The 287,435-nt window shown below is 43.0% G+C and overlaps 22 protein-coding genes across 36 annotated transcripts; 4 read left to right on the top strand and 18 right to left on the bottom strand.

Moving 5' to 3' along the window:
* The first annotated feature begins 53,742 nt into the window (after positions 1-53,742).
* On the top strand, positions 53,743-59,579 carry LOC109868821 (dual specificity protein phosphatase 4). The gene is made up of 4 exons (XM_020458544.2): positions 53,743-54,249; positions 55,087-55,220; positions 55,961-56,180; positions 58,177-59,579. The coding sequence occupies exons 1-4, from the start codon at positions 53,862-53,864 to the stop codon at positions 58,557-58,559; spliced, it is 1,125 nt and encodes a 374-aa protein (XP_020314133.1). The 5' UTR covers positions 53,743-53,861; the 3' UTR covers positions 58,560-59,579.
* A 7,535-nt stretch (positions 59,580-67,114) lies between these two features.
* On the bottom strand, positions 67,115-173,446 carry LOC109867893 (poly [ADP-ribose] polymerase tankyrase-1). 2 transcript variants are annotated; one of them, XM_031802424.1, is made up of 28 exons: positions 172,992-173,430; positions 170,762-170,986; positions 158,608-158,703; positions 117,164-117,200; positions 113,092-113,167; positions 90,570-90,590; positions 88,777-88,871; positions 88,491-88,557; positions 87,830-88,016; positions 87,540-87,661; positions 87,303-87,394; positions 87,110-87,188; positions 83,391-83,562; positions 83,230-83,309; positions 82,601-82,746; positions 82,094-82,259; positions 80,379-80,598; positions 76,871-76,980; positions 75,503-75,691; positions 74,900-75,242; positions 74,585-74,664; positions 72,514-72,634; positions 71,034-71,131; positions 70,705-70,779; positions 70,447-70,552; positions 70,019-70,205; positions 69,595-69,751; positions 67,115-69,450 (listed from the first exon to the last, which is right to left on the bottom strand). In XM_031802424.1, the coding sequence occupies exons 1-28, from the start codon at positions 173,419-173,421 to the stop codon at positions 69,364-69,366; spliced, it is 3,864 nt and encodes a 1,287-aa protein (XP_031658284.1). In that variant the 5' UTR covers positions 173,422-173,430; the 3' UTR covers positions 67,115-69,363. The 2 variants fall into 2 exon arrangements, with proteins under 2 accessions (XP_031658284.1, XP_020312795.2); XM_020457206.2 differs by lacking the exon at positions 90,570-90,590 and having other exon boundaries at positions 67,122-69,450; positions 172,992-173,446.
* Positions 173,447-177,770: 4,324 nt separating this feature from the next.
* Positions 177,771-178,762, top strand: LOC109868776 (heat shock protein beta-11). Its single transcript, XM_020458508.2, has one exon. The coding sequence runs from the start codon at positions 177,923-177,925 to the stop codon at positions 178,550-178,552; it is 630 nt and encodes a 209-aa protein (XP_020314097.1). The 5' UTR covers positions 177,771-177,922; the 3' UTR covers positions 178,553-178,762.
* A 2,811-nt stretch (positions 178,763-181,573) lies between these two features.
* LOC109868188 (heat shock protein 30-like) lies at positions 181,574-182,334 on the bottom strand. Its single transcript, XM_031802961.1, has one exon. It carries the CDS (start codon positions 182,300-182,302, stop codon positions 181,658-181,660), a length of 645 nt encoding a protein of 214 aa, XP_031658821.1. The 5' UTR covers positions 182,303-182,334; the 3' UTR covers positions 181,574-181,657.
* Positions 182,335-183,369: 1,035 nt separating this feature from the next.
* Positions 183,370-184,173, bottom strand: LOC116356599 (heat shock protein 30). Its single transcript, XM_031802965.1, has one exon. It carries the CDS (start codon positions 184,091-184,093, stop codon positions 183,449-183,451), a length of 645 nt encoding a protein of 214 aa, XP_031658825.1. The 5' UTR covers positions 184,094-184,173; the 3' UTR covers positions 183,370-183,448.
* A 928-nt stretch (positions 184,174-185,101) lies between these two features.
* LOC116356595 (heat shock protein 30) lies at positions 185,102-185,964 on the bottom strand. Its single transcript, XM_031802953.1, has one exon. It carries the CDS (start codon positions 185,881-185,883, stop codon positions 185,239-185,241), a length of 645 nt encoding a protein of 214 aa, XP_031658813.1. The 5' UTR covers positions 185,884-185,964; the 3' UTR covers positions 185,102-185,238.
* Positions 185,965-186,883: 919 nt separating this feature from the next.
* On the bottom strand, positions 186,884-187,743 carry LOC116356596 (heat shock protein 30-like). The gene has a single exon (XM_031802954.1). The coding sequence runs from the start codon at positions 187,661-187,663 to the stop codon at positions 187,019-187,021; it is 645 nt and encodes a 214-aa protein (XP_031658814.1). The 5' UTR covers positions 187,664-187,743; the 3' UTR covers positions 186,884-187,018.
* A 915-nt stretch (positions 187,744-188,658) lies between these two features.
* LOC116356597 (heat shock protein 30-like) lies at positions 188,659-189,523 on the bottom strand. Its single transcript, XM_031802956.1, has one exon. The coding sequence runs from the start codon at positions 189,440-189,442 to the stop codon at positions 188,798-188,800; it is 645 nt and encodes a 214-aa protein (XP_031658816.1). The 5' UTR covers positions 189,443-189,523; the 3' UTR covers positions 188,659-188,797.
* A 1,731-nt stretch (positions 189,524-191,254) lies between these two features.
* Positions 191,255-192,019, bottom strand: LOC116356603 (heat shock protein 30-like). Its single transcript, XM_031802975.1, has one exon. The coding sequence runs from the start codon at positions 191,985-191,987 to the stop codon at positions 191,343-191,345; it is 645 nt and encodes a 214-aa protein (XP_031658835.1). The 5' UTR covers positions 191,988-192,019; the 3' UTR covers positions 191,255-191,342.
* A 1,721-nt stretch (positions 192,020-193,740) lies between these two features.
* On the bottom strand, positions 193,741-194,604 carry LOC116356532 (heat shock protein 30). The gene has a single exon (XM_031802249.1). It carries the CDS (start codon positions 194,523-194,525, stop codon positions 193,881-193,883), a length of 645 nt encoding a protein of 214 aa, XP_031658109.1. The 5' UTR covers positions 194,526-194,604; the 3' UTR covers positions 193,741-193,880.
* Positions 194,605-196,286: 1,682 nt separating this feature from the next.
* Positions 196,287-197,150, bottom strand: LOC116356594 (heat shock protein 30). The gene has a single exon (XM_031802945.1). The coding sequence runs from the start codon at positions 197,069-197,071 to the stop codon at positions 196,427-196,429; it is 645 nt and encodes a 214-aa protein (XP_031658805.1). The 5' UTR covers positions 197,072-197,150; the 3' UTR covers positions 196,287-196,426.
* A 926-nt stretch (positions 197,151-198,076) lies between these two features.
* Positions 198,077-198,938, bottom strand: LOC116356593 (heat shock protein 30). The gene has a single exon (XM_031802943.1). It carries the CDS (start codon positions 198,859-198,861, stop codon positions 198,217-198,219), a length of 645 nt encoding a protein of 214 aa, XP_031658803.1. The 5' UTR covers positions 198,862-198,938; the 3' UTR covers positions 198,077-198,216.
* A 932-nt stretch (positions 198,939-199,870) lies between these two features.
* Positions 199,871-200,733, bottom strand: LOC116356601 (heat shock protein 30). Its single transcript, XM_031802967.1, has one exon. It carries the CDS (start codon positions 200,650-200,652, stop codon positions 200,008-200,010), a length of 645 nt encoding a protein of 214 aa, XP_031658827.1. The 5' UTR covers positions 200,653-200,733; the 3' UTR covers positions 199,871-200,007.
* Positions 200,734-201,656: 923 nt separating this feature from the next.
* LOC116356598 (heat shock protein 30-like) lies at positions 201,657-202,523 on the bottom strand. Its single transcript, XM_031802962.1, has one exon. The coding sequence runs from the start codon at positions 202,439-202,441 to the stop codon at positions 201,797-201,799; it is 645 nt and encodes a 214-aa protein (XP_031658822.1). The 5' UTR covers positions 202,442-202,523; the 3' UTR covers positions 201,657-201,796.
* Positions 202,524-203,436: 913 nt separating this feature from the next.
* LOC116356600 (heat shock protein 30-like) lies at positions 203,437-204,300 on the bottom strand. Its single transcript, XM_031802966.1, has one exon. The coding sequence runs from the start codon at positions 204,218-204,220 to the stop codon at positions 203,576-203,578; it is 645 nt and encodes a 214-aa protein (XP_031658826.1). The 5' UTR covers positions 204,221-204,300; the 3' UTR covers positions 203,437-203,575.
* A 924-nt stretch (positions 204,301-205,224) lies between these two features.
* On the bottom strand, positions 205,225-206,090 carry LOC109868189 (heat shock protein 30). Its single transcript, XM_031802946.1, has one exon. It carries the CDS (start codon positions 206,007-206,009, stop codon positions 205,365-205,367), a length of 645 nt encoding a protein of 214 aa, XP_031658806.1. The 5' UTR covers positions 206,010-206,090; the 3' UTR covers positions 205,225-205,364.
* Positions 206,091-207,004: 914 nt separating this feature from the next.
* Positions 207,005-207,869, bottom strand: LOC109868486 (heat shock protein 30). Its single transcript, XM_020458078.2, has one exon. It carries the CDS (start codon positions 207,786-207,788, stop codon positions 207,144-207,146), a length of 645 nt encoding a protein of 214 aa, XP_020313667.2. The 5' UTR covers positions 207,789-207,869; the 3' UTR covers positions 207,005-207,143.
* Positions 207,870-208,755: 886 nt separating this feature from the next.
* Positions 208,756-219,572, top strand: carm1l (coactivator-associated arginine methyltransferase 1, like). 3 transcript variants are annotated; one of them, XR_002251857.2, is made up of 14 exons: positions 208,756-208,982; positions 210,200-210,325; positions 210,429-210,538; positions 210,632-210,736; positions 210,850-210,960; positions 213,652-213,829; positions 213,935-214,025; positions 217,853-217,934; positions 218,041-218,126; positions 218,278-218,367; positions 218,491-218,628; positions 218,736-218,825; positions 219,068-219,178; positions 219,311-219,566. XR_002251857.2 is itself a non-coding variant. In XM_020457194.2 (13 exons), the coding sequence occupies exons 1-13, from the start codon at positions 208,811-208,813 to the stop codon at positions 219,318-219,320; spliced, it is 1,389 nt and encodes a 462-aa protein (XP_020312783.1). In that variant the 5' UTR covers positions 208,756-208,810; the 3' UTR covers positions 219,321-219,572. The 3 variants fall into 3 exon arrangements, 2 of the variants coding, with proteins under 2 accessions (XP_020312783.1, XP_020312784.1); XM_020457194.2 differs by lacking the exon at positions 219,068-219,178 and having other exon boundaries at positions 219,311-219,572; XM_020457195.2 differs by lacking the exons at positions 219,068-219,178; positions 219,311-219,566 and having other exon boundaries at positions 218,736-218,829.
* A 746-nt stretch (positions 219,573-220,318) lies between these two features.
* Positions 220,319-233,010, top strand: pum3 (pumilio RNA-binding family member 3). 3 transcript variants are annotated; one of them, XM_020457779.2, is made up of 17 exons: positions 220,319-220,433; positions 220,785-220,861; positions 220,984-221,205; positions 221,394-221,532; positions 222,812-222,887; positions 223,164-223,257; positions 223,364-223,430; positions 224,143-224,317; positions 224,500-224,603; positions 224,711-224,789; positions 224,875-224,973; positions 225,074-225,127; positions 225,233-225,456; positions 226,336-226,558; positions 226,808-226,895; positions 230,105-230,195; positions 232,504-233,007. In XM_020457779.2, exons 1-17 carry the CDS (start codon positions 220,426-220,428, stop codon positions 232,628-232,630), a joined length of 1,947 nt encoding a protein of 648 aa, XP_020313368.1. In that variant the 5' UTR covers positions 220,319-220,425; the 3' UTR covers positions 232,631-233,007. The 3 variants fall into 3 exon arrangements, with proteins under 3 accessions (XP_020313368.1, XP_031658417.1, XP_031658418.1); XM_031802558.1 differs by lacking the exon at positions 220,319-220,433 and adding an exon at positions 220,465-220,649; XM_031802557.1 differs by lacking the exon at positions 220,319-220,433 and having other exon boundaries at positions 220,440-220,861; positions 232,504-233,010.
* A 270-nt stretch (positions 233,011-233,280) lies between these two features.
* On the bottom strand, positions 233,281-237,748 carry LOC109868676 (potassium voltage-gated channel subfamily V member 2-like). Its single transcript, XM_020458402.2, has 2 exons — positions 236,308-237,748; positions 233,281-235,333 (listed from the first exon to the last, which is right to left on the bottom strand). The coding sequence occupies exons 1-2, from the start codon at positions 237,613-237,615 to the stop codon at positions 235,025-235,027; spliced, it is 1,617 nt and encodes a 538-aa protein (XP_020313991.1). The 5' UTR covers positions 237,616-237,748; the 3' UTR covers positions 233,281-235,024.
* A 4,224-nt stretch (positions 237,749-241,972) lies between these two features.
* Positions 241,973-257,306, bottom strand: LOC109868000 (very low-density lipoprotein receptor). 2 transcript variants are annotated; one of them, XM_020457356.2, is made up of 20 exons: positions 256,988-257,281; positions 253,636-253,755; positions 252,484-252,606; positions 250,815-250,937; positions 250,276-250,647; positions 249,827-249,949; positions 249,344-249,466; positions 248,789-248,908; positions 248,472-248,597; positions 247,922-248,093; positions 247,400-247,624; positions 247,169-247,287; positions 246,899-247,038; positions 246,349-246,490; positions 245,823-245,972; positions 244,581-244,643; positions 244,035-244,076; positions 243,491-243,571; positions 243,052-243,221; positions 241,973-242,811 (listed from the first exon to the last, which is right to left on the bottom strand). In XM_020457356.2, the coding sequence occupies exons 1-20, from the start codon at positions 257,052-257,054 to the stop codon at positions 242,776-242,778; spliced, it is 2,637 nt and encodes an 878-aa protein (XP_020312945.1). In that variant the 5' UTR covers positions 257,055-257,281; the 3' UTR covers positions 241,973-242,775. The 2 variants fall into 2 exon arrangements, with proteins under 2 accessions (XP_020312945.1, XP_020312946.1); XM_020457357.2 differs by lacking the exons at positions 244,035-244,076; positions 244,581-244,643 and having other exon boundaries at positions 256,988-257,306.
* A 3,095-nt stretch (positions 257,307-260,401) lies between these two features.
* On the bottom strand, positions 260,402-281,416 carry LOC109868525 (SH3 domain-binding protein 2). Of its 9 annotated transcripts, none has more exons than XM_020458148.2 (13): positions 281,248-281,416; positions 275,135-275,274; positions 274,010-274,112; positions 271,576-271,693; positions 271,414-271,481; positions 271,095-271,180; positions 270,941-271,015; positions 263,608-264,244; positions 263,359-263,479; positions 263,032-263,087; positions 262,755-262,830; positions 262,578-262,637; positions 260,402-261,241 (listed from the first exon to the last, which is right to left on the bottom strand). In XM_020458148.2, the coding sequence occupies exons 2-13, from the start codon at positions 275,268-275,270 to the stop codon at positions 261,104-261,106; spliced, it is 1,674 nt and encodes a 557-aa protein (XP_020313737.1). In that variant the 5' UTR covers positions 275,271-275,274; positions 281,248-281,416; the 3' UTR covers positions 260,402-261,103. The 9 variants fall into 9 exon arrangements, with proteins under 9 accessions (XP_020313737.1, XP_031658235.1, XP_031658236.1 ...); XM_031802375.1 differs by having other exon boundaries at positions 263,359-263,476; positions 281,248-281,396; XM_031802376.1 differs by having other exon boundaries at positions 263,617-264,244; positions 281,248-281,396.
* Between the last annotated feature and the right edge of the window lie 6,019 nt (positions 281,417-287,435).

The following is a 287,435-nucleotide window of genomic DNA, read 5'->3' as shown; positions in this document are numbered from 1 at the left end:
CTCTCCCTCTCTCTCTCCCTCTCCCTCTCCCTCTCTCTCTTGCTCTCTCTCGATGTCTCTCTCTCTCTCTAGCAGATACCTGTTGTCATGGCAACTGGCCACCCGACTGTGTCTTTACCGATGGGGATTCCCCTATCAAAGGTTCCTCTAGGATTTTTTTTACAGCAGCGGTGGCAAAGGCAGTGGGGGTGGGGTTGGAAGTGCTCTTTGCTGGGGTGGCCCGGCAAATGTTGTAAATGACTACTGTAGCTGGAAACGGCTGATTATTTATGGAATATCTACATAAGCGTACGGAGGCCTATTGTCAGCAGCCATCACTCCTATGTTCCAATGGCACATTGTGTTAGCTAATCCAAGTTAATAATTTTAAAAGGCTAACTGATCATTAGAAAAGCCTTTTGAAATTATGTTAGCACAGCTGAAAACTGTTGTCCAGATTAAAGAAGCAATAAATCTGGCCTTTAGACTAGTTGAGTATCTGGAGCATCAGCATTTGTGGATTCGATTACAGGCTCAAAATGGCCAGAAACAAATAACTTTCTTCTGAAAATCGTCAGTCTGTTCTTGTTCTGAGAAATGAAGGCTATTCTATGTGAGAAATTGGCAAGAAACTGAAGATCTCGTACAACGCTGTGTACTACTCCCTTCATAGAAAAGCGCAAACTGGCTCTAAGCAGAATAGAAAGAGGAGTGGAAGGCCCCGGTGTGCAACTGAACAAGAGGACAAGTACATTGTTAACCATTTTGAGAAACAGACGCCTCACAAGTCCTCACTGGCAGTTTCATAGTACCTGCAAAACACCAGTCTCAACGTCAACAGTGAAGAGACGACTCCGGAATGCTGGCCTTCTAGGCAGAGTTGCAAAGAAAAACCATATCTCAGACTGGCCAATAAAAAGAAAAGATGGGCAAAAGAACACAGACACTGGACAGAGGAAGATTGTAAAAAAGTGTTATGGACAGATTCATCTATGTTTGAGGTGTTCAGATAACAAAAGAAGAAAATTTGTGAGATGCAGAAAAAATGAAAAGATGCTGGAGGAATGCTTGACGCCATCTGTCAAGCATGGTGGAGGCAATGTGATGGTCTGGGGCTGCTTTGCTGGTGGTAAAGTGGGAGATTTGTACAGGGTAAAAGGGATCTTGAAGAAGGAAGGCTATCACTCCATTTTGCGACGCCATGTCATACCCTGTGGACGGAGCTTAATTGGAGCCAATTTCCTCCTACAACAGGACAATGACCCAAAGCACAGCTCCAAACTATGCAATAACTATTTAGGGAAGAAGCAGTCAGCTAGTCTATAATGGAGTGGCCAGCACAGTCACCGGATCTCAACCCTATTGAGCTGTTGTTGGTACATCTTGACCATATGGTACGTAAGAAGTGCCCATCAAGCCAATCCAACGTGTGGGGGGTGCTTCAGGAAGCATGGGGTGAAATCTCTTCAGATTATCTCAACAAATTGACAACTAGAATGCCAAAGGTCTGCAAGGCTGTAATTGCTGAAAATTGAGGAATCTTTGACGAAAGCAAAGTTTGAAGGACACAATTATTATTTCAATTACAAATCATTATGTATAACCTTGTCAATGTCTTGACGATATTTCCTGTTCATTTTGCAACTCATTTCATGTATGTTTTCATGGAAAACGAGGACATTTCTAAGTGACCCCAAACCTTTGAACAGTAGTGCACTGTAGGTCATAGGGTGCCATTTGGGACCCAGCTTCTGAAATATTCATCATGCAAAGAGAAGCTTGGCTTCTGACCAGAGTATTGACTGACTTGATCCTGTGTCTTTTCACCAAATGTTATGGGTCTTACTTTCTAGGAAAGAAAGCCAGCTCAGGGGTCATCAGTCTGTGTGATGATAAGTCCCTGTGTCTCTATGCCCTTCACCGCACTGCAGACAGAGCAGCTGTAGAGGATCCTCCCCCACCCCCCCTTCATCAGCTGAGGCAGGGGGGCAGGGGGCTGCTCCGCTCTGACTCACTTCTGAATCCTCCCCCTCCCCAGGGTTTCATGGGAGAGAGCAGCATCCCTCTCACAAACACACACTCAGACGTTAACACAAACGGAGACATTCCACACAAACACACACACACACAAGTGCACACACACAAACATACACCAATGGACATTGCATGGACGCAAAGAGACATATCGATAAACAGACATGTAAGAGATATGTAGACTACAATACTTCAATCATAAGGCTAATACAAACATAAGAATGGAGGCACAGTCATAGATTGATTTAAAATCGTTCATTTTATATGAATATGAATCATTGCGGCCTCTCCAAAAGACATGATTACATGAATAAAACATTTTGTTGAGATGTGCTTCTATTTTTTATTTTTTTATTTCACCTTTAAAGCGATAGTGTGTGATTTTTGCAATTTAGGCCCTTTTTCTACTTACCCAGAGTTAAAGGAACTAATGGATACTAACTTTATGTCTGCATGCAGTTCGATGGAAGTTGCTAACTAAGTGCAATTGCTATCTAGCGTTAGCGCAATTGCTAACAGCATGCTAGCTGTTCCTCTAAGCTTCTAGTCATTGTGCTAGTTAGCAATGGTTTGTGAAACTACCTTCAACTTCCTTTAAACTGCAGGTAGAGACATACAAATTGTATCTATGAGTTCAACTGACTCTGGGTAAGTGGGAAAAGTGCTTAGTTACCTAATCTTGCACTGTTACACTGATCAATTTGATGTTATTTTAATGGACAAAAAAATTAGCTTTTCCTTCAAAAACAAGGACATTTCTAAGTGACCCCAAACTTTTGAACGGTAGTGTATGTAGGGCTCTATCTTGGGAGCAGGGTTCCATTTTGGATGCAGACAGAGCCTCTCCTTCTCTCCTTATCACCTGCCTCTTCAAATCAATCAACTCGCTCTTTGAGGACCAACATCCTTCCTAGAGCCTCTTCATTTACATAAACCCTTTGAGACTGTAGTGCTTTCATCAACATACGGAGAACAGTATATAATCCAGACTGGGGTTCTCTCCCTCTTGTCCTGATTGCTGTCGCACTCCTCTTCAGGCCTCGTCGTGTTCAATTAATGCAGAAGGAAAAATAATGACCCACCTCTTTTTGATGGTGTCCATTGCTCTCTTCCCGTCATTGAGTTCTTCTTCTCTTTCTCTCCTCTGCTTTCTCATCTCTCTCCCCTTTCTCTTCTCTCCTCTCTTAGTTCCTGTCTTTTCTCTCTGTCCTTGTCTCCTCAGTGGACATCAGATGGAGTGAACAAGGTGCTGGGTTTCAGTCAGCTCTGAGGCTGGATCAGCCCTCTAAGCAACACTAATGACGGTCCTGTTATAAAATGTCATGCATGGACCACAACCCTGATCTCAGCAGTCAGGAAGGCAGGGTAATCTCACTTCTAGGGCCCACTGACAATAGCACACCACTCAGACTGGAGTAATCATGCTGTAAGGCAAACAATAATTTCTTAGAATGTGGAATCTCTCGAATGTGCTTTAGAAGGTCATTTCCACAAAATCCCATAACTTGCTTCTTGGGACAGAGAAGAATATATAACTCGCAGCTCTGGAAACGTTATCTGTTCTATCATACAGAGGGACTGGAGAGGAGGAGATGCTTCCCTAGTGTGAAAATAAATTGGCCTGAAGAAGGATGACAGTGAGATGTCCTGCTGCAGCTCATTCACACCTGGCTAGTAGTCACCGACAATGTGTGCTGTGCAGGAAGAGAGAAGAGCGGACCCCAAGAACACCATTGTCAGTGTAACATATCTAACATTCGATACGACGATGATAATGGCGACATATCATTTTACAAGAAAACATTCTGCATGCATCTCTCTTTCTGAACAACCAGACATTCTAAAGACTCAAACGTTCTAAGCAGTCATCATTCTGGCAGACATTCTGACTGAACAATGACGGTTGTATACGTTCAGCTATTGCTTGTGTGGGCTGTTTTCAACCTCTGTTGCTTCCCGGAGACTGTGACATGCTTGACCGCTGAGGGGTATGACATGTCATTCATCTGCAGGTGTGACTCATAGCAGAGTCCTGGACCCCTCCCTGCATCATAGTGACTGACTGCATACTCACTGGTACACACTGATAGAGATGGTGAGGCAACATTCATGTCTTATATGCCTGTATGTTAGGTTGAGTGTAAAAAAAGACGAATCAATATACTGTATATGTTTCCCTACACTCTGTGGCATCTAAAATACTGTATGTTTGTTCAACGTGGTTTACATTATCACAGTTGCACAACTCCCAGGAAGTACAACAAAAGGGGATGGAAAGCCATTTCACACATTATAATAACAGTGTTGAAGCTGACCACAGCATCCGATGATCCGGTTGGAAAACACAGCTCTGCTGGATTTTGGAAGCCAGCCACTCAGAACCTGCACTTCATCTCTGTCCACTTAGTGCATTAGTCCACACTCCTGTCTCAGAGTAAGCCAATATGCTTCCTCTCACTCGGCTTCCTTCCTGTAATACTAGTGGAGAAAGAGAGCTGAAGTATATTCAAAAACGTGTTAGTTAATATGTGTGGTGCGGAGACGAGTAGGTTCCTGCTGTCAGTCTCACTGCTACTCTACCACCCATAGACAGGTAATACAGAATGAATGTAGGTAGCTAGTTATATAAAATTATAAACTGGGTGGTTCGAGCCCTGAATGCTGATTGGCTGACAGCCATGGTATATCAGACCGTATACCACAGGTATGACAAAACATTTATTTTTACTGCTCTAATTATGTTGGTAACCAGTTGATAATAGCAATAAGGCACCTGGGGAGTTTGTGGTATATGGTCAATATACCATGGCTAAAGGCTGTATCCAGGCACTCTGCGTTGTGCATATTCTACACCCCCTCGGGCCTTATTGCTTAATTATACTCTGAAAAACAGACCATATGGACATATACTTTGATAACATAAGATGATGTCAATAATATGGATTTATGGATATCTACAAACCTCTGTTGTGTATTAAATTAAGAAACACTCACCGGACAGTTTTTTAGGTACACCCATCTCGTACCGGGTCGGACCCCCTTTGCCTCCAGAACAACCTGACTTCTTTGAGGCATTCTAGTCGGAAACATTCCAACAGGGATGTTCGTCTGTGCTGACGCGATGGCATCATGCAGTTGCTGCAGATTGGACGACGGTACATTCATGTTACGAATAGCCTGTTACCTCAGAAACAGACCATTTTTTGTTTGTCGCACCATTCTTGGTAAACCCTAGACACTGTCGTGCGTGAAAAGACCAGGAGGGTGGCGGTTTCTGAGGGACTGGATCTGGCGTGTCAGCAACCGACGATCGTACCACGCTCAAAGGTAACTTTTTTTCTAACGTTAAATCAAACAGTAACTGAATGCCTCAATGCCTGTCTGCCTGCTTTTTTTAAAACTTTGATTTAACTAGGCAAGTCAGTTAAGAACAAATTCTTATTTTCAATGACGGCCTAGGAACAGTGGGTGAACTGCCTTGTTCAGGGGCAGAACGACAGATTTTTACCTCGTCAGCTCAGGGATTCGATCGTGCAACCTATCTGTTACTAGTCCAACACTCTAACCACTAGGCTACTTGCTTTACATAGCAAGCCACGGCCACATGACTCACTGTCTGTAGAAGTGAACCATTTACGTGAACGGGATGGTGTACTTAATATGCTGGCCGGTGAGTGTCTATCACTGCTTTACATAGAAACCCATGGTAGACAGTCTCTAGATGCATAGTCCTAAAGGCAGTGATAGCAGTGTTCTGTTGGCTCCCTGATGCGGCTGACTCAATCACCATGGTCGTCACCCCACATCTCTGCACCACGGCAGAGATGTGACAGCTACAAGCCACAGCGCCCAAGGTCTCAGCTTAAGTCATGTGAGGAGAGAGAAATTAAACAGAGTGGTCAGAGAAGACTGTGATGTAATGAACTGGTTATGCTGCGCTTTGTCTTAGAAACGCAGGACAGGAGGATCTCCTCTGCAGCCGAGGCAAACGGAACTGCATTGGAGTCCAGCTCAACAATGTCTTTCCCAAGGTTCCTCCTCTCATTTACTCTCCCCTCATCGCTCTTATTCCTCTCAGTGTCAGTGAGATGCACTGTCATCGTTTCTCTTTTTGCTCCATGGATTTAGCATGATGCTACCAATGTCCCTTAAAAATAAGCAGCATTTGGTCTATGTAAATGTCCAACATTGCTGACCATTTAGATAGGAAAGGTCTGTCTCCAGTGCCTGAATGTCTTTAGCCAGTTTCTCAGCAAGTAGAGCACCACTCAGGAGATAGAGACTGGTCTGTTCGGTAGGGATTGCTCTTGGCTAAAGGGATAACGCTGTTGCGGTGGTAAGTGTTGCTGTAGGTATTCTATTTGGCTGCTTGTAAGAACAGGCCAGCTGTGCAGGGCCCTCTGTGGCGTCACTGCCAGGCAGGCAACTGTTAACTGGGACCATCTGTCTGCGTCCCAAATGTCACCCTATTCCCTATGTAGTGCAATACCTTTGACCCTAGCTGTATGGGCCCTGGTCAAAAGTAGTGGCTTATAAAGAGAATAGTGTGCCATTTGGGATGCAGAACCTTCTGTCTGTCCAGGTGAGAAACAGGACAGGTGTGCTGCTGCCATGATGACAGTGAGGTGGGCGGGGATCCTCTTCCTGTTGCCGGTGGCTATGACGACATGTGTACCAATAGTCTATATCCAGTGGTTTTGACAGGCAGGAGCCAGGAGTCTTAGCGTCTGGTCACCAGATCGCTCGCTGCTTATCAGTCAATGGAACAGAGATGTGTGACGGGCCCTGTTGACAGGGATATTGATGTCCAATGTTTGCTGTTCACAGTCAGGGTCGGCCGGTGGTGGTGACACAGGATGTCCAGTCATTACACTCTAAAAATATCACCAACACGGCAACGATTGTTTTAACAACAGCAGCTGCTTAAGCCCCCGCAGATCAGATCCTCTGTGAAGCTGTGAGGGAGCCTGGGTGCCTGCCTGTCATGCCTTGGCTGTGTCCCAAATGGCGACTATTCGCTTTATAGCGTACTACTTTTGACCATGGCCCAAAAGGTTGTGGTCAAAAGCAGCGCACTATAGGGAATAAGATGGCAATTTAGGAGGCAGCCCTTATCCTGTCAGATCAGCCTACTTCCTCTGACGTACTGAGCTGAGTGTCTGTACTGAGCTCTCTGATGCCCACTGATAGACAAGGCTCTGGGAGATTGCCATCCACTAAGCAGGGAGTATGACTCACTCTCTATTGCTTGTCATCCAAGAGAACCAGTTACTGTCAGTCATATAGACGATAGGTACAACACTACTTCATTCAGCCCATCACTCACCCTGGGAATTGCAGATTTTCAGAACTATGCGGTAATACGAGACCCCCCCCCCCAGGCCTAGAATCATGACAGGAGGAGCTTGTGTATGCTTATGGACGTCATCAACTTCCAAAAATGATCATCCTTTTCCTGTTTAGTGATTTTATGATTTAGTGCATGCGGGCGGAGAGGGGTATTGTGAGGGATGGCTCAATCCTGATCGTGATAATGGAAGAGCTGATGCTGAAGTATACTTACACTGCCTCCTGCATACAGATGTGCTGGCTGACAAAGGCTGTCTTACGGCTGCTATGAGAACTGTATTTCTCGCTTACTGTAGCTGTTTTGTTTGTAGGAATGGAATGCACTCATTGCTCAATTGTGGTGTAGGTAGGCCTATAGTGAAAATATAGATATCAAGCTCATTATATATGAGATATTGTGTCTGCCTGAGTAACTGATCATTGATGAAAGAGCGAGAGCATGAAGCATATCTTTGAGACGGGTACCATGGCAACAAACAGACATTGGTTTGAGAGGATGAGCTGTACTGAGTACTGTCTGTTTTATTAAAGTAAGCCATTTTACCGAGCTCAGGTCAAAACCTCAAAGTAATAAAAGCAATGTTGATGTTTTTTAAGAGTAAGACACCCTGCTGGTCAGACCACATCATTTCAACGTGGATTTCACCCACTCAAAAAGACATCCAAAAGTTTGTTGAATTTCCCATGTAGAAGCAAATTCCATTGGATAAACAATGTCAGACATTTTGTTTAATTATACAACAGATTGTGTTATCACTGTGCTTCATCTAATAGCAGAACCAAATGACCTGGGGCCTCATTTATCAACCATGCATAAATGTCTTACTAAATTTTAGATTCTAGGATTCTAGGATTTGCGTTCGCCACATATTATTTGCATTTCTCAAACGTGAACGAGCCCTACAACCCCGCCTGGAAAATGCCCCCCATTCACCTTATATGGTAACAAAAAAAATGAATTTGCTGTATGATTTGATGATGTTGGAACTGGACCATGGTAGTTCCTAAAAGAAAGCGCAATGGCAAATTTGATCACATTCCGTAGAGGCGTGGGCAAAATGCTGCAGTGACTTTTCCAAACTAAAAATGCATACCGCCTAGCGAGTGCCAAACACTGGCCGCGCACACTGCTAGATTGATTGTCCTTTCGAACAATTGAAAAGTAAAAGCTGCAGTGCACACATCGATGCAAAAGACAAATTGTTGTTCAATATTTAGTTTATCAATGCATGATTGTGTTTCTATTTCCTGCCTTGCTATAGGCTCTGAAATTCAATAGGCTAGGCTATGATGTCGTTCACCTAAGCTAGAGATATCCAGCATGGGTTGCGTCTCAATCCACCTCATCCGCCAATTGTGGCCTTCCGCATCTGAGGTGAAGGGTGGCCCAGCTACCGTGGTGTTTGTCAGACCACGAGACCACGAGAAAATTGCTCTTCTCACGAAAACGTCTGTAGTGTCCGAACGGTTTGACCCCCTCTAACTAATTTGACCCTTTATGGAAAGGTGAGACTCTCACGAACACCTACATTAACAACACTCTCCTGAACGTAACCCGGTACCAGTTAAAAACGTTTCTGGAAGTATATATGGAAGTGGTTTAGTGCCTACAAAAACGGGTTAAATGTGTCAAGAAAAATGTTAAATAGTTTCCTGATCTTTCTTCGATCTCTCAGATATAGGACAGACACTTCAAAATAGACTTCCTTTAAAAAAAAAATGTTTTACTTTCTGTTTTTCCATGTATGAATCTGTTGTTCAATGCATTTCTATTGGCTAATAGCATGACCAAATTCAATGTTTCATTAAAAAAATATATATAAACCTAAAAGGGTCCTAAAACTCAAAATCAGATAGCTAAACGATCCTTGGTATAACCATTTTAAAACAATTCGCTTAGTAGAACACCCCTCCCCCCAATAAAGGGGGAGGGGTGTTCCTAATCCTATCCTAATCCTATCACACAGCAATATTGTAGCCTACCCATACTGTCACATACTGCCAAGGCTACCGGTCTATTTACTTTGCTTGGCTATTGAATGAGTGATTGATGAATGGTAGCCTACTATTGAATGAATGATTGATAAATGGTAGCCTACTATTGAATGAGCGATTGGTGAATGGTAGCCTACCATTGAATGAGTGATTGATAAATGGTAGCCTACTATTGAATGAGCGATTGGTCAATGGTAGCCTACCATTGAATGAGTGATTGATAAATGGTACCCTACTATTGAATGAGCGATTGGTGAATGGTAGCCTACCATTGAATGAGTGATTGATAAATGGTAGCCTACTATTGAATGAGCGATTGGTGAATGGTAGCCTACCATTGAATGAGTGATTGATAAATGGTAGCCTACTATTGAATGAGCGATTGATAAATGGTAGCCTACTATTTGTTGTGTAGCGGGAATCATTTAAACCAGTTAAGTCAGAAAATGAAAGACATGTCCTGCAATATGATTATGATTTAGGCCTATATAATAAAAGTAAGATAAACATATTAGATGACATGCTGCTATGCGATCTCCTTACCAATGGCAAATGCATCTGTTTTATCATTAGGCCTACGTTTTAATGTTTTTCTTAGCCTACCATGATCATAATTCCTGTCCATCAAACACCCCCATTTCCCCCAAATGAACAAGAAGCCTATTTGCTTGCAATACAGTTGATCAACATTCTAGAAGTTGTGTGCAGGCAGGGGTTCTAGTTTTGCGTGGATATACGCACGCTTACCCGTCAAGTTCAAAATGGATAAATACCAACCTTTGCGGAAAAACTGGCACACACAGGGTTTAGAGTATTTTTTGTGGGCGTGCACCTTTGATATAAAAGTACATGGCGCAGGTGACTGTTGCCGTTCGAGATTCTGTGCAGATAATTACAGCAATTGTGAAGATCTCCACAGACCTGCGACAACCTATGCATGCTATCTTGAACATGCACACTTTATATGATCACATAAGAAGACATTTATAGTTACAGTAACCTCAACAGGTGGCCATGGATGTATTGCTCATTTTAAGATGAATGTTACATTAGTTTGTAAGATGGCCTTAACTTTAGGCTATTTAATGTATTACAAAAGTACTATTGAATTGTGTTTGGTTGACAACGCAAACAAATATCAACATTTAATGGAGATGTATCTTCTGCTTGGATAGTTCCATCTGACTTAGTCTGGCTTTAATTCCAGTTTGTCTACAAATTAATAATTGATGTCATCAACCAAAAATCTAAGTTAAAAGAATAGGACAAAATCAAATCAAACTTTAAATGCAGTTGAATTTAGTCCTAATCCTTTAACTTAGATTTTTGGTTGAGCTGGAGACCTTTTGGTTGAGATGTGAATCCAGCATATCAATTATTAATTTGTAAACAAACTAGAATTAAAGCCAGACTAAGTCAGTGGCACAGATGGAACTATCCAAGAAGAAGATACATCTCCTTCAAATGTTGATATTTAGTTGTGTTGACGACCAAACACAATTCAATATCACTAAATATCATTCCCTTTGAAATCAACCAAGCTTGAAACCCTAGGCCTCTGTATTGTCTATGATTAGTTGAATCCCGGGTTGAACTGAAACTATATCTGTTGATGACTTTGCAAATGATATATAGTCATAGTCATTGGTATAGTCATTGATGATACATGAGTGATAAGTTCACATTTCATTTGCTCTGTTAAACCTACCCTTTGGAATGACTTCGATAGCAACAGTGAATCTATTTAATTTTTAAGTGGTGATTGCACAACAGTCATTCTCCCCATAGCACATTGGTAATAGTCAGTGACAAATGTCATAGCTGGGCTGGGATTGGTTAAAACCTTGGTCGGGAGACTGAAGGGTAGCTGTAAATAGTTCCCTTGTCCAGTAGGAAGTGCTGTCTAGCCTACTGTTTATTTTTTCTGATAATGGATATAATGTTGAAGATCTGATGTTCAAAGGTAAAAATTCAAGGTTTGTCTATGTTGAAATTTGGTTACCATGATGACATAATCCTGTGGTTGAAATGTCACCCTCAAGAGAACACTTGAGAGTAAATTACATTGATAACCTTTTTCAAATCCAATGTATTTTCCACGTAAATTCCACATCACAATACGTTGACAAACTATGTTGAAACAACATTGATTCAACCAGTTTGTGCCCAGTGGGACATTACTCTCCTATGTTGACTTGACTGCAATTCTCCCCTGTTGTGTACAGACACGCAGTAACAGGTTTTGATGGTATATATAGGTTCCGAAGTGTCCACTGCGGTACTTGAGACAAGATTCACAACTCTTAAGTTTAGATCCTAGGTGATGGTGCATTGTAAATAAGTATATCTTACAGTATCTCGTCATGCCGGGGCTGCTAGCTAGCTGCAGTGGGCAGTGACGAGAAAATTGAACCCAGACATATCCATTCTGAGGAGCTGGGGCGGGCTCAGTCATGGGACAGATGATGTTGGCTTAGTGAAATCTAGCGTGGCCAGCCCCCCAAACCTAGGTCACCCCTGAGGGGACAGTTCATTTGTCATCTTCCTTTACACATGGCAGCCTCCACACCCACACACACATCAGCAGGGCCAAGAACACTACTAATGTAGTGCTGAGCGATTAACCGACATTTGGTTAGTTGTTTAAAAACGGAAAAATAATTGATGATGGTCGGTTCAATTATGTGAATTCCATTTCCTTAAGTTTTTATCTGTGATCTCAATGCACAGTTTCTACAGAGATAAATCAGATCAAGCCCAAAACTGTGTGATGAAGTAGGGAGTTGTAGTTTCCAACAGGCCAATATTCTACATAGTTTAGCACGGAAAAGGTAGTAATTAACTAGAATTACCCTAATCCATTGCGCACCTACTAGTCCTGTCTGTGTGCGGCAGACACGGAGAGGGAGAGAAGAGACAGAAGACGCACGATCGAGAGGGATAGAGAGCAGTTGCTTCGTGAGGTATCTCTACCTGAAAATACATGAGCTAAGTGATTGATAATTGGTATTCAGCAGTCATAAAAGTATACCTCGTTTACTACTAAAAATATAGTAGTAATATAGTAGAACTACTCAAATATAGATTTTGTCAGACAGTATAGGCAGCAGCTCTATAGAGATGAGATGATGAATTGGAATGAAATAATAAAGTCATTAAATTAAACAAATGTAATATACACAACTGAAATATTTTATAAAGTAAAAAATAATGTGATTTTTGTATTGTTAATGATAAGCAGTAATGAACATTCACTACCATCATGGGACTTATTAATTGTTTTAATCTGTGTTGTTACAGTATTCAACCCACATAATGCATGGTGCATTTAATGTTGAAAAAAAATATCCGTAATCGGAAACCGTGATTATTTTTCTTTATAATCGAACAGAAACCGAACCGACCTCTAAAAGCACTAATTGCTCAACACCATTCTATAGGACCATGAGTTGTATGAGAGGTGACAAGATGTGTGTTTCAGAGTCATGGATCTACTCTAAGTGTTGATATATATCTACGTAAACAAAATCATATACTTCCCTTTAAGCATAAAGGCATATATTAAGAGAAGAGAAATGGGGTGTGTCTTTCAAAAACAGTCAATTAGTGTATTGCATGGAACCCTTCTTTAGCTTTTTAAATCAAATGCATTGGAATAGCCTCTTGGAATCCATTCGAAACATGCTCTCTGTATTCTTGTGATTTATTACCTGGCCCATCCCAACTGCAGCAGTGTTCTCAGTGGTCATTACTGAGGCACCATCACAAGAGGGGTAGCTGGCAGTTTCTGCCTTGGCCAGGCTAGTGATTGGGATTTGTGTGACCAGAGAGGAGACTCTGGAGAGCAGTAGGATGTAGGTCGGAAGCTATGAGTCATCTTCCCCCTTCCCTCTCCCTTACCCTCTCCCCTTTACCGCCCCTGGCAACGGCACTCACTCAGAAGGAAAGAGAGGAGGGGCAAGGACGACCTGTCATTCATGTACTGTTAGCATCAAACTGGTCACTTCAGAGATCCTGCAGTTGACAAACAGAACACTACGTCACCATATGTGACCCACCGGTCTTACGTAGCAAAATATTTTTATTTTTTATTTTTACATTGGATAAAAGTAGAAACTAATGTATCGTATACTGCTGTTGAGGAACAATGTGAAAGTGATTCTGCTTTGAAAGTTGATAAACTTTTGAGAAAATGGCCCCTTGAATGTTTTGGAGAGCTCTTCTTTGTCTACACCCATTCAGCATCGTTCACACCCTCTTAAGCCTTACACGGAACCCAAACTGGCTGCGCGAGTGCGCCATTGTGCACCATTGTGCATAAATGTATTTTGTCCCCCCACACCAAACGTGATCACGACACGCAGGTTAAAATATCTAAATAAACTCTGAACCAATTATATTAATTTGGGGACAGGTCAAAAAGCACGCGACGCGAGCTGTGTGGTCAGCCTGTTACCTGTCTCTTTAAGGAATCACATGTGAGGCCATGTGCTAAACAGAGTGAGCTAAACAATTAACCATAATCCAAACCCATATTACTAGAAATACAAACTGATTGTCATAGCTAGCCACCATGCATGAATTTGCAGCTAGCTAAAGCTAACTAACTAGGTTTAATGTTAGCTAGCTAGCTATAACTAACAATGCAAATGGATTTCTGAGATATAAATAATATTACTACACAGAACATACACGCATAATGTTAGCTCGCAAGCCAGTCAGCTAACGTTAGCTAGCTAACAGTACACTTTAACTTGCAATGAAAACAACTTTCTGACGAAATTAGAAACATATAATATCTGAAAATGTAGCTAGTTTCTTAACCGTTTACATTAATGAATGCTTCTCCCTCTCTGTCATTGATGCCATGGTTGCCCTTAGTTTGAAGATGTAATCCAGAGACTGGTGTTTTATACAACAGCTTTCTGTGTTCTCTTTTCAACTCCCTCCACATTCACAAACATACTCTGCTTCAACCGGGCATTCCACTGATTTCAATGCTCGGTCAACTTCTTCCGTGACAACAACACTGTTATCGCCATTTCTTCCCCATCACTATAATCAGATGACTCTACAATGTATGATTCAATGAAAATGTTTTTACCTAAATCAGGGTTTTCCTCATCGTCTGATTCGTTTTCAGAGTCAGAGAATGTCAGCATGGCACGATCGTTCTCCAGAAAGTAGTCCCTCACAACTTTTTCCCACTGATCTTTGTCGATAGAGCCTGTTAAATTCAGGGCAGCAATATTAAGAGTGGTAGCAACACTTTTACAGTTCTCTTTCCAAAAAGAGGCCGTAGCAAGGATTATCTACACATGCTGAGCAGCTCATGTGAAGTAGTGACGTGCAACATACGTAGCTTCTTGAAACGGGTCACATATTTGGACCTCAGTAGCCAGATTGGCAAGAGTGATAGTTTATGTACCCTAATGTGTTTTGCTTAAAATAACATCTCTATTGAAGAGGGACATCTGTGCCTGTATTTCTGTTTCAGGCAGCATGTGGGTACCTGCTCCAGTACTATGACTGGGACCTGAGCCCCTCCTCACAGGCCCTCCAGTATAAATGGCTCCCTGTGTCCTGCCTCACTGTCCCCCTCACTGTGCTTCACTGGGCTGGAGCTGGAGAGCAGTGCTTCAGACCTGCCTAATGGTACACCCCTAACGACCAGAGCATGGACACTGAGAGGCAGGCAGATTAGATCAGGAGAGGCCTCTCTATGGCAGTGGTCCCTGGTCCCCAGTATGTACGGGCCTTAGTCAGTACCAGTTACTCGATCTTCAGGTACTGACCTTTAAAGACGATTTCGATGTTGATATGGTTCACTGTTCACATGTTGATACTGTATATTGTCCAGAACAGGACTGACAACAGAGGAAGTGTCATATCTCTGTTGTTGATGTAAACTGATTGTCACATTGCTTTCAATGACTGGAACACAGGTACAGTATGTACTGCAGCCTACATTAGATCATGTTGGCCTATTTTAAGATTGTTGTTGTTGTTCTTGTTTATACGTGTGTTTATTGAGGATGCTTTAGGGCTGTCTCTAACACTGCGGCATTAGCCTGTCATATGAGTGGAGTTTGGGTTTGAAACAGTTTTGCAGCAGCACCAGCTGTCAAGGAATGCCCTTAGATTTCAGCATTGCACCAAGGGCTCCCCAAATGTTCTCACTCTCACTTAGCAACCAGAAGTGCTTAGCAACGGTTCGCCCCAGCGACTCAGAGCTACCCAGCCCATGTTAGTGTCTGGCTGCTAGTTATCATGCAGCTCTCATCCTCACACAGACAGACATCTTCACATGAAATATTTTGTTTATTATAGCAGAGGGGACGAAAATAACGTATGAATGGCAATGAAGTGCAAGCTGTTTTGGGTGAATTTGAATATGTCAATGGATATCTTGTTTCAATATTTACTCAAAAATGATGGCAACGCTAGAGCACTTTTAAAGGTTAATTCTAAGTTCTGTGTAATATATTTGAATCCTTGTTTATTTAAGACTACGATAGACTGAAAAGATGATGCTGTATCTGAACATTAGGATAGTTATTTGTGCCCTTTTTTATTAGCTGATGATGTGATGATATAAATCATTACTAATTTCTCCAGATCATGCAATGTACTCTGTATTACCTCGAAACACAATTCCATCAGAGGTCATATGTCCTTGTGTTTAAAATGTGGTGTTATAAGTACAGTTTGAAAGTTACGTCAAATATGTATTATGCATTTACCATGTACAGATTTCTTTCTACCATGTAACAATGGTTCCACTCTGTTTTTCTGTCAATCACAAGTAGAGAATCCCCGATGAAGCTATTTGAATGTAGAAACACTCACTGCCTAATGATGAGCATTTGCAGAACAGTAACTCAGTTCTAGTTAGTGAAAACAAATCAATGAAATGTAAGCTATGCTGCCTATCCTGGATAATGTTCCTATAGATTCCACAGGACACTATTGTCCAGCACTGCTACACTGCACAAACCTCGTCAGCACACAGGAACGCACTTCAGACATCCTGCTTGTTCTCTCACAGACAGAGCACAGAAGGTTCTGGTAAGTAATAGCTTGTTTGTGAAAATGTAAGCAATGCAGGAGTCACTTCATTTTCTTTTCTTTTTTCATGTGGAATAGTATGGACATTCCAAACTACTGGCCTACGTGTGATTTGTATTCCTCCCTGTTTTGTGCAGAATAATTAAACCCATTCCATCTACGTTCTCACACACTGCTGTATTCATTCTGTTGCATTAACGTTGCATTTTGCGCACATAGTTCTGTCTGTAGGCTCCTACCTCCTACTCTGCCTCCTACACGCAGGAAGCACAGTAGCAGGCAGTATGCCTCCAGTAAGGGTACATAGCTCTATACATTCTGTCTGCAGAGGCCAAGGCCCATGTAATGAACTAGCGCTCAACACTGTCAACGGAAAGAAAGAACACATGTATGAGAATTCTTAGATGACTTTGAATGTGTACATAATATCACTCAGGCTACAAATACATGCGTGAAGTCCAGCTGAAACGGAAAACATACAGAGGCCCCCTACAAGATCAGTTTACCGCTCCTCGTGCTTCATATTTTCAGACTTCCTGTACACTGGAGAGAAAAACGCACACCCACACATACATTTTAGCACCTCGAGATCCGGTGGTAGCTCTTCCTGTCCCTGATCTATCACCCCATGCCCTGTCATGGTGTTGAGGCAGTTATAGACCACTTCCTGGTTTTGTTTGGTCTGTTTCTCCACCCCTGATACAGGAGGTAAACGGGGAACCAGATGTCACTACAAAGGCACAGGGCCTCTTTTAATTACCATGCCTAATTAGAGCATGGCGGCTACAAGGAGCCCTGTGCCATTCAGCCTCACAGGACTGCCTTTCACATTGTAATCAGAGGAGGAAGAGGCCACAGGATACACCCCTGCATGGTCTGGAACTGGATACTATATGGACGGACACTGTAATTGATCTGCTTTGTCGTTATTTGACTTTAGCATGTTGAGCGTTTCCTGTCTTACATAGTGCTCCTTATATGGAGCAGTTTGATGAAGATATAGGTCACTAAGACGGTTCAATAAACATTAGGACACAGCAACTGCGGTCAATGTAAATGAAGTAACATCCCAGTGCTGGGAGAAGACAACCATCCCTCCCTCCATCCTTCCGTCCATCGCTCCCTCCATCTCTTCCTTGGCCCAGCAGGAACCATGTCCAGGCACAGCCACCAGGGTCAGGTCAATTCCATTAGGACAGATTGAATTGGCTTCCTGTGCAGCTCTGGGACCGTAATAACCATCGTACCCAGCTTCCTGTGAGGCTAAGGGACCGTAATAGCAGTCACACACACAAACAGCTCCATGCTGGACCACAACCTTGAGTAAGGGAATGGAATGGCAGGAGGGTGGGGGGAGGCTGTCTGAGACAAGGATGGCTCTTCAGACTGTGAGAGCAGCATAATCAACAGGGCCATTGTGATCATTTAAGTGTGCATGCTTAGGCATTATTAATGCGTGCTCCTATCTTATAGTCATGTGACCAGCCAACAAGCAGTACAGGCTTTCTTCCTCTGGCTGAACATACGATAAATGGCTACAATAACTTAAGAAATTGAATTTTAAAGTGCTGGTCCTGTCTGTGTGCATTTGCTGAATTATTGGGAAGGGGACACATGCATTCTCTCCTCATAGCTGGGACAATCTCTACCCTTCCATAGAACTATTCATGCTAACTGTAATGAATACTGCAAATACTGCAAACTGAATTGGTCCACCCACACAGACAGCATCGTGAAGAAGGCGCAGCAGCGCCTCTTCAACCTCAGGAGGCTGAAGAAATTCGGCTTGTCACCAAAAGCACTCACAAACTTCTACAGATGCACAATCGAGAGCATCCTGTCGGGCTGTATCACTGCCTGGTACGGCAACTGCTCCGCCCACAACCGTAAGGCTCTCCAGAGGGTAGTGAGGTCTGCACAACGCATCACCGGGGGCAAACTACCTGCCCTCCAGGACACCTACACCACCCGATGTCACAGGAAGGCCATAAAGATCATCAAGGACAACAACCACCCGAGCCACTGCCTGTTCACCCCGCTATCATCCAGAAGGCGAGGTCAGTTCAGGTGCATCAAAGCTGGGACCGAGAGACTGAAAAACAGCTTCTATCTCAAGGCCATCAGACTGTTAAACAGCCACCACTAACATTGAGTGGCTGCTGCCAACACACTGACTCAACTCCAGCCACTTTAATAATGGGAATTGATGGGAATTGAGGTAAAATATATCACTAGCCACTTTAAACAATGCTACTTAATATAATGTTTACATACCCTACATTATTTATCTCATATGTATACGTATATACTGTACTCTATATCATCTACTGCATCTTTATGTAATACATGTATCACTAGCCACTTTAAACTATGCCACTTTGTTTACATACTCATCTCATACAGTGCCTTGCGAAAGTATTCGGCCCCCTTGAACTTTGCTACCTTTTGCCACATTTCAGGCTTCAAACATAAAGATATAAAACTGTATTTTTTTGTGAAGAATCAACAACAAGTGGGACACAATCATGAAGTGGAACGACATTTATTGGATATTTCAAACTTTTTTAACACATCAAAAACTGAAAAATTGGGCGTGCAAAATTATTCAGCCCCCTTAAGTTAATACTTTGTAGCGCCACCTTTTGCTGCGATTACAGCTGTAAGTCGCTTGGGGTATGTCTCTATCAGTTTTGCACATCGAGAGACTGAAATTGTTTCCCATTCCTCCTTGCAAAACAGCTCGAGCTCAGTGAGGTTGGATGGAGAGCATTTGTGAACAGCAGTTTTCAGTTCTTTCCACAGATTCTCAATTGGATTCAGGTCTGGACTTTGACTTGGCCATTCTAACACCTGGATATGTTTATTTTTGAACCATTCCATTGTAGATTTTGCTTTATGTTTTGGATCATTGTCTTGTTGGAAGACAGTCTCAGGTCTTTTGCAGACTCCATCAGGCTCCATCCGTCTTCCCATCAATTTTAACCATCTTCCCTGTCCCTGCTGAAGAAAAGCAGGCCCAAACCATGATGCTGCCACCACCATGTTTGACAGTGGGGATGGTGTGTTCAGGGTGATGAGCTGTGTTGCTTTTACGCCAAACCTTTATTTTTGCATTGTTGCCAAAAAGTTCAATTTTGGTTTCATCTGACCAGAGCACCTTCTTCCACATGTTTGGTGTGTCTCCCAGGTGGCTTGTGGCAAACTTTAAACGACACTTTTTATGGATATCTTTAAGAAATGGCTTTCTTCTTGCCACTCTTTCATAAAGGCCAGATTTGTGCAATATACGACTGATTGTTGTCCTATGGACAGAGTCTCCCACCTCAGCTGTAGATCTCTGCAGTTCATCCAGAGTGATCATGGGCCTCTTGGCTGCCTCTCTGATCAGTCTTCTCCTTGTATGAGCTGAAAGTTTAGAGGGACGGCCAGGCCTTGGTAGATTTGCAGTGGTCTGATACTCCTTCCATTTCAATATTATCACTTGCACAGTGCTCCTTGGGATGTTTAAAGCTTGGGAAATCTTTTTGTATCCAAATCCGGCTTTAAACTTCTTCACAACAGTATCTCGGACCTGCCTGGTGTGTTCCTTGTTCTTCATGATGCTCTCTGCGCTTTTAACGGACCTCTGAGACTATCACAGTGCAGGTGCATTTATACGGAGACTTGATCACACACAGGTGGATTGTATTTATCATCATTAGTCATTTAGGTCAACATTGGATCATTCAGAGATCCTCACTGAACTTCTGGAGAGAGTTTGCTGAATAATTTTGCACGCCCAATTTTTCCGTTTTTGATTTGTTAAAAAAGTTTGAAATATCCAATAAATGTCGTTCCACTTCATGATTGTGTCCCACTTGTTGTTGATTCTTCACAAAAAAATACAGTTTTATATCTTTATGTTTGAAGCCTGAAATGTGGCAAAAGGTCGCAAAGTTCAAGGGGGCCGAATACTTTCGCAAGGCACTGTATGTATATACTGTACTCGATACCGTCTACTGCATCTTGCCTATGCCGCTCTGTACCATCACTCATTCATATATCTTTATGTACATATTCTTTATCCCTTTACACTTGTGTGTATAAGGTAGTAGTTTTGGAATTGTTAGCTAGAGTACTCATTGGTTATTACTGCATTGTCGGAACTAGAAGCACAAGCATTTCGCTACACTCGCATTAACATCTGCTAACCATGTGTATGTGACAAATAAAATTTGATTTGATTTGAAGCCCATTCACCACCACAGCTGAGTCATATACTCTATTTGCAGCCACTTGGAGGCTCATGCCATGAATCGTTTTGTGCGCTACATGCCTACTAATGTTATGGCATAATCTGCAATAAATCAATTACCGTCCTGAAACCACACATTTTTCACTGTCATCTCGGCAAGTGCAGAAGATCATTTGTTTAGATTTTTCTGGCTTTATTGTCATATTCCATTAGGCAGGAAGTTAGAAGGTGATAAAGTAGACCATTAGGTTTCACAGAGACTCAGGGCCAAGTGTGACACCCACAGAGCCCAAGTACCAATAATCTATTCAATCTTTCAAGCAAACATGAACTATGTTATATTACAGAGGCAAGTAAGAAGGAGAAGGATAGATACTCTGTAGTGGATATCTTACTACTTCCATACCCAGCACCTCTCTTCTTTAGTGTCTTCCTATGCCATGTAAACTCAAGCCCAGTATACACACCCACCTATACATACGTACCTGCTCTTTATGCTCCTTCCACTGATTGCTACTCACTGACACTCAGCACTGACATCCTCTGTCTCACTCTGCACCTGCACGCTCAGCTCAAGTACACATGCACGCACACATGCATGGACACACGCAACACACACACACAGACACAAGCACACACACACACTTCCTCTCTCTCTGATGTGTGAGTGTTTGCCTGCCTGGCTGGCTGGACCTCCAGAGCTGGCAAGAAGAGGGGCCATTACTCACTGGGGTGCCATGAACGTCTCTTTAATTGTGTCATTTTTCATCCCAAGAGCCACAGCTCTCTCTTGTCTCCTCAATCAACACTAGTCGTTAATTGCAACACTATGGAACAGCACTTGAGCTATTTTTACACCAGAATCACAATGGCACTGTGGAAAGGGGAAGAGAAGTAGGTTAGAGACAAGACAAGGTGAACCAAGGTGAAAAACATTTCCTGAAGAGACAAAAAATGGATTGCATTTCATACTCAATCTACAATACCTGACAATATTTGAGAAAAAAAACATGGCCAATATAGCTATTACTAAATATGACATCTAAAATCCTGGAAAACTTTTCAGTCTCTTGGTATAGAGTAAGGAGCAGTACATCATCAGTAAAAGTCAAACGTTTGGACACACCTACTCTTTCAAGTGTTTATCTTTATTTTTATTATTTTCTACATTGTAGAATAATAGTGAAGACATCAACACTATGAAATAACACATATGGATTCATGTAATAACCAAAAAGTGTTAGACAAATGAAAATAGATTTTAGATTTTAGATTCTTCAAAGTAGCCACCATTTGCCTTGATGACAGCTTTGCACAGTCTTGGCATTCTCTCAACCAGCTTCACCTGGAATGATTTTCCAACAGTCTTGAAGGAGTTCCCACATACTGAATGCTGAGCACTTGTTGGGTTCTTTTCCTTCACTCTGCAATCCAACTCATCCCAAACCATCTCAATTGGGTTGAGGTAAGGTGATTCATCACTCCATCACTCTCCTTCTCCTTCTTGGTCAAATAGCCCTTACATAGCCTGGAGGTATGTTGGGTCATTGTCCTGTTGAAAAACAGATGATAGCCCCACTAAGCGCAAACCACCCCTTTAAAAAAACAGATGGGATGGCGTATCGCGGCAGAATGCTGTGGTAGCCATGCTGGTTAAGTGTCCCTTGAATTCTAAATAAATCACTGAAAGTGTCACCAGCAATGCCCCCCCCCCACACACCATCACACCTCCTCCTCCTGCTTCATGGTGGGAACCACACATGCAGAGATAATCCGTTCACCTAGCTAAGGCTACAACTGGGGAGTTTAGAGAGTATTTAGGATATTGTTATCCACTTCGGCACCAACAATGTTAGAATGAAACAGTTAGAGGTCACCAAGCGTGCAACAGAGCTTCAGTGTGTAAATCAGCTAGAAAGATGTGTCGGGTTCGAGTAATTGTCTCTGGCCCCCTCCCAGTTAGGGGGAGTGATTAGCTCTACAGCAATCAATGGTTGAAAACTGTTTTCTGGCCCTCCTAGAAGATAGAATTTGTAGATAATTGGCCCTCTTTCTGGGACTCACCCACAAACAGGACCAAGCCTGGCCTGCTGAGGAGTGACAGACTCCATCCTAGCTGGAGGGGTGCTCTCATCTTATCTACAGTGCCCTGCAAAATTATTCAATCCCTTTGACGTTTTTACTATTTTGTTGCATTAAAACCTGTAATTTAAATTGATTTTTCTTTGGAATTCATGTAATGGACAAACACAAAATAGTCAAAATTGGTGAAGTGAAATTTAAAAAAATACTTTAAATAAAAAATAAAAAAAGTATTACAGAAAGTGATGTGTGCATATGTATTCACCCCCTTTGCCATGAAGCCCCTAAATAAGATCTGGTGAAACCAATTACCTTCAGAAGTCACATAATTAGTTAAATAAAGTCCACCTGTATGCAATCTAAGTGTCACATGATCTGTCACATGATCTCAGTATATATAACCTGTTCTGAAAGGCCCCAGAGTCTGCAACACCACTAAGAAAGGGGCACCACTAAGCAAGCGGCACGATGAAGACCAAGGAGCTCTCCAAACAGGTCAGGGACAAAGTTGTGGAGAAGTACAGATCAGGGTTGGGCTATAAAAAAATATCAGAAACGTTGAACATCCCACAGAGCACAATTAAATCCATTATTAAAAAATGGAAAGAATATGGCACCACAACAAACCTGCCAAGAGAGGGCCGCCCATCAAAACCCACAGACCAGGCAAGGAGGGCATTAATCAGAAAGGCAACAAAGAGACCAAAGATAACCCTGAAGGATCTGCAAAGCTCCACAGCGGAGATTGGAGTATCTGTCCATAGGACCACTTTAAGCCATACACTCCACAGAGCTGGGCTTTATGGAAGAGGGGCCAGAAAAAAATAAGCCAACATGTTTGGTGTTCACCAAAAGGCATGTGGGAAACTCCCCAAACATATTGAAGAAGGCACTCTGGTTAGATCAGACTAAAATGTTGCTTTTTGGCCATCAAGGAAAATGCTATGTCTGGCACAAACCTAACACCTCTCATCACCCCGAGAACACAATCCCCACAGTGAAGTATGGTGGTGGCAGCATCAGGTACTGGGAAACTGGTCAGAATTTAAGGAATGATGGATGGTGCTAAATACAGGGAAATTCATGAGGGAAACCTGTTTCAGTCTTCTGGAGATTTGAGACTGGGACAGAGGTTCACCTTCCAGCCGGACAATGAACCCAAGCATACTGCTAAAGCAACACTCGAGTGGTTTAAGGGGAAACATTTAAATGTCTTGGAATGGCCTAGTCAAAGCCCAGACTTCAATCCAATTGAGAATCTGTGGTATGACTTAAAGATTGCTGTACACCAGTGGAACCCATCCAACTTGAAGGAGCTGGAGCAGTTTTGCCTTGAAGAATGGGCAAAACTCCCAGTGGCTAGATGTGCCAAACTTATAGAGACATACCCCCAAGAGACTTGCAGCTGTAATTGCTGCAAAAGGTGGCTCTACAAAGTATTGCCTTTGGGGGGGGAGAATAGTTATGCACGCTCAAGTTATTTGTTATATGTTTGTTTCACAATAAAAAATATTTTGCATCTTCAAAATGTTGTGTAAATCAAATGATACAAACCCATTCCAGGTTGTAAGGCAACAAAATAGGAAACATACCAAGGGGGGTGAATACTTTTGCAAGCCACTGTATGAACATAGACAGGGCTCTAGCTCCACAATGAGATAGGGTGCAGACCAGGCAGCAGGCTGTTAGCCAGCCTACCAGCTTAGTGGAGTCTGCCACTAGCACAGTCAGTGGAGTCACCTCAGCTAATGGAGGAGGTCTTTATTCCAGTGAGATTGCCCAAAGCGAACACCCCCATGTTTAGTTTTGCCCAACCATTGAGACCGTGTCTGTGCCTCGACCTAGGTTGGGCAAAACTAAACATGGGGGTGTTCGCTTTGGGCAATCTCACTGGAATAAAGACCTCCTCCATTCCTGTCATTATTGAAAGAGATTGTGATATCTCACATCTGAAAATATGTCTACTTAATGTTAGATCCCTCACTTCCAAGGCGGTTATAGTCAATTAACTAATCACTGATCATAATCTTGATGTGATTGGCCTGACTGAAACATGGTGTAAGCCTGATGAAAATTACTGTGTTAAATGAGGCCTCCTGGTTTCACTAGCGACCATATCCCCCGTGCATCCTGCAACAACAAAAAATATATATTTTTGGAGCTTCTAGTCATGAAATCTATGCGGCCTACTCACTTTTTATAGCTACTGTTTGCAGGCCTCCTGGGCCATATACAGCGTTCCTCACTGAGTTCCCTGAATTCCTATCGGAACTTGTAGTCATGGCAGATAATATTACATTTTTGTTGACTTTAATTTTCACATGGACAAGTCCACAGACCCACTCCAAAAGGCTTTCGGAGCCATCATCGACTCAGTGGGTTTTGTCCAACATGTCTCCGGACCTACTCACTGCCACAGTCATACTCTGGACATAGTTTTGTCCTGTGGAATAAATATTGTGGCTATTAATGTTTTTCCTCATAACAATGGACTATCGGACCAACATTTTATTACGTTTGCAATCGCAACAAATAATCTGCTTAGACCCCAACCAAGGATCATCAAAAGCCATTCTATAAATTCTCAGACAACCCAAAGATTCCTAGATGCCCTTCCAGACTCCCTGCACCCACCTAAGGACTTCAGAGTACAAAAATCAGTTAACCACCTAACTGAGGAACTAAATTTAACCTTGCGTAATACCCTAGATGCAGTCGCACCCCTGAAAACAAAAACTATGTCTAATAAGAAACTAGCTCCCTGGTATACAGAGTATACCCGAGCCCTGACGCAAGCTTCCAGAAAATTGGAATGGAAATGGCGCTACACCAAACTGGAAGTCTTCCGATTAGCTTGGAAAGACAGTACCAAGCAGTATCGAAGGGCCCTCACTGCTGCTCGATCATCCTATTTTTCCAACTTAATTGAGGAGAATAAGAACAATCCAAAATGTATTTTTGATATTGTCATAAAGCTAACTAAAAAGCAGCATTCCCCAAGAGAGGATGGCTTTCACGTCAGCAGTGATAAATTCATGAACTTCTCTGACGATAAGATCATGATCATTAGAAAGCAAATTACGGACTCCTCTTTAAATTTGCGTATTTCTCCAAAGCTCAGTTGTCCTGAGTCTGCACAACACTGCCAGGACATAGGATCAAGAGAGACACTCAAGTTTTTTGATGCTATATCTCTTGACACATTGATGAAAATAGTCATGGCCTCTAAACCTTCAAGCTGTATACTGGACCCTATTCCAACTAAACTACTAAAAGAGCTGCTTCCTGTGCTTGCCCCTCCTATGTTGAACATATTAAACGCCTCCCTATCCACCCGATGTGTACCAAACTCACTAAAAGTAGCAGTAATAAAGCCTCTCTTGAAAAAAGCCAAACCTTGACCCAGAAAATATAGAAAATATAAAAAACTATCGGCCTATAATCTTCCATTCCTCTAAAACTTTGTAGAAAACGCTGTTGCGCGGCAACTCACCGCCTTCCTGAAGACAAACCATGTATACAAAATGCTTCAGTCTGGTTTTAGACCCCATCATAGCACTGAGACTGCACTTGTGAAGCTGGTAAATTACCTTTTAATGGCGTCAGACCGTGGCTCTGCATCTGTCCTCGTGCTCCTAGACCTTAGTGTTGCTTTTGATACCATTGATCACCACGTTCTTTTGGAGAGATTGGAAACCGGACAAGTTCTGGCCTGGTTTAGATCTTATCTGTCAGAATGATATCAGTTCATCTCTGTGGATGGTTTGTCCTTTGTCCTCTGCTTCCGTTTTAGGACCAGTATTGTTTTCACAATATGTTTTACCTCTTGGCGATGTCATTCGGAAGCATAATGTTAACTTTCACAGCTATGCGGATGATACACAGCTGTACATTTCAATGAACCATGGTGAAGCCGCAAAATTGCCCTCCATGGAAGCCTGTGTTTCAGACATAAGGAAGTGGATGGCGGCAAATGTTTTACTTTTAAACTCAGACAAAACAGAGATGCTAGTTCTAGGTCCCAAGACAATTAATCTTGATGGTTGTACAGTTGTCTCAAATAAAACTGTGAAGGTCCTCGGTGTTACTCTGAACGCTGATCTCTCTTTTGATGAACATATCAAGACTTTTTCAAGGACAGCTTTTTTCCATCTTACTTAACATTGCAGAAATCAGAAACATTCCGTCCAAAAATGATGCAGAATGTATCCATGCTTTTGTCACTTCTAAGTTAGACTACTGTAATGCTCTACTTTCCGGCTACCCGGATAAAGAACTAAATAAACTTCAGTTAGTGCTAAACACGGCTGCTAGAATCTTGACTAGAACCCAAATATTTGACCATATTACTCCAGTGCTAGCAAGGCCTGATTTCAAGGTTTTACCGCTAACCTACAAAGCATTACATGGGCTTGCTCCTACCTATTTTTCCGATTTGGTCCTGCCGCACATACCTACACTTACGCTACGGTAACAAGACGCAGGCCTCCTAATTGTCCCTAGAATTTCTAAGCAAACAGCTGGAGGCACAGCTTTCTCCTGTAGAGCTCATATTTTATGGAATGGTCTGCCTATCCATGTGAGAGACAGACTCAGTCTCAACCTTTAAGTATTTTTTGAAGACTCATCTCTTCAGTAGGTCCTATGATTGAGTGTAGTTTGGCCCGGGGGTGTGAAGGTGAATGGAACTGCACTGGAGCGACGAACCGCCATTGCTTTCTCTGCCTGGCCGGTTCCCCTCTCTCCACTTCTCTGCCTCTAACCCTGTTACCGGGGCTGATTCACTGACTTACTGGTGCTCTTCCATGCCGTCCCTAGGAGGGGTGCGTCACTTGAAGGGTTGAGTCACTGACGTGATCTTCCTGTCCGGGTTGGCGCCCCCCTCGGGTTTGTGCCGTAGGGGAGATCTTTGTGGGCTATGCTCGTCCTTGTCTCTGGGTAGTAAGTTGGTGGTTTGAAGATATCCCTCAGGTGGTGTGGGGGCTGTGCATTGGCAAAGTGGGTGGGGTTATATCCTGCCTGGTTGGCCCTGTCCGGGGGTATCGTCGGACAGGGCCACAGTGTCACCCCGACCCCTCCTGTCTCAGCCTCCAGTATTTATGCTGCAATAGTTTATGTGTCGGGGGGCTAGGATCAGTCTGTTATATCTGGAGTATTTCTCTTGTCTTATCCGGTGTCCTGTGTGAATTTTAGTATGCTCCCTCTAACCCTCTTTCTCTCTTTCTCTCTTTTCTCTCTTCTCTTGCAGGACCTGAGCCGTAGGACCATGCCTCAGGACTACCTGGCCTGATGACTCCTTGCTGTCCCCAGTCCACCTGGTCGTGCTGCTGCTCCAGTTTCAACTGTTCTGCCTGCGGCTATGGAACCCTGACCTGTTCACCGGACATACTATCTTGTCCCGGACCTGCTGTTTTCGACTCTCTCTCTTCCCCAACTGCTGTCTCTAACTCTGAATGATCCAAATGAAAAGCCAACTGACATTTACTCCTGAGGTGCTGACCTGTTGCACCCTCTACAACCACTGTTATTATTATTACTTGACCCTGTTGGTCATATATGAACGTTTGAACATCTTAGCCATGTACTGTCATAATCTCCACCCGACACAGCCAGAAGAGGACTGGCCACACCTCAGAGCCGGGTTCCTCTCTAGGTTTCTAGAGAGGTTTTTCCTAGCCATGGTGATTCTACATCTGCATTGCTTGCTGTTTGGAGTTTTAGGCTGGGTTTCTGTATAGCACTTTGTGACATTGGCTGATGTAAAAAGGGCTTTATAAATCAATTTGATTGATTGATTGATTGATTGATTGACCTATTCTGTGACTCACAAAGACACAGCGGATGGAACAAAAATCTAAAATTTGGACTCATCAGACCAAAGGACAGATTTCCTCTGGTCTAATGCCCATTGCTCATGTTTCTTGGCTCAAGCAAGTCTCTTCTTATTATTGTTGTCCTTTAGTACTGGTTCTCCTCTGAACAGTTGATGCTGAGACGTGTCTGTTACTTGAACTCTATGAAGTATTTATTTGGGCTGCAATTTCTGAGTCTGGTAACTCTAATGAACTTATCCTCTGCAGCAGAGCTAACTCTGGGTCTTCCTTTCCTGTAGTGGTCCTCATGAGAGACAGTTTCATCATATTGTTTGATGGTTTTTCGCGACTGCACTTGAAGAAACTTTCAAAGTTCTTGAAATGTTCCGTATTGACTGCCCTTCATGTTTTAAAGTAATGATGCACTGTCGTTTCTCTTTGCTTATTTAAGCTGTTCTTGCCATAATATGGACTTGGTCTTTTACCAAATAGGTCTATCTTCTGTATACCACCCCTACCTTATCACAACACAACTGATTGGCTCAAACACATTAAGATGGAAAGAAATTCCACAAATAAACTTTTAACAAGGCACACCTGTTAATTGAAATGCATTCCAGGTGACTACCTCATGATGCTTGTTGAGAGAATGCCAAGTGTGTGCAAAGCTGAGTAGGTGTGTCCAACTTTTGACTGGTACTGTACATCTACATGACACAGGCCTCTCCTCCGGGGATTTGATCAGCTCTACAGATGTAGGATCTTAATTTGATCTATATTGTCATAGCTAAAATAATCCTGCAGCAACAGGATTTAAATGTTTAGTCATTCATGTTACTTCATTGGTGGTTAGGCTATTAGCTGCCAAAAGTAGGCTACATGAAAAGTGCAATGCTGTTAATATAACCGTGTGTTAATGTGGGCTTTCAGTGAATTTCTGGAAATCACAAAGCTCCTTTGCATTTCCTGCGGTGCAGGAAAATTCTCAGCAACGAAAGATTGATCCAATGAAGATCCTACATCTGTATCTCCAGTGGCAGGCAGCCGGCTGGGCGATCAGGATGGGCTATGTCTCTGGTGACTCACTACAAGGGAAGCTGACAGGCCACAGCCCAGCAGCATATCAAACAGAATGATTCATCCCTGTTCTATTCTTCCCTATAGACAAGACACACCTGGATGACTGACCTCTGACTATGTGATGTTACCAAAGCGATTCATCTCCTTCGTCCTATGATGAATGCAGTTTGAATTGGTTCTATCTAACAAGGACAAAATGTCCTTTGTTTCACTATTTGGAAAAGCAGCATCAGGATGTTATTACTACTCAGTTACTATGTTATTACTGTAGTCCATTATGTTCACTAATAGCTTTAGTTTCAGCAATAACCTTCTTATCCTTTAACTTCTTTGAAGGGTATGAATACTTGCTTCAGTTGGTTTAAGTCAATATTAGACATTTAAATAACCAACTGTAGTCGGATTCTGTCTGGTTCTGCGGGAAACATATGGTTTCTAAGAATCAGCAGGAATTCCATACATAGAGGAGTTGTGTGACAAACATACACATCAGACTCTCCAGCCTCTCAAGTTTGTAGACGACACAACAGTAGTGGGCTTGATTACCAACAACGACGAGACAGCCTGTCAGTGGTGTCAGGAAAACAACCTCTCACTTAACGTCAACAAAACAAAGGAGATGATCGTGGACTTCAGGAAACAGCAGTGGGAGCAGCCCCCTATCCACATTGACGGAACAGTAGTGGAGAAGGTGGAAAGTTTTAAGTTCCTTGGCCTACACATCAATGACAAACTGAAATGGTCCACCCACACAGAGTGTGGTGTAGAAGGTGCAACAGGAGGCACCTAAACTTTTACAGATGCACAATTGAGAGCATCCTGTCGGACTGTATCACCGCCTGGTACGGCAACTGCACCGCCCTCAAATGCAATGCTCTCCAGAGGGTGGTGCGGTCTGCACAACGCATCACCGGGGGCAAACTACCTGGCCTCCAGGACACCTACAGCACCCGATATCACAGGAAGGCCAAAAAGATCATCAAGGACAACAACCACCCGAGCCATTGCCGCTATCATCCAGAAGGTGAGGTCAGTAGAGGTGCATTAAAGCTGGGACCGAGAGACTGAAAAAAAGCTTCTATCTCAAGGCCATCAGACTGTTAAAGAGCCATCACTAACTCAGAGAGGCTGCTGCTATATACAGACTCAAATCATTGGCCACTTTAATAAATGGATAACTAGTCACTTTAAATAATGCCATTTTAACAATGTTTACATATCTTACATTACTCATCTCATATGTATATACTGTATCTTATACCATCTCTTACATCTTGCCTATGCCGCTCGGCCATCACTCATCCATATATTTATATGTACATACTCTCATTCCATCCCTTTAGATTTGTATGTATTAGGTAGTTGTTGAGGAATTGTTAGATTACTTGTTAGATATTACTGCACTGTCAGAACTAGAAGCACAAGCATTTCACTACATCTGCTAAGCATGTGTATGTGACCAATACAATTTGATTTGAGTTGATTTGGGGGGAAAAAGCCTAGTAGTACTTCAAATCTTCATCTGAATTGGAGCGGACTATACGGTCGTCAGCCTTATCCAATCATGAGTAGAGATGGCTGGCCTCACATGGTTGGCGTCATTCATATCATCAGAGTAAAGACTACTGTGTGTTCTACTGCTTCATTCAGACCAGAGCTTCATTCTGACCTTTGCACTGGGTCAGAGGGCCCAGGAAATAAGCATATTTATCCTGGTTGGGAAACAGGGTTTTACAAACACTCACTGATACATACCCAAACAAAAGGCCACTTGTTTCGGCGTTCTTGCTTTTATCGTTGCAGCAGACCAGACCAGGGCAGAGTTAAAAAGGGTAGGACATGTTTCTGATGTTTGTTTCACATCGAGGAGGTCAGCTGCCAAGCTAGTATTTGTCCTTATAAACCTTGATTTGTGATAAGGTTAGATGAACAACCAAAACTACTTTAGACTCTTTTAAATAGACAATGTTATTAGTTGCCTTGTTGCAAACACGACTACACCAATCACACTGTGTGGTACGAAGTCAAATTGTTCCTTAGATATCCCCATGGTTCCTTGGAACCACATGGTGTGGTACGACATTCACATTTTCCTTGGAAAGTACAGAGGGTGGTTCTTTGCAATATAATGTTTATTGCAGTATCATCCGCTGTGCTACCTGAGTAGAAGACATATTGGGGTCGTTGTTAGGCAAGTTCCTCTTCCTCCTTCCTCAACAGTATAAATAGGCAGCAGATTACCTAGACAACTGTGAGTAGCTGTCATTAAGGCCTAGATTCACGCAGAGATAGTCATACGGCCATGAACAGCCCACTCAAACAACGTCACGATTCCTTACTTGAAATTATCGCAGCCCTTGTTCTGCATATTTTCTACCAGATTACTCATTCCAACCAGATTTGTTTAAGAACATTATACTGCAAACTATTATAATCCTTCAGACAAGCTGGACAGGAATAGTTTATGAAAATGAAAGGGTTGAATTACAGTGATTCTGTGCAGAGGTCCTCATTACTCCAGCGGAAGTTTCTCCCTGTATTGTGAGAGGTATACATAAGTAAGTCATTAAGTCATAGAAGCAATTATACGGTCAATAATGAACGGAACCTCTCTTCTGAAGGCAATGTTTTACCCTGAATGCATTGTCTTCACTTGTTTTTTTGTCTATCCTACAAGCATATTACCAGGGCATTCACATTCCCACTGAGGCGTTTCCACGGCAACTCATTTCCTATCAGGAACCGACGTCCTTGATACCTCACCTCTCTCGCCTCCCTAAAATCACTCCAACCCACACCCCTGTCCTATGGGCCTACTTCTTTTGTACAGATTTCACTTTCAATCATTCTAACTGTCTCTGGATTCAGCCACGGGCGTACAGCCTAAAGGATGTGAGTAAGAGGAGAGGGCAGTGACTGGCACTGACTAATTAGGGCTTGAACAGGAACCTTGGCACCACCACCAAGGTTTGGTTACTGTTACTTTTGGTTTTCATTTAGTTTCATTTCCCAATACACACATCAGTAGAGGAGGTGCCTATCTTATCACCTTGCCCCCGTGTGAGTTATGCATCGCATCTTCACTACCTCATTATATACTGTCAGTAGCCCGCCCTCCCGCCCCACTCCAACCAGTCACAGGTTCTCAGATGGTTGTCAGATAGTTGTCAGGTTTTTACAGCGGGTTCAGCCCACTGTGGCAGTTTGACCAACAGAGTCTAACAACTTTTGCTTATTATCTATTTCACTTGCTTTGGCAATGTAAACATCTGTTTCCCATGCCAATGAAGCCGTTTGAATGTACTTTAATTGAGTGCCATTCAGAGTGCCATTCAAGGTTACAGCTAGTCCCACACTGGCTTTGTGTCGAATGTTGATTAATTCCCTTGGAATCCATTACAACATATGTTGATGTCTGTCGGCTGACTGCACAAGGATAATTTTATTATTGGCCAATAGTACACACACAGATGCTTGATTATCCATTCTAAACCCTTTAGCTGTCTTGATCTGTAAGAGAAGGAACCACACATGAATTAAAAGTCAGGGAAGGAAATTCAATCACTTGGAAGTACCACTGTCACATTAGTGAGAGGACTTTGCTTCCTCCCTCTCTGTCATCTCTCCTGTTTGTTTCGTCGCTATCACCCCTCCTGTCCCCTCTCTCACCCCTGGCCTGCTGGGGAGGGGACCAGGTGCCAGAAGTCTACACGTTGAAGTCTGCCTCCTCCCTTCTAACTTTCACTGACATGAGAGGGAGGCTTCCTGTGTCTGGCCTTTGTCATTTTTTTGTCTAGTTAACCATAAAAGAGAGGACAGCTTAGTGCATATCTTACTGAGCATAATCTGTCTTTTAACATAATTCAAAAAGATGAAGGCTGTAGTGCTTTAAAATGCCAAGATCTTGAGCACTTGAGTTTTCCCATTAGAACACAGGCAATTAGCATTACATAACACACACTGGCTTGGTGGATGTGTGTGCCATTTAACGTGTCAGTGTTCATTTGATTAAAGAAGGTTAATTTAGTTCAAAGTAAATTACATTTCACCAAAAGTCTATTGATTCAAATGTCTATTCAAAGCTTTATTATGTTCTCATGATCTGAGTGTTGAAGAAATGTATCCCAGCACTGAAAGAAAATGTCAGCATGGCAAACACTATCATATCTGGCAGTTGTTTACAAACATATTCAAAGAAAACCGGTGAAAAAACGAGGCCCATATTTTCAGTAGGAGTAGATGTGTCATCATCAGACAAGCTGCGTTGCCTTGGTTACTGTGTTCCCAGCTATTTCTTAGTTTGTCTCGAACTCAAAGAGTAAGAACTTGACAGGTGATGTGACGTCGTGACCCCTCCCAGAAGCAGTATAGCAGCCTGTCCATGGCCACAGTGAAGGCAAGGACGTTAATGTTAGTAAACAGCTGGACAGTATAGTGTATATGATTCATGACACATCTCTGGATGCTGGTTCTGTGAATGCGCAGGACACGTCCAAGCCAGAGCATCAAAGGGTGCATATTTAATTTCTATCTCAAGTCATCATATTATAATGCCACCTATAACCTCATATGTTTACAAGGCTTTTGGTCCTAAGCCCACACATATTGCTATATTTGGAAGGGCATCTTTTGACACATACAAAGATTGTATTGTAGCAGAATCAGTATTCATCAGTGAATATGATTCATTGTTGACGAAGAGATGCTGAAGCTATTTTGCAACTTCGACACTCCCCACTCACCACTCTCTTCTTTCTGAAGAGACTTCCCATAAGAGATAGGTGAGCCTGGTGCATAGATATCCAGTTGCTTAGCAACAAATCAAACTTCATAATATCCAATATCCTGCTTATTATGGAGAAAATGGTTGTAGTGTGGCTGAAAAGGGTGCTGTAACCTTATCCAGAGAGAGAGAGAGAGAGAGAGAAAGAGAGAGAGAGAGAGCGAGAGAGAGAGAGAGAGAGAGAGAGAGAGAGAGTGGAGAGGGAGAGAGAGAGAGAAAGGGGGGTAAACAAGGTCAAAGTACTGATCCACTTCCTGCTGATGTCATTTGCGATTAATGTCAGTTTTCTGCTTTCCTGTTAGTCAAGATACCTTGGCCATGAAAATAAATATCGGTATGAATAAAATATTGTTGTTAAGCACCCTTTGAGAGCTTTGAGGAAATGCAATATTACATGTACTTTTCTTCCAGGAGTAAGTAGGAAGGTTCGAAAATACTCTTGTACTTACTGTGTGTATACTTGTGAGAAGTATTCAATCTCTCACAGTATAAAGATCAACCCACAAGTCTTTCTCATCAAAACAAATCTACATAAATTACTGCTGGGTGACGTAAAATAGCTTACACGAGTATGAAAATATAAAGAGAGAAACACATGCACACATACACATACAGTACTCACACACTCACATTATCCCTGCTTCAAAGGACATCTGCATCCTTTTGTAAAATTGAATATCAAAGAGGTATCTTAAAATCTGCAATACATCAGTAGCCTACGCATGTAAATGCAATTGCAGGGTAACCATGACATTTTTGTTGTTGTTGTTGAGAGAGCCATAATACAAAACCTGTACACTGACGACTTTTTGCAAATTCAACCAACCGGGCATGTTGTTGCAACATGATTATAGTCATAACAAGTTGAAATGACCATTCTTTTTGACCAGGGGGTGGGGTATAAGATAAGAGTGAAGAGAGAGACAGACACAATGCCTTCAGAAAGTGTTCATACCCCTTGACTTTTCCCACATTTAGTTGTGTTACAGCCTGAATTTAAAATGGATTACAATGAGATTTTGGTCATTGATCTACACACAACACCCCACAATGTCAAAGTGGAATTATGTTTTTAATAAAAAATCTAAAGCTACTCAACCCTTTTGTTATGGCAAGCCTAAATAAGTTCAGGAGTAAAAATGTGCTTAACAAGTCACATAATAAGTTGCATGGACTCACTCTGTGTGCAATAATAGTGTTTAAAATGTTTTTTTAAATGACTACCCCATCGCTGTATCCCACACATACAATTATCTGTAAGCTCCCTTAGTCAATTTGAATTTCAAGCACAGATTCAACCACAAAGACCAGGTAGGTTTTCCAATGGTTCGCAAAATTGGGTAAAAAAAAAAGCATACATTGAATATCCCTTTGAGCATGGTGCAGTTATTAATTATGCTTTGGATGGTGTGTCAATTCACCCAGTGACAGCAAAGATACAGGTGCCCTTCCTAACTCGAGGTCAATGGTGATTTTTAAAACAGTTACAGAGGTTAATGGCTGTCAAATGAGATAACTGAAGATGGTTACTCCACAATACTAACATCAATGAGTAAAAAGAAGGATGCCTGTACAGAATACAAGTATTCAAAAACATGCATCCTGTATACAATAAGGCACTGAAGTAATTCTGCAAAAAAACGCCGAACGCCGCTCTCCCTAAGGGAGAGGGACTTCGGTGGAAGTCATGACACCCCCCCCCCCCCCCCTCCCCTTGACGCGCAGCTCCAGCAGCACGCTGACACCAACCTCGGGGATGACACCGAGGACGAGGCGCAGGGCGATCCGAATGGAGACGGTGGAAATCCCGCAGCAACGAAGGGTCCAATAAGTCCTCTACCGGCACCCAGCATCTCTCCTCCGGACTGTAACCCTCCCACTCCACGAGGTACTGAAGGCCCCTCACCCGATGCCTCGAGTCCAGGATGGCTCGAACAGCATACGCCGGGGCCACCTCGATGTCCAGAGGAGGTGGAGGAACCTTCCGCACCTCAGACTCCAGGAGTGGACCAGCCACCACCGGCCTGAGAAGAGACACATGGAATGAGGGATTAATACGGTAATCTGGGGGAAGCTGTAACCTGTAGCATACCTCGTTCAGTCTCCTCAGGACTTTAAATGGCCCCACAAACCGCGGGCCTAGCTTCTGGCAGGGCAGGCAGAGGGGCAAGTTTCGGGTCGAGAGCCAGAACCGGTCCGCCGGTGCAAACACCGGGGCCTCACTGTGGTGGCGGTCGGCGCTCGCCTTCTGCCGCCTCACGGCCCGTTGCAAGTGCACATGGGCGGCGTCCCAGGTCTCCTCCAAGCACTTAAACCATTCGTCCACCGCAGGAGCCTCGATCTGGCTCTGATGCCAAGGTGCCAGAACCGGCTGATACCCCAGTACGCACTGGAAGGGGAAGAGGTTAGTAGATGAGTGGAGGAGTGAGTTTTGGGCCATCTCTGCCCTGTGGATGAACGCCGCCCACTCCCCCGGCTGGTCCTGGCAATATGACTGCAGAAACCTACCCACATCCTGGTTTACTCTCTCCACCTGCCCGTTACTCTCGGGGTGAAAACCTGAGGTGAGGCTGACCGAGACCCCCAGAGGTTCCATGAACGCCCTCCAGACCCTGGACGTGAACTGGGGACCCCGATCAGAGACTATGTCCTCAGGCACCCCGTAGTGCAGGAATACGTGAGTGAACAGGGCCTCCGCAGTCTGTAGGGCCGCAGGGAGACCGGGCAAAGGGAGGAGACGGCAGGACTTAGAAAATTGATGTGGTGCTGCTCTGTGATGGAGGAAGAGCCGTCAGGAAGTCCACCGACAGGGCCATTGTGGAACGTAGGGGTTGTAACTTCCCCCTGGGCCGGTTGCCTGGGCAGGTGCCTGGGAGCCTTGCACTGGGCGCACACAGAGCAGGAGGAAACATAAACCCTTGTCCTTGGCCAAGGTGGACCACCAGTACTTCCCACTAAGGCAACACGCCGTCCAACCGATACCAGGATGACCAGTGGAGGGTAGCGTGTGGGCCCAATAGATCAAACGGTCGCGGACAGCTGACGGAACTTACAGACGCCCAGCTGGACACTGGGGCGGAGTGGGCTCTGTGCGTAACGCCCGCTCGATGTCCGTGTCCAGCTCACACACCAGCGGTGCCACCAGGCAAGAGGCCAGAAGTATGGGAGTGTGATCCATGGACCGCACCTCTGTGTCATACATCCGGGAAAGTGCGTCTGCCTTAGCGTTCTGGGAACCTGGTCTGTAGGACAGAGTGAAAACAAAACAGGTAAAGAACATGGCCCACCGGATGTACTCCAGATTGCGGTGGTCAGTCCAGATGAGAAAAGGAGGTTTAGCCCCCTCAAGCCTATGTCTCCACGCCTTCAGAGCCTTGACAACAGCCAACAGCTCCCAGTCCACCACATCAAAGTTTCGCTCCGCCGGGCTGAGCCTCTTCGAAAAGAAAGCACAGGGCGGAGCTTTGGTGGCGTGCCCGAGCGCTGAGAGAGCACAGCTCCTATCCCAGCCACGGATGCGTCCACCTCCACTATGAACGCCAAAGAGGGATCAGGATGATCCAGCACGGGAGCCGAGGTAAACAGAGCCTTCAGTTGACCAAAAGCCCTGTCCGCCTCAGCCGACCACTGCAGTCGCACCGGTCCCCCACTACCCGACCTAAACCCCGGATAAACCTCCAGTAGTAATTGGAAAACCCTAGAAACCACTGCACTTCCTTTACCGTGGTGGGAGTCGGCCAATTACGCACGGCTGAAATGCGGTCACTCTCCATCTCCACCCCTGAAGTGGAAATGCGGTACCCTAGGAAGGAGACGGACTGTTGGAAGAACAGACATTTCTCATCCTTCTCAACAGTCTACCGAGCACCCTGCACACCAGGGACACATGCTCGGCGCGTGTAGCGGAGTATATCAGAATGTCATGGATATACACCACTACACCCTGCCCGTGCAGGTCCCGGAAAATCTTGTCAACAAAGGCCTGGAAGACTGATGGAGCATTCATCAACCCGTACGGAATGGCGAGGTACTCCTAGTGCCCTGAGGTGGTACCAAATGCCGTCTTCCACTCGTCCCCCTCCTGGATACGCACCAGGTTGTAAGCGCTCCTGAGATCCAATTTTGTGAAGAATTGACTCGATCGCACTGGCGATGAGAGGCAGCGGGTAGCTGTACCTCTCAGTGATCTGATTGATCCCCGATAGTCAATACACGGGCGCAGACCTCCAGCCTTCTTCTTGACAAAAAAGTAACTTGAGAAGACAGGTGAAGTGGAGGGCCGAAAGTATCCCTGCCCCAGGGATTCAGAGACATATGGTTCCATAGCCACCGTCTACTCCAGTGACAGAAGATACATGTGACTCCTGGGAAGTGCTGCGTCTACCAGGAGATTTATCACACAATCCCCCCGTTGATGGGGTGATCATTGAGTGTCCTTCTCCTTACAGAAGGCGAGAGCCAAATCGGCATATTCTGAGGGGATGCGGCACGGTGGAGACCTGGTCTGGACTTTCCACCGTAGTCGCACCGATGGAAACCCCTACACACCTCCCTGAGCACTTTTGTGACCACCCCTTGAGAGCACTCTGTTGCCACGAAATAGTGGGGTCATGACAGGCCAACCAGGGTAGGCCCAGCACCACGGGAAACGCAGGAGAATCAATAAGGAAGAGACTGATTATCTCCTTGTGACCCTCCTGCGTAACCATGCCTGGTGAAGCGGTGGCCTCCCTAATCAGCCCTGAACCTAATGGTCGACTATCTAGGGCGTGCACAGGGAAGGGCAGATCCACAGGAACAAGGGGGATCCCTAAACTATGGGCAAATGAACAGTCAATAAAATTCCCAGCTGTGCCTGAATCTATGAGCGCCTTGTGCTGGGAATGTGGGGAAAACTCATTAAATGTAATAAACACATACATGTGAGCAACAGGGGGCTCTGGGTGAGCCTGGTGCACACTCACCTGGGGTGACACGATAGTGCCCTGCCTGCTGCCTCAACTCTCTGAGGAACCCCCCCAGCACCGACCAGCAGTGCGCCCTCTGCGGCCACAGATGGTGCAGAGAATGGCCCCTCCTCCGGTCGCCCTAAGCGCAGCACCTCCCTGCTCCATGGGCGTCGGAGCGGAGGTGCTGGGGGATGGAACTGACAGGCTCCAATCCGGACGTCCGTGGGTAGCCAGCAGGTTGTCCAGCCGGATGGACAGTTACACCAGCTGGTCCTACGTGAGGGTGGTGTCTCGGCAGGCCAACTCCCGACGGACGTCCTCGCGCAGACTGCACCGGTAGTGATCGATCAGGGCCCTGTTGTTCCATCCTGCACTGGCGGCCAGATCCAGAAGTCCAAAGCGAAATCCTGTGCGCTCCTCATCCCCTGCCTCAGGTGGAACAGATGTTCACCCGAGGGTGAACTCTGCATAATGGTCCAACGCCGCGTCTCCTTCACTCCATAAAGCCCACTCCAGGGCTTTGCCTGAGAGGCAGGAGATGAGGGTGGACACGCTCTCACGTCCCGAAGGAGCTGGGTAGACGGTCGCCAGGTAGGATTCCAGCTGGAGTAGGAACCCCTGGCATCCGGCAGCCGTCCCATCATACTCCTTCGGGAACGAGAGCCGAATCCCGCTGGGACCGGGTGAAGGAGGGGTGGACAGTGGGGCCTGCTGTAGTGGGGCTGGTGGAGGCGTTGGAAGACCTCCTCCTCTCTCCCAACGATCCATCGTCTGCAGCACGCGATCCATGGCGGGGAGGGCATCTGCTCCTGCTGACTCCATTAGTCGGTGAGTGAAATTAACTTTTTGTCCTGAATACAAAGCGTTATGTTTGGGGCAAATCCAACACAACACTGAGTACCACTCTTCATATTTTCAAGCATGGTGGTGGCTGCATCTAGTTGTGGGTATGCTTGTCATTGTCTGTAATATTGCCTGTGTATAGCTGGTGTAGAGAAGTCGGGCGCAGGACAGCAGATATGAGTAATAAACGTATTTACTCAAGATTCCACAAATACAACACAAATAATCGAGCCCACAATAACGGACCGTATTACAAAACAAACAAACAATCACTCACAAACAAACATGGGGGAACAGAGGGTTAAATAACGAACAAGTAATTGGGGAATTGAAACCAGGTGTGTAAGACAAAGACAAAACCAATAGAAAATGAAAAGTGGATCGGCGATGGCTAGAAGGCCGGTGACGTCAACTGCCGAACGCTGCCCGAACAAGGAGAGGGACCGACTTCTGGGAGCCATTGGGAGACATATTCACCATTCAGCAGGACAATAACCTAAAACACAAGGCCAAATATACACTGGAGTTGAATATTCTTGAGTGGCCTTCTTACAGTTTTGACTTAAATCGGCTTAAAAATCTTTTGCAAGACTTGAAAATGTCAATCTAGCAATGATCAACAACCAACTTGACAGAGCTTGAAGAATCTTTTAAGAATAATGGGCAAATATTGTACAATCCAGGTGTGCAAAACTCTTAGAGACCTGTCCAGAAAGACTCACAGTTGTAATTGCTGCCAAAGGTGATTCTAATATGTATTGACTCAGGGGGTTGAATACTTATCTAATCAAGATATAAAATGTGGAAACAATCAAAGGGTATAAATACCTTCTGAAGGCACTGTATAGCCAAGCCCTACTCTATTTAGGAGTGAGTCAAGAGGCATATAAAGAAACATTAGCAGAAGCAGCAGCAGCAGTGTGGTGCAGAGGAGTCCACGTGTGCTGGGCCTCTCCACAGCTCCCTGGATCCAGGGGGTTTAGCTCTCACATGTTGTTTAAACCCCTTAAATGTAAAGTCCCCATATTTGGGGACCCTATTCGATACAAAAAAAAAATCCGTCTGGTATGAGAACGGTAGCCCCTATCTGCAAAAGCAAGGGGTCTGCGGATAGCTGAGTATCTTGGCTATTGATCGGTGCATTCAAATCTTTGGTATGACTTGCTACCATATATGGGCATACAAATGTATACGGGCAGGCCGAGCCGATGACCTCATTTCAAGATGACTGCTACCTACATAACGAAATAAACACTGAATACGTTGATACACACCGAAAACTGTGACTCCACAGATCATGTGGATATCTTATTTGTCAGCCTGTGACCTACCGTTATTGATCACCAGCCCCGACAGTCAAAATGTTTTTACACAACGTTTACATCAAACAGCAAACATCTTACAAGGTAAGCTTCGATTTGGTCTGGGTTTGAGCTATAGCTACATGGGAGGTATCAAATTAATCCTTGGTTGGTAGAAACAAATCTAGCCTATCGCCAATGTTATCTGATGATGTATGACTTAATGGCAACATCGAATGTCCACCAAGTGATTATATCTTTGCACATCAAAACAATTATGTTGTCTGCTTATCCATATCCCCTGTATTGTCCCCAGACACCAGCACAATGTTTGAGAGAGGTTGGTGTTGTAGAAATGTTGTTTTTATAGTGAACAATAACTTTTAGGCACATCCAGTGTGCAAAAACACTTTGGAGAGGTTGAAAGGACACTTGAATGTACCCTGGAAACCCCCAGAACCTCATACTTTAACAAACAAACTGTTACAGGGGATATTTAATGATACAATATAATGTATGTACTGTGTGAATGCCCATTGGTTGACTACAATCCCCTAACATTAACAGTGCTGTATAGTTCAGTCTTAAGTGGATTCCAAGCATCTTTTCAAGACAGTCAAAGCCGGTGTCCAACTTGTGTCTGTCTGTCTTTTTCCACACAGCCAAAGCTCCTGTCTAGGCTGAGGCTCTCTACCCTCCATCCCTCCATCCCCAGCAAGTCCAGATTCAGGCGGTCTGCTCTGCTGTGCTATTGAGGGGATGAACATGGATTATCCCCGGCCCGGCCAGCCCATCAGGCCAGCCAAAGTGGGAGGCATGGGGAGAAGCAGTCCTAAAGAGTGTCTGTGGTAAGTGGCAAGCGAGCAGTGTGGACACTCAGGGATAAGGGAGCAGAAAAACACTCATAGTAAAACCTCTTAAATGTAATGGAAAATGTACATTTCCACCTAAATAGACATACCCAAAAGTAACTGCTATTCCTGTGTAATTACATGATTCTGACATGCAAAAATTGGTATATCTGGAAAGAAGACATCTGGGAGATTATTAGGAAATGAACAGAAGATGGATAGGAGTCACAGTTCAGAATACACAAGATCAAGCACACACAAAATAACATTTTCTTTATTTTCAGTTTATTTTGAAAGTCATCTTTCATTGACAAGCTAAAAGTGAATTATTGATGACTTTGCAATCCCTAAATGCTCTTTGTTCAGTATAAAAACACAATTTCTACCATATCAACCTCACTCAAACATTGTGGTGGTGTTATGGGGTATGAGGTTCTGCAATCTACTCTGTGAACATTTCAATTTCCCATGGTGTCAGATCACTGAAGAATGAATAGGTTTGTGTTTTTTCCAGGAACTTCATCCAGCAATATCATCGAGTAACATCTTGTCAGTGGCCTGACCTGAACCCATCTGCTCCCATCTGCTTGACAAATTTGACTATACAAAATAGGGAGTTTGAATGAGGATACAGCAGTTTCCGGAAGTGTGTGGGTGGAATTTGTGTCTGAGCACACTCACTCACTCTCTCACACACACACACACACACACACACACACACCTAAACACAGGGGGGGGGGGAAGAGAGCGATAGCGAGGCTGTGGTTCTGGGACTTATCGCATCTTTAGGGTCGTTCAGCGAAATGGGTGCCTTTTGTGTCCCTTTGGTATATTAAGTACGTTGTGCACCAATTTTGAATTTTAAAAACCTGTTATGCTCAATAAAGTGTCCTTTTAATATAGACCACATGGATAATTCAATAAATCTGATTTCTTTTTTATGAATAAAGACTTGCTAAATAGCCAAAATGCAGTATTATGACATATTTGCACTCCCTGTGACTACCAGGAAGATTTTAACCCACTTAACCCTATCAGTTTTCACCATCATTGCAAAGCGCTAGTTATTTTGTTGCTTTGACAGTCATTTCTGAAAATTATTATTTAATGTGATTAATGATTGATTTTAAGCTAAAAAAAAAAACTATAACCTGTACCTCATTTTAAGGTCAAACCTGTTACATGAACTGAACTCTCATTTTAATATGGTGAGACAAATTTAGATTTGTTTATTATTTAAAATGAATATTGGACATCTAATAGTCAAGTCATGCAAAACAGGGGTTCCCAAACTTCTTTGGCCCATGACCCCATTTTGATATCTGAAAATTCCCACGAACCCAACCATGTGAAAAAATGTATGTAATCAACAGCCAAAGTTAAGGGTAGCCTACCATGAGTTTTATGGTGCTTTCAAGACAACTGAGAACTCTGAAAAATATTAGGTCAAATCATGATGTCAGTGATCTTTAGGTCAGAAAATCGGATCTCTAGAAAGAGGCCTGAGATTTCGAGTTGGATGACCGTTCAAGATTATTATTTCCAGCTCATTTCTTTCCGAGTTCCCAGTTGTCTTGAACTCAATGGTGCAGCTGTAGAACATTTTGAGGATCTGAAGGGCCCATGCCTAATCTTTTCAGCCTCCTGAGGGGGAAGATGTGGTGTCATGCCGTATTCATGACTGTGTTGGTGTGTGTGGACTAGAGGTCTAGTCTGGACCATGATAATTCCTTTGTGATATGGTCACCAAGAAACTTGAAGCTCTCGACCCGCTCCACTACAGCACCATCAATCTGGATGGGGGCGTGCTTGTCCCTTAGTCCACGATCAGCTCCTTTTTCTTGCTGAAGTTGAGGGAGAGGTTGTTGTCTTGGCACCACACTGCCAGGTCTCTGAATTCCTCCCTATAGGCTGTCTCATTGTCGTTGGTGATCAGGCCTACCACTGTTGTCGTCAGCAAACATAATTATGGTGTTGGAGACGTGCACGGCCACAAAGTCGTGGGTGTGCAGAGAGTACAGGAGCGGACTAAGCACGCACCCCTGAGGGGCCCCAGTGTTGAGGGTCAGCATGAGGGATGTGCAGTTCCCTAGCCTCACCACCTGGGGGCAGCCCATCAGCAAGTTCAGGATCCAGTTGCAGAAAAAGGTGTTCAGACCCAGGGTCCTGATCTTAGTGATGAGCTTGGAGGGCACAATGGTGTTGAACGCTGAGCTATAGTCAATGAACCGCATTCTCACATAGGTGTTCCTCAGGGGTGCGTGCTTAGCGGACTAAGCACGCACCCCTGAGGGGCCCCAGTGTTGAGGGTCAGCATGAGGGATGTGCAGTTCCCTAGCCTCACCACCTGGGGGCAGCCCATCAGCAAGTCCAGGATCCAGTTGCAGAAAAAGGTGTTCAGACCCAGGGTCCTGATCTTAGTGATGAGCTTGGAGGGCACAATGGTGTTGAACGCTGAGCTATAGTCAATGAACCGCATTCTCACATAGGTGTTCCTTTTGTCCAGGTGTGGGGTGCAGTGTGGGGTGCAATAGAGATTGCGTCATCTGTAGATCTGTTGGGGTAATATGCGAATTGGAGTGGGTCCAGGGTTTCTGGGATGATGGTGTTGATGTAAGACATGACCAGTCTTTCAAAACATTTTGGCTACAGATGTGAGTGCAATTGGGCGTTACCTTGGCGTTATTGGGCACAGGGACTATGGTGGTCTGCTGGAAACATGTAAATATTACAAACTGGGTCAGGGAGAGGTTGAAAATGTCAGTGAAGACACTTGCCAGCTGGTCAGCGCATGCTCTGAGTATGCCCCTGGGGCCTTGTGAATGATAACCTGTTTAAAGGTCTTACTCACATCGGTTACGGAGAGCGAGATCACAGTCATCCGGAACATCTGGTGCTCTGATGCATGGTTCAGTGTTGCTTGCCTCGAAGCGAGCATAGAAAGCATTTAGCTTGTCTGGTAGGCTTGTGGCACTGGGCAGCTCGCGACTGGGCTTTATTTTGTAATCTGTGATAGTTTGCAAGCCATGCAACAACTGACAAGAGTCAGAGCCGGTGTAGTAGGATTTGATCTTAGTCCTGTATTGACGTTTTGACTGATGGTTTGATGGCTAGTCGGAGGATGTACAGGGATTTCTCATAAGCATCTGCCGCTCCTAGAAAGCGACAGCTCTAACTTTTAGCTCAGTGCGGATGTTGCCTGTAATCCATGGCTTCTGGTTGGGATATGTACATACGGTCACTGTGGGGACGACGTTGTCGATACACTTATTAATGAAGCCGGTGACTGATGTGGTAAACTCCTCAATGTTATCAGATGAATCCCGGAACATGTTCCAGTCTGTTCTAGCGAAACAGTCCTGTAGCTTAGCATCCGCTTCATCTGACCATTTCTGTATTGAGCAAGTCACTGGTACTTCCTGTTTTAAGTTTTTGCTTGTAAGCAGGAATCAGAAGGATAGAGTTATGGTCAGATTTGCCAAATTAGAGGCGAGGGAGAGTTTTGTATGTGTTTCTGTGTGTGGAGTAAAAATGAGGTCAAACGGATTTCAGTTTCCCTGCATTAAAATCACTGGCCACTAGGAGCGCCACCTCTGTATGTGCATTTTCTTGGTTGCTTATGCCCCTATGCAGCTCATTGAGTGTGGTCTTAATGCCAGCCTTGGTTTGTGGCGGTAAATAGACAGCTACGTAAAAATATAGTTTAAAAAACCCTCTTGGTAAATAGTATGGTCTCCAGCTTATCATGAGGTATTGTAACACAGGTGAGGAGAACCTTGAGACTTCCTTAACATTAGAGATCATGCACCAGCTGTTGTTAAGAGACACACACCTCCCCCTTAACCTTACCAGAAGCTGCTGTTCGGTCTTGCTGATGCTCAGAAAAAACAGCTAGATGTACAGTATATTATCCTTGTACTTGTTCAGCCACGACTCCGAGAAACATAGGACATTGCTGTTCTTCAAGTCCCATTGATAGAACAGTCTCGAATGGAGATTCTTGTTTGTTCTGTAGTGATTGTATGTTCGCCAAAAGAACAGAGTGTAGAGGAGGTTCATTTACTTGCCGACACAGTCTCGTCAGCGTGCCCGCTTGTCAGCCTTTCTTGCGCGGTCTCTTCCTCCTTCGAGTCCCGGGGATTAGGGCCTGGTCTGGTGCGCTGCCGACTCGTTGAAGTAGAAATCTTCATCCAAATCAAGGTTAGTGATTGCTGTTCTGATGTCCAGAACCTCATTTCGGTAATATGAAATGATGGAGGAAATATTATGTACAAAAAAAGTTGCACATCTCAAAAGGCACCGAGTTGGTGGAATGACCCAGTAGCAATAGTGACTACCCATTAGCCATCAGCTTCCCTGTGATCTGAGACCTATTTAGATAGATGCTGTCCACCACTCCTAAATATCAAACAATTATTTTATTAAGCAACGGAAATGTAACGTAAAGGTTTTATTGATTGAGAGACTGTAGCTTGCTTTTGTGGTCTGTCATAGATGTAAATATTAACGTTGTGAAAACATTTATATTTTCTATTTCTGGACATGATCAATTAACTCAGCCACTTACATTGGCAATGATTACAGGATGAATTTCTCATAACGGTCATTATATGTTAGGAAACCCTCACTTTGAATAAATAGCCTGAGCACAATTGATCTGTTTATTTATTTAACCAGGTAAGTTGACTGAGAAAACGTTATCATTTACAGCAATGACCTGCGGAATAGTTACAGGGGAGAGGAGGGGGATGAATGAGCCAATTATAAGCTGGGGATGATTAGGTGACCGTGATGGCATGAGCGACAGCTTGGGAATTTAGCCAGGACACCGGAGTTAACACCCCTACTCTCACGATAAGTGCCATGGGATCTTTAATGACCTCAGAAAGTCAGGACACCCGTTTAACATCCCATCCAAAAGACAGCACCCTACATAGGGAAATGTCCCCAATCACTGCCCTTGGCGCATTGGGATAATTTTTAGACCTGACGAAAGAGCGCCTTCTATCAGCGCTCCAACACCACTTCCAGCAGCATCTGGTCTCCCATCCAGGGACTCACCAGGACCAACCCTGCTTAGCTTCAGAAGCAAGCCAGCAATGGGATGCAGGGTGGTATGCTGCTGGCTATCTGTGGTGCCTGTAACTGTTGTAACAGCAAGCAGAAACATGCAGGCCATTGGGTATAACTGGAGAGGATAGAAGGGAACAAGAGAGACTGCTCCTCAGGACTAACTGACTAATTAGGAAAAGATTACTCAGCCCAACTGAGCCTGCGGTTTTCTTATTCTGTCTGCACTGCCTGGCATCTGTGGGCAGAACCCAACTGGCATGTCTCAGGCTGAGCAATATGGCTATAGGGGAAAAGCTATTCAAGACTATAGTCCCTAGACAAAATAACTCATTATTCGAAGAGTTTAGTTAAAAAACACAATGTCCACCAATTTGTATTTTTTCCATCAGAAATGATTGCTTATGGGTACTTTCATGTGTGTGTTATTGCTCTCAGATTTTTCATTCATAGATTTTAGATATGTATTAAAAATGGGTTTTGTTGCAAACCGCTATATATCCATTGTTCAGCTGGAATGGAAAGTTCATGTCCTGTATATTTGACTGTGATAGGTGGTTGTCTCACCTAGCGATCTTAAGATAAATGTTCTAACTAACTGTAAGTCGCTCTGGATAAGACCATCTGCTAAATGGCAAAAATGGCAAATGTAAATATTTTACATACAGATCTCGTATTACTATATTGATCATTTTTTTAAATGTAGTTATTTGTCACATTTGACTGTGTAAAACCTAGTAGTACTACTTATTTATCTGAGAGTGAGGCGGACATAGCTATTTGCTAAAATATGATTATTTGTCTGTCATTGAACAACCCCATGCCAAGATAACATGCTGACCAGACACGTTGCGTGCGCGAGCATAGCAAAATAAATGTAGAAATCCATGTTATTCAATTATTGCACCCACACTGCTCGCGCGCGCCAACGAGCGTCTGCGTGGCCAAGCGCTAAAATAGAGCTCCTTTCTATTTCTGACGCAGATCGCGCTGAAAGTCCTGCCTCTCCCATCTCCTCATTGGTTTATAGAAGCAGGTACCTACGTGTCATCTCCTCATTGGTTATACCCACGTGGGTGATTGAAAGACAAACTGTTTTGCCGGTAGTCGTGGTAATATTGTGAAAGTTTAGATGCCTATCACCATATAAGTTCAAAGATGAAAAATGCCTGGAAGGAGGAGAGATGACTAGAAATGATTCGGTTTACCATTTTATGTGTGGATTAATTGTCGGAGTAGATGACCTTGTGCATTTCAGGTAAAATAACAACTCAATGTTTATATCCTAGGACAAATTAGCTAGCAACAGCAAGCTAGCTAAAATGGACAAATTAGCTAGCAAGTGCAAGCTAACTAGCTAAATTGCCATTCATTTTAAATACTTTTCGACCTGTCCACAAATTAATGTATTTGGTTTAGAGTTTGTTTTGATATTGTAACCTGCGTGTCGTGATCCCGTTTGGTGTAGGGGGGGACAAAATAAATGTATGCACGAAGGCGCACGCACGCAGCCGGTTTGGGTTCCGTGTAAGGTGATGAAAAAACACACCAATCTCGTTGATAAGTTCTTCACACAATAAAAGGTAATTTACCAACATTTCTCAAATTAATATATAGCATTTTGGAAAGAAACTGTTCATTTATTCTGTATTGAGCAGAGTAGTGAACTCATGACCTCTTCAATTGTTGCGATTCGATCCACCTTTGTACACCAAATGAAATGGACCCTGCTCTGAGTCTGAGCTGGTTCCATCCAGAGTGAAAGGTCTCTGGCTTGCCTTTACGGGGTGTAGAAGCACAATGTTTGCCTTCCTATCCTGCTCTTACACTAATCTCATGGTCCCAGCCCCATAAAAGATGTCCTTTTAAACCAGCGAGTTGCGGATTCCATTTCCGCTCGTTACTGTGCATTGCACGTACCTCAACAACTCAAAGCCTGTATGACTGCATGGTACATAAAGAGAAGGAAATTGTCAAGTCACATAACATCCACAATGGAGTTGGAGCTGCAGATTCCAAAGTCCCAACCTCAATAAGCTAACAAGCACTGAGGTTAGGGTGAACTTTCCATGCCTGGACTGAAGTCTGCTGCCCAACCAATATACTATTTTACAGATCCAGCACCAGAAAACAGGTGAGAAGTCCACAGACGGGTTGAGGTTATTGACACAGTAACTAGGTCATTGATTAACTCACAGATGTTCCAAAAACACCACTGTCGTTTAACGTCATACTCTACACATGTCATATGAACTTTTTCTTCACTTAGAAATGGAAAAAGCAGCTGGCACGTACACTGTAGCTGTCTACATTACATTCACGTGGTTGGGTATCTTTCAAATCTACTTCCTCATGTATCTCATAGCCCGACGTCGTGAATTATTTTATCCAAAGCCCTGCTACATGTTTTGCCATGATGAGAGGGGCAGAGGGTCTATGATCCAAACAAAACTCAGAGGGATTTCCACAGGAGCAAATTGAATGGATCTTCTGGCCTTTTTTAAATGGTTCTTGGTCTACCCCCCCCCCCACCCACCCCCACAGATGAATGCTCCCTCAGCCCAGTCCAGTAATCCCAGGAGAAATCAAGCTGTCTGGAGTTACAATCGAATCTAAAAGCCTGGGACAAATGACACACTGTGTGACAAAAACATACATAACACATATGCAACCTGTCCACATGATGCACACATGCAACCTGCCCACCCATCTCTATGTCTGCCCCATATAAACATATAGAAACACACACTTATACCAAAACACCACAAACATTCATAAAAACACACCACTTTCAGTTGATGCTTAAATACGGGATTAAAATGGTTTATGGAGAAAAGGTTTAGCGTACAGGGTACAGAGAGATTTGTGAGTGGTTTCCATGAACCTGAGAAAGGGAGGTGGGAGAAAGAGAGAGGTACAGAAGGAGAAAGTGTGGATGAACTGAGGCAGATGATCATACTGGTGTAGTCAGGGAGGGACACACAGCTGCCCTGAGAGGAGAAAGCAGAGAGAGGAGAGCGAGGGAGTGGGATGTAATTCCCATGGCTTCAACGGGTGACTCATACCCTGCACAGCATGCAAAGTGATGGATGTTTATCATTCCAATGAGGGAGGGAGGGGGCAAGGAGTGTGTGAGAGAGGAGGAAAATTAAGCTTCACTTGGGAGTAGTCTGTGTTTGGGAGGATGTGGAGGGAGGGAACCCAGCCTGTGTTGTGTGCCTGCCTAGGCGTCCTCTCCTGGGGTGTGATGTGATGGGGACCGGCGGATGGAGGGTGGTGGAGTATAATGACGTCAAACAGAACAGAGGAGGGCCACACACACACACTAACACACACATCCAATGACAGCCACATCCAGCGCTCTCTGCACCCACTTAATATACCTTTCCCTTGTTGCCATGACAGCTGAGATTCATTGCAGCTCCCTCTCTGCATGCATACGTGGCACTGGGAGCCATGGCGATAGCAGGACAAATTCCATTCTGACACTTCTGACCACTGTGCACATGTTGTCACACTCGCCTGGGTGTTATGTCAGTGAATATCCTCCTTCTGCGCACACACACACACACACACATACACACATACACACACATCTATGCCACCTCTTTCTCTCGTCCTCTCTGCTCTGAAACATTCAAGGCCTTCTATTCATTATTCAGCTGGTACCGCAATGCAACACTGCCAGTACGCCTGACACCTCAGGATGCTCACAGGATATTCTTATTTACTATTTGTCCTGTTATGCTGTCTTATTGTAACCCAGACACTACTACGATGTCTGTACCTATCTAGCCTTGTTGTATAGTAGCAGAGTGCAGTCGGTCTGTCCATCTCCTATGTGCCCTGCAGCCCAGGATGTTGTGTTCATTTTTACATTAACACGTCCGCCCTGTGTCACCTCATCTCCACCCTCCACCTTACCAAAGCCATTCAGACAAAATCGACATGCAAATACCTGAGCGCTCTGAAAGGTTTTGTGTTAAACTATGCAAATTATACACTTTTACCTCAGAGAGAGAGCGAGAGAGAGAGAGAGAGAACAAAGATTCTACAGTAGGCTATGACGCTATATACAGGTAACTGCCAAAATAATGGAAACAATTGAGTAAATGACGGATGCAAAGTGTATTGAAAGCAGGTGCTTCCACACAGATGTGGCTCCTGAGTTAATTAGCATGCTACCATGCTACCAGGTTATGTATAAAGACCCAATTGATTCTGGAGCGGCACCTAAGACAGCGTTTTTCACCACCATCAATGAAACACCAAATGATGGAATTTATTGTGAAAGAATGGTGTTGCATCCCTCCAGTAGAGTTCCAGACACTTGTAGAATATACCAAGGCGCATTGGAGCTGTTTTTGCTCATGGTGGCCCAACGCCCTATTAAAACAATTTATGTTGGTGTTCCCTTTATTTTGTAAGTTACATGTATTGAATTTGAATTGAAAGTGTTATTGTGGCCTTTGACAGATTTGAAGACTAATTAATGATGACACTTGAGTGAGAAGGGGGCATTAGGAACTGGAACTCTCCAGAGACATTGAACCTTAATCAGACTATAGTGACAATGACACCAGAACAAAGATTCAGGAAATCACTTTGTGGACACTCAATGTGGTGCCTTCATCTATTCCTTCAGATCTGTCTGAGGAATTCAATTATGCTTCCTTCTTTTAAAGCCGTGACTTCCTCCGTGAATGTCTTGGTTACTAATGCTTGATCAAAACCACTCAGAGAGAGACAAAGTAGAGTGGACATGGAGGATAGATCTCCAGTAGATATCTGACAGAAATAGAACATAGAGAGTGAGAGAAGAAAGAAAAGAGAGTGATTTTCCAGCATGACAATAAATTGAAACAGTTCATTATTAATGATGTCGGTGAAAAAAGAATTTGGGGCTGATTATAATGGGTTTTTTTCTGATAGGGAGAGCAACCATGCTGCAATTATAGGAGAAGGAACCAAAAACAATTTGAAACACTCAATAGGGTTTCTGGCACAACACTCCATTACTGAGGCTCATCAGCCAGGAAGAGGCGAAGCGAGAGCGATAACTGGGCCCAAAATCTGTCTTCTCCAGCAGGGGATGTTTTTCTTCGCTCACCAAGTGAGGAGTTTTGTATAGAGGTCAATGAGAGAATGTTGAATTTAGTTAACAAAAAATTTCTTATCACTAGTTACCTGGTCTAGCCTCGTCATCACTAGTTACCACAGCCACAAAGTCATAATCCCTGCCTATTTACTAAATGTATCTTCTTAAATGTTGATTTTAAACCTATCCATAACCACACTGCTAACGCGATGCCTAACTCTAACCTTAAATTAAAACCAAAAAGCAAAAAATACAATGAAAATTATACTTTTTCTGTTCACTAAAGTAGTGCACTGGGTCTTTACTAATCCTGTATTAGCCACTGATATAACCGTCTGTAGAGTCCGACCACCCCCTTCACAGTGGAAGTGAGGGATAGCCTACTGATGAGGTGTGAATGTTCTAGAAGACAGCTGCCATGGACCAGAACAGTGAAACTACTGATTGTGTGAAACTGAGAAAATCTGCATACCCTGCTTTCAACACTCTGATCCTGTTGCTAAAAACAAGTTTGGGCAAATATCATTGGTCATATCCTGCAGGATCCTGTAACGGCTGTGTGAGCAAACAAGAGAGGTATCCTGGCCCTCTGGCACCCAGTTGAGAGAAAGGGATGGGGGGAGGGAAAGCATCGTCTGTACCAGAGGAGGCTGGTGAGGGGAGCTATAGGAGGACAGGCTCATTGTAGTAATGGCTGGGATTGGAATCAATGGAATGGTATCAAACATGTGGAAACTCCGTTCTGTTAATTCCATTCCAGCCATTACAATGAGCACATCCTCTTATAGCTCCTCCCACCAGCCTGTACTGGTCTGGTACCCTATTCACAAAGGTATATTACTTAGAATGTAAATCAAGAATGGCAACGGCATATAACACATTCATAACATTTGACCAATTTATCTTCATATGAAGGAATATAAAATAATAAATGATTAAATAGCCTAGGCATGGTAGCGTATATATAATTACAGAAGATTTTGACTATCGTGGGAAAAGAAGTAGACTACTGCATTTTGCATTCATTCAGAAGAGAGTCAACATAATTTTTGAGGTTTGGCAGCGGTAATTTCATCTTCTGTCGGCTTTGATTGTTGACTTTTCATGAATGAAGAGAAAGGAGAGAATGGTTAATGAATGGTGCTAGCGGGTGACGTCACCTCCAGCGTGACGCCACCACCCATTCATAAAACGGAAAGAGGTGACTGCTCGTGATAGTAATGCTCTCAGAAGAATAACAGCACAACATTGCGCAGGAGCTGCTCAGGATTAACGCACATCCAGCACTCTCTTCGTGTTCTTCAACACGAAAAACACATTTTTTTCTTCATTATGGGGGAAAATATGGTTATCATGGATGAACTTTGCGAAATGGATTGCAACGTTTTGAAAAGGTTGTTGAAGGACGACAGTGCGAAATGTCTGGTGCTGGACTGCAGATCATTCCTGGCGTTTAGCGCTGGACACATTCGGAGTGCAGTGAATATCCGCTGTAACACAATCGTGAGAAGGCGAGCAAAGGGCTCCGTGAGTTTAGACCAGATTCTATCCGGTGATGAAGAGGTCAAAGCCCGGCTGAAATCAGGACTGTACTCCGCTGTGATCCTCTACGACGAGAGGACGCCCGACATAGACACGGTTAAAGACGATAGCACAATCACTTTGGTGCTCAATGCATTATACAGAGACACGTTTGGAACTGAAATATATCTACTCAAAGGTAAAATGATCACAATGCACTTAAGGTTATCAGAATCTAAAAACATGCCCAATGCTGACTTTGTTTACAAATATAAATAACAACAATTAAATATCACATCTGTTTCATTATATCTGACAAGTGTGTTATTACCATGTTATTATCATATTGTCTCAATCAGTTTAAAATGGTAGGGTACATGTACTGCCGTTTTGTATTGCTGCACAATTCAACCCACAATGGGCATTAGGCTCTAACAATGATGTAATGCGTAGAGAGCCACATCTGGGTGCACGAGGATGTGCCGCAGTGAGTATCTTGTGATCCTCAACAATTGGTTCATCGTCAAGATTTCGCATAACATTTTTATTTGATAATAGTTATTATTGTGAATGGCTCATTATCGCAATGTCATTATCCAAAATAGATTTAAATGACGCACACGCATTGAAGCGTGAAGTGTTGGCAGAAAATCACACGAGAGAATTTCTCAATAAATTATTGGAAGTTAATTGGGAAATGCAAAAACATTTAATCTATTCGAGTATTTAATAGGTTTTCAAATGTAATTAAGGCCTTAACCGTTAGGCATAGGCCTACCCAAATTATAAATTACATTATAAGAAATTGAAATTCTAATTATGATTGTGTTCTATAATGTTTTATGTAATTATTCAGAAATATTTTATTTGGTTGTTATTGAAAAAATGTATGATCTGTAGCCCTATTAAGCTAGGTAGGCCTAATTTGTAAATGATACAGTCGTTTTTTAACGCACACGGTGCGCTATTATGTTGTGTTGAGAGTGTGGCCTGTGATTGGAATATCCCGATGTCTAACGGTAATCTCTTTTCACAGGGGGCTATGACACATTTTTCACGGAGTATCCCGAGTTCTGTTTGAAGACCAAAACGTTATCTTCGTTCTCTACGCAGTCCAGTTTGGACTCCTGTTCTTCCTGTGGAACTCCACAGACGTTGCACCATGACCAGGTAAAGAAGGGTGCCTGTTTATCTCGGTGACCGAGTTTGACTGAATATTGGGTGAAATACTAGGGGACTCGTCAATTTTGTCCATCCACTGGTTTCCGGGCTCGATAAGAGCACCAGTTATGCTTCCGTTTTTTCTCTCCCTGCTGGAATGGGTGGTAGGCCTGTGTGACGAACAGTGACCCGGCCGCCCTTCCCTATGCACATCTGTTTTACATAGCCCTTATCGATCATTTCTGCCGTTTGAAGCGGGCTCATATCAGCAATGACATAACAGTTTTACATAGCCCTTATCGATCATTTCTGCCGTTTGAAGCGGGCTCATATCAGCAATGACATAACAGTTTTACATAGCCCTTATCGATCATTTCTGCCGTTTGAAGCGGGCCCATATCAGTAATGACATAACAGGGCCCAAATCAATAAGCTGTCTGGAGATAAATAACCTGCTGGAGTTCAAATCATTGCCATTGGTGATTGGCCGAGATTGTATATGACCACATGTCAGACCCTATTACTGCTACCTTTGTATTAAAATCATTCACATAAAAAGTGCACACTGTAAATTGTATTTATCAGAACCTTTTAATTTATTGATGATTGCAAATTGTTAATAGGCCCTTTCTCCAGTCCTATTTATTGTGTTAATTTGTGATGTTTGAAAGAGACATTCTGACTGTAAAATATCCTCTATTCTCTCTTGGCTCTGTAATAATGCCCACTTTGTCTTCTCTATGTTCCAGGCTGGTCCAGTGGAGATTCTTCCCTTCCTGTACCTTGGCAGTGCCTTCCATGCCTCCAAAAAGGACATGCTGGACGGCATGGGCATCTCAGCCTTGCTCAACGTGTCCTCTAACTGTCCCAACCACTTCGAGGGGGTCTACCAGTACAAGTGCATTCCTGTGGAGGACAACCATAAAGAGGACATCAGCTCCTGGTTCATAGAAGCCATTGAGTTTATCGGTAAGTTTCAATCTCTTAGAAGAATACATGGGACCTGTCCCGAATGACACCCTGTTCCCTATAGTGCAATTCTTTTGACCCGAGACAAGGTAGTGCACTATAAAGGGAGTAAGGTGCCATTTGGGACACAGACTAATGCCGCTTAATCATCATCATGAGCAGAAGGAGAATTACATGGTCCATGATGGTCCCTGTAGGACCCAGCTGCCGCATAGCCCAGTAGAATGTTAATTTGGCCATGTGATTGAAGGTTGTCTTCTTGCAGGGACGAGATTGTTACTTTAATTGATGGCTCTTCGGGAACATGTTGTACAGACGGCTCCTTTGGTAATTAATGCTAGTGTAGTGTATGAGTAATGGTTGGCAGTCTCTTTCAAACCTGGGTGGTGTAATGCATTTGACAGAACATTTTCATTTCATGCTAGGTAATAGCCTATCTGACGGGAGAGCATTTTAGAATAAATAATTGATAATAAAGAGAGTAAATCATGTGCTCATGCAGAATCTCAGTGTGTGTGTTGCCCATGCTCAAAATTCTTTGTTGATATGGGTGACGGAGGGAGAGGAGTGCTGAGCTATAGTTATTGCGGTACTCCAATGGTTAGGGATTACCATGAGGGAGGATAGGAGGGCGTAGCTCCTAGAGGTTCCATCTTGGTAGAATATACACACACACACACACACACACACACACACACACACACACACACACACACACACACACACACACACACACACACACACACACACACACACACACACACACACACACACACACACACACACACACACACATAAAAGCCTCTGCACTGTTCTGTGGAGAACCCAGCAGGCTTGAAGGTGTGTGTATGTGTATATAAGCGTGTATGGACTTGAATGCGTCAGAGCTAGCTGCTTAGGGAGTCTGACTCATCCACTGTTCTTGGGTGCGCCGCCTCGTTAGTTGGAGTTACCTGTGTGTGTGTGTGTACGCGAGAGAACACGACGGCACTTGTATAGAAGTGGATACCACATTTCTATGTTTTAATGAGTATTTATGAAATTCTATCTATGTGGAAATATGTGTGTATTACTACTCAAAATGGCCTCCCTGTGATGAGGGCATATCCCCTGTTGCTGCTATTTCTCATGGTGAGAAATGTTTATGTATGGAAAGGGCTGCTGTAGGTGTCTGGATGCAGGATATACTGGAAACTGTATATAAAATAAAGGAAACACCAACATAGTGTCTTAATAGGGTGTTGGGTCACCACGAGCCACCAGAGCAGCTTCAATGTGCCTTGGCATAGATTCTACAAGTGTCTGGAACTCTATGGGAGGGATGCAACACCATTCTTCCACAAGAAATTACATAATTTGGTGTTTTTTTGATGGCGATGGAAAAACGCTATATCAGGCGCCACTCCAGAATCTCCCATAAGTGTTCACTTGGGTTGAGATCTGGAGACTGACACGCACATGCAAGCGTGCACACCCTAAACCCCTAACCCTAATTGTAAACCTAACCCCTAAGCCTAAAATAGCCTTTTTCCTTTGAGACCCCTCTTTCAAAGTCACACATATCTGTTCTTCTCGACATGGTAGCCAAAATAATGGGCAATTGGGCATTTTTATACCTGACCCTAAGCATGATGGGATGTTTTAATTGCTTAATTAACTCAGGAAGCACACATGTTTGGAAGCACCTGCTTTCAATATATTTTGAATACCTCATTTACTCAAGTGTTTCCTTTATTTTGACTGTTACCTGTACATTTGCATGTATTTTCTCTTGGGTGCATAGTGTTGCTGTTTGTGTTTTATAGTGCTACAGAGTAATATATTGCTTATGAGACACTGAGGTGTAAGAGGCTGGTGTGGGGGGGCGGGGGGTCTCTATCATCAAAGCTTATGGACCATGGCAACAGATAATCCTGAGCACTATGTATTACCTATCCTGTACATATCAATATCCTGGAGTCAGTTCTGAACCCCCTATCTCTTTGTCTCTCTTCAGACTCTGTGAAAGACTCTAACGGACGTGTGCTGGTGCACTGCCAGGCGGGCATCTCTCGCTCTGCCACCATCTGCCTGGCATACCTGATGAAGAAGAAGCGTGTTCGCCTGGACGAAGCCTTTGAGTTCGTCAAGCAGCGCCGCAGTATCATCTCCCCTAATTTCAGCTTCATGGGTCAGCTGCTGCAGTTTGAGTCCCAGGTGCTGGCCACGTCATGTGCGGTGGAGGCCGCCAGCCCCTCGGCAGCCAGCCTGGGCCCCAAGTCTTCCTCCACCCCCACCTCACCCTTCATATTCAGCTTCCCCGTCTCCGTGGTAGCACATGGCCAGCCCAGCAGCCTGGCCTACCTGCACAGTCCAATCACAACCTCGCCCAGCTGCTGATGCCCTGCACCACAGACAGACATCGACACTGAACTGACCCAAGGGGCTCCTGTCAGCCCCATTTCTCTCACTATCCAGGGCAGAGAGAGAGAGAGAGAGTTTCTCTTCTCCTAACTTGGTATAAGCTGAAAAGTCCATTGACAATGAAAAACTGAGGGTGCCTATGCTGCTGCCTGACTCAAAAAACTGTATAGAATATGACACACACACACACACACTCATTCATCACTATTTGGTGAACATTAAATAAGCTTTTTCTGAAAACAGGCTCAAGGAGATATGCAGTTCCTGTGGTTTAGTGCGAAGGACGTGGCGGCAGACTTCTAAGTTGCAGTCCGTCTCTTTCATTTCCTGTGGAGTTTTCCAAAGCCTCTCCAGTCCTGCTGAGAGGGGTGAATGGCCATGAGCAGAGATGCAGAGAAAAGGAAAGAGCAAAGAGGGGAGGAGAGAGAAAGAGAGAGAAAGTGCGCTCAGTCATTTAGTCGCTTCCTGACAGAGAGCAGGAGGCTCTTCAGTTGTGACAGGTGCTCTACTAACGTCCTGTCCGGCTTCCTGTCCTTGACATCCCCATCCCATCTCCCATGTGCCCCCCTCCTCTCCTGGAGCAGGACTGCTGATGAATGAGAGAATAAAAGCGTCCCCCATGCGGAGGTGGAGAGGCCGTTGAGATAAAGAGACAAGCTTTCTGAGACGGTGCCAAATTAACGTCTGAGCTCCTGCTACATAGCCCGGGCAACCCCTGGTCTTCCATGTAATAGGCTCGGTCGGATGGACAGATGGGCTTTTGTGGAGAAAGTTTTTTTTTCTTCTGTTTGTTGGTCAGTGCCTTGTTCAGAAAAGGTATAGGATGTTTTTTCCGGCGCTTTGGATGTGCTCAAGTGCCCCAGCGCCTTTCCTTTTCAAACAGACTGAGGCAGATAAGCTGGGAAATCACTAAACAACAACGTTTCAAGTCAACACTGCAATACAGACAATGTAATCCCATCCGTTCCTCTCCCCCAAGTAGAGCAATAATCCGTTTCTCTCTCTTCCCAGTTGCCACCAAAGCACTACATTGTGTTGTGTATTTCTGATCATGTTTTTTAGCTTCATATGTATATTCACTCATCGATACAGACCGGATATTTCAGAAGTGTTTTTTTTGCCTTACCAATTTTTTTTTTTTGAATTCTCAAGATAAGAATGTGTTGTTTTTCATCCTTTCAACTATATTGTCTGTTACATAGGTACTATTTCTGTCCAGACAATAGATGTTGATTGGTCTAATGCTTGTTGAAAGATGGAGACTTAATTGGGAACTGACCTATGAACCTGACTTGTCTTTTTTGTCTTGACACTGTTACTCCACCAATGTCTAGTAGATCCAGTCTACTTTCTAATTGGGATGATTTCCCAGCTACGCACAAACACCCCCAAGAAACAGACACTGGGATATCAGACATCACTGGGAAAAGGTAGAAAACTGCTTGTGTGTGCTGCCACTGGTCTGACTCCTGAGAAATTGTTCATTGTTTTCCTTTTCATGTTAAACAGACAGTTCTCTGAGCGTTTGAGACTAAATATTGCCTGGAAGCATTGGCCTAGGTGACGATCAGAGCCAGGAGCAAAGGCTTCTGGGGAAACAGGATTTAATTCCCTCCTCTTTTTTGAAGAATGTTGGCACCTTTTATAGAGCACTTTTAAGTGATGCAATACTGTATTATTTAATTGGTTTGCACATTATTGTTATACCAGGTGGTAACTGATTACTTTTCATACACTCATTATGTTGTTTTCTTCTTGAGCAAGGGTATGTAAATGATATGAAGATGAGAGGCGTTCTCTGGTCCACAATCATTGAATAATGCAATACTTTTTACCTGTGTCAAGTGAAATGCTGTCGTCTCCTTATGGCAGTATCATTCATCAATTTAACATTTTTGGTTCAATTGTAAATGCTTTATTTATTTCTAAAATTCCATTGTTAAATACAACATTGTTCTTAAAAAAAAGAATCTCTGTGTCTTATTTGCACGAAACATCACACATGGTGTCTGGGAGGGCTACATAGTGGTGGTGTTTTTCATATTCATGAACACTTTATTACACCGTGGTCATAAACAACACTCATATTCAAATACAACCTTTAATTTAAACATTTTTGGTAGTTCTAATCACCAGATCATAATTGCAAGCACAGGTAATGTATCAAAATAATCAAAGGCCTACTTACCATCTAAATCACCTCACAAGGAAAAGGCTTGTAATTTAGATGTAGCCAGCCTTAGACTATGCAGCAATTTTTGCCGCAAAACATGGATTGTGATGGTCTGTTCATAACCGGGGTTGGTCCTGTCTAAAGATCTGCACAAACTTCAGTGCAATGACCAGAATAGGGTTCGAGGAGCTGTGTTGCGTTTCCCAACATTAATGTAGGGTTATAACACCCCCTAGTGGGTGATCTTAATACTTAATACTTTTAATACTTAATTACATCCTCTTAAACCTCTCCATAGAAATCAAATGACATTTTATTTGTCACATGCTTCGTAAACAACAGGTGTAAACTGTGAAATGCTTACTTGCAGAGAGAGAGAAAAAATAATGACACGAGGAATAAATACACAATGAGTAACGATAACTTGGCTATATACATGGGTACTAGTACTGAGTCGATGTGCAAGTGTACAACGTATTTGAGGTAGATTATGCACATGGTTGATTTTTGCAAATAAGGGCATGTTAAATGTTTTTGAAAAGAAAACCTCTTGAAACTGCTTTTTATCTATCAGAATATCTTCACTCTGTCTGGAAACAAGATCTAATAGTGGTAGAGACCATACTATTTAACAATATAACGATTTCGATCAGTTTCCCCAAATACCTGAGGAGAAATGTCATTACCACCAAGTCATAAAATGGGATATTTTAGTTGAAAATGAAATTACAGAAAGTTTTATTTTTTGTACTATTTGGAAGTTTTCTTAATTATATGTATTCCTCATTATCAAGTTTAAATGCCCATATATGCCTTGGTGATACTCAGAAACATGTTTACCACACCAATATCTTACTATTTTATATTATGTTAGGAATTATCTTAAGAACAAGCATATAAGGTTCACATATGGGAAAAATCATCAATATCAATTGTAAGTTAATACACCTTTTCCTCAAAAAGATGTGCCGTGATGGTAATGACCTAGGGTTGTGGTAATGACAGAGTGTAGTGGAAAGGATATTTCATATAAAACTGATGAAAAAGACCATTAAACAGTTTAATGTCACAGTTGTACATGTTCAACTTGATTGAAGACATAGAACACACCATTCAAAACCTCAAAAAACAAAGGTTACATGCCTCATGAACTTAAAAGCATATTTTAGAACAATTTTGGGATTCAATGCATTAGGCAGAAATACATGTACAAGGTTGGAAACACTGTTTGACATTGAACAAATGACTGTTCACTGGCTGCAGTCTATTAATTCAGACTCGTGAGACAGGTGTGGGCTCACTCAAGATTAGGTTTTGCCCTTAATGTACTCTATTGCTTAACGAGAGAGCAATTTTTCTCCCAGACTGCACCATCAAGCATTATATGTCATTTTGTCACTGGATGAGGCTCAGGGACAAACCTAAGCACATTCTCTGGTTGGTCCTCTCTCATTGGTCAAAATAATCAGTTGGCTCCCACACGACTCATCGTCTTGACTAGAGTGCTGCTCTCTGCATCAACATCTTGTATAATACCAGGGTAAAGGTCTTCATCATATTTCACAACACACCACTTTCCAATCAGTCTCTCTTGCATGTCTGCAATGGGCTGTATTGCGCTAGAAGATGGCTGTGATACTGTGCAGGTGGAAGTGGAAGGTTGTGCTTTGTCTGCTTCTGTTGATTGTATTATCACGGTCTGTCCGCCAAAACAATCATATAGACGTGGAGTCATTTGAGGGTCAGGTAGGTCATCATTGTGTAGCTGTAAGACTTCCGGTGAGTGTGGTGGTGTGTTCCTTGCCAGGTATGACTCCATAACCTCTTTTCTGGATAGTTCATCTGCTGTTTCTTTGGTTCATTTCCCATTTCCTCCTTTTTTTGCTTTTTCTCACTGGGAGAGTTGTGATATGGATTTCAGTTTACTGCTTTATTTTCTCTTGAGGTGTCTTTCTTTTTTGTTTCTTAAGATACTCCTGGTATCTTAAAGGAGCATGTTTGATTTTGTTTATATATAGTATGTCCTTGTCCTTTCCTTGGTTGATTTAGGGGGTATCTTATAGAACAAATTAAAATAATTTATGTCAGTAATAACCATAGTAAGTTACATTAAATAGACATCAAAATCACTCAATTATCCTAGCATTATACAAAATGTAATGGTCTTATTTAGAAAATAAGTGTTCAATTTCAACTTAACCATGATCATATACAGTACCAGTCAAAAGTTTGGACAGACCTACTCATTCAAGGGTTTATCTTTATTTTGACTATTTTCTACAATGTAGAATAATAGTGAAAACATTAAAACTATGAAATAACACATTCATGTAGTAACCAATGAACAAATCAAAACATATTTTAAATGTTATATTCTTCAAAGTAGCCACCCTTAGACTGATGACAGCTTTGCATTTTTACGATATTTGGTCATAAATAGCAGGGATTCTAGCATGCTAACTCCAGTTGAACAGCTAGCATACAATGTATCCTAAATGCACATAATTAAAGCATAATTTCAAAAATCTATCATTTCATGAAATTAGATTCAATTTGGTAATGACGTACAATATTATCTTCTCAAGTCATATTTACCTTTCTTTTTATATCCTTTCCGGGATCAACATTTGAATCTCCCTCCAAGACATTAATGTGCTCCACAGTCACTATTTATAACCATGGTAACCAAGTAAACAAACTTAAGAAAAATATTATCATTATGTAATCAAATCAAATCTTATTGGTCACATACACATGGTTAGCAGATGTTAATGCGAGTATAGCAATTTTTAAATTTATTATACTAGGCTTCCTGTGCTTGGCCCTCCTATGTTGAACATAATAAACGGCTCTGGTTTGTCCTCTGACAAATCAACTGTACATTTCGATGTTCCTCAAGGTTCCGTTTTAGGACCACTATTGATTTCACTATATATTTTACCTCTTGGGGATGTCATTCGAAAACATAATGTTAACTTTCACTGCTATGCGGATGACACACAGATGTACATTTCAATGAAAATTGCCCTCGCTAGAAGCGTGTGTTTCAGACATAAGGAAGTGGATGGCTGCAAACTTTCTACTTTTGAACTCGGACAAAACAGAGATGCTTGTTCTAAGTCCCAAGAAACAAAGAGATCTTCTGTTGAATCTGACAATTAATCTGTATGGTTGTACAGTCGTCTCAAATAAAACTGTAAAGGACCTCGGCGTTACTGATCTCGGACCCTGATCTCAAGATTTTGATTCTTACCTTCACAACTTGGGGTTGGCCTGTGAGCATATCCCCTGATCTCATATCAAGACTGTTTCAAGGACAGCTTTTTTCCATTTACGTAACATTGCAAAAATCAGAAACTTTCTGTCCAAAAATGATGCAGAAAAATGAATCCATGCTTTTGTTACTTCTAGGTTAGACTACTGCAATGCTCTACTTTCCGGCTACCCGGATAAAGCACTAAATAAACTTCAGTTAGTGCTAAATACGGCTGCTAGAATCCTGACTAGAACCAAAAAATTTGATTATATTACTCCAGTGCTAGCCTCCCTACACTGGCTTCCTGTTAAGGCAAGAGCTGATTTCAAGGTTTTACTGCTAACCTACAGAGCATTACATGGGCTTGCTCCTACCTATCCTTCTGATTTGGTCCTGCCGTACATACTTACACGTACGCTACGGTCACAAGACGCAGGCCTCCTAATTGTCCCTAGAATTTCTAAGCAAACAACCTTTAAGTCTTTACTGAAGACTCATCTCTTCAGTGGGTCATGTGATTGAGTGTAGTCTGGCCCAGGAGTGTGAAGGTAAACGGAAAGGCTCTGGGGCAACGAACCGCCCTTGCTGTCTCTGCCTGGCCGGTTCCCTTCTCTCCACTGGGATTCTCTGCCTCTAACCCTATTACAGGGGCTGAGTCACTGGCTTACTGGTGCTCTTTCATGCCGTCCCTAGGAGGGGTGCGTCACTTGAGTGGGTTGAGTCACTGACATGATCTTCCTGTCTGGGTTGGCGCCCCCCCTTGGGTTGTGCCGTGGTGGAGATCTTTGTGGGCTATACTCGGCCTTGTCTCAGGATGGTAAATTGGTGGTTGAAGATATCCCTCTAGTGGTGTGGGGGCTGTGCTTTGGCAAAGTGGGTGAGGTTATATCCTTCCTGTTTGGCCCTGTCCGGGGGTATCATCGGATGGGGCCACAGTGTCTCCTGACCCCTCCTGTCTCAGCCTCCAGTATTTATGCTGCAGTAGTTCATGTGTCGGAGGGCTAGGGTCAGTTTGTTATATCTGGAGAACTTCTCCTGTCTTATCCGGTGTCCTGTGTGAATTTAAGTATGCTCCCTCTAATTCTCTCTTTCTTTCTCTCCCTCGGAGGACCTGAGCCCTAGGTCCATGCCTCAGGACTACCTGGCATGATGACTCCTTGCTGTCCCCAGTCCACCTGGCCGTGCTGCTGCTCCAGTTTGAACTGTTCTGCCAGCGGCTATGGAATCCTGACCTGTTCACCGGACGTGCTACCTGTCCCAGACCTGCTGTTTTCAACTCTCTAGAGACAGCAGGAGGGGTGGAGATACTCTTAATGGTCGGCTATGAAAAGCCAACTGACATTTACTCCTGAGGTGCTGACTTGCTGCACCCTCGACAACTACTGTGATTATTATTATTTGACCATGCTGGTCATTTATGAACATTTGAACATCTTGGCCATGTTCTGTTATAATCTCCACCCGTCACAGCCAGAAGAGGACGGGCCACCCCTCATAGCCTGGTTCCTCTCTAGGTTTCTTCCTAGGTTTTGGCCTTTCTAGGGAGTTTTTCCTAGCCACCGTGCTGCATTGCTTGCTGTTTGGGGTTTTAGGCTGGGTTTCTGTACAGCACTTTGAGATATCAGCTGATGTACGAAGGGCTATATAAATACATTTGATTTGATGATCATTTTGGCCTTCCCTTGACATCAGGTGCTGTAGGTGTCCTGGAGGGCAGGTAGTTTGCCCCCGGTGATGCATGCCACCCTCTGGAGAGCCCTGCGGTTGCGGACGGTGCAGTTGCAATTCCAGGCGGTGATACAACCCAACAGGATGCTCTCAATTGTGCATCTGTAAAGGTTTGTGAGGGTTTAAGGTGCCTCCTGTTGCACCTTCTTCACCACACAGTCTGTGTGGGTGGACCATTTCAGTTTGTCAGTGATGTGTACGCGAGGAACTTGGAAGCTTTCAACCTTCTCAACAGCGGTCTCATCGATGTGGATAGGGGGGTGCTCCCTCTGCTGTTTCCTGAAGTTCACAATTATCTCCTTTGTTTTGTTGATGTTGAGTGAAAGGTTATTTTCCTGGCACCACACTCCCAGAGCCCTCACCTCCTCCCTGTAGGCTCTCGTCATTGTTGGTAATCAAGCCTACTACTGTTGTCTGCAAACTTGATGATTGAGTTGAAGGCGTGATTGGCCACGCAGTCATGGGTGAACAGGGAGTACAGGAGGGAGCTGAGCACGCACCCTTGTGGGGCCCCAGTGTTGAGGATCAGCGAAGTGGAGGTGTTGTTTCCTACCTTCACCACCTGGGGGTGGCCTGTGAGCATATCCCCTCCATATATGCATAGGCCTATACACTATGCATAATAAACACATCATCATACAAGCTCTAGGTCCATCATCTAGCAGAGAATACAATTTAGCTCTGTGTGACAAACAGGAGGATAGATTGCTTGGTTTGACCAACTGATTTCTAATGGGCCTTCTGAATGAGAGGATTGATTAAACATCCGTCTTTTCCTGCATGGGATCGCTGAGGTAATGGTCAACTCTGTCCTCACACCTATTCATCTCCCCCACTTTGCAGGAAATCAATTACCCTCTACAGGAATGCAAAGCATGGACAATACTGTTTCAGTGTCTAGTGAATTTTACCCTCTCCAGGAATGCATAGCATGGACAATACGGATTTAGTGTTTAGTGAATTTGACCCTCTACAGGAATGCATAGCATGGACAATACTGTTTCAGTGTCTAATGAATTTTACCCTCTACAGGAATGCATAGCATGGACAATACGGATTTAGCGTCTAGTGAATTTGACCCTCTACAGGAATGCATAGCATGGACAATACTGTTTCAGTGTCTAATGAAATGAATTTGACCCTCTACAGGAATGCATAGCATGGACAATACTGTTTCAGTGTCTAATCTAGACATTTCCATGAATGTCCTGTACAGTATGTAGTGTAGCCAATACAAGGCACTGCTCCTTAAGCGGGACACTTATATGCTGTGCATTTAACTTCAACAAAAGCCATTCAAAGTCTAACATTAAGACCGAACAATCTTCAGTGAACTACTTCATCGTGAGAAAAGTAGCAGGGAATAGGCATTGGTCGGATGTGAAGTTATTTACTTTATTAAGACTCTACAACACTGAGGAGTGTTACATTAGTCTGCAGATCAGCTGTGAGTGGGTCATTGCAGGATCTTTCAGCACCAGGAAAACAAAATTAACCAGTGGTAAAATAAGATAAGAACTGTAGTAGGAAGTAGGTAGAGGCAGCGAGGCTCTCTCCAGGCGCTGTTGGTCTGAAGGAACGCGGGGCTGGGGGGGGGGGGATTGAGACCACGGTTCCATCCCAAATGGCACCCTATTCCTTATATAGTGCATAACCTTTGACCAATGCCAATAGTGTACTATATAGGGTTTAGGGCGCCATTTGGGACACATAATTGCCATTTGGGAATCAATCCAGGCTGTAGTAACAGATGCGTTAACATTCCGGTCAAAGCACAGGCAGTTATGGAGGACTTAGTGATCCTAGCAGTGGAAACAATAGGGAAAGCACAATACCACAGCAGCAAGATGCAGATAGAGCCCAGCTAGTGAGAGGAGACCGAGACACCGTCTTTCAATTCAAATCAGCCACTACTACTTCTGTCGCTTCAAACTGCCATCTCCTAGAGGATGGTAGACAAATCCAGCAGGAAGTAAGAAAAGTTATTGTTTACGCCTCAGAAAGAGGACAAAGAGCAGAGGGACGAATATGGCAAATAGTGACTAAGAAAAGATGAAAACACAGCTGCAAACAGTTCATCCAGGTACAATCTTAAGACGGTACAATTGAGAAACTCACTCAACAAAAAAAAATCTATTTCATCCCAGAAAAAACCCAAAGCATAAAAGATCCACAAAAACCCCCACTTAATTTACAGTACTAATACAGCCCACTCTTCATCCGTTAACAACATGGTGAGCTTTACAAAGGCATCGTCTGCTACACACTGTACAATACTGGACATCTTTTTTTTCAACGTTATTTTCAATTAATTTTCAAATAACTTAAAAATCATTCCCGTTAAAAAGTGCAAATCCATTAAAAGATGAGCTTGACTGGATGGGCAATGGTCATGAAAAGTCCGATGTTCAGTGTTTTCTTGTGCAAAGTAACGTTCTAATAATACAAATAATAGTAATTCTAAGAGTTTTACAGGTGTCATAGCTCTCTGTACTTTCTCACATAACTCCATTCGAGTCTCAATCCCACTTGCTTTTTGTTCCCAATCTGAAACCTTTTAGAGGATGTTCCATCAAATCCAGGAATGGAGAGAAAACCCTTAATGGTCCTAGAGAGGAATACTACATATCACCTCAACTTTATTTATTTTTTTAATCAAGAAAGGGGTCAAAAACCGGCAGGTCCCCCGTTTTGACATGGTCCCATTATAGTGTACACATCTCTAAAAACAAAGTCAAAACAATAACATAAAACCAACTTGAAAATATCATAAAATAATACAGAGCTAATATCATAAATGAGGTCTAATGCTTTTATGAGTTTTTTGCTTAAAATATTAGTGTGCTGGAAAGGAAAGGGAGAGGCCATTGGTTGTCTTTTTAGTAACACATGATCTGTGTTCGGGGTCTGTATACTGCAGCTTCCCTTGCCAGGCTTGTTGAAGACACATGGCTCTGAGTGAGGCTAGTATATGCACTACTACACCCACCCTAATCTCTATCCTTGTCTGAGGGATAGGTAGAGAAGCCTCTGCCAGGCTTCATTAGGGCAGCTAACACTCAGGTAAAGGCAGACTGGCATGGGTCCTCATCACAGACCCTAACTGCTTATCAATGAGCTGTGAGTCCCCATCTCTAACCTTAACCACTAACCAATGAGCTATGAGTCCCCATCTCTAACCTTAACCACTAACCAATGAGCTTTGAGTCCCAATGTCTGACCTAACCATTATCCATTTGGTTCTCTCTATTTGGCCTTAACCAGTGACAACAAAGAGCAACCATGAGCGAGAGACAGGGAGATGGGCACTAGGGGGCGACAACATGACTTGAGACGATTTCCCGGGAAGGCAATATTTTCATGTAAACACTGAAGTAGGATGAGGAAAGAATAAATGGGTGGTGGTTGTGAGAAACTGGTCGTTTATAGTGAAATGGAACAACAACAGAACAAGTGGAGGAAAGACATCTTTCCATTGGTGTAGAGTTGAGTTAAGGGGCTGGGGTTTGGGCTGGGGTTTGTCCCGGCTCAGCCCAGAATGTGTGAAGTGTTTCTGGTAAGAGTCTCTGTGGTTGGTTCTTTCCCAGTAAAGGTGGGTGTGAGTTGGTCTGGTTCAGTCTGGACTAGGACTTCTGTTCTTCTCCGGCTGTGGATGAGGGTGTGCTCTCTGGCTTCAGGATCTGATACGTGATTAGGTACTCTGGGTACGCCTGACGAATACAGTGGGAGAGGACAGTCATTGTCATTATAAACACCAACCATACAGTCTCAACACATCTACAGTATGTGCTTTTCGACAGACTTGCACTGTGGAACCGTGGCTCTTGTGAAAGGTGTGTGTGTGTTAGACTGACCTGTTCTCCTCTGTAGATTACGTACTCTGCGTAGGCCAGTCCATTGACGCTGGGCCGGCCAATCACAGAGTGGTGTCCAGGGGGGGCGTGGGCCATCTTCATGGCACTGAACTGGAGGAAGGACTTACCCAGGGTCACCCTGCAGAACAACAACTGCCTGCAACACACAACAACCCAACACACACATACACACACACACATTAGAACAAAACACACACCTCCCTGTAATAAAAAACTTAACACACGCCAGAACATTACACAACTTGAGATCATTCATAACACACACACACATCGGAACAGCACATACAATTGGCTGCAATACACAACATCAGATGGATTAGAAACAGCAGCATACACACAGCCTCTGCTTGCAGAACAGGCTACACATCACACATCATTAAGGAACGTCTGGAGTGAGTCTGACCTGTGGCAGACGTAGCAGGAGCGGTCTTTGTGAGTGGGGCAGCCCGTGCCCCCTCCTATCCCGTACACGTACTGGTTACTCTTGGAGGAGTTCTCTGCAAAATAGATGCCCGCGCCGAACATGCCCCCGATGTAGGCATGCCGCTCGTCAAAACCCTTATGGATGATGGCGTTGATGAATGGAGAGCCTGGCAGAGGAAGGGGGGGGGAGGGCAACCCTCAATCAGAAACAAAAGTTGTAAGAGAATTGTCTCTCTTCAACAGAAACGATAGGTAAATGGTAGAGGTACTGGGTAAATGGTAGAGGTACTGGGTAAATGGTAGAGGTACTGGGTAAATGGTAGAGGTACTGGGTAAATGGTAGAGGTACTGGGTAAATGGTAGAGGTACTGGGTAAATGGTAGAGGTACTGGGTAAATGAAAAACTACCGTGGAAGAGCATGCGCTCGTTGTGGTGGTTGTGGTTTTCGTCAGCGATCTCTTTCTGTCTGTGCGAGTACCTCTCCCTCAACTTCTTATTCACCACCTTCTGGATCTACAGACGGACAGAGCGCACACAGTCAGGCTCAACAGAACTGCCCACGTGCTCAAATCTTCGTCTTATTACCAGTGTTATTAGAGAGGTGTTTATTGAGGAGGAATAGGGATTTGGGGAGGTCGTCTCCACTCCAGACGTCTACGACTCACCTTTAGGATGTTGTACCTGCTGAAGACCCCACCTGCGTTGCCGCCGTCCTGGTGCTCTCGGATCGTACTTTGCAACTGTGAGGACGGTAAAGACAGAGCTGTCATGACAGTGCTTTTGGTCCGATGTCCTTACTTCTCCTAAGTCGACCGTGTCCACTTCTAACACTGATAGAATCTAATTGAACAAAGGCCTGTTTTCGATTGTCCGTTTGATTGAGGAAATGATCTGCGTCGCTGCGCTGCCGACTGAGCAAGTAGCCCTTGGACCAAATCAGGGCTACGTCTGCATTGTTTACATGGTAGAGGAGAGCTATAGTTATAGCACATACCTCCTCCTCTACAGACTGGAACTCCTTATCGTCAGTGGCCAGGTCTATGAGCACCGTACCCTGACTGGCACAGTGGAACGTGAGGTACGGGTTAGCACCTGGAGCAGAGGGACGAAAACACAGCATATGAAAATAATTAATCATGTGAAATTGTATCAGGTAACAATGTAAATGCCCGCACCAAAGCCCACTACCTCATCCTCAAATGAAGACGTTTCTCTATAAATTGCCTAATTGACCTTTTGTCCACTGTACTTGTTTTATTTTTTCCCACAAAGTAGAAATAAGGGAGCAAAATAAATAAATAAATAAATACAGTAGGGGAAGAGGTAGTTGTTTGGGCTAAATTATAGATGGGCTATGTACAGGTGCAGTAATCTGTGAGCTGCTCTGACAGCTGGTGCTTAAAGCTAGTGAGGGAGATAAAGTGTTTCCAGTTTCAGAGATTTTTGCAGTTCGTTCCAGTCATTGGCAGCAGAGAACTGGAAGGAGAGGCGGCCAAAGTAGGAATTGGTTTTGGGGGTGACCAGTGAGATATACCTGCTGGAGCGCATGCTACTGGTGGGTGCTGCTATGGTGACCAGCGAGCTGAGATAAGGGGGGACTTTACTGAGCAGGGTCTTGTAGATGACCTGGAGCCAGTGGGTTTGCGAAGGCCAGCCAACGAGAGCGTAAAGGTCGCAGTGGTGGGTAGTAAAATGGGGCTTTGGTGACAAAACGGATGGCACTGTGATAGACTGCATCCAATTTATTGAGTAGGGTATTGGAGGCTATTTTGTAAATGACATCGCCGAAGTCGAGGATCAGTAGGATAGTCAGTTTTACAAGGGTCTGTTTGGCAGCATGAGTGAAGGAGGCTTTGTTGAGAAATAGGAAGCCAATTCTAGATTTAACTTTGGATTGGAGATGTTTGATGTGAGTCTTGGAAGGAGAATTTACAGTCTAACCAGACACCTAGGTATTTGTAGTTGTCCACATATTCTAAGTCAGAACCATCCAGAGTAGTGATGCTGGACGGGCGGGCAGGTGCAGGCAGCGTACATAGAAGATGTAGTGTAGTAGTGGAGTATAGACGACGCCTGTCCCATGCTTGACTGTTTGTTTTCAGTGTCTCATAACTCATTTTGATTGGTCCACAATGTGGTTTCAAAATATTTAAAAAAAAATCTATCTTTTGTATTACTGTGTCATAGTGGAGTGACACTTCAATACACAGAGCTAAAGGCGGTGTCCTCTGAGTAGCAGGCTGTACTGAGAGACATTGGGTATGGGTAAGCAGCAGTGTGCATGTCTAGTATTACTTCATAAGAGGTTAAACAGTCCTCCTAAATAACCTTAAACTCTCGTGATTAAGCCAGTGTGGCCAATTAGGCCACTATATACTGTATAAGAGAGTTCTTAAATATGAAATCAATAAGGGATGAGATGAATGGAAAACGATCCGGCTGGCAGTATCTTGGCTGAGATCTGGCTCTCTGACCTTGCTGTCCTCCCAGGAGTCTCTCCATGCCTTTGATGAGTTTGTGGCGGTGACCGTAGGCGTTGATCCCAATCTCCTTCAGCTCCTCGTGGCCCATATCGGCCAGGACATCCAGCGTAATCTGCACGGAAACAGAGCAATCAGCCAATCAAGAACAGGAGCTGAGACAGAGCATCTTAAACACAGCAAATCGGAGTGTCTCTCCCAAAAAATGCATCCAATCATAATATCATTAGAACGAAGAGACGGTGACAGTGTTGAGAATAGCAAGTCACAGACCGCTAGAAATAATGTAAAATTCAGAAAGAAGAATATCAACAAATTCCAGAAAAAATCGTAGATTTATCTTAGTTCTCTGGTTAAATGTACTTGCTGGCCACCATTTCTAGCCCTGCAGCCGACCATGACCCATTTCTACCAAGATATGACAAGATATGGTTTAGAGCCGTCTCTCTCCCTCTCGGTCTGTGTCTCGGTCTCCCTCACTCATCCGGCCAGTGCAGGGAGTTGTGTAAAATCTCTCCAGCCACTGAGGGGATACACTTAGCCAGTGGTTGAGGAGAAGAGAGGGGTTTAAATGGGTAACTCACTACTCAAATGCATATTCACTGATCACTGGAGAATCCTCATCCTTAACACAGCATCATCTAGTCTATTCACCAAAAACAAACCTTCAGATATAGACAAACAAACTCTCACACAATCACATAGAGAGAGTGTAATATAGAGAAACTATGAAGAGGCCGTGGTGTGAGTGTGGGGTAGGTTAGTGACTGTGTGTGGGGGACACACTTCATAATTTCTATTCCCTGAGCATATATCCTCTATGGCTGAATCACCTCTTCTCTCTCTGACACTCCCAATCTCAAATAGCCTCCTCCTTGGCTATCCATCACAAGTAAGACAGGTCTGTCACACACTGACACCCGGGCCACTGGCCCTGTCTAATCAATCAGGAAAAGGAACCCCCCACGTGTGACTAACATACAGATGTGATAACGCAGCACAGGAGGTTGGTGTCACCTTAATTGGGGAGGACAGGCTTGTGGTATATATGTTATTTAACCTTTATTTAACTAGGCAAGTCAGTTAAGAACAAATTCTTATTTACAATGATGGCCTACCAAAAGGCCAACTGCGGGACGGGGCTGGGATTAAAAATAAAACAATATAAAAATATAGAACAAACCACTCAACAGCTGGAGCGGGAATCTGTAATGCAGTGATAATGGTGAGAAACCAAAAAACTATCTTGTACGAGAACAAACCACTCCACTTTCATCTCATAAGCTTCTCTACATCTGAAAGACTGGAACTTTTTCCTTTAGCAGTAAACCCCTTCCTTCATGTACATTCTTCCTTTCCTTTCCTGGCTGCTCTGATTCTGAACTTGTCTTTAGGAGAGACAGGAAGGTTGAATAAGGTCTGATTTTCTCTCCTCTCCTGACCTCCCTCCTCGCTCCCGTTCCCTCGCTGCAGGGATCCCTCTGCTCATCTATGTGCAAATGAGATCCCTCTCTGTTCCAGCATGGCTACCATGTCCCCAGCCTGATTTCACCTGACATGTCGTCCCGCACACCCCTAACACCACACGCCGCTCAGCGTGGAACCCAACATCCCCCTAAAATCAATCAGTGGTGGGATGAAGAGGTCAGTCTAAACTACCCTGCCGGAGACACGGGGCACTTTGAGCTGCTGCAGACATAGGCAGAGAAAGAGACAGGGGGGGAGAGGGAGGGAGAGAGAGAGAGTGCAGTCTGCTCTGCAGCATGAGGGAAATTTCATAGTGTCTGGCCATGCAGCACGGTGAAGTCTGATTTCAGCCTGTCTGAGATGATCTGTCTATGCATAAGGGGGGCAAGTAATACTACTGACTGACTGACTGCCTGACTGACTGACTGCCTGACTGAAGGCCCAGTAAAAAGGCCAGCTGCAGACAGAGCAGCACGGATGACAGATTGACTGAGAGTTGAGCTTTTTAGACTTTTAGACGTGAGTGACGGAGGTGCATGAACGAGAAACAGTGAAAGTGATTGGTTTGTACAGGGACCACTAGGATACGTGCATTTACCTGTTCCCTCTCGAAGATGTCGCGCAGGTGCTCCAACCCCAAGCTCTTCAGGAACTGGCTGATGTTCATGTCTAGGATGGCTGTTGAATAAAACACAAAACAGACAATGTGTCAAATGACGGCTTAAATACGGTCTACTCAGACAAATCAGACAAACTCTTTTTCACACGTATTGCCATGTTATGGGAGTCTTCATTTTTCACATTGATGGCCTACTTTGTATGGTGATGCTAAGGGAAAATGTCCACTCTTGGCTGGATACAAAGTTGAATCATATTCTATCTGTGATATATAAAAGACGGAAGGGTTACGTACGCTGTCCTTCCTTCCTGTCGGACCCGGCGGCTCCGTCTGCAGGCCCGGTGGCTCCAGCCACAGTGAGCTCACTGAGGGGACCGGCCAGGTTGTCTATGCTGCTGGCTGCAGACAGGCAGGATGGCGTAGAGGCCGGAGAGATGTCCGCTGCACTGCCCACCGAGCCGCTGCCCACCGAGCCGCTGACCACCGAGGCGCTGCCCACCGAGGCGCTGACCACCGACGCGCTGACCACCGACGCGCTGACCACCGAGGCGCTGACCACCGTGGCCTGAGGCTTGAAGCAGCTGGGCAGGGCGTCTGGGGGCATGGCATCAATCAGCAGCGCTCTGATGTCATCAGCCTGAGACAGAGGAGACAAGAAACAGACATGTAATGAGGATACTATGATAAACATATGAATTGATTTACACAGTAAACCATCTATCGCGTTCATTTGAAGGAAGGTCTTAATTGCCTAAAGTGAATTCCTTCTCAATATCAGAACACGATGGAAATCCTAACAAGTTATGGTTGTGTATTCCAGAATTAAAGGGCAGAGCGACTTTGTGAGAGGCCATTTACCGGAGGTAATTACAAGTGTGTGTGCGTGTGTGTGTGTACCGTAGCCAGGTCCAGTGGCGTCTGTCCCTCCTGGTTCTTCATTGTAGGGTCAGCTCCGTGGGCCAATAGCAGAGCACACAGCTGGGTCCGGCCTTTCTGAGCCGCCTCGTGGAGGGGGGTGAAGGCCCACTTATCTGTAGCGTTCACACACGTGTTGTGCTTGATCAGGAGAGCAGCTATATCCACGTGCTGCGGGAGAAACAACAAATCTGAATGACCCAAAAGAAACAAATCCTTCAGTGAATGACGGAGTGAATCAGTTCAATGACTTAACTTAGTGAAAGAGAGAACTTAGAAACCCTATTAACGTCTGACGTTTCTAGTGTTCTGTGATCATCTCAGTGTTGAGCCGAGCCCACTGACATTTCATCATCACCACACACTGTCACGCACACCCACACAGTGGCCCTACGCAATATAGACGGGACAGGCCCAGTCAAGGTCAGCCAAGGCCTGCCAGCAACCAGCTGACCCATGGGCCTAAGGAGCACACACTCCACACCTACACAATGGAAGTCAGAGCAGCACACAGGCAGATAGTTGTGCAGCAGGAGCAGTTCTCGGGTCCCATGCCAAGGGTAGCAGGCGCTGGACTGGACTGAGAGCCATCTCATAACCCAGGGCTGTTACGTAAAACAGACTGCTCCGAGCTTCCTGCTTGGGCCTAATCATGTCACCAGGCCCCTACACACTACTACTGGACTAAATGGCATAAAGAACACAAACAACGGCCATTTGGACTGCCTATTAGCTTAACAAATGGCCAAGTTTCCCCATCTGTGTCGTCGCAATGGTCAGAGCTGTCCCTGAGAATGCGTTTGATTTAGGGTGGGAGAAGGTTTGGTTGTGGCTTGTCCCTGAGAATGCGTTTGATTTAGGGTGACAGAGGTTTTGGTTATGGCTTGGACATTTATTTTGCTTGTTTGATTTAGACCGAGGTTGTGTTTCCTGTCAGTGCTGCTGTGCTCTCTCTCTCTTTCTCTCTCTGTGACCACTCTCCGTATCATCTCCATATCAGCCAGTGTTCACAAAGCGCCTCCCTCAATGGGCCACGGCAGTGCTTCCCTACTAAATGAATGATGAAACGCAGTATTGTATGAAAAGTTGATGAGATTCTTCAGCCTTGGAGGGACCTCTACAGCACAACATTTACACGCCCGACACAATGTGTCACACTCAGGAACACAACAGAGTGTTTGGTATAAGCAGGGAGCACAGAGAGGCCGTGTGGGGGAACAGGACTAGAGAGGAGCTCTGATTGGCTCAGTAAATGTCATTGGTGTTTATAAGTAATAGTCCACTTTTTGGACTGTGCTCCATGGATTGGAGAAGGGGAGGGGGGGCGAGATGATGGATTATGGCACTCACCCCGTAAGAGGCAGCGTTGTGGAGGGGGATGAGGCCCCCCTTGTCCTGGGCGTTGACATCAGCTCCATGTGCCAGCAGGTATTCTGCTACCTCCAGGTTATTGTAGCCAGCTGGTGGGGGGGGGGGGGGGGGGGGGGGGGACAAACAATGGATTAATGCAGACACCGAAATGTGCTCATATGTATTGCCATGAATGCCTCATTTGGTCAGCCAAAACTTTTCAGAGACCTTTGCGAGGAAAAGGGTGCAAAATGGATTACTCTGGCACCATGGGGCTCAGTGTTCCATCTGACACTGGTATCTCAATCCCTCTCTCCCTAGCTCTCTCTCTCTTCCTCTCTCTCTCCGTAGCTCTCTCTCTCTCCTTCTCAGTATTCTTTCAAGGTCTCAAACGAGCTCAGCTTCAAAGGAGAAGTGACCCTATACCACTGCAGCAATTTATGGTGTGAGAAATTGAACAGAAATCCAGAAATCGGTTCCGCAGCGGTGTGTTGGAGGCACGGTGAGCACACTGTTCCCTCTAGTTGACTCCCCTCCAGGACCCAGTCTAATTAACACTCATTATTAGCTGCAGCCCGATGCCGATCCACACACGGCTCTGGGCGTGTGCGTCGCTTACACTCTCAGACTCTCTCACTGCTACTTTAATGAGGAGACCGCTAATCAAAGTCATTCTCATAGATTAGGTCTCTCGCTCCTCTCAGCTCTTCACGGTGTGAACATGAGGGGGGGAGATGTCTGCTTGGCACACACACACACACACACACACACACACACACACACACACACACACACACACACACACACACACACACACACACACACACACACACACACACACACACACACACACACACACACACACACTATTAAACGCACACATCTCTCCCAGCAGCAGGGTGTTTGGACTTAATGTTCTGCTAGGGGAGATAATTGAGCTGCCGTGTTATGGAGACTAAAGACCTCCGAAACCTCCACTGCAGCACGGACCTCTAGTTAGCAGAATGGAAGTGAATGACAGACTAGAGACACTAAGTTTAAGTGGTAATATTGCATGTAAATGTAATTAAACAGTTGAATCACCACACACACACACATAGACAATCTTAATTTCCGCCGCGCGTTCGGAAGTTGCTAATTTAACTGTGAAATCAAGCTGCGGTAGAAAGTGGGTGAGCGCATGAAACGAGGGGCGTCTGTCCTGATCATCCGCCACCTAGAGAGAGGCCATACTGTAGTAAACACATGGTGTGGTGTGAGGTTTGTGTCAGGTCAGCCGTTGACTGTTGTCCCAGCCCAGGTCCGTTCCCGGTTGCCTCCTGTGACTGTTTGTTTACCCTCACCCATCTGTTGTCCCCCCTCTACTGAGCCACGGCCTTCCACGGGCACAGGGAGGGCAGACTTGTCCAACAGCCGTGGCCATCTGGCTACACACACTCATGACCATTCGGACCTACAGTGTGGCAAAAAAGTATTTAGTCAGCCACCAATTGTGCAAGTTCTCCTGCTTAAAAAGATGAGAGAGGCCTGTAATTTTCATCATAGGTACACTTCAACTATGACAGACAAAATGAGAAAAAAAATCCAGCAAATCACATTGTAGGATTTTTTATGAATTTATTTGCAAATTATGGTGGAAAATAAGTATTTGGTCACCTACAAACAAGCAAGATTTCTGGCTCTCACAGACCTGTAACTTCTTCTTTAAGAGGCTCCTCTGTCCTCAACTCGTTACCTGTATTAATGGCACCTGTTTGAACTTGTTATCAGTATAAAAGACACCTGTCCACAACCTCAAACAGTCACACTCCAAACTCCACTATGGTCAAGACCAAATAGCTGTCAAAGGACACCAGAAACAAAATTGTAGACCTGCACCAGGTTGGGAAGACTGAATCTGCAATAGGTAAGCAGCTTGGTTTGAAGAAATCAACTGTGGGAGCAATTATTTGGAAATGGAAGACATACAAGGCCACTGATAATCTCCCTCGATCTGGGGCTCCACGCAAGATCTCACCCCGTGGGGTCAAAATGATCACAAGAACGGTGAGCAAAAATCCCAGAACCACACGGGGGGACCTAGTGAATGACCTGCAGAGAGCTGGGACCAAAGTAACAAAGCCTACCATCAGTAACACACTACGTCGCCAGGGACTCAAATCCTGCAGTGCCAGACGTGTCCCCCTGCTTAAGCCAGTACATGTCCAGGCCCATCTGAAGTTTGCTAGAGAGCATTTGGATGATCCAGAAGAAGATTGGGAGAATGTCATATGGTCAGATGAAACCAAAATATAACTTTTTGGTAAAAACTCAACTCGTCGTGTTTGGAGGACAAAGAATGCTGAGTTGCATCCAAAGAACACCATACCTACTGTGAAGCATGGGGGTGGAAACATCATGCTGTGGGGTTGTTTTTCTGCAAAGGGACCAGGACAACTGATCCGTGTAAAGGAAAGAATGAATGGGGCCATGTATCGTGAGATTTTGGGTGAAAACCTCCTTCCATCAACAAGGGCATTGAAGATGAAACGTGGCTGGGTCTTTCAGCATGACAATGATCCCAAACACACCGCCCGGGCAGCGAAGGAGTGGTCCTGGAGTGGCCTAGCCAGTCTCCAGATCTCAACCCCATAGAAAATCTTTGGAGGGAGTTGAAAGTCTGTGTTGCCCAGGAACAGCCCCAAAACATCACTGCTCTAGAGGAGATCTGCATGGAGGAATGGGCCAAAATACCAGCAACAGTGTGTGAAACCCTTGTGAAGACTTACAGAAAACGCTTGACCTCTGTCATTGCCAACAAAGGGTATATAACAAAGTATTGAGATAAACCTTTGTTATTGACCAAATACTTGTTTTCCACCATAATTTGCAAATAAATTCATAAAAAATCCTACAATGTGATTTTCAGGATTTTTTTTCTCATTTTGTCTGTCATAGTTGAAGTGTACCTATGATGAAAATTACAGGCTTCTCTCATCTTTTTAAGTGGGAGAACTTTCACAATTGGTGGCTGACTAAATACTTTTTTGCCCCACTGTATATACACACACACTAAGGGAATCTAGAATCCCACTTACGCCTGGCTTGAAAATACAGTGGCTTCCATGAGGTCACACTAGACGTGGTATGGCATGTGACTGCTGCAGTGGATGGGAGCTGTCTTATTGGCCCGTGACCATTTTGTGTGTGTGTTTAAAAAAAATGCTGATCTTAACGTATCTGCCATCATTTCACCGTGTATTTTTTCCATGTGTCACAATTTGTATGTTTTATCTTTAACTGCGCATTTTGGGAAAAGGACCCGTAAGCAAGCATTTCACCGTTACTCTACACCTGTTTTTTACGAAGCATGGGCCAAATAAAAATTTGATTTGATTAAGCTATTCATCAAATCTGGCCCTTTTGACAAGTATAACAGCCATTGATAATTGTTAACAGAAGTTCAGTAACAGATGTCCAACTAGATGGGTCTATGTGCCCCTGGCTATGTCTTGGTGGCCAGTCTTACCTGCAAGGTGCAGGGGGGTGGAGTTGCGTCCCTGGGTGTCTCTACAGTTGATGTTCTCTGGGCTGCAGAGTTTCTGGACGCGGGCCAGACAGCCCTTCTTTGCAGCGTCCAGCAGGGCAGCGTCTCCTCTCAGCAGGTCCTGTATGTCCGTGTCCCCCTCCTTCACCATGTCCAGCGGAGTGTTGCCGTCACGGTTCTTCTTGGTCGGGTCCGCCCCATGCTGAGGGAACCAGCAGAGCAGAGAGACTTGTCATGGATTGCTAAGGAAAAGCACTGAATATACACTCTTTCTCTATGTATTTGAACTGTGAAGCTACATTTTTACATGTGGCTCTATACTCCAGCATTTTGGATTTGAGATCAAATGGATTTGAGATCAAATCAAAAGTTCCTATTGGGGAAAAAAACATAACTCCAAACAAATGCAAATGAATCCAACGAGTTTGTGGAGTCGCAAGCTTGATGTGATCATTGGGTGATAGGAATATGGGACCCAATGCTAAACTTTTGGACTACTTTTAATACCATGTAAGGGAATTTGTCATAATACCTATGACATATTCGAATAGGCAGACAAGATACATAAAGTGCTTTCATTTCTAAACGGTGAAACAGTTATGTATGAATATACCCTCAAATAGAAAGTGACATGCTGTACTGTCGCGTTATATGAAACATTTGATCTCAAATCCAAAAAGCAGGAGTATAGAGCAACCTTTGTTATTTTAGCTTAACTATCCAAATAGATACGGAAGGAAGTATGCCTCTTGACTGCTGCAGTTAGGCACAGTTAGATGTTTGGGTGATGGGCGAAACTAAACAAACAAGCTCTCTTTAGATAGAAATTGTCTCAGTTGATGATTGAGGTGACAGAGTCATTTCTTATCATGTGCATCAAGTTCAATGCAACACTTGTCCCTCTAACCATGAGGTGGGAAGTAACACGTTCCAGCAGCTCTTGGCGTTCTTGTAAGATAACGCTACCAAAAATAACTCCCCAGCTCACAGCTCAGACGCATATGTTTCTGAGGTCCTTATGATTTTAGAACTCACATCAATTGGGACCTGCTTAACCCTAATGATGAACAAAACCATAAAAAAAGGTGCTTACACACGGGCCCCGGTAAATGGCAACTGAAACAAAAGAAGAGACCAGTGGTCCCAGTTGTTGTCTGCTCAAATGTTGTCATTAAAACATTGCTTGATTGGCTGACAAGATGAACTCTGCTAATCGGTCAACCACGCCCGGTGGCCGCTCAAGACTTTGGCCAATTTCATCTTACGGGCGCTCGAGCCAGTGGCACCGCTCATGGGAGCAAAGCGCAACACACTGCGCCGCTTGCAAAACTTCTTGCGTTTTGCCGCCCTACCCCCATTGTAGTCTATGAGACCCATCTCTAAAGCGCCTTTTAAACACCCTTCTCGAGTGATGTTTTCCTGACCGGAGATCTAATGAAAAAAAAAGCCCATAAAACACAAGTGGTGTTCCTGTCTGCTATTCAGCCGTAATAAACAGTGTAACTACCACTGGGCTTTAACATGTGGTAAAATTCGAATACTGAAGCGTTATGACTTTCTACAGTACCTCTCCGTAAAAAAGGGCTTAAAACAGAGAGATAGGGAGAGATGGAGGGAGACAGAGAGAGGTTGAGAAAGCGTGTGACAGTCTGCAGAGACTGAGGGGACTGACTAACTCGGTTTTAGACAGGACATACCTTGAGGAGCAGCTTGCAGATCTCATATTTGCCCTTGGCTGCAGCCTCGTGGAGAGGGGTGAACTTCCACAGGTCTGCTACGTTCACCGACGCCCCGTGTCTCACCAGCAACTCAGCCACCTCGTAGTGACCGTAGGAGCAGGCATTGTGCAGGGGCACCAGACCTCTGCACAGAGAGGGGGAGGGAGGGAGAGAAGATAGAAAGTGATAGAGAGGGAGAAAAAGGGAGAGAGCAAAGGGAGACACAGAGGAGGGAGGGTTAGAAAGTGATGAGCTTCCACCTACTCTGAAATGTCTTGGGTCTAATATAAGAGACATAGCCTGAGGAAACACAACAGAGCGATAACATCTTTGATAGAGATTCTATATCATCTGGGGGGGGGGGAGTGGTGGAGCGGAGAAGATGAAATCACTGCCGAGACAGAAGGTGATAGACAGACATATAGATTCCTGAGCAAACAAGATGGCTACAGAAAGACAACTAGCCAGCCAGCCAGAAAGACTCACCCCTTGTCTTTAGCGTGGACGTCGGCCCCATGATGCAGCAGGTACTCCACCACCGCCACACGGTTGTAGCCAGCGGCGAAGTGCAGCGGCGTGGAGTGACGACCCTCCAGGTCCCGACAATTCACATTCTGTGGAGAGCACAACGACTGCAAGGAGAGAATCAGTTTACATTCTGACAGTGGCACAGGAAGTCTGCAGAGAGCATGGTCAAACACGCGTGGGAAGTGCACACACACAGAGAGGGGGAGAGAGAAGCAGTCTAAAGAGTGACACACTCAACATTCTGACAGCAGCACAAGCTGTCTGCAGGCAGAATGAGAGTATTAGTGTGAGCTGTGAGACCAAAGCCTAGTTCAGATCAAACTGGCAAAAGCAGCCGTGATGAAACTGGCAAGTTTTCAAAAACATTCTCAGAATATCTTGAGCTGAAGGCGACGCAGTCCAGTGAGTTCATACACCAGAACACGGAGTAGCAGAAAATCAAATAACAGTTTCCATATCAACGGGTCCTGGGCATGTCATGTAAACTTGCTTATTAGCCTTCTTTTTTTCCTGTGAGTCAGCTCGCTATACCTATAGTAGGGACACACACACATACACACACACACCCACTTAAATGAGAATCCTACCTTTACAGTGTCCATGTCTCCAGCTTTAGCTGCCTCCAGGAGACGATAGTCTACGTCAGAGTTCCTCACCGGTACATTTTCTGGGGGAGAGAGAAGTACAACATCACAGTATCACCAACCAGTGTCTTAGAGTAACACACACGCCCTCTCGCTCTCCGTACCATCGAGTATCTGCTGCACGGCCTCGTTGCCCATCTGTGAGGCGGTGAAGCCCTGCAGTGAGAGGATGGAGGCGTCTGCTCCGTAGCTCAGCAACAGCCTGCAGGTCTGGAGGTGTCCCGCCATTGCAGCACGGTGCAGGGCTGTCTGCCCCAAGGTGTCCAGGGCATTCATCTGAGAGAGGGAGGGAGAAAGGGAGGGAGAGCAGAAAAGAGTGAGGAGATGAGAGGGAGAGGAGTTGAGAGTTGTGGGGATTGAGCTGTGCAGCTAAATTCACGCATTTTGAAATTAACACAAACAATAATTAATCAGCCGAGCCCACGGGCTGCTGGAGCTCTTCAGAGACTATCAGCACCGAGCAGGAACTGGGAGAGATAGTGTTATTGTGTGTGTGTGTGTGTGTTTGTGTGTTTGGGAGGTCAACTGCATATGTACGTGTATAAATGTATGCTCGTCTCACTGTACAATTGTGTACCAGAGCCGAGCGTTTCAAGTCTGAGATGACTTCCTGCCTGACTTTTATTTATTCTGCCCTGTCTTCATTTCCCTTAGCTCCTGGGATATTCTCATTTCGATTTATTACTGATTGTACAACTCCAAATGAAAGGGGAGGCTCTGCTTAGAACATACTCACAACACAGCGCTGCTCCCCACAGACCCACTGATCAGAGCACAGCAGCAAAACTCCAATACCAGGCGCTGCTCGACTTTACTTGTTAACCCTGCACACTCATGGGAATTGGCCTCTTTGAATAGGGCCAAATTGAAATGCTTCTAACAAAATAAACATGAGAAGCATAATCATGGTAGAAATTGAAGAGCGATGACAGAGAAATGATCAGACCAAAAGGAGAGGACAACAGAGCTCATTTGACATTTTACTGTACTTTTCGCTGCATTTGTTGCGAAATCTGAAAGGCCTCTGGATATATTCAGTAAGACTAGAACGATATTCATGAAAATGTGGGGTAGGTTCAACATAAAAGACCAAAAATGAAAGGGTTTGAGTGAGAGGTCTCACTGGTGTCTCCAAGTGGTCACACACATCTCCCAAGTAGGCACAGATCCTAAGTCATTCCAGTGTACTTTTCTGACTAAAAGAAGAGAGCCTTTAACTATAAAAGGTGCTTTCTTGAGCTCCCCTAGCTGTGCCGTTGAGGAACTAGAGCAAGGACATCCGTATTGCTTTGTTTGGAACACAGCCCTGCATCCCCACCATCACTGAATCACTGTTGTTGTTTTGTTTGGAACACAGCCCTGCATCCCCACCATCACTGAATCACTGTTGTTGTTTTGTTTGGAACACAGCCCTGCATCCCCACCATCACTGAATCACTGTTGTTGTTTTGTTTGGAACACAGCCCTGCATCCCCACCATCACTGAATCACTGTTGTTGTTTTGTTTGGAACACAGCCCTGCATCCCCACCATCACTGAATCACTGTTGTTGTTTTGTTTGGAACACAGCCCTGCATCCCCACCATCACTGAATCACTGTTGTTGTTTTGTTTGGAACACAGCCCTGCATCCCCACCATCACTGAATCACTGTTGTTGTTTTGTTTGGAACACAGCCCTGCATCCCCACCATCACTGAATCACTGTTGTTGTTTTGTTTGGAACACAGCCCTGCATCCCCACCATCACTGAATCACTGTTGTTTACGCAATCCAAGAACGGTCCATTATAAATCGCAATCTGGGTCGGATGGGTATAATTTGAACGCTTGTTCTATTGCCGACATGACTAGCTAATTTAGAAAATACCATGTTGCAGTGTCACACTTTCGAAAGTTGGGCCCTGTACAATCGGCACTGCAGACAACGTGGATGGAACCATGGAATCCAGACATAAAAATGGAATGAAATAATACTCAAAAAATGTATCAAACTCATTAGGAAATAAACTAAATGTATTGAACTTATAAGGAAATCAACTAAATGTATCAAACTCATTAGGAAATCAACTAAATGTATCAAACTCATTAGGAAATCAACTAAATGTATTGAACTCAATAGGAAATCAACTAAATGTATCAAACTCATTAGGAAATCAACTAAATGTATTGAACTTATAAGAAGACTCATTCATTTGACCAAGTTAATCAAAAAGACATTAACAAAAATGCATCAGTGAATTGTATTTTCCTGCAACTTCTGAAACGGCACGGGAATGGGCATGTCTACACTTTGTGTAGCCGTTAGCGATGATGCTAATAATAACCTTTCGGTAGAGATGCAAAGGCTTTCCCAAAAAGCTTCTCAATTAAATGCTAACTACTTAGTAGCCTACTCCTACCTGGCAGAATGACATCATGATTATTTGCATCAATCCAGTGGCCATGTGTTATGCAAACTCAACAATCACATGAGCGCTTGCTGTTGTGCACTTGCTTTAAAAGGTTCAATTCACCCCAATGTTTTATGTATTTTTCCTAAACCTCAAAAGTGGTCTCCTGATGTGGTTTAAGCATTGATGTGGACTTAGAACACCAAATGTTATTGTTTTTCTATAAATAAGTGTGATTTTGAGAGCAAAAAAAATACGGAAGAAAAAAACACAGGGGCCTACACAACGCCCTTCGGGGAAACGTTAGTAATTTTGGTGCACATAGAATAGAGTCATTAGCGCATTCAGGTGTGTGTTTTGGGCTACATTTCTTCACAGCATAGGCTAATTCTGTTCAGAGCAACCCAGGTTTTGACATGTCATCCTTGTAACTGTACATCAAACATAGCGGTCATAAACATTGATACTGTAAATTACATGCACATTTGGAGTCAGAGACCCTGTAACATGTATAGCATGTTACTGCGCAGCCAATGCGCGTTCTAATACAGGCACTTAAAAGTGATCAAATCTTCCATTTACACACCGTATACCGGCAGCGAGTTTAACAGGCTGCCTGCTCTGCTCAGGGAAGTGCTGCGGTTTACCTTTCGATGTCTGTTCCATCTGTCATGCTCCCTAACCAGCTAAGTAGTGCTGGGCCTCTGTGTGGGGGGGGGGGGGGTAGCTACCTCCCCTTATAACTATGAATAAGACAAGCCCAGACATGACAGTCAAAATACCACTGTTTGGAGGCTTCTCTTCTCTGGATAGATACTCAACTGTCAAAAGCACCCAGGAGCCTCTCTCTCGTGTCCGTCTCTGACGTCTTTCTTTAGAAAGTCATATAAAAACACAACTCACGCTATTGAGAGAATTACATCGAGGGAAGCTATCAAGAGGATTCTCTTTAGTGGCTGTCTGGCTTTGAAACATTGTGGAACTGGTGCACGTCTTTCACTAGGTCTGCATGAGGGAAGGACCGCCTGTGAAGGTGAGGACGGGCTCTTCAGGGGGGGGGCTGGCAGGCTCTGAACACTCCATCCATCTGCTCATTCTTATCTGATGGAGCTCTCAGAAGCAGGCAGTTGATCGGCCAGGAGGACAGTCTTTCCCCCCAGTCCGTCCTGTCGTTGGTCTCAATAATACTATAAATGACTGAGCTCTAAAACAAGTGGTAACTTCAGACCCACCCGGACACTGAGGAGACAGATCTCAGCCTTTTTTTAGTTAGAAAAACATCCCGTCTCACAGGGTCTGGGTTCACTCAAACGGCTGCAGATTTACACTCCGATTAAGTATTTTCCATTGTACTTGCCCCTTTTGCTGATACAAGCAGCAAGATCAGTAGAGAGCATGGCAGAAGGGATGGACGGGTGAGGTGAACACTGTACCTTTGCTCCATGTTTCTGCAACACCTCCATGATGTCATTGTGGGCCCTCTCAGCAGCCACGTGTAGGGGGGTCATGAAGCTGCAGAGACAGACAGACGCACACAGGGTTGGGTCAACATCGTCATGATATAGCAGTGGTTAGAGTATCGCTTTAGAGGTCAGACAGAGTTCAGCTAAACAGGAAGAGACTCACTCCTTATTTTTCTCGTTGACGTTGGCACCTTTACGTAACAGCAGCTCTGTGATCTGCTTCCGCTTGGGGTGAGGAGAGGCCACTGAACAGTGCTGCAACACAAGAGGAGGAGTCCATTTAACACTGTGTGGTGTGTGTGTGCGTGTGTGTGTGTGTGTGTGTGTGTGTGTGTGTGTGTGTGTGTGTGTGTGTGTGTGTGTGTGTGTGTGTGTGCTGTGCGTGTGGGGTGTGCCTCACCAGTGCCGTCTCATGTGTCTGTGGGTGTTTGAAGTTGATGATCTCCAGAGCGAGGGACTTCTTGGCCTTGGCCACGTCTGCTTCCCGCGCAGCCTGGAGCAGAGAGTGCCCCTTAAACTCATCTACACAACACACACAGGGGGGGAAACCATGTCATCACTTACACACACGCCATAAGACTTCCATTATTCTCCCAAGTCGTCAAAGGGGGAAACTATTTCAGCATGTGAGTGCATAGGAGAGTCTATAGGTCAGTATGTGAGTGTCAGTAAGTAGATGTCTTTTCTCACAGGTGAGTCTCTCTTTGAGCTCCGGGGTGGGGGCCATGTCCACAGCACTCTTCCCGTGACAGTTGACCAGGGTGGGGTCAGCCCCGTGGCTCAGCAGCAGAGAACACACCTCCACACGGTTCTTCGAGGCAGCCTCGTGGAGCGGGGTGAACTGCCACAGGTCCATGGCGTTCACACACGCTCCATGCTAACAGGAAACAGACAGGGCCGTTACACACCGCACACGTGGTGAAGGAAATAAAGTGGCAGACATGTTTCTGAAAAACTATGTTTTGAAATCCGAACGGGTTCAATAAGAGCAAAGAAAAACGGCTTATTAAAGTGTAAACACGACCCAGGTGTTACAGCGCTACTGACGCGATGTCTGACATTAAAACGTCAGATACGTGACGATGGCTTCCCTTTAGACAGGCCAGTCAGTCCGGAGACTTCATCTCAAAGACAAAGTGAATAGAGAATGAAGTCCGAGTCTGTCTGTCTCCTGTCAAAGGAGGAGAAGCCGGTCAGGCTTTTCGGCCTGTGACGAACCCCTCTGAAAACACCTGACAATAAAGGCTTTCTCAGGGACCTCTATCTCTACCCAGAGCTAAAGGATTCTCACTTCCATAGCCGCCACGTAACAAGCATACCAGCACACAAAAAGCAGCATAGAGTTTCTAACCTTCAGCAGCAGCTCTGTGACTTCATAGTGACCATAGGAACATGCATTGTGGAGAGGAACCAGACCACTGAGGGAGAAAGGAACACAGACAGCATTAGGACATTACAGGGACAGAGTCTATATATCTCTGTGCAATTAGAAACTAAGTTCATTAGGTAACAAGGTCGAATGAAGTGTCTCAGCAAAGTGTGAACTTCAACATTCCAGAAACATTCGTGGGGGGGACGGACGGACACTCCAACACGGCACTCACCCTAAAGCACATGCAAACAACAAACACACTTACCCTTTGTCCTTAGCATGTACGTCTGCACCGTGCTGTAGTAGGAGCTGGACTATTCTGACCCGGTTGTACCCTGCAGCCAGGTGGAGAGGGGTGGACTACAGGAGAGAAAGGAGAGAGAGAGAGAATGATCAGAACAAGACAAGGACATCTGAGAGTACACTTTCTAACTTAACGACAGAAAATACCCCCTACTGGGCAGGAGCACGATGCGCATTACAGCACCTAAAGCACGTTAACCACGCACCTTAGTGCTAGCCTATGAGCCTGTCTGTCTGGGGAGAGAAGTTGATGTGAGGTCCCAAAGAGGGAGGAGAGGACTCAGGATGGAATGTTTATCCGGAGGTCAGAGTTCACGGAAACAGAAGCGCAATTAACTCTGAACCGGAGTCGGCAACATAAAGAGCTGATCTGGGAGGACAATATTCTTTAGGTCATTATAGTTAATGCTTCATATCAGGTGAAAACCTGGTGGGCTAGCCTGGGCTATAGTGTGACTGTTTTTATATCTTATCTTATCTCTGTGTGTGCGTGTGTGTGTGTGTGTGTGTGTGTGTAACCTAAATGAAGTGCATCTCATCTCACAGATTCTGTCCTCCCACTGAATAGTCAAATAGATTACTTCACCTCATTGAAAACAATTAGTGCAATTAGGAAACTGCAGATTCAAGCTGGATCAAAAATGTGAATCAATGTCTTCCTTCAGAGCAGCCATGTGAACGCCTCTCTCAGCTGTTTCAGCCTTGAGCAGAATGCTCTACGCTGCTGAGTCAACAGCCACGTAGGGAAGCGCTAGAACAATGGCTGCTTTAACAACACAGGGAACACATTGATTTGCATGTTGTGTTGTGGACTGTCCTACAGTTGTGATTCTAGTAAGTTGTGGAAATGACTTAGCGACGTTTGTTGTGAAGCGGCAGTGGCAAGACAACACAGACAAAACAACAATCTGAAGTAGGAACTCAAAGGAAAAGGCAGCATCAAGGTCGTTCCATCAACAGAACAAAGAGATGAGCAGCGTAGCATCAACGTCATTCACAGAGACAGGAGTTAGCCTAGCGCCCGTGCATTGAGTGGGTATCAGAGGCAAAATAAATGGTAACATCCAGACAGTGAATAAACAGAAAGCAGGAAAAAGAGAGGACCCCATCCCCCTTCATATATACTTTCTAGGTGAGGAACAAGTATGTGACTGGAGAATAGTGAACCAAATAAAGAGAAAATGTGCCAATGAGGCGTGCACAACAACAAACACTGACAATTTGTCATTGTTTCCTGCATTCCACTGATTACACAATTAAGGAACTGTGTAAATTGTCTACCCATAGATCATTTACAACTCTTATTTGGTCTGGACAATATTACCAAGATGCAAGAAACAAGCTTTCGTCACGTGCACATGATAAAAACAACAGCAAAGTAGACAACAAACCGAGTCAAGAACAATATTCAAATGTGTGACTCAAGCTATGGGATGGGCAGGGTGTCACAGTAAGGCATTACAGTAGCAGTTGCAGACAGGGGAGGGGAAGTAAGGTGGAATCAGGAACACCTCTTAGAGAAGGTTCGTATCCCAGGGTTCTTTATCCTGCCCCAAACTCACCTCCACCCCAAATCATAACCTTAACCCAGGACACAGCAGGAGCATTGGTGGGTGAATGAAATATGACCAACAAAAAGGCCAAGGTTCCAAAATGTGCACAAGAGGCATCTTAACTGATAAAACCATAATCCAAGAACCCCAAACAGAAATCAAAAGGAGTGCATCATCTTACAGCTGTTTGAAAATAACTTACCAGCATTTTTTGGGTTGTTGACTGATAGACAATGTCGGCAGAATCACAAATAAAACAAAACAAAAAAAAGGAAAACAAAAACACAAAACACAAAAAATGATATGAAAGCATCATGTTGGTATTCCAAGCTAGTAGAAGTTCCGTAGAACCCATTTGATTCCTCCCTGTGTTTTCAGCTGTTCACTCGGCCTACGCGTTTATTATTCTTTGAACAAGTTGTGGAGAACCGCGTGACTGCACTAGAACTTTCAGGGACAGTTGGTCGGGTGGGAGGTGCAGGTGACAGGCATTAGCAACCATAACATTTACAGGACATTTGAACAGAATCTGGAGGGAGGCGACAGGGCTGTTCATCATCCTGTCTTCTCTGTCCCCATCTGGCCACAGGAAGGGTTGGGCCTGGCGTCATGGGGCAGCAGTCAGTCCTGTTCTGTTCCACCCCCAGATAGATAACGCTACATGAGCAGGACTGGGAGGATGATTCAGCCAACACATGGCAGAGCAGAGCTGTTGTGTGTTATTTAGGACAGGATGCAATACTGGGCCTCTCTCTTCAACGTGACAGCTGTGAGTCATATGCTTTTATTTCTATGCTATTTAGCAGACACTTTTATCCAAAGCGATTTACAGCCATACTGTGGGTCTCAATACAAGGCCGCTATAGAACCATAAAAGCCATTGTAAGACTTCAGAACTAGCACCTCAGGAGAAACCAGTACCATGCACGTCTTGATTGCTGATTTTACAGTGAAAAAATAAACCACTGTACAGTACATTCGGAGGGCATTCAGACCCTTTGACTTTCTCCACATTACGTTACGTTACAGCCATATTCTAAAATGTATTAAATCGTTTTTTTTATCCCTCATAAATCGACACACAATACCCCATAATGACAAAGCAAACACAGTCATTTCTAAATATTAGCACATTTAAAAATATATATATGAAATATAACATTTACATAAGTATTCAGACACTTCACTCATAACTTTGTTGAAGCACCTTTGGCAGCGATTACAGCCCCGAGTCTTCTTGGGTATGAAGCTACAAACTTGGCACACCTGTATTTGGGGAGTTTCTCCCGTTCTTCTCTGCAGATCCTCTCAAGCTCTGTCAGGTTGGATGGGGAGTGTTGCTGCACAGCTATTTTCAGGTCTCTCCAGAGATGTTATATCGGGTTCAAGTTCGGGCTCTGGCTGATCCACTCAAGGACATTCAGAGACTTGCCCCGAAGCCACTCCTGCGTTGTCTTGGCTGTGTGCTTAGGGCTGTTGTCCTGTTGGAAGGGGAACCTTCGCCACAGTCTGAGGTCCTGAGCGCTCTGGAGCAGGTTTTCATCAAGGATCTCTATGTACTTTGCTCCGTTCATCTTTCCCTCAATCCTGACTAGTCTCCCCTGCCGCTGAAAAACATCCCCACAGCATGATGGTGCCACCACCATGCCTCGCTGTAGGGACGCCTGACATTCAGGCCAAGGAGTTCAATCGTGGTTTCATCAGACCAGAGAATCTTGGAGAGAATCATGGAGAATCATGGAGAATCATGGAAGGGCCCAACCCTTCCATGATCAGAATCAGAATCCTTTAGGTGCCTTTTGGCAAACCCCAAGCGGGCTGTCATATGCCTTTTACTGATGCGTGGCTTCCGTCTGACCACTCTACCATAAAGGCCTGATTGGTGGAGTGCTGCAGAGATGGTTTTCCTTCTGGAAGGTTCTCCCATCTCCACAGAGGAACTCTGGAGCTCTGTCAGAGTGACCTTCGGGTTCTTGGTCACCTTCCTAACCTAGGCCCTTCTCACCCGATTGCTCAGTTTGCCTGAGCAGCCAGCTTAAGGAAGAGTCTTGGTGATTCCAAACTACTTCCATTTAAGAATGATGGAGGACACTTTTTTGGGGGACCTTCAAAGCTGCAGAATTTTTGGGGAACCCAGATCTGTGCCTCGATACAATCCTCTCGGAGCTCTACAGACAATTCCTTCCACCTCATGGCTTGGTTTTTGCTCTGACAACTGTGGAACCTTATATAGATAGGTGTGTGCCTTTCCAAATAATGTCCAATCAACTGAATTTACCACAGGTGGACTCCAATCAAGTTATAGAAACATCTCAAGGACGAAACGAAAACAGGATGCATCTGAGCTCAATTATCGCGTCTCATAGCAAAGGGTCTGAATACATATATGTAAATAAGGTATTTTCCGTTTTTTTTATTTATTGAATGTAAACATTTCTAAAAACCTGTTTTTGCTTCGTTAATATAGGATAGCGTGTGTAGATTGATCAGAGGGAGAGAACAATGTAATTAATTTTAGAATAAGGCAGCAAAGTAACAAAATGTGGAAAAAGTCCAAGGGTCTGAATGCTTTCCGAATGCACCGTATATGCCCGACATAAAGCAAACCACAAAATAAACACCAAAATACCCACAAAAGGTAATTTTTTTGTTTCCGTATTTTATATGCATCCCATACCACTGGCTAGACCAATGATAAGACTAGGCTATTTATCCCAGTTACATGCCACTATTCTCTAAAATGTTGATATGATTCACACACCATGCTGACAAAGAGCCTTCTTTCACTGCATTTTTCATTAACAATTTTCCCTTGTCTGCCAGTCTGTTTTTATTAGGCTGTGTCTAACCCAGGAATATTGCAAATTCAATGCATCACAGGGCTGCATCACCATGGCGACAGTTGTAGCCGAGGTTGGGCTCAATCGCTTAGGCTCCGCCCGTCAATCTGTCAACCCGGAGGGGCGGGGATGAGGGGAGAGGGGGAGGTAGGGAGGAGGGCGAGTCAGTCTACTGATAGCTAGAGCATCCCACCGGCTTTATACAGTACACAATCAAACACTGCAGCTCTAAAAAAACACACAAAAAAAACACTTAAGGACACAATAACAAACCCTGTTGTTAAAAATAACTAAGTACTGCTTCCGCTCTCTCCCCCTCTGCAATCGCTTACATGGCTCATTGACAAGACCGGGTAATGTTCCATCTGCTTTCAGACACAAAGCTGTTCACTGTTAAACAACTGACTGGAAATTATTACCATCCGGCCTCCACTTTCGAGAGTCATCATGACCTTCCAGACAGTCTAGTCAACTACTACACAACTCACTACCCTGTCCCCACCTCTAATAACGTACTGTCCCCGCGGATATGAAATCAAACGACAGTTTTGTTTTGGAACATGACGTACTGAAGTCATACAGATAGAGGAATTGCATGCTGGGGCATATTGTCTCGGAGGCCCGACGTGAAAACGTAGAGTTTTCATCTTCTAACCAAATCTTAAGTATTTGTAAGGGAACATCTGTGATGGAATAAAGCACTGTTTCATTTCCCGGTGGACATGGAGAGGGCAAGGCAAAGCTGAGCTGCTTGTCGGAGAGAATATGAGAGAGAGAGCGAGCGAATGAGTGAAAACGGATGTGGCAGGATTAACCTATTGTCTCCCAGCCCTTGGAGATATGTACTGTAGTGAGTCAGATAAAGGGAGAGAGAGGGGGAGAAAGAGAGCAGGTTCAGGAGGGTGGAGTGTTAGAGAGTACATGTCTGCGTGTACTATATTGCAATGTTCTTTGAACTGTTACTTGGCAGTTAATGTAGCCCTCTTCATCTCCAATACACAATGAGTACAGATACATCCACACAATAATACAATTGTGAATAATCCGATTGATTTAATAGTTTGATTATATCAACGATTTCCCTAATAATCTTTTTTACATGGACACATATCAAATCATTTACGTGACGGGACTCTGAAATGGAGAAAATCGGCAATCCAAATAAACATTCCACCACAGCGACCATGTTATTTTTGTGACGCATATTTGATTCTGAGTTCGGACATATATACAGTTTGTATGTGTGAAAACTATTTATATGATGCATACTTTCAGTTTTTCCAAACTCACTTCACTCGGACAAAAGGAAGCTGCTCGTGCGAAATACACTGCTATAAGACTGAGTAAGGGGTTAACGTGTCCTAATAATTTGAGAGATTTCTCAGAAAACCAGGTGTTTTAAATCAGTGTATGCTTACTCAATTATGAGCTTACGTCAATACCCCCCAAAATTCTAAGAAACAAAATAAATTAGAATTTATCTTAAGCCTCTGTATTTCATAATTTTCCTTCAATTTGCAAGAGGCTGAATGTATCTCACCGGAGAAAGTATCCGGGGCGAGCGAAACAGCTCCACTCTGTCTCTGTATGTGTAGGCCATCTATCTGATGCTGTCTGGTCATAAAGACTGACATTGTTGCCCGCCCATGGCATTAGATGCAAGGGAAGCCAGCGAGTATTTGGCCTCCCTTGATATTTTTTATTCATTTTTTAAAATAATATCCAATCTGCATTGATGTAAACTGAGTAAGCAAAACTGTGAATGGTTCTGGCACACACAAAAAAAAAGTGACAAGGGAAGCCAGTTTGGATTTGGCTTCACTCCTATCACATCGCATCAAGAAAAATACGTCATTGACAGAAATAACTTGAATTGATGCATCTTGTTGTGTTGTTATCTCCTGTTTGGCTGGCTAGCTAGCTAAAATCGTCCCTTTCCTAAATTAGCCATGGATGGAGATAAGGATTTGGACTTCTGGTTTTACTTAATTCGATTACAACAAACGATTACAATGGCAATTCTGATCCAACCATAAATTCATCCATTGTGCCCCTGGTCTGAGAGGACGGAAGTTCAATATTTAGCTTGTAGAAGACTAATAGTAGTAGAAGGCTAATATTAACTATTTAACGTTGCCCATGAAAGGAAGTTAGGCTAGTGAGCAAGAATTTTGCCAGGTAGCCTAGAACAACAAATAAAAGTGTGTACTGTATGACAGTCATAGACCGTTTCGTCAACATGAATGAGAGGATGGCATTGGCGTTTCTCTACAGGTAGGTTGAGTCAACATGTTTATTCTACTTGCACGAACGCACGCACGCACACACATAATCAGAACCATGGTCAGCCACATCATATTTAGCTAACGTTGATTGGACTTTTTGGTATGTTTAGTTGTCACTGCATTAGACTAAGAGTAGGTGATTTGATGATGTTGAAATTTTGAAGTTTAAATGGTGCTGGAATAGTGGAGGCAGCTCCTGTTTTCTTTGCGGCAACTCTCCGTGGATCTAAATCAATAGTTGATTAGTGGTCTGAAAATGTTGGAAACATTATAACCCTCTCACCATTCTGTAGGTCACGTAACGGTTTGTTACATGCAATATGCGTCGTGGACTTCACCGGACAGAGGTTGCAAGGCATATGAACTAACATTATAGAGCAAACAAGGCAATCATCACTACACAAGGTGTAATTTGTCTTATTTTTGGTCTTGGCTTCCCCTGTGATTTTACCCACACACCGCTACTGCTGGTAGAGTCCATTCCCTGACCAATTAAGGCTCTTCTGAGTGCAACTCAATATAAGGAAAGTGTTCTGAATGTTTTGTACACTCAGTGTATATTCAGTCTTCAATTACACCAGAGATTGTATGACACACTATTCCATTAGACTAAACAGGGACATAGCAGACTTCCAAACTTAGCTGGATAGCCAGTCGGTACTTTATGAAATCGGCACTAAGGTAAAATTGAATAAAATGCGTTGTGTTTTTAAATTCTAAAAGCAGACTGCCAGGCAACCGGAGCATATACAGAGTAGCAGGCAGGAGAGCGGCAGGGGTGGGAGTATGTCGCAAAGCTGTGATTCCTTCCTTTGCCATTACTTTCATCAGCTCCAGTCCTTTGTCCCATTTTCTCTCCTATTTCCTTAGCCCCCTCTCGCTCTCTTTTCACAGAATTGTAACCTGTAACCATGCCAACAGTGACTGCTAGCTGTCAGCTGTTGCCATGGCGGCAGTGCATGCTATAACTACCATAAAATTGGTAGAGTGTGAGGTTTGGCCGAGGCACTGCGCTTTCCTGAGCGAACCAACTTACAGAGAATCTCTCTCTCCACTGAGATAACCATGCATCGACAGGCTTAACCCTGGGGACACACCACCAGCCAGGGAGGGAGGGAGGGTGACTTTGTCTTCATGTCCTGTTCCAGGGGATACGGTAGAGTAGACAGCCCGGTCCAAGGGGAGGCAGGCGAACACAAATGTTGGCAAACAGAGAGCGGAGGATAGCCCACTCTTTCCCTGGATCGATAATACATTAGGCCTCTCCACTCCCCTCCTCCGCCCTGCTGACGGCTAACTGCTGGGGGAGATATACGGCCCTGCCCCGGCCCCTATCCCCAGCCACTCTGTGGTAATGATGCATAACACAGCCCAGGTCCCGGGGGGATGGGTGTCCTGCCCATCCTCCAGACATAAAGCAGCACACTACATGCACACCTCTGTTAATGTGTCCTTCTGACCTCCATATATTCCAGGCTAGCAACTACGTAAACACAAACACCACCACCGTGCAGGTATGTTCCTGAAACCTTACAGCAGGCTATTTCTATTGGGTGCCCCTTTTCGTGAGCCGATAGTTGACAAATGTTCAGAAAATGTACTTAATATTAAGCACATATTTAAACAGTCTGTTTTCCCATAGTACAGACAGTCTTCACACACCAAAATTGGGAGCCGTCTTAGCATGCTGCTTTCATCAAGAAATATGATGAACATCTTAACAAGTGCCTTTGATGAGGGCTACAGAGTGACTCCCTAATCGTTAGGTCTTTGATGTTGTAGTTAGCTGTGGCAGGCGCGTGGGTGGTACTTCACTGCCACCTTCTATTCCCATTACAGCTAGACTTAGACAAAACACAGAGTCAGGAAGGACAGCCGAGCAGGCGGCCTACATTTATATACGGTCAAAACATGGATCAAGAACATTTTAGAAATCACATACGCCTTGCAACTGATCTTTCAAACCTTGAGGCGGCAGCGGCACGATTAACGGTGAACGATCTAAACCACACGAGGCTCAAAAGAAGCTCAGAATCCCTGAGTAGCAAACTCACAAAAGCTGCTAGTGTTAATTGCGTTGAAAAGAAACACTCACCCAGCATTGGCCGCAGACTCTATTCCCAGTCCAATCCTAGCCCTCACACCAGCAATAGATCATTTTTACATTCGAGCCAGGCGATATCGTCAAGTAAATATTAAATATTACCCCTGTCAACATGATAGCAGAGTGTAGGTGGACATTCTGCCAGTAGTTCTGATATAATCTTAATGGAATAACGTGTGTGTGTGTACAACGAGAGGCTAACAGTCAAGTCTATACACAGTAGCCTACACAGAGAGAACTGAGAATGGTACAGTCTTCCCCCGGTACAGAGTGCGCTAATTGGAAACTATGGGCCTAGAAAGAAGAAGCTCAGTGAGATAAAGATGAAGGACTTTGTTCAGTAGTGGTGTTACCAACTCAATATCTATGCCACGAACCACGACAAAAAACCACCACTACATTTGCCTGCTGGGCTGCTTTCGCAGATGGTTCAAACAAGCCAAAACACTCCATATATTAAGGACCCTGTCTCAGTTAGGTCCTGCAGCACATAACGCAACATTAGCCCTCTCTGTATCACACTCAGGCATCTTTGCTGAAATTTGTTCCTAGGGGCACCGGTGCTCCTAAATAAAAATTCCAGGTAGCACAGTAAAATATTTAGGAGCACTGTAGAGCCCTCTCTCACAGAACTAGTACGAATGAGGAATACATAAGGAGAAAGAGGGGATAAAAAGAGAAGAGAAACCAGAAAGGTCAGTGAAACAATTGAGGGGGGACTCTCATGGCTGCACTGCACATGTGTGGTGGAGTAAGTGATTGGTTTTTCAGAAGGCATTTTGATAATGCTCTCCAGCGAACTGCCGCATCGAGCCGTGCCGCGTTAATAACGTCCTGCACTCCTGAGCTCTCCATCATCTTCAGACCCACCCACGGAGTCTCTCTCGCACACACACACACAAAATCGCACCCCTCTCTCTCGTACACATCACACACACACTGTTACTACAAACTTCCAAATGAAAGTTTCTGTTGGAGGCAGGATAGCGTAAAGAGGGCGGCTGGTGTTACAGAGACGCCTTTTCAAATGATGCTTTTGAAGAGTTGCTTCATTGCAGACTGAGTTAAGTGGCACACTCCTGTCAGCTTTGATGTGAATCACAGGCAGCAGTATGAATACCTGGCCGTTGTTTCGTATTCCTACTCCCTCCACAGGTATTGATGGTGGTTGTCACATTTGACGGTAAAACCGGCGACAGATTCAGGAGTGGGCATTCCAATCTGCATGAGCTGATGATCGTCATGCATTTGGGACGTCGGCTGCTCTTTCAGTTCACCACAAGGGAAAACAGCTGTCAACATCCAGCCACAAGCTTGACTCCCATCAGTATTCGTCACATTGCACAATGCACATTTGCACGTATGATCATTGAACCTGGCTGGCTATCAGTCCTCTCAGACGGGGAGGTAATGACGTGATCTTCCTCTCCATGACCCGTCTCTATGACCCAGCAGTGTTTTGGACTGCTCTGCTCTCTCCCCCGAAGGCTCTCGGAGTAAAACCTTTAATGCGTGGGCGGCTCAGGAAACGTACTTGGGCCTCCATATCCAGGACAAGGAAGCACAGAGGAGCATTAACTAGTAATACCGGAGCCTCGCTACAGCAGACTGGGTCAACACAATGGAGCTTACCTACCCATCTTGGCCTGACAGAGCCAGTAGCAGAACACTTATGCGAGGAGTGTTAGACAGCATTAACCCCTTCCTGGCTGGATCTTCTACTGCAGACTAAGGCCATCCAGACTAATCTACTGGATGCTAATCCTACCTTTGGTCTATGACACAACTTGTTCTGCAGAATGTGGAGGACCAAAGACCTGAGACTGGTTTCTCTCTTCTGGTTAAATGTGGACCAGTGTAACACCAGGCACTGGTTACAGCATAGGCTGATGGGTGAAGAGGTGGGAAGCCCTACCCCCAATAATTACCCTTAATTACACAGGCAATCACCAGCTAATCATGACTATTAAAGGATGAAGCATAAGTGCCATCAGAGAAATTATCACCTCACAAACATCTCTTATAGGACGGTGTGAGCCAGACGGTTAACGGATTAGGCTAGACGGAATCAGCTCTGTGAGAGAACACTAATGTAATGTGCCTTCAAGAAGTTTTCAGACCCCTTATCTTTATCCACATTTTGTTAAAGCCTCATTCTAAAATGGATTAAATAAATAAAAATCAGCAGCAATCTACACACAATACCCATTATGACAAAGTGAACAGGTTTTTAGAAATGTTAGTGAATGTATTAAAACAAAAAAACAGACCTTATTTACATAAGTATTCAGGCCCTTTGCTATGAGACTCGAAGTTAAGCTCAGGTCTATCCTTCCCATTGATCATCCTTGAGATGTTTCTACATCTTGATTGGAGTCCATCTGTGGTAAATTCAATTGATTGGAGGTTATTTGGAAAAGCACACAGCTGTCGATACAAGGTCCCACAGTTGACAGTGCATGTCAGAGGGAAAAACCAAGCCAACCAAGGTCTAAGGAATTGTCCGTAGAGCTCTGTGAGAGGTTTGTGACAAGGCACAGATCTGGGGAAAGATACCAAAACATTTCTGCAGCATTGAAGGTGCCCAAGAACACAGTGGCCAGCATCATTCTAAATGGAAGAAGTTTGGAAACACCAGAAATCTTCCTAGAGCTGGCCGCCTGGCCAAACTGAGCAATCGGGGGAGAAGGGCCTTGGTCAGGGAGATGACCAAGAACCTGATGGTCACTCTGACAGAGGTGTAGAGTTCCTCTGTGGAGATGGCAGAACCTTCCAGAAGGACAACCATCTCAACAATCAGGTCTTTATGGTAGAGTGGCCAGACGGAAGCCACTCCTCAGTAAAAAGACACATGACAGCCCGCTTGGAGTTTGCTAAAAAAAAGGCACCTAAAAGACCATGAGAAACAAGATTCTCTGGTCTGATGAAACCAAGATTGAACTCTTTGACCTGAATGCCAAGCATCACATCTGGGGGAATCCTGGCACCATCCTTACAGTGAAGCATGGTGGTGGAAGCATCATGCTGTGGGGATGTTTTTTGGTGGCAGGGACTGGGATACTAGTCAGGATCGAGGCAAAGGTGAACGGAGCAAAGTACAGAGAGATTCCTGATGAAAACCTGCTCCAGAGCGCTCAGGACCTCAGACTGGGGCGAAGGTTCACCTTCCAACAGGACAATGACCCTAAGCACACAGCCAAGCCAACGCAGAAGTGGCTTCGGGACAAGTCTCTGAATGTCTTTGAGTGACCCAGGCAGAGCCTGGACTTGGACCCGATATAACTGGAGAGATCTGAAAATAGCTGTGCAGCAACGCTCCCCATTCAACCTGAGCTTGAGAGGATCTGCAGAGAAGAATGGGAGAAACTCCCCAAATACAGGTGTGCCAAGCTTATAGCATCATAGCCAAGAAGACTCAATGCTGTAATCGCTGCCAAAGGTGCATCAACAAAGTACTGAGTAAAGGGTCTGAATACTTATGTAAATGTGATATTTCAGTATTTAATTTTTTCAACATTTTTTGCTTTGTCATTACGGGGTATTGTGTGTTGATTGATGAGGGGGAAAAAACAATTGAATTACATTTTAGAATAAGGCTGTAACGAACAGTTGAAGTCGGAGGTTTATACACACCGTAGCCAAATCCAATTAAAGTCAGTTTTACACAATTCCTGACAGTTAATCCTAGTAAAAATTCCCTGTCTTAGGTCAGTTAGGATCACCACTTTATTTTAAGAATGTGAAATGTCCGAATAATAGTAGAGAGAATGATTTATTTCAGCTTTGATTTCTTTCATCACATTCCCAGTGGGTCAGAAGTTTACATACACTCAATTAGTATTTGGTAGCATTGCCTTTAAATTGTATAACTTGGGTCAAACATTTCAGGTAGCCATCCACACGCTTCACACAATAAATTGGGTGAATTTTGGCCCATTCTCCCTGACAGAGCTGGTGTAACTGAGTCAGGTTTGTAGGCCTCCTTGCTCTCACATGCATTTTCAGTTCTGCCCACAAATGTTCCGTAGGATGGAGGTCAGGGCTTTATGATTGCCACTCCAATACCTTGACTTTGTTGTCCTTAAGCCATAACTTTGGAAGTATGCTTGGGGTCATTGTCCATTTGGAAGACCCATTTGTGACCAAGCTTTAACTTCCTGACTGATGTCTTGAGATGTTGCTTCAATATATCCACATAATTTTCCTCCCTCATGAGTCATCTATTTCGTGAAGTGCACCAGTCCCTCCTGCAGCAATGCACCCCCACAACATGATGCTGCCACCCCCGTGCTTGGTGTTTTTTGGCTTGCAAGCCTCCCCCTTTTTCCTCCAAACATAACAATGGTCATTATGGCCAAACAGTTCTATTTTTGTTTCATCAGACCAGAGGACATTTCTCCAAAAAGTACGATCTTTGTCCCCATGTGCAGATGCAAACCGTAGTCTGGCTTTTTTATGGCGGTTTTGGAGCAGTGGCTTCTTCCTTGCTGAGCGGCCTTTCAGGTTATGCCGATATAGGACTCGTTTTACTGTGGATATGGATACTTTTGTACCTGTTTCCTACAGCATCTTCACAAGGTCCTTTGCTGTTGTTCTGGGATTGATTTGTACTTTTCGCACCAAAGTCTCCTTCCTGAGCGATGTGACGGCTGCATGGTCCCATGGTGTTTATACTTGCATACTATTGTTTGTACAGATGAACATGGTACCTTCGGGTGTTTGGAAATTGCTCCCAAGGATGAACCAGACTTGTGGAGGTCTACCATTTTCTTTCTGAGGTATTGGATGATTTATTTTGATTTCGCCATGATGTCAAGCAAAGAGGCACTGAGTTTGAAGGTAGGCCTTGAAATACATCCACAGGTACACCTCCAATTGACTCAAATTATGTCAATTAGCCTATCAGAAGCTTCTAAAGCCATTACATAATTTTCTGGAATTTTCCAAGCTGTTTTTAAAGGCACAGTCAACATAGTGTATGTAAACTTCTGACCCACTGGAATTGTGATACAGTGAATTATAAGTGAAATAATCTGTCTATAAACAATATTTGGAAAAATTACTGGTGTCATGCACAAAGTAGATGTCCTAACCGACTTGCCAAAACTATAGTTTATTAACAATAACTTTTTGGAGTGGTTGAGAAACGAGTTTTAATGACTCCAACATAAGTGTATGTAAACTTCCGACCTCAACTGTAACTAAATGTGGGGAAGGGTTCTGAATACTTTCCGAATGCACTGTAACTAGGCTGGGCTGACCCCATTTAGTCGACTGGTCAATTGTTTGGATCCATAAGTTGTTGGTCGACCAAGATCTCTTTAGTCGAGCAGTCGCAATTTATTTGTAATTTTTTTAATGGTGCACAAGACACCAGTCTGATTCGCGACTGTCTCAGTGGACTAATCCATTGCTGAGGCCACGGGGATGGAACAGTCGCTCTAAGACATGTGATACTGAAATTGTGTATTGTGATTGTGAAATTATGTAAAAAATAATGTTGCAACACTAATACATTTAATATTAACAAATGCACTTTCTCCTGCGTGGTTTACGGTCACTGACCGCGGCTCTGAAGCATTCTTTAGTGCGCCGTAGAAGTGCCTCTTTTCCCTATGTTGCTACGTGCATAATAGCAGAACATTGCAGCGGAGGCAGCAGCAGCAAAGACGAGGAAACAGCCCTTGCCTAATTGTCTAATAAAATTGAGGAGAGAGGAAACCCCAACTTAATTAGGTCTATAATAAATAGCCTAACTGTTAAATGTGCCTGGCTTTACAAATCATATATATATATATATATATATATATATATATATATATATATATATATATATATATATATATATATATATATATATGAGAACCAAGCATCATGCAACGGCTAAACAGATTTGGCTGTTTTTAGCCTTTGCTATGCTGTAATATTTTAACACACCCGGGGCGGCAGGGTAGCCTAGTGGTTAGAGCGTTGGACTAGTAACCGGAAGGTTGCAAGTTCAAATCCCCGAGCTGACAAGGTACAAATCTGTCGTTCTGCCCCTGAACAGGCAGTTAACCCACTGTTCCTAGGCCGCTATTGAAAATAAGAATTTGTTCTTAACTGACTTGCCTAGTTAAATAAAGGATAAAAAAATCTATATATATTTTGTTAGGATAGACTGGTATTACTTACAATTTATTTAGTGTTGTTTACACTGTTCCAAACAGGCAGGAAAAAATATATTTGATCTAAACAGCATCCGTTTGTCACACATTATAAGCACACATCTCTCGGTCTTATACCCTCCATTTTATTGATCTCATTCTTATTGTTACAATTGTCATTCTCATTAGTAGGCTTTGTACTGTAGCCTTGTATAACCACCACCGAGCTGTAGGCCAGCCTTAAACTGTAACTTACTTAGGCCTATATTTCAATATACACTGTATCAATCAATCATTTGTTCATTCATGCCATCACACAGCATACGAGACATTCCTACTTTGAAATGCAATCAAGCATAATTAAATATCAGGGGGAGCTTTGAATAAGAAGCCTAAACAATAAATAAACTGCAATGCTGTTTTTAGTCTGCTGTAATAAAAGCTCCATATTTATTATTTTTCATTAGAACAGACATATTTATTTAGTGGTTGTTTACTGTTCCAAATGGTCCCAACATTTTGTTATGTAATAGCAACTGTTTGGCACACATAATACTCACGCAACGCTTGCTCCAATACCCTCCTGTTTCTTCATCTCCAGGATTTTCCACAACTAAGTCAAATGTCTTCCACAGATCTGACTTCCACTTTTCCTCCTGAGCAACCAGTAAACAAACCGCTTTGAGTTTATTTTTCACGTCTTCCGCATCCATTTTGCGGTCACGTGTTTGTTATAACCAATGTATTGATGTGATTATGGTCACATGCATGTGATGCTTACATGTTTCAAATCAAATCAAATTTAGGGTTAAGAAAGCAAATATTGAGGGAATAGGGAAAGTTTCTCCGAAACTGTTACCCGGGATTTGGGTAACAGTGTTTTTCAGTCAGAAACAAGCAGGAAACAAATGGCTGAAATGTTGCAGCTTCAACACGAACAGCACAATAAACACTTGCTGTGGTACCTTGTCGCTGCAGTAGGGAGGAGAGGAGGCAATGTGCGCCAGTCACACAGGCACTCGCTGCAATTTTTTTTTAGCACAATGTGACCTCCGGGGTCTTTGACTCATCTGTGTGTCTTAATAATTTAATCAAACAGTGTGCTTAAAGCATCAGACACGCTCAGTGCATATGTAGTTGATTTTATTAAAACACATAGGGTGTGCCTGTCTATATATGGAAAAATAAGGTTAAACATTTCGACCAATCGATTGGTCAAAAGAACAGGACCACTCTCGGTCGACCAAGATTTTATTTAGTTGGGGACAACCCTAAATGTAACAAACACTTGTGTGATGACGTAGTCCAGCTGGTGTCACGCAGAGACACCCAGGAACCTGAGCTACCCAATCACATGATTGATTCACTTAACTCAGAGATTCATCCTCAGCGTCTTATGCTCTACATTGAAATTCTAAAGCCGATATAATTCCAAAACCGATAAAGCATTTATTTTAGTCGCCCCCCTCTCTCATTTTCCCCTGTGGTACGATATGCGGAGGCGGATGTCACTTCGAAGTCAGTCCCTGAATACAGAGGCAGTGATGGTTATGACAAGCCTTGATGTTGATGACGGTTAAGACACGGCAAAAAATGGTGAGGTTTGAGACAGGCCCGGTTCATTCATCCTCAGCACATCCCACTGTTCCTAGGGCCGTGTCCGACAGGATGGCAGCAGGTTGTTGAAGTAAACTGAGATGCCATTGTGCCCGGGGAGACGGGCACGTGTCTGCTCTGCTCCTCACACGTAGACAGACTGGATCGCCTCCTCCTGAATACTGGGCAGCTTCCGAAGGCGTTTGGCCACATCCGGGTACTGGGTTGAGGCAAACCGGTCATTACAGGGAGCGTCTCATCTCAACGCTCCACTAAGCTTCCCGTCAGTGTCCACCCAAGGTCATTTCTTTACACACTACTGAAATGACAGAGCGGAGTTACTAACAGCAGACGCCAAGGGATAGGCATTCTACAGATTCCTCCACAGTATCAACACCAACCAGTCAGAAAAGCAAAGTAAGGATTTAGTAAATCCAGCTACATAAAAGAGGATGATCAAAAACAACTAGGGCCTATTGTTCATGCCTTGAACCTCAATCTAATAGGGGTTTCTAACAACTAACTATAACACCAGTGCTGCAGACACCGCAGTAACCTAGATTAAAAGCATGGCTGTTGGCAGGGGGTCCACGTATGGCTAATATCACAGGTTCGGAGTGGATTCATCACTTTACAACGTTCTCTAGTATCGCCTACGCCTCTTCCCCTCCTTGTTGTAGCCATGGAAATAGCCTAACACTGAGGACACTGCCAGGGACAGTATTCTCCATTTCCTATTGTCCCTGATCACCCCATCATCGCCAAGAGCCTTTTCTGTCCTGGGCTGCTGCAATATCCATTGTAGAAGCAAACTGTGACAAACGCAATGAATTTACAGAACAAACTGTGTTTCAGGCCATGAAGATATCGGAGGATGATAACAGCCCTTTGCTGCTTTTTTTTTTTTTAACTCCGGGTGTGGATTCAACAGAAAACAGAAGAGGAGAAATAGAAGAGAGACTGGTACAGCAACAGCGTCCCATGACAAATGGTGCCGCTCGGAAAGAGCTAAAGTATTCTATTATATACTTCAACAAAATAATGCCCCTGTAAGCTGGAAATGTATGACAAATGGAAAACAGAAGACTTGAGCAGCCAAGGGCGAGCTTCTCTTCAATTCTTTCCCTGGGTTATGGAGGCGGAGGGACAGAGAAGCGAGGTGGGGGGACAGGGGCAGAGGCAGCAAATGCGAGCAGTGGATCTTTAAAATGCACATAGGCAGACCACTAAGGAGATAAAAACAAGAAGCTAACTGAATGGGTTCAGGAAGCAAGTGTGATCAACTTTTTATTTATTTAGCCGAGTATCAAAGGAAAGATTAGCTGGGCATGGAATGACTAGACAGGTGAGAGCATTGAGGACTGAGTGACTGTGACTCTAGTCTCTTTACGGGGGGGGGGGGGGGGGGGGGGGGGTAACACGTACTGCACCTGAGTGGTAGAATCTCCATGAAATAACCTGTGCCACAAAGTCACTTCTTAACTACCACATGCATGGCACACATCTCTGAATAAAATGCACCAACAAAACATCAGCAAGCTTAGTACATTTTCAAGTTCACTCTTCTCTCTCAAGGCGGGCCTTAGACCTTTACTTCCATTCCAGTTGAGTCGCTCATTTCTTTATTAGTTTTGACAACAGAAATTACAAGTGGAATGGGTTATGAGGACGGAGAATCCTCAGGACAGAATATCATTAGTATGCTAATCAGAATCCACACTTACAGTATTTGCATATTGCACGGAGAGATCACGCAGATGGCTCTATCTCTGGCTCACACACTCAGTTCTCCCTCTTTCTTAGGAAGAAATCAGGGCAATTTTGTGTTAGCATTAAGTTAAGTGGAGTCCAGGTAATTACAAACAGTGAGTTGCCGTGTACTAACCATCTTAGGATAGCTGAGAAGCTCACTTTTAGAGGTTAGAGTGGGAAGGGGACGAGAACACACCTGACAGACTGGATGTAGCCTAAACACCGACAAAAAGCTCCCCTGGAAATTTCTAGGAGCCCCATGAATTGCACCATGTCGGCTAAATGCTGACCTCTCACTTTCCCATAATCTCCTCCATAACTCCTGGGTCTCCCTCCTAGGTAAAATACCTGTGACTCACTTGACAGTCAATTAAAGGGCTATATAGTAGCAGGGAAACAGAGCTGTGGCCTTAGGAGAGGCCAAGTACCTTTTCTATCTGAAAAACTCTTAAAAACACAATTATAGTACCATCTGAACGAACACACATGGGTGTTTGTCAAAATACATACTAGCACAGGAGGGTCAGAGTACGAGTTCAAATCAAAGTATGCCAAACGGAGCACAGAGGGCACTTCTCGAATGCGTGCTCCGTTTGTACATATCTTGAAGCATGCACCGATGCAAGCGTCAACGGAAAGTATGCAAAGAAATATGACGCAACCACGTAAAAAATTACACACATTTTCTTGAAATCAATGGTGGCGATTATTTGAGCTGAAGTGAGAGAAAATACACTCCGACTTTGAATGAAATGTTGCCTATTGGCCTCCCGAGTGGCGCAGCGGTCTTAGGCACTGCGTCTCAGTGTTGCGGCATCACGACAGCCACGGGTTCAATCGCAGGCTGTGTCACAACCAGCCGTGACTGGGAGTCCCATATGGCGATGCACAATTGGCCCAGCGTCTTCCGACACATTGGTGCAGCTGGCTTCCGGGTTTAGCGAGCGGGTGTTAAGAAGCGCGGCTTGGTGGGTCATGTTAAGGAGGACGCATGACTTGAATTTCGCCTCTCCCGAGCTCGTTGGAGAGTTACAGCGATGAGACAAGATCGCAATCACCAAATTGGGGAGAAAACAATATGAAAAGTAATAAATAAATAAAAAATGTTGCCTATTCACCTCTCATATGTTGCCTGACTACAAACTTCATACCTTAAAAAATACATGCTGTGTTTTTGGCATGGTTACCTGCCTACCATACCCACTGTAGTGTGCGTAGACCGCAAGCCATAGTAAGTCAATAGAGTTAACTGGCTAGCTACCACTGTTAGCTAACTAGATAGCCACAAAGAATTGTTAGCTAGCTACCCATGTAGAATTCACATCTATATTGGATAACATTGGTTTAAGGTCATTTTTGACGGTTATACTATCTGGTTAGCTACATTATTACGATTCACATTGATAGTTATGAAGTAAAACTTTTGTTTTGTGTATATCTTGTTTCGTCTCTATTGCCATTGTCCTGGCTAGACTGCTGCTCCCAAGTGGCGCAGCGGCCTAAGACACTGCATCTCAGTGCTAGAGGTGTCACTACAGACACTGTGGTTCGAATCCAGCCTGTTTCACCACCGGCCGCGATTGGATGTCCCATATGGTAAAGCACAATTGGCCCAGTGTCACTGACTTGCCTAGTTAAATAAAGGTTAAATAAATAAATACAAATAAAACGGAAGATTCAGTGAATGGGTAAGTCCATGGTAGTTTTAGGTCATTTCTGCCTGTTTAACTAGATAGCTGGCTAGCTAGATTACAACGATTCACATATACAGTATATCTAGCTGATAATTCTGAAGTAAAATGTTAGCTTGGTGTACATCTTGTTTCGTCTATATTGTTGCCATTGTCCTAGCTGGAAGAAGGTTCAGTGAATGGGGAGATGCAGCGTGGGGTAATACAGTACGGGGAGTGAGAGTGTTTATTAAATGTTGTGTTTTACGCGTCTTCCACACCCTTGTCCTCACAAGAGCATACTCAAGCCATTGTCCTAGCAGGAAGAAGGTTCAGTGAATGGGGAGATGCAGCGTTGTGTAATACAGTACGGGGAGTGAGAGTGTTTATTAAATGTTGTGTTTTATGCGTCCTCCACACCCTTGTCCTCACAAGAGCATACTCAAGAGAACTTCCTTGGAGAATGCACGTGGAGCACGAGTGTGGGGAGCACGGTAGTACGCATATCGAGAAACACTGAGGACTCAACAACCCAAAGCAATGTAACTAGCAGGAGCAACCCTCTCATCTGCCTTAGAACAGCATCTCTGAACCGACATGCTGTGCTGCCTGGGCCACAGCAACTCATTAGCACAGAGAGACTAACCGCACTGCACATTAGTGACGACTGTAAAGGAGAATACATTCTCTCTGTTCATAAACACTGAGGTCTGGGGAGAAACCAACTGGCTGGCTGGCTGGCTGGCAGGAACACTGCACCCTGCAGAGCTGTATTAGAGGGCCGTGATCTGGCAAACACAGAACCAGCCATAAACATCCACAGCGTCTAGAACAGCACTGCTCACATAAAAGGCAGAGAATTGGCCAGGGAGGTGGAGGGAGGGATGGTGGCATTTTAATTAAAAGGAAAAAGGGGTAATAAAGAAAGGGGTCTTGAGATGGAGGCTATGGCGACAATCTTTGGGAAAGCTTCATTAGCATTTTAATATGCATCATTGTGTCAGTTATTATTATCGCTGTCATCGTACCCTCACAGAAATCAATCCAAATCTAAATGTCATTGTATGCCTCCTGAAGCAGGCAGGGACAGAATTCAGATATACAAAGCCACGGCACTAACAACCCAGCCGGTGGATGATCAGGAGTCATTGAATGCTAACGGCTTACTTAATAGCCATAACTACAACCTACACTGCTGTGGTGTAGGAATACAAAGAACCTCACTGCGGAACCCCACACAGATCTCCAAATCCCTCTACCGGAATAATTCTAAACTATAAAGGTTACTACAAACTACAGGTTATTTGAATCTTGGATGCTGATTGGTTGATAGGAGTTAGTAACCACAATCCCAGGTAATGAACTGACTCAACCCCGTCAAATTACCTCAACTAACCTGTACCCCCGCACACTGACTCTGTACTGGTACCCCATGTAAATAGCCTCGTTATTGTTACTTTTATTGTGTTACTTTTTATAATTTTTTACCTTGCTGCTTGATGTGATTGTCTGTTTGCTTTAGTTGGCTAGGCTAGCAAAGGAGAACGTGCTAGTCTCATAGCAACCTTTATTGCTTAGATCAGGGGTGTCAAACTCATTCCATTGAGGGCCTTGTGTCTGCAGGTTCTTGGTTATTCCTTTCAATTAAGCCCGAGACAACCGGGTGTGGGGAGTTCCTTACTAATTAGTGACCTTAATTCATCAATCAAGCACAAGGGAGGACCAAAAACCCGCATAGACTTGGCCCTCTGTGGAATGAGTTTGACACCTGTAGCTTAGAACGTCCATGCCAATAGAATGGATGACCAGCCCATCTGGCTTGCAACTTCAGGATTCCTGAACTAACGACAGGCTTTTCTCAGACTATATCGTAAGGAGGAAGGATTAAATCAAACAAATTTACTAAATAAAAAAAATGAAAACATGCCGTTAAATCTGTTTTTTAGTTATACGCTGGTAACCGTTTTATAAAAGCAATAAGGGCCACGAACCCAGGAATTATCTTGAATAACACCCTCCTAAGGGCTGTTTCCCCGTCCCTCTGCTCTGCGTCAGGCCTAAGAACAGCCCTTAGTCGGGAGTTATTCACACGATAGTTCTCAGGCCTTATTGCTAAAATATTCCCAGGAAGATAACTTTCAGAGAGAATAATGTAATGTTTGGATATGATGGATATCACAGTGTGTGGCTACACTGTACAGTCGTGGCCAAAAGCTTTGAGAAGGACACAAATATTAATTTCCACAAAGTTTGCTGCTTCAGTGTCGTTAGATATTTTTGTCAGATGTTACTATGGAATACTGAAGTATAATTACAAGCATTTCATAAGTGTCAAAAGCTTTTACTGACAATTAAATGAAGTTGATGCAAAGAGTCAATATTTGCAGTGTTGACCCTTCTTTTTCAAGGCCTCTGCAATCTGCCCTGGCATGCTGTCAATTAATTTCTGGACCACATCCTGACTGATGGCAGCCCATTGTTGCATAATCAATGCTTGGAATTTGTCAGAATTTGTGGGGTTTTGTTTGTCCACCCACCTCTTGAGGATTGACCACAAGTTCTCATGGGATTAAGTTCTGGGGAGTTTCCTGGCCATGGACCCAAAATATCAATGTTTTTTCCCCCGAGCCACTTAGTTATCACTTTTGCCTTATGGCAAGGTCCTCCATCTTGCTGGAAAAGGCATTGTTCATTACCAAACGGTTCCTGGATGGTTGGGAGAAGTTGCTCTCGGAGGATGTGTCGGTACCATTCTTTATTCATGGCTATGTTCTTAGGCAAAAGTGTGAGAGAGTCCACTCCCTTGGCTGAGAAGCAACTCCACACATGAATGGCCTCAGGATGCTTTACTGTTGGCATGACACAGGACTGATGGTAGAGCTCACCTTGTCTTCTCCGAACAAGGTTTTTTACGGATTCCCCAAACAATCGGAAAGGGGATTCATCAGAGAAAATGACTTTATCCCAGTCCTCAGCAGTCCAATCCCTGTACCTTTTGCAGAATATCAGTCTGTCCCTGATGTTTTTCCTGGAGAGAAGTGGCTTCTTTGCTGCCCTTCTTGACACCAGGCCATCCTCCAAAAGTCTTCGCCTCACTGTGCGTGCAGATGCATTCACACCTGTCTGCTGCCATTCCTGAGCAAGCTCTGTACTGGTGGTGCCCCGATCCTGCAGCTGAATCAACTTTAGGAGACGGTCCTGGCGCTTGCTGGACTTTCTTGGGCGCCCTGAAGCCTTCTTCACAACAATTGAACCGCTCTCCTTGAAGTTCTTGATGATCCGATAAATGGTTGATTTAGGTGCAATCTTACTGGCAGCAATATCCTTGCCTGTGAAGCCCTTTTTGTGCAAAGCAATGATGACGGCACATGTTTCCTTGCAGGTAACCATGGATGACAGAGGAAGAACAATGATTCCAAGCACCACCCTCCTTTTGAAGCTTCCAGTCTGTTATTCGAACTCAATCAGCATGACAGAGTGATCTCCAGCCTTGTCCTCGTCAACACTCACACCTGTGTTAACGAGAGAATCACTGACATGTCAGCTGGTCCTTTTGTGGCAGAGCTGAAATGCAGTGGAAATGTTTTTGGGGGATTCAGTTCATTTGCAAGGAAAAGAGGGCCTTTGCAATTAATTGCAATTCATCACTCTTCATAACATTCTAGAGTATATGCAAATTGCCATCATACAAACTGAGGCAGCAGACCCTGTGAAAATTAATATTAATTAATATTTGTGTCATTCTCAAAGCTTTTGGCCACGACTGTAGTATCCATTGTCACTAGAATGTTGTGTCAATACTGTACTAACAATGTGTTACTTATAATCAACATACTATAGAAACTGAGTGTGGTCAAAATCTCAAAAACAAATTTAGTAGAAAAGAGAGCAGAGGTACTATCCTCAATTCTGACCTATCTATGCATTATGATTACCTTGCAGGAGACAACCGGGTATCACAAATCCTCTCATTTCCCGTATGAAAGGTCTGTGAGAAGGGATGATTAAGCTCAGATTAAGCCTCTTCTCTGGACTGACTTGGATCCTGTAGCTTTCCCTGAGCTGAGACCAGGCCTCTAACACTGACACCTGGAACAGGACTATGACATCAAGAGGGCCACATAGCCCTCCTCACCCTGTTCCACTTGTGTTCACTTACAATTACTACCTCCGCTGGCAAAGAATGTCTCAATGCTTCTAGATTTACCTGAACTGATTGGTCCATTTCACTATGACTTAACGATTGAGTTGGAATATCATGGTTTGAGCGGGGATCACTTGGGTAACAATGTGTGTGCAGACACGTGCGTGCTGGTGGAGCAAGCCCTTACCTTGCGGCCGTCGCTTGCGTGGCAGTTGACGTTTAACGGAGTGAGCAGGGCCATGAGCTTCTCTTCATTTCCACTCCTGCAGCGGAAGAAAACAATAGAAAATAGGGATCGAAAAAACAAAAAAAGATATACCCTGCATTAGATATACCCCAACGAGTGAGCGAGAACGAGAGATAGAAAGAGAAGGGAGGAATGGAGGATTATCATTAACTAAAAAAGGAGAATAACAAAAGGCTAGGAGAGTAGAAAACTTGCCCAGGGAGTTGCCCAAAATGGACAGAACGGCGATCTAAACTAAAGAGCATTATTTATGTCTGCAGTCAAAACCAGTCTTTAGATCTCTGAACACACTGGTCAAGATAGTTAGGTAACAGAAAACAACAAGAGTGAAAAACACTGACGCAGTATAAATTATTTCCTTATCCCAACAGAAACTTCCTTTTTGCCAAAGGCTATGCATGGCTGTAGAGAGATTCAGAGAGAAGGCTTCCGGATAACAGAGTCAGCATCTCTACCTGCTGTGGAGGTCTTTCTGTGTTCTGCTCTACCATCCCAAAACACAGCAGGACATTACACATTGAACACACACTAACAGCCGGTCCTGAAGTCTGGTCCTAAAATCTGGTCCAGAGTGATGGTCCAGTGTGGTCAGGAGACATGTAAAGCCTCAGCATCTCCTTCCAGTGTCACTGAAGCCAAGGGCCACCCTCTCCGCTCCACTCTCAGTTCCCGTATGACACTTGAAGGATCCACAGTTAAGAGCCAGGGGGGTAAAAGACAGTCCTGAATATGAGATGGACAAAATAAAAAACTACAGTAAGGCCCTACTACTGTGCTGGGTCAGGGTAATCCTACTCATTCTCCTCTATCCGTGTGTCTCTTCACCCTTTGGCTGTTACCAGAAGCCCTGCTGCCTGCTCTGTTCTGGATCAGGGTGGCCGTGCCAGTCAGTCTTAATGTTGGCACGCTCTGAGAGTTTATTTATTAGGGATGCCCTCTGCCTCCTGTGGTTGGTGCACGGTGCCCAGACACGGTGACAGGAGGCCTGGCCAGGATGCACTACCCTGGCAGCGGAGCCAGCCAGTCTCCGCATTACCCAGATGACGACAACTCTTTAAGGCCGTCAGAGAAAGGAAGAAAGGGATCTTTCTCCCCCCCCACCTCTCTTTCTCTTTCGTTCCCCCTGTATCAACCTTTGCCAAAGTTCCTTCAGCGAAGATGCATTCATAGTCGGTGGCTTTGCTTTCTTCTGTTCCTCTCTTCTCTCCCCTCCTTCTCCTTCCGCCGGTAGACAACGCTAACTGGGCTTAAGTGAAAACAAGAGATTCTTAATTGAGATGCACAACAACATCCCAAGGTTTCACAGAGAGTGGAGGCCACAGGATTAAAGCTAGTGTGTTTGTCAGTTTCATCTTCCTAATTACCAGGGCGCTAAGATGGAGCCCATACAGAGTAAACCTCCTGTCATAAGTCAATCAGCTATATGAGGCTCGCCCCCTCCATGATACAGACATCTCAGAAGAGCCTTATCCCTTACCGCAGAATAACCAATAGCAGGCCTCGTCTTAATAAGAAGTGCTGAAAGCAAAGCCCTGGATGGATGGAGCTCCATACAGTACATGTTATTGTTGTGGACATAGTGACTGGTACATTTACACTCCATGGCAACCCCTCTCATCATGGTTTCTACCAACTAACTGTGTTCCCAGATAATGAAAACGGAGTCTTTATAGTTCTCATGTATTCTAGTAGGGTCTGCTGGCCTTGCGGTGCAAGGCATGTTTAGGTGGTTCAAAGCACGACTATAACAGACTTTACTATGCTGGGGTGGCCATTGTGGGAAGGAAACTGTGTGCGTGGAGCGACCACAACAGCCATTGTGGGGCAGCCTGTATGTCCTTCATTTGTAGGAACAAGAGAGAAATCCCCTCATGTTTATAGCAGACATGACAGGAGTTCCCAGTGGGCATAGGAAGTTCGTGTTCAGGCAGCAGGAGCACCGAGAGCTGGGCGGACAGAGGGTGGGAGCACAGAGCAGGAAACCAGGGAATCTCAGCTGTTCAGATGACAGGAGGAAGACTCAGAACTGCTCCTCTTCCTCTCGCTGGGGGCTTCACTCCTTCCCAGAGTGCACCTCTCGAGGGATGGCCGTGTGAACTGTGAACCCGCTGGCCAATCAAAAACATCCATCTGCCACAACGGTGTTGTCATGTCAGTCATAACAGCCATAGAGAGAGAAATAACCCCTACTCTGAATCCCAGCCGCCTCCGGACCAGACGGTCTATCTAGCCTTCTGTTGTTATCCCTGCAGCAGGGATCATCAACTAGATTCCGCCGCAGGCCGTTTATTTGTTGTTGTTGAGCGGATGGTAGAGGGCAAGAACATAATTCCGAATCATTTATAGACTGCAAATTGACCGCAAGAAGCTCAAACACATATGTTGGACTAAAACATAATCATTTTAAACCTTTGTATATGATCACGTGTCACTCGATTATGTGTGGGAATACTTGAAAACAGATGTTTTAAATTAAAATAACTTGGAGCTGACTTCCTGGTGTTTTTACAGTATTTTATGTCCAACAATGAAAAGACAAAAACGGTTTGGTAATTTTTTTGCTCATAAAGCCACCATTTGGGGAACCCTGTCCAAAAGGGTCTTGACATTTTCTGGATTGACTAACCCTTCATGTCTTAATGTAATGACGGACTGTCATTTCACTTTGCTTATTTGAGCTGTTCTTGCCATAATATGGACTGTTGCGTTTGATACAATCACTTGTGTTATGACAAGGTAGGGGTGGGTATACAGAAGATAGCCTTATTTGGTCAAAACCAAGTCCATATTATGGCAAGAACAGCTCAAATAAGCAAAGAGAAATGACAGTCCATCAGGAATTTAAGACATGAAGGTCAGTCAATCCAAGAAATGTCAAGAACGTTTAACGTTTCTTCAAGTGCAGTCACAAAAACCTTCAAGTGCTATAACGAAACTGGCCCTATGAAGACCACCACAGGAAAGAGATACCTCTGCAGCAGAGGATAAGTTCATTTGAGTAACCAGTCTCAGAAACAGATGTCTCATGGTAAGGTGGGGTATGCAAAATGGCTCAACTTTGAGGGCCTCTATCACATGAATGTTTTTGTATTCAGGTCTAAAAAGTGATTCAAATCAAATGGAGCAACCTTATATGATCCATGTTGGTTCTGCTCTGGGTCTCTGGTCGGTGAGCTAGCACCTTACCAAGGAACACAGTCCGGACTCCGGTCAGTGTGTCTTAACATAGTGTGTTCTGTGTTGATTGAATGACACGTCGCTGTCCTGCCACCCACACCAAGCAGAAGTAACAACTAACAATCCACACAGACAGGGGCCTTCCTCAATTGGATTTGCTCAACTCCTGCGTTCTCTGTCCTCTCTCGCATCCTTCTGAAAAAGGTCAAAGGTAATCGAGGAGTGGGAACATGGACGAAAATGCTCTTGAGTGAAATGAGAAGCTCCACTCGCGCGTCATCAGGCCAATGACGTTTACAGGGGTGGATCCCAAAATATATGTGTAAAGTGCTAAAAATAAATGAGTTGAGTTAGTTGTGCAAGTTTATAGCTAAACGGATACGTAGCTTTCTGGTCTTTAAATGTGTGCATGCTTTTCTCCTCTGACAATACGACAGCTGATTCATAAGGTGGTGTGGCAGATATCAAAACTCTTCCGTGGTAGGAAACATTTGTGCTTCCTCGCCAAAAGGAGGAAGGGGGGGGGGGGGGTCTTCCGTTTGCCTACTAACTAATTGACACGTTCCTCGACCACATCGGTTTCCGGGGCACGGAAGTGAAAGGACGGAGGAGAGCGAGGACGGACTTCTGCCCAAACGAGAAAGGGCCACACACAGTCCACGTGGGTATGCCTTCACAATAACAACCCTCACCGTGCACCAGCACTCCCAAACCACACGCTCAGCCCTTTCACAACACCTGTCTGCTAATGCCGGAGGGGAAGAGGGGAGAAGGGAGATCGAGATTAAAAGGAGGAGAGTGATGGAGAGATGATGAGAGGGGAGCTTGTACTCACCTAGCCGCCTCCAGGAGTTCGTCTTTCTTGTATTCACCTAAATGGTTGCAGAAAATCATAGTGTCAGAGACGGGCAGGGAGAGAGACGCACAGCAGCAGCACAGAGCCAGTGTCACAGTCGAGAGAGAGGCAGCTACGGCACAGAGAGAAAAGAGAGAAACACACACAGACACTGTGTGGGAGAAACACACACACACACGGTGCAGCAGAGCACCCACACATTAGACAGAGAACCTTCCTCAATGCCTGCCTATTTCTCTCTCCTTACGGATCTCTCTCGGTTTTCTCTCTCCCCCTCCCCTCCCTCGCACATCTCTCTCTTGGCTTGGGTGGCGTAGCTCAGTGCACACCCCTTTGGCTGATGTTGACGTGACGTTGGGCAGCCTGTGCACACAGCATTATCATCCTCTAGGAGACGGCTTGTTTCAATCCTCAAATTAAACAGCTTTCTTTCTTTCTCTCACTCACACACACACACACACACATACACACACATCCAACCAACGCCGCCCATCTCTCTCTCTCCTCCTGTTTTTCTGTTAGCACAGGAGGAGGGGTTGCAGTGATAACAGAAGGGAAATAGATATCATGAACAGAAGTGGTCCCACCCTCATCCTCCCTTCTCCCTCTCATCCCTCCAACCCACAGCCCTGCCCCCGCCCCCGCCACTACAGTCGCAACAAATTCCATCCCCCTCTCCCTCCTTCCGACCCCCCTTGATTTGCTCTCCACCCCCCCCCCCCCATCCCCCGTGTGTGCGCTTTCTCTGCCAGGACCTGAGGAGACTGAGGGGGAGATGGGGAACGAGGAGGAAGAATGAATAACATAATGAAAGAGGAGTGGTTAAGGGTCCTGCGACAACATGCGTGGATTTGACAGGACATGCCTGAGGGGTGCCACAGAGATGGAGGGAGAGAGGGAAAGCATTCTGGAACACAAAAAGAATACACGCAGAGTCAGACACAGTGGCTTAATTGGAGGAGTCCTTTGTTTCCATTCCAACAGCCGGGGATGTGGAGACAGGGAGGGAGGCTGCCTGGTGTTAAGATCAGAACACACAGAATACATCCGGGCGGGGGGGGGGGCTCTGGGGGCTGGCTGGGATGGACTCCCATACAAAGAGAGGGGACATGTCTAGGCAGGCTTTTAGGTCTCTATGGACATAATACATGTATTAACTCAGAGACATATGGGCAGCAAGATCAAACAAACAACACCCCCTCCTCTCCTGAGATAAAGCAAGGCAGAGGAGAGCACACACACCATCTTTCCTCGCCCTGTGTTCTTAGTGTTGATGCCCCTGCACTCAGTAACCCTCCCTAATATTTGATTGGCAGCTGACGGGGACATAGTGATAGACTGACTGGAATGGCCGGACCCCAGAGGGCAGTTAACGGATGCCATGAATTACATTGTGTTTCTGTGGGGGAGTAGGCTGTGTGTATGTATATTCGGGGTACGGTTGCCTCAGTCAATATCAAACAGAAGTAAATCTCATCTGAGGCATGCATGCGGTGCTCCCATCCATCTTTGCCAGAGCAGTGGTTGGTTTCCTCTGTCTCTGCTATGGTGTGCCTGACTGCCTGTACTCTGACTCAGATTGGATCATTCTAACAGATATGACATTATCGACAGGGAGGAGAGGATATAAAAACAGCAGATGGCGAGGCAGAAATTAGCACGGCGTCTAGGGCTCACCCCAGTCGACTGACTTGGTCGATTGTTTGGTCGATAGGCTGTTGGTCGACCAATATAAAAAAAATTTAAGTCGAGCAGCAATTATATATATATATATATATATTTTTTATGCCACAAGACACCGGTCTGATTCACGCATGTCTCAGTGGACTAATCCATTGTAGGCCGTGGGAGGGCACACCAGTATCACCAGTAGTACATTTACTGTTAATTCCCATCATTTTAAATCTACAATGTTTGGTTAAGGCCATTTCTGTTAATGCATTCAAAAAATGATTATTACAGTCTTTTACCGTTCTCATTGTCCGGAGTGGACACGTTGTTTAACTTCTTCGATATAGGGGGCGCTCTTTTAATTTTTGGATAAAAAAACGTTCCCGTTTTAAACAAGATATTTTGTCACGAAAAGATGCTTGACTATGCATATAATTGGCAGCGTTGGAAAGAAAACACTCTCACGTTTCCAAAACTGCAAAGATATTATCTGTGAGTGCCACAGAACTCATGCTACAGGCGAAACCAAGATGAAACTTCAACCAGGAAATGGGCAGAATTTTTGAGGCTCTGTTTTCCATTGTCTCCTTATATGGCTGTGAATGCGCCGGGAATGAGCCTGCCCTTTCTATCATTTCTCCAAGGTGTCTGCAGCATTGTGACGTGTTTGTAGGCATATCATTGGAAGATTGGCCATAAGAGACTACATTTACCAGGGGTCCGCCCGGTGTCCTTTGTCTAAATTGGTGCGTAATCTACAAGCTGCACGCAGTCATCCAGTGATTGAGAGGAGAGAGGAGGCTTTCAATGAACGATATATCATGAAGAGATATGTGAAAAACACCTTGAGGATTGATTCTAAACAACGTTTACCATGTTTCAGTCGATATTATGGAGTTAATTTGGAAAAAAGTTCGGCGTTTTCATGACTGAATTTTCAGGTTTTTTTGGTAGCCAAACGTGACGCACCAAACGGAGCGATTTCTCCTAAACAAATAATCTTTCAGGAAAAACTGAGCATTTGCTATCTAACTGAGAGTCTCCTCATTGAAAACATCTGAAGTTCTTCAAAGGTAAATTATTTTATTTGAATGATTTTCTGGTTTTTGTGAAAATGTTGCCTGCTGATGCTAACGCTAAATGCTACGCTAGCTGCGCTAGCTGTTACACAAATGCTTGTTTTGCTACGGTTGAGAAGCATATTTTGAAAATCTGAGATGACAGTGTTGTTAACAAAAGGCTAAGCTTGAGAGCTAGCATATTAATTTCATTTCATTTGCGATTTTCATGAATAGTTAACGTTGCGTTATGGTAATGAGCTTGAGGCTGTATTCACGATCCCGGATCCGGGATGGCTCGATGCAAGAAGTTAACCTCTGACGCTCACAGGCAATGTGTATTGGAAGGGATTGCTGAATGCTCTTCGCCCAGCATACACCCCTCCAACCAGACATGCTTTATCTACTCATTTGCTGGATGCAGAGTTCAACAGAGTTCAAGTGAAGGTCAAGCAAATCAGAGAAAGCTGACAGTATTGCAATCATCTCTGATGTTTGGTCAAATGTTTGTGGGCAAGGAATAATTAACTAATCTCCACACCCCAACCAGTATTCTAAAAGAGCACAGACACAAGAGACAACAGACACACCGGTCTCTACATTGCAGATGAGCTGAAGGCAGTCATCAATGACCTTGGACCACAGAAGGTATTTGCACTGGTGACAGACAATGCTGCAAAGATGACGGCTGATTGGTCTACCTTCACATCACACCCATTGGCTGTGATGCTCATGCATTGAATCTGCTCCTCAAGGACGGCATGGCACTGAAAACAACGAATAAACACAAGAGAGCCAAGGTATGGCCAAGGTATGGAAACGGTTAGGTATGTGAAAGGTCATCAAGTTATAGCAGCAATCTACCTCACCAAGCAAAGTGAGAAGAATAAGAGAACCACATTGAAGCTGCCCAGCAACACCCGTTGGGGTGGTGTCGTCATCATGTTTGACAGTCTCCTGGAGGGGAAGGAGTCTCTCCAAGAAATGGCCATATCACAGTCTGCCGATATGGACAGCCCCATCAAGAGGATCCTCCTGGATGATGCATTTTGGGAGAGAATGGTAAGCAGCCTGAAACTCCTGAAACCTATAGCAGTAGCCATTGCATGGATTGATCGAGACAATGCCATCCTGCCTGATGTTCAGACTCTGCTTGCAGATGTAAGAGAAGAAATCCGTATTGCCTTGCCCACTTCACTGTTGCTCCAAGCAGAGGAAACTGCAGTTCTGAAATACATCAAAAGGCGTGAAGACTTCTGCCTGAAGCCGCAACGTACATGCCGCAACGTACATGCTGGACCCCAAGTATGCTGGCGAGAGCATCCTATTCCCTTTTGTTGTTCAGTGAAATCATCCCATATGAAGAGTCAACTAATTTAATTAAAGTTAAATTCGTAACTAAATTGAAAAAAATATACTCTGTTGTATGGATTTAATCATTCGCAAAGATCAACAAGGCCAATGGAGTCATCACTACAGTGTTCCGCCACCTTGGCCTGGATGAGGGCAAGGTTCTTGGCAGTCTGGCAAAGTACACTTCCAAGCAAGGGCTTTGGGATGGAGATGCAATACGGCAGTCGTGTCAACATATCTCATCAGCCACCTGGTGGTAGGGACTTCATGGATTTGAGGCTCTTTTTCCACTGTTGCCTCCATCCTCCAAATCCCACCAGCGCAACTGGTCCTTGTTTGGGAACACACACCAAAGCATGCAACAGGGTGACCAATACAACGGTTGAAAAATTGGTGGCCATCCGGGTAAATTTGAGGCTTTTTGAGCCTGACAACGAGCCATCCTCAACAAGGTTGGAAAGTGACAGTGAAGATGAGGCCGCAGAGTCTGATGTTCAAGAGGTGGACATTGAGGTCCAGGGAAAATATATGGAAGCCTGAGAGGAAGACAGTCTAGAAACTAAAGCTTTGGTTATCATTTTATAGATGTTGAAAATGTTTATTGGAGATAATGGATCATTCAATATTCCCTTTGTTGTTCAGTGAAATCATCCCATGTGAAGAGTCAACTCATTTAATTAAAGTTAAATTCGTAACTACATTTTTAAAATATACTCTATTGTATGGATTTAATCATTTGCAATTATGTCTACTTATGATAAGGTATAAGGTTTATGTTTGTCTCCATATATGGTAAATATATCTAATGCAAAAAACATCTACATTTAAATGGATTTAATATTTATTTGCATATATTCCCGTTAATTCCCACTGAAAGTTCCCACCTCTGAATATTCCCAAAAATGTGCAACCCTACTCATGAGTCATTTGTGTGTCTTAATAATTTAATCAAAGTGTCCTTAAAGCATCAGACACGCTTGGTAGCCTAAAGTGCATTCAGAAAGTATTCAGACCCCTTCCCTTTTTCCACATTGTATTACATTACAGCCTTATACTAGGATACAATTATTTTTTTCCCTCATCAATCTACACACAATACCCCATAATGACAAAGTAAACCATTTTTTAGAAATGTTTGCACAAAATAATTAGTAAATTAAAAACCTTATTTACATAAGTATTCAGACCCTTTGCTATGAGGCTCAAAACTGAGCTTAGGCGCAACCTGTTTCCATTGATCATCCTTGAGAAGCTTCTATAACTTGGAGTCCACCTGTGTTAAATTCAATTGATTGGACATGATTTGGAAAGGTCCCACAGTTGACACTGCAAAAAACAAGCCATGAGGTCGAAGGCATTGTCCGTATAGCCTTTATGATAGAGTGGCCAGGCGGAGGCCACTCCTAAGTAAATGGGCACATGACAGCCCGCTTAGAGCTTGCCAAAAGGCATCTAAAGACTCTCAGACCATTAGAAAAAATAATCTCTGGTCTGATGAAACCCAGATTGAAATTGTTCTGGAGGAAACCTGGCACCATCCCTACAGTGAAGCATGGTGGTGGCAGCATCATGCTTGGAGGATGTTTTTCAGTGGCAGGGACTCGGAGACTAGTCAAGATCGAGGGAAAGATGAATGGCGCAAAGTACAGGGAGATCCTTGATGAAAACCTGCTCCAGAACGTGCAGGACCTCAGACTGCGGCATGTACCTTCCAACAGGAAAACGACCCAAAGCACACAGCCAAGAAAACGCAGGAGTGGCTTCAGGACAAGTGTCCTTGAGTGGCCCAGACTTGCACACGAGCGGCGGTAACTCACCAGAACTTCCAGAATTACAACCAGGATTACGACTTCCCTTGTGTCCCCAGAGCAATTTAACTTATTCCAGAGGCTGACCCAAAACAAAGCTGGCAAAGGAGAGGTACTCGAGGCAGTCTTCTGGTTCAAGTTAGGAAGCATGCACACCACCCACCGCTCCCGAGTATTTTACATGCTAATGTGCAATCTCTGGATAAAAAAATTGATGAGCTCAAGGCGAGAGTTGCTTTTCAGAGAGAAACCAGGGATTGTAACATACTGCTTCACGGAAACATGGCTCTCTCGAGATACACTGTCTGACTCTGTAAAGCCAGTTGGGTACTCAGTACATTGCGCTGACAGGAACAAACATCTCTCCGGGAAGCAGAAGGATGGAGGTATATGTTTTATGATTAACGACTTATGATGTAACTGTGATAACATACAGGAACTCAAGTCCTTCTGTTCACCCGACCTAGAATATCTCACAATCAAATGCCAACCATACTATCTCCAGAGAGAATTTTCATCAATAATAACCACAGCGGTCTATATCCACCCCCCAAGCAGATAGCACGACAGCCTCAAAGAAATTCACTGGACTTTACACAAACTGGAAAGCACATATCCGGAGGCTGCATTTATTGTAGCTGGGAATTTTTACTAGAATTAATTGAATTCTGAAAAACTGAGTTTAAATGTATTTGGCTATGGTGTATGTAAACTTCCAACCGTATGTGGCATGGTCTACAGACAATCACGGATTATAAAAGGAAAACCGGCCACGCGGCGGACACCGACGTTTTCCGGACAGGCTGAACTCCTTCTTCGCTCGCTTTGAGGATAATACAGTGCCACCGACTGCGGGCTCCCCTTCTCCGTGGCCAACGTGAGAAAGACATTTAAGTGAGTAAGACATTTAAGTGCATTAACCCTCGGAAGGCTGCCGGCCCAGATGGTATGCCGCGTCTTCAGAGCACGCGCAGACCAGCTGGCTATATTCAATCTCTCCCTTTCCAAGTCTGTTGTCCCCACATGCTTCAAGATGGCCACCATTGTCCCTGCCACCCTAGACCTACTTCGATTTGCTTACCGCCCCAATAGATCCAGACGATGCAATCGCCATCACAATGCCCTGTCCCATCTGGATAAGAGGCATGCCTATGTAAGAATGCTGTTCATTGACTATTGCTCAGCATTCAACATTTTAGTAACCCTCCAAGCACATCATCAAGCTTGAGGCATTGGGTTTGAACCCTGCCTTGTGCACAGGTGGTGAAGGTAGGAAACAACATATCTTAGCTGATCCTCAACACAGTGGCGCCACAAGGATGTGTGCTCAGCCCCCTCCTGTACTCCCTGCTCACCCATAACTGAAGCGCAACAGCGCCTCTTCAACCTCAGGAGGCTAAAGAAATTTGGCTTAACATCTAAAACCCTCACAAAAGTTTACAGATGCACAATTGAGAGTATCCTGTCGGGCTGTATCACCACCTGGCACGGCAACTGCACCGCCCACAACTGCAAAGCTCTTCAGAGGGTGGTGCTGTCTGCTCAACCCATCACCGGGGGGGCAAACTTCCCGCCCTCCAGGACACCAACAGCACCCGATGCCACAGGAAGGCAAAAAATATCATCAAGGACATCAACCACCTGAGACACAGCCTGTTCAGCCCACTATCATCCAGAAGGCGAGGTCAGTACAGGTGGATCAAAGTTAGGACCGAGAGACTGAAAAACAGCTTCTATCTCAAGGCCATCAGACTGTTAAACAGTCATCACTAGCACATCAGATGCCTATAGACAAAGATTAGGAATCACTGGCCACTTTTAGAAATGGATCACTAGCCACTTTAATAATGTTGCGTATCTAGCATTACTCATCTCATTTGTACAAACTGCACTCCACACTATTCTACAGTATCTTTAGTCACTTTTAAATTGTGCTTAAATATTGCATCACCCATTTCATATGTATATACGGTATTGTATTCTATACTACACCACTGACTGTTAAACAGCCATCTCCAGCACATCAGAGGCTGCTGCCTACAGACACAGATTAGGAATCACAGGCCACTTTAATAATGTCTCCGTATCTTGCATTACTCAGCTCATATGTGTAAACTGTACTCTTTAACATTCTACAGGTATCTTAGTCACATGAATTGTGTGTAAATATTGCATCACCCATCATATGTACATACTGTACTCTATACTATGCCACTGTATCTTAGTCCAATGCCGCTCTGACGTATCTGTATATACATTCTTAATCCATTCCTTACTTAGATTTACGTGCATTTTGGGTTTATGTTGTGAAACTGTTAGATATTACTGCACTGTCGGCGCTAGACGCACAAGTATTTCGCTACACCCGCAATAACATCTGCTAAAAACGTGTATGTGACCAATAACATTTGATTTGAACACGTAAGTGGTCTGGGCACGTTAACTAAGAGTTTCTGGCAAAACTATCACGACGTTGACTAATTAATATGCAGTTGGTAAGGGAAACTTTACAACAAAAAGCAACCATAGTCTATGAAGTCTGTGCAATTGACAGTGTGTGTGTGTACGTACACTGGTGCGCATGTCTCTGTGTATTCTACAACAATGCTGACTACAGGAAGACCGAGAGGACAGGGCAAAAGCTCAGGACACTGCTACCATCCACCTCTGCCGGCTTGCATGCAAATCTCCCACCACAGAGCAGAGTGGCTCTGTGCTGTGGATGTTCCCTCTGACAGCAGCACAGCAGTCAGTGCTTCTCCCTCCACAGCCTGGGAGAGCATGTGTCTAATAACAGCACTATAGAGACTAAGTGACCTTACTGAAACAGACAGCTCCACTGATGATGCTGCCGCTGCTGACAGAACCATGAGTCTCTTCAGTCCACCTTATACTACGGTGTGTGTGTGTGTGACTGTCTGTGTGTGTGTGTGTGTGTGTGTGTGTGTGTGTGTGTGTGTGTGTGTGTGTGCGAGTCTTTCGGGGTACAAGATGGTGCCGATAGAGATGGCAGCTTCGCTTCTAGTCCTTCGGGAAACTGTATTATTTCTTACATTGTTAGCCCAGAAAACCTTGTGTTATTACATACAGCCGGGAATAACTATTGGATATCAGAGACGTCAACTTACCAGCACAACGACCAGGAATACGACTTTCCCAAAGTGGATGCTTTGTCTGCACCTCCCACCTTCCTCACACGCGAAAGTATTTTCTCCCAAGAGAACTCTCCTCGGTTATAGTCACAGCTATACCAAGACGGCCATCAAGGAATTTCACTGGACTTTATGCAAGCTGGAAACCATATATCATGAGGCTGAGCATATTGATCTTAAAAAAGCTAATTTGAGGCTACCTAAATTCTATCAGCATTTCGATTGCAGTACACAAGCGAGTAACATGCTCGACCATTGCTATTCTAACTTCTGCGATGCATACAAGGCCCTCCCCCACCGTCCTTTTGGCAAATCTGACCATGACTCCATCTTGTTGCTCCTCTCCTATAGACAGAAACTAAAACAGGAAGCGCCCGTGCTTAGGTCTGACCAATCGGATTCCATGCTTCAAGATTGATTCGATCACATGGACTGGGATATGTTCCCGGGTAGCCTCAGACGATAACATTGACGTATATGCTGACTCAATGAGCAAGTTAATAAGGAAGTGTATTGGAGATGTTGTACTAGAGGACGACCGATTATGATTTTTCAACACCGATACCGATTATTGGAGGGCCTAGAAAAAGCCGATACCAATTAAATCGGACGATTTTTATTTATATATTTGTAATGATAACAATTACAACAACACTGAATTAACACTTATTTGAACGTATTAACATAATACATCAATAAAATCTATTTAGTCTCAAATAAATAATGAAACATGTTCAATTTGGTTTAAATAATGTAAAAACAAAGTGTTGGAGAAGAAAGTAAAAGTGAAATATGTGCCATGTAAAAAAGCGAACGTTTTAAGTTCCTTGCTCAGAACATGAGAAAGTTGGTGGTTCCTTTTAACATGAGTCTTCAATATTACCAGGTAAGAAGTTTTAGGTTGTAGTTATTATAGGAATTATAGGACTATTTCTCTCTATACCATTTGTATTTCATATACCTTTGACTATTGGATGTTCTTATAGGCATTATAGTATTGCCAGTCTAATCTCGGGAGTTGATAGGCTTGAAGTCATAAACAGGGCAATGCTTGAAGCACAGAGCTGCTGGCAAATGCAGGAAAGTGCTGTTTGAATGAATGCTTACGAGCCTGCTGCTGCCTACCAGCGCTCAGTCAGATTGCTCTATCAAATCATAGACTTAATTATAATATAATAACACAAAGAAATACGAGTCTTAGGTCATTAATATGGTCAAATCCGTAACCTATCATTTTGAAAACAAAATGTTTATTCTTTCAGTGAAATACGGAACTGTTCCATATTTTATCTGCGGCATCCCGAAGTCTAAATATTGCTGTCACATTGCACAACCTTCAATGTTATGTCATAACTTTGATTCTGGCAAATTAATTACGGTCTTTGTTAGGAAGAAATGGTTTCACACAGTTCGCAACGAGCTAGGTGACCCAAACTGCTGTATATACTGCTGCTTGCACAGAACACAATCGAAGTGACACAATTTGCCTAGTTAAAAGACATTCATGTTAGCAGGCAATATTAACTAAATATGCAGGTTTTAAAATATATACTTGTGTATTGATTTTAAGAAAGGCATTCATGTTTATGGTTAGGTACACATTGGTGCAACGAAAGTGCTTTTTTCGCGAATGCGCTTGATAAATCATCACCCGTTTGGCGAAGTAGGCTTTGATTCGATGATAAATTAACACGCACCGCATCGATTATATGCAACGCAGGACAAGCTAGATAAACTAGTAATATCATCAACCATGTGTAGTTAACTAGTGATTATGTGAAGATTGATTGTTTTTTATAAGATGAGTTTAATGCTAGCTAGCAACTTACCGTGGCTCCTTGCTGCACTCGCGTAACAGGTAGTCAGCCTGCCACGCAGTCTCCTCGTGGAGTGCAATGTAATTGGTCATAATCGGTGTCCAAAAATGCCGATTGTTATGAAAACTTGAAATCGGCCCTAACTAAATTGGCCATTCCGATTAATCGGCCGACCTCTATGTTGTACCCACTGTGACTATTAAAACCTTCCCTAACCAGAAACCGTGGATTGATGGCAGCATTTGCGTAAAACTTAAAGCACATCCCAACGCATTTAATCATGGCAAGGCGACGGGAAACATGGTTGAATACAAACAGTGTGGTTAATCCCTCCGTAAGGCAATCAAACAAGCAAAGCATCAGTATAGAGAGAACGCAGAGTCGCGAGAACGTGGAGTAGCAATTCAGCGGCTCAGACACGAGAAGTATGTGGCAGGGTCTACAGACAAGAAACCCAGCCCTGTCACAGATATCAACGTCTTGCTCCCAGACAAGTTAAACAACTTCTTTGCACGTTCTGAGGACAATACAGTGCAACCGACACGGCCCGCTACCAAAGACAGGGTTCTCCTTCTCTGTGGCCGACGTGAGTAAAACATTTAAACGTGTTAACCCTCGCAAGGTTGCCGGCCCAGATGGCATCCCTAACCGCGTCCTCAGAGCATGCACAGCCCAGCTGGCTGGTGTGTTTATGGACATATTCAATCAATCTCTATCCCAGTCTGCTGTCCCCACATGCCTCAAGATGGCCACCATTGTTCCTGTTCCCAAGAAAGCTAAGGTAACTGAACTAAATGACTATGCTTTGAGAGCCAAGTCAAGGATCATATCACTTCCACCCTACCCGTCACCCTAGACCCACTCCAATATGCTTACAGCCACAATAAGTCCACAGACGATGCAATCGCCATCACACTGCCCTATCCCATCTGGACAAGAGGAATACCTATGTAAGAATGCTGTTCATTGACTACAGCTCAGCATTCAACACCATAGTACCCTCCAAACACATCATTAAGCTTGAGACCCTGGGTCTCGACCCCGCCATGTGCAACTGGGTCCTGGACTTCCTGACGGGCCGCCCACAGGTGGTGAATGTAGGAAACAACATATCCACTCCGCTGATCGTCAACACTGGGGCCCCAGAATTGTGCATTCTCAGCCCCCTCCAGTACTCCCTGTTCACCCATGACTGCGTGGCCATGCACGCCTCCAACTCAAATCATAAAGTTTGCAGACGACACTACAGTGTTGGGCTTGATTACCAACAACGACGAGACGGCATACAGGGAGGAGGTGAGGGTCCCCGGAGTGTGGTGTCAAGAAAATAACCTCTCACTCAATGTCAGCAAAACAAGAGATGATCGTGGACTTCAGGGGACAGCAAATGGAGCACCCCCCTATCCACATCGACAGGACAAGCAGTGGAGAAGGTGGAGCGTTTTTAAGTTCATTGTGTACATATCACCGACAAACAAATGGCCCACGCGCACAGGCAACAGTGCCTCTTCGACCTCAGGAGGCTGAAAAAATTTGGCTCATCACCAAAACTCAGGTGCACAATTGAGAGCATCCTGTTGGGCTGTATCAAGCCTGGTACGGCAACTGCACTGCCCACAACCGCAAAGCTCTCCAGAGGGTGATGTGGTCTGCACAAAGCATCACCGGGGAAAAACTACCTGCCCTCCAGGGCACCTACAACACACAGGAAGGCAAAAAAGATCATCAAGGACAACAACTACACGAGCCACTAACTGTTTACCCCACTTCCATCCAGAGGTGAGGTCAGTACAGGGGCATCAAAGCTGGGACCGAGAGACTGACAAACAGCTTCTATCTCAAGGCCATCAGATTGTTAAACAGCCACCACAAGCACAGAGAGGCGGCTGCCTACCTACAGACTTGATATCATTGGCCACTTTAATAAATGGTACACTAGTCGCTTTAAGAATGTTCACACATCTCGTATTACTCATCTCATATGTATATACTGTATCCTTCACCATCTATTCTTTACCGTCGCATCTTAGCCACTCTGTCACTGCTCACTTTATACTTATACATTCTTATCCCATTCCTTTACTAGATTGTGTGTATTAGGTTTTGTTGTGGAATTGTTAGCTATTACCCGTTAGATATTGTTGCACTGTCGGATCTAGAAGCATAAGCATTTCGCTACACTCGCAATAACATCTGCTAACCACGTGTATATGACCAATACAATTTTATTTGACTGTCTGTGTGTCTGTGTGTGCATGCGCACGCACACACACACACACAACTGAAGGATGAGGGACAAGTAGTGAGAAGACAGCATTTCAAGCATGACTGACTGACAGGTTAGCTGAGGGGTATTGTGACATAATGACTACCATAGAAGCAGGGGTGGGTCTGTGTCCACACTACCGATGCCCACCTCTACAATATCTCAGCTTTTAGATGGATCTCTAAAGGCACAGGGAAGGGACAAAAGAGAGACCGTTTCAATGCCATTCACTAGGTCTTCTCTAAATCTTCCCATCCACATTCAACATTTTCTATAGATTGTCAGCTGACTGGCTCAATTTGTTCTCATTCCCACCCGTGTCAGACTCTGATTAACCAGGGAAGTGAAGCAGGGAAGAGAAAGGGGGGTTGACAGGAGGGTTGCTGTAGGATGGGTTCAATAACAAAGCAGAGCAGCCGCCCTCCGAGTAGGATGGGTTCAATAACAAAGCAGAGCAGCCACCCTCCGAGTAGGATGGGTTCAAAGACAAAACATTACATGGTCCTTCTGCCGCTAAAGCAATCTAGCCTAGTCACTTAAACATTTAGTGGTTCTAGCATTCAGATAGTTGGTGAGATCGCCTCTAAGTGTCTTGTTTTAACTAAGGGTTATTCTCGTTCGGTCAGCCGTGTCATTATTATTCAAAACAAATTAGATATAGCCAGCATAAACATTTCCATTAGAAGTATTTCCATCATGGGATCGACACACTGCATGTATTTCTCTGCATGAGTTGTACTACGCTAGGCCTGTGTGTGTGAAGCAGGAACAAGATGGTGAAAGTGTTCCCCTCTGTTTTCCATAGACATGCTGAGGAGGTAGAGTACACAACATTGATTCTATGAATGTTCTAGAAGAACGATTCCGTCACAAGCTCTGCATACATGTTGAAACCTTAATGTGAGTGGTTTGAGTGGAGAAGAACGGATACTGTGTTCTGACTTGGTCACCAAAGGCTGAGCGGTGATATTACAAATGGCTGTAAGAAAACACAAGACAAATGAATTTAGTTTGTTTGTTACTGGGAGTCTACCCTTTAGTTTTCCGACCAGGGATGCAGCCCGACCAGGGCTGTAAGAAAACACAAGACAAATTAATTTAGTTTGTTTGTTACTGGGAGTCTACCCTTTAGTTTTCCGACCAGGGATGCACGATATATCGATAAGCATATCGGAATCAGACGATATTAGCTAAAAATGCCCAATTTGGCTAGTTTAACGGCGATGTGCAAAATCAATGTCAAAGCAGACGTGCATACCTATTTAACATAAGTAGATGACGTAATGATACCACGGAAATTACAGCGCTACACGTGCAACACAGCATTCCTACCCCAGCACACAATGTCTGCTGTGTGGATCAAGCAGTCAACAAGTCGAGCAGTCATTTGAAAGAGTAAGAACATCCGTGAGACACGCAAAGGCAAAATCCATTAACGCCAAGATAATGCATTGTTCTTGACAATCAACTGTTCTCTGGATGATGTTGGCTTTCACCGACTGGTCGAACACCTCGGGCCCAGGTACACTCTACCAAGTAGGCGCTATTTTTCAGATGTTGCCCTACCAGAGTTAGACAGTATTGTTGGAAAGCACATCAATGAGCTACTTGCTATTGGCGTGCGTCACTCATTAGCTTCACGACTGACATTTGGACCAGCGATATCAGCCCTGTGAGCATGCGGAGTCTGACAGTACAGTGAGTCGACGAGGATTTGGTACTGAGGAAAGCCGTGTTGCATGCTTGAGAATGTGCTGGTTCTCATACCGCTGCTGCCATTTCAATGGCATTTGAGAACATCTTGGAAACATGAACACACTCGGTATAGGATTTTATGGCAAGGAAGATATCGGATATCGGTATCGGCCAAAAATGTCATAGGTACATCCCTATTTCCAACTATAACTGGACTAGGAGTATTACATGAAATATCTAGAATTCTAGATGTGATAAGCTGATCACCACAGCATAAAATGGTTTCAAAAGTACGATAACAGACAGACAGTACACTAGAAACTGCTTCTCCAAAAAAAAAAAACAGTCATGCTTGAAGACGATGTCGTGGCGACGTTGGCTAGCTGAGCTCATGCACAGAACCACGTCATCGGGCATGACCGTGCAGGCCGTCAAATCAAAAGGCTCTCGTTCGATATGAACTTATTTTTGGCGAAAATGAAAACGTGTCAGTTGGTCACATTCCTGAGGATGGAGTAATAACACATTCAGCTATGTCAGACATTGGCTCGAATCTACGTTGTGTCTTTAGATTGAGAAAATGAACAACTAAAAAGGAAGAATTTTTCACTTCTCCCGTTGACTTCCCAAACCCGTCTGGTCTGTCAAGTCTGCTTCATGAAGCGTTCCCGGAAGTATCACGATGTTGGGCCTCTGGGTTTAACTCTGATAATAGGCTAGCTACATCCATAACAGCATTGTGGAGCAGAGAGACAGGCACAGAAACATTAGCAGTGGAGTAAATATGGTAATTTCTCCTACTGTCCCATCCTCTCTCAGACGGGCACACACAGCAGAGCCAAGTGGAGCAGCCATGTGAAAAACTAGGCAATTACAGCTGGATGATAACGGCCACCAAGGCCAACAGCCTGGAAGATGAATCACTCCCTGTGCCATCACAAAGTGGAAAACCAGCAGCCTCACTGCCTGACCCGCTTGTGGGGACTAGGGAGGTTGAGTGCGCGTGCGCTCATCTGTTTGCTCATGTGTGAGCCTGTGCCTGCGTAGTGTGCATGTGCGCCTGTGTGTCCCGGAGGACGACTTCATATCCGTTCAGCCTGTCATCTGGCCCAAATGTTATGAGTGGAGGACATAAGGGGACAAGGAAGGAATGTTTCCGGGAAGATTCTGCATTTTCTCATGGCAACAGAAAACAGAGATATTGTGCTCTGCCAGAAGAAGAATGATGAGTGCTCGCTGGATATCTTAGGCCCGGGCCCATTCATCACAGGGGACCAATCGAAAGGCAGTCGCGACAGTAATCAATGAGCCTGTCACTGATAAGGAGAAGGTTTCTTAAGCACAAAGACACTTGCACTTTGGTATGCATTGTCTCTCCCTCTCACGCACACTCTCCCTATCACACGCTCAGAGAGAAAGAAAGAGAGCAAAAGAGGGAGAAAGATAAACAGAGATAAACTGAAAGAGAAACTGAAAGAGAGAGAAAACATCAAGTCAAAGAGTTTCTCTCTAGGGAAGGTTAAAGTCCGAACGGAGAGGATTTCTCCATCTTTCATATTTATTCACCCCTTATTTTACCAGGTGAGTTGACCGAGAATACATTCTCACTTACAGCAACAGCCTGGGGAATAGTTATAGGGAAGATGCAGCTAAATCTATAGGGCGGCCTTCAGAGAGTCCTACCCGTCTGGCTCCCTCTCTGTGTCCCTCTTTGTCCTCCATCCTCTCCTCATTCTCTGTCCTGGGCTTAAACCTCTTCTGCTGTGGGTTGGCCTGGCACACTGAAAGGCTTTGGTTCCAGCCCAGTAAGAGGTTTATCCTCTACACATTCACAACAGAAAGAGCTCCAGAAAGAGTCTTAGTGGCTCAAGGCGACAGAACAAGGTCCTGACTGAAAGACTACCTGAATGGGGCTGTTAAAGTGTGTAACACCAAGAAGTAAGAATCCATTGTAGAACACATTTCAATGCTCCAGCTCATTGTCTGCTTCTATAATTGATTCATGGAAAGAAAAAAAAACACCGGTAGTCCGAGAGATGGATGGTATAAAATAAAAATACCTGTAGTGACACGTGTCGATTGGTTTCATAACCAAAACCTATTCAGAGTGCTTTTCCTTCTGTCCTTTCTCAGTTCCCTGTGGTGTGCTGGTCAGAGTTATATTATTACCTGAGTCACCGTGCTGCTGCTGCCTAACTGATGGCCAGGCTGGGTTGAAGGCTGCTGAGATCACTCCCATAGGGGAGCACTCTGACTCCTGAGACTAAATACACAGCACGCACACACACCCTTTCATAGACGTAGAAATAAATATAAGCTAGGCTACACACACGCGCCAGTGATTGTTTATCTTGACAAGAGACCCTTCAACCTTAAAACACACTGAAACCCCTAATTCCTCTTTCCCATTTGCAATTACCCGGGTGTGCTACTTGACATTATCCCTCGCCAAGGAGAAGTGGCTGTTTGTGGTAGAGGGAGAGCCTCATGCCTCGTGGGGTCATGATTTAAGATGTTGTGCTTTATGACGCTGGTAAGATAGAGTAGATATTTACCTCAGCGCAGCAGAATGGGAAAAAACAACAGTCAAAGCAAAAGGGTGCTACAGATACAAATAACTCTGGAAGATCCATTACGGTCCAAGGTGAATTCACTGAACAATAACGCTAGCTACTACTGTAGCTGTGGGATTGAAATTCTTGTGTCTGGGGCAAACAATTAGCAGCTGGAAGGAGTGTTTAATAAAAAGTATACAGCCAGCTTCAAAATCAATACTCCATCTGCAGCGCCATTCATGCAAACCCTCCCTACAGCGTCGGCCCTTGGGAAACCAAGAGAGCTTGGCTACTCTTCAGAAACAGTGTTTCAAAACACAAGCGTCTGACGATAGAGCCTATCAATTGACAACACAATCACTGGAATCACTCTTCTAAAGAGTCTAAAAATAGCCTAGAGATGCCCCATGCTTCAGTTTAGACTGGCATTCCTCCCGAGCCAAGGTTAGTGAGAGTGACAACCCCACTGGGCCCGGTCAAACAGTGATGAAGTGGCCAGTGAATGGAAAGCTACATGCCACATTATGTTAGTTATTACACAGGAGAAAAAGAGAAGGAGTAGGGAGATGATCAAGGTCCTCTCTTCCAGTGCACCGTCTGGTTAAGAGAATTGATCCTCCCCTCCCCCCTACAGGCAACCAGCCTCTGAATACCAATCACAGAGGTAATTAATAGGAGGAGTTAATGTTGCCTAAGATGGCAGTTTCTCTGAAATGTCTCTGTGAACTCCCATTACTGTTGCCCCACCGAACATTGTCTCATCAGCAGAAATAAATGAGCTTTTTGGAGGAGAGAAGAGGCATGAAAAAAGAATGTGATCTTATCACCCCTGGAAAATCCCAACAAAGAAAATTTGATTTGAAAATGATTTAAGGGTAGGATGGTTTCTGTGGTAGTTTTTATTTTTCACTTGTGTGTGCCAACTAACAGGCTGGTGGTTAATAGGTGAAGAGCTGTGTGATATGACCTCCTCATGCTCTCCCAAAGCAGGAAAAACTGTCTCTGTGAGTAATTCTTCCAATTAATTAGCAAGTTGCCTCATTAAAACGGGACTCCGAGAGATAAGCCTAGATAGATGCTGCATTAGGTGGAACGCTAACACAAATACAAACCAATAAGATTATAGGAGCCTGATGATGAGCCCACTGCGTATAAAGTCCAGAGCCAACCATGACAGAGCGACAAACAAATGACGGATGAACAGGCTTTATTCAAAGCCAGGAATTAACTGGATTTGTTACATGCGGGTGATCTGGTTCCTTCACATTACTCCCTAACCACAAGACCACACATCGCATAAAAACTAGGGCTGTGACAATACTAGTATAGCCATGTTTTTTGTCCCATGGCAAAAATGAACACGAAGCAGACCAAACTCTTTGTTCCTTTAAAAATCCACTGTACGTAGAATATTGTGTGCTATAGTTTGGCAAATATATATGTGTGACTCTGGATGACAACATTTGTTTCCAACATTAGGGCTGTTTTCCTAAAGAAGTTAAATCCACTTCCTGTTTTGTTCCCTTGCCACGACAGAACTAGAATCGCGATAATGGTATAGTCCCAGCCCTAATACAAACTGTGTGGCGCAGAAATACACCTAACCCTCCCACTCAGAGTCGGTTTGAGAGGACAGTGCCTCAATCAGTCAGAGAGACAAAAGCCAGACTATAAACCTCCTCTGCAGTATTAGTGATTCAGTCATAGACAAAAAAGCCCAGAAACAGCCTTCCACACTGAGGGGACTGGAATGGACCAAAAGCACCAAGCCTCTCCTGCTCCAGATCAATGAGAGTAGTCTCCATAGCAGGGTCACTGCTGGCCTGGGTAGCTATTTCTGGAGAGCCAGTGGAAACCATATAGTCAGCCTGAACACAACTCCGTCCCCACCCCATTGCGGCTGGCTCCTGTTGTGGACCGGGCAGGGAGAAGAAGACGTGGCCTGCATCACAATCAATGGGCAGGTGATTGCACAGCGTGGCAATATTATTTGCAGTAACGCATTGGGCATCTGTGTGGTTAACGAACTTTAACATTATCATGGCTACAAAGATAAGGAGCCTCTCTGCAGCCTCTCCTCTCTGCTGAGTCCTGAAGGCTCGGCCTTACTGAGGATCAACACATCAGAATGACACTGAATCTCGGGATTTAGGACTCAGAGAACAATGTTTGAGATAGAGGCTTAACAAAGTAGGAGGACTGTGCAAATCAGAAGTATACCTATGGTTTGGATAGCCAACTGGAGATTTCAATATTGTTGTTGCAGTTTTATCTGCCTTTGTGCTTTTATTTTTTGCAGAGAGAGAGAGACAGAGAGACCTCTACCTGTGAGATAGGACGGAGAGGAGAGGTTGGTGGAGAGAGAGATTCGATGACATGGTGTGTTTGCTCTCACAGATCAGAGCTGGCTTTCTGACAAAGCTAACATGACCAGAGAGAAGACTGACAAGAAACCAACAGTAGGGCTGTGAAGGTCTTGGAAGTTGATGTTATGGTAAATATGAATCAATACATTAACAAATGCCAGGTTGAAGAGGATCTGTCACATTTTCCTACTGACAACTTTAACAGAGTCAAAATAAAGAAATATGCCGACCTTTTCCTTGTCTGTTGGCTTTTCTGCATATAAAAACGTGATACAAATCGTATTTTGACGCACAAAACCAGTCCTATGGGTTTTGTCACACTTTTCCCGAAATATTTGCATAACGTCACTAACCCTGCTGCTGCGGTCATTCAACAGCATTGGCATATGTTCTTCAAAGAGAGGTCGCCGTAATGAGAAAAATAATGTAGCCTACTGAAAACAGGTTTTTACCAGATTAAATCTTGACAGGAGCATTTGATTCTTATTAAAGAGATGGAGTCCAGACATGCTAATTTCGGAAAACTTGGACATATAGGCCTATGGAGAGAGAATCAGTGAACTCTCACACCCCCTGTAAAAGCACCTGTCAATCAAAGCAACCAGCGTACACTACCGGTCAAAAATGATAGAATACCTACTCATTCAAGGGTTTCTCTTCCTTTTTACTATTTTCTAGATTGTAGAATAATAGTGAAGACATCAAAACTATTAAATGACACATATGGAATCATGGAGTAACCAAAAAAGTGCTAAACAAGTCTAAATATATTTTAGATTCTTGAAAACATCACCCTTTGCCTTCATGACAGCTTTGCACACTTGATTTCTCTCAACCAGCCAAAATAGCAAATATTTCTCCTTCACTTAAAACGTTTTTTACTAAAAAAAAAAAAAACTAGGCCTACTTTAGGCATTACTGAAAGTAGGCTATAAGATAATGAATTGACAAGGAAAGTATGACAAGGACACCTATGTTATAGTATGAAGATGAAATGTACAATCATTAAAATAGAAACCAATACACGCATCATGTCCATAATCTAGTTATCAGCGACACGGATTATTGAGGGGGAGAGTGTTGGAAAGAGTCTTCAAATACTGTGAGACGTCAGTATTTTTGGTCTCGTCTAGGGCAAAATACTGGTTAGGACCGGATCAGCATTGATTAGTGTATAAATTGAGTAAAGATTATGTATCATATTATACCATGCCAAATTGGAGAGGATTGGCGCATTGTCCATTTGACACAACATTAGCTCATAGCAGGAACAACCTTGTCGACTGCTGTTGAATAATTCATGAAGTCAGACACATCAACCTTTTTTTAAAGACCAATTTATTTATTTACTAGCAAGCAACAAAAACATACATTGTGTAAAATAATGTCCACACAAACAATTGTTTTAATGAAGTGCCATAACACTCCACGCACATACACAGAGGCGGCAGGTAGCCTAGTGGTTAGAGCATCGGGCCAGTAACTGAAAGAAGAATTTGTTCTTAACTGACTTGCCTAGTGACATAAAGGTTAAATTAAAAAACATTTGCATATTAGCTGCTCAAGCATCAAAGGACAGTTGGAAAGAGGACTAGATGTAGAAAGTTGAAGTTAGCAAAACAATTGCTTATAATCATTAGTGAACACTCCTGCTATTAGGTGATGATGACCTACATGAAAATAAAAACAATTCATGAGGGTCTTGATCCATAAACGGCAGTTACACGGTTATTCAATTACCATCGCAGCCCTATCCAACTGTACAGCTCGCTGCCACTCCTCATTCAAAGACAGCACATCGACACCAATATGTCAAATAGCTTAGGTGTATCCAGTGGATTTCAGAAGGATTTTGTCATGGCATCTCAACAGTATTGGGAAAGCACAGTTGGCTATAAGCATCTTCAATCCAGGTATAATGAAAATGCCAATGTAAATAGCGGCAGCTGAGATACCTGAGCACTCACTACGCCATCAGAGAGATCTATCCCCCAGAGGACACACAACTAAACACAGTGGGGACCCTTGAGGGCCATCTAGACCTTCGGAGAAGGCCTAACGATTTATGAAAATGTAGTTCAATTTATATTTCATCTTTACAATTGGAATATAAAAAAATATCCAATCAGGATTTTCTTTGGTGGTCCCCGGGTAGAAAAATCAAGCTTGGTCAGCCAACCATAGGCTCAGCCTTCAGAAGCTGGACAGAAGGCCTCTAACATTCAACTGTATTAGAGCAGAATTTTCGAGTGACAGTGGAATGAACCAATCACATTTTGACTTGTAAAGGGCGGGATCGTAAAAACAAAAAGGTGACGTGTCTAGGCTTTCTCAGAGGTCTACTGAGAGCGCAAGAGGAAATCAGTGGTGCAAGCAGTAGTTTCCCCCGCTAAAGCAAGTAAAGTTAGCTGGCTTGTGTTGTAGTATTTTGACAATAACGACAGCGGCTGCAGCAGATGTTATCAACGTCAAGGTGGATGCCCTCGCTAATTTGTTAAAAATCACCTTTTTCAAGATGAACTTTTCATATTCTTTCAAACTTTATTTACAAATTATCATCTGGTGAGTGGCACTGTTTTTTGTTGCAGCTCGCTTGCTGTTAGTTATCGCTTTGAAAACGACTGAAACGTAGTGGCCAGATATAAACTTTAGATCACCGGTTAGTGCGATTAAGCTGATGAAATTGAATTTGCAATCGGAAGCTGGTTTGTTAATTTCATTTTTGAAAATGCTTTTGTATCGTTATGATTTCATGGGGCTTACTGGAGAGAATGGACTGCTTATTATTTAACATTAATTGATGCGTGACTGCTGTCGTCTGTCTATCAGCCGTGTCTATGTGTTCGACCAAAACGGTCTCTCCTTCAGGCCAGTTGAGTTTACGGGTATTATGGTCGCTGTCCTTTCAGCACAACGAGCCCGTCACCTTTGATGTGCCACTGTTGTTGTCACTATTGGTGACTGTGTGATAGTGGCCTTAGGCTAGCATAGGTGTTGTAAACAGTGTTTTTTTGTCTTGCTGGTCGCATTATTTTATGATGTGTGTCACGTGTTGTGTGCATTTGTACGCAGCCGGAAACTCGGCCAGGCCTGTTTGATTCATTCATGTCGTCATCAAAAAGCATTGCTCCTCCTTCACTACAACTAGAATTGTCCGACTACAGAAGACATCATGTCGGGTGCTTTAAGTGATGCTATGTTTTTTGTTATTTTCTTGAGTTTGATACAACGTATTGGAATATTTTTGGATCCTCTGAGGGCCTAGGTCCTATAGTGGTCCTATAGTCACGGTTCACCACTGACTAAACAGCCCCACATCTGTTTAACTCATCATCAGACAGGACTGCCTGCCATCTCTCTACATCTGGGTTGCATAATACCTCCCAACTTTGGCAGCATGTCTGCCTGATTGTTAATGAGCAGCCAGACCTGTCTGGTCTGATGTGCTGCTCTGCATGTTGTGATCTGATCCTACCACAGATGCAAAGCTTGGTTTCTCACTATGGATAAGATACATTTTACATTCACCACCAAGCCTAGAAACTGCTGCTGGGCATTGTTGATGAGGTACATTTATCATTTCACAATTAAATCGCCCGCTGTGCCAATAGCACACTTATTATAATGTACGACTCACTCAACACTGGTCACTTTAATATGGTTTTACCTTACATACTGTATTCTAGTCATAGCTCATTCTATTTAACTACCGCTATACAAACCAAGTCACATAAATGTCCATACACACACCATTCACATACATATTGTGAAAAGCAAAAGCAGCAGCATAAATTATACACGTAAGCCATCTGCATTGTGAATTTACATGGATTTAAGATAATTCATATGAACTCCTTAAAGTCAATAAAACCCAGAGAGAAGACAGAGCCGCTAGGAGACACCACCAGTGTGTAAGAGAACTAATCAATGGCACACAACGGCTGGTGGACCGGAATTTCCTCGCGATTAGAGTGCCAGCCAGCCCAGCCAACAGCTAGCACTCAGGCGCTAACACTTTGACATAATTAATCCTCCAGCTCTCCGTGCCTCCTGTCAGCAGGTAGAATAGTCTGACAGTGGCCTCTGTCCCCTCAGACAAAGACTTAAAAGGTGTGTTCCCTGGCCAAGAGTGTGTGAACTGATATTGAACCATACTTCCTCCCTATGGAGAGGGGGAGGAGAGAGAGGACAGAGGGATGGAGGGACACCCTAAGAGAACAGGAGTATGAAGATTGAGATAATCTAAAATAGATGAAGCGCAATAAGACATTTCTAATATTTTAAAAAGGTGTAATATGTAAAACCACTCCGCCATTTCCTGGTTGCTAAAATTCCAATTTGACAGCTGTGGGAAGCATTGGAGTCAACATTGGCCAACATCCCTGTGGAACACATGACACCTCGTAGAGTCCATACCCCAGGGAATGGAGGCTGTTCTGAGGGCAAAAGGGGTGTGCAATTCAAAATTCGGAAGGTGTTCCTAATGTTTTATACACTGTGTTCAACTCACATGTCTATGTGAATCTGGTCGGGGCGCCCAGAAGGTTACATACTGCAGCTTTAATTTATTGTAAAGTTATGCACGTCTATCTAAAAATGTGCACATGGCTACATAATTACCTGGGGCAACACATGGGAGGTAGAAACTAGTCCCAGTCGTTCAACATTAACTTATAGAAGAAATCATACTCCTCATCCACATTGAGCCGCCTTCCCTCACACACTCACTGTCAGTCGTGCAATGGTTGCAGTGCACTTTCCAGATAGAGTTAAACACACTGCATTCAACTGCCTTACATGATGCCATTACATCGTTATGTGCTATTATACTATCGATCATTCTTAACTTGTTTTTCCTTTTAATTGCGTAGAAGAAATGACCACATTCACACGTTTATTTGGGGATAAAAGGCAGGAAAATTAACAATAGCAAATACATCCCGCTTAGTTGGGCCCACAAAAAATGAATAATCACATCACGCAAGCCATTTCACTTATCCTGGTATTTAAGCTAAGCAAAGAGGAAATAATAATGGAGTATACCTCTTTCAATAGTAATGGAGCTTGGAGCTCTGGAATAAAATGACAGGCGAGCAGTCATTTGCAAAAAGTCTTAAAAGGGATTTGCATTCTCAATGTTAACTCTTCAAGACCTAGAACTCAAGTAAAAAGGGGAAAAAAAGAGTTCTACGCTAATACTAGGCCCATCTGTGAATCCCTACTCACTGGTGCTCCCAGCACGTAGTCTGGAGACGGGAGAGGTTCTGGCTGGTGCATAGCTTCCTGCTGGGGCATAAGCTTCCTGCACATAGGACTAGAGTTGGCTCTATAAGGACATTCAGAGATACAACTTTTTAAGCAATTAAGTGTTAAATGAGGCCTATGGCCATTTAACAACAACAAAAAATGACATGGAGGAAATAAAAGTCTCCTTGCTGTCAGATGGTGAGAAAGGGGCCAGAGAAAAAGAGGAACAGAGAAGGAGAGATAAATCCCCACTGTCAATACCAAGGACTGCCTCAAGTCAGGATCATTAAACTGGCTTCTAATTGATGAGAAGAAGCCAAGGCATCCCAAGGACACAAGGACACAGGATAACGACCTGAAAGTCTTCCTTCCACTCAGAGTACAGAGAGGAGGATTATTCATAAATGAAGAAGAGCCTTGCACTTAGCCGCTTACGGTACTGCAGTCTCAGTCAGACCAGGGACCTCCGTCCTTCAGAACAAAAAACACCCAAGGCTATAACATTTTTCTGGCTATCATAACAATCTAAAGCTTTGGCTAGCAATTACTCTACTCAATGAGAGAAATAGTGGTGCTTTCTTAGAGGGAAGCTTTTCTCAACTGAGATCCTAAGCATCATTAGACTGCTGTGGTATAGAGACGTTGATCATGAAGCCAGAGCGTTAATAAGTAGACCTAGGCTAATTAAAATAATATCCAACATGGATAATCTGGGTGATAGCTAACTAGCTATTCATTATCTAGGAGGGCTGTAATTGAGGAATCCCTCAGTTGCCACCACGAGAGAAGACACACGGACATGCTCTAAGGGCTGGGAAAAGGTTGAAACTTTCTGGATCGCCGCTGCGTGCGTGTTCATTGAGATTTCCCAGCGACCTTGACATTCCATTTTCCACAAACAGCAAAGTCTTTTTTGTGGTACTAGCTCCGGTCTGGCTTGTGTCCATGGCGTTCCCTGGCTACGTAAAAACCTGTCACGGTCACATTCACAGGCTGTCATAGCAACCGCAATTCATTATAATAACTAAAACTCTTGGAAAACGTCCACTTGAAAGTTCCATGCCTTGACAGGTAAGAAAAAGTATGTGAACCCTTTGGAATTACCTAGATTTCTGCTTAAAATTGGGCATACAACTTGATCTTCATCTAAGTCACAAAAAGAAACAGTCTGCTTAAAATAATAACACACAAACAATACGTTTTCATGTCTTTAATGAACACACCGTGTAAACATTCCCAGTGCAGGTTGGGAAAAAGAATGTGAACCCTTGGATTTAATAACTGGTTGACCCTCCTATGGAAGCAACCTCGACCAAACATTTTCTGTAGTTGCGGATCAGACCTGCACAACGGTCAGGAGGAATTTTGGACCATTCCTCTTCACAAAACGGTTTCAGTACAGCAATATTCTTGTGAAGTCTGGTGTGAACCGCTCAAGGTCATGCCACTGCATCTCACTCGGGTTGAGGTCAAGACTGACTGGGCCACTCCAGAAGGCGTATTTCTTCTGTTGAAGCCATTCTGTTGTTGATTTACTTCTGTGTTTTGGGTCGTTGTTCTGTTGCATAACCCAGCTTCTGTTGAGCTTCAATTGGCGGACAGAAAGCCTAACATTCTCCTTCAAGATGTCTTGATAAACTTAGGAATATATTTTTCCGTTGATGATAGCAAGTAGTCCAGGCCGAGACAGCAAAGCAGCCCCAAACCATGATGCTCCCTCCAGCATACTTTACAGTTGGGATTAGGTTTTGATGTTGGTGTGCTGTGCCTTTTTTCTCTCCACACATAGTGTTATGTGTTCCTTCCAAACAACTCAACTGTAGTTTCATCTGTCCACGGAATATCTTGGAACATCCAGGTGCACTTTTGCAAACTTCTGATGTGCAACAATGTTTTTTTGAACAGCAATGACTTCTTTCGTGGTGTCCTCCCATGAACACCATTCTTGTTTAGTGTTTTGCGTATCGTAGACTCGTCAATAGAGATGTTAGCATGTTCCAGAGATATCTGTAAGTCTTTAGATGACACTCTAGGATTCTTCTTAACCTCATTGAGCCTTCTGCGCTGTGTTCTTGCAGTTAATCTTTGCAGGATGGCCACTCCTAGAGAGAGTAGCAACAGTGCTGAACTTTCTCCATTCACAGACAATTTGTCTTACCGTGGACTGATGAACATCAAGGCTTTTAGAGATACTTTTGTAACCCTTTTCAGCTTTATGCAAGTCAACTCTTAATCTTAGGTCTTCTGAGATCTCTTTTGTTCAAGGCATGGTTCACATCAGGCAATGCTTGTTGTGAATAGCAAACTCAAATTTTATGAGTGTTTTGTATACGACAGGGCAACTCTAACCAACATCTCATCTCATCTCTTGGACTCCAGGTTAGTTGACTCCTGACTCCAATCATCTTTTGGAGAAGTCATTAGCATAGGGGTTCACATACTTTTTCCTACACTGTGAATGTTTAAACGATCTATTCAATAAAAATATAAAAATACAATAATTTGTATGTTATTAGTTTACGCACACTGTGTGTCTACTTTTGTGACTTAGATGGTCAGAACAAATGTTATGACCAATTTATGCAGATATCCAGGTAATTCCAAAGGGTTCACATACTTTTTTCTTGCCACTGTATGTATAATGTATGTATGTATATATATATACACACATATATATATATACACACATATATATATATATACACACATATATATATATATATATATATACACACATATATATATATATATATACACACATATATATATATATATATATATACACACATATATATATATATATATATACACACATATATATATATATATATATACACACATATATATATATATATATATACACACATATATATATATATATATATATACACACATATATATATATATATATACACACACATATATATATATATATACACACATATATATATATATACACACATATATATATATATACACACATATATATATATACACACATATATATATATATACACACATATATATATATATACACACATATATATATATATACACACATATATATATATATACACACACATATATATATATATATATATATATATATATATATATATATATATATATATACACACACACACACACACACACACACACACACACACACACACACACACACAGCTGTGAAAAAGTATTTGCCCCCTTCCTGTTTTTTTTTTGTTTTTTTGCACGTGACAAATGTTTCAGATCAAACCAATTTAAATATTACACAAAGATAACCCAAGTAAACACAAAATGCAGTTAAGTTATGATTTTATTTATTATGAGGGAAAAATCTATCCGAACCTTCATTGCCCTATGTGAAAAAGTAATTGCCCCCTAAACCTAATAACTGGTTGTGCCACCATCAGCAGCAACAACTGCAATCAAGCGTTTGCGATAACTGGCAATGAGTCTTTCACATCGCTGTGGAGGAATTTTGGCCCACTCTTCCTTGCAGAATTGTTTTAATTCAGCCACATTGGAGGGTTTTTCGAGCATGAACCGCCTTTTTAAGGTCACGCCACCTCAATCGGATTCAAGTCCGGACTTTGACTAAGACACTCCAAAACCTTCATTTAGCTTTTTTAAAGCCATTCAGAGTAGGACTTGCTGATGTTTTTTGGATCATTGTCCTGCTGCAGAACCAAAGTGTGCTTCAGCTTGAGGTCACATACTGATGGCCGGACATTCTCCTTCAGGATTTTTTGGTAGAGAGCAGAATTCATGGTTCCATCAATCACAGCAAGTCTTCCAGGTCCTGAAGCAGCAATGCAGCCCCAGACCATCACACTACCACGACCATATTTGACTGTTTGTATGATGTTCATCTTCTGAAATGCTGTGTTACTTTTACATCAGATGTAACGGCCCTTCCAAAAAGTTCAACTTTCGTCTCGTCAGTCCACAGAAAATTTTCCCAAAAGTCTTGGGGATCATCAATATGTTTTTTGCCAAATGTGAGACAAGACTTTATATTATTTTTGGTCAGCAGTGGTTTTCACCTTGGAACTCTGCCATGGATGCCATTTTTGCCCAGTCTCTTTCCTATGGTTGAGTCATGAACACTGACCTTAACTTCTTGAGTTATTGAGTAGCTTGGATGAAAAAGTTGCCCAGAGTAAACTGCCTCCTACAAATAAAAGCTAGAATATGCATATAATTAGTATATGTTTGTGAGTATAACATAACTCATATGGCAATGCAAAAACCTGAGAAAAATCCAACCAGGAAGTGGGAAATTTGAGGTTTGTAGGTTTTCAACTCATAGCCTATCGAAGATACAGGGGGATATTGGTCATATTGCACTTCCTAAGGCTTCCACTAGATGTCAACTGTCTTTAGAACCTTGTATGTGAACCCCCTACTGTGAAGGGGGGCCAAATGAGAGGGGATTGAGCCAGGTATCTGGCAGAGAGCCACAAGCTCGTGACACGCAGTCATGTGAAAGTTAGCTTGCGTTCCATTGCATTTCTACAGACAAAGGAATTCTCGGTTGGAACATTATTGAAGATTTATGATAAAAACATCCTAAAGATGGATTCTATACTTCATTTGACATGTTTCTACGACCTGTAATATAGCTTTTTGGACTTTTTGTCTGACCTTTCGGCTGGACTTGCACGCACATTTGGATTTGTTTACCAAACGCCCTAACAAAGGGAGCTATTTGGACATAAATGGACTTTATCAAAACAAATCAAACATTTATTGTGGAACTGAGATTCATGGGAGTGCATACTGATGAAGATCAAAGGTAAGTGAATATTTATAATGCTACTTCTGACTAATATTGACTCCACAACATGGCGGATATCTCTTTAGCTGTTATGATCTCTAAGCACCGTACTCAGATTACGCCATGGTATGCTTTTTCCGTAAAGTTTAAATCTGACACAGCGGTGAGATTAAGGAGAAGTTTATCTAAAGTTCCATGTATAATAGTTGTATCTTTTAGCAATGTTTCTGAGTATTTCTGTAAATTGATGTGGCTCTCTGCAAAATCACTGCATGTTTTGGAACTACTGAACATAACACGCCAATGTAAAATTAGATTTTTGGATATAAATATGCACTTTATCGAACAAAACATACATGTATCGTGTAACATGATGTCCTATGAGTGTCATCTGATGAAGATCATCAAAGGTTAGTGACTTGGTGGTGACCTAACAATCGTTTGTGGTGCTTTTGCTGTAAAGCCTTTTCGAAATCAGACACTGTAGTTGGATTGAAAATGTTATCTTTAAAATGGTGTAAAATACTTGTATGCTTGAGGAATTTTAATTATGAGATTTTATTTGTTTCGAATTTGGCGCCCTGCACTTTCACTGGCTGTTGGGCGGGGTGGGACGCTACCGTCCCGAATATCCCAGAGAGGTTAACTGAGGCAAGTGAGGCCTGCAGTTCTTTAGATGTTGTTGTGGGTTCTTTTGTGACCTCTTGGATGAGTCGTCTCTGTGCTCTTGGGGTATAGGCCGGCCACTCCTGGGAAGGTTCACCACTGCTCCAAATTTTCTCAATTTGTGGAAAATGTCTCACCTTGGTTCGCTGGAGTCCCAAAGCTTTAGAAATGGCTTTGTAACCCTTTCCAGACTGATAAATGTAAATTACTTTGTTTCTCATCTGTTCCTGAATTTCTTTGGATCGCAGCATGTCGTTTGCTTTTTGAGTGATTTCTTGATTCAACAGGTCTGGCGTAATCAGGCCTGGGTGTAGCTAGTGAAATTGAACTCAGCTTTCCAAAAAATGTGATAAACCACAGTAAATTCATGATTTAACAAGGGGGGTCCAATTACTTTGTCACATAGGGCCAACGGAGTTTCGGATAGCTTTTTTCCTTTAAGAAATAAAATGATCAATTAAGGTGCATTGTGTGTTTACTTGGGTTATCTTTGTGTAATATTAACATTTGTTTGGTGATCTGAAACATTTAAGTGTGAGAAATGTGCAAAAAAATAAGAAATCAGGAAGGGGGCAAATACTTTTTCACAGCACTGAATATATATATACACTATATATATATATATATATATATATACACACACACACACACACACACATTTGTATTTGTATATATTTATTATTTAACCTTTATTTAACTAGGCAAGTCTGTTAAGAACACATTCTTATTTACAATGACCAAAAGGCCTCCTGCGGGGATGGAGGCGGGGATAATACAAAAATAAAAATGCTGGACAAAGCACACATCACGACAAGATAGACAACATAAAGAGAGACCTAAGACAACACAGCATGGCAGCAACACAACAACATGGCAGCAGCACAACAAGGTAGAAACATCATTGGGCACAGAAAACAGCAAAGGCAAGAGGGAGAGACAACAATACATCACACGAAGCTGCCACAACTGTCAGTAAGAGTGTCCATGATTGAGTCTTTGAATGAAGAGATGGAGATAAAACGGTCCTGTTTTTGTGGCTCGTTCCAGTCCACTGGCTGCAGCGAACTTAAAAGAGGAGCGGCACAGGGATGTGTGAGCTTTGGGGACTTTTAACAGAATATGACTGGCAGAACGGGTGTATGTGGAGGATGAGGAGGTGAGGCCTAAGAGGGTTTTATAAATAAGAATGGGTCTTGCGTCGGGTACACAGAGATGGACAGTTTACAGAGGAGTACAGAGTATATACAGTGCCTTCGGAAAGTATTCAGACCCCTTGACTTTTCCAAATTTTGTTACATTACAGCCTTATTCTAAAATCTATTAAATTAATTTCCCCCCATCAATCTACACACAATACCCCATAATGACAAAGCAAAAAGAGGTTATTAGAAATGTTTGCAAATATAAAAAATAACAAAAATAAAAAACTGAAATATCAGATTTACATAAGTACTCAGACCCTTTACTCAGTACTTTGTTGAAGCACCTTTGGCAGCGATTACAGCATTGAGTCTTCTTGGGTTTGACGCTACAAGCTTGCCACACCTGTATTCTATGCAGATCCTCTCAAGCTCTGTCAGGCTGGAAGGGGAGCGCTGCTGCACAACTATTTTCAGGTATCTCCAGAGATGTCAGATCGGGTTCAAGTCCGGGCTCTGGCTGAACCACTCAAAGACAGAGACTTGTCACGAAGCCACTCCTGCGTTATCTTGGCTATGTGCTTAGTTGTCCTGTGTGGAGGTAAACCTACACCCCAGTCTGAGGTCCTGAGAGCTCTGGAGCAGGTTTTCATCAAGGATCTCCCTGTACTTTGCGCCGTTCGCTCCTGACTAGTCTCCCAGTCCCTGCTGCTGAAAAACATGCCCACAGCATGATGCTGCCACCACCATGCTTCACCGTAGGGATGGTGCCAGGTTTCCTCCAGACATGACGCTTGGCATTCAGGCCAGAGTTCAATCTTGCTTTCATCAGACCAGAGAATCTTGTTTCTCATGGTCAGAGTCCTTTAGGTGCTTTTTGGCAAACTCCAAGCGGGTTGTGCCACTTACTGAGGAGTGGCTTCAGTCTGGCCACGCTACGATAAAGATCTGATTGGTGGAGTGCTGCAGAGATGGTTGTCCTTCTGGAAGGTTCTCCCATCTCCACAGAGGAACTCTGGAGCTCTGTCAGAGAGGTCACTGGGTTCTTGGTCACCTCCCTGACCAAGGCCTTTCTCCCCCGATTGCTCAGTTTGGCCGGGTGGGCAGCTCTAGGAAGCGTCTTGGTGGTTCCAAACTTCTTCCATTTAAGAATTATGGAGGCCACTGTGTTCTTGGGGACCTTCAATGCTGCAGACATTTTTTGGTACCCTTCCCCATATCCGTGCCTAGACAATCCTGTGTCGGAGCTCTACGAATAATTCCTTCGACCTCATGGCTTGGTTTTTGCTCTGCCATGCACTGTCAACTGTGGGACCTTATATAGACAGGTGTGTCCCTTTCCAAATAATTTCCAACAATTGAATTTACCACAGGTAGACTCCAATCAAGTTGTCGAATCATCTCAAGCAGTGGTGTAAAGTACTTAAGTAAAAATACTTAACTTTTGGGGTAGGTGGCAGTATTTTCACATCCGGATGAAAAGCATGCCCAGAGTAAACGGCCTGCTATAAAGCCATAAAAGCTAGAATATGCATATTATTAATAGATTTTGATAGAAAACACTCTGAGGTTTCTCTAACTGTTTGAATGATATCCGAGTATAACATAACTCATATGGCAGGCAAAAACCTGAGAAAAAATCCGACCAGGAAGTGGGAAATCTGAGGTTGGTCGATTTTCAACTCATCTCCTATTGAAGATACAGTGGGATATTGGTAATGTTGCACTTTCTAAGGCTTCCACTAGATGTCAACAGTCTTTAGAACCTTGTCTGATGCTTCTACTGTGAAGTGGGGCCGAAGGAGAAGGGAATGAGTAAGGTCTGCCATGAACTGACCGTGCTCGTTCACATGAGAGGGAGCTCTGTTCCATCGCACTTCTGAAGACAATGGAATTCTCCGGTTGGAACGTTATTGAAGATTTATGTTAAAAACATCCTAAAGATTGATTCAATATATCGTTTGACATGTTTCTACTGACTGTTACGGAACTTTTTGACATTTCGTCTGCTTTTAGTGAATGCGCTTGGTGACTTTGGATCTAACAAAAGTAACTATTTGGACATAAATTATGTACATTACCAAACAAACAAACATTTCTTGTGGAAGTGGGAGTCCTGGGAGTGCATTCCGACGAAGATCAGCAAAGGTAAGTGAAGAATTATAATGCTATTTATGACTTTTGTTGACTGCATAATATGGCGGATATATTTGTGTCTTGATTGGGCTCTGAGCGCCGACTCAGATTATTGCAACGTTTGCTTTTTCCGTAAAGCTTTTTTGAAATCTGACACAGCGTTTGCATTAAGGAGAAGTGCATCTAAAATTCCATGCATAACAGTTCTATCTTTTTTTTTATGTTACCCCCTTTTCTCCCCAATTTCGTGGTCTCCAATTGTTAGCAGTTACTATCTTGTCTCATCACTACAACTCCCGTATGGGCTCGGGCGAGATGAAGGTCGAAAGCCACAGGAGGTTAGCGCGCACTGCGCCTGGCCCGCCACAGGAGTCGCTGGTGCGCGATGAGACAAGGATATCCCTGCCGGCCAAACCCTCCCTAACCCGGACGACGCTGGGCCAATTGTGCGTCGCCCCACTGAACTCCCGGTCGTAAATTGATGTGGCTCTCCGCAAAATCAAAGGATGTTTTGGAACTTCTGAACGTAAGGCGCCAATGTAAACTCTGATTTTTGGATATAAATATGAACTTTACCGAACAAAACATACATTTATTGTGTAACATGAAGTCCTATGAGTGTCATCTGATGAAGATCAAAGGTTAGTGATTAATTTAATCTATATCTCTGCTTATTGTGAATCCTCTCTTTGGCTGGAAAAATGGCTGTGTTATTCTGTGAATAGGCACTCACCTAACAATCGTTTGATTTGCTTTCGTCGTAAAGCCTTTTTGAAATCGGACACAGTGGCTGTATTTACAACAAGTGTATCTTTAAAATGGTTTAAAATACATGTATGTTTGAGGAATTTTAATTATGGGATTTCTGTTGTTATGAATTTGGCGCCCTGCAGTTTCACTGGCTGTTGAAGAGGTGGGACGCTACCGTCTCACGTACCCTAGAGAGGTTAAGTCGTTTTTGGGGTATCTGTACTTAACTTTTTTTTTTATTACAACTTTTACATTCCTAAAGAAAATAATGTACTTTTTAATTTTCCCTGACATCCAAAAGTACAAAAGTTACATTTTGAATGCTTAGTAGGACAGGAAAATTATCCAATTCAAACTTAAGAGAACATCCTGGTCATCCCTACTGCCTCTGATCTGGTGGACTGACGAAACACACATGCTTGTAAATTATGTCTGAGTGTTGGAGTGTTACCCTGGCTATCCGCAAATAAAAAGGTTGCATCTGGTTTGTTTAATATAGGGAATTTAAAATGTATACTTCTACTTTCAATTCTTAAGTATATTTGAGCAATTACATTTACTTTTCAAATACATTTACTTTTCAAATCAAATACTTTTAGAATTTTACTCAAGTAGTATTTTACTGGGTGACTCACTTTTACTTGAGTCATTTTCTAATAAAAGGTATCTATACATTTACTCAAGTATGACAATTGGGTACTTTTTCCACCACTGATCAAGGACGATCAATGGAAACAGGATGCACCTGGGGTCAATTTTGAGTCTCATAGCAAAGGGTCTAAATATGTATGTAAATAAGGTATTTCATGTTTTTTTATATACATTTGCAAACATTTCTAAAAAAACTTCTCGCTTTGTCATTATGGGTTATTGTGTTTAGATTGATGAGGAACATGTTTCATTGTATCCATTTTAGAACACGGCTACAAAAAAAGGATGTGTGAATACTTTCCTAATGCACTGTACATATACAAACATATTTCCACACTATGAGGTTGGAATAATACTGTAAAATTGTGAAAATGATAATGTAAGCGTTTTTAAAAAAAAGACTGCCTAAATTTCCGCCTGTTTTGTTGGGATGCTGTTTTGGCCTTCCATGGTGACATCACCATGTGGTATATTCGTTAATAGACCAATAAGAAAGAGTTTCAAAACTCCCTGCCAATAACATCTAATTTTCAGTTTTCCCCTCCCACTCCCAGACAGTCATAGCAAAATTCTTGCTTGAGAAATTGCTAAAAAGTCATTTGTTTTCTATTAAAATGGCCAAAAATAATCAGATACTTAATTGTTATCCAGAAATAATTTAAAATGTAGATAATAACTGCTTCAATGGACCTTTTAACACTCCGTGAACCTATTGTCTCTGTGTAGCCTCAAGAGCAGCTGGTCTCTACGCACACTCACTCTATCACTGTCCCTTTTAGCCAGCCTCGCTCTCCACTGCTCTCAGCGCCCTTCTCACTCCCTGTGATTCTAAGCACGGCGGTGGGGTGTGGTGGAGTGGGGCCAGGGCGGCTGAGAGCTGGGGGCACTGGGGCAGACACTTCATCAGTAGCAGGTAGAGGTCCTGGCTGCAGTAGAGGAAGAAGAGAAAGGGAGTGCCCACACAGCATCTTACTCATCTTGCTCAGATTCTGGCACTCCTATCTAAATCTACCTCGCATAGGGGGTAGAGCTACAGGTGCTACTGGGGCTAAACTTCAGAATTAAATCACGCACAGACCACTCAATCCGTGTCTTTCAGTTGCAGAGTTGCAAAGTCAACACAGACAAAATGACATCCAAATAGGCACCCGATACTAAATGGGCGCAATGTCGACTTGCTTCAGCATGTACAATCCGCATAAATGTTCCTCCATCTTCTTATCTGCATGTCATTGTGTTCTGTTGGAGAGGTCTCCCATCATATTGGGGACCATCTTCCCCCCTCCCCGGGGCCTAAAGAACATCCCACACATCATACTGGGGCCTCTCAACATGCCTTGCATTTTTCCATCACAAGATGAGATGTGTGAAACAAAATTACACAATCCTTTTCATACCCAGAGTACAGTGAATTTAATTTCAAGTCGTCTGGAAAAAGTCAATAATTCAAAAGCGATTCATCTGTGTGTGGAGGATGACGTGGAGCAGCATGCATCAAGCGGTGTTATATGGCGATTTCTTTAATGCAAGCTTTGAGGATCCAACAAAAGACTAACCCCGGGTGTCGTCCGTAACACTAAATTACTTCTAGCCGGGATTTGAAAATGCATTTTCGTGGCAGTTAGTTACGGATTACATGTAGGGATATATTCTCCGCTCAGGAACCGTGGCAACACTTCAAGCTTTGCTGGAACGGCGTAGATCTAAATTTGTCATCGCTACAGGATATTTGTTCCCCGTCACCCGGGTAGTTTATAGGTCAATATAATCTTTAATCAAACAGTGTACTCGCTGTTCACTCTGGGGTAGAAGAACTGAATAACAGCTCTAAATCCATCCAAAATGCAGCCTGCAACTAGGAGTACACTACAGAGGGGCTAACAGTAACACACGGTGCCACAGTGTTTTGAAGTACGGTGTGAACTCCCAGATGTGGCATCTTTAAAAGAAGATATCATTTCTCATCTGGGGCCCTCTAGAAAACAACATGTCAATGTAAAATAAGTTAGACCAGAGTAGAGTATGATATACAGTCCTGTGGATGAGGAGTCAGTTTACTCTAGGTTGGTACAAGAATGTCCGTCTTGGACGGTTCCTAGACCGCAATAGTCAATCATAAGTAAATATAATTATATTGGCTGTTATTGCTGTGTATACACAGTACATCTAGCTTATTTCATATGACAGATCTATATAGATTGCATGTAACTTACCTTATATCACATACATAGATAACTGGTAGAACATACCAGATACCTTTATGATTACACTGTGTTCTTGTCCATGGGGTAGTTTGGAACAAAAACCTAGCCCATGGCCTCTAACACTGTTCTCACGGTGAGATGGTTATTGTTTGTCGCTTTGTGCCTTTTCACAGCCAAAGGCTTGGGCTTTTTCCTCAAGACATCAGTCCTGTTACTACTGTATAAGCCAACACCCAGAGGATGTATAACACAGCCAGAGCAACACCATGATCATTGAGCCTCTGCTTGGTCCTCTGTTCAAGACTAACCTTGAGGGGGATTGTTTATGTAACACAGTCAGCACAGTAAATCACAACATTACCCTGCTATGAATGGGAAAAGCCTCGTAAGGGCCCTGAAAATAGTGTTCAGCTAATGATTTGACAATCTATTGCGACGTGTCTACATATTATAAACGTATTCCAATGTCTAAGCTAAGTGCTGAATAAAAAAAAAAGACATTCAACCCACATGCAGTGCCTCTGTTCTATTCTCCCCTTGTTTCATTGAAGTGCCATTGAGAGTTTTTGATGGTCTGCATAAAGAACATCCATATCGATCCAATCTGGCAAAAATATTGCAGAGGAAAAAAGACGGACTCCTCAAAATGTTGTCGGCCTCGTCTCCACTCGTGACATAAGAACTGAGCTCTATATTACAAGGAGAAGATTGTGCCAGCCGAAGAGATAAAACTAAGTGTCAGTGGAATCTCCTTTTCAAGATAACAGTCCTATAGTTTCTCTATCTCAGAGAGAGAAAATGTCTGTGTGTCTTGTTCTTCTGTCCTCGTGGGGACCTGAAATCCCCAAAAGTCACCACAAGGATAGTAAAACAAGGAAAAATCTCCCTCATGGGGACATTCCCCACATCCCGCGAGGACAAAAGCTATTTTAAACTTAGGGGTTAGGTTTAGGGTTACAATTAGGGTTGGGTTTCAGGAGAAATAGGATTTTGAGTGGAAATCAAATTTAGGTCCCCACGAGGATAGAAAAACAAGTGTGGCGTTTATTCTAATATCCAAATTAACATTAGTATTGGAATACTTGCGAGTATACATTTTTGCGAGAAGAAATGCCTATTTTAACACGTGTAGCTTTTGTTGGCCAATCAAAGTGGCAGAGGCTCAATGTTTAGCAAGTAGAGTGAGAGTTCACTAACACAAAGCAAGATGGGATAAAGTTACAGAATTGAAATGTTACCGAATTGAGAAGTAGGCCACAACGAGCAACCAAAAGGTAGATTGTTGTTTTATCTGAATGGGGTTGGGGGGGGTAGCCTCAATTATCCTAGCTAGCTATAGCTGGCTAGCTTAGCTAGCTTCTCTAGTAGGCTGGAAAGATTACTTTTTAACAAAGCTTTTTTTCCGATAAAAGCTAGTTCATCGCATCCGCCGTGGAGCCCAGTTTCATAATGTGACCATTTTTCCAAGCTGCTTGTCGTCGATTTGAAGTAATCGAGAAAAAACAGGCCTTATTTTAGGTCATTTTTCACCCTGCCAGCTCCTATTAGTTCTATAGAGCACCAACTTGCCTTCCGAACGTTTTATTCCCAGCTTATTGTTTTACGTCACAATTCTTCGCTATTGTTGGCAATGAGACTTGCTCACGTTGTTAGAAGTTCAAATGTAAACAAAGAAATTACTCATGAAACCGAGGTCGTCCTATTGATTCCTATAGGGGAAATATAGGCATGTCGGTCTATTTCGCCAAATATCTTGCAATGTGTATATTTAGATTTTTTCTAGTCGGACGTCATTTTCAAATCATGAGAATCTCCTCTTTCTAATTATGTAAATCTGGGCAGCGAGCTTGGTTGTCATCAAATGCTAGCCCCAAAATACTTTTTGCCCTTGAACGCTGAGCTCCCCCATTGTTTTCCTATGGAGAGGCATGCCAGTCTATTTAGCCAAATATCTCACCATGTGTATATTTCGATTTTTTCAAGTCAGGCACCATTTCAAATCAGGAGAACCTCCTCTTTGCAATTATGTATGTCTGGGCAGCGAGTTCTTTTGTCATCAATCACTAGACTAGAAATAGTCAGAAGTTTATCTTTTCCCCTACTTTCATTACGCGGACATTAGCACAGTTGACACCATGGAGGTGCAGATGTTTACTTTCTACACAAGTTGTTTTTTCCCCAGTTTCGTCCGACGAACAGATTGTAGTGGTAAAATAAAAAGGGATACATTTTTTGCTGCATTTTATGTGAAATGAAATTCTAAGCATCAATCCAGTCAAAACAGGCTCTGCGAATGTTCGATTCCATTCATTTGCTATGGGCGTGCGCTAGTGTTCCAGCTTAGCCAATATTATTTAGCTGTTTTTCAGACTTGGGTGAATTTTAACTCACTCTATTGTCCAGCCTCTCTCTAGGCTACTTCAGTCAAGACGGGTACTGTTATGTGCGATGATAAATAACAAGTTAGCTTGTCTTGGCCGTAGCAGAGTTGCCGTGGCTAGTGGCTACCGTGACACTCAGTCTCCCTCCGTCTGCTCGCTCCAAGCCCCTTTACAGCTACAGCAATTGAGTACCGGCCTCTCTCCCTCACGCAGCAGTGAACAGGTAAATAAAAAGTCATTGTTTTTCAAATAAAAAAGTAAAATAAAAATGTAACAAAACAAACTGTTTAATTTTTTTAAATCATGTATTTCAAATGTCCGGACTTAGGGCAAAAATTCATGATACTATTTGAATAGTAAAATTGTTTTAAACCCCCTTCCCAAGTATGTGCGTGTGTGAACACTGTTAGCTTTGCTCTAGGAGAGAGAGTCGGGGCCTTGAGCAGCATGAGGGTCGGACAGAGTGCTGGCGCAAAGTGCAGAGAGAGATAAGAAAAGTCGATATGTAACAATTATCTGGAGTACTCCAGTGACTGGAGGGGTTCTCCTCTCTCGCTGCTACACTATTTATACAGACAGTACAGTCCTCTCGGCTGCTCTTTCTCAACCCATGAAAGTCGTCTGGTGATTGTTGATAGCCGGGTCATGATACTACAAGGCCAGAGTTTAGTGTGACAGTGATGGGCATTTTCTACCTGGATCGCATCAGTTCACCGGCAGTGTCTCAAAACGAAAGTCCTAGCAGGTGGTATAATTAAGATGTTGTATTAACATCATTATACATTCATCTCCAAGAAATCTAAACACACACGCACGGCTTAATACTGCGGTCTACACACAGCAATCAATAAGAGGAAGTTTTTCTCACGGTCATATTCAGCAACAGAGGACAAATTGGCAACAGTAAACAGTGTGTTGCTCTTCTTGCGTGCCACACTCCAACGTACTAAACGCTTCCTGAGTGTGTAATAGTCCTGTCTGCTCTCGTATCATGTGAATGTTTTGTTGTTGAATACTTATCAAAATCAGTTCACGTTTGCATCACATACAGAAATTCCAGACAAATAACATCCGCTCTGTGATTTGTTTACAAGGTGGGTGGAAAGCCTTTTAGGACAGTCCTCCACTCTGTATCGCACGTTAATTTATCTACCAGCCAGGGAATATGACGAAACCGCGTGAACAGAGAGAGCGTGAAAGAACAGAAACAACGGAACAGCCTAATTATGGATTTGTCTTGACTGCTGAAAGGAGGGAATCACACAACCAACTCAGACACAAAATCAACAGATAAGACCATGGAAGAGGGTGAAGGATAGAGTAGTGTGGATACAAGTGGAGGATCATTCGCAGTTCGACAACTTATCTCTGGGGGAGAGAGAGAGAGAGAGAGAGAGAGAGAGAGAGAGAGAGAGAGAGAGAGAGAGAGAGAGGAGAGGTGAGGCGCAAGAGGTCAGGTACGTAGGAAGAGAGAAAGAGTGGTAGAGGTAGAAAGAGCGAGGGGTAGAGAGACTGCTAGAGGAGAAGGTATGTAGACAACAAAGAGAAAGAGAGTGGTAGATACAAAGAGAAATAGAGTGGCAGAGAGCACGAGAGAGGGAGAGAGAAAGAGTGCAGTGGAGGTAGAGACTTAGAGTGATAGAGGTAACTTGAGAGAAAGAAAGAAAGGGAGGAAGAGAGGTAAAAAATTATCATTTTTAAATACAATAATAATCGCTCATCACTTACCAGTGAGCACAGCCTTGGCGGACGGGTCGGAAAGGTCCAGGGCACTCTTGCCGTCGGTGTTGCGAATGTTGGGGTCGGCTCCATGCTGGAGCAGCACTGTACAGGGGAAACACAGACAGTAGCTGAGCTCAGGCAGGGACAGACACAGACCACCACTGCTAACACCAGGACTAGCGCTGCCGCCACTGCTGCCCGCTAGCACTCTCTGGCTCCGCGGCATGCTGCCGACATAAACATACATCGCACACCAGCGGTGCGTCGTGAGAACGGAGGACCGGAGCGACAGCAGGCAGCAAGAGGGGAAAAAAACAACAGCCCAAACTGAATGCTGCGGCGGAGGTGAGGAGGAGGGGAAAAAGCCATATTAGAAAAACAGGCAGGAGGACTCGGGCACTACCATGTGACTCCAGCACAGGTATGAGAGCAGAATATCAAAGCCCGCCTGCCTGCCTAGCCTTTCTCGCTCTAGCCCAGGGAGGGAGAGGGAATGAGAGAGAGCGAGCGAGCGTGACAATAAAAGAGCAGAGGGTTAGAGACAGAGTAAGGGAGGGGAAAGAAGAGAGACGGGGGGGGGGGGGGGGGGACATGTTTCCCAGGGTGCAGCGTTTTAATCTCCCCCAGATGAGTGATTGTCTGAGTGGATGAACAGCAGAGCGCTCGCTCATAAGGAGACCAGCGGCCCCGAACTCTCAGCTCTATCCCGAAACACACACACGCGCACACACTACCAATCACATCCTGCAACACTACTACGCTTCAGTCGTTCTTCACTTCACACACCCACACTGCTCTATGTATTACCAAGGTTTACACACTGAACAAAACAAAGAAGACACAAAGGGAGAGAGGCAGAAAACTGCTCTGCACTCAAATCAGGGAGCAGGACAATGAAAAAAAGAGTCAATGGGGAGGGAGGTCGGGAGAGGAAAACAAGAGGGTCGGTTAAAGACAACTCCTACTCAATCTGGATCGCACCTCTCAAAATCACATACACCTTTTATACACAGCAGAACAGGGTGAGGGTGCTAGCTTTCGGAGCCATTTGTCATCATACGTATTCAGTCACGCGAGCAGCAGCTTTTCTCAACATCGCCACTCGGATGATCACTTGGCTAAATGGGAGCCCATGTCTGTCTGTCTGTCTGCCTGCCTGCCCCTCTCCATGTCGGTGACGCACGCCACACGTTAACTCACCCATTCCTCAACACAAATGTGATTTAGCTCTGCACCAAATCACATAGTCTTCCACATCCACTCCTGTCCTACAGCCTGGTAACTAAAGGAGCAGGGAGACACTAAAGAGAAAGCCTTGGTGGAAGAAAGAGTGAACAAATCCAATGAAAAGGAGCCCTCTGTAAAATAGACATATGCTGGGCTATAGCAGCAGTCTCAGTCCTGTAACAGATTAATATGCAGGTAGGCTCTCATACGCTGCTGCGTTAGCTGGAGGCAGAGCAGAGAGCCGAGGTATGACAGGCAGTCAGGGAGAGTCTGATGGAGGGGTGGCTGTGCTGGTGGAGGGGGCAGTGGAGAGAGGGATGGGGCAGTGTGGAGGGGGCTTGGTGTCGTGTCAAGGCGTAAATGATGGCGACGGGGTGATTAAGATTCGCAGGTGCTCCTCTGACAGCTTGCCTGCCTATCTATCTGTCTGTCACACATGAGTGAGAGAGGGAGCGAGAGCGAGCTCAGCTGTTCCTGTACAGCAACAACACCTCCTTCCCCCTCATAATGTAAACCCACATGACCTCCACCCTCCGAACACACACACACATACCAAAGAGAGACACTCCCAAAGATTGAGTAGATGAGCCATTTGCCTTGCCATCGCCGCTCACCCTGTTCCCATGGTGCTGCGCGTGCAGCTGGCTAACACGGCCAATAACACCTACAACAATGATAAACGAGAGGGCGGGAGAGTGCTCAGCATACAAACAGCCACTGTGGAGTGACAAAGCTAGCTGACAAGATGGAGAGGATGGAGGGGGCCTGATCATATGATCCTGACACTTAGGTGCTGACACAGGGTATTGCGATTCTATACGTATTAGGATTCCATACTATGATTTTATTGCATTATGATGTTAGCCCACACAACCTCACGCAACCTCATACACGCCGTCTGCCCGGTACGATTCTCTGTGAGCATTTCCCCACTGAAGTCAGTTATAACAAGAAACTGCAGTCTGGTCAAGAGCCTGGTGAAGACGAGCACGCAGGTGAGCTTCTCCGAGACGGTTTCTGACCGTTTGCGCAGAAATTCTTTGGTCGGGCATAGGGCTGTTGCGGAATCCTGTATTATCGCCACACCGGTGGTCATGAGTCATGAAGGCAGTTCAATTCCAAGTGACCTTTTAGTCACGGTGATTAGGGTTCTCCAAGTGATGGTCATTAGTAGCCTACCAAACTTGCTAACTGCCTGGTATTCAAGCACTCTATTCTCCCTCTAAATCACTCTGACAATGCAAAAGTAATCAAACAACTAATCAAACACTTCTTGAGAGCCCGTGAGCTCATGTTGCTCAAGAATTGGTGGTCTCACCAATGGTCGATGGTGATGATGGTCGATATTAAAAAGAAGAGGATCCCCACGGAAAGGCGTCCTCCATTCGCTATTTAAGTGCATAGATGACATGCATTTTTCCTGCTGCCCCGTTTCGAGACAGGTGCATAATGGTCCATTCTAAATCAAAACAAATTTCACACATATTGTTTAGAATATGTGAAAACAAGATTAAATCAAGAATAGTCTGATGGGTATCAATGTTAGCCTATCACTTGTGAATGATGCCCAGCATAAGGCAAAAAACGATTCCTTTTTTTGCCGACTTTTTCGAATCAGTCGCACAACTCATGTAGCCTAGCCCATAGGCCTATGTGTTTAGATAAGGTTTCTATCACAACTAAAGTGGCCAAATAACTTGTTAAAATGAAGCACATTAATCCGCTTTACAAGGTGTGTAGCGCCTTACTTGCATACATAGTGAGTTAAGTTTGGGGGAAATAATTTGCTCCATAAAAATGCATCTTTATAATAAAAGCATTACATGCATAAATGCATTTGCGGTCAAACGATTATGGTCTTTTCCCGCTAAATGGAACATTTGCGCTTATAGCCTACTACCATGTGTGCATTGCTGCGCTTATAATGGAAGAAATAGCCTAATAGTTCATTAACATTTTAAGCTAAACGTTCTGATCTGTTGCATCAGCAATATTGCATTTTTTTAAAGTATTAATTTGGGATCTATTGCATCTCACAACTGTCCCAGACTATGTTTGGAATATTTATTTATTGCACAGAATTGGTCAACTTTGTACTATGGGGGATAGTAGATTGGCATAGGCTAGTGCTTTTGCTGTTCGTTAGGCCTACTCATTTTGTTGGCTGACGAAAAGTAAATGTGGACAGTGCTTCCAATATCTTTAATAAGCACCTCAGAATTGGGTAAGGACCCGCGCAGTTGCATCCACGATGTGTCTGTCTTCACTTGTAGCCTGTATGAAAGACCCGATCACGTGATGGGGAGCCATGTGAGTGAGAGGCGCTCGGAGCACGCAGCACTCAGGGAGAAGGGAACATCGCAGCACTCCAGACCAAGGTGCATTATGGCCACACAAAAGGGGATGCCGCCGTAAAATTCGAGGCATTATCAAGTGCTTGTCAAATTGTGAATGAAAGACTGATGAAGTGTGTACAGCCTGCGTAAAAAAACAAAGCAGAGCTCAAGCCTTTCAAGCGACTTTTTTCAAAATCATCATCATTAGAGTAGCATCATGAAGCCATACAATGTATTAAATATCAAAACATGTAGCCCAACGTTTGTAGAACAAAAGTTACATTAATACCTCTAAATTAAGCAAATAGGAGTACATATTTCTTTATTTACCTGTCAACACAGAATAGCCGCATGTGCGCACTCTCAAATCATTTTATTTCCACTTTGTTCAATTCTATTCTTCATATTATAAAATAATGCCACGGAATTCTAAGCAAATCTTGTCTGCTAAATTAAATAGTGTAGCCCACAGGCATTTGGCATAGCCAGATCAGGACAACTCCGAGTACGCAATTCTGTTCTGCTGAAATAGACTACATTTTCTTCATATCATGCTTCTTTAGACCTGTCTAAAATAAATGATTGATTTATTGTGAAGGTGTAGGCTATATTATTATACGATTTATTCGCCTTTTTAAAATGTAGATGTTCCAAAGGTCTGCATCAGTGGCTTGTAGGCTGTGTGTGGAAGCCAGGAGATGCTAAATGTCATTATGTTAATTAAGAGTAAATTATCGTGAGACCGACAGTTAATTGCTTGAAAATCACCGGCTGTCATGACCGACACAGCCTTAGTTGTGCAAACCCACAGATACATCAACTGTCCCGGTGGCTGGTCTCAGATGATCCCGCAGGCGAAGAAGACAGATGTGGAGGTCCTGGGATGGAGAGGTTATGCGTGGTCTGTGGTTTGAGGCCGGTTGGACTTCTGCCAAATTCTCTAAAACGACACTGGAGGCGGCTTGTGGCAGAGAAATGTACATAAAATTATCTGGCAACAGCTCTGGTGGACATTCCTGCAGTTAGCATGCCAATTGCATGCTCCCTCAAAACTTGAGACATCTGTGGCATTGTGTTTGTCAAAACTGTACATTTTAAAGTGGCCTTTTATTGTCCCAAACACAAGGTGCACCTGTGTAATGATCATGCTGTTTAATCAGCCACACCTGTCAGGTGGATGGATTATCTTGGCAAAGGAGAAATGCTCACTAACAGGGATGTAAACAAATTTCTGAACAAAATTAGAGAAATACACGTTTTGTGCATATGGAAAATTTCGGAGATATTTTATTTCAGCTCATGAAACATGGGACCAACACTTTACATGTTGCATTTATATTTTTGTTCAGTATAATATCGTCCAAAATAATATTGTGGTATGTAACTATCGATTCCTCCCCATCACTAGTGAATGTCCAAATGTTATTCGTCTCTGTGAGAGTGAGAAATGTGTGTAGTAATTACATTCTGGCATGAGATGAGCAGAGTGAGTGTTCTTATGTTAATGAACTTGCACTGCTGAAATTAGGCTAAAGTCCCTTAATGGTTACTGCTTAATTTCTGCTGAAATTATTTTCATTCAACATAAACATAACACACAAAAAGATGTATATAATATCTGAGACAAGCAAAAGCATGAGTGAATATCTCCTTACATGCCCAGTTCTGAAGAACAGCAGCTCACAAATCAACAATCTGTGTAGCTAGATTTCCATCCAATTGGCGACAGACAATCATCCCCACCAGTGTTTCCACCAAATGAGTGCACACAAAATGTTCTTTTTTTGCTTAACTTTTCATGTACCAAACAAAAATCTAAAGTCCAATGTGCTTCCATCACATTTAACTCCAACAAATTTCTTTATTTTCACCAAAACTGTTGCGTTAAAAAGCAAATGTGCCTACTCTATATTTATTTCATGAATATGAATTTGGAGGGCAGAAATCATTAGGTATTAAAGCATTAGACCTCTTACTAAAGGCTTCAGTCATGCAAAAGCTATACTTAAATCTGAACTGGTTCTCTAGCAGATTAGTAAGAATGGCTCAACCAATTTCCCTTTATTCAGATTACAACCTCACACTTTCAGTTATTATATAATCTCCAAAATATTGCTATTTTTAAAACAAACCATAGAAAGTTACTTGCAATTTCAATTTAATCCACCAGAAATGACAGAACAAATATGACAACCAATATTATGGTGAAAAAGGTATAATCTTTGTAAATTATATCATAAATAGGGTTGGTGGAGTTAAATCACACACGCAGCTAAAAAAAAAAAACATATGGAACCTAAATTACAACCAACAAATTGCAGCATTACAGCAAAAATGGAAGACGCAAGTGGAATACGGTGAAAGTAAGGAACTGTCTGAACTGGTGAAGAGGCAACACGGAGTCGCCTCTTCACTGTTGACGTTGAGACTGGTGTTTTGGGGGGTACTATTTAATGAAGCTGCCAGTTGAGGACTTGTGAGGCCTTGAGGATTGATTATAAAAAACATTTGCCATGTTTCTGTCGATATTATGGATCTAATTTGGAATATTTTTCGGAGTTGTCGTGACCTCAATTTCCGGTCGATTTCTCAGCCAAACGTGAAGAACAAACGAAGCTATTTCGGCTACAGAAATCATCTTTATGGAAAAAAATGAACATTTGCTATCTAACTGGGAGTTTCGTGAGTGAAAACATCCGAAGCTCAAAGGTAAACGATTTAATTTGATTGCTTTTCTGATTTGTGACCAAGCTGCCTGCTGCTAGCTAGGCATATTTTATCGATGCTAGGCTATCGATAAACTTACACAAATGCTTGTCTTGCTTTGGCTGTAAAGCATAATATTCTTTGTCCGTTGCGTTATGCTAATTAGTGTCAGTTGATGACAATGCTCCCGGATCCGGGAGCGGTAGTTCCAAGAGGTTAGGCTCCTCTGTCCTCCACTCGTTACCTGTATTAATGGCACCTGTTTGAACTTGTTATCAGTATAAAAGTCCACTACCTCAAACAGTCACACCCCAAACTCCACTATGGCCAAGACCAAAGAGCTGTAGGACACCAGAAACTAAATTGTAGACCTGCACCAGGTTGGGAAGACTGAATCTGCAATAGGTAAGCAGCTTGGTTTGAAGAAAAACAACTGTGGGAGCAATTATTAGGAAATGGAAGATATACAAGACCACTCATAATCTCCCTCAATCTGGGGCTCCACGCAAGATCTCACCCGTAGGGTCAAAATGATCACCACAACGGTGAGCAAAAATCCCAGAACCACACCCAGTGAATGACCTGTAGAGAGCTGGGACCAAAGTAACAAAGCCTACCATCAGTAACACACTACGCCGCCAGGGACTCAAATCCTGCAGTGCCAGACGTGTCCCCCTGCTTAAGCCAGTACATGTCCAGGCCCGTCTGAAGTTTGCTAGAAAGCATTTGGATGATCAAGAAGAAGATTGGGAGAATGTCATATGGTCAGATGAAACCAAAATATTACTTTTTGGTAAAAACTCAACTCGTCGTGTTTGGAGGACAAAGAATGCTGAGTTGCATCCAAAGAACACCATACCTACTGTGAAGCATGGGGGTGGAAACATCATGCTGTGGGGTTGTTTTTCTGCAAAGGGACCAGGACGACTGATCCGTGTAAAGGAAAGAATGAATGGGGCCATGTATCGTGAGATTTTGAGTGAAAACCTCCTTCCATCAACAAGGGCATTGAAGATGAAACGTGGCTGGGTTTTTCAGCATGACAATGATCCCAAACACACCGCCCGGGCAACGAAGTAGTGGCTTCGTAAGAAGCATTTCAAGGTCCTGGAGTGGCCTAGCCAGTCTCCAGATCTCAACCCCATAGAAACTCTTTGGAGGGAGTTGAAAGTCTGTGTTGCCCAGCAACAGCCCCAAAATATCACTGCTCTAGAGGAGATCTGCATGGAGGAATGGGCCAAAATACCAGCAACAGTGTGTGAAAACCTTGTGAAGACTTACAGAAAACGTTTGACCTCTGTCATTGCCAACAAAGGGTATATAACAAAGTATTGAGATAAACTTTTGTTATTGACCAAATACTTATTTTCCATCATAATTTGCAAATAAATTCATTAAATATCCTACAATGTGATTTTCTGGATTTTTTTCTCTCAGTTTGTCTGTCATAGTTGAAGTGTACCTATGATGAAAATTACAGGCCTCTCGTCTTTTTAAGTGGGAGAACTTGCACAATTGGTGGCTGACTAAATACTTTTTTACCCCACTGTATGGGGGAAGGGAAATTAGGCAGACAATTACATTGATAAATTGTTGATTCTATCTGCAATATTAAAGCTGCTCTACACACTAAAAAAAGTTTTACAAAATAATTATAATAATAATGTGCCTACTCCGGTCTTGGTACGTGCGCTCAAGCCAACAGCTTGCAGATACAGTGCGGGTATGCTAGTCTACGTGATGACATTATGGATCATTTTAAATTGTCAAATGGCAGTCACGCATCGATCATCATGTCATCAGAACCAGACCCTCACAATATACAGTTGAAGTCTGAAGTTTACATACACCTTAGCCAAATACATTTAAACTCAGTTTTTCACAATTCCTGACATTTAATCCTAGGAAATATTCCCTGTCTTAGGTCAGTTAGGATCAACACTTTATTTTAAGAATATGAAATGTCAGAATAATAGTAGAGAGAATCATTTAAGCTTTTAATTCTTTCATCACATTCCCAGTGGGTCAGAAGTTTACATGCACTCAATTAGTATTTGGAGGCATTGCTTTTAAAATAGTTTAACTTGGGTCAAATGTTTTGGGTAGCCTTCCACAAGCTTCCCACAATAAGTTGGGTGAATTTTGGCCCATTCCTCCAGACAGAGCTGGTGTAACTGAGTCACATTTGGAGGTCTCCTTGCTCGCACACGCTTTTTCAGTTCTGCCCACAAATTTTCTATAGGATTGAGGTCAGGGCTTTGTGATGGCCACTCCAATACCTTGACTTTGTTGTCCACAACTTTGGAAGTATGCTTGGGGTCATTGTCCATTTGGAAGACCCATTTGTGACCAAGCTTTAACTTCCTGACTGATGTCTTGAGATGTTGCTTCAAAATATCCACGTAATTTTCCTACCTCATGATGCCATCTATTTTCTGAAGTGCACCAGTCCCTCCTGCAGCAAAGCACCCCCACAACATGATGCTGCCACCACTGTGCTTCACGGTTGGGATGGTGTTCTTCGGGCTTGCAAGCCTCCCCCTTTTTCCTCCAAACATAATGGTCATTATGGCCAAAAAGTTAAATTTTTGTTTCATTAGATCAGAGGACATTTCTCAGAAAAGTACAAAGGCTTTTTTTATGGCGGTTTTGGAGCAGTGGCTTCTTCCTTGCTGAGTGGTCATTCAGGTTATGTCGATATACGACTTGTTTTACTATGGATATAGATTATTTTGTACCAGTTTCCTCCAGCATCTACACAAGGTCCTTTGCTGTTGTTCTCGGATTGATTTGAACTTTACGCACCAAAGTATGTTCATCTCCAGGAGACAGAACGCATCTCCTTCCTGAGCGGTATGACAGCTGCGTGGTCCCATGGTGTTAATACTTGCATACTATTGTTTGTACAGATGAACATGATACCTTCAGGCATTTGGAAATTGCTCCCAAGGATGAACCAGACTTGTGGAGGTCTACAAAAACAATTATGAGGTCTTGGCTGATTTCTTTTGATTTTCCCATGATGTCAAGCAAAGAGACACGGAGTTTGAAGGTAGACCTTGAAATACATCCACAGGTACGCCTCCAATTGACTCAAATTATGTCAATTAGGCTATCAGAAGATTCTAAAGCCATGACACAATTTTCTGGAATTTTCCAAGCTGTTTAAAGGCACAGTCAACTTAGTGTATGTAAACTTCTGACCCACTGGAATTGTGATAGTGAATTATAAGTGAAATAATCTGTCTGGAAACAATTGTTGGAAAAATGACTTGTGTCATGAACAAAGTAGATGTCCTAACTGACTTGCCAAAACTATAGTTTGTTAATAAGAAATTCTCAATAATAAATGTCTGGAAAGACAACAGAACCATCAAAGTCGAGGGGAAGTTTTAATCGGAGTACGGCACATCAACTTAGTTCAGATCATTACCCACCAGAGAGAATAACGTGCTCATCCCTGTGCCACGATGCACATTTCACAGCAGAGAGACTGCAACAAGAAACTTCATTCTCAAGAGCCAACAAATATAGTAGTCAAGCATAATTCAAAGAACCAGATGCTAAAAAGCACACTGCTCTGAAGGCGTATAGACAACTCGTGTCTCAACTCTTGGTCAATGCAGGGATAATTCCATTACAGCAATGGTAGAAAATAAACTCTTGCCAATATATACAGTGCCTTTGGAAAGTATTCGAACCCCTTGACTTTTTCCACATTCTAACGTTACAGCCTTATTCTAAACTTGATTTAAAAAACTATTTGTCCTCATCTACACACACGACCCCATAGCGACAAAGAAAAAACTGGCTTTTTTTGCGCTAATTTATTCAAATAAAAAATGGAAATATCACATTTACATAAGCATTGAGACCCTTTACTCAGTACTTTGTTGAAGCAGCTCTGGCAGCGATCACAGCATCGAGTCTTCTTGGGTATGACACTACAAGCTTGGCACATCTGTATTTGGGGAGTTTCTCCCATTCTTCTCTGCAGATCCTCTCAAGCTCTGTCAGGTTGGATGGGGAGCGTTGCTGCAGCTATTTTCAGGTCTCTCCAGAGATGTTAGATCGGGTTCAAGTCCGGGCTCTGGCTGGACCACTCAAGGACATTCAGAGATTGTCCCGAAGCAACTCCTGCGTTGTCTTGGTTGTGCACTTAGAGTTGTTGTCCTGTTGGAATGTGAACCTTCATCCCAGTCTTAAGGGTTCTGAGAGCTCTGGACCAGGTTTTCATCAAGGATCTCTCTGTACTTTGCTCTCTTCATCTTTGCCTCGATCCTGACTAGTCACCCAGTCCCATGCCGCTGAAATACATCACCACAGCATGATGCTGCCACCACCATGCTTCACCATAGGGATGGTGCCAGGTTTCCTCCAGAAGTGACGCTTGGCATTCAGGCCAAAGAGTTCAATCTTGGTTTCATCGGACCAGAGAATCTTGTTTCTCATGGTCTGACAGTCTTTAGGTGCCTTTTATTTGGCAAACTCCAAGCAGGCTGTCATGTGTCTTTTACTGAGGAGTGGCTTCAGTCTTTTCCCTCTACCATAAAGGCCTTACTGGTAAAGTGCTGCAGAGATGGTAATCCTTCTGGAAGATCCTCCCATCTCCACAGGGGGACTCTAGAGCTCTGTCAGAGTTAACATCGGGTTCATGGTCACCTCCCTGACCAAGGCCCTTCTTCCCCAATTGCTCAATTTGACTGGACGGTCAGCTCTAGGTAGTTAGAAACTTCTTCCATTTCAGAATGATGAGGCCACTGTGTTATTGGGGACCTTCAATGCTGCAGAAATGTTTTGGTACCCTTCCCCAGATCTGTGCCTCGACACAATCCTGTCTCGGAGGTCTACGGACAATTCCTTCAACCTCATGGCTTGGTTTTTGCAATGACATACACTATCAACTGTGGGACCTTATATAGACAGGTGTGTGCCTTTCCAAATCATGTCCAATCAATTGAGTTTACCACAGGTGGACTCCAATCAAGCCGTAGAAACATCAAGCATGATCAATGGAAACAGGATGTACCTGAGCTGAAATTCAAGTCTCCTAGCAAAGGGTCTGAATACTTATGGAAATAAGGCATCTGTTTTTTTATACATTTGCAAATATTTCAAAAAACCTGTTTTTGCTTTGTCATTATGGGGTATTCTGTTTAGATTGATGAGAAATTGTTTTTATTTAATCCATTTAAGAATAAGGCTGTAACAGACCAAAACGTGGAAAAAGTCTGAATAATTTCCCGAAAGGCACTGTAAGGTCAAAGTAAGTGACAGAGAAGGGACTGTGGCTCTAGTTTCTGCCCCGAGAAATTGATCTGGCCTGATGTTCTTTTCAATGGTGTCTGGCTTCCTCCCTGGAGACAGGGAGACTGTTAGGGCCAGACCATTATGGGCTGGTCAGAAAAAGTCATTATGTCATTGAGATGTGATTCTGTTGAGATCACTAGGGGTGACATGTTTGTTTCAGGGCAAAATAACCTGACTGTAAGACTTGATGATACAATACGCAGCAGCAGAGCAACAGACCATAGACTCTGTTCTGTTATAATCTCCACCCGGCACAGCCAGAAGAGGACTGGCCACCCCTCATGGTTCCTCATGGTTCCTCTCTAGGTTTCGTCCACTGTGCTTCTACACCTGCATTGCTTGCTGTTTGGGGTTTTAGGCTCGGTTTCTGTACAGCACTTTGAGATATCAGCTGATGTAAGAAGGGCTTTATAAATCAATTTGATTTGTTAATTAAGCTGTTCATAACACAGGAGCCTTAGATTTGGATTCAAAGATAGCTAGGACTATTTTATCATACAGAAATGTGATTCAAGTGTGTAAAGTCAGCACAAACTGCAAGGTAAGCATAAAAGTGGCATGTCGTCGTAGATGTTTCTTACCGATGCACACGTCTATTTTGCCCTTGATGGCAGCCTCGTGGAGAGGTGTGTAGTTCCAGTTGTCCCGGGCGTTTGGGTCGGCGCCCTGACAGAGGAGCAGGCTGACCACCTCAGCGTGACCAAAGGAGCAGGCGTTATGCAAAGGGATCAAACCTCCGTCATCACAGGCGTGAACGTTGGCCCCAGTCTGAAGGAGGTGCTCCACAACATCCTTCCTCCCAAATCCTAAAAAGTGGAAAGATTGTGCAAAGTGTTTTTCCTCCTTACACAAATGGGTCTCTAAAACAGTGAAACACAACCTGTAATCATTGTTTAACATATTTTATCATTTTTTTGATAAGACATACTGGTTGTGTATCACATATACTAAATCAGTATGGTAAGCTGCAGGCTAAAGTTAAAAATAGACTTGGTTTCCTCCATTGTAATCGCTCCTCTTCACCCCAGCTGCCCAACTAACCCTGATTCAGATGACCATCCTACCCATGCTAGATTACGGAGACGCAATGTATAGATCGGCAGGTAAGGGTGCTCTCGGACGGCTAGATGTTCTTTACCATTCGGCCATCAGATTTGCCACCAATGCTCCTTATAGGACACATCACGGCAATCTATACTCTTCTGTAAATTGGTAATCTCTGTATACCCGTCACAAGGCCCACTGGTTGAAGCTTATCTATAAAACCCTCTTAGGCCTCACTCCCCCCCTATCTGAGATGGGTGGGTATAATTTGTGGAACATTCCAATAGGAATCTATTCCAAAAACTTCGTAAAGTACAAGGTTGCCAACAAACAATGCATACAAAGTAACATGAGCAATCCACCTAGCTACCGAATAGGCATTAACTCACCATGTAGCGTATTCTTAATGTTTGTCGATAGGCTACCAGAGTGACTACAGACATTTTTCAGAATAAATATGGTGAGTAAAAAACGTCATTAAAATAGCCCACTCCCTAGCCCGGTATCTTATTCTTTATTGTTGGCAACCTTGTTATTTACGAAGTTTTTGGAACAAATACCTGTTGGAATGTTCCACAAATTATACCCACCCACCTGAGACATCTACTGCAGCCTTCATCCTCTACATATAACACCCGTTCTGACAGTCACATTCTGTTGTATTTTTTACCCTGTCAGCTCAGGTATTCGACCTTGCAACCTTTCAGTTACTTGTCCAAAGCTCTAACTACTAGGCTACCTGCCGCCCCTGTTAAAGGTCCCCAAAGCATACACATCCCTGGGTCGCTCCTCTTTTCAGTTCGCTGCAGCTGCAACAAACACTCAAACTGGACAGTTTTATCTCAATCTCTTCATTAAAAGACTCAATCATGGACACTCATACTGACAGTTGTGGCTGCTCGTGATGCATTGTTGTCTCTCTACCTTCTTGCCCTTTGTGCTGTTATCTGTGCCCAATAATGTTTGTACCACGTTTTCTGCCTGGAAAGGCCTGTGTGTTTTACTTACAACTTGCTGGCTAATACAGTGCCCCCTCCCCTAGCAAAGTACCTCAACAATGACTTCATCCACGGAGTTGAGCACAGACTGAAATGAACCTCTGACTCCTTGGAGTCGATATACCTTGTCCTCTGTCCTTGTCATTTATTTGCTTAAATCCACACTTTTTAATAATACGTGCATATTAATATATACAACCACTGGAAGGTGTACTCAATGTTTTTTCTCTACGGTGGAAACGCTGAACATGTTCCAATTGAATCTCTTTTTTTTATTTTTTTTTATTAAGTTAAACTCGGTGGTGGTATTTGATTAACGTTTTATTAAAAACTTAAACTATATATGTTTTAAATCAAATAAAGAAAACGCAAGCAACAATAGAAAACAAACATTGGTACATGGTAAAGTTGTATGGAATAATTTCATTTTTTTGTTAAGTATCTAGTGCATATCAACTCGAACGAGTCGGAGGTTAATTTTTAAAAACGTATCTACGATTAACTCCGTGGATGAAATCATCGCGGAGTTGAGTTCTTTACCAACCCCTCCCTGAGTCTAAATGTAGGCTGGTTGGCTCAGCATTTTCAACAAGTTAGCCTAACGTTACTTAACTAGTACGCGAAGTTTGTTAGCTAACAATTTAGCTTGCAGAAGTTAGCCTCGGAAAATGTAGCTAGTTAGTTAGCAATTTACTCAAGTAACGTTAGTTGGCTAGCTGTGTTAGCGAAAACAAACCAGCTCGTAGCGAACATTCGCCATCGACGTTACCTGCAGCGAAGTGTAGCGGAGTGGATTTCCGCCCAGCCATGTCCTTGGCATTCACGTTAACCGTATCCACCAGCCTCTTCACCCGCGATACGTCCCCATTACGACAGGCTTCAAACAGCTCTCTGAAAGTCCCGCAGTCGCTGCCCCCGGGGCTGCTATTGCTACCCGAGTCAGGACTAGAGCCAGCGCTGCTGCTACCCCCGGTGGTAGTGGAGCTGCTGCTGCTTAGGGCCGGGGCGGGGATATCGGGGGAGGCCGGAGTTAACTCTGGATCCCCGGCACTGTCTACTTCAGCACCCGCTAGCACCGAAATTATGCCACCACAGGGAACGGGAGGAGACCCCGGAGGAGTGAGTGAAAGAGAAATACTGCGAGGTGGCGAGGATATGCTCTGCTTTTGCTGTTGGGAAGAGCGACGAGACGCCGCCATTTTTACAGCAGTCCCACTGGCAACAAAAAATATATTGGCTAAACTTCCTGGAAGCGGAGACGCTAATTTCCGGTTTCTAATGTCTGCAGTGAAAGTCGCCCATTAAAATATTTTTAGAACTGGCTTTCAAAACGTTTTTTTTTACATCCTATGGTTTAATCAAATTGTCTGATTAAGGAGCTTGTTATTCAATTGCCATAACAGTTTCTTTTTGCTCTTTCAACCGAATAGACTAGGCATGACATGGGTGAGACTTTCTCTCCTACACATGCACAGCAAATTCTATGGTTTTATAACTCTTCCATGGTCTGATATCTTATGTTTTTAGTGTCAGAGACAATAGTGTGTATAACTTCTAACAGCTACTATAGCTATATTATAATCAACCTTTACATTTTTTGCACTGTACGCAACCATCAAAATAGCAGAAATAGACTGTCATATATGGTAAGGAAGATTCATTTCACTGAACACAATTTCCCTCTCGTCTGTGAAATTCAGTGTGCACGTACTGCACGATGAGTCATCCCCAGTATTTCCCTATGCAGATCACATTTTTCACTTAATCTAAAGTAGCCTGAATCACCAGCAGGCAGGACTGCCTGTCCTGATATTGACATGGACGAGAATATGAAACATATCTAACAGGCAATATCTGTTTCAGAAAAAAAAAACTTTATTGCATGACTTAAATAGAAAATTACATTTTCAATGAGCAGTTGAATTCAGTGTCAGTCAGGTTGGCCTGATTACTTTTTCTGCCTTGACATTCAGAGCCTTGCAAATTACATATGAAAAAAATGAAAGCTATTTGAATAACTATAGTCTATAGTGACAATGGTGAAAATGTACATTCTGCAACCATTCCGGTCTTACCCATTTCAACATTGTAAGCCTATGGTTTTTTGGCGTGTATAAGGTACAATTATGGGAGAAGTACTCTTGACCTGGAGTGCTGGGAAACACACAGGGAAGAAAATATACTCAACACAGATAAAGGACTTGGAATATGTGCCCTGCTTCTTCTATTACTGAACAGATAAAGAAAATGACTCATGTACAGGGTGACACCCAGTGGAGAACCGTGGCAAAAACAGGAATGTTCCTGAAGACACTGGAGCTCCAAGTGGCAGGATAAACACTGAACAAAAATATAAACGCAACATGTAGTGTTAATCACATGTTTCATGAGATGAAATTTTAAAAAATACCTCAAAGTTTCCATACACATAAAAAGCTTATTTCTCTCAAATGCATACATTTGTTTACATTTCTGTTAGTGAGCATTTCTCCTTTGCCAAGATAATCCATCCACCTGACAGGTGTGGCATATCAAGAAGCTGATTAAACAGCATGATCATGACACAGGTGTATCTTGTGCTGGGGGAAATGAAAGGCTACTTTAAAATGTGCAGTTTTGTCACACAACACAATGCCACAGATGTCTCAAGTTTTGAGGGAGCATGCAATTGGTATGCTAACTGCAGGAATGTCCACCAGAACTGTTGCCAGAGAATATAATTATAATTTCTCTACCACATACTGCCTCCAACGTCGTTTTTGAGAATATGGCTGTACGTCCAATGTTGCATATATATTTTTGTTCAGCGTAAAAGCTGTGAAACTCCTATTGTTGAGACAGAAACCAATGCAACCAATACAGTGCCATCTCAGAGCAAGAAGATTCAACATTGACTGAAGATGCTGTGCTCCCAGGAAGCTCCACATCGAGGCACCAAATAATCCATTATCTGCTGAGGAGTAGGTGGCTGAGAGAGTGGTGCCCATCAACTGTAGCCTGCATGTGACAATGCAACAATCCCTCAGCTCACAGACAGAGGGCAGCACCACAGAAGACAGCACCACAGATACACAGGAAAATGAATTGACAAATCTTGTCTTATAATGTCTTATAATGTGTTTATGTCTTATAATATGTTTAGTTTTGTTACCCAATAAAAATGTGCAAAATATATGTATTTTTGTGTACCAACAAAAAGCACAAACTGTACTTAATACGTTTTTAACTTATTTCACATACAATATTTAAGTCCCAGTCTTTATCAAGTAATTGAAAAGGACCTGCTGTAACCCTAACAAAGGTCTGTGAAAACCCAGATATCTTATGTCAGGCTTCCCCCAACTGGCAGTCTATGGGCCAAATGATTTTATACCTTTTTTTTGTTTTTTATTTTGTAAACTAACGGACGTAAAATACTGTAAAAACTCCAGCAAATCATCTCCGAGTTATTGACATTTTGGAAATCTATTACAAAGTATTACCACGTACACTGAGTATACCAAACATTAGGAGCACCCTTCACCCTCAGAACAGCCTCTATTCGTTGGGGCATGGACTCTACAAGGTGTCCAATATTGACTTCAATGCTTCCCACAGTTGTGTCAAGTTGGCTGGATGTCCTTTGGATGGTGGACCATTCCAGATACACACAGGAAACTGTTGAGCATGAAAACCCCAGCAACATTGTAGTTCTTGACACAAACTGGTACCGCTGGCACCTACTACCATACCCTGTTCAAAGGCAATTAAATCTTTTGTCTTACCAATTCACCCTCGGAATGGCACACATACACAATCCATGTGTCAATTGTCTCAAGGCTTAAAAATCCTTCTTTAACTTGTCTCCTCACCTTCATCTACACTGATTGAAGTGGATTTAACAATTGACATCAACAAGGGATCATAGCTTTAACCTGGATTCACCTGGTCAGTCTATGTCATGGAAAGAGCAGGTGTTCTTATGTTTTTGTTTACTCAGTGTTAGCAGATGTGTGGAAACAGGGACGGAACATAGTGTAAAAGGTGATTGGTTTGTCTGTGCAGATTAAGATAGCCCGAGGATGATAGCACAAGGGGTTAACCACTTAACTGTGTTTTGTCACAGTCCACACTATAATGTTAGGCTTTTAACTGACTTGCCTAGTAAATAAAATGTGCTCTTTCCTGCAAGTTTCCAGCTGACTTCCTGCAGATAGTAAAACCAAGGGATGTCTCACATGCTGCTGTCACATTCAAATGGATCTTAGCTATACGTCCAATCTAATGACTAAGTCACACAAAGGCAAGTTTTATCATGTTCAAAAAAACACTAGCCTATGACAAGAGACAATTTTTAAAGTAGTAAAGCGGGATAGCATGACTAATTTAGTAATTTTCCACAACAGTACAAATTAGTTGTAATTATGTTCCGGGGCCCTGACCATCCACTCAAGACAAAATCGTCCCGTGGCTGAATTTAGTTGATGATCCCTGTCTCGTGTCATAGTCCTGATTTAGATTCAGCCCTCTAGCTGCTCCTTCAAAAGTGTCACGCCCTGACCTTTTTCCCCCACATGTGTCTGTGGGTAATTATTTATTTTCTGTGAGTGTTTGTGTGCGCCACGGTTGCGTTCTGTTTCTGTTGACCTTTTTTTTTGTGAAGATTTCACTTCGATTAAAGCACACTGGAATTACATGCACAATGTGCCTTGGCTCATTTATGACAGGGAGTTTGAAGACAGCGAACGTGACACAAAGGCTCAATGTGTTTCATCTGATGCCGTTGTTTAAGAAGACAGTAACTCCTTCTTCTCATATAACAACTTCCTGTATGTTCCTTAACATTTAACAGACATGGCAATAATCTGTGTCCAGATCAAGTTTCCTTTGAAATATTTAATTAACTTGGAGAAGTTGCTGGAAATAGGATCTTAGCTGTTTTTGTACATTCAAATCGAGCATATTATTACATTATAGATTGTGACTCATTGTGCACACTATGAATACACACTATGAATAATTTTTGGGTCGTGTGATGTTCTCTCAACAAACACAACACTATATTTAAAGACAGAGTAAGGAAGCAATGTTGTCAGTGGGTGTCAATTTCAGAGTCACATCTAAGAAGATGGTTGAGGGAAATTGAATACTGACTCAAGCTATATTAATACAATATTAATACATTTACTGCATGTCATATCAATAAGGGGAAGGGCACTTGTAATTCCTTTTATGTCTGTATCACTTTTAAGGCAGAACCATATGTTATAACTGTTATCCTCATAAGTACAGTGATTTCAGGAAAACTTTGGATTTGTTGTCATGGGGGAAAGGTTATTCATGGACAGAAATGACAGCATGACAAAGCAGCTGTTGTAGATTACTTGCTCACTTTGGAGGCTACTCTTATTTAAAGGACGTTATGTGGCCCTGCAACTCTGACCTGCTTCAGTGGCCACTCTGTAAATAGAACAACGATATATCCCTAAGGCATTTGGCAGTCAGACTGCACTATTACCCGGGGCTTGTTTTGGAGAATGACAAAAGTTGCGTAGTCATAACACTCAGACGTTGGAGTCAGAGGAATGCTACTGGAACTTTCCATTGGACAGTATAAAAGCTGTGAGCCCTAGTCTGCTCGGGACAGAAGCTCGCGGAGACACAATCAGGGAGAAGAGACCAACAAAGACTAGCAGAAACGACGCAGATTTGATTTTGAATATGCTTTGCCCCAGCATGATGCAGTCTTCCCTCAACCCAATGAGCCCAATGGGCCCCTTCATGGACTTCCACTGGCCCGTCCGCAGCCTCTGGCCAGAGACCCGGCCTCTCTTCTTCCAGATGGAGCAGGAAATGATGCGAAACATGCAGGAGATGAGGCACAATATGGAATATATGCAACGACTCCACCAAAAGATTTTCGAAGACATTGATGGCCCATTATCTTTAACTGACTTCAAGCCCATTGCTTTCCAGATGGGGAAAGAAAACAACCGCTTTGCCCTGACACTGGACACTAAAGACTTTTCTCCAGCGGATCTGTCTGTCAAGCAGGTGGGCAGGAAGCTGAGAGTCAGTGGGAAGACGGAGAAGAAGCAGGACGACGGGAAAGGCTCCTTCTCTTACAGATGCCAGGAGTTTAAACAGGAGTTTGACTTGCCTGAAGGGGTGAATCCTGAGACAGTCACCTGCTCTTTGAATGATGGACAGCTACAGATTCAGGCACCAAAAGTGGCTGCTGTGACGGAAAGCAATGAGAGAGTGGTTCCTATCACTTGTTCATCAGCAGTAACATCACCCGGGGCTGCCACTGAGAGCACTGCTGTGGAGGCAGAGCCCAAGAAGGACTGATTACGATGACTCATTCATGATATTGCTATAACAATTCATTTTATGGTTGGAAAAAAATAATTGCTCCCATGAATACCATCATTTCTGTACTATCTCAATGAAATAACAATTTTGTCAAATTTGATGAATTCAACATCAATAATTATCAATGGCATGGAATGTAAAGCCAATATTTTAGCATGTTCAATAAAGTTTTATTTTTAAATTGTGTCCCTGGAGTGGGTATGCTGGGTATTCCCTGGCCTGGTTTCGCTGCCATTTCAATACATGTCTTGAAAATCAATTAGTGGATTGAAAGACTATGTTTTGATATTATAACAGAGTTGAGTTTTAAAAGAGTAATGTAGTTAGTCAAAATGAGCACAAACAGGTTCCAGGTACATATGTACTGTATGGTCTGTGTGTGTCTATGTTAGTGTCATATTCACAATCTTCAAACTACGCTAGAGAATGTCTGAGGGTCACAGGAGTTGAGTGGTAGTAGTGTTCCCACCAGGACTCACGTTGAGGTCACCATGATATCGCTGAAGAGACCCCGCCATATATGAACTATTTCTCAACACAATGTAAGTAAAACATTGAGAGGAGTGTAAATACTCTACATCAAAAAGGTGACCAACCAGGAAATGATCCTAGGACATGAACATGTAATTGAAATGAAATGTCTGGTGAGGTTTTAAAGAACTTACAGGATTTTCCTGATTATGTCAATAATGATTTCCTTATACATGAATAAAAATATGGGCTTGGATCCATCCAAAATGTTAAATATAGTTTCCTCTAGCTAGCATACTGGGGGGGCGGCAGGGTAGCCTAGTGATTAGAACGTTGGACTAGTAACCGGAAGGTTGCAAGATCAAACCCCCGAGCTGACAAGGTACAAATCTGTCGTTCTGCCCCTGAACAGGCAGTTAACCCACTGTTCCTAGGCAATTATTGAAAATAAGAATTTGTTCTTAACTGACTTGCCTAGTTAAAAAATGTTGTAATAGTATCTTTAATTTCAACGAGTGAATTGAACAACTCTATTAGAAGTGTACTGATGTAACGGCTTTCTTCGTTTGTAGAAGGAAGAGAGTCGGACCGAAATGCAGCGTGGTGGTTACTCATGTCTTTAATGAAGAAAAAAACGGAACGATACGTGAAATAACTAATAAATACAAAAACAACAAACGGAACGTGAAACCTAATACAGCCTATCTGGTGAACACTACACAGAGACAGGAACAATCACCCACGAAATACAAAGCGAAACCCAGGCTACCTAAATACGGTTCCCAATCAGAGACAACGAGAATCACCTGACTCTGATTGAGAAACGCCTCAGGCAGCCAAACCTATGCAACACCCCTACTCAGCCGTAATCCCAATAATACAAAAAACCCAATACGAACCACAACATATAAACCCATGTCACACCCTGGCCTGACCAAACATATAACGAAAACACAAAATACAATGACCAAGGCGTGACAACTGAACATTTTATTGTGTAACAAAACGACAGAAAGACATTATTTCAGAGACAATCTAATAAAAACATGTAATGACATTTAGAGAATTAATTAGCAAAACAAGATGTTCTATGAATAATACTTGAGGCCAGGCTTTAGGCAATATGTATTTTGTCCATAGACAATTGATACTTGTGTGTGTCTGTGGTTCTGTCCTCTGTGGTACTGCCCTCTGTCTGTGAGCTGAGGGATTGTGGCATCTTCACACTGAGGCAACAGATGATGGGCACCACTCTCCCAGCTACCTATGATGGGCACCACTCTCTCAGCTATTATTTGGTGCATCAATGTGGAAAGTTAATTTTGATGAGAAATATTGGTGAGCCAGGGAGAATGTGACTGTCTCAGGATTCACCCCTTCAGGCAAATATAACTCTTGTCTGAACTCTTGGCATCTGTAAGAGTAGGATCATTCCCCACCACCAAGCTTCTTCTCTGTTTTCCCACTGACTTTCAGCTTCCTGCCCACCTGCTTGACAGACATCCTCTGGGGAAAAGTCTTTAGTGTCCAGTGTCAGGGCAAAGACCTCTCCATCTTTATCCTGATTGTAGGAGACTGGTTGGATGGCCAAACAAACTTTCCTGTCATTGCCACAGTTCTCCACTGGCTGGCACACTGCAGGGAAGTGGTGATGTCACTCCAGCCAGCTTCTAAATCAGGTAGTTCAGTAACAAGCTGGATGGAGTCCACAGTCCTGAGATATTAGTGGTGCTGTACTTAAAGCAGGTCACCTTTTATTGGTTTCACTGATGAATGATTCACTTAACTTAAATATATTTATGACTTTTAAAAGTATTTTGAACCATATTGCTTTTCACATTTACAGCATTGATGGATCATTATCAATGCATATTCTGTAACATGCAATAGTATCAGCAAAGTGGAACAAAATTGGACCAAAGATCACAAGCTACGTTTTAAAGAGTTTTCACCACAGGCGTCACTGCAAGAAAGGTCCAAATGTAATTGAACACATTCTAAAATAATCCACGGAGAAATCATATTTTTTAGAAAGAAATTCAGATTGTACAGCGTTATTCATGTGTCAATTTTATGTTCCTAAAACATTGTTGAAAACTGAAAAAATGTTTGTCTGGCATTATGTTTATCATATATTTACGTATGTTTTTTAATAATTAAAAACAATATTTTCTAGTTGTGGAAACTATTCACTCACATTCAATGATCTAAAACAGGACACTTGCTCAAAAAGGTCTACATTGCAAATCCTGACAAGTCCACATGACATTTGTTTTCAGAAGTCAAGTTTATAAACATGTCATAAACATGTTAGAATCAGAACATTTTCAGGAGAGCTTTTTGAAAATTGTATTTATTGAAATGTTAATTGAAAAATTTCAGGCCAGTGAAGCCTTTTGGAAAGTTAACTTTTGATGAGAGATAATGGTCATTATGTTGATATCCATTGAAGAGATCATAACAACTCCAGAATTCTGTTTTTTTCATATTTTACTGATTCAATTAAAAAGCATATCATACTGATTGTTACAGGATATGAAACGTACATGCACACAGTCTCAAAACATAAAAAATATGTATTAGAAAATGTTTCATCCAGTGAAATGAAAATCAGTCCTCATGTGAAACGCTGTTCTCTTGTTTCTTCTGTGTGTCGGTGATGCTTCCCTCTGTCTTTGACAGGAATTGTGGGGTTTCCACAGCCAGGCTACAGTTGATGGGAACCACTCTCTCTGCCACCTCCTCCTCACCAGATAATGGATTCTTTGGTGCCTGAATGTGGAGCTTCCCATCATGTGCCAGGGAACAGGTGACTGTCTCAGGATTCACCCCTTCAGGCAGATATAACTCTTGTCTGAACTCTTGGCATCTGTAAGAGTAGGAGCCTTCCCCATCATCTAGCTTCTTCTCTGTTTTCCCACTGACTTTCAGCTTCCTGCCCACCTGCTTGACAGACAGCTCCTCTGGGGAAAAGTCTTTAGCGTCCAGTGTCAGGGCAAAGCTCTCTCCCTCTTTATCCAGCTTGTAGGAGACTGGTTGGATGGTCAAAGAGGATGGGACATTGTCCAACTCTTCAAAGATGTGCTGCTGGAGTTTTGCCATCAGATCCAGACTGCTCTTGACTTCTAGCAGGTTTCTCTGCAGTAGATCCCGCTGGCTGAGAAGAGGTCGGACCTCTGGCCATAGACTGCGCACAGGCCAGTAGAAGTCCATCAATGGGCTGAGGGAAGACTGGAATCCTCGGGAACACAGCATCTTCAGTCAATGTTGTGTGTTGAGTCTTGTGTGTTCAGTGTTGGATGTATTGGTTTCTGTCTCGGCAGAGGGAGTTTCACAGCTTTTATATGCTGCCACTTGGAGCTCCAGTGTCTTCAGGAACTTTCCTGTCATTGCCACAGTTCTCCACTGGGTGACACACTGCAGGGAAGTGGTGACGTCACTCCAGCCAGCTTCTAAATCAGGTAGTTCAGTAAACAAGCTGGATGGAGTCCACAGTCCTGAGATATTAGTGGTGCTGTACTTAAAGCAGGTCACCTTTTATTGGTTTCACTGATGAATGATTCACTTAACTTAAATATATTTATGACTTTTAAAAGTATTTTGAACCATATTGCTTTTCACATTTACAGCATTGATGTATCATTAGCAATGCATATTCTGTAACATGCAATAGTATCAGCAAAGTGGAACAAAATTGGACCAAAGATCACAAGCTACGTTTTAAAGAGTTTTCACCACAGGCGTCACTGCAAGAAAGGTCCAAATGTAATTGAACACATTCTAAAATAATCCACTGAGAAATCATATTTTTAATAAAATAAATGCCGATTGTACAGCGTTATGAAATTGGTCATGTGTCAATTTTATGTTATAATATTGTTGAAAGTTGAAAAGAAAATTGTCTGGCATTATGTTTATCATATATTTACGTATGTTTTTTAATAACTAAAAACAATATTTTCTAGTTGTGGAAACTATTCACTCACATTCAATGATCTAAAACAGGACACTTGCTCAAAAAGGTCTACATTGCAAATCCTGACAAGTCCACAGGACATTTGTTTTCAGAAGTCAGGTTTATAAACATGTCATAAACATGTTAGAATCAGAACATTTTCAGGAGAGCTTTTTGAAAATTGAATTTATTGAAAATGATTATTGAAAAATTTCAGGCCAGTGAGCCTTTTGGAAAGTTAACTTTTGATGAGAGATAATGGTCATTATGTTGATATCCATTGAAGAGATCATAACAACTGCAAAATTCTGATTTTTTAAAATATTTTATTGATTCAATTAAAAAGCATATCATATTGATTGTTACAAGATATGAAACATACATGCACACAGTCTCAAAACATAAAAAATATGTATTAGAAAATGTTTCATACAGTGAAATAAAAATCAGTCTTCATGTGAAACGCTGTTCTCTTGTTTCTTCTGTGTGTCGGTGATGCTTCCCTCTGTTTTTGTCAGGAATTGTGGGGTTTCCACATCCAGGCTACAGTTGATGGGAACCACTCTCTCTGCCACCTCCTCCTCACCAGATAATGGATTCTTTGGTGCCTGAATGTGGAGCTTCCCATCATGTGCCAGGGAACAGGTGACTGTCTCAGGATTCACCCCTTCAGGCAGATATAACTCTTGTCTGAACTCTTGGCATCTGTAAGAGTAGGAGCCTTCCCCATCATCTAGCTTCTTCTCTGTTTTCCCACTGACTTTCAGCTTCCTGCCCACCTGCTTGACAGACAGCTCCTCTGGGGAAAAGTCTTTAGCGTCCAGTGTCAGGGCAAAGCTCTCTCCCTCTTTATCCAGCTTGTAGGAGACTGGTTGGATGGTCAAAGAGGATGGGACATTGTCCAACTCTTCAAAGATGTGCTGCTGGAGTTTTGCCATCAGATCCAGACTGCTCTTGACTTCTAGCAGGTTTCTCTGCAGTAGATCCCGCTGGCTGAGAAGAGGTCGGACCTCTGGCCATAGACTGCGCACAGGCCAGTAGAAGTCCATCAATGGGCTGAGGGAAGACTGGAATCCTCGGGAACACAGCATCTTCAGTCAATGTTGAGTGTTGAGTCTTGTGTGTTCAGTGTTGGATGTATTGGTTTCTGTCTCGGCAGAGGGAGTTTCACAGCTTTTATATGCTGCCACTTGGAGCTCCAGTGTCTTCAGGAACTTTCCTGTCATTGCCACAGTTCTCCACTGGGTGACACACTGCAGGGAAGTGGTGACGTCACTCCAGCCAGCTTCTAAATCAGGTAGTTCAGTAACAAGCTGGATGGAGTCCACAGTCCTGAGATATTAGTGGTGCTGTACTTAAAGCAGGTCACCTTTTATTGGTTTCACTGATGAATGATTCACTTAACTTAAATATATTTATGACTTTTAAAAGTATTTTGAACCATATTGCTTTTCACATTTACAGCATTGATGGATCATTAGCTATGCATATTCTGTAACATGCAATAGTATCAGCAAAGTGGAACAAAATTGGACCAAAGATCACAAGCTACGTTTTAAAGAGTTTTCACCACAGGCGTCACTGCAAGAAAGGTCCAAATGTAATTGAACACATTCTAAAATAATCCACTGAGAAATCATATTTTGAATAAAATAAATGCCGATTGTACAGCGTTATGAAATTGGTCATGTGTCAATTTTATGTTATAATATTGTTGAAAGTTGAAAAGAAAATTGTCTGGCATTATGTTTATCATATATTTATGTATGTTTTTTAATAACTAAAAACAATATTTTCTAGTTGTGGAAACTATTCACTCACATTCAATGATCTAAAACAGGACACTTGCTCAAAAAGGTCTACATTGCAAATCCTGACAAGTCCACATGATATTTGTTTTCAGAAGTCAGGTTTATAAACATGTCATAAACATGTTAGAATCAGAACATTTTCAGGAGAGCTTTTTGAAAATTGAATTTATTGAAAATGATCATTGAAAAATTTCAGGCCAGTGAGCCTTTTGGAAAGTAAACTTTTGATGAGAGATAATGGTCATTATGTTGATATCCATTGAAGAGATCATAACAACTGCAAAATTCTGATTTTTAAAAATATTTTATTGATTCAATTAAAAAGCATATCATATTGATTGTTACAAGATATGAAACGTACATGCACACAGTCTCAAAACATAAAAAATATGTATTAGAAAATGTTTCATACAGTGAAATAAAAATCAGTCTTCATGTGAAACGCTGTTCTCTTGTTTCTTCTGTGTGTCGGTGATGCTTCCCTCTGTCTTTGTCAGGAATTGTGGGGTTTCCACATCCAGGCTACAGTTGATGGGAACCACTCTCTCTGCCACCTCCTCCTCACCAGATAATGGATTCTTTGGTGCCTGAATGTGGAGCTTCCCATCATGTGCCAGGGAACAGGTGACTGTCTCAGGATTCACCCCTTCAGGCAGATATAACTCTTGTCTGAACTCTTGGCATCTATAAGAGTAGGAGCCTTCCCCATCATCTAGCTTCTTCTCTGTTTTCCCACTGACTTTCAGCTTCCTGCCCACCTGCTTGACAGACAGCTCCTCTGGGGAAAAGTCTTTAGCGTCCAGTGTCAGGGCAAAGCTCTCTCCCTCTTTATCCAGCTTGTAGGAGACTGGTTGGATGGTCAAAGAGGATGGGACATTGTCCAACTCTTCAAAGATGTGCTGCTGGAGTTTTGCCATCAGATCCAGACTGCTCTTGACTTCTAGCAGGTTTCTCTGCAGTAGATCCCGCTGGCTGAGAAGAGGTCGGACCTCTGGCCATAGACTGCGCACAGGCCAGTAGAAGTCCATCAATGGGCTGAGGGAAGACTGGAATCCTCGGGAACACAGCATCTTCAGTCAATGTTGAGTGTTGAGTCTTGTGTGTTCAGTGTTGGATGTATTGGTTTCTGTCTCGGCAGAGGGAGTTTCACAGCTTTTATATGCTGCCACTTGGAGCTCCAGTGTCTTCAGGAACTTTCCTGTCATTGCCACAGTTCTCCACTGGGTGACACACTGCAGGGAAGTGGTGACGTCACTCCAGCCAGCTTCTAAATCAGGTAGTTCAGTAACAAGCTGGATGGAGTCCACAGTCCTGAGATATTAGTGGTGCTGTACTTAAAGCAGGTCACCTTTTATTGGTTTCACTGATGAATGATTCACTTAACTTAAATATATTTATGACTTTTAAAAGTATTTTGAACCATATTGCTTTTCACATTTACAGCATTGATGGATCATTAGCAATGCATATTCTGTAACATGCAATAGTATCAGCAAAGTCGAACAAAATTGGACCAAAGATCACAAGCTACGTTTTAAAGAGTTTTCACCACTGCAAGAAAGGTCCAAATGTAATTGAACACATTCTAAAATAATCCACAGAGAAATCATATTTTGAATAAAATATATGCCGATTGTACAGCGTTATGAAATTGGTCATGTGTCAATTTTATGTTATAATATTGTTGAAAGTTGAAAAGAAAATTGTCTGGCATTATGTTTATCATATATTTACGTATGTTTTTTAATAACTAAAAACAATATTTTCTAGTTGTGGAAACTATTCACTCACATTCAATGATCTAAAACAGGACACTTGCTCAAAAAGGTCTACATTGCAAATCCTGACAAGTCCACATGACATTTGTTTTCAGAAGTCAGGTTTATAAACATGTCATAAACATGTTAGAATCAGAACATTTTCAGGAGAGCTTTTTGAAAATTGAATTTATTGAAAATGATCATTGAAAAATTTCAGGCCAGTGAGCCTTTTGCAATGTTAACTTTTGATGAGAGATAATGGTCATTATGTTGATATCCATTGAAGAGATCATAACAACTGCAAAATTCAGATTTTTTAAATATTTTATTGATTCAATTAAAAAGCATATCATATTGATTGTTACAAGATATGAAACGTACATGCACACAGTCTCAAAACATAAAAAATGTGTATTAGAAAATGTTTCATACAGTGAAATAAAAATCAGTCTTCATGTGAAACACCTTTCTCTTGTTTCTTCTGTGTGTCGGTGATGCTTCCCTCTGTCTTTGACAGGAATTGTGGGGTTTCCACATCCAGGCTACAGTTGATGGGAACCACTCTCTCTGCCACCTCCTCCTCACCAGATAATGGATTCTTTGGTGCCTGAATGTGGAGCTTCCCATCATGTGCCAGGGAACAGGTGACTGTCTCAGGATTCACCCCTTCAGGCAGATATAACTCTTGTCTGAACTCTTGGCATCTGTAAGAGTAGGAGCCTTCCCCATCATCTAGCTTCTTCTCTGTTTTCCCACTGACTTTCAGCTTCCTGCCCACCTGCTTGACAGACAGCTCCTCTGGGGAAAAGTCTTTAGCGTCCAGTGTCAGGGCAAAGCTCTCTCCCTCTTTATCCAGCTTGTAGGAGACTGGTTGGATGGTCAAAGAGGATGGGACATTGTCCAACTCTTCAAAGATGTGCTGCTGGAGTTTTGCCATCAGATCCAGACTGCTCTTGACTTCTAGCAGGTTTCTCTGCAGTAGATCCCGCTGGCTGAGAAGAGGTCGGACCTCTGGCCATAGACTGCGCACAGGCCAGTAGAAGTCCATCAATGGGCTGAGGGAAGACTGGAATCCTCGGGAACACAGCATCTTCAGTCAATGTTGAGTGTTGAGTCTTGTGTGTTCAGTGTTGGATGTATTGGTTTCTGTCTCGGCAGAGGGAGTTTCACAGCTTTTATATGCTGCCACTTGGAGCTCCAGTGTCTTCAGGAACTTTCCTGTCATTGCCACAGTTCTCCACTGGGTGACACACTGCAGGGAAGTGGTGACGTCACTCCAGCCAGCTTCTAAATCAGGTAGTTCAGTAACAAGCTGGATGGAGTCCACAGTCCTGAGATATTAGTGGTGCTGTACTTAAAGCAGGTCACCTTTTATTGGTTTCACTGATGAATGATTCACTTAACTTAAATATATTTATGACTTTTAAAAGTATTTTGAACCATATTGCTTTTCACATTTACAGCATTGATGGATCATTAGCAATGCATATTCTGTAACATGCAATAGTATCAGCAAAGTCGAACAAAATTGGACCAAAGATCACAAGCTACGTTTTAAAGAGTTTTCACCACTGCAAGAAAGGTCCAAATGTAATTGAACACATTCTAAAATAATCCACAGAGAAATCATATTTTGAATAAAATATATGCCGATTGTACAGCTTATGAAATTGGTCATGTGTCAATTTTATGTTATAATATTGTTGAAAGTTGAAAAGAAAATTGTCTGGCATTATGTTTATCATATATTTACGTATGTTTTTTAATAACTAAAAACAATATTTTCTAGTTGTGGAAACTATTCACTCACATTCAATGATCTAAAACAGGACACTTGCTCAAAAAGGTCTACATTGCAAATCCTGACAAGTTCACATGACATTTGTTTTCAGAAGTCAGGTTTATAAACATGTCATAAACATGTTAGAATCAGAACATTTTCAGGAGAGCTTTTTGAAAATTGAATTTATTGAAAATGATCATTGAAAAATGTCAGGCCAGTGAGCCTTTTGGAATGTTATCTTTTGATGAGAGATAATGGTCATTATGTTGATATCCATTGAAGAGATCATAACAACTGCAAAATTCTGATTTTTTAAATATTTTATTGATTCAATTCAAAAGCATATCATATTGATTGTTACAAGATATGAAACGTACATGCACACAGTCTCAAAACATAAAAAATGTGTATTAGAAAATGTTTCATACAGTGAAATAAAAATCAGTCTTCATGTGAAACGCTGTTCTCTTGTTTCTTCTGTGTGTCGGTGATGCTTCCCTCTGTCTTTGACAGGAATTGTGGGGTTTCCACATCCAGGCTACAGTTGATGGGAACCACTCTCTCTGCCACCTCCTTCTCACCAGATAATGGATTCTTTGGTGCCTGAATGTGGAGCTTCCCATCATGTGCCAGGGAACAGGTGACTGTCTCAGGATTCACCCCTTCAGGCAGATATAACTCTTGTCTGAACTCTTGGCATCTGTAAGAGTAGGAGCCTTCCCCATCATCTAGCTTCTTCTCTGTTTTCCCACTGACTTTCAGCTTCCTGCCCACCTGCTTGACAGACAGCTCCTCTGGGGAAAAGTCTTTAGCGTCCAGTGTCAGGGCAAAGCTCTCTCCCTCTTTATCCAGCTTGTAGGAGACTGGTTGGATGGTCAAAGAGGATGGGACATTGTCCAACTCTTCAAAGATGTGCTGCTGGAGTTTTGCCATCAGATCCAGACTGCTCTTGACTTCTAGCAGGTTTCTCTGCAGTAGATCCCGCTGGCTGAGAAGAGGTCGGACCTCTGGCCATAGACTGCGCACAGGCCAGTAGAAGTCCATCAATGGGCTGAGGGAAGACTGGAATCCTCGGGAACACAGCATCTTCAGTCAATGTTGAGTGTTGAGTCTTGTGTGTTCAGTGTTGGATGTATTGGTTTCTGTCTCGGCAGAGGGAGTTTCACAGCTTTTATATGCTGCCACTTGGAGCTCCAGTGTCTTCAGGAACTTTCCTGTCATTGCCACAGTTCTCCACTGGGTGACACACTGCAGGGAAGTGGTGACGTCACTCCAGCCAGCTTCTAAATCAGGTAGTTCAGTAACAAGCTGGATGGAGTCCACAGTCCTGAGATATTAGTGGTGCTGTACTTAAAGCAGGTCACCTTTTATTGGTTTCACTGATGAATGATTCACTTAACTTAAATATATTTATGACTTTTAAAAGTATTTTGAACCATATTGCTTTTCACATTTACAGCATTGATGGATCATTAGCAATGCATATTCTGTAACATGCAATAGTATCAGCAAAGTGGAACAAAATTGGACCAAAGATCACAAGCTACGTTTTAAAGAGTTTTCACCACAGGCGTCACTGCAAGAAAGGTCCAAATGTAATTGAACACATTCTAAAATAATCCACGGAGAAATCATATTTTTTAGAAAGAAATTCAGATTGTACAGCGTTATTCATGTGTCGATTTTATGTTCCTAAAACATTGTTGAAAACTGAAAAAAAATGTGTCTGTCATTATGTTTATCATATATTTACGTATGTTTTTTAATAATTAAAAACAATATTTTCTAGTTGTGGAAACTATTCACTCATATTCAATGATCTAAAACAGGACACTTGCTCAAAAAGGTCTACATTGCAAATCCTGACAAGTCCACATGACATTTGTTTTCAGAAGTCAGGTTTATAAACATGTCATAAACATGTTAGAATCAGAACATTTTCAGGAGAGCTTTTTGAAAATTGAATTTATTGAAAATGTTAATTGAAAAATTTCAGGCCAGTGAAGCCTTTTGGAAAGTTAACTTTTGATGAGAGATAATGGTCATTATGTTGATATCCATTGAAGAGATCATAACAACTGCAAAATTCTGTTTTTTTTATTTTATTTTATTGATTAAATTAAAAAGCATATCATTTTGATTGTTACTTAACTTAAATATATTTATGACTTTTAAAAGTATTTTGAACCATATTGCTTTTGACATTTACAGCATTGATGGATCATTAGCAATGCATATTCTGTAACATGCAATAGTATCAGCAAAGTCGAACAAAATTGGACCAAAGATCACAAGCTACGTTTTAAAGAGTTTTCACCACAGGCGTGGTGAGGTGCAAGAAAGGTCCAAATGTAATTGAACACATTCTAAAATAATCCACTGAGAAATCATATTTTGAATAAAATAAATGCAGATTGTACAGTGTTATGAAATTGGTCATGTGTCAATTTCATGTTATAATATTGTTGAAAGTTGAAAAGAAAATTGTCTGGCATTATGTTTATCATATATTTACGTATGTTTTTTAATAACTAAAAACAATATTTTCTAGTTGTGGAAACTATTCACTCACATTCAATGATCTAAAACAGGACACTTGTTCAAAAAGGTCTACATTGCAAATCCTGACAAGTCCACATGACATTTGTTTTCAGAAGTCAGGTTTATAAACATGTCATAAACATGTTAGAATCAGAACATTTTCAGGAGAGCTTTTTGAAAATTGAATTTATTGAAAATGATCATTGAAAAATTTCAGGCCAGTGAGCCTTTTGGAAAGTAAACTTTTGATGAGAGATAATGGTCATTATGTTGATATCCATTGAAGAGATCATAACAACTGCAAAATTCTGTTTTTTTAAATATTTTATTGATTCAATTAAAAAGCATATCATACTGATTGTTACAAGATATGAAACATACATGCACACAGTCTCAAAACATAAAAAATATGTATTAGAAAATGTTTCATCCAGTGAAATAAAAATCAGTCCTCATGTGAAACGCCTTTCTCTTGTTTCTTCTGTGTGTCGGTGATGCTTCCCTCTGTCTTTGACAGGAATTGTGGGGTTTCCACAGCCAGGCTACAGTTGATGGGAACCACTCTCTCTGCCACCTCCTCCTCACCAGATAATGGATTCTTTGGTGCCTGAATGTGGAGCTTCCCATCATGTGCCAGGGAACAGGTGACTGTCTCAGGATTCACCCCTTCAGGCAGATATAACTCTTGTCTGAACTCTTGGCATCTGTAAGAGTAGGAGCCTTCCCCATCATCTAGCTTCTTCTCTGTTTTCCCACTGACTTTCAGCTTCCTGCCCACCTGCTTGACAGACAGCTCCTCTGGGGAAAAGTCTTTAGCGTCCAGTGTCAGGGCAAAGCTCTCTCCCTCTTTATCCAGCTTGTAGGAGACTGGTTGGATGGTCAAAGAGGATGGGACATTGTCCAACTCTTCAAAGATGTGCTGCTGGAGTTTTGCCATCAGATCCAGACTGCTCTTGACTTCTAGCAGGTTTCTCTGCAGTAGATCCCGCTGGCTGAGAAGAGGTCGGACCTCTGGCCATAGACTGCGCACAGGCCAGTAGAAGTCCATCAATGGACTGAGGGAAGACTGGAATCCTCGGGAACACAGCATCTTCAGTCAATGTTGAGTGTTGAGTCTTGTGTGTTCAGTGTTGGATGTATTGGTTTCTGTCTCGGCAGAGGGAGTTTCACAGCTTTTATATGCTGCCACTTGGAGCTCCAGTGTCTTCAGGAACTTTCCTGTCATTGCCACAGTTCTCCACTGGGTGACACACTGCAGGGAAGTGGTAACGTCACTCCAGCCAGCTTCTAAATCAGGTAGTTCAGTAACAAGCTGGATGGAGTCCACAGTCCTGAGATATTAGTGGTGCTGTACTTAAAGCAGGTCACCTTTTATTGGTTTCACTGATGAATGATTCACTTAACTTAAATATATTTATGACTTTTAAAAGTATTTTGAACCATATTGCTTTTCACATTTACAGCATTGATGGATCATTAGCAATGCATATTCTGTAACATGCAATAGTATCAGCAAAGTGGAACAAAATTGGACCAAAGATCACAAGTTACGTTTTAAAGAGTTTTCACCACAGGCGTCACTGCAAGAACGGTCCAAATGTAATTGAACACATTCTAAAATAATCCACGGAGAAATCATATTTTTTAGAAAGAAATTCAGATTGTACAGCGTTATTCATGTGTCGATTTTATGTTCCTAAAACATTGTTGAAAACTGAATTTTTTTTGTCTGGCATTATGTTTATCATATATTTACGTATGTTTTTTAATAATTAAAACAATATTTTCTAGTTGTGGAAACTATTCACTCACATTCAATGATCTAAAACAGGACACTTGCTCAAAAAGGTCTACATTGCAAATCCTGACAAGTCCACATGACATTTGTTTTCAGAAGTCAGGTTTATAAACATGTCATAAACATGTTAGAATCAGAACATTTTCAGGAGAGCTTTTTGAAAATTTAATTTATTGAAAATGTTAATTGAAAAATTTCAGGCCAGTGAAGCCTTTTGGAAAGTTAACTTTTAATGAGAGATAATGGTCATTATGTTGATATCCATTGAAGAGATCATAACAGCTGCATAATTCAGTTTTTTAAAATATTTTATTGATTAAATTAAAAAGCATATCATTTTGATTGTTACTTAACTTAAATATATTTATGACTTTTAAAAGTATTTTGAACCATATTGCTTTTCACATTTACAGCATTGATGGATCATTAGCAATGCATATTCTGTAACATGCAATAGTATCAGCAAAGTGGAACAAAATTGGACCAAAGATCACAAGCTACGTTTTAAAGAGTTTTCACCACAGGCGTCACTGCAAGAAAGGTCCAAATGTAATTGAACACATTCTAAAATAATCCACTGAGAAATCATATTTTGAATAAAATAAATGCCGATTGTACAGCGTTATGAAATTGGTCATGTGTCAATTTTATGTTATAATATTGTTGAAAGTTGAAAAGAAAATTGTCTGGCATTATGTTTATCATATATTTACGTATGTTTTTTAATAACGAAAAACAATATTTTCTAGTTGTGGAAACTATTCACTCACATTCAATGATCTAAAACAGGACACTTGCTCAAAAAGGTCTACATTGCAAATCCTGACAAGTCCACATGACATTTGTTTTCAGAAGTCAGGTTTATAAACATGTCATAAACATGTTAGAATCAGAACATTTTCAGGAGAGCTTTTTGAAAATTGAATTTATTGAAAATGATCATTGAAAAATTTCAGGCCAGTGAGCCTTTTGGAAAGTTAACTTTTGATGAGAGATAATGGTCATTATGTTGATATCCATTGAAGAGATCATAACAACTGCAAAATTCTGATTTTTTAAAATATTTTATTGATTCAATTAAAAAGCATATCATATTGATTGTTACAAGATATGAAACGTACATGCACACAGTCTCAAAACATAAAAAATATGTATTAGAAAATGTTTCATACAGTGAAATAAAAATCAGTCTTCATGTGAAACGCTGTTCTCTTGTTTCTTCTGTGTGTCGGTGATGCTTCCCTCTGTCTTTGTCAGGAATTGTGGGGTTTCCACATCCAGGCTACAGTTGATGGGAACCACTCTCTCTGCCACCTCCTCCTCACCAGATAATGGATTCTTTGGTGCCTGAATGTGGAGCTTCCCATCATGTGCCAGGGAACAGGTGACTGTCTCAGGATTCACCCCTTCAGGCAGATATAACTCTTGTCTGAACTCTTGGCATCTGTAAGAGTAGGAGCCTTCCCCATCATCTAGCTTCTTCTCTGTTTTCCCACTGACTTTCAGCTTCCTGCCCACCTGCTTGACAGACAGCTCCTCTGGGGAAAAGTCTTTAGCGTCCAGTGTCAGGGCAAAGCTCTCTCCCTCTTTATCCAGCTTGTAGGAGACTGGTTGGATGGTCAAAGAGGATGGGACATTGTCCAACTCTTCAAAGATGTGCTGCTGGAGTTTTGCCATCAGATCCAGACTGCTCTTGACTTCTAGCAGGTTTCTCTGCAGTAGATCCCGCTGGCTGAGAAGAGGTCGGACCTCTGGCCATAGACTGCGCACAGGCCAGTAGAAGTCCATCAATGGGCTGAGGGAAGACTGGAATCCTCGGGAACACAGCATCTTCAGTCAATGTTGAGTGTTGAGTCTTGTGTGTTCAGTGTTGGATGTATTGGTTTCTGTCTCGGCAGAGGGAGTTTCACAGCTTTTATATGCTGCCACTTGGAGCTCCAGTGTCTTCAGGAACTTTCCTGTCATTGCCACAGTTCTCCACTGGGTGACACACTGCAGGGAAGTGGTGACGTCACTCCAGCCAGCTTCTAAATCAGGTAGTTCAGTAACAAGCTGGATGGAGTCCACAGTCCTGAGATATTAGTGGTGCTGTACTTAAAGCAGGTCACCTTTTATTGGTTTCACTGATGAATGATTCACTTAACTTAAATATATTTATGACTTTTAAAAGTATTTTGAACCATATTGCTTTTCACATTTACAGCATTGATGGATCATTAGCAATGCATATTCTGTAACATGCAATAGTATCAGCAAAGTGGAACAAAATTGGACCAAAGATCACAAGCTACGTTTTAAAGAGTTTTCACCACAGGCGTCACTGCAAGAAAGGTCCAAATGTAATTGAACACATTCTAAAATAATCCACGGAGAAATCATATTTTTTAGAAAGAAATTCAGATTGTACAGCGTTATTCATGTGTCGATTTTATGTTCCTAAAACATTGTTGAAAACTGAAAAAAAATGTGTCTGTCATTATGTTTATCATATATTTACGTATGTTTTTTAATAATTAAAAACAATATTTTCTAGTTGTGGAAACTATTCACTCATATTCAATGATCTAAAACAGGACACTTGCTCAAAAAGGTCTACATTGCAAATCCTGACAAGTCCACATGACATTTGTTTTCAGAAGTCAGGTTTATAAACATGTCATAAACATGTTAGAATCAGAACATTTTCAGGAGAGCTTTTTGAAAATTGAATTTATTGAAAATGTTAATTGAAAAATTTCAGGCCAGTGAAGCCTTTTGGAAAGTTAACTTTTGATGAGAGATAATGGTCATTATGTTGATATCCATTGAAGAGATCATAACAACTGCAAAATTCTGTTTTTTTATTTTATTTTATTGATTAAATTAAAAAGCATATCATTTTGATTGTTACTTAACTTAAATATATTTATGACTTTTAAAAGTATTTTGAACCATATTGCTTTTGACATTTACAGCATTGATGGATCATTAGCAATGCATATTCTGTAACATGCAATAGTATCAGCAAAGTCGAACAAAATTGGACCAAAGATCACAAGCTACGTTTTAAAGAGTTTTCACCACAGGCGTGGTGAGGTGCAAGAAAGGTCCAAATGTAATTGAACACATTCTAAAATAATCCACTGAGAAATCATATTTTGAATAAAATAAATGCAGATTGTACAGTGTTATGAAATTGGTCATGTGTCAATTTCATGTTATAATATTGTTGAAAGTTGAAAAGAAAATTGTCTGGCATTATGTTTATCATATATTTACGTATGTTTTTTAATAACTAAAAACAATATTTTCTAGTTGTGGAAACTATTCACTCACATTCAATGATCTAAAACAGGACACTTGCTTCAAAAAGGTCTACATTGCAAATCCTGACAAGTCCACATGACATTTGTTTTCAGAAGTCAGGTTTATAAACATGTCATAAACATGTTAGAATCAGAACATTTTCAGGAGAGCTTTTTGAAAATTGAATTTATTGAAAATGATCATTGAAAAATTTCAGGCCAGTGAGCCTTTTGGAAAGTAAACTTTTGATGAGAGATAATGGTCATTATGTTGATATCCATTGAAGAGATCATAACAACTGCAAAATTCTGATTTTTTAAAATATTTTATTGATTCAATTAAAAAGCATATCATATTGATTGTTACAAGATATGAAACGTACATGCACACAGTCTCAAAACATAAAAAATATGTATTAGAAAATGTTTCATACAGTGAAATAAAAATCAGTCCTCATGTGAAACGCTGTTCTCTTGTTTCTTCTGTGTGTCGGTGATGCTTCCCTCTGTCTTTGTCAGGAATTGTGGGGTTTCCACATCCAGGCTACAGTTGATGGGAACCACTCTCTCTGCCACCTCCTCCTCACCAGATAATGGATTCTTTGGTGCCTGAATGTGGAGCTTCCCATCATGTGCCAGGGAACAGGTGACTGTCTCAGGATTCACCCCTTCAGGCAGATATAACTCTTGTCTGAACTCTTGGCATCTGTAAGAGTAGGAGCCTTCCCCATCATCTAGCTTCTTCTCTGTTTTCCCACTGACTTTCAGCTTCCTGCCCACCTGCTTGACAGACAGCTCCTCTGGGGAAAAGTCTTTAGCGTCCAGTGTCAGGGCAAAGCTCTCTCCCTCTTTATCCAGCTTGTAGGAGACTGGTTGGATGGTCAAAGAGGATGGGACATTGTCCAACTCTTCAAAGATGTGCTGCTGGAGTTTTGCCATCAGATCCAGACTGCTCTTGACTTCTAGCAGGTTTCTCTGCAGTAGATCCCGCTGGCTGAGAAGAGGTCGGACCTCTGGCCATAGACTGCGCACAGGCCAGTAGAAGTCCATCAATGGGCTGAGGGAAGACTGGAATCCTCGGGAACACAGCATCTTCAGTCAATGTTGAGTGTTGAGTCTTGTGTGTTCAGTGTTGGATGTATTGGTTTCTGTCTCGGCAGAGGGAGTTTCACAGCTTTTATATGCTGCCACTTGGAGCTCCAGTGTCTTCAGGACCTTTCCTGTCATTGCCACAGTTCTCCACTGGGTGACACACTGCAGGGAAGTGGTGACGTCACTCCAGCCAGCTTCTAAATCAGGTAGTTCAGTAACAAGCTGGATGGAGTCCACAGTCCTGAGATATTAGTGGTGCTGTACTTAAAGCAGGTCACCTTTTATTGGTTTCACTGATGAATGATTCACATAACTTAAATATATTTATGACTTTTAAAAGTATTTTGAACCATATTGCTTTTCACATTTACAGCGTTGATGGATCATTAGCTATGCATATTCTGTAACATGCAATAGTATCAGCAAAGTGGAACAAAATTGGACCAAAGATCACAAGCTACGTTTTAAAGAGTTTTCACCACAGGCGTCACTGCAAGAAAGGTCCAAATGTAATTGAACACATTCTAAAATAATCCACTGAGAAATCATATTTTGAATAAAATAAATGCCGATTGTACAGCGTTATGAAATTGGTCATGTGTCAATTTTATGTTATAATATTGTTGAAAGTTGAAAAGAAAATTGTCTGGCATTATGTTTATCATATATTTACGTATGTTTTTTAATAACTAAAAACAATATTTTCTAGTTGTGGAAACTATTCACTCACATTCAATGATCTAAAACAGGACACTTGCTCAAAAAGGTCTACATTGCAAATCCTGACAAGTCCACATGACATTTGTTTTCAGAAGTCAGGTTTATAAACATGTCATAAACATGTTAGAATCAGAACATTTTCAGGAGAGCTTTTTGAAAATTGAATTTATTGAAAATGATCATTGAAAAATTTCAGGCCAGTGAGCCTTTTGGAAAGTAAACTTTTGATGAGAGATAATGGTCATTATGTTGATATCCATTGAAGAGATCATAACAACTGCAAAATTCTGATTTTTTAAAATATTTTATTGATTCAATTAAAAAGCATATCATATTGATTGTTACAAGATATGAAACGTACATGCACACAGTCTCAAAACATAAAAAATATGTATTAGAAAATGTTTCATACAGTGAAATAAAAATCAGTCTTCATGTGAAACGCTGTTCTCTTGTTTCTTCTGTGTGTCGGTGATGCTTCCCTCTGTCTTTGTCAGGAATTGTGGGGTTTCCACATCCAGGCTACAGTTGATGGGAACCACTCTCTCTGCCACCTCCTCCTCACCAGATAATGGATTCTTTGGTGCCTGAATGTGGAGCTTCCCATCATGTGCCAGGGAACAGGTGACTGTCTCAGGATTCACCCCTTCAGGCAGATATAACTCTTGTCTGAACTCTTGGCATCTGTAAGAGTAGGAGCCTTCCCCATCATCTAGCTTCTTCTCTGTTTTCCCACTGACTTTCAGCTTCCTGCCCACCTGCTTGACAGACAGCTCCTCTGGGGAAAAGTCTTTAGCGTCCAGTGTCAGGGCAAAGCTCTCTCCCTCTTTATCCAGCTTGTAGGAGACTGGTTGGATGGTCAAAGAGGATGGGACATTGTCCAACTCTTCAAAGATGTGCTGCTGGAGTTTTGCCATCAGATCCAGACTGCTCTTGACTTCTAGCAGGTTTCTCTGCAGTAGATCCCGCTGGCTGAGAAGAGGTCGGACCTCTGGCCATAGACTGCGCACAGGCCAGTAGAAGTCCATCAATGGGCTGAGGGAAGACTGGAATCCTCGGGAACACAGCATCTTCAGTCAATGTTGAGTGTTGAGTCTTGTGTGTTCAGTGTTGGATGTATTGGTTTCTGTCTCGGCAGAGGGAGTTTCACAGCTTTTATATGCTGCCACTTGGAGCTCCAGTGTCTTCAGGAACTTTCCTGTCATTGCCACAGTTCTCCACTGGGTGACACACTGCAGGGAAGTGGTGACGTCACTCCAGCCAGCTTCTGAATCAGGTAGTTCAGTAAACAAGCTGGATGGAGTCCACAGTCCTGAGATATTAGTGGTGCTGTACTTAAAGCAGGTCACCTTTTATTGGTTTCACTGATGAATGATTCACTTAACTTAAATATATTTATGACTTTTAAAAGTATTTTGAACCATATTGCTTTTCACATTTACAGCATTGATGGATCATTAGCAATGCATATTCTGTAACATGCAATAGTATCAGCAAAGTGGAACAAAATTGGACCAAAGATCACAAGCTACGTTTTAAAGAGTTTTCACCACAGGCGTCACTGCAAGAAAGGTCCAAATGTAATTGAACACATTCTAAAATAATCCACTGAGAAATCATATTTTGAATAAAATAAATGCCGATTGTACAGCGTTATGAAATTGGTCATGTGTCAATTTTATGTTATAATATTGTTGAAAGTTGAAAAGAAAATTGTCTGGCATTATGTTTATCATATATTTACGTATGTTTTTTAATAACTAAAAACAATATTTTCTAGTTGTGGAAACTATTCACTCACATTCAATGATCTAAAACAGGACACTTGCTCAAAAAGGTCTACATTGCAAATCCTGACAAGTCCACAGGACATTTGTTTTCAGAAGTCAGGTTTATAAACATGTCATAAACATGTTAGAATCAGAACATTTTCAGGAGAGCTTTTTGAAAATTGAATTTATTGAAAATGATCATTGAAAAATTTCAGGCCAGTGAGCCTTTTGGAAAGTAAACTTTTGATGAGAGATAATGGTCATTATGTTGATATCCATTGAAGAGATCATAACAACTGCAAAATTCTGATTTTTAAAAATATTTTATTGATTCAATTAAAAAGCATATCATATTGATTGTTACAAGATATGAAACGTACATGCACACAGTCTCAAAACATAAAAAATATGTATTAGAAAATGTTTCATACAGTGAAATAAAAATCAGTCTTCATGTGAAACGCTGTTCTCTTGTTTCTTCTGTGTGTCGGTGATGCTTCCCTCTGTCTTTGTCAGGAATTGTGGGGTTTCCACATCCAGGCTACAGTTGATGGGAACCACTCTCTCTGCCACCTCCTCCTCACCAGATAATGGATTCTTTGGTGCCTGAATGTGGAGCTTCCCATCATGTGCCAGGGAACAGGTGACTGTCTCAGGATTCACCCCTTCAGGCAGATATAACTCTTGTCTGAACTCTTGGCATCTGTAAGAGTAGGAGCCTTCCCCATCATCTAGCTTCTTCTCTGTTTTCCCACTGACTTTCAGCTTCCTGCCCACCTGCTTGACAGACAGCTCCTCTGGGGAAAAGTCTTTAGCGTCCAGTGTCAGGGCAAAGCTCTCTCCCTCTTTATCCAGCTTGTATGAGACTGGTTGGATGGTCAAAGAGGATGGGACATTGTCCAACTCTTCAAAGATGTGCTGCTGGAGTTTTGCCATCAGATCCAGACTGCTCTTGACTTCTAGCAGGTTTCTCTGCAGTAGATCCCGCTGGCTGAGAAGAGGTCGGACCTCTGGCCATAGACTGCGCACAGGCCAGTAGAAGTCCATCAATGGGCTGAGGGAAGACTGGAATCCTCGGGAACACAGCATCTTCAGTCAATGTTGAGTGTTGAGTCTTGTGTGTTCAGTGTTGGATGTATTGGTTTCTGTCTCGGCAGAGGGAGTTTCACAGCTTTTATATGCTGCCACTTGGAGCTCCAGTGTCTTCAGGACCTTTCCTGTCATTGCCACAGTTCTCCACTGGGTGACACACTGCAGGGAAGTGGTGACGTCACTCCAGCCAGCTTCTAAATCAGGTAGTTCAGTAACAAGCTGGATGGAGTCCACAGTCCTGAGATATTAGTGGTGCTGTACTTAAAGCAGGTCACCTTTTATTGGTTTCACTGATGAATGATTCACATAACTTAAATATATTTATGACTTTTAAAAGTATTTTGAACCATATTGCTTTTCACATTTACAGCGTTGATGGATCATTAGCTATGCATATTCTGTAACATGCAATAGTATCAGCAAAGTGGAACAAAATTGGACCAAAGATCACAAGCTACGTTTTAAAGAGTTTTCACCACAGGCGTCACTGCAAGAAAGGTCCAAATGTAATTGAACACATTCTAAAATAATCCACTGAGAAATCATATTTTGAATAAAATAAATGCCGATTGTACAGCGTTATGAAATTGGTCATGTGTCAATTTTATGTTATAATATTGTTGAAAGTTGAAAAGAAAATTGTCTGGCATTATGTTTATCATATATTTACGTATGTTTTTTAATAACTAAAAACAATATTTTCTAGTTGTGGAAACTATTCACTCACATTCAATGATCTAAAACAGGACACTGCTCAAAAAGGTCTACATTGCAAATCCTGACAAGTCCACATGACATTTGTTTTCAGAAGTCAGGTTTATAAACATGTCATAAACATGTTAGAATCAGAACATTTTCAGGAGAGCTTTTTGAAAATTGAATTTATTGAAAATGATCATTGAAAAATTTCAGGCCAGTGAGCCTTTTGGAAAGTTAACTTTTGATGAGAGATAATGGTCATTATGTTGATATCCATTGAAGAGATCATAACAACTGCAAAATTCTGATTTTTTAAAATATTTTATTGATTCAATTAAAAAGCATATCATATTGATTGTTACAAGATATGAAACGTACATGCACACAGTCTCAAAACATAAAAAATATGTATTAGAAAATGTTTCATACAGTGAAATAAAAATCAGTCTTCATGTGAAACGCTGTTCTCTTGTTTCTTCTGTGTGTCGGTGATGCTTCCCTCTGTCTTTGTCAGGAATTGTGGGGTTTCCACATCCAGGCTACAGTTGATGGGAACCACTCTCTCTGCCACCTCCTCCTCACCAGATAATGGATTCTTTGGTGCCTGAATGTGGAGCTTCCCATCATGTGCCAGGGAACAGGTGACTGTCTCAGGATTCACCCCTTCAGGCAGATATAACTCTTGTCTGAACTCTTGGCATCTATAAGAGTAGGAGCCTTCCCCATCATCTAGCTTCTTCTCTGTTTTCCCACTGACTTTCAGCTTCCTGCCCACCTGCTTGACAGACAGCTCCTCTGGGGAAAAGTCTTTAGCGTCCAGTGTCAGGGCAAAGCTCGCTCCCTCTTTATCCAGCTTGTAGGAGACTGGTTGGATGGTCAAAGAGGATGGGACATTGTCCAACTCTTCAAAGATGTGCTGCTGGAGTTTTGCCATCAGATCCAGACTGCTCTTGACTTCTAGCAGGTTTCTCTGCAGTAGATCCCGCTGGCTGAGAAGAGGTCGGACCTCTGGCCATAGACTGCGCACAGGCCAGTAGAAGTCCATCAATGGGCTGAGGGAAGACTGGAATCCTCGGGAACACAGCATCTTCAGTCAATGTTGAGTGTTGAGTCTTGTGTGTTCAGTGTTGGATGTATTGGTTTCTGTCTCGGCAGAGGGAGTTTCACAGCTTTTATATGCTGCCACTTGGAGCTCCAGTGTCTTCAGGAACTTTCCTGTCATTGCCACAGTTCTCCACTGGGTGACACACTGCAGGGAAGTGGTGACGTCACTCCAGCCAGCTTCTAAATCAGGTAGTTCAGTAACAAGCTGGATGGAGTCCACAGTCCTGAGATATTAGTGGTGCTGTACTTAAAGCAGGTCACCTTTTATTGGTTTCACTGATGAATGATTCACTTAACTTAAATATATTTATGACTTTTAAAAGTATTTTGAACCATATTGCTTTTCACATTTACAGCATTGATGGATCATTAGCAATGCATATTCTGTAACATGCAATAGTATCAGCAAAGTCGAACAAAATTGGACCAAAGATCACAAGCTACGTTTTAAAGAGTTTTCACCACTGCAAGAAAGGTCCAAATGTAATTGAACACATTCTAAAATAATCCACAGAGAAATCATATTTTGAATAAAATATATGCCGATTGTACAGCTTATGAAATTGGTCATGTGTCAATTTTATGTTATAATATTGTTGAAAGTTGAAAAGAAAATTGTCTGGCATTATGTTTATCATATATTTACGTATGTTTTTTAATAACTAAAAACAATATTTTCTAGTTGTGGAAACTATTCACTCACATTCAATGATCTAAAACAGGACACTTGCTCAAAAAGGTCTACATTGCAAATCCTGACAAGTCCACATGACATTTGTTTTCAGAAGTCAGGTTTATAAACATGTCATAAACATGTTAGAATCAGAACATTTTCAGGAGAGCTTTTTGAAAATTGAATTTATTGAAAATGATCATTGAAAAATGTCAGGCCAGTGAGCCTTTTGGAATGTTATCTTTTGATGAGAGATAATGGTCATTATGTTGATATCCATTGAAGAGATCATAACAACTGCAAAATTCTGATTTTTTAAATATTTTATTGATTCAATTCAAAAGCATATCATATTGATTGTTACAAGATATGAAACGTACATGCACACAGTCTCAAAACATAAAAAATGTGTATTAGAAAATGTTTCATACAGTGAAATAAAAATCAGTCTTCATGTGAAACGCTGTTCTCTTGTTTCTTCTGTGTGTCGGTGATGCTTCCCTCTGTCTTTGACAGGAATTGTGGGGTTTCCACATCCAGGCTACAGTTGATGGGAACCACTCTCTCTGCCACCTCCTTCTCACCAGATAATGGATTCTTTGGTGCCTGAATGTGGAGCTTCCCATCATGTGCCAGGGAACAGGTGACTGTCTCAGGATTCACCCCTTCAGGCAGATATAACTCTTGTCTGAACTCTTGGCATCTGTAAGAGTAGGAGCCTTCCCCATCATCTAGCTTCTTCTCTGTTTTCCCACTGACTTTCAGCTTCCTGCCCACCTGCTTGACAGACAGCTCCTCTGGGGAAAAGTCTTTAGCGTCCAGTGTCAGGGCAAAGCTCTCTCCCTCTTTATCCAGCTTGTAGGAGACTGGTTGGATGGTCAAAGAGGATGGGACATTGTCCAACTCTTCAAAGATGTGCTGCTGGAGTTTTGCCATCAGATCCAGACTGCTCTTGACTTCTAGCAGGTTTCTCTGCAGTAGATCCCGCTGGCTGAGAAGAGGTCGGACCTCTGGCCATAGACTGCGCACAGGCCAGTAGAAGTCCATCAATGGGCTGAGGGAAGACTGGAATCCTCGGGAACACAGCATCTTCAGTCAATGTTGAGTGTTGAGTCTTGTGTGTTCAGTGTTGGATGTATTGGTTTCTGTCTCGGCAGAGGGAGTTTCACAGCTTTTATATGCTGCCACTTGGAGCTCCAGTGTCTTCAGGACCTTTCCTGTCATTGCCACAGTTCTCCACTGGGTGACACACTGCAGGGAAGTGGTGACGTCACTCCAGCCAGCTTCTAAATCAGGTAGTTCAGTAACAAGCTGGATGGAGTCCACAGTCCTGAGATATTAGTGGTGCTGTACTTAAAGCAGGTCACCTTTTATTGGTTTCACTGATGAATGATTCACATAACTTAAATATATTTATGACTTTTAAAAGTATTTTGAACCATATTGCTTTTCACATTTACAGCGTTGATGGATCATTAGCTATGCATATTCTGTAACATGCAATAGTATCAGCAAAGTGGAACAAAATTGGACCAAAGATCACAAGCTACGTTTTAAAGAGTTTTCACCACAGGCGTCACTGCAAGAAAGGTCCAAATGTAATTGAACACATTCTAAAATAATCCACTGAGAAATCATATTTTGAATAAAATAAATGCCGATTGTACAGCGTTATGAAATTGGTCATGTGTCAATTTTATGTTATAATATTGTTGAAAGTTGAAAAGAAAATTGTCTGGCATTATGTTTATCATATATTTACGTATGTTTTTTAATAACTAAAAACAATATTTTCTAGTTGTGGAAACTATTCACTCACATTCAATGATCTAAAACAGGACACTGCTCAAAAAGGTCTACATTGCAAATCCTGACAAGTCCACATGACATTTGTTTTCAGAAGTCAGGTTTATAAACATGTCATAAACATGTTAGAATCAGAACATTTTCAGGAGAGCTTTTTGAAAATTGAATTTATTGAAAATGATCATTGAAAAATTTCAGGCCAGTGAGCCTTTTGGAAAGTTAACTTTTGATGAGAGATAATGGTCATTATGTTGATATCCATTGAAGAGATCATAACAACTGCAAAATTCTGATTTTTTAAAATATTTTATTGATTCAATTAAAAAGCATATCATATTGATTGTTACAAGATATGAAACGTACATGCACACAGTCTCAAAACATAAAAAATATGTATTAGAAAATGTTTCATACAGTGAAATAAAAATCAGTCTTCATGTGAAACGCTGTTCTCTTGTTTCTTCTGTGTGTCGGTGATGCTTCCCTCTGTCTTTGTCAGGAATTGTGGGGTTTCCACATCCAGGCTACAGTTGATGGGAACCACTCTCTCTGCCACCTCCTCCTCACCAGATAATGGATTCTTTGGTGCCTGAATGTGGAGCTTCCCATCATGTGCCAGGGAACAGGTGACTGTCTCAGGATTCACCCCTTCAGGCAGATATAACTCTTGTCTGAACTCTTGGCATCTATAAGAGTAGGAGCCTTCCCCATCATCTAGCTTCTTCTCTGTTTTCCCACTGACTTTCAGCTTCCTGCCCACCTGCTTGACAGACAGCTCCTCTGGGGAAAAGTCTTTAGCGTCCAGTGTCAGGGCAAAGCTCTCTCCCTCTTTATCCAGCTTGTAGGAGACTGGTTGGATGGTCAAAGAGGATGGGACATTGTCCAACTCTTCAAAGATGTGCTGCTGGAGTTTTGCCATCAGATCCAGACTGCTCTTGACTTCTAGCAGGTTTCTCTGCAGTAGATCCCGCTGGCTGAGAAGAGGTCGGACCTCTGGCCATAGACTGCGCACAGGCCAGTAGAAGTCCATCAATGGGCTGAGGGAAGACTGGAATCCTCGGGAACACAGCATCTTCAGTCAATGTTGAGTGTTGAGTCTTGTGTGTTCAGTGTTGGATGTATTGGTTTCTGTCTCGGCAGAGGGAGTTTCACAGCTTTTATATGCTGCCACTTGGAGCTCCAGTGTCTTCAGGAACTTTCCTGTCATTGCCACAGTTCTCCACTGGGTGACACACTGCAGGGAAGTGGTGACGTCACTCCAGCCAGCTTCTAAATCAGGTAGTTCAGTAACAAGCTGGATGGAGTCCACAGTCCTGAGATATTAGTGGTGCTGTACTTAAAGCAGGTCACCTTTTATTGGTTTCACTGATGAATGATTCACTTAACTTAAATATATTTATGACTTTTAAAAGTATTTTGAACCATATTGCTTTTCACATTTACAGCATTGATGGATCATTAGCAATGCATATTCTGTAACATGCAATAGTATCAGCAAAGTCGAACAAAATTGGACCAAAGATCACAAGCTACGTTTTAAAGAGTTTTCACCACTGCAAGAAAGGTCCAAATGTAATTGAACACATTCTAAAATAATCCACAGAGAAATCATATTTTGAATAAAATATATGCCGATTGTACAGCTTATGAAATTGGTCATGTGTCAATTTTATGTTATAATATTGTTGAAAGTTGAAAAGAAAATTGTCTGGCATTATGTTTATCATATATTTACGTATGTTTTTTAATAACTAAAAACAATATTTTCTAGTTGTGGAAACTATTCACTCACATTCAATGATCTAAAACAGGACACTTGCTCAAAAAGGTCTACATTGCAAATCCTGACAAGTCCACATGACATTTGTTTTCAGAAGTCAGGTTTATAAACATGTCATAAACATGTTAGAATCAGAACATTTTCAGGAGAGCTTTTTGAAAATTGAATTTATTGAAAATGATCATTGAAAAATGTCAGGCCAGTGAGCCTTTTGGAATGTTATCTTTTGATGAGAGATAATGGTCATTATGTTGATATCCATTGAAGAGATCATAACAACTGCAAAATTCTGATTTTTTAAATATTTTATTGATTCAATTCAAAAGCATATCATATTGATTGTTACAAGATATGAAACGTACATGCACACAGTCTCAAAACATAAAAAATGTGTATTAGAAAATGTTTCATACAGTGAAATAAAAATCAGTCTTCATGTGAAACGCTGTTCTCTTGTTTCTTCTGTGTGTCGGTGATGCTTCCCTCTGTCTTTGACAGGAATTGTGGGGTTTCCACATCCAGGCTACAGTTGATGGGAACCACTCTCTCTGCCACCTCCTTCTCACCAGATAATGGATTCTTTGGTGCCTGAATGTGGAGCTTCCCATCATGTGCCAGGGAACAGGTGACTGTCTCAGGATTCACCCCTTCAGGCAGATATAACTCTTGTCTGAACTCTTGGCATCTGTAAGAGTAGGAGCCTTCCCCATCATCTAGCTTCTTCTCTGTTTTCCCACTGACTTTCAGCTTCCTGCCCACCTGCTTGACAGACAGCTCCTCTGGGGAAAAGTCTTTAGCGTCCAGTGTCAGGGCAAAGCTCTCTCCCTCTTTATCCAGCTTGTAGGAGACTGGTTGGATGGTCAAAGAGGATGGGACATTGTCCAACTCTTCAAAGATGTGCTGCTGGAGTTTTGCCATCAGATCCAGACTGCTCTTGACTTCTAGCAGGTTTCTCTGCAGTAGATCCCGCTGGCTGAGAAGAGGTCGGACCTCTGGCCATAGACTGCGCACAGGCCAGTAGAAGTCCATCAATGGGCTGAGGGAAGACTGGAATCCTCGGGAACACAGCATCTTCAGTCAATGTTGAGTGTTGAGTCTTGTGTGTTCAGTGTTGGATGTATTGGTTTCTGTCTCGGCAGAGGGAGTTTCACAGCTTTTATATGCTGCCACTTGGAGCTCCAGTGTCTTCAGGAACTTTCCTGTCATTGCCACAGTTCTCCACTGGGTGACACACTGCAGGGAAGTGGTGACGTCACTCCAGCCAGCTTCTAAATCAGGTAGTTCAGTAACAAGCTGGATGGAGTCCACAGTCCTGAGATATTAGTGGTGCTGTACTTAAAGCAGGTCACCTTTTATTGGTTTCACTGATGAATGATTCACTTAACTTAAATATATTTATGACTTTTAAAAGTATTTTGAACCATATTGCTTTTCACATTTACAGCATTGATGGATCATTAGAACAGGACCTTTCTTGTCATTGCCATAGTTCTCCACTAGGTGACACACTGAAGGGACGTGGTGACGTCACTCCAGCCCACTTCTCAATCAGGAAGTTCAGGACCAAGCCCAATTTATTCCACATTCATCAGGACTTCGTCCTGCTGTGCTTAACGCTGCTATGTTTTCAATGATATCAATAGACTAAGCTGTCCTCTTTATTGTCATTCAACATAGTGAAAAGTGAACATAATAGAACATGAGTGAAAGTCAGTTTTAATCAAGTGAAAGTGTGTTTATCATTATGTTAGAAAAAGGTGTTTTCGCCCTGAATTTGGAAGTTATCCAAGCATTGATGATACAAATATGTATTTGCAGAATTCTAAAATAAACTTTTATCTATTCAGATTCTTCAATGCCTTAGCCTAAATTGCTGAACTAGATTAGCTAAATCTAGCCATGGTTAATATATATATATATATATATGCATATGTATAAAAATAGATTGTAACTTCTCTTTTTGTTCAAAGCATATTCCTGTACACAGTCTGTCCCCGCCCCTTGACTCCCACCAGAGCTCCTTCCCCTCCCACCTCAACCAAACTCAGACACATCTACAGAACCTTACTACAGAAGTTACGACAGCTGCGACCATGGAGACCATGGAGAGGGGTTCAGAAGTGACCTGTTTTTCCATCAATCTGTTCACGGTGAATGAGGACCAGGTCCAGGGAGAGATACAGGTGGCTAAACAGAGGCAACACCAAGGCCTTTCTCTACAGTTGAGCACAGGGCTGGAGGAGACAGAGCTCACTATTCAGGATGGTAAGTACACATGCAAGAAATAAGAACAAGCTAACATATCAAATTACAGTTTTTTTTTATCACACTAGCTCTTTCCATATGAGTACAACCAAGAAGAAATAGTGATGATGCTCTCTTTATTTCTGAATAAAATTGCCAATAGCTTTTTTCCCTAAAGATTAAAAAAGAAATGTATTGCCCTCTCTCTGGTCTATGAGAAGTCCATGTATGTGTATGTGTGTGGAGTGTATGATATTTTCCTACAGTCTTTCCCATGTGGCAATTTTACTTCTTTCTGTGTGGTCGCTGGACAGGCAGTGCTGAAAGGTCTGTGAGATTTACTACCCAGTTGTGTGCACCCTGTGTGTGAGTGTGTGTGTGTGTGCGCGCGCGTACGTACGTGCGTGCGTGTGTGTGCGTGTGAAGTCAAATCAAATCTAATTGTATTTGTCACACGTGCAGTATAGGTGTAGACTTGATCGTGAAATGCTTACTGACGAGCCCTTTCCCAACAATGCAGAGTTAAAAAAGCAAATGAACAAATAAAAATAGAAAACACAACAAATAACAACAATGTAGCTCTATACAAGGAGTTCCTGCACCGAGTCAATGTGCAGCTGCACGAGGTAGTTGAGGTAACATGTCGGTAGGGGTAAAAACTAACCGATCAGGATAGATAATAGTAGCAGCAGCGTATGTTGAGAGTGTGCAAATGTTTGTATGTGTGTATGTGAGGCGTCAATATGCATGCGTGCGCGCGTGTGTGTGTGTGTGTGTGTGTGTGTGTGTGTGTGTGTGTGTGTGTGTGTGTGTGTGTGTGTGTGTGTGTGTGTGTGTGTGTGTGTGTGTGTGTGTGTGTGTGTGTGCGTGTCTGACTCCGTTGTTATGGAGTTCTACTGGACAGTATGTACCTAGACTGTGTTTTCCTATACTATACGGTACAGTGGGCCTTACTGCTATATCTCTCTGCCTGCTGGTGCACAGGATCAGATAGGGCCGCTACACATTAGTAGCCTCGTGCTGCCAGAGTATGCTGAAGGATTTCTTAGGTTAATGTCTGACATTGTTATTTATGGTTCCTTTACTGATACGTTTGCAAAAGGCCAAGAACAAATGAATGGACTTGGGGTAGATAACTCAGAGGAACAGCCCCCTTGATAATGGATGACACAGAGTACAGAGATCTTGTATTTGGGTGTATTTGAATTAACTGTCTGTTGTGTTTTTTTCTTTTGCAGGTGATGGGGTCTGTGTTTTCAAATTCACAGTCACCAGGGAAACAGACTGTTGTCGGGTGGGCACCCAATCTTTCCTCATAACCGTTGGCTGCCTGAGCGTTCTCTTGCAGTTCAGAACACAGAGTGGTAAGGGCACACATGAAACGACTCACGTTAGCTAAGGTGGGAGCCTCCTTTACACCGTCAAAAATAGTTTTCATGCATAAAGTCCGTTGTTTTCTGACCCCAGAGTTTCAGGAGTTCCACATACAGCTGAGAAGAGAAGAGAAGTCAGCAGAAAGGCAACAATCCGTGTTTGACCAGAGAACTGAAGACTCCTCAGCCCTGCAGTACTTCCAGGTAGTTTTACTGTACCCGTCAACTCGGCCCGCAGAGAGACAAACTGGTGGTGTACTAGGTTGTGAATGAACCTCGTCCTCCCTTCTTCTGTAGTTTTATGGCTGTCTATCACAACAACAGAATATGCTGCAGGATTATTTGAGGACAGCCACGTATCAAAAGGCCATACTGCTAAACGAGATGGACTTCAAGGACAAGGTAAGAGTGGAACCACATAACCAAAACCACACGTATCCATTGAACCTGATCATGTCTTACATTTTGTCTGTTACTGCATGCGGATGTAATGTCTGGCTCCTTCCTGTACCCAGATAGTACTTGATGTTGGCAGTGGATCAGGGATCCTGTCTTTCTTCGCCATCCAGGCAGGAGCGAAGAGGGTATATGCTGTGGAGGCCAGCCCTGTAGCCAAATTTGCAGAGGTAAAGGCATCTCTTTTACCGTTCAACCTTACGGCCTACTCTGGCAGCATCTGATTGTTTTCCTATCAACCTTCCAGGAAATGTGAAAGCTCATCTTAAACGAGCATCCTTTTGCACTTTAACATGCGCTATCTGGCATTTTAAATCTATAGCACCAGAGTTCTTAATAATTGCTCAAATGTGTGTGTTGTATGATGAATAGGTAGTTACTTCAGTAACGTCATTGGTCTGTTGAGATGATTGAACGTTCTATGCTGCTTTGAAATCTGATTTATGTTTCTGCTGTTTTAGCAGCTTAAACCACTTACGCCTAGAATGAGAAGGAAAACCTTACGGCTTTGACCAGTGAATAAAGGCATTTGTATTGCTTGGCCCGAAACACCCCGGGTAAAGATGATGAATCACTTATCACAGCCCTAATCACCTGTGTTGTCAACACATCTAGCTCAAACCTCATGGTGTCTACATGGAGCCAAGGACAAAGCCTTGATGAAAACCGCACAACCCTGGAAATGCTATCTCAGCGAAAGTCACACCTCCAGAACAGAACAGCCCCCATAAAACGGACCTCGTGCTTCACACACAGAGCATGACATTCTGAGGGTGTAATGATTTGAGGCAGCTCTTGGCCCAGAAACCAGCTTGAGGGTGAAGGAAACATATTTTCATGGATGGATGGCCTCTAGCTTAACAGTCAGGCATAGTTCTCCCTGTTCTATTTCTACTCTACTGGTGCTTGTTTCTAGACTGCAACCAGATGTGTCCCTTCATATTTCTTTCCTTCCACATTGCAGCTTATCTGCCAATAGCCGAACCGTATACTCAGTTGGACAAAATGGTGGACCTCCATAATGTATTCCTGTTGGGGTGGTTGCATGGTCTCTCTGAGCAGGCTGAGTCCCTATCATACTGTAGGCCTACACTGAGGTCTATATAAACAGTGTGAGCCAGATCCTGGGACCACCCCTGTGGACGCCTGGCCAGCGTCAGTGTGCACGTGCATGTGCATGGGTCACTGCCTCACAAGAACGCTCCACAGGCCAAGGTCTGGATTAAACAGGAAGGGTGCTCTGCCACGGTGTGGGATGATGACCTACGCAGACAGCAAGAGAAAACCAACCAGTGTGGACAATGTCCTTTTGAAACAATATTATGAGGGGCTCCGTCACACTCCCAGTCAGAGGGTCTTGCCTGGCCAGCATGACCTGGTTTATGTTTTTAATACACCATATGCTTCAGTCTCTCAGTAATCGAAGACCCAGCAGTCTGTTCCTCTCACTCAGTGTGCATGGAGAGCATTTCCATGTAAAAGGACCCATGAGCATCAACATGTGAATTTCATAGGAGCATATCAAATTGTGTGTCAAATGAAAGCTAAGAGTCTATATTTGGGGGAAATGAAGGCATATATACATTTCTCTACCATTTGCCATCCTAAAAATCTGGACTAACAAACTGATGGAAAGGGTTCTTAGACCACAACATCAACCAGTAAAAGGTATGAGAAATATGTCAGAACACAATGTTGAAGTAAAGACCCCTGCCAACTAATATCAATACGTTTTGGATAAATGATTTGCTTTGAAAAACGTTGTGCCTTGCGATTCCGTTACCAAAACCCCACATATCTTTAAGAGATGTTTTAATGTCTCTCATGAGGAGGGACGATAGTGAAAGTTCACAGAAGTAACAAGTAAAGGTAGACCTACCAATTAGTTACTGTGTAGTGTTTTTACTAATATCAAGTTTGTTATGAATTATTAAGTGATTAAAACTCTGAATTCTGTTACCAAATCAGAATTACTGCAATTGAATTGTCTACAATGGGAAATCATAGTAGTCACAAATCACAGTTGGGTTCACCTGCTACTGTCCTCCCTTCCTCTGGCATTCTGTTATGTTCAGCTCACTACTGTTTTTAAAACAGTGTTAAAACAGTCTGGACAACCCCTCTCTCTCTCTCTCTCGCTCTCTCTCTGTCTCTCTCCAGTGAATGTCTCCTCTCCCGGATCTTAGTGAAACCTACCATGACACCTACCACCTACCCTCCTTCCATTTACTGTAACAAGCCTCCCAACCCACTGAGCAGACGTAGTCCACATAGAAAACTGAGGGAGATTTTACCGTAATTCTGTGGCCAAATTTAGCATCTGCACAGTTCTTCCAGTAAATGTGTTTTTGTGAAATGTTCTGTGCAAATTGTTCAAAGTAGTTATTGTGCACAAAGTTGTATGGTTTGATAACTGTTTAAATCAATTGTTTTGTTTGGCATACATTTTAAAGTGAAAAATCGGGGTCGAAGCGTAATTCCGTTACCATGGAATTGCCCTGGAGCAGCAGCCCAGCAGCTCTGGCATCATTAAAGTAGAACTCCCTGTTTACACAGCAGGGAAGTGTAATGTACCAGAGCACTTCATGGGAGAGTTTGCATGCACGAGGGTTTACCAAAACACAATTTGTCAACAGCTAATTATTTCTTGCTAATTTTAGACAGCAGATGAATGCAATTTCAGGTGAAGAAACAAGCTACAAACACCCTTGATCCAAGACATCTGCTCTCAAATGTACTACACATGTCATCATCAAAGCCTTAGACGTGCAGTGGTGCATCAGTAAGATTGGACCCTATCTGACTCAAAAAACAAATGTCATATTTGGGGGGGACAGCAATGTTTTGTGTTTTCCCTTCAGATGCTTGTAAAGAGCAATAGTCTGTCAGATAGGATCATAGTCCTGGCTGGAAAGATTGAGGAGGTGTCGTGCCCTGAGCAGGTGGACGTGATCATCTCAGAGCCCATTGGCTACATGCTGCTGAACGAGAGGATGCTGGAGAGCTACCTCCACTCCAGGAAGTGGCTTAAACCCAAGGGTCAGTTGAATTCCAACAGAGGCTATTTTCCATGCTGTGATTGATCTGTTGATAGTTTTGTTCAGCTAATGTTACACAAAACATATCTCTCTTCTACCTATTCAGGTATGATGTTCCCAACCTGTAGTGACATGCACCTCGCTCCCTTCACTGATGAGCAGCTCTACATCGAGCACTATGGACGCTCTAGCTTCTGGTGAGAGAATAAACACAATGTTTCAGAATCTGTCTTGTGTCATTCCGGCACCACAAGGTGGAGGTTGAACTCAAATAAATGTTCTTATTAGTTTTGTATTCTGGATTATTGCTGCTTTCCATAGGGGGTTTCACAGTTGGCATCAGTGCTAACTTAACTCGTACTTAACTGTGACAGCGGTGTGTGTGTGGCTGCCATGAAAACACAGTGAATTGCTGTATGGGATGAGCTCATAGTGCTCTCCTCCCCCCTCTCTCCTCTCCTTCTGGGGAGAAGCAGAGCAGAGCAGAGCAGGATGCCAGTGCGTTAACAGACCATGATTGACCCCGCCTCACACCCCCACAAAGCCTCTCAGTCTGGGCCTGGCCCTGCCTGACGCTCCCCTCCCCTCCATCTCCATGAGTCTCTGTGACTGTTTACAGCTGTGTCCATGAGGGTTTATTTGACATCCCCCCACAGAGGCCCGGGCAGGCTGTGGGGCTACGCAACATGCCAGGAGGCTAATCGGCCCCCCACCCACCCGCAGCTCCAGGTCCGACTGGCACTGGGCTGTGACCCCAGTCAAGCGGGTTTCCTGTCAACGTAAAACGCTCCAGTTCAGTCCAAACCTGACTCACACATACCCTCTCGAACCCCCTCTACTCAGATAACTGTCCTCACACTGCCAGTGGCAGAAGACACAGAGACATAGAGAGAAATGTAAAGAAAATATCTGCTGTTCAAATATTGTTGGTTAGAGATAGGGCAATATGTCTTTGCCTGTAGTTTTCCTCCCTCACTACACTCAACACATGACCGCAGATGCTATGCTTACATGGAGATACCGGATAGATGTTGCAATGCTCCTCTGTGAACCCTCTGCCTTCCCTCTCACTTACACACCTACACTTTATGACCAAAAGTATGTGGACATCTGCTAGTCGAACATCTCATTCCAAAATCTTTGGCATTAATATGGAGTTGCCCCCCCCCTTTGCTGCTATAACAGCCTCCACTCTTCTGGGAAGGTTTTCCACTAGATGTTGGAACATTGCTGCGGGGACTTGCTTCCATTCAGCCACAAGAGCATTAGTGAGGTCGGGCACTGATTTTGGACGATTAGGCCTGGCTTGCAGTCAGCATTCTAATTCATCCCAAAGGTGTTCGATGGGGTTGAGGTCAGGGCTGGCCAGTCAAGTTCTTCCACGCCGATCTCAACAAACCATTTCTGTATGGACCTCACTTTGTGCACAGGGGCATTGTCATGCTGAAACAGGAAATGGCCTTTCCCAAACTGTTACCACAAAGTTGGAAGCATAGAATTGTCTAGAATTTCATTGTGTGCTGTAGCGTTGAGATTTCCCTTCACTGGAACTAAGGGGCCTAGCCCGGACCATGAAAAACAGCCCCAGATAATTTGTCCTCCTCCACCAGACTTTACAGTTAGCACTATGCATTTGGGCAGGTAGGGTTCTCCTGGCACCCGCCAAACACAGATTTGTTCGTCGGACTACCAGATGATGTAGCGCTATTCATAACTCCAGAGAACACGTTTCCACTGCTCCAGAGTCCAATGGCGGCAAGCTTAACACCACTTAAGCCGACGCTTGTCATTGTGCATGGTAATCTTAGGCTTGTATGCGGCTGCTCGGCCATGGAAACCTATTTCTTGAAGCTCCTGAAGAACAGTTAGTGTGCTGACGTTGCTTCCAGAGGCCGTTTGGAACCCAGTAATGAGTGTTGCAACCTAGGAGAGATGATTTTTACGTGCTACGCTCTTCAGCACTCGGCGGTCCTGTTCTGTGAGCTTGTGTGGCCTACCACCTCACGGCTGAACCGTTGTTGCTCCTAGACATTTCCACTTCACAATAACAGCATTTACAGTTGACCGGGGCAGCTCTAGCAGGGCAGACATTTGACGAACTGACATGTTGGAAAGGTGGCATCCTATGATGGTGCCACATTGAAAGTCACTGAGCTCTTCGGTAAGGCCATTCTACTGCCAATGTTTGTCTATGGAGATTGCATGGCTGTGTGCTCGATTTTATACACCTGTTAGCAAAATGTGGCTGAAATAGCCGAATACACTAATTTTAAGGAGAGTCCACATACTTTTGAGGTTATATTGTATATCACCCGCACCAGTTCACTAGTGCTGACAGCATCCTCACCCAAGCTTGAACATACTGAAAAGGTTATTTGTGATAATCTAATGCACTTCATCTCACACACATCTTGTGTTTCACATGCAAGTCTTTTACACCACCCATTTATGGCCAGGAGAACATGGACACTGTGTTAACAACCCTCCAGGCAAGCTTCAATGCCATACAACTCTCCTTCCGTGGCCTCCAATTGCTCTTAAATACAAGTAAAACTAAATGCATGCTCTTCAACCGATCGCTACCTGCACCTACCCGCCTGTCCAACATCACTACTCTGGACGGCTCTGACTTAGAATACGTGGACAACTACAAATACTTAGGTTTCTGGTTAGACTGTAAACTCTCCTTCCAGACCCATATCAAACATCTCCAATCCAAAGTTAAATCTAGAATTGGCTTCCTATTTCGCAACAAAGCATCCTTCACTCATGCTGCCAAACATACCCTTGTAAAACTGACCATCCTACCAATCCTCGACTTTGGCGATGTCATTTACAAAATAGCCTCCAATACCCTACTCAACAAATTGGATGCAGTCTATCACAGTGCAATCCGTTTTATCACCAAAGCCCCATATACTACCCACCATTGCGACCTGTACGCTCTCGTTGGCTGGCCCTCGCTTCATACTCGTCGCCAAACCCACTGGCTCCATGTCATCTACAAGACCCTGCTAGGTAAAGTCCCCCCTTATCTCAGCTCGCTGGTCACCATAGCATCTCCCACCTGTAGCACACGCTCCAGCAGGTATATCTCTCTAGTCACCCCCAAAACCAATTCTTTCTTTGGCCGCCTCTCCTTCCAGTTCTCTGCTGCCAATGACTGGAACGAACTACAAAAATCTCTGAAACTGGAAACACTTATCTCCCTCACTAGCTTTAAGCACCAACTGTCAGAGCAGCTCACAGATTACTGCACCTGTACATAGCCCACCTATAATTTAGCCCAAACAACTACCTCTTTCCCAACTGTATTTAATTTTAATTTATTTATTTATTTTGCTCCTTTGCACCCCATTATTTTTTATTTCTACTTTGCACATTCTTCCATTGCAAAACTACCATTCCAGTATTTTACTTGCTATATTGTATTTACTTTGCCATCATGGCCTTTTTTGCCTTTACCTCCCTTCTCACCTCACATTGTATATAGACTTGTTTATACTGCATTATTGACTGTATGTTTGTTTTTACTCCATGTGTAACTCTGTGTCGTTTTATCTGTCGAACTGCTTTGCTTTATCTTGGCCAGGTCGCAATTGTAAATGAGAACTTGTTCTCAACTTGCCTACCTGGTTAAATAAAGGTAAAATAAAAATAAATAAATAAATTATAACAATACGGGACCAAAGACACTTCACCAAGATGGGACGTGCAATGAAATCAACGGTGTCATATATACACTTCACTTTTCCCCTTGAAGCTGTATAATGTTACAAGATAGTGGTCTGCACGCCTTTTCCAGCAAGAGGGCTATGGTGTAGTGTCAGTCTTTGATCCACTACTATGAGGGGATGACAAGCCTTTTCAGTTTTTAGGAATGCAGAAATCATTCTTAGCCTGGTGCTCATACATTTTACAGCATGAATTTCAGTTGTGTCTGCCTGGACAAGTTAGACTTAAGTGCAGAATCTTCTGATCTAATACATTATGTGCCTTGTTGTTCTGCCACACTCCGTTGCAGGCACCAGACCTGTTTCTATGGGGTTAACCTGAGTGGTCTTCACAGTTCTGCAGTTGATGAGTTTTTCAAACAGCCCATAGTTGTGAGTACCTCGGGTTCAATGAGGCTATAATTCCGTTCATGCTGATATATACTGTGAAATAATACAAAGATGTTCAATTTGCCTCATTGTCCTCATTTTGTTGTAGGACACATTTGAGATGTCGATTCTAATGGCAAAATCTGTCAAGCACTGCATCAATTTCATGGAGGCGAAAGAAGAGGACTTACATAGGTGATTGTCTAAGTCCTTTTTCAACAACAACACAAATGTAATTGCGCGGATCTTATTATGAGCTATGAAACTGTATTGGCAGATAAGAGAAAATCTGCGATAATGACAGCATGTCGCTGTAATAAACATTCCATTTCACTATGTCTTGCAGGATGGAGATTCCATTTGTGTTTAAACTGCTCCAGTCTGGACTGATCCATGGGCTGGCCTTCTGGTTTGACGTAGCATTTATAGGATCCAAGTAAGAACGCTTGGAGTGATGTTTTTCAATGATTTTCATTGTTAAAAAAAAAAAAAGTGTTGTCTCAGGCTCCAGGGGGTACAGTAGATATACTCTGTTCATTTGAGTCCTTTCTCTCTGCAGGATGACAGTGTGGCTGTCCACTGCTCCTAGTGAACCTCTGACTCACTGGTACCAGGTCCGCTGTCTCTTCCAGACCCCTCTGTTTGGCAAGGTGGGACAGACTCTGTCCGGATCTGTCCAGTTCATAGCCAACACAAGGTAAGCCGGAGAAGGACAGTGTCTGTAATATAGAAATGGAATGTGGGAAATGGAAACAATATTATACAGAGATTATATTGGTTGTTTTTGCTCTTCATCTCTACCAGGCAGAGCTACGACATTCACATCACAGCAGTCGTTGATCAGTCAGGCTTCAAATCTGGCAACAGTTTGGATCTAAAGAACCCTTTCTTCAGGTGAGCAGCTGCTGTTTGGTTCAACAGTGAAATTCAATGATGTCTTATTCTTCTATGTATGCAGATGTCTATAATGTTGGTCCATACCAGGTCCATAGCAGAAGCTTAAATTCTCTTCATATCCTTTCAATTAATACAGCTTTTGGCAGAAGCGAGTAGATATGGTAGTATTGTTATTTCCTACTTGCCTAATGTGCTCTGTAGTGTGCCTGGACTACACCTCTGTCTGTCTGCCTGTTTAGGGTACACAGTTGGCTGCTGGTGTAAGAACCTCCAGACAATGCAGGAGCAAAGAGTGTGGACAGACCCTTTACAGAGTAGAGTGTGGCACAAGCCCCGGGACTATAGGCTAGGTAAAGTACACCTGAACTGCCCTGCGGGGTCAGTAGTGTAGTCCATTACATATCCCCTTTGTAGGAAAGTTTATAGTTCCAACAGGAGTTTGACTTTGTTTGTTTAGCTAAAGATGCATTTTCTTTCCAAAGGTATGCCTGAAGTGATGATCACCGATCAAGTTCCAGGAGCCTTCATGTCCTTTGCTATAAAACTGTCCATGAAAGAACTTTGAATGTACATGAATATGTTTTTATTTTGCATAAACATATAGCCAACGCCGGCATTTCATGCATTATAGTGTACAGGGACATCAAGTGGATCTACAATAGTTATGCACTAAGAGAGATGCACGTGTATGTATTGTAAACCTGTAATACAATACCAATAAACTTGTGTTATCCGTAACAATAACCTCTCATTACTTCTCTAACCAACACATATCTGGTTCCATTTCGGTCCCTGGCTCGTTAGCTTTTACTTGGATTTGAAAATCATTGATTTGAAGGGACAGGTGGAAACAACATGCTGGTGAAGTGACTTTCTTGGGCTATTCAGGGGATAGATTGAGCCATGACTATACGTGACTTAGGCTACTTAGTTACTACAGTAAGTATCAGTTTTTATCTGTATACACATAGATATCATAAATGTAATATAATGATTTATCAGGTACAAAAACAAGCACCCCGTCATGTCTAGATGGATTACAGCTAGCTTTTGTCAAATTTACGCCGTTTTTGAAATTGTTTTGCATTTGACCTAACCCTAACCTTAACCTAATTCTCATAACCGGCTACGTTAATTATCCTAACTTGCTGTGTAAAATTCTGCAAAACCTGATATGAAAAGTCCATTTTGACAAAGCTGTTAGACGTGTTAGGGTAGGATCGTCCCAAGTATCCCGGTTTGCACTAACCACCCAGGGTCGTCACAAGTTACCACAGCCAAAAAATGTCATAAACCCCGCCTATTTCTACAATGTATCTTCTTCAAATTAGATTTTTTAACCCTAACCTTGACCACACTTCTAATCGTAAACCTAACCTTAAATTAACATAAAACAGCAACATTTTGTTTTCATGAATGTTAACGACATTGCCAATTCTGACTTCGTGGCTGTGGTAACTAGTGACAACCCAGGCACAGCACAATATGCCGTATCGTTCTAGTATTGTCGCAAGAAAAAACAACCCATGCATTTTACGGCAGTCAGGACGTTTTCTGATTGGAAGGTTCATGCCGTAAACCGTTAAGTTCAGAACGCATGTCAAGGTATGTAGCTAAACGTGTGTATTTTGTCTTCTGCATAGGAAAATGCTAAAATAATGTTGTTAACGTGACTGTTTTGTCAGTGAAAATATCTCTACCAGACATGTTTAATTATTACACCTCATACCTTACCTGTAGTTCTTTCTGGCCTGCCAGGTTTAGTAACTAACGTTAGCAAGTCAGCTGAACGCTAACTAACTAGCTGCTATTGCTAGCTAGGTACTGAAGTTAGCTGGAAAACACATGGCAATAGCACATACAGTAATCAGTATTCAAGCTGGAACTATGATTAGTCGATCGTCTAAGGTGCAACTACCTACTGATCATGCGCTTTTTGTCTTTTCCTTTGAATAGTGAGTTCTTGAGAATGGAACCCAAAAAGAAAATATTTTCCCCTAAAGGTGGCAAGAAGTTAATACAGAAAGGAAAAGGTAAGTTAATACGTAGAAGTAATACTACTACTAATATGAATATTATACTTTAAAATATTTGTTTAATGATGTGCTGGTAAAAACAATGTGTAGGCCTAACTGACTAGCTACAAACTGTTCAGAAGGTACAGGTAAACCGGGGACCAAACCAACAGGTAAATCACCAGGGAAGAGGCCATTTAAACCCCACAGTGGAGAAAAGGGCAAGACGTTTGAGAAGACTGGAGGAAAGGGGGCTCCACGGAAATTCTTGAACAAAAAACCCACAGATGGAAAGTACATCAAGCCCACAGATGGAAAGTTCACCAAAAAGCGAAAATTCATACCTGGGAAGGCTGAGGAAGGTATGAAATATGTACAACAGCCAATTATCAAACACTTTCGATAGGCTACATTTTGTAATGGCTTGCTGGAAATGTTTTAACCATATTTAAAAAAAAAAAAAAAAAAAATGGGTCTATTAGATTTCTTCATCTTTGTATGAATGATCAGTCATCACACCAGTGGTGTAACGCTTGTCTTGTTTGTTCAGGTTCTGAGGCCAAGAAGCCCAAATGGGATGAGTTCAAACAGCAGAAGAAAGAGCTGAAACAAAACCGTCAGCAGACTGAAAAAAAGGAGAGTTATCAAATAGTGAGCAGAGCCAAGCTAGTGTGGGAGATGGTCAGAAGGTAGGTTAAACCAGCTACTACATTAGTTATTGTACCAGCGGTCTAACAAAACTTCAAATTTAGGATTAAGTTGCATATGTTTATATCGTTAGTTGTCACAAAGTGCTATACAGATACCCGCTCTAAAACCCCAAAGAGCCACCAATGTAGAGGCACGGTGGCTAGGAGAAACTCCATAGAAAGGCAGGAACTAGGGTTGAATGCTGGGAACACGGTTAATTTGCCGGGATTTGCCACATAAAACCACTACCTATTCCCGGGATAAGTAACTGCGACAGACAGGTCAAATATAATAAATTATTTCTATGAATAGCATAGCGGGAAATGGAACTGTTAAATAATGAGACATCTGGCTTCCCTTACGGACTTTGCATGATGAATCATCAACGCTCCGGGTGAGGACAGACAGACCATCTCAGTATGGAGCGCAGTTCACAATGCACGTAGACCTATCATCTCATCGTGGTAACTTTTCGGTAATATTAGCGGTAACATTAGGGGTAATATTATGAAAGGTATATATGAGTCAGCCTACTAACTATACAAATAGGCCCTATTGTATTTCAAATTCGCTAGCCTATACTTATAACTTTGAAGGCCGCTTGTGCAGCACCATTATCACGTGTTCACTCACCTACTTTATCACGGTTTGAACGTTCGTCATTCCAGTCCGGTTAATACAGTACAGTAATACAGTTCACACAAGATTAGCCTACTGGAACTAGTTACATCCATGGGCTTTGTTTTTCTGCAGTAGCCTATATCAAATATTTATTGGAGAACAGCACAATCATTTGTGCTTTTTTTGTGCTAAGCCTCATAAAATGTCTTTAATGTAGGTCTCAGGTAGTATCACGCTTGAATTTTCAGTCAAATCTCTAATCTAATCCCGACACGGGCCTATTTATATGCTTTATAATGCTTTTGAATAACACTTCTGGTTTTGTCTGGAAATACTGGGATACCTGGGAAAAAGGGGATTTATTCTCAGGATGGAACATTTGTAAAACACCAGGGAAATATTCAACCTTAGCAGGAACCTAGGAGGAAACCTAGAGAGGAACCAGGCTCCGAGGGGTGGCCAGTCCTCTTCTGGCTGTGCCTAGTACATGGCCATTCTTCAAGACATTCAAATGTTCATAGATGGCCAGCAGGGTCAGATAAAAACCACAGTGGCTATAGAGGGTGTTAACACCTCAGGACTAAATGTAATTTGGCGACAGCAACATTTTACACCTGTACTTATTATTTATTATATGTTCCCACTTCTTCAATACAGGAAAGATTGCAACAAAGAGAAGAGGATCAAACTCATGAAAGAGCTTCAGGAACTTGTGAAAGGAAAGATAAAAACAGTGAGTACAGTCTTAACATTTACACTGCTGGAAGGAGCCATTAAAATCTATAATTTACTGTAGATTGTGCATTGTCAATCACGACAATGTACGAATTAAAAACATGGCACAATGGAGAATTTGTCATCCGCTGAAATTATTGGACAGACCATGCCAGTCAATACCTGAGTACAATAAAACAATTGAGCACAATAGACGTATTCAAATTAGTTTACAGTGCATGGCATCCTAATGCTCAAGTTTGCAGGTAAAGATGAAACGTTTTTTCTCTTTCAGATAGCATTTGCTCACGACTCCACCAGAGTCCTCCAGTGTTTCATCCAGTTTGGGAACGACAAGCAAAGGCAGGAGGTTTTTGATGAACTCAAAGGTCAGTGGTTTGCTCTGTTCTAACGGTCTGTTCTTCTGAGTGTGGTCAGTTTTTGTCACGTCAATCACAATGCTCTACATCTCAATGATGTTATTCTTCTCCCTAGATGATATGGTCGAGCTGAGTAAATCAAAGTATGCCCGAAATATTGTGAAGAAGTTCTTAATGTATGGGTAAGTGCCTTTTTCTTCCTCCAGACAGTTTGCTTATACATGAAGTCGTCGCACTAGCAATGGGTGTATTCTTTCCATATCATCAGATATTGTGTTGATGGCATTAGATCCTAAAAAAAATATAGTAAAAACAACAAAAGGGGTAATCTTGTTGAGTAAATCACATCATTGTAAATCTTAGTATGGATATGATTCAACAGTAATCCTTTGTGCTCGCGTGCCATTGTCATTTCAAATTGGTAGTGCTGCTTGATCTGATCTGTCGTTGGAATTCCCTGATAATTTGTTTAGGACACATTTGAAATGGGAATCAGGTCAATAATTCCAAACTTTACTCATTGTAACCTTCCTTGTAATCGTGACCTTTGCTGAAGATACAAGTTGTTTTAAGTACAATCTAATGCATGGCTCTGCTATTAAAGGATGGGGGAATGTTATCCCGTTATGAAGGTGTATCTTGTAGGACAAATATAAAGGTCATCATTTGATTGGTTTACATTGTGAACACTCATCTCTGCATTTCCTGTCATCTTCCATGTGTAAGATTTGGAGAATGATATCTGGGGAGAAAATTCAAGTCATATTGATCTCCATTGAGTCTCTCTACTCACTGCTAGTTTCTGATAGGGCAGTGTTACATCATAAAGAAGTAAGCCTGACATGGGTCTCTGAATGAAAATCTGAGGGCAGGTGTGTATATCCTCTGCCACAGGAGCAAAGAACAGGTTGCGGGTGTGATTGTGGGCTTCAAGGGGAAAGTGAGGCAGATGCTGCGTCACTCTGAGGCGTCGTCGGTGGTGGAGTACGCTTACAACGAAAAAGCCATCCTCTCCCAGAGACTCATGCTCACCGAGGAGCTCTACGGAACCACATTCCAAGTCTTCAAGGTCAGGACACGTCTCACACCTCTCCCAAGAGCACAGTATAATAGTGTAGTTCTAAGAGTCCTGAAACCCCTTCTCTCATAATCTGGTTACCAAGATATCTTTCTGATTGCTTGTCTCTGTGAATATCGGCCGGAGAGGATGTTATGCCGAATTTTACTGACAGTTGGCATGTTTGTTCACAGTCGGCGGTGTGCCCCACGCTAGAGAAGGTGCTGGAGGCAAACCCAGACAAGGTTAATGGCATTTTGGAGGAGATGAAGCAGATCCTTACCCCCATGGCCACAAAGTGGGTATTATTGAGCACACACACAGCTCTAACCCTCCACAAGGGCAACCGAGATAATAAATCCAGATACTGCTTTTGATTTCTGTCTGTGTTCTCTTCTCCCACAGAGAGGCTGTGATCAAACATTCTCTGGTGCACAAAGTGTTTCTGGAATTCTTCCTGCATGCCCCAGCCAAACAGAGGACTGTAAGTAAAACCACCAATGGCTGTAGAAATGACCGAGCGAATCCTACCATGTTTCTAATACCATTGTGATCATGTGACTTCACAGGAAATGATTGAGTCAATAAGGGAGTCTGTGGTGTATATGGCCCACACCCACGATGGAGCTAGAGTAGCAATGCACTGCCTGTGGCATGGGACACCTAAGGTGAGTATTCACTCAGGCCTTCTAGAGAGATGAGCCTCACCAACCACAAACTAGTGTCTGTTCTTTGTATGTACAGTGATTTATTTGTTTTATCTTTCAGGACAGAAAAGTCATCATTAAAACCATGAAGACCTACATTGAGAAGTTTGCAATGGTACTCAAGACAACAACAAACAGACAATATTTGATCGCCACAGTCAGACATGCAAATATGTAAACGGGTGTGACTTACTGATTGGTTTGTTGATTTTCTCTCCAGGGAGAGTTTGCGTTCTTAGTCCTCATCGCTGCCTTTGACTGCATAGACGACACCAAGCTAGTGAAGCAGGCCGTCCTATCAGAGATTCTTGCTTCCCTGTCTGATGTCATCACTAATAAGAATGGAAAGAAAGTTCTGCTGTACCTGCTCAGCCCGCGAGACCACGCCCACCTGTTACCTGAAATCATCCAGGTGCTGGAGAAGGGGGATGGAAACGCCCACAGGTGAGTCCTGCCACCACCTACCAATCATTCTAAAGGTGTCCGCGTACTTCAGTTTGGCTGGTGCCTAGCCGGATTTGGCTAGGTGTACCAAACGAGTGTGCTTGCATACTCGCTTAAAAGACCTTCACTTGGAAAACGAGAAAAAAAGCGGCAATAGTATTGTTTGTCCAGTATACACTTCCTCAAAATAGTCAATTAATCTAAGATGTCTCAAGAACTCTGTCATTAGGCGGCAGGTAGCTTAGTGGTTAGAGCGTTGGGCCAGTAACCGAAATGTTGCTAGATCGAATCCCTGAGCTAACAAAATCTGTCGTTTTAACCCACTGTTACCCGGTAGGCCTTCATTGTAAATAAGAATTTGTTCTTCACTGACTTACCTAGTTCAATAAAAATGTTGATGTTTTTGCAGAGGAGATCTTAGTTGTGCAATATTACATTTAACTAAAATGTTTGGCGCAATATTTATTTTAACTTTTTATTTTCGCATGAAAACGAGTCAGCGCTCATTGAATGACACTTTATTGAAGAATCCCAACTGTTGACAAATCACAGGCGAGGGGTCGTGGACTTCCGGCTACCGACTTCTGGCTACTGACTTCGGGTTGCCTCGAGACAGAAATGTGTGTCCGAACAGCCGAAAACCCTCTGAAGTCCAAAACTAACAATATATGCTCTAACTCGTCCGATCTGCCTTAACCAGCTAGTTAGACTAGAACAAAGGGAGGTTAACTGTCCAAACCTTCCCTAGAGTCACTTAACATACCTAAATTGCTATTTTGAACCCAATTGGACAGACGAGATTAAAGAAATGCCGTCTATGCTTCATGTTTTCATAGCCTGTACTTTAAATGTTCCCCATCCGACCCTCTGTCCCTTCAGCAAGAAGGATGTTGCCCTTCGCCGGAAGGAGCTCCTGGAGGCGGTGTCCCCACACCTAATTCAGCACCTGTGTGACCACGCCCGCACTATGGCAATGGACAAGGCCTCCAGCGTCACAGTCACCGTCATTCTGGGGTCCGCCATTGGGGACCTGCATCCTGCCATGGAGGCTGTGGCTGAGCTGGCTGCTGACGACTTCACACCAGGAGGAGTGGAGGGGCAGGTGAGGAGGGGACAGGGGGGTCAGGGGCATGGTGTGCCTGTCAAATTCAAGTAGTTCTCATTGGTGAGAATTTCACTTGGTTTTGAAGTCTCCATTGGGTTTTCTTCAGTCTGTCTGGTCAACTGCAGGATGATTGTCCATGCTTGGAATCGGAAACACTTGAAGGGCAAAATCTGTTTCTCTCTTCTGTCCTCTGGAAAAACCATGGTGTTCAGTGTGAACATGTTTTGTCTGTTTCCTGTTCTGTAGCTGCACATGTCTGAACACCCTGCTGGGCATCTGGTGCTCAAATGGCTGATTGAACAAGACACCAAGATGAAGGAGGTTGGGAGAGAAGGTATGACCGTCTGTAAAAAAAAAAAGTATATATATATATATATCACCTGTGGGGCTGACCGTACATTTGCCCTCACAAATATACTCCCCTACGTATTTATTTGAACAGTGAAAGTTAAACTTTTTAATTTTAATCATTAATTCAACTTTTTAATCTATAATCAAGTATTTGGGATTTGAAATCAAATATATTTGATGAAATATTGAAGTTGGCCTTAATGCTATTAGTCCATATAAATGCATTGAATAACAGGTTCATACATGGAAAAACAGATAATCAGAAGGAAGTTTGTTTTAAAGTGTCTCTTGTATCTAAGAAAGGTCAGGATTTTTTTTTTTTTGCCAAAACAATAGGCACAACTACTTCCATATACATTTCATTTGGAAAGAATTCAGACCCCTTAACTTTTTCCATGTTTTTACATTACAGCCTTATTCTAAAATGGGTTTAAAAAATGTTTTGTCCCTCATCAATCTACACACAATACCCCCTAATGACAAGTCTCTTGAAGCATGTTTGACAGCTATTACAGCCTCAAGTCTTCTTGGGTATGATGCTACAAGCTTGGCACATCTGTATTTGGGGAGTTTCTATTTTCAGGTCTCTCCAGAGATGTTATATCAGGTCCAGGCTCTGGCCGGGCCACTCAAGGACATTCAGAGACTTGTCCCGAAGCCACTACTGCGTTGTCTTGGCTGTATGCTTAGGGTCATTGCCCTGTTGGAAGGTGAACCTTCTCGAAAGTCTGAGGTCCTGAGCGCTCTGGAGCAGGTTTTCATCAAGGATCTCTATGTACTTTGCTCTGTTCATCTTCCTCGATCCTGACTAATCTCCCAGCGATACCACCATGCTTCACTGTAGGTATAGTGCCAGGTTTCCTCCAGACGTGATGCTTTGCATTCAGTCCAAAGAGTTCAGTCTTGGTTTCATCAGACCAGAAAATCTTGTTTCTCATGGTCAGAGAGGCTTTAGGTGCCTTTTGGCAAACTCCAAGCAGGCTGTCATGTGCCTTTTTACTGAGGAGTGGCTTCCGTCTGGCCACTCTACCATAAAGGCCTGATTGGTGGAGTGCTGCAGAGATGGTTGTCCTTCTGGAAGGTTCTCCCATCTCCACAGAGGAACTCTGGCGCTCTGTCAGAGCCTCCCTGACCAAGGCCTTTCTTCCCCCGATTGCTCAGTTTGGCTGGGCGGCCTGCTCTAGGAAGAGTCTTGGTGGTTACAAACTTCTTCCATTTTAAGAACGATGGAGGCCTCTGTTTTTGGGGACCTTCAATGCTGCAGACATTCTTTGGTACCCTTCCCCAGATCTGTGCTGACACAATCCTGTCTCGGAGCTCTACGGACAATTCCTTCGACCTCATGGCTTGGTGTTTGCTCTGACATGCACTGTCAACTGTGGGACCTTATAGACAGGTGTGCCTTTCCAAATTATGTCCATTCAACTGAATTTACCACAGCTGGACTCCAAGTTGTAGAAACATCTTAATGGAAACAGAATGCACCTGAGCTCAATTTCAAGTCTCTTAGCAAAGGGTCTGAATACTTTATTAAATAAAGTTTTTCGGTTTTGAATTTAATACATTTGCACACATTTCTAAAACCTGTTTACGCTTTGTCATTATGGGTATTGTGTGTAGATTGCTGAGGATTTTTTATTTATTTAAACCATTTTAGAATAAGGCTGTAACGTAACAAAATGTGGACAAAGGGAAGGGGTATGTATACTTTCTGACGAAGTACCAAACTTGGACTACTTTAATACACATGTTAATTTGTCCAAATACTTTCATTTCTAAACGGTAGTACTGATATGTATGAAAATACCCTAAAATGAAAGGTGGCAGTGCTAGCTGAGCCTCTAGAGGTTTGAGTCCAGGCTCTGTTGTGACCGGGAGATCCATGGGGCGGCGCACAATTGGCACAGCGTCGTCCGCGTTAGGGGAGGGTTTGGCCGGCAGGGATGTTCTTGTCCCATCACGCACCAGCAAGCCCTGTGGTGGTCCGGGCGCAGTGCACGCTGACACGGTCGCCAGGTGTACAGTGTTTCCCCCGACACATTGGGGTTGCTGGCTTCCGGGTTAATCAAGAGTCGGCTTTCTATTCCACAACAAATCCTCCTTCACTCACGCCGCCAAACTTACCCTAGTAAAACTGACTATCCTACCGATCCTCGACTTCGGCGATGTCATCTACAAAATTGCTTCCAACACTCTACTCAGCAAACTGGATGCAGTTTATCACAGTGCCGTCCGTTTTGTCACTAAAGCACCTTATACCACCCACCACTGCGACTTGTATGCTCTAGTCGGCTGGCCCTCGCTACATATTCGTCGCCAGACCCACTGGCTCCAGGTCATCTACAAGTCCATGCTAGGTAAAGCTCCGGCTTATCTCAGCTCACTGGTCACGATGGCAACACCCACCCGTAGCACGCGCTTCAGCAGGTGTATCTCACTGATCATCCCTAAAGCCAACACCTCATTTGGCCGCCTTTCGTTCCAGTTCTCTGCTGCCTGTGACTGGAACGAATTGCAAAAATCGCTGAAGTTGGAGACTGATCTCCCTCAACTTCCAACATCTGCTATCTGAGCAGCTAACCGATCGCTGCAGCTGTACATAGTCTATCGGTAAATAGCCCACCCATAGACTCCCCCTTTTTTTCTACTGTGTTATTGACTTGTTAATTGTTTACTACATGTGTAACTCTGTTGTCTGTTCACACTGCTATGCTTTATTATCTTGGCCAGGTCGCAGTTGTAAATGAGAACTTGTTCTCAACTAGCCTACCTGGTTAAATAAAGGTGAAATAAAAAATAAAAGCGGGCATCGTGTCAAGAAGCAGTGCGGCTTGGCTGGGTTGTGTTTTGGAGGACGAGTCCCATCGCTGCCACTCCCCTATTGACAAGACTGTAACTACCAATTGGATAGCATGAAATTGGGGAGAAAGGGGGGTAAATTGTTTTTATAAAATTGAAGGTAACATTCTGTACTGTCGCCTCATGAAACATTTGATCTCAAATCCAAAATGCTTGAGTGTAACGCCAAATTAAGTTTTAGCTTCACTGTCTATAAATAAATACATAGGGGAGTGTATGATCTTGAAACAGTACTCCACACAAAGACAATGCAAACATTGGCTGTAAGCGTGTCCATTTGGACCTGTGACTCTATCCTGTATCTTCCTGACCATGACTACTGTGTCTTCACAGAGCGTTTCTCCAGGGTCCTGTTGGACAAGGTAGGGATGGACAAGCTAAAGACGTGGGCTGCAGTGAACCGTGGGGCTATTGTGCTCTGCTGGTGAGTACCTCTACACTGTTAGATCTAATTCCTCTAGCCAGTCACAAACTGTGGCACTATCGACAAATACAGCAACTGGTGCTTTTTGATTTAGTTAACCTTTATTTAACTAGGCAAGTCAGTTAAAAGCAAATTCTTAATACAATGACGGCCTACACCGGCCAAACCTGGGTGACGCTGGGCCAATTGTGTGCCGCCCTATGGGACACACAATCATGGCCAGTTGTGATACAGCTACAGCCTGGATTCGAACCAGGGTGTCTGTAGTGACGCCTTTAGCACTGAGATGCAGTGCCTAAGACCGCTGTGCCAATCGGGAGCCCAGTGCTTAACGGTAAAAAAAACAAATGGAACAGAAATGATACCAGCTCCTTCCTAGGAATTGGGGGAAAACTCCCTCCATTTGAACTTTAAACCCGATTTTAAAATCCAGTCCTTGCGAAACATGTAAACCAGGGATTGGAACCGGTTCAGGGAACAGAACCGTAAAAAAAGTTTTTACATTTTTTACGAGGAACAGAATCGCGAACGAAGGTGATCTATACTGTTCCAGAACAGAACCGTTATTTTAAAAGCATGGGAACCGGTTAATAACATTATTTTTAGGTTCCAGGCATTTTTCCCCCCAGTCCCACAAAACATAAAGTGCCTATGCCTCACTCTGGCTGGAATTTGTTTGTCTGTGCGTGTTGGCAACCCGCCCCTTCCCCCCCCAGAGCTTTAATCTAGTAGCATACTGACTTGTGATTGATTCACTGATGAGTGATTCAGATATTAGGTTGATATTTTTAATTGGAAAGAATGGATTTAACATGCTAATTTAAAATGCTAATGAAGGATTCTATAGTTATGATGACTCACATTGGATTTATTAACTACAAAAAGGTATGCCTTGTTCTGCACACGCAAGCTTGTTAGCTAGCTGGTCCAACTCTGACGTTTTAGACATTCAATGTTCCTTCATAGAAGCCTTCTCCTCCGTAGGTATAATTGTGGGCCTAATACAGATAAGGCAAACAAGATGCCCAGCACTTCAGGCCAAGTGTACTCCACCCTCTCGCTCTCTCCCCACCCGTAACATTAGTCTCATCTCGCGCCCTACACTCGTCCAATGAATGTAAATGGCTTGCCTGCTCCATAGCGAGCTGCTCTGTCTGAAGTCATTTAATGTAGAAAGGAACAATTATAAATAGTTTATTTATTTTTGGTTCGAACCGGTTCAGAACTTTATTTTGCTGGTCGGAACAATGAAAGGGTGGTTTTGTTCAGAATGGGGGGGAAAAACCTGTTATAAACAGATTGAAACTAGAAGTGCTTAGAAATGTGTACCATGACAGCGAAACTCACTGAGTCATGAAAATGGTAATTGAACTTGGATCAAGGTCTCTGGAGGCCAAACACTTCAGGAATACCAAACACCATCACAAAAGACTAAGCTTAGTGTTTGTCTTGATTTAAACATTTAAATCTTCCCATCACTATAGATGTTCTGCTTGTCTTATCATCCTAGCTGTTGCCAGTGAAATTGAGTGTAAAGCGAGAACAGGCAGGCGTCAGCTGGGGGTTAAGCATGTCTTACAGGGTGGCTGTTTGTATTCATTCACCATATCACTGGGTGCTGTGGGTGAGAAAGGGGTGTGCAGTTGGGCACAGCTGCCCATTGTGAAACAGCAACACAAGCCGTGGATTACGCTTCCTCAATTCCTTGGCTTTCTTTTTCTTCTCTCATTTCTCTGCCTCTCTTCTCTAGCCCCTGTTCACTCTAGCCCCCACCCCTTCCTCCAGTCCCTCTCTCCTCTCTTGTCCTGTGCCACTGTCCCGCCACCTCCTGCAATGTCTTTGTGCCCATTGTCCTTCTGTAATCTCTCTAAGTCTCTAAGCAGTGAGAGATTTGTCTGATTCACTCTCTAAAGTCTACATTTATAGCTGTAGCCTGCCATATCAAATCAGTTTTTCTCTTAGGATTTTTTTCCCAGCAGCGGTGGCAGTTAGCGCAGTATGGGGCTTCCGGGGGCATATCTATACATCTACATTATAAAACTTTTTTTATTTTGTAATTATTTTTTTGCAATGGTGGCCACAAATTAGCAGGGGCAGTGCACTGCTGCTCAATGCAAATAGGGGAAGCACTGCAAATAATTAGATTTAATGCTCGATGTTCACTAAAAATAGTTTGACTTGGTTAACTTAGTATGGGTAGAAATGTTTCACTAACCGGGTATGAGATGAAAGGAAGACATTTGTTTTGTAATGTGGTTTATGTGTAAAGGTTACTTTCACCAACATATCTGTTTTTGTTTTTTTACAGTCTCCTGAACAGTGCAGATGAGACTGTTGCAAAGGAGGTTAGGGAGGCATTGAAGGCCTACGCTCCAGAACTACAGAAGATCCAGAACTGTAAAGGAGTGGAAGTTCTTTTGGAGAAACTGGCCTGATACATATTTCATGATGTCTATCCTCAGAGACAGTCTACCCACTTGTCACTTCTTCCCAACTGGAGTAACAGGTTTTCATTACTTCACTGGGGTTTATATGGTTTTCTATCCATACTGTCCACCCAGTCCAATGACCTGACCATCCTGGTGAAATAGCGTGAAGAGGGAAGAACAGAGGATGCTTATTTGTACTGCATTTTTTTGTCCAAATAATTCCGATATGCTTGTTTGTAAAGCTGTGGTGCAAGTATTTTAAAGGTAAAAGATACCCACACACTGGCAGGCAATGGAGTTTGTATAATTTGTAACTGACCTGTATTTTTGATTTGTGCTAGCTGACTGTGGCGCTGGAATAAACAAAAATGTTGGTTGGTACACTATCGTTGTGTGAAACTTTCCATTGCCAATGAATTTGTCAGTAAGCAAATGTTAGAAGAATTCTTTCATATAAATCCAACCATAAATGCATTCACGTTAACCCTGACAGGGAACCTCAGTCCGTCACCTTTATGCCCCATTAAGTCACCAATCTGTGTCCCGGCCTGTCAGACTGCTCGTAGCCTATTCATCTGTGAAGGAAGCAGAAGCCTGCATGCTCACTAGTGGGCCCTGCTTAGATTCCATCTATCCAGGTCTCTGTGATTTGGATGGACCCAGTCAGCCGAGAAACAGCTTTTTCCTTCAAGACCCAGCATTCTTCTCATCAGTTTAGAGGATTATTAGTGGCTGCATGTGTGGCCGCTATTCGGGAGATTTTAGTCACATTGTAGTAGTCAGTCTGACTTGCGCTACTTCTGAGGATTCTGTCCCGTGGAGACAATTTGGCCGTTAGGCAATCAAAAACACCTGAGAGCTGTGCTGTCATGTTATTTTGATCTTTCTCTTTAGCAAAAAGTCAGCTTTCTGCTAAATGGAAATACATTAGCAATGTATGGGTGGCTGGTGAACATTGTGAATGACAACAGAGGAGAAGCGAGAGGTTTTTCTCTGCCCAAAATCTGTCCATGAAAATAAGCGCACAAAGTGAGGAATTTTTGTATAGTGGTCAAATTCAGTCATAAAAGTGTACTTGCTAATTTGCTCTAAAATAAGTTTCGTAGTGGTTAGGTTATGATGAATGAATGTACTGATATAAGTGGACATGTGGCATTTCGGCAAAAAATCAAACACTATAGGAGTTGTGCGTGTTGTCATAGAGAGGACTCCTAGCTATAACCCGTTTTAGCATGGACATTGAGGGATTCCACCATTTTAAAGTCAAACGGTTGGGGAATCCTATGCGTTGGGAGCAATCAGCCAATGAAGAAATTACTACTTTAAAATGGAGATGGCCTCTGGTGCTGCTCATACGGTCTGTCACAGACACGAAGATGAGTCTAGAGCCTATTCACACACATCTACCCTCTCATTGGCTAGAATGGTCCCACCTGATCTCGCCTCTCCTGCCTTCTGTCTTTGAGGAAATGTATTTCCATTGTTAGAGCGGTCACTTGACTATCTTGTCAATATAATAGACAATCTTTGGAGAGTACTTGTGAGGTTTTCCAAATATGCATAAAGAACATTCAAGATCACTGTGACCTATTTTTATTTTTTTTATGTTCTAGCTAGAGCAGAAACATTGCAAGCTGTTCCATGTAAAGAAATCGGCATTGGGAAGATCCAATCTTACACAGATTCCCATACAAGGGGGGAGGGGCTGAGTATTTAACCTGTCTGTAGATTCATCCAGCATTTCTTATTTCAGACCGCCCCCACCAGCCCCGGAGGGAGGTCGGGTACGGTAGTGATTTGATTGGAAGGGAATGGCGTGGTTTCTTCTGTAGGAATGAATTGTTTCTAAACCTCAAATGTAACTGAAGGAGAGTTTTAACATGGTAAAGGGAAAACACATTAAGAATTGATAACGTACATGATATTTCTTTGTCTGCAGTATTTTCTGCTACAATGCAAGGTTGCCCTCCACTCCGTGGGAGCACTATTCTATTTGTGCTCACACTTTCAGAAATGTGTCTACACATGGTTTTAATGTCTCTCATCCATCCACTGTGTCTGCATTGTGACCAGATTTCTTGGTCCCCCTCTGTATGTCAATTATTTGACCGCTATTCTTTCATAATGACGATTTAAATGTTTTCATTGTCCATATCGGTCTACACTTGTAAGCTTGCCTGACTACCTCAGGAGGTAGTCAGGAAGATCTGATGACAATCGGATCACATTGCATATTTTAATCGTCTACACGGAAAATGTGGGCACAATCAGAATATGGACAAGATCAGGATAAAGGATGCAGTTTAGAGGCAGCTTTACGGGACTAGAGATACATAGTAACTCCAGCTCCCTTGGAACCCCACTTGGTAGAAATAATTTCATGCTGTCACAGCAGATCTGTTAATTGAATGGAAAGTCTCCCATAGAGCTCTGAGAACATTCACCAGTGTGTTTATGGACTGCATCGTCACAGCATTTGGTAAACTTCCTGGCCGCCCTCTTGGCGAACCTGACCTTGCCCCGAGCCTTCAGTGTGGAGCTGTACTCATAAGACTTCAGCTTGGTGTAGTAGTCTGAGAACTTGTTGTACAGGATGGAGATGGGCATGCCGTTCAGAATGATCCCAAAGGAGATGCAGGCGAAGGCAAACAGCCGGCCCAGGATGGTCTCTGGAAACATGTCTCCATAGCCCACAGTAGAGATGCTCACCTGAGGGAGGGAGAAGGCCAATGTTATCTGTAAACATTAACCGAGTCGCTACTGAGCTTGCTAACATTTCCAGGAAGTTACAACTTGGACTCAGATTCAACTCGCAGTGCATATCAGTTTTAACTTTGCTTTGCAATCTGAGCCCCGAGTTGACCCTTCATGATATGTGTGTCACTGTGCTCACTAGAGGCCTTGGAGAGCCCATGTGAAAAGCTTTATTAGGAGGGCGAGTGACGTAGTTCGTTTCTGGGGATATATTCGACCTCCGTCTGAAGGCTCTTTTGAAGCATTGTTTAATGGAATTACAGAACTAAGGCACTAGGTGGGTCTACAGTCAAATGACATACGACAGATCAATTCCCATGTCATCTTGTTCCATTAAGTAAGGTGGAAGTGCCTCAAGGGAAATCCCTAAATGCCTCCCCTGGCAGTGAGGGAACCGGAGTCCAGCCCTCTTTAATACCATTGTATCTATTAGGCAATGGAAAATAGCTTCCACATCTGCTGAGTCAGCCCTAATGAAACAAGATCAAGACGTCAGGGCAGGACAGGCTATTGGCAATGTGAAGGTGTCTCTTAAAGGTAACCGTGATAATAGGCTACTGTACTTGACAAGTGTGTGATGAAGATATCTTTTTCTGGCAGCATGTTCGTAATTAAGGCCAACTTTAGTTCTAGGTGGAATTTAATTGTCATATCAGAATCTGCAGGTAAGAATGAATCAATGTTGCTCCATGCTGTGTAAAACCCAATTGTGTGTGTGTGTTTAACAGTACCACGTAGTCACATAGAAAGATACTCAGCACTGAGCAAGGTCAGAATGTGCTGAATAATGATAGTCCAGAATTTTCAGTGATATTGTAATAATACACAGTACAAACATTTCCAAATAACTAAACAAATCAATGAAGGTAATGCAATAATATTAAGCAAATGACTTATAATGACCAATGAAATAGAATGGGGTGACTTACAGCTGCCCACCACCATGCGTGAGGGATGCTTGTGAAGTTGGTCTGATGGACATCATGCTCCACTGTGTACACCATGGCAGAGAAGGTGAGGATTCCCATGGCGATGAAAAGGAATAGGCAGCCCACCTGCTGGTAGCACTGGCGCAGCGTGAAGCCGAATGCTCTCAGCCCCGTAGAGTGGCGTGCCAGTTTCAAGATACGGAAGATCCTCATCAAACGCATGATTCTCAGCACCTGGCCCAATTTGCCCACCCGGCCCACCGTCTCGATGTCTTGGTGCTTCCCGTAGTCGTCGTTCTCGAAGCACTCCAGCACCAGCTGCAGGTAGAGGGGAAAGATGGCAATCAGGTCCACCCCGTTCAGCACGCTTTTCCCGAAGCGTCGCAGGTCCGGTGTGGACACCAGACGCAGCAGGTACTCCATGGTGAAGAAAGCGATGCAGAAGGTTTCCACATGCTCCCCGTAGGTCTTCCCGCTCAGCTGTCCCGTGGGGGTGTTGTACTGTATCTCCTCCACCGTGTTCAGCGTCATGGCCACCAGGGACACCAGCACGAAGAAGCTGGAAGCCAGAGCCATGAGCTTGGCGGTGACGGAGGAGAAGGGCTTCTCCATCAGGTTCCAGATGATCCAGCGCGTCTGGCCAAACGCCATGCCGTGGAACAGGTCCTCATTCTCTTCCATCTCCACCTCGGCCTCCAGCTCCCGCTGGATCTTCAGCTGCTCATTGAGTTCATCCTGGCGCTCCTCAAAGGAGATGCGGCAGCAGCGGTGTGTGTTCTTGATCCTGACACCCCAATAGTTGATCTCCTCCAGGAAGTTCCTGGGACACAGCTCGTCCTTGATCCAGAGGACGCCCGTCCGGTAGAAGTTGAAGATGCTGTGGAAGATGTCCGGGTCCCTGTCGAAGAAAAACTCGTTGTTTTGGACAACATAGTCATCACACAGGTCCAGCTTTCTGTTGTGGTCTGTGCATGTCGCCAGGCGGCCGATCCTGGTCTTGGGATACTTGGCAGCAACCCTGTATGAGATCTGATACTCCTTCCCACCTACGTTGATGTTCAGCATGTAGTTCTTCACAAGAGAGGAAAGACCTCTTGTTGGGGAGGCCATTACAACATCTTCCTCGTTTTCGTACTCTGCATAGATGTCGTAGATGTCTCCTCTGAGCTCTTGCATGGAGTTCCATTGTTTCACCAAGTTGTTCTGGGTGAGGGGAACATTGTAGTCCTCCTCTGGGTCCTTGTATGTGGGGCCTGTCCCCCCCACTTTGTAGTTGGGGAAAAGGCTCCGTCTCCTATTCTTGGGCATTCTGGAGTCCTGTGCTGGGACCTGGTCAGACACGCCGGCTCACTGAGGGGCGTGGAGGCATTACCACAGGTCTTAATACCCTCTCCTGAGTCACCCACAGCAGCATACCAGCAGAAAGAAACAACCCTGACCGTCTAATGTTGCTGACTGAGGATCTGGGTGCTTAAAGATTTAAATACTATTATCCTCTTCCAGTCGCTTTCCCCTCCACCCTGACGTCTTCCATTTGCCTGACATTCACAGATCAAATTGCCTAGCCACAGCAGGGGACACTCTGTGCTTTATTATAGATCATTACTGACCTCCTGGTTGGTAGTAAAAAATAAACTAAATTTAAAGGTAGCATAAATCCAGCATAAATCCAGTTTGTTTCAATGATTCTAACACTATCCCGTCTTATGTCATCTAATAGAAATGTCTTAACAGAAACTGACAGAAGTCCTAAGGAAATCTTTCCGGTCATAGCTCATGTGATGTGTTTTCATCTACATGCAGCTACTAATAGTCTTAAAACCCCAGGCTTATGTGGAGTATTATAATCCTGGAGGCATGATAAAATACGATAACACATGCCTAATGTCTACTGGCATTAACATGCAGAGCAGGACAACTCCAGTTTAGCTGTGGTCTGCTGCCAGCTGCACTGTATGGTACTAACTCATTGCCTACCACCAAGAGGCACCAACCACTTTCTCTCATTGCAAATAACGAAACAATGGCAAATTCCTACGGACCAAAGCCGCAGGAAGTAGGGGTGCTGAGGGTGCCGCAGAGCCCCCTGATAATCGGAATAAAAATATATATACATTTTTCTAAAGGCAGTACGCTGGGCCTTTACAAGCCCTGTATTAACGGACCAATATAGCATCTGTAGCACAGGCACTTGTTTTTTATTCAGCAGCTCCCTCAACAGAAAAATTCCCGTGGCTATGGTACTCTTGTCACTTTGCTGTGACCCTTTAATCCAATCTTGTGCAAGCAAACTAGTTACAAGTGCTCTGAAGTAACCTGCCCTCCTAGCCTCTGTGTAAACTCTGTTTCAACTACGCTCGTTGTGGGCTTAATCCAGTTAACCTTTTTTGACTCTACACAGCATATTGTACTGCACTCTGTAATGAGGGACCGTGGGCATCTTTTTTTGTTGTGTTTTTCAGAGTCAGTAGAAAGGCCTCTTTAACGACCGTTCCACAGGTGCATGTTCATTAATTGTTTATGTTTCATTGAACAAGCATGGGAAACAGTGTTTAAACCCTTTACAATGAAGATCTGTGAAGTTATTTGGATTTTAACTAATTATCTTTGAAAGACAGGGTCATTTATTTTTTTGCCGAGTTTGTGTTTTGTGATAAAACAAAAGGTGTGGTTGAATTTATTCTGCCACTGTGTCTTCTTATTATCTCGGCCTTTAGGCCTATATATCACAGTCGCAAGGCAAATGAATTGACAGATTATAGAGTAAACAATATTATTGCATCACATAGGTTGTAATATGGCTTTTGGGGGAAGGGGGGCTTGGCTTCCCCAGTGATTTTACCCACGCACCACTACTGGATCTTCAGGTCAGAGCTCTAGAAAGAGTCCAGAGTTCCCGAGTTGGTTAACCGTTCAAAACTATTTTTCCCAGTTGTCTTGAACCCACTGAAGTCAGAAATCTGAGATGACCCAGTTTCCTGTTGTTTTGAACGCAGCATTAATGCTCAGAGGAAGACGGCAGGGTAAGTCAGGAACCAAAACTCCTCCGTAGTGACCCATGAATGCATTCAGTCACATGACAACTCGATCAGCTGTTTTGATTTCACTTACTCGCATGTCAACTGAGCCAGGATCACATTCAAATGGGGATTGGGAAGTAGGTCCCAAAATGCTCTTCTAAGCGTTGAGGCTCTGTGCAGGCCAGTCAATTTCTTCCACACCGATCTCAACAAACCATTTCATTATGGACCTCGCTTTGTGCATTAGGGCATTGTCGTGCTGAAACAGGAATGGGCCTTCCCCAAACTGTTGCCACAAAGTTGGAAGCACAGAATCGTCTATGCTGTAGCATTAAGATTTCCCTTCACTGGACCTAAGGGGCCGAGCTTGAATCATGGAAAAACAGCCCCAGACCATTATTCCTCCACCAACTTTACAGTTGGCACTATGCATTGGGACAGGTAGCTATCCGCCAAACCCAGATTTGTCTGCCAGATGGTGAAGCGTGATTCATTACTCCAGAGAAGGCCTTTCCACTGCTCCAGTCCAATGGCGGAGAGCTTTACTCCACTCCAGCAGACGCTTGCCATTGCTGCTCGGCCATGGAAACCCATTTCTTGAAGCTCCCGACGAACATTTACTGTGCTGACGTTGCTTCCAGAGGCAGTTTGGAACTCGGTAGTGAGTGTTGCAACCGAGTACAGGTGATTTTTACGCACTACGTGAGCTTGTGTGGCCTACCCCTTCACGGCTGAGCCGTTGTTGCTCCTAGACATTTCCACTTCACAGTAACAGCACTTACAGTTCACCGGGGCAGCTCTAGCAGGGAAGACATTTGACAAACTGACCTGTTGGAAAGGTGACATTCTACTGTATGATGGTGCCACGTTGAAAGTCACTGAGCTCCTCAGCAAGGCCATTCTACTGCCAATGTTTGCTATGGAGACTGCATGGCTGTGTGCTCAATTTTATACACCGGTTAGCAACGGGTTTGGATGAAACGGCAGAATCCAGCAGAACGGCAGAAAAAATAAACAAGCTACAATTTCAAAGTTTTTACTGAGTTACAGTTCATATAAGGAAATCAATTGAAATACAGGCCCTAATCTATGGATTTCACGACTAGGAATACAGATATGTATCTGTTGGTCACAGATACCTTTAAAAAAGGTAGAGGTGTGGATCAGAAAACCAGTCAGTATCTGGTGTGACCCCCATTTGCCTCATGCAGCGCGACACATCTCCTTCACATTGATCATACTGTTGTGGTCTGTTGTCCCACTCTGGCTGTGCGAAGTTGCTGGATATTTGCGTGAACTGGAACACAGTCGTACACATCGATCCAGAGCATCCCAAACATACTCAATGGGTGACATGTCTGGTGAGTATGCAGACCATGGAAGAACTTGGACATTTTCAGCTTCCGGGAATTGTGTACTGATCTTTATGGACATGGGGCCCATGCATTATCATACTGAAACATGTGATGGCAGCAGATGAATGGCATGACAATGGGCCTCAGGATCTCGTCACGTTATCTGTGCATTCACATTAGCATCAATGGTGTTCGTTGCTTATGCTTGCCCATACCATAACCCCTACCGCCACTATTGAGCACGGTCTAATTCGGGAACAAACCGTTCACCCACATGACGCCATACACGGTCTGCAGTTGTGGCCGGTTGGAAGTACTGCCAAATTTTCTTAAATGACAGAGGCGGCTTAAGATTGTTAATTTCTTTCTTTCAATTCTCTGGCAACAGTTCTAGTGGACATTCCTTCAGTCACCATGACAAGTGCACGCTCCCGCAACTTGAGACGTGAAAAAACTGCACATTTGAGTGGCCTTTTGTCCCCAGCACAAGATGCACCTGTGTAATCATGCTTTTTAATCAGTTTCTTGATAATGGATTCTCTTGGCAAAGGAGAAATGCTCACTAATAGCTTTGTGTGTGGAGAACATTGAGCTGAAATAAGAGCATTAAACATGGGACCTACACTTTACATGTTGCATTTATTTTTGTTCAGTATATATATATATTTAGAAAGTGTTTGTCATTTAAATGCCCTACTTTTGAATAGTTAAACATTTCCTATTTTAGTAACTGTACATGAGCTTGTCCTCAAGTATGTACAGGAAAAGGCAGTTTGACAAACCTATGCAGCATTACCATTTCATGAAAAATACTTTCAGGCATGTGTATTAGGCAGAAATCTACATTTTACCCTCAGTCAAGAGGTTTACTTGGATTATGATATCCTGTAGATCAAAACAATCCATATTGCCATCTGCAATTTTTATATCAGGCACTACTATGCATATGTTAATGCAGTTGAAATCATTAAAATGGTGAAACGCACTCTCGAAAAGCTACTAGGGCCACTACCTTAGAACAAATGACATCCTAGGTTGCACTCAGATTCTACCAAACTCCAGAAGTTGGTACATTTGTACTTCCCTCATTTTAAAATCATTGGTTTAGTGCATACATGACATCCTCAGACCAGTCAATTTCTTTGAATTAATGAGGGGATTGTATGCTTTGGGAGAAAGGAGATTCAGAAAGTACCCCTAAATAAGTGGTACAGGGAAAGTCAAGCAGTGGCTTTTTGAATGACTTATGAGTCTCCCAAAAATGTGTAAATGAAAGGGTCTTATGTCATCTTAAGTGTTTGCAAATCATTTTATTCACGACACAGCATTTAGTCCCCCTGCACATGGCTAGAAAAAGTCACAGCAACGGCACAAACATACAAAATAGTTTAACAAATTCAGTTTTAAATACCCTACCCTGGTACTATGCCCAACCATAGCAAAAATTGATTTCAGTCAAATGTATACAATCTTATTTACAGCAGACCATTTGATCAAAGTGCTTCAGTCCTGATTCTGTTCTTAGGGGAAGAGGGTTTATGTACAATGTTTTACAAATGCTGTAGTAACATGACCTTCCTTAGCTCTCATCTTCCCAGCACAGAATCACAAAAAAAAAAAAAGCTTTATAAGAATGTGCTTCTGGAGATAATGTTCATAAGAAACATACATATTTTAAGACAGTACTGCCTAAAATATGCTTTTCATAAATATTCAGAGAAACATGTCCAGTAGGGGACTGAAGGTTAGAACCAGTATCACGCCCTGCATGGCCTCACTTCAAAGGACGACCAGTATACTGAACTAGACGCAAGGTCGCACGTAGTAGAATCTTTTAAATGTTTTGGGGCTAAGGGGGAAGGAGTGGGGATATAAAAGAGGCCAAGCCCCCAAAACCCCTTGCCATTTTGGACACACTTGGTGTGAGTAGGACAATTCATACATCATTCACACAACTAATGACAAACATTCCCCAGAAAACACAACTTAATGCACTTCAGAAGGCATCTGGTTGTTGCTCTGTTAAAGAAGCAGAGGTCATTGGCATGGAGACCAAAGGTAGACGAAACCGACGGGGTTCACTTGGCAGATTGTTATGACAAGTCATCTTCTGTATTCACAACTGATATCTGGAAGGAAGACAAAAGCACAATGGAAAGTGGACCTTCACAGGCAGAGAATCTAAACAATTTACTGATTGAGGGCTAAAGTAGTCTGGCTACTAGCAACAATGAATGGGATTTCCCCCTTAGGGGACAGTCTGCAAGTAAACGCAAGGTGATAAGTCACAATGCACAAAGGGATTAGAAGTTCACACAATCAAGTAGTTAATTACAGAAGTGAACACGCAACTGATTGAGACTACTTACTGCTGGGTAGGTGTGGCCTATATTGGAGGAGTGCCTGCTGATATCAATGTTGAGGTCGTCTTCGGTGGTTTTCAGGTACACTGGATTGTCAAAGTTCATGCTCTTTTTATTCTTCAGCTGCCAGTTGCGCCACATCAAGTAGCCTCCTGCAGCAGCCATGGCCAGGAACACTGGGGAGAGAAGCCAAAAGTGGGCTCAACATAAGCCATACTGTAGTTTAATATCCAGCTAGCCAGAGCCAAGGTTACACAGCGGCTGTGCAATTCAATGGTAACCTGAATAAAATCACCACAGCCAATCAACTACTATAACTAGGAAAAACCATTGAATTATTACTCACCCACCCACAATCATACAGTTGAGTGTCCTTTAAAAAAGTATGAGTCATCAACAGCTGCAGGAGAGAGATGCGGGATGGGGCAGTGACAGCGGTACTTACACACAGGGAGGATAACCCAGGCAGCTGCAGATCCTCTAGCTGTAGAGTCCACCTCACGGATGGCTGTACTGACGTTGGCTTCTACAACAGAAAAAGTTAGTCTGAATGAGAGTCAGTCCTTTGAGGGACCACGTAAACACAGGTTTGTGTCTATTAGTCTATTTTAGGGTAACCAATAATCACGTTGTACCAAGAATAACCTTTAGGGCCTAAAGTACAACAGACGCAACTGGTCATGGAAATAATACCTCTAGGAAATGGAACATAGGTGATATGAGAGTTGGTAGTGACATGACTTGCAAACAAGTAGGTGAATGGGAGGGGGGGGGGACCAGCTTTTTTCCCCCCCTCCCTGCCAATAGGGTGGCTCTGATCCCTCTGGCAACCCCCCTGGTGGGCAGCTGGGCTCTGGAACATTATGTGGCCATCAGGAGCTGGCAAGAACAGGCTGACGGACCAGTGATTTGGCACAAATCACAGTCTAAGGAAAACTACCACTTCTTTTCACCAAGGGCTCAATCAGGGAAGGAGAGCTGGGGCTTACCAGCAGGGACAGGTTGGGGGACAACTTTTGGCACCGTGGTCACTTTGAACAAAAAACACTGAGATCAGCACAAAGGCATCTTACAAAAACAAAAAGGCCTAAACAAATGACTTAGAAAGCAGGCTAATCAAACAAATCCACAACAAATAAAATGTTATATTTGTTAATTATGCATGCATCCACTGGTTAATTGTAGACGTCACTTAAAAATCTACCGTTTAACATTCCTGGGTGGATGGCATTAATAGCTACTTCCAAAATCTACTTTGACAGTCCAGGAATGTCTAACACTCCAGACATCTTGACTGACCATCTTCCCCATCACCACCTCAGTAGAAGGCTGAAAGCTTATATGCTAATCATGATGAGTAGCACAGGGAAGCCAAACCAGAGTCATCCAAGAGTACAATTAAAATCATTGACATCTTTTTAACTAGGAGCCTAAAAGGCCATGAAACTAGACTACTGGGTCCTGAGTCATGGCTATAGCCAGGACACGCATGCAGCCCCAGCCGCACATGGCATGCGGGCGGTTGACATCTTTACCTTTGGGGTCAGTGGGACGTATTAGAGCTTTCCCATCATCCTTTGAGTGAGTAGAAGGGCTCACTGTCATAAGAAAACAGAGTATTGTAACGCTTTGGCAAAACTTCAATCACAGCTTCACATTCTGACTACGGAAATACGTGTTACCATGCAGCTTTTTCATGTTACTTGTCACAAATTAATTCCTTGGGGAAAAACAGGAAAGCGGAGCAACGCGAAGCACAAGAAGCATTTGAAAAAGAAATGTGCAGAAGTCATCCAAAATTACTAGCGGGAAATCAAATCAATTTTCTATACTACTGTCCAGCTAACCATAGAGCCTTGTTCAATTGTTAAAGGAATTGGCGACAAAAAGCAGGAAATGTTAAGGCCTATATTACTCTATAGTAGTGCAAAATCTGAAGGCTGCTCATGTAGGATTATGAGCGGCATGAATGAAATGAAGCAGGAGAGACGATTAGATCAGACAAAATATTATCCATACTTGACTCATACCTGGGCCTAAATTACAAGAAATAATCCTTATTCATTGATAATTTAATAGAGATCGTTATTAAATTAAGAGCATAGACTACACTGCATGACAAGTATATTAGGCGATAGATCTTGGTTAATGGCAGTGGGGTGCACAGCCTGAGCTTTTCCCGCTATAGTACCCTCACTAAGCAAATCCGACCCCTTTGTCTCATGCAAATGAAAAGCGTCAAGCACAGTCTATATCCTAGCATTCCACCAATTACCAGGCAAGACTGTTAGCTTCTATTTGGGTAGAAAACATGTTGCTTTCTGGATCAAATCTAAAGAAAGCAGTACATAAAGCATTCAAGTGACATGAGTCCCTCTTATTGGCCCCTACAATAACCCCCTGTCACCTCTGCACCCTGGGTGGTTCATTAAATCAAACTGCTTTTAAAAAGCCCAGTGCCATCTCAACTATATAACAGCAGAACAGTGGTTACTCATGCCCAACTATATTCCCAAACAGTGGCTCTGAGAGGGGAAGAAAATGCAGCAGAGGCTTTTAGAAGGGCAGTTGGGATGAAGCAGAAGACAGGCAAACAGAGGGCCAGACAGCCTGGTTACAGCAGTCAGGCTTCACAAGCAACAGAGGGGAAAGAAATGCTTGGGTGACAGAATGGGAGTTAAAGGCCTCTAAAGAGAGAGGGCTCATACAAAAAACTGGCATCACAGCACAGTTTAACCACTCACTGCCCAACCGGATGTTAACGTTAAGGTACTTGCCTGGTCGACAGTGAAGGCCGTTTGAAGCGAGCGTCTGGTCTTTCGGACACACGCACGTGTATTTGGGGGAGTATTTGTTGATCTGTGGAGCTGGCAGGCACATGTAGGCACAGCCACCATTCTGAGCCTTCTCATTGCACCAGTTTGTCCCTGTGTGGAATCAAAATGGAGGGAACCAGTTAGCCTGTGCCCCATACTTCTAGGATACATTACGTGAAGAACTACGCTACTTTGCCTTAAAAACACAGATCAATCTAGTCACGCCTACATGACAGCATTTTGATGTCCTAAAATATCCTAGTCAGTTTTTTTTAAGCATTTAGAGGCTAGCCAGTTAGCGCATGGAAGGATCCTTGTTAATGACCTTTCCCTATCTAACAGGGGTCAATGGAGTGGACTGAAGACTGTTACATATGTGTGGAGCTGTGAATTTCACAGAGGCAGCAAACATAGCCCCCTCTCCCTGTGATCTAGGCAAACATAGCCCCCTCTCCCTGTGATCTAGGTTAACATCTGGCAGCCTTACCAGGCAGCTGGATTAGCTCGTGGTAAACAATGATGTCCTGTGGTTCGTTCAGATTGCTTGCCAGGGTAATCACATCAGAGCCTGTGAACTTGTTTGCTCCGTAGATTGCCTCGTTCTCCCCATCTGTCCAAAACACTCGATCCTGAAACAAAACCAGTCACACACTAAACCCCAGAGCAGATGCCAGTAGAAATGGCTTGGGACCTATGCTTCAGAGAAGGAAAGACACCGAACAGATATTTATTCTAACAGTAATTCTGTCAAATGCCACCAGGGGTAAATGCCGTTGAGCACCACACGGAGAAAAGCATGGGGTTTACAGTTGTGGTGAAACCAACTAATCACTTTGAACAGAGATTTAGCAAATGACCAATTATGAATGTCAATAAAAGCATGCGTTTGCTGGGTAGCATTATCACGAGAAGCAATCCAATTGTAGACGCAAAACTACAATCTGTCAATTGCCCTGCCAGTGTATTAGTTATAGGAAGTAGCTTTCGCACTTGTTATATACACACACACCACCCTCACAGCGCATCGAGAGCCATACCTCGAACACAGTGACAGCGAAGGGGTGAGCCAGGTATCCTGGGGACTGGAGCACTTTCCTCCGGTTGTCTCCGTTCAGGTCGACACTAGAGAGCATGTGCAACTTTGAGTCCACCCAATACAGTCTACTCTTGATCAGGTCTAAGGGAAGGAAATTAATACACATATTCATCACACCCTGTTGCCGTCAAAGCGATTGAACCTGCTCAAAGGGTAAATGCACATGAGGTATAATGCAGTGAGGGGCCAATCAGAATCCAGCTTTACCCACCCAGAGTGATTCCATTGGGCCACTGAATATCAGTCTCGACCAGGACCTGCCTGTCAACCCCGTTCATGCCCGACTTCTCAATCTTAGCTGGTTCACCCCAATCTGACCAGTACAAGAATCTAGAACACGGGCAGAGAGGAGAGCAAATCATTATGAGGGTTCAGAAAGGTGGAAGCATTCAGGAACTGTTCAACAGAAATGCAGAACCCCCATTAAATACAGTAACTTTACCCAGAGAGTGGATCAACAGCGACAGACGCAGGCTCTTTCAAACCGCTGTCAAAGAGAACTTTTCGTTTGGTGCCGATGAAGTTGGCCACAGCTATGGTCTTGGTACCGAGGTCTGACCAGTAGATGTTCTTGTAGATCCAGTCAACTGCGATCCCCACTGGTGTCTGGACGTTACCTATCACCTTCACATGACTTCCTACATCTCCTCGCTTATCCAACACCGTGCTGGAAAGACAAGGGGTTGAGAAACATCTGTGCTCGGTTTGAGGTTACTCATTGAGCCAAAAAAAAAAAATAGTTTGTAGGGTTGAATGGTTTACTGCTGGGAAGTATAGCGAACATATGCTCAGTGAACTTTGGCCCTGGTTACCATGTAAAACTGATTTCATACGTCTGTCAGAAACCAGTGATTACAGGTCAAGGTGAACAGACTCCATGATAAGAGACCATCTATGGGCTGAGACGTAATTGCATGTGGGCGTGACAGGACACGTTGCACCTGAAGATGGGACCCATAGCTACCTGAAGATGGCCCTCTGGCTCAGGTCAGCCCAGAAGAGCGTCTGCTGGGTGAAGTCTGCATCCAGTGCCACTGTGTTCCGTAGCTGCTCCACGATCTGCGTGTACTCCCTCCTCTCCAGACCCAGCTTCCGGATGTCCCTCCGGTTAGTGAAGATCAGACAGGGCTCCGTGCCTTGAGGGAGCCACATAGACACTCATTCATAATGACGATACAATGGAGCCTTTTAAGTCGGTCCTCATGTCAGAACACTAATCACGAGTCAGGAATGGCACAAAAAAAAAAAACATCCCCAGCTGGACTTCTCAGATCAAGGTCGTTGCAAACTATATCACTGCTTTTCCATTTGAGCTTGGACTACAATATATAGCAGCTTGAGAAGTCAAACACATTGATCAGGACAGATCGACATGGGGTACAGAGTCCATTGGACCGGATACCCATTAGTGATGCTGCGTTCCTCTAGCGCACCAACGTCTGCCTAGGCATCCCTCTGCCATGTGCTCATGGTGGTACAGCACGGTGTATACACGCCAGGGTGAGCCAACTTACCCACGGCCTTGCACACTCCCGTGGTGGGGTCCATCTGGTAACTGTTGTGGCACTCGCACTTATACCCTCCCTTCAGGTTGATACAGATCTGACTACAGATCCCAGGATTCATACACTCATCGATGTCTGCAGGAAAGGGAAAAACATGAATAGTCACTAACAGGAGGTCAATGAATTTAGTTGTGATTACAAAGTCAAATGTAAGCGATGTAGTACGTCTCAATACCCAGTTACAAATGTCAGCTGAAAACACCTTTCTTTCGCATGAGAGTTAATAACAAATAGTGTATGGGTTAATGATTAGATATGGCTCCTACCCCCGCAGGTTTTACGGTCTATGAGCTGCAGTCCAGGGGTGCAGTCACACTCGTAGCCAATCACCATGTCCCTGCACATGTGGGAGCAGCCTCCATTGTTCAGCAGACACTCGTTCAGGTCTGAGACGGGAACAGCAGAACGGTGGTTACTCATGCCCTTTATTCACAAACAAAGGCCTGCCTGAAAATCAATCACATCAGTGGACTGGCTTCGGCTGGCTGAACGATAGTGGACTAATGGGAATCGCTGTAGCGTAGGACGAGTTTGACAAGGACAATACGAGGTATCCTCCATGGGACAGGTCAAAAGGGTAACATTTATATAATAAGTGGTATACACAAACAGACCGAACACTTACGTCAACCCCATAATGTTCTGTGGTCTACAATTAGGGCAGTATCGCAACTTGCAAGGCAACCCACTCCAGTGAAAGCACTCATGGCTCTTCATCGTGACTGAACAAATCACAAGACTACACACAGTAACTGATCTCAACCTCGCATCGCTTCTACTGCTTAATTATAAACAGGTTTGGTTCCCGTCCATCCACTTACTGCACTCTTTGATGGGCTCGTCACTCCAGTCAGGACAGTCCCGGGCCTTGTTGCACACTTTGCTCATCTCGATACACTCGCCACTCCGACACTTGAACCGGTCAGGGCCGTTGCACTGAGTCACTGAGTCGTGAAAGAAGGTGACATTACTGTTAAACAGGTACAGTGACACAATGGAAGTGGGTGTAGGAGATTGAGTCGACCGTCTACAAATGTTGTGACTGTCCCCCATAGAAACACGGAGGTGTGCTTAATTGCACGTGCAACTAACGCAATTCATGTGACTGCTTGAAGTCAATACTTCCATAATCTCATTGCTGTAATCCTGAATCAAATTAAAGTATTTATTGAGCATATTTTGACCCAACTCACAGGAATAACTGAACACCAATGCAAAAATGACCTCGTGTCGGAAACATTCTGTAGTGTAGCAACACCATGTACATTCTTTCAGGACGACATTACTTCTGGTTGAACACTCACAGTTTTTGCAGTTGACTTCGTCGGTGCCATCTGCACAATCACGCAAGCTGTTGCACTGTCTGCTGCCGTGGATACAGGTGCCGTCCTCGCACTTGAACTGGTCTGGCCTGCAGGTACGAACAGCTGGAGAGGAGAGGACACAGACCTGTTACACCATTAACCCTTAACTCCATTTGCACTCAATACCTACACCAGTCATAACCATAAAAAAATAGAAACCCATGACAGCTGCTGTGAACACAGAGTATAAAGACAAGCACGTTTTTTTTTATGGCCAGATCCTTTTATTGCAATATAGTTTTATTGTAATAGAAGGCTCCATTTATGATCATATGAAAGCAGCGCAATCTGACCTGTGTAGCAAAAAAAAAAAGTTGTAACCAAAATAAGGTACATCGGCTGGCCTGCTGGAACTTGCAGGCGGTCTGATTAAGCCGCTCCACACTTACCACAGTTTGCTTCGTCACTGCCGTCCTTGCAGTCGGAGTCTCCGTCACAGAGCCACTTGCGGTGGATGCACTCCCCAGAGCCACACTGCGTCTCGCTGGGTGAACATTTAGCCGGGGGCGTGGGGTGGCGACCACAGCGCTGAGGGGATTCGTCCGATTGGTCCTGGCAATCCACGTCGTCGTCACACACCCAGCTGCCAGGGATACAGGTGGCGTTGCCACACTGAAACTCGCTGGGGCCGCAGGACGACGGGGCACACTCCTGCTCGTCACTCCCATCGCCACAGTCGTCCTCGCCGTTGCACACAAAGTTACGGGAGATGCAGCGGCCGCTCGCACAGGTGAACTCCAGTGAGGCGCACGTGATGTTACCTGTGAGAGTGAACAGAGTACTAGTACTGTGACGCCAATGTAGGAATCAACAACCATGTACTCCTAAATTAACTGTTGCTGCTTGGAGTCATTCAAAAATACACAGTAAGGAAATCCACCTAGCGGTTCGAGGGACACCTCTCGCCCTACATGGCAAATCGACTCACCGCAGTTAATTTCATCCTCGCCGTTATCGCAGTCCTTCTCTCCATCACACTTCCAGAAGACCGGGATGCATTGGGTGGACCCGGCGCCACAGCTAAACTCATTCACACGGCAGGTCCTGGTGTCTGCAGGGCACATGGATGGAGAGGGAGTGAATTTATAGACCTTTAGTGTTGCAAGTGTTTGGGATGGGAAATGCTTAACACACAATTCTGCAGGGCACTGGGCTGGGCTAGGTTGGCTAATGGAGCACTGAGTGATATATTGAGCGGAGCACTGAGTCAACTGCCTGACAGCAAACGTAGGCAGTTAGACAAATTTGATACATTTTCAAATCAATTGATCTTGATGTGTTCAACAAGATTAGATTGAGATTAGTGTGTGTACACTCCCTCACTCTTTACAGGGTAGGTACTGTATAGAGCAGATTACGAATGCTTCTTTAACTAGGCTGAGTCAAGAGCATGTCTTCGAGCCCATTCAAAACTTTTACAAGCCTCTATCTAGTGGCGATTGGCACAACGCCTGTTTGTTAGGAATCAAACCTAGAGGAATTTAATATTTCAATCATAGACAATTCATCAGGAACTGACCTACTAATCATACCATTGAAGCAGAGGAGACAGACGATTAGTGTGTAACAGGGATAAAGGAAGGTCTGGTGAGAGTGCTCGTTACCAAAATCAATGAAACTCGCTTTCATATGCATTCCTCAGAAATTATGCTGGGCAGTATCAGTCAGAAGAGCTTGTGAAGCATTAGCTCCACATCGGAGAAGAAAACTCATACTGCTCCTAATGTAACATCACACACAGGCTCAGAGTGTAATGTACGATGGCAGATAAACGGACAGACCAGTGTTGGAAATATTCTTAACGTCTCATCAAATCAACATTTTATAAAGCCAGTCTTACATCAGCTGATGTCTCAAAGTGCTGTACAGTAACCAAGGCTAAAACCCCCAAAACAGAGAGCAATGCAGGTGTAGAAGCAGCCTCATCTAACCTAATGCACTTTTGGGAGCGAATTGCTTAGACAACCGCTTCTAACTAAAGGACATTTTGGGAGAATTAAGAGTTCCTCAATATTTAAATGTGGTGACTCACATTCTCACAAACATCACCATGCGTACTGACAAAGCGCTTTTCCGACAGCTGGTCAAACAAACCAGTGACGTCTTGACCTGCACGTACACACAAACCACCCCAAATAGGACTGACACCCTGCTCATTATGTACTGCAGTGGAATACATTGCTGCTGCCCACAATCCCGTTTGGACCATTAAATGAAGGCTTGTAATGTGGCCACCTGGTCTCTATGCACGTCGAACTATGCGAGGGTGCACGGAGGACATGCACTTAAAGCAGTATAGCGGAAAGGGCCAGAGTAACCTGATCTAATCTTGATCCAAAGCCATATCCACAAACTGACAGTTGTTGCATTGGCTGACAGTGGGAGGCACATGGTGAAACTGTGATTAAACGCCCGTGTGAGATTGACAACCTGACCCACTTATTATGGAAGAGGCAATTTAACCCAACTTGTCATCATACTGTAAGTGAAGGTAAAACATTCAAACATTTTAGACAGGGATACATTTCTCAACTGAATACGAAGATCAGAAGGAAAAGGAGTCCCAATCTGGGGCTGGCTTATTGCAGATCACTTACGGCAAACATCCACGCTCTCGTCAGAGCCATCCTCGCAGTCTGGCTCACCGTCGCAGTGCCATCTCTTGGGGACGCATTGGCCATTGCGACAGACAAAATCCACTGCCGCACAGGTCTTACGAACTGCAAAGGCACAGCGGCATCGTGTGTTAGTGATACAGTATGCGAGCTTCAGAATCAGACCACCAAGTGAAGCATCTTGGTCTTTCAGTGTGAGGACAAAAATCCACCCCAAAGTACCAACCAAAGTATCACAAAGAGCCGAAGGTCAGCTCCGGACTAAACCAATATAAGGATTGACAATGTGCCCTTTAAAAATCATAGTCACTATAGTGTATATTTAGTTTAGTGGTCTATTTCAGGATTTCCCAAACGTGGTTCTGGGGTCCCACTACACAGCTGATTCAAATAAATCAAAGCTTGAAGATGAAGTGTTCATTTTCAATCAGCTGTGTAGTGCTAGGACAATAACCAAGAGGTGCACCTAGGGGGCCCTCAGGACAGAGTTTGGGGAAATCCTGGTCTATTGCACTGAGCATAGTATTAGTCAAACAGACCTCCACAATGGCAAAGCACTACCCTCGCACTTACCCCACCCTATTCAGTCACTTCATGTCCACTGTGCTAAAGAGCCTCCTCACAGGCCATTCCTCCTTGTGACTAAATTGGCACCTATTGCCAGAGGCCCATCTAACTCTTATGGAAGTCCCATCAACATTAATGTCACCAGGGCTGTGTTGGTAATGTATACAGTCAATAGAGGGATCGACGGGCAGAGAGACAAAGGAAACAGATGGGCAGGTAATCCATAGTAACACTAAAGTGTTTATGTCAGCACAGATTTCAGCGAGACCGCAACACACATCCTTTTCTACAGCAACCTCTTCTTTCCCTCCACCCTGCTCCGTCTCATCCCCCATGACCCAGATAGCACAGAAAAGCAAGGTGACATTCCATTTGCCCAGATGGGGCTCGTGGGCGCGTCTCCGTCACGGCCATTTTTAGCTCTCTAGAACCGGCGCCACTTACACCAGGTCATGATAACCCCGGTGGATTCAAACACAGCACCAAAGGGTGGTTTCATAACAGGCTATGCCACTGATTTGTCACCGATCTGATGAAATAGTGTGAGAGGCGGTTTACGAGTCTCACCACAGGTGTCCTCGTCACTGCCGTCGGAGCAGTCCTCATCCCCGTCACACTGCCAGACAGACGGGATGCAGCGGCCATTCCCACACTGGAACTGACTGGGCTCACATTCTGTCTTCGATCCTGTAAGGAACAAGGAAATACTCATTGCACAACAATGTGGAACTGGCGTTTGCGTCTCCAGGCTTCCAGGCAATTCGTCACCAAATTGAAAGTCCTGAATCTGGGTCGTGTCTGTAGGACACAGAACAAAATAAGCCATCACCACATGCACACATTCAGCCAATCGATGGTTAAGCCAAATTGAAAAGCCAGAGTCAAATTCTAAATGACCGTCTATGGGGTTAATATTGACAGAGGGAAGAGAGTTCATTTGACATCACCAATAACCCACTGTGCCGTAGGTACCAGCCAGCCACAGTGAAACACGGCATATGGCTCCTGTATGACAGAGTGGCTGTTGCCAGCCAGCTACAAGCCTGTGCAGAGAGGAGAAAGTACAGCCGGACCATGTCTAATGACCCCCTGCTCCTCAGAGTGTGCCTGAGTGACCTGCTCAGTATGGTACACTTCTGCAGCAGGGAGCTAACAGACCTGTGTGACGGGAGGCCAATACCACCAGCACAATAGTCTGCCTGGGACTGACTAGTAATTGTCCTGGGCAGTGGCCAAAGGGTGTCCGAAATGTGACCCTATTGCCTAAATAGCGCACACACTTTTGAACAGACACCTTCGAGTCAAAAGCAGTGCACTAAATAAGCAAAAGGGTGCCATTTTCAGACACAGCCATTTTCTAAACAAGCCAGCAGATCAGGCTCTTGAAGGGTAGAATGCCAAAGAACGATCAAGAGGGTCATATAAAGCAGAGCGCTTGCAGTGTGGACATTAGCATAAGTCTCAGGGGCACTACCAAACAAGTGGCTGATATGGGTCCTCATACACAGGCCTACACAGAGAGATTACATTAATCAGTGCCACTCATGCCAAAACCATCCAGTGATAGTTCAAGGCAATGAACGGTGTGTAGCAGCAGTGCTCCTAGAGTGGTTCACACTACAGCTAAACCAATGACTGACACCGGACAGCAGGAGTTACCTCAGACACATCTCTGCTATTGTAACACATTTTGTGCTGCGGTTGAGTCACTGAAAAGCCTGGGGAAGTGAATCTGTTGATTAAAACTTGATAGTAAGCAATAACTTGGACGAATACTGAACAAAAATAGAAGAAACGCAACATTTTACTTTTCATAGGAAATCAATCATTTTAAATAAATGCTTAAGGCCATAATCTAGAGATTTCACATGACTGGGAATACAGATATGCATCTGTTGGTCACAGATCCCCCCCCCCCCCCCCCCAAAAAAATAGGATCCCATCACACATCTCTGCATTCAAATTGCCATCGATGAAATGCAATTGTGTTTGTTGTCTGTATGCCTGCCCATTCCCACACAGCCACCCTGGGGCACTCAGTTCACAACATTGACATAGGCAAACCGCTTGCCCACACATGGTCTGCGATTTAGAGGCCAGTTGGACGTACTGCCAAATTCTCTAAAACAATGTTGGAGACCGCTTATGGTAGAGAAATGAACATTCAATTCTCTGGCAACAGCTCTGGTGGACATTCCTGCAGTCACCATGGCAATTGCATGCTCCCTCAACTAGACAAACTGCACATTTTAGAGTAGCCTTTTATTGTCCACAGCACAAGATGCACCTGTGTAATTATCATGCTGTTTAATCAGCTTCTTGATATGCCACACTTGTCAGGTTGATGAATTGTCTTGGCAAAGGAGAGATGCTGACTAACATGACTAAACATTGATAAATAAGCTTTGTGTGTATGGAAAAAGTCTGGGATCTTATTTCAGCTCATGAAACCAATACTACATGTTGCATTTATATTTTAGATCCGTGTACATTAGGGAATAAACCCACCAACCAAACTAAAGCAGGCTTACTAACGCCTATTGGCAGCTTGCTGATCTCATTATTTACCATTTCCAAATTAATTGTAGGCTTCAAGTGTTTGCAATTGTGCAATCATTAATAAGAGAAGGTCTGAAACACTCCAAGGAAATATGTAATTAGGGTTAGACCAATGTCATTGTCAAATGGTTAATACTCAAATAACCAGTTCCCATAATGAAAGGTATAGGGCAAACATTAACATTAAAACTGGTGTAGGTAGGCCTAGCCTACTCTTACTTCATTGTATTACACTTTTAATTGAGTAACAAAAGAGACATTTAGAAAAATACGCGCATCTTTCATTCAGGCCCATTGTCTGCTTTGATTGACAAACTAATTTCCGTTCGCCACAGATTGTGTCCGTCTGTAGTCCCTGTGGTGGCCTAGTCTGAAGACAACGCGCTTTTGAGCACTATTGGTCTCAGTATCACAACCAAAATGGAGAATAAAGCCTTGGTCCTTGGACACAGCTCCATTTTAATTAGGTCAAGGAGAACCTAATTTGCGTTTTGTCTCGCTCAATTCACGAAGTGAAAACAATCGGAGATGCAACAACAAAAGCCCCCGACACTAATAAAATGTTATTTTCACGGTGTGGCAAAACATACCCCTTCACGCTCAATGACAAAGCTAAACACTTCATAGATGGTCTACATACCGATAGGGTAATACAGACAAGCGCTTAATCGCCAATGCCATGCACTGCAAGCCAATACCCGCAAATAGTAAGTCACCTGTTCTTTATAAATGTATAACCCCCCCCCCCCCCCCCCAGAGGAGAATGTTGTGTTGCTACGCTGTCCCACTGGCCAGTGTGAAACAACATATCAATCCATTGAAGGCTCGCCCCAATCTTCAGGAATAAATGATCACTGGTGGAACATTCTGTAACCTACAGAGAGCGAATGTTAAAGAGAAGAATCCAAATACATCCCATCCTCCTATATCAGTACTATTGACTTCAGATTCATTGCAACCCAAACAGGTTACCCACACTGACCATTTAAAAAAATAAAAATGTATACGTTTCTAGTGTAACGACCACGTAGCCTACATAAACACAGGCCTTTTGCCTGGTCGCATTTAAACGACCGACACCTAAAGACTGAAAGCAATTATTCTGGAGTTTGTCAAACCTAGGCATTTTTTTGGAAACGGCAAATGTTGGAATAAAACATGCTGTGGGCACTGTGAAAACCAGTCTCCCCGTTTTGTGCCATATTCGTAGAACGAAAGCAAGGTTGAATATTACATTGCCGCTGTGAGTCCTGTGTAAAGAAACCATAGGCAGGTGTAATTGGCATAACCAACCCGGTGTTGTACCAACACATTGAAATAGACCACAAAACGTTCAGACATATACAATTAGGCTACGTACCGTGTACAACACCACACTGCTGAAGACATATTGGTAGGATAAGGAGCCCAAGAATAGACGTGACCATTTCGCAGTGTGAGCTGGCCTGTTCGTTCTGCGCGGATATTCACACTGCTACGGATACTACACCTAGCTGGAGAATACAAAAACCTAGCGCCAACCACGCGCTTTTTATCTCATTTAGGCAACACCGGTCAGGCTCTCCCTCCTCTCAACCTGGTCATCGAGCTGCAAGCCATGTCCTAATTTACTGATTACATCAACCTGCACCAAACAACCGCGCCAGCAGAGCTGTGTGTGAGCTTTCCCCCCCTCCTTCAAAATGTCATTTTACAAAACAGTAACCCTTTCCCTGCCCACCGGTGATGTTAGGCTATGTGTAATGCTATTCTGATGGGAAGTGTTTCGATACATATGCTATTACAATTCATAACTGTAGCCGAGATGAAAATGTATGTATGATTGTCAAGGGGCAATTAGAGTGATTGATTGACCGATTGATTCCACTAATTGGTTCATTGATTGATTACTAGTCAATCTAGCGTGAGTGGGACATATCACTGGCCAGACTTCATGGGACTGTGGATAAAAAATAAAGGATCTAGCCAATAACAGCACACAACTGCAGTAATTGCAGTCAACGTACAGAGCAATTGAACATACTGTTTGAAAAGTGAAAGAGTGCAATGAAAGCCAGCCATACAGGGGTTAATGTGGACCAATTTTTATGTTTAAGCTACAAGTTTCCGATATCTCCTTGTTATCCATCCACTTGTTTTTATCATGAAGACTATTGGGCAGCTGATGAATCTCCCTGCAACTTGACTGTTCTGTAATAGTAGCGATGTACCAGTAACACAGCTGGAGGCACTTTCTGTCCTAGATTCTGCAGGCAGACCAAAACAAAACTGTAATACTATGCATCATCATGGAATCTCTCTCTCTCTCTCTTTATCTTTCTTTTTCTTTCTTTCCCTCTCCATAATTATAAATCCATAATTTAGTGCTGTTTGAAAACATAAACCCAGCATTTAGTGTTATTTGCAGACTTTGATGTTCCGATATTGTACCGTTGACACATACACTGAGTGTACAAAACATTAGGAACATCTGCTCTTTCCATGACCTAGACTGACCAGGTGAATCCAGGGGAAAGATATGATCCCTAATTCATGTCACTTGTTAAATACACTTCAAACAGTGTATATGAATGGGAGGGGACAGGTTAAAGGATTTTTAAGCCTCGATACAATTGAGACATGTATTGTGTATGTGTGCCATTCAGAGGGTGAATGGGCAAGACAAAAGATTTAAGTGCCTTTGAACGGGGTATGGTATAGTAGATGCCAAGCGTACAGATTTGAGTGTGGGAAGAACTGCAATGCTGCTGGGTTTTTAACGCTCAACAGTTTCCTGTGTGTATCAAGAACGATCCACCAGCCAAAGGACATCCAGCCAACTTGACACAACTGTGGGAAGCATTGGAGTCAACATGGGCCAGCATCCCTGTGGTACGCTTTTGACACCTTGTAGAGTCCATGCCCCGAGCAATTGAGGCAGTTCTGGCAAATGGGTGGTGGTTGTGTGTTGTTCCTAATGTTTTGTACACTCAGTGTACATTTACAGTGTAGCAAACAAGTCAACTCACGTTAAATAGTATGGATTGGAAAAGTTGTGCTACCTTATATTGAATGTGAAATGATGTGTGCACTATTCTGAATCAAGTTAATACTCTCCTAACTCCAGTGAAGTAACATTTTCTACAAGAATTGTGAGACGTGTCGCAGTGCTTGAGGCATCACTATAAACTCGGGTTCAATCCCAGGCTGTGTCATAGCCGGCTGTGCCGGGAGACCCATGAGGCGGTACACAATTGGCACAGCGTTGTTAGGGTAGGGTCTGGGTGTCCTTGTCCCATTGTGCTCTAGTGACTCCTTGTGGTGGGCTGACCACCTAAGCCGACTTTGGTCACCAGTTGTATGGTGATTGGTGTGGCTGACTTCTGGGTTAAGTGAGCAGTGTGTCAAGAAGCGATGCGGCTTGGCATGGTTGTGTTTCAGAGGACGCATGGCTCTCTCCCAAGTCTGTATGGGACTGCACTGATGGGACAGGATTGCAACTACCAATTGGGGAGAAAAAGGGGTAAAAGTACAACCCAAAAAATATTTGTATTTTTAACATCAAATATAATTTGATGGAGTCCATTTCCACTGCCAACTAGCCTTTAAAATGCTACATTTAATGGATTTATACATATTGGATGCTATCATTCTTGTGGTGTTGTCTGTAGGCGCCCAATATTCTCTGTTAATTAATTTACAGCGATTGAGTCTTGTAATCCTGCCTTCATAAATTCCAATTTGCATTAGTGTTCGTTCGCGCTGAATCCCATTTAATGAACCAGTTGAAGAACAGTGCACTAATATCCTGTGCTGATAACGTGGTGATGCTGGTGGTGATATGGCTGTGGCAGAGTAGAGGGGAAAGGGGGAGAAAAGACAACAGACAATAAGAAGTGATTTAGCTGGAGCGCTAAATCTCCTGGCATCCTTCCCTGTCAAGGTCTGATAGAGACACTGTTACATAATTCTCCTCTCTGAGTAAGACGGGGAAATATTGAATATTAATCACGATACCATTATAATGATTTACTTAGTGTGCATGTTTAACGAACCAGCATCTCTGCTGCTTGTGTTGCTGCTGTATCAAGGCATTCCTTTGGGAGGCTTTTATCTGAACCAGTGTCTGCTCATCACTATCAGTGAGTGATCTCTGTGTGATTTTGCTGCACGTGCCCTCTGGGCTGGAGAACAACACACACAACACAAGATTACAACATAGAAATATCTAAATCAAATCTACAGTTAAAAAATAAAAGAGCTACAATAAAATAACAATAACGAGGCTATATACAGGGGGTACCGGTACCAAGTCAATGTGCAGGGGTACAGGTTATTTGAGGTAATTGAGGTAATATGTACATGTAGGTAAGGGTAAAGTGATAGGAGCTATGATTTCACCTGAAATACTTTCTACTGAACAAAGTATACTTGTAATTATGTGGCAGTTTATTATTGTCTGTGACTCAACATAAATCATACCCAAACTATTTTTTCATAATTAAAAAAAAACAGTAGGGTCTATGTAATTCTTATTTTCAATGACAGCCTAGGAACAGTGGGTTAACTGCCTTGTTCAGAAGCAGAATGATTTATTTTTTACCTTGTCAGCTTGGGGATTTGATCTTGCAACCTTTTGGTTACTAGGCCAACACTCTAACCACTAAGCTACCTGCCACCCCAGTTACATGGCACAGCACCAAACAGCGCCACCCAATGGAATCGTCACCTGCCCTCTGCTGTTATCCAGTTACACATTAAAAAAAACAATATAATCAGAAAGAATTTTACAAAATATTTTTTTACAATGCATTTAATTTACATATCACAAATGGACAGTTCTGTACAGTGCAATAGGATGTGTGGACAGTTTGATAGCATACTGTCATCATTATCTAAGCGTTTTAAAATATAACTTTTTTTCTGAAGATAATAATGATACATTTCATAAACTTCATGGAATAAATAGGTGATTTACACATAATTGGTCCTCAATGCGTAATGCAAAACCAGTGTTAAATATTCCAAATTAATGTGCAGTGTACCCACAAATCTTCACATTTGCTTGTATTCTGAACAACACTACAACAGTGCTATCCAGTGTAATGACAGACCTTTAGAGTACTAGTCCTGCAGTAGTCCTCACATAATACATCTTTGTTCTGTATAGCTCATTGTATAGCTCATTGTCCTCCTCACATATACCATATTTTCTTCACAACTGCAACCATGTGCACTCGTTGCACCTCTGCCCAAGCGTTGTTTAGGGCTAGATCCCATGCCATGACGCTCATCAGAATCATTCCAACAAATACTCAGGCTTGGTTACAGATATGCACCAATCTGACTTGCCCTACAGGGGGCAGTGTCATTTTGTTTCTACCACAGCAGGTTTTGACTGTAGTTCATGACAGTTGCAGAACCGTATTAGATGCCCAAAAGGAGAGAGTCCGTTTGAGTGGATGAGGCAATGGCCTCAGGCAGAGTCAGGACAGGGTCATCTGGGCATGATGTAACCATATGGCTGCTGCAGACACAGAGAGTCGTGATTGGGTAGAGGGTGGCTATAGTAGTGCTCCACTAGGGCCGACAGGGAGGAAAATGTCATCTCAAACTCCAGGAACACCCGGGAGTCCTAAAACATAAACACATTGAAATTCACATCAAACAAGACAGATATGGTACTGGAATCCTTCATTTATTATTGATTGAGTCAGACAATCGACATGGTAGACAGCCTTAACCAAGGTTTGAGTTTTAGTGAGGTCCGGTAGCTTAATTTCTATACAATTAAAAAACTTGCAAATGCTATTTGGAGAACAGCAAAAGCAAGCAAAAAGGACCCCAATCCATTATCACCTTGGCTGCTGTAGGTTCATTCACCTCAGTCGATCTACAAACACATCGCCTATTAGCCACTGTAATTTTATTCCCCTGAAAGGGAGGAAATATGAGAAATGATTCACACTGACACGTGGCATCAGAGACATTTTTAGAACTGAACTGTTAGCATTTTAATGTTGGCCTATGAGGAAGATAGGCCATGTGGAGATGTTCATATTGAAACATGTCTTTTCAAGTTCCTAACTTGTTTGATCAAATTAGTACCGATTGTCTCAGGGGACCCCACATGGGTGCCCGACCCCAAGTTTGGGAACCAGTGTACTAACCTCTCTGCTCCTCTCGCTCCGTCTCCTCTGCTTCCTCCTGCATACATTGCAGACTGCCTCAGCCTCACCACTAGGCGCAACATCACTGTCTGTCTCAGTAGCCTACTCTCTATAAAGCAACGTTATTATGAGAACTTTGTAGGCTAGCGTATTTTTTGCTCCTGCTGAGGTAGGCTCTGTTTAACGTTAGCTTCTTAATTCATCCTTCTAGCTGGCTAAGTAATACTAGCCAGAGCCTTCAACGTTACTGCAATAGAAGTGTGTGCCGGCAGTTAGCCACCTGATTGACTGACATCTATAAGCGACTATTTACCAGTTGTGCACTCATTCTCTGAGATTCATTTTCAGTTTTTTGGGGGGATGTTTGTAGACATGGCAGGAGTCGCGGGATGCTTTTAAAATGCGGATGGTTTTAACATGTTTTTTTTTTCTTTCGGTATCTTGCAAACACGCTGTCTGCAGGGTCTTCAGTTGCCTACTTGAGGGTACTCTGATCTGGGGTAGTTAGTTTCTCGTCTCAGGCCGTTTGAGAGAGTGGTGAATGTGCTGCTAAGAAGGTTTATCCGGGAGGCAAATCCAGGGGGATGCAGGCGAACATAACGAGCCTGGATCAACGTTCTGAGCTTTGATCAACGCTGGGGCAATATTTCGATGTTGACCCGTAATTGATTTTCTTTATTGTGTACAAAATATATATTTTATTATATATATATTTTTTATGATAAAAAATGACCGGACCTCTGTGTACTCGTGTGTAGTTACGGGCATGGGTAGACAGAAAGTAAAGACAGTGGTTCTGACCTCCTCAAAGAGCCTGTAGTTTCTGGCCTTGCACAGATCCACATCCCACACCACCAGCACCTGATTCAATGAGAACAAATGTACATTATTTACGAAAGCAGTTTCTTTTTAATAGTCATTGTGTGATGTGTGGTGAATCCCTAGATGTTTATACATCACAGCATGCACATGTTGTACCTTGGATGTCTTTGATCCTGAGTTCCTGAAGCAGTAGAGACCATCCTGCGGTGAACTGGAGCTTTCCATAAATAACCTGCAATTAAAGCACAATAATAATGTATTTTAGTAAGACTGCATTCAGACGTGCTCTGCTCTTCTTCCAAGAGAAAACATAGACATGATTGTCAGAAAGAGATTCCCCGATCGAACATTAGTGGGCGTTAAAGACTGTTACACAAAAAGGAACAAGGAGGATTTAACAAATGTTCAATACAGAAATTGTTTATTGTCTTACTTTTCAACACTGCTTGTTTCTGTTAAGTCCACAAACACAGAATCTGGTAATTGAACCTGAGGTCAGAAACATGTGTCAAAAACAACAACAACAGACATAAAGGAGGTTAGAATTGTGTCAGCAGGCCAAGACTAATCTGTAGTACACGGAACAAGATTGTGCGATGAGATTATGGAATTTGCAGTGAAACAAGGGCATGCCACCGAGTAATGCCCTCGGCATGCCACCGAGTAAAGACACTAAACTAAACACAAAACATAACAGATGTGTTTCTCTAGTAGCCTGTGTAAACAAGAGTGATAGTTGATGGAGAATATGGCCACTTACATTCTCATAGTCTTCATCAGAGTCATCGTCGATGTCCTTGGATGGATCCCTGTTCTTTCTTAAAGAGGCAGGCACCTCGTCCACTGAGGTTCGGAAGCTTTGTCCATCTGGAGAGGATCTTCTGAGAAGAAGTGGGTGTTTTAACCTTCATCTTAAACGGTGCTATATATTTTTGCATGATTACAATATAACAACCTTGAAATCAAACTGTAGTTTTCAGAGCAAAAAGTAAAGCCTTTGCAGACTTACTGTGCTGACCCTCTTGGTTGTTTAGGCATGGTTGCCGGACATGGAGATTTCGCTAGGAGGGGTGTCTTGTACTGTCCAGGTGTGTGGTTCAGTGCTGGCGAGGCCTGTGGAGGGAGATCTGGTGTTGACCTAGTGCTGTGGCAGAAGTTTCGAACACTTGGGATGTGACTGGGTGTGTTGCCATGGTAACCAGGTGGTCTAGGATTCAGCCCCATTTGCCTTTCCAGGTTGATGCAGATGGGCAGGGTGGCGGGAGACTTGAGGGTCACTGGAACATGGGGCTTCTTGTCTCTGTGGTCCCCCACAGGTAGGGTGGAGATGGACGTCTTCCCCATCATCATCTGCTTCTGAAGGCTGGCAATGGGAGTGGGAAGAGGGGTCTTAGGGCCCCTCACACTTCTCTCTGGGCTGTCCTTGTTTGGGATGTCCATGTGTCCATGTTGGTTGTGGCCGATCTCACCCAGCTTGGGTCGAGGTAAGACTGGGGACATTTTCTTTGGAAGGGGGCTGGAGAGGGTCCTGTTGGGGACAGGGGCAGGTTGGGGGAGACCTTTGCAGAATCCTGATTTTGATTCTTGTCTAAACTGGCATGGGAGTGGAGGAGGATGGTATGATGGTGGTGGAACAGTTAGTCTTCCTTCAACAGTAAAAAAATAAGATATTCAGTGATAGGTACTAGAAACAGTAGGAAACATGGACTTCCTAAATTGTTGACAACTTTGTTGAGAGTTGAGAGACAATGTTGTTTCAGTGGTAGTTATCGTTTAGCTATAGATACAGTGCCTTCGGAAAGTATTCAGAGACCTTGACTTTTTCCATTTTTTGTTTAGTTACATACAGCCTTCTTCTAAAATGGATTAAATAAATACAAATTCTCATCAATCTACACACAATACCTCATAAAGACAAAGTGAAAACAGGTTTTTCGAAATGTTTGCAAATGTATTAAAAATCAAATGATTTGCATAAGTATACAAACCCTTTGCTATGAGACTCGAAATTGAGCTCAGGTGCATCCTGTTTCCATCAATCATCCTTGAGATGTTTCTACAACTTGACTGGAGTCCACCTGTGGTAAATTCAATTGTTTGGACATGATTTGGAAAGGCACACATCTGTATATATAAGATCCCACAGTTGACAGTGCAAGTCAGAGCAACAACCAAGCCATGAGGTCAAAGGAATTGTCTGTAGAGCTCTGAGACAGGATTGTGTGGAGGCACAAATCTGGGGAAGGGTACCAAAGAATGTCTGTAGCGTTGAAGGTCCCCAAGAACACAGTGGCCTCAATCATTCTTAAATGGAAGAAGTTTGGAACCACCAAGACTCTTCCTAGAGCTGGCCACCCGGCCAAACTAAGCAATAGGGGGAGAAGGGCCTTGGTCAGGGAGGTGACCAAGAACTCGATGGTCACTCTGACAGAGTTCATCTGTGGAGATGGGAGAACCTCCCAGAAGGACAACCATCTCTGCAGCAATCCACCAATCAGGCCTTTATGGTAGAGTGGCCAGACATGAAGCACATGCACATGACAGCCTGCTTGGAGTTTGTCAAAAGGCACCTAAAGACTGTCAGACCATGGGAAACAAGATTCTCTGGTCCGGTGAAACCAAGATTGAACTATTTGGCCTGAATGCCCAGCGTCAAGTCTGGAGGAAAGCGGCAGGGACTGGGAGACTAGTCAGGATCGAGGGAAAGATGAACAGAGCAAAGTACAGAGATCCTTGATGAAAACCTGCTCCAGAGCGCTCAGGACCTCAGACTGGGGTGAAGGTTCATCTTCCAACAGGATAACGACCCTAAGCACACAGCCATGAAAACGCAGGACAGACTTCAGGACAAATCTGAATGTCCTTGAGTGTCCCTGACAGAGCTTGAGAGCATCTGCAGAAAATAATGGGAGAAACACCCCAAATACCGGTGTGCCAAGCTTGTAGCGTCATACCCAAGAAGACTGCTTCAACAAAGTACTGAGTAAAGGGTCAGAATACTTATGTAAATATCATATTTAAATGTTTTCTTTTTATAAATTTGCTTGTGTTTTATAAAACACTGTTTTTAATTTGTCATTATGGGGTATATGGTGTAGATTGATGAGTGGAAAAAACTATTTAATCAATTTTAGAGTAAGGCTGTAACGTAACAAAATGTGCAAAAAGTCATGGGGTCTGAATACTTTCCGGATGCACTGTATACATATGCACACTGCCAGCCAAAAGTTTTAGAACACCTACTCGTTCAAGGGTTTTTCTTTTTTTAAACTATTTTCTACATTGTAGAATAATAGTGAAGACATCACAACTATGAAATAACACATATGGAATCATGTAGTGATCAAAAAAGTGTTAAACAAATCAAAATATATTTGAGATTCCTCAAATAGCCACCCTATGCCTTGATGACAGCTTTGCACACTCTTTGCATTCTCTCAACCAGCTTCATGAGGTAGTCACCTGGAATGGATTTCACTTAACAGGTGTGCCTTCATAAAAGTTGTGAAATGTCTTTATTTCTTCATGTGTCTGAGCCAATCAGTTTTGTTGTGACAAGGAGGGGGGGGGGGATACAGAAAAAAGTCCATATTATGGCAAGAACAGCTCAAATAAGCAAAGAGAAATTACAGTCCATCATTACTTTAATACATGAAGGTAAGTCAATCTGGAAAATGTCAAGAACTTGAACGTTTCTTCAAGTGCAGTCGCAAAAACCATCAAGCGCTATGATGAAACTGGCTCTCATGAGGACCGCCACAGGAAAGTGTGACGACCCTCCCACTCTGTCTGCCGTATTCTCTCTTTGTTCTTGTTTCCTTATTAGGATGCCGGTAGGCGGAGTTGGGAGGGTCGTCAGCTACATGGGAAACACCTGGGCCCGGTGTGTCCCAGGATAAATACACCACTTCCCCATTCATAGAGGCGACTCTCTCCATGCAGACACCTTTATGGATTTTGTTGTGTTTCTTGGTGGTTTTTTGGTTGTTTGCTTTGGCACCTTTCAACACCCTGCATTATCACATTCATGCATGCAAAACACTCACAGTACTGATTACTGATCACACACACCATTGTCTATTATATTTAGTTACTTATTTAATAAATATATATTTTTGTTACTCCTTATCTCCACGTTGTCTCCCTTTTGTTACGGGCTTTGAGCCGGTTCGTGACAAGTGGGGGCTCATCTGGGATTTTTGAACATATTGATTTGGGAGAATGTGGAGGTACGTGTTTGGTTTGCATATTTTGTTTGTTTGAGTTTGATAGGCCCAGTATTGGTTGCCTTTGTTTGGTTTGTGTGCTGCGTTGAAGAGAGCTAATGGTTAGTTTCCAGGCCCTGCCTAGCCTGGAAACTCTTGTTCTACTTTCTGTTGGGACATCAGTCTGAGGAGGTGAGTAATCGGCTGTGTACCTCAGTGGGAGATTTGGGTAGGGTAGTGGAACTTGCTACTCGGCGCTATAGCTTTTTTCCCCTCATGTTTAGCGACGTGTTTCATTTTTGGAATATGTTGGGCATGGTTAAATGTTTGTTATTTTTGTGTGTTGTCTGTGGACTGAGCAGTTGTCTCGGGGGCACATCCGTGGCTTGGTGGAATTTGCCAGCATGTTGGGGAGTTTTTCCTTGCCAGGCGGCTACAGGGCGTGAATTCCCACCATAAATCCGCACGAAGACTAGGGTTGAGTTATTGTAGGAAGCTCTGTATCTCATCTCTCTTCTGTGGTGCTCAGGGTAATTGTCATTTCTCGGGTTGTGGTCTGGTGTGCTCAGCAGAGGGGAAGAGCGAGATTTCTTTTGTTGTTTAACTATGGCGTCTTATGTAGATGAGTTTATTCGCTTTCCATCAGAGGAATTGTTAGAATTAGGTACTAAAGAATAGCTGTTGAAGGTCGCTGAACACAAGGTTGAAATTAGTGATAAACGTCTAAAGAATTCTATTAGGTTAATATTGAAGGCCAATCTGATGGAGAGTGGTATTCTTGAAGATACCACTGGGCCAGCCTCTGAGGACTCGTCTCCCCGTATCGTTACAATGGCCATTCCATCGGTTAGTCCTAGTAGTCTTCTTTTTGAACAGCAGAAAGAACTGCTTCTGTTACAGCTGGAGCATGATCGTGTAAAGTATGAAAAGGAATTGGCATTTAAAGAAGATATGGAGCGTGCTAAAATCAAGTTGCAACAAGAACGTCGAGAGTTGGTTAGGGAAGGAAAGATCTCAGGGGAGACTTTGTTCTGGGAAGGTGACCCAGATTTACCTAGGGGTCGTTCCTCTTTTGGTCGTGCCCCGGACACACTTGATATTGTTGGGAACTTACGGTTATTGCCTCAGTTTAATGAAAAGGACCCTGAGACGTTCTTTTCGTTGTTTGAGCGTGTTGCTGACGCTAGGAATTGGCCTGATTCTGATCGCACTTTAATGTTGCAGTGTGTGCTGACTTGTAAAGCGCAGGAAGCATATTCAGCTCTTAGTGTACACGACCGTGGCAGTTATGATAAGGTTAAACCGGCTGTGTTACAGATTTATGAATTGGTCCCTGAGGCTTACCGCCAACGATTTAGAACTTTAAAAAGGGATGATAAACAGACTCATGTTGATTTTGCGCGAGAATTATCTTTGATCTGATTATGTTGGAGCAATTTAATGACACAATCCCTGATCGTATTGCCACGTAAATATTAACGAACAAAAGTAAAGAATGTCGCTGAAGCTTTGGCAGACGAGTATGTGTTGACTCACAAAAGTGTCTTTGCAGAGCCCTGTATTCGGAATGAGTGGGGGCGTTAGGATAGATTTGGCTCACCGAGATACTTTGGTTCATGGGCAGAGTTCTATTCAAATAGGATTGAGCCTGACTCCCATGGTAAAGCTGACTTTGGTCAAGAGTGTCACTACTGTCGAGGTTCAGGTCATTGGAAAAACGAATGTCCACTTCTCAGGTCAAAGGGTGCTTAAGCTAAATCTAAGCCTACCGCATTAGCTGCTCCTGTTCCACATCAGTTCACTCATGACTCATTGCCCAGGAGCATGTGAATGTCCATATTGATCCAGACTATTTACCTTTCATTACAGAAGGTTTTGTGTCTATGTTAGGAAGTAAGGACCCAGTGCCAGTGAAGATACTGAGAGACACAGGTGCCTCTGAATCATTTGTGTTGGAATCTGTGTTACCCTTTTCTGCTGAGACTGATTCAGGGAATAGTGTTCTAATTAGGGGAATAGGTTTGCACACTGGCAGTTCCATTGCATAAACTGATGTTGGCTTGTGGGCTGGTGAAGTTGTTGTGGGGGTGCATCCTTCGTTGCCTATTGAGGGTATCGACGTTATCCTTGGGAATAACTTGGCTGGTGAGCGTGTATGGCCTGTCGTGTTTCCATCTCTAGTGGTTTCCACTAAGCCATCATTTGTTGGGATTTCTGATGAGTTTCCCCAGAGGTGTTCTCTGCGTGTGCAGTGACACGTTCTATGAGCCGTGGCGAACTGGTCACTGCGCTGATTTAATGATGATAATAATACAAAGTATGTCACTGTTTTCCCTGTTATCCCGTTATCTGTAACCCGCTCAGATCTAATCAATGCGCAACGGGATGACCCCACGTTAGAAGAGTTGCGTGACCAAATTGTGCCTGTGGAACAGTTGGGAGATGTCGCCGATGGCTATTTTCTCCAAGAGGATGTCCTGATGAGAAAGTGGGTGTCTCATGGTAGTTGTTTTCTGGATGAGGCAATTAGTCAGGTTGTTGTACCAGTTAAGCTTTGTGAGTTGGTGTTGGCAACTTCTCACAGCGACGTTGCTGGACATATGGGGGTGAGGAAAACCTACATTCGCATATTAAGACATTTCTTTTGGCCTAGATTAAAGAGGGATGTTTCTGATTTTATCAACCTGCCACACCTGTCAATTAACTGGAAAACCTAATCAAGCTATTAAACCGGTACCATTGTTTCCTATTCCTGTACTTCCCCATTCATAGAGGAGACTCTCTCCATGCAGACACCTTTATGGATCTTGTTGTGTTTCTTGGTGTTTTTTTGGTTGCTTGCTTTGGCATCTTTCAACACCCTGCATTATCACATTCATGCATGCAAAACACTCACACTACTGATTACTGATTACACACACCACTGTATATTATACTTAGTTATTTAATACATTTATATTTTGTTACTCCTTATCTCCACGTTGCCTTCCTTTTTGTTACGGCCTTTGAGCCGGTTCGTGACAAAAGGGAGACCCAAAGTTACCTCTGCTGCAGAGGGTAAGTTCATTAGAGTTACCAGCCTCAGAAATTGCAGCCCAAATAAATGCTTCCCAGAGATCAGGTAACAGACACATCTCAACATCAACTGTTTAGAGACTGTGTGAATCAGGCCTTCATGTTTGAATTGCTGCAAAGAAACCACTTCTTACGGACACTAAGAAGAGACTTGCTTGGGCCAAGAAACACGAACAATGGACATTAGATCTTTGGAAATTTGTCCTTTGGTCTGGAGTCCAAATTGGACATTTTGGGTTCCAACTGCCGTGTCTTTGTGAGACATGGTGTGGGTGAACAGATGATCTCTGCATGTGTATTTCCCACCGTAAAGCATGGAGGAGGAGGTATTATGGTATGGGGGTGCTTTGCTGGTGACACTGTCTGTGATTTATTTAGAATTCAAGGCACACTTAACCAGCATGGTTACCACAGCATTCTGCAGCGATACGCCATCCCATCTGGTTTGCACTTAGTCCCACTATCATTTGTTTTTCAACAAGACAATGACCCAACACACCTCCAGGCTGTGTAAGGGCTATTTTACCAAGAAGGAGAGTGATGGAGTGCTGTATCAGATGACCTTCAACATTCCCCTGACCTCAACCAAATTGAGATGGTTGGGATGTTAGTTAAGAAAAAGCAGCCAACAAGTGCTCATCATATGTGGGAACTCCTTCAGACTGTTGGAAAAGCATTCCAGGTGAAGCTGGTTGAGAGAATGCAAAGAGTGTGCAAAGCTATCATCAAGGCAAGAGGTGGCTATTTGAGGAATTTCAAATATAAAATATATTCAGATTTGTTTAACACTTTTTGGGTTACTACATGATACCATATGTGTTAGTTCATATATTTGCTGTCTTCACTATTATTCTACAATGCAGAAAATAGTAAAAATGAAGAAAAACCCTTGAATGAGTAGGTGTTGTAAAACTTCTGACCAGTAGTTTATGTACGGTCGCAAATGGAGCCAAATGGGACCATTAGTTTGAATTGTGATGACATGCCAGTCCCATCAAGGGCTGTCTATCACAGTTATAGCACCTTTCAGCACCAAACTCAAAGATATTTATTATTTAGTACCTGTATAAGTTGGTGGGCTATCTGGTTTTTCATAGTCATCTTCATCCTCATCTTCTTCATCCTCTAACATATAATCTAGGCAAGAAAACACACACAAAATTGTCAGTGCACAGAATTAATTGTATGAAACAATGTTGTGAGTGCTGTCACTTACTGTCTCCTGGGTCATCATGGGCATAGGTTATGTCCATGGGGCTCTCGATCGATCCATAGAAGCTGTCCGCATCACTTTCAGAGTCACTATGTCAACAGAGAGAGGACCACATCAATCACCCTCTATTGAATTGATTCACTGACTATGCATTCACTGACTCCCATTCATACTTTTTGTAACACAGCAAGAGATATCCTACAAGATCAAACCTGCATGCTCAGAAAGTTAATCGGAGCATGCAGCCAAACTGTCTACCATTTATCAGAAAGAGCAAGTGACCGCAGATGGTATGTTTGTGTGAAGGGATGTGTTGACTTACTTTGGAATATATGACTCCATTCTGTCATTATAGTGATCAATTTCTTTTCGCAGGTTTCGCATCCATTTCTGTTAGTAGACAGAAATAACCGGGATTACATGATCTATGTATTGCTGTAATGTTACTAGGAATGTGAGAGGTTCTGTACATATCGCCCCTCACCCTTCTCTCTTCCTCGTTGGCTGCTGAGAAGCAATAGGTTCGGTGCTTCTTACTGAAGTAGACGATTTTGAAGGGAAACACGTTATTGGAGGTGGTCTCTTCTGCTGCCCTCATCACCCTGCCAACGAGAGAAATAGAAACTGAAACCACACCTTGGAGAAAACCACATCCATTATAATAGATACACAGACGTAGGAAAACACGGTGCAGTAAAGCCTCCTCACTCTGACCAATCCAATTTCACATTTCATAGGTTAAACCATATCAGTGGGTTAACTCATTTATTACTATTACTATCACATTATTGCTGTGACAAACATTCCATGCCATCTATGTGATATTGTGTTCTGTTGGAGTTGTATGGGCCTGCTGGTCTGGCCATGTTTCAGTGTACCAGGCTGCTCAGTGTTTACTACTAGTTGCAATTACTATTCCCTGTGACGCTATTACTGAGATATTTCTGTTTGTACAAGTGGCAAGCTGGAGCTTGTCTGAGCGGTTGGCTGGATATGCCCTCACCAGCTAGTAACTTCTGCTGATTCATTAAGCTCTGCCCACTATAGTGTTGTCCTGTCAGGATGTTAAGGCCCATATCTATACACTTTGAAACCACAGACACAAACACACGTGCGGACACATCTGCTTCCGTATGATGATGTTTATATGATAGTGGATATGTTTGATGGCTGCACAACACTTCAAGATAGAAAAACAAAATGGGAGAGTCCGTCACTACACAACTTGCATCTCCTTGAGACGGCATGAGGTGCGCAGGGCGGATCCCTGGAGAAACTCCGCAAGCTCCATGAATGGTTGAACTTGTGATAGGTGACTGTTAAGGGATTTTTAAAAATCAATAATGACTAATTATGTATACATTTCAATCAGGACTGACTAATCAGAATACTATTATGTTACTGTATATATATGAATTTTCTTTTAATCCTAGTACTGAATATAATGTGTGTAATTATAATAAAGAATTAGAACAATGACTGTCTGTTCCTTGGTAGAAATGAATGAACTTATCGTCAGACTGGCTAGAATGCTTATCTACACAGGAAGACCTTGGTTCAGTCATAAATTATCTAAATTGGTGAGAGACGATGCGGGAAGGCTTGAGAACTATACTGCCATTGTACCAGAGTGGAGAAGAGACGGTTTGCACAGATGAATATGGTACCTTCAGGCATTTGGAAATTGCTCCCAAGGATGAACCAGACTTGTGGAGGTCTACAAATGTTTTTCTGAGATCTTGGCTGATTTCTTTTAACTTTCCCATGATGTCAAGCAAAGAGGCACTGGGTTTGAAGGTAGGCCTTGAAATACAGCCACAGGTACACCTCCAATTGACTCAAATTATGTCAATTAGCCTATCAGAAGCTTCTAAAGCCATGACATAATTTTCTGGAATTTTCCAAGCTGTTTAAAGGCACAGTCAACTTAGTGTAAACTTCTGACCCACTGGAATTGTGATAAGTGAAATAATCTGTCTGTAAACAATTGTTGGAAAAATTACTTGTGTCATGCACAAAGTAGATGTCCTAACCGACTTGCCAAAATTATAGCTTGTTAACAAGACTTTTGTGATGTGGTTGAAAAATGAGTTTTAATGACTCTAACCAAAGTGTATGTAAACTTCCAACTTCAACTGTATATATATATAAATTGGGGAGAAAAGGGGGTAAAAAAAAAAACCTTTTTCTCCCCAATTTCGTGGTATCCAATTGGTAGTTACAGTCCGCGCATCCGAAACACAACACAGCCAAGCCGCAATAAAGTTCCCTGTGTATGTTAACTCTCTGTGTGGTTGCTTTATTCCTTTGACTGGGAAAGGTTTTCAATGAGTCACAGACCAGTCAAACAGCTATATTAAAGCTATATTTATGCAAGGCCATAGTAGAGAGAAGAGACTCCAGATGTGTAATTACACAGTTACACAGTTCTAACGCTACCCCTATGGCACTGCAGCATGCGCCTTCAGGGGGAAGCAGTAGAAGGAGGAACTCAATGGACCACCACAGGCTAGGATTCCTCAGTGTCCACTTTCACTTTTCAAAATGTCAAACAGATATGGAAAAGAGGTGGTTTAACAGTGCCGTCTCTATTACTGACTTGTCACCTATGTAGGAATTAATATGACGGGTCCCCCCTGTGTTAGGTATTCGTAAGCGAAAACTCCTGACCTTTATAGAGAGGCTCTCATTTAGCAGGAAGTGGCACACCGACACTTAAGAAATGCTTTCACTGTCAGCAGACTTTCTCATCTGATCAGGATTTCTCAGCATAACAACCGATTGCAACGGACAATGGCAGCTGTATTTCAAACATTGATAATCATATGTAGGCCTATGGGAGAATGCCAACATGTTTTGCCAAAGTCTATTCAAATTCATGTGCAAATGACAGCTGCATGACAATAGTTGACACTGACCTGTTGTAGCCATTGAGAGAGAAAGCTCCTTGCGGTGCAGGACTGGTGCTGCTCTTGAAATAATACACACATCCCCTGTGGATGATTATATAGCGAAGAGGCCCTGTAAGAAAGAAAGATAACGTAAGGGAAAGTCTCACACATACAATAACCTAGGTATAATAGCAAGTATATAGAGCAAGTATAAAGAGTTTCATTCTAAAATGCTATATATCCATTTTCAGACATGTTGGTAAATTTAGCCTTTATTGTTTAAAGAAATTATGAACGAGATTGGTGTGTTCTTTCAATATTTAATCATGGCATGAGGTCGTTCAATGAGAGACATCAAATTGGCCCACCGTCGTCCGGGTTTGGCCGGGGGTAGGCCGTCATTGTAAATAAGAATTTGTTCTTAAACTGACTTGCCTAGTTAAATAAAGGTTAAACAAACAAACAAAACACAACATGTATTTGTTTAAAATCTATCACTTGATGATTTCATTTCAGAGACAAATAATCAAGTTTTTTTTTGCAAAATGCTATATATCCGCCTCACTCTCAGATAAATAAGAAGCACTGCTATGCTTTATACAGTTAAATATAGCAAATAACTACAAGAAATGTACAAATGATACATTTGTGACATCAATATTTATTTATTTTTAATCAATTAAATACAGTAATATGAGATCTGTATGTAAAACATTTACATTTGACATTTTGGTCATTTAGCAGACTTACCACATATCACATATCAAATACAGGATAAGAACATTCCATTCCAGATTTAAAAAAATGTATATATAGCGTTACACATCTAAAATCTATTAATGAAAAATCTGAGAACAGTAATATTTACACACACATGAAGGTACCCTTAAGCAATCATTTCTGATGAAAAAACACAAATGTGAAAAATAGCTCCTTCTTTAGCGTTTTGGAAATAAACTCTTCATATGTTGTTCCTAATTTGATGAATCTCCAACCCCGCTCGAGGGGTGATGAACTAAACATTGTGATGAGATGAAAGTATGCAGTGCAACTCATCTCAGACCTTTGTCAGAATCCCTTGGTGCAGTGCACATTAATGTGCCATGAAAGTTATATATGTAATGTAATGTTATGTACTGTAGGGCTACTCACACTTCATAAGGCTGAACTGGCTCCCTCCCTTCTTGTGGAGGTACCCAGAGTGGCACACGCCTCCTGGCATGGTGAGCAGGTTCTGGGCCCCGATGGCCCTCATTGGAACAGGCCAGTAGATCTCTGCTGAAGCCATGTTTCTGAGGAGGACAGGGAGAGAGAGAAATAACACGTCAAATACCACATTACACATCACAGAGCTGGCAGTGGTCTGAACGTATCTAACTTGACATTTCTGAGATGCAACGCTAAAATAATATTTCAGCTGCTGCATTTCTCATCGAACCCAAGTCTGACAGTGAATTCTAAACCTGATTGCATCAAAACAGCAACATGTCAATGAACAAACGGCACAAGGACTTGAGAATTCGGACCATGTTAACAAAACATCAACAATAAAGAAGAAGTAATACTACTTCCCATCGCAGCTTTGAAACACCTCGGTCCTTGAGAGCATCTTACATCCTGACCCAATAACTTTCTCTCCACTTTGAAAGTTACAAGAAACACCATGACAATTCTACATACACTCTCAGGAAGAAGCGGTTCCAGAAGGTTTCTGCGGCTGTCCCCATAGGATAATCTTTTTTGGTTCCAGGTAGAACTCTTTTGGGTTCCATGAAGGACCCTCTGTGGAAAGAGTTCTACATGGAACCAAAATGGTTTTTTTAAGTGAACACAGCCAAACTGCCCTTTTTGGTTCTAGATAGCACCTTTTTAGCACCTTCAAATGAGCAACGGGGTTCCCTTATGAGCACAGACTAATAAACTTTTTCGCTTCTAGATAACACACTTTTTCCCCTAAGAGTTTAGACTTATAAACAAACAAACATCAAACAAACACCCCAGCCAACAGGTCTGCTACCCAACCTAAAACCCCAGTCATATAATACCTGGGTACCCCAGCAGCAGCTTACATCCTCTCCTGAGAGTCTGAACTACTGAGCTCTTCCTGAGCATGCGGGCAGTTGAGAGAACACACTAAGGCAGACTCAGAGAGACACACACACACACCACACTCTCCTCTAAATCTCTAAAACCCCAATACAGCCAAAAACCTGCAGTCTCGAGCCTTGACCCTAAACCAGACAAGCAAACAGGAAACTGGACGTTTCCTCTGTAATGTGTCTCATGCCCTTTCAGAGCTGTTGATTGCACCCTGTGTGGTATGCTTCCTGCTTGGCAGCCTGCCTGGTCTTTCCTTGGCCTGGCGATGGCTGCTTGCCTTCTTGGAGGGACAACTGCCTCCAGACACAAAGACAAATATACTAACAAAGGAAGAAAAATAGGCAATTTTACAAATTTTTACAAATGACTGCCGAGCACCAACGGAAGGGATTGGGTTTAACATTGAGATCCAAGGGACAGGTGCAGGGGAGTAGTGTCTGACTGTTAGAGGAGAATGGAAAAGAGGAGACCGTAGGCTGCATCTCTCCCCAGAGTAAATCAGAGGTCGTTGAACTTTCCAAGAGAAGAAACAGCCAGGCAGGGAGGTTCAATAAGGATGCAGGAATATAGCTTAGGCTCCAGGCAGCAGGTAGCCTAGTGGTTAGAGTGTTGGGCCAGTAACCAGAAGGTTGCTAGATCAAATCCCTGAGCTGACAAGGTAAAAATCTGTTATTCTCCCCCTGAACAAGGCAGTTAACCCACTGTTTCTAGGCTGTCATTGTAAATAAGAATTTGTTCTTAGCTGACTTGCCTAGTTAAATAACACCAAAAAATTGTCTGATTAGTGAATTAGGCTGGGGAAAAAATGATGAAGTATTCCTGCAAAATGTGTTTATCCTCCTTTTCTTTAGCGTCTATATTGGCATCTGATGAGGCAAGCAGATTGGAGTGTTTAGGACGCAGCAGGCTGGCTTGGTTATTTCTGACCTGTTTGTGGTGCCTGCTCCAAGTGGACTTAAAAGGACAACAGCAGCCTTAATCTGTCCTGTTGCCACATTCTGATGTTTCTGTAGTTTCCACTGGAAAGCAAAAACCACTGTTCAAAAGGCATACAGGGTGTGGGACCTATGGACGGATTCACCCTGACTGCATGCTCTGACTATTTGTGGTGTTGGATATGTGTGGTTGTAAAGAGGACTAGCAGTTAATAACAAACATTATTAAAGGGCATCTACGTGAAAATACATTGGAGTTGCAAAAAGTAATCAAGGGTAACATTTCAAGCACAGGATTATGTTATCATGGTAATCCATTTTCAACATTGACAAACCTTGTTGAATATGTTGAATTTCCACCATTGAAACATGTTCAATGTTCTATCCACTATCAGAAAAAAAAAGAACAGTACGCTGGGTATATTAGTGAGAGAGAGACACTAATCAGGAACTGCCAGGAACTGAAATGTAAACAGGAGTGGCAGGTATAACATACCAGGTTATTATTCAAACCTACTTCCTACTGCTGCCAGGAACAATCCACAGGAAAAACTACTCAACATAACCCATGGTTCTCGAGGAGAAACTAAATTAAACAAAAGCACAATGTCAACGGTTCACAGTGTGCTCTCACCTACTGTGAGACACAGTTCTCTGAATGGCTACTCATAACAGGTACAGTGAGCAAAACATCAGTATCCTTAACTGTATCATAACCTTTGACGTACATGTCCCAGCCACAGTGTTACCAAATGCAACTTTATGATTACATCTCTGCTCTTGCAGACGTCTGCCCAGCTGTTGGTGAACAAAAAAACTATTGCAGGTGGATCCACCACAGTCCTTTGAAGAATGTTGACGAGCATAGTCTCACAGGTGTACAACACTCACACCTGTTGGACATGTCTTTAAAGGAGAAGTCCACTAAAAAACTATCTGTTGGTATTTGTTTAATTAGTCCACTGTTGATACAGTCCCAGAATGTTGCATGTCAGCAAGTTTTCAAGATATAGAACTTTCAAAATACAGAAAGTGTCACGGTATGATACATTTTGGGAATGTATTAACAGTGGAATAATGAAACAAACAACAAAATATAGTTTTTGAGTGGTATTTTCCTTTAAGGAGTCGGCCTACTCCACAGGCCATATAGGGGAACGTTATGAGTTTCCGACAACACATAGTACTTTCATTTCTTTCAGCCTTCACTCATTACATACCACGCTGTAGCAGCAATAATTTCATTTTGCTTTTGTGGGGAGCTTGGCTTTCTCCCGCATCACTTCCTGTCTTCCAATATGAGCATGTTCTCCACACAGGGAGGCAGTGTGTGTGCCCAGAAAACAAATACTGTAAAAAAGCAGCAACATGACAAAACAAGAACCAGCTCCTCTCTTTGGAGATTCAGGACTAAGTTTTAGTTTAGGGGATGTGTTCCTTTTACTTTCCTGAACATGTGAATCACAATCAGAGAGTAAGAAAGTGATCAAGTGAAAGTGCACGTTCCTATATAGGAGTGCCCAGTGCTGAGTACCTCTCCATATTGGTCCACATGAGCCTGCAACTCTCATCTCGCCAGCATTGCACTTCATCATTTATTTCCTTATAGAATCATAGCCCAGCGAAGGGCTCGAAGCTGCAGCACGCCTGATACATTTAAATACATTTAAATAAAGTTACTGCTGTGTCACGCCCTGGTCAAAGTATTTTGTGTTTATCTTTATGTATTTGGTCAGGCCAGGGTGTGGCATGGGGTTTTTGTAATTGTGGTGTGTTTGTCTTGGGGTTTTGGTGGTGGTATTGGGATTGTTGCTAGTAGGGTTATCTAGCAAGGTCTATGGCTGTCTGGAGTGGTTCTCAATTAGAGGCAGGTGTTTATCTTGTCTCTGATTGGGAACCATATTTAGGCAGCCATATTCTTTGAGTTTGTCGTGGGTGATTGTCCTTAGTGTCCTATGTGTACTCTCGGTTAGTTTGCACCAGATAGGCTGTTTCGGTTTCGTTTATTGTTTTTTGTAGTGTTCGTGTAAGTTCGTGTTTCTTTGTTTCATTAAATATGAATCTAAATCAACACGCTGCATTTTGGTCCGATCCTTGTTCTACCTCTTCGTCAGAGGAGGATATAGAAGAAAGCCGTAACATGCTGTCTGTTCAGAAATAAATTAAATACTTCAGAATAGCCTACTACACCATGAGGAAGCCTCAAATTTGACCACAAAGGATTCTTTTAAAAATAGCCTAGTGGAGTGTAGCCCAATAACAAGGCATAGCCTACAGGCATAGCCTACGCTTGAGAAATCTGTCAGTGAACAAACAGCATGCAGACAAAACCTGCCTTTCGACAATATTTCAAATAGCCTACAATCGAGGCAAAATACAGGTTGGATAACAAATCGCTCCTGCTGAAAAGATAATACTATATAACCTGTCAGCTGTAGGCTACCAAAATATTTGATAAACTTCCAAATATTGTTTTCCAAGTAAAACGAGAGAGAGGCTTTTGGCACGAGCACATAGGCCATCACCAGCTAGTGAGCTGTGCGTCATTGGGTCAGTGAAACTGGAAAGCATTTTAAGGACTATCATTTCCCCCCTTATTTCCCAGTTGTCTTGAATGCACTGAAGTCGGAAGTCAGAGATTTCCCAGCTTCGAGTTCCCAGTTGTTTTGAACTCAGCATTAAAAAAAGATTATGCCAAAGTCTCCAGTCATGTAAAAGGACGTAGAATTGCATGAAATGCGTTTATTTTCACAGACCCCAGGCCACATTTATTTCGCCCCATGTGTGCAACTTCTGTAAGTGCCATTACGCAAATGTGATAATATTCATGCAATGCTCCCCAGGTCACCCACCTCTCATGCTCACTTTTTGTTCCGACACCTTCCAATTTACAAATTAAGCACTGTGAGTGCCCGTGAGAATGTGATCTTGTTTCGTGTAAACAGGACTCAATATGACTAGCACACCAATGGTTGGATGTAAACAGTTGAACACACAAAATAACCGTTGCTTCATAACTCCCAATAAAATAAGCTGTCCAGCAGTTAAATTGATGACATATCAGTGTGTTTGTTGCCTCATAAAGTCATTGTTAGGAGAGGTTGATAGTTGAAACAATCCTAGCCATCCTCTTCCACACCAGTAGGGGTATTTTTTATCAATACCAGGTGCTTGAGAACAACCGGACCTCAATGGCACCTTAATAATACAGTCGTCTTTCTCTTTCACCGCATCACCAAATACTCAGAAACTGAGTAGGTAGGAAAGTAGGTAGGAAAAGAGGTAGGAAGAGAGGTAAGAAATTCGGTAGGAAAGTATGTAGGAAAGGCAGAAAGATTTACGCCACTTACGTGCTATTCCGTTCCCAACACATTCTCACACTGGGCTCACTTGCAAGGAGAAACAACATATTTTTTCTTACTGACACATCCATTGATGGTGCAGGGCACTTCTCGCTACCATGTTCTCTCTGGCAGGTCGCGGAGACAGACGGAAGACAGGGACAGACGGACAGACCGCCAGAGTGTGCTGCTGTACAGATATATAGATTGATACTCCAGACAGACAGAGCCTGGAGGGGCCGTCTGTCTGTGGTCTGAGGAACTGCCTGCCTGCTCAGACGCACCGACTAATTTCCGGAGGGCCTCGTCTCAGAGCCCACACTCCACATTGGCCGACGTGCCTGAGCAGCTACTTCCTGCCCTTAGCTCATCAGCCAACAGTGCCACAGAGCTGAGTGTTGGGGGGACTTTCCACCTCCAGCACCATGGAACAATGAAATGGACACAAACAAAATATCCTGAGTGCCACTATGACCTATAGACAGAACACCATGTGTCCTGTATTCTACAGTGTGTATCCAAATCACATGCATCGGCGAGTAATACACTATATCAACCATGTGTAATAACATAAAATAAATATATATTACACAGTAATAGCACTAACTACTTTTTGACTTTCTAGTGTCGTTTGAGCCACATCCTGTGTAGTCCCAAGACCAATAGCCAAATAAAAGACATAGCTGGTTGAACAGGTGGTTCGTTTCTGGTATTAGCATGGCCTATTTAGAAGTGATCCATGAGTTTCCAAGGAAATACCTAAACACTAACAGATTTGAAAGATGCTGCACAAGGAAAAACACTGTGTTCCATAGATCTTTCCACAAAACAGACTATTAATATAACCGGCTGCTAAATTCTGTTTACTTGACCGGAATATGGTGCTTACCCATTGAGACCTGCAGAAGAAGACTGCTCTCTCTTCTGAAGATCCGTGGTTTGCAGTGAACACTAGGCCACTTCCTGCACGCCTTTAATGCCATAAAGTACGGTGACACCCTCCAAATGTAGAGCTCCAAGGCGACATATGTGCACACTCAGAACACTAAGAGCAGCTTGTCACACCCCCGTGTCTTTAGACCATTGAATAGAAATATGCGCTGCTCCATATTTGGATACATTGATTCAAAGTAGTACAATGGTGTGACACGCCTATACTTGATATAATGAAGTTCACTTCGCATGGTTGTTCCACTGTCAGTACACTAAACTTCACAAACAATTATGACCTTTGAAGTTGATAATCTCGTTTGACACAGTATCAAAGCCGTTGTAATAGTACAATCATTTATGTGCCCATGTTACCTATGGACTTCTTTCATGTTCGAGAAAATATACAGTAAGTGAGTATCCCCCTGAATGCAATCAAAACTACAGACAAGCTGAACAGAATAACAGACCACAGTCAGTTGTAACCCGTACTGTACATGGCCAAAGCCTGACTATTACAATTTCTCCCGTGTTGCTTATAGTAGTCGTCTGGGTCAAGGCTGAGCGAGAGCTTGTGAGCGAAAGTGAGACTCACCATGGTGATTCCTGCTAGAACAGAACAGGCTATTAGAGTAATGTGCCGTCATGTCATCGGACAGACCACAGAGGAAGTACTTGGACTACCTTGTCAGTTTGCGTAGAGGATGGGTTCGCTCTCACAACAGATTGACTGACTGACTGTCTTCTCCTGGTAGCTTTTTACATCCCCCTGCCACAGAGGAGGCTGGTGGGAGGAGATATAAGAGGATGGGCTCATTGTAATGGCTAGAATGGAATCAATGAAATGGTACCAAACACATGGAAACAAAGCGTTTGACTCGGTCCCATTGATTCCATTCCAGACATTTCAATGAGCCCGTCCCCCTATAGGTTCTCCCACCAGCCTCCTCTGCCACGCCAGCCTATCATGCATGACCATCAAAGCACATTGAAAGTCTTACTGGAAGAGTTGGACATCAGAAATGCCACTTTGAAAAAAATCTACACACTTTAAAGGGGCAATCTGCAGTTACTACAATTAATCAAATGTACCCATTGATCCTTGAAGAATAAAATGTATAAATACCTCATGAGCTCAGTTCAACTGTTGTACAACATCAGAACCCCAAAATATAAGCTGGTTTTACTCAAAGTAAGCAAAGTAAACGTCAACAAAAACTATATAGCGTCAAAACATGGTTGAAACTAGAATTTTGCTATCATGGATGATCAGTCCTTGCATCCATAGCTCTGTCTAGGAAACTGAGAGTGTTAACATTTCTCCAGCCCCACCCCTCAGCTTTTTACCAAAACAGGGGTGGAGAGAACGCTTCGTTATTGTTTCAACTGCTGATTCCCTCTTTAAAATGCTTCTCAAAAGACATCTTCTTAACTGTCATATAGGAAAAGAAAGTAACTTGCATTGCTCTTTGGTAAGGGGTAGCACATGCACACACTGTACGGGGCGATAGAGCTGTGAGAATGGAGAAGTTGGATATAGTCTAAAAAGGAATGTTTCTTACTTGTTGCACAATGTCTCATGTCATGCCATCTCCGAGTAAAAACTAATTGCAATGTCTCCAACTCTGCATTTATTTACAGTACTGAATCCACAAAGTACACTTCATAGTGTATAACAATGGGAGATCCACAAAGTACACTATGGTGTATAACAATGGGAGATGACATCATTCTGAGATTTTTTTTGTGGTTTGTTCCTAGGTTCTGGCCTTTCTAGGGAGTTTTTCCTAGCCACCGTGCTTCCACACCTGCATTGCTTGCTGTTTGGGGGTTATAGGCTGGGTTTCTATACAGCACTTTGTGATATCAGCTGATGTAAGACAGACTTTATAAATGCATTTGATTGATTGATTGATTGATTGTTTTTCATGACTATTATGCTTCCTGGTCTCAATCAGAATATCACATGGAAGCAGTTCCTTTTGATTACCTCAATAAATTGCTCCCGCATGTCATTTTATTATCGTTAGCGCATTCTATGCTAAAAAATGAATGAACCAATCACGGCAAAGCATTGCCTGTCCCTTCACAATCCCATGTCTGAAATGCTCCCATGTCTGAAATGCTCCCATGACTGAAATGCTCTGTGTGTGGGCAGTTGGCATTTAAAGAGTAGGTTTAAGTTGGTTATGTAGAACGCTGGAACGTCATTGGACTGTAGAGAGTGCAGAGGTGGTGGCCCAAAATAACACGCTTCAGCCTCTAAGCAGCTCATTTGCATAAGTATCTCAACCACAGTCTTGAAGTAGTATCTGAGAATAGGAATTCTCAATTTAAGTTGTTAGATTATGACAGAATAGTTGTGTCTGTTCATCAAATAAACACCCACGATCTCACTAATGTATTAGGTTAAGCAAGCTTTTTTTCACCTAAATTCTAAGGCTATTGTTTTGTGTTTAAATCTCTTTTCTCCTTCTTGTGAGATTGACTTATATGGCCCAACTTAATTGCATTTCATTTTATTGTGAGTTTTTAAAACAATATCTTCCCTTCTACTATTGTTATTCTGCTATCTGAGCAGCTAACCGATCGCTGCAGCTGTACATAGTCTATTGGTAAATAGCCCACTCATTTTCACCTACCTCATCCCCATACTGTTTTTATTTATTTACTTTTCTGCTCTTTCGCACACCAATATCTCTACCTGTACATGACCATCTGATCATTTATCACTCCAGTGTTAATCTGCAAAATTGTAATTATTCGCCTACCTCCTCATGCCTTTTTGCACACAATGTATATAGACTCCCCTTTTTTTCTACTGTGTTATTGACTTGTTAATTGTTTACTCCATGTGTAACTCTGTGTTGTCTGTTCACACTGCTATGCTTTATCTTGGCCAGGTCGCAGTTGTAAATGAGAACTTGTTCTCAACTAGCCTACCTGGTTAAATAAAGGTGAAAATATATATATATTTTTTTAAATAAAAAATTCCATGAGCTTTAATTCATTTTGATTGCACTTCCTGAGGATGATACAAGATGAGCGAAGAGTTTGCTTTTGTGGTTGTCATTCCACTCAGCCACTTTAACTCTGTTAAAGGCTTTGTTTTTAGGACACACTGTGAGAGTTATGCTGGTGTTATACTGAATTATGCAATTTTTCTACTGAATTAGACCGAATGAAGGTCATTCTGGCAGGTGTTAGGTGGTCCTTTGCATGGGGTGATGATAGTTTCCTTTAACAATCAGTCTTCCAGATAGATGACACAGACACAGGAACCTTGGTATAAAACTCTTTAGTCATACAATGCAATTGCAGACAGAGATTCACATACGGAATACCACAGTAGTCTATAGTAAACATCTGTGTGGCAAAACAGGAGACAACCCTCCTTATACTAGTTGGTGTGGACAACCTACCGTCAATCATTCCTTAAGATTGTTGCATTGGATTAGATACAAAGTATGAAAAATGAGAAAAACATGTCTAGACTGTGGTTTCTTACTCTACTATCTCGACCTTGAGCCTGAGTGACTATCAGCAGTTGCAGACAATTCTAAAGTAGTACCTCTCCATTTACCCAGTACTTTTCCATCATTGCACATAGCAAGCATACAAAGGTTATCACATACAGTTGAAGTTAGAAGTTTACATACATCCTTAGCCAAATACATTTAAACTCAGTTTCACAATTCCTGACATTTAATCCAATACAAATTCCCTGTTTTGTGTCAATTAGGATCACCACTTTATTTTAAGAACGTGAAATGTTAGAATAATAGTAGAGAGAATTGCTTATTTCAGCTATTATTTCTTTCATCACATTCCCAGTGGGTCAGAAATTAACATACACACAATTAGTATTTGGTAGCATTGCCTTTAAATTGTTTAACTTGGGTCAAATGTTTCAGATAGCCTTCCACAAGCTTCCCACAATAAGGTGGGTGAATTTTGGGCCCATTCCTCCTGACAGAGCTGGTGTAACTGAGTTAGGTTTGTAGGCCTCCTTGCTCGCACACGCTTTTTCAGTTCTGCCCAAAATTTTTCTATAGGATTGAGGTCAGGGCTTTTGATGGCCCCTCCAATACATTGACTTTGTTGTCCTTAAGGCCATTTTGCCACAACTTTGGAAGTATGCTTGGGGTCAATATCCATTTGGAAGACCCATTTGCGACCAAGCTTTAACTTCCTGACTGATGTCTTGAGATGTTGCTTCAATATATCCACATAATTGTCCTCCCTCATGATGCCATCTATTTTGTGAAGTGCACCAGTCCCTCCTGCAGCAAAGCACCCCCACAACATGATGCTGCCACCCCCGTGATTCACGGTTGGGATGGTGTTCCTCGGCTTGCAAGCCTCCCCATTTTTCCTCCAAATATAACGTTGTTCTGAGCTTCTAAAGCCATGACGTAATTTTCTGGAATTGTACAAGTTGTTTAAAGGCACAGTCATTTAGTGTATGTACACTTCTGACCCGCTGGAATTGGGAGACAATGAGTGAATTGGGAGACATATAAGTGAAATAATCTGTCTGTAAACAATTGTTGGAAAAATTACTTGTGTCATGCACAAAGTAGATGTCCTAACTGACTTTTGTTTGTTAACAAGAAATTTGTGGAGTGGTTGAAAAATGAGTTTTAATGACTCCGTCATGGCTTTAGAAGCTTCTGGATTTAGAAGCTTCTGACAGGCTAATTGACATCATCTGAGTCAATTGGAGGGGTACCTGTGGATTATTTCACTTCCAACTTCAGTTTTATACAGTAATCATGGCACAGACAGACATAATTCCACCTCGGCAGTTGAGACACCCACCCTTTACACTTCTTCTAATACATACTGTGACCCTGAGCCCAAGCATGCTGGTGTCTTTAAGGTAATTTACCCTGTGGTTAGTTTGTGCATGCAAATATACAGACGCTTGCACACTGTGCAAACAAAGGCAAATTCAAGCTTTCAAGATGTACAGGTTTTTCTTATGCATTGCTAATGGTAGTAAAACAAAGGATTCATTATGAACAAGTCACAAACTTAACCACTACAGGATGTGAACTGCCACTGGGCCATCTCTCTGCTGTTACATTGTATGTACTGTACGTTATACCAACCACTATGGTTAAGTGAGAGCCGAGAAACTAAACACAAGTGTAGTTACTGGCAAACCTGTGATGACTAATTCATGACCAGAGCATATGCTAACTGTTCAAGATGCTCTGTACTACAGTATTCAGTCTGCTGTACTTCCACTTCTGCCTAAAACAGTAGACTCTGTGTTCTGTTTCAACAGCCGTAGCTGTCTTCCCTCAACAACAATCACTAGACATTTGGCTAGTCCTTTTTCAGCTCTACAATAGTTCAGTCTCAAAGATGTTCAACACATTACGACCAACATATCTCACGTATCTGTCTTGGGGCGGCAGGGTAGCATAGTGGTTAGAGTGTTGAACTAGTAACCGGAAGGTTGTGAGTTCAAACCCCCGAGCTGACAAGGTACAAATCTGTCGTTCTGCCCCTGAACAGGCAGTTAACCCACTGTTCCCAGGCCGTCATTGAAAATAAGAATGTGTTCTTAACTGACTTGCCTGGTTAAATAAAGGTAAAAAAAATAAAAAAGAATAGCACCGGTGGAAATTGCTCTTTGACCCTCTTTCTTCTCGTTGCATTGCAACTTTTTTTTCTGCATTTCTAATTGAAATGACTGAAGTTAAAACATGGTCAACTTATCAAGCTTTACAGAAAGCTGAGCTATATTTACATCCCGTTAATAAAGATAACCACTACAGGATGTAGGTAAGGAAGAAGAAGGTGTGTGGTATGGGGAGGGGATGTGATGCTTCCCTAACAGTGGGAAAACTGAATCCAGCACTTAAAGAAAAAGAAAATTAGGGATATATGTATAGTTATGTATAATTATTTAACTACAGGAACCGTAGATGTGAGTGAAATAGCTGTAAGTAGCAGTAGAAGTACTGTTGTCCATTAGTTTACCGGGGTTAAAATGATAAAAATATCTTTAAAAAATATGGGGATTGGAAATGATGCAAACAATTAAATGGAACAAATGGAATGGTGGTAACTTCGATCAGCCCCCGCATCTCACAGAGCAGAGCCTATAATTACACACAGGGCAGAAGCCACATT

The sequence above is a fragment of the Oncorhynchus kisutch genome, linkage group LG23 (assembly GCF_002021735.2).
Source record: "Oncorhynchus kisutch isolate 150728-3 linkage group LG23, Okis_V2, whole genome shotgun sequence".
NCBI lineage: Eukaryota > Metazoa > Chordata > Actinopteri > Salmoniformes > Salmonidae > Oncorhynchus > Oncorhynchus kisutch.
The sequence above is the reverse complement of the archived record's forward strand: the minus strand, read 5'-3'. Positions and strand labels throughout refer to the sequence as shown.

What these genes read in the sequence shown, in the direction of transcription:
- LOC116356599 (XM_031802965.1), bottom strand. Translation starts at nt 184,093, where the DNA reads ATGCTGTGTTCCCGAGGATTCCAGTCTTCCCTCAGCCCATTGATGGAC.
- LOC116356595 (XM_031802953.1), bottom strand. Translation starts at nt 185,883, where the DNA reads ATGCTGTGTTCCCGAGGATTCCAGTCTTCCCTCAGCCCATTGATGGAC.
- LOC116356601 (XM_031802967.1), bottom strand. Translation starts at nt 200,652, where the DNA reads ATGCTGTGTTCCCGAGGATTCCAGTCTTCCCTCAGCCCATTGATGGAC.
- LOC109868525 (XM_020458144.2), bottom strand. Translation starts at nt 280,450, where the DNA reads ATGGATGTGTCAGTAAGAAAAAATATGTTGTTTCTCCTTGCAAGTGAG. An exon ending in CCAGTTCAGCCTTATGAAGT is followed by an intron (nt 274,113 to 275,134) that starts GTGAGTAGCCCT and finishes TCTTTCTTACAG; the next exon opens with GGCCTCTTCGCTATATAATC. An exon ending in ACTACAGGCTCTTTGAGGAG is followed by an intron (nt 261,242 to 262,577) that starts GTCAGAACCACT and finishes TTTATGTTTTAG; the next exon opens with GACTCCCGGGTGTTCCTGGA.
- LOC109868189 (XM_031802946.1), bottom strand. Translation starts at nt 206,009, where the DNA reads ATGCTGTGTTCCCGAGGATTCCAGTCTTCCCTCAGCCCATTGATGGAC.
- LOC109868776 (XM_020458508.2), top strand. Translation starts at nt 177,923, where the DNA reads ATGCTTTGCCCCAGCATGATGCAGTCTTCCCTCAACCCAATGAGCCCA.
- pum3 (XM_031802557.1), top strand. Translation starts at nt 220,756, where the DNA reads ATGCGCTTTTTGTCTTTTCCTTTGAATAGTGAGTTCTTGAGAATGGAA. An exon ending in TGAAAGGAAAGATAAAAACA is followed by an intron (nt 222,888 to 223,163) that starts GTGAGTACAGTC and finishes TTTCTCTTTCAG; the next exon opens with ATAGCATTTGCTCACGACTC. An exon ending in GAAGGAGGTTGGGAGAGAAG is followed by an intron (nt 226,896 to 230,104) that starts GTATGACCGTCT and finishes GTGTCTTCACAG; the next exon opens with AGCGTTTCTCCAGGGTCCTG.
- carm1l (XM_020457194.2), top strand. Translation starts at nt 208,811, where the DNA reads ATGGAGACCATGGAGAGGGGTTCAGAAGTGACCTGTTTTTCCATCAAT. An exon ending in TATGGACGCTCTAGCTTCTG is followed by an intron (nt 214,026 to 217,852) that starts GTGAGAGAATAA and finishes ACTCCGTTGCAG; the next exon opens with GCACCAGACCTGTTTCTATG. An exon ending in AAAGAAGAGGACTTACATAG is followed by an intron (nt 218,127 to 218,277) that starts GTGATTGTCTAA and finishes TATGTCTTGCAG; the next exon opens with GATGGAGATTCCATTTGTGT.
- LOC116356594 (XM_031802945.1), bottom strand. Translation starts at nt 197,071, where the DNA reads ATGCTGTGTTCCCGAGGATTCCAGTCTTCCCTCAGCCCATTGATGGAC.
- LOC116356598 (XM_031802962.1), bottom strand. Translation starts at nt 202,441, where the DNA reads ATGCTGTGTTCCCGAGGATTCCAGTCTTCCCTCAGCCCATTGATGGAC.
- LOC116356596 (XM_031802954.1), bottom strand. Translation starts at nt 187,663, where the DNA reads ATGCTGTGTTCCCGAGGATTCCAGTCTTCCCTCAGCCCATTGATGGAC.
- LOC109868821 (XM_020458544.2), top strand. Translation starts at nt 53,862, where the DNA reads ATGGGGGAAAATATGGTTATCATGGATGAACTTTGCGAAATGGATTGC. An exon ending in TGAAATATATCTACTCAAAG is followed by an intron (nt 54,250 to 55,086) that starts GTAAAATGATCA and finishes CTCTTTTCACAG; the next exon opens with GGGGCTATGACACATTTTTC. An exon ending in AGAAGCCATTGAGTTTATCG is followed by an intron (nt 56,181 to 58,176) that starts GTAAGTTTCAAT and finishes GTCTCTCTTCAG; the next exon opens with ACTCTGTGAAAGACTCTAAC.
- LOC109868188 (XM_031802961.1), bottom strand. Translation starts at nt 182,302, where the DNA reads ATGCTGTGTTCCCGAGGATTCCAGTCTTCCCTCAGCCCATTGATGGAC.
- LOC116356600 (XM_031802966.1), bottom strand. Translation starts at nt 204,220, where the DNA reads ATGCTGTGTTCCCGAGGATTCCAGTCTTCCCTCAGCCCATTGATGGAC.
- LOC109868486 (XM_020458078.2), bottom strand. Translation starts at nt 207,788, where the DNA reads ATGCTGTGTTCCCGAGGATTCCAGTCTTCCCTCAGCCCATTGATGGAC.
- LOC109867893 (XM_031802424.1), bottom strand. Translation starts at nt 173,421, where the DNA reads ATGGCGGCGTCTCGTCGCTCTTCCCAACAGCAAAAGCAGAGCATATCC. An exon ending in GCTCAAAGAGAGACTCACCT is followed by an intron (nt 87,662 to 87,829) that starts GTGAGAAAAGAC and finishes TGTGTTGTGTAG; the next exon opens with ATGAGTTTAAGGGGCACTCT. An exon ending in CGTGCAGCAGATACTCGATG is followed by an intron (nt 83,310 to 83,390) that starts GTACGGAGAGCG and finishes TCTCTCCCCCAG; the next exon opens with AAAATGTACCGGTGAGGAAC.
- LOC109868676 (XM_020458402.2), bottom strand. Translation starts at nt 237,615, where the DNA reads ATGCCCAAGAATAGGAGACGGAGCCTTTTCCCCAACTACAAAGTGGGG. An exon ending in ACGCATGGTGGTGGGCAGCT is followed by an intron (nt 235,334 to 236,307) that starts GTAAGTCACCCC and finishes TCCCTCCCTCAG; the next exon opens with GTGAGCATCTCTACTGTGGG.
- LOC116356597 (XM_031802956.1), bottom strand. Translation starts at nt 189,442, where the DNA reads ATGCTGTGTTCCCGAGGATTCCAGTCTTCCCTCAGCCCATTGATGGAC.
- LOC116356603 (XM_031802975.1), bottom strand. Translation starts at nt 191,987, where the DNA reads ATGCTGTGTTCCCGAGGATTCCAGTCTTCCCTCAGTCCATTGATGGAC.
- LOC116356593 (XM_031802943.1), bottom strand. Translation starts at nt 198,861, where the DNA reads ATGCTGTGTTCCCGAGGATTCCAGTCTTCCCTCAGCCCATTGATGGAC.
- LOC109868000 (XM_020457356.2), bottom strand. Translation starts at nt 257,054, where the DNA reads ATGGTCACGTCTATTCTTGGGCTCCTTATCCTACCAATATGTCTTCAG. An exon ending in GCAGTGTGGTGTTGTACACG is followed by an intron (nt 253,756 to 256,987) that starts GTACGTAGCCTA and finishes TGTTCCTTACAG; the next exon opens with GATCGAAGACAGAATGTGAG. An exon ending in CTGGGTTATCCTCCCTGTGT is followed by an intron (nt 243,222 to 243,490) that starts GTAAGTACCGCT and finishes TTCTCTCCCCAG; the next exon opens with TGTTCCTGGCCATGGCTGCT.
- LOC116356532 (XM_031802249.1), bottom strand. Translation starts at nt 194,525, where the DNA reads ATGCTGTGTTCCCGAGGATTCCAGTCTTCCCTCAGCCCATTGATGGAC.